Genomic DNA, 288,358 nt, shown 5'->3' on the forward strand with positions numbered 1-288,358 from the left:
TACCTCACTGTGGTCACTTAATCCTTTACATGACAGATAATATATAATTTATGGTCTCTTGAAACTATGAGAACAAAGGGAGTTCATAAAGGTTTTAGTTACCAGTTTCAACTAGTCATGACAGGCAAAGGCTAGAGGTTATCTTCCTGACTACTAAGTCAATTCACAATATAACGGTAAACAGATCTAATAAAATACCTACTTTATAACTAAGCAGTCTGATGCTAGGATGGAAAAAAATCACAGACAGTCTTGATCTTAACCCCCAGTAAATCTCTTTATACCACATTTAATCCACGATACAATTTCAGAAATGAACACAGATGCCAAGTTCTCCTTTTACAACCTACTTCCTGTTACGTCCACGTCATGAGCCCCTCAGAGACCACTGGAATCCGAGTTCATATGCAAAAGCAAAGAACCTTAATGCAAGATGCAGCTTGGGCTCTCCATCCATTCTGACACAGCAGTTGGATCAGGGAAAGCATCAAACTCAGTTGAGGCAGGGGGGTTTGGGGGAATTCTGGATTCAGATGGGAGTTGGACTCCTGATTGATTGGGCAGGAGTAAGGTAACAGAAGTTTTGTCAAACAGTGGTTGGTACTGGCTGCAAAGAAATTGCCAATCTATATACAAATTATATAAGCTATCCTTAATGTTCTAGAGCACTTAGTACTTGTTTGTCTCAATTCTGATTGATCTCCTTCAGGGTATATTTGTGGCTTTTTCATAGTTACTGTAATAGTGAGGCCTAGTTCTAATATTGTTAGTGTGCAGCCTGTCATGGCTGCACTAATGTTGAGTTAGGCCTCTTCACTTCTCTATAGAGAAGGTAACATTCAGAGGTTCCCTTGCCTAGCAGCACTAACAGACTTCCACAGCAGCAGCAAATGTCTGGAGGAGTTGCATGTGTTCAAGAGGGAAGCTGTCGGGAGGTGTTTAGGAAGGCATTTAGGAATCACCATACAGATGCTTTAGCATCAAAGGAGCATCGGAAGGAAGTTGACAGCTCTAGTGTTTGTCTGGCTCTTCAGGTTGCTACCAAAAGATTGAACTACCAGCTCCTCCCAGCCTCCCCTCTGCTTGGCAAAAATAACACCCTTTGGATAGAAGGTATTGACTTATTACAATATGGTGTCTTTCCTTCCCTTATTTAGTTTCTACTCATAACCACAACCTTAAATGTGCAATCCAGCTCCACCTCAGGGGAATGAGGAAATTACAAACCCAAAGTGGAGCAGCAGGACTCAAGGACTATAAGATATGAATAGCAGAAGGATGGGTGCCACAGATGGATGAATGCCCTTTGAGCTGCAGATGGGACAGTCTGGTGTTTAAGGTGTATGTCATTCAGAACTGTCACAGCTGTGCCATAGTTGGCAGTGGTGATCTTCTTGATGAACTTGCTCTTCTTGGACCCAAGGTGCTCATGGCATCAATGATGCTCATGTCTTCTTTAGCATTCCCAAGGACCATGTGTTTGCCATGAAAACACTGAGTCTCTGCAGTGCAGATGAAAACTGGAAATTGCCTTGGTTTATCATTTGCCATGGACAAAATACCAGGACCTGAACGTTCAGGATGATGTTCTCATCCTTAAATTTCACCTCATACATAAATGGACATGCTTTCCTTTTCCTATTCTGGGAACGGTGCTTAGAGTCACTCAGAATGGCCAGCGTTTGACATGGTTTCGTAGGCTTTCCGACAACACAGCCTCTAACAGAACTAGGCTGTCTCAGACCCCTGGCAACAGGGTTGTTTAACTTTATACCAAGAAGGTTGGGAAAGCACCTAAATTGGCATGCAGTGTGTGCCCAGGCAGGCTTCGAGGGGTTGCCTTGAAACTGTTCTGGATGTTGGATCATCTGGGACCTCATGTCATTGGAGACCTTTCAGGGGGTCTTGGCTAGTCAAAACCTGATGTATCTTCATCTGGAACAAATCCATAGCCTCTTGCTTACTGTGGAAACAAAAGCAGAGCCTCCTTTCCAAAGTGACATATCCTTACATCCAAAATTTGAAGTCAAGTTGCCTTTAAAATATACATATTAGTTTACCTTAGCAGATTTTACAATTGAATGTCTTTCTGCTGTTAAAAATATCAAAGACAACACAATCCAGATTTTCTGTGTAATATCCATCTTTACATGGCTTATTTTTTATATTACTTTTACTGTCTCTTTAAAGACTATTTTTTAAAATTATTTGTTTATATAACTGTCTATATTCACTTTCTTCTCTCTTCCAAGCCTACATACATTTTTACACACATTGTAAACCATTTAAAGTCTTGATCCATCTGAATCTGCCTTATTGTGTAACTATTGCTTTAAACTGCAGTGGCTAGTACTGAAGCAGAAGCCTTGGCTGCTGACTCCACCCAACTCAGCTTCCCAACATGGAGGAACTATGGGGAGCAGTGGGTCTATGCTTCCATCCAACCATTTGTAGCCCAAAAACCTTTTCTTTTCCTTCCTTCCTTCCTTCCTTCCTTCCTTCCTTCCTTCCTTCCTTCCTTCCTTCCTTCCTTTCTCCCTCCCTCCCTCCCTCTCTCTCTCCCTCCCTCCCTCTCTCTCTCCCTCCCTCCCTCTCTCTCTCTCTTTCTTTTTTTTTATTAGCAGAGGCTAAATTTACCATGCAGTGTAATGTGCAACTTGGAAATGCCTCATTGCTGCCATGCTGCAGGTCAAGCCCACATACCACAAACCTGCCAAGACGTACCTCAAACCCACATGGTGTCGCATCTCACCACCCACATGACACATGAAGCAGGAACCTGTTTGGGGCCCCATTTAGAATTGTTTATTAAATATTCTCAAGATTCAGGTACAAACTCGAGCCATTGGGTGCAATTTGTATCTAAAGTTTTCTTGGTCCTGCCTGGCTACTGTGGCCCTACAGCCACTTGGACCCAAGTAAAAACAGAGGGGCTTATATTAATTAAAACTGCTCAGCCATTAGCTCAGGCTAACTATTGACTAGCTCTTACTCTTAAATTAACCCATCATTCTTATTTATGTTCAGCCACGTGGCTTGGTACCTTTTCTCAGTTCTGCCTTCACATCTTGCTTCCTCTGTGTTTGGCTGGTCACTCCTGCTCAATCTTCCTGTTCCCAGAATTCTCCTCCCTGCTTATCTCACCTACACTATACTTCCTGCCTGGCTACTGGCCAATCAGTGTTTTATTTATCAACCAAATCACAGCAACACACATTCACCACATACAGAATGACATCCAGCAACCCTCTGTTTTCTAAGATGTCCCAATAAAGGGTCTATCTGCTCTTCTGCTCTGTACATTCTTCTTTACAGAGCAGATGTTAATGATATATTTTTTCATAGAAACTTGTGTTCATTACTGCCTCAAGAAACAGATGCCTGAGGTTTCCAGGATGACAATTGACTGGAGGCTCCTCCCCTCACACCTCCTGATGTATGTGAGCCATGCAACTCCCAACTCCTCTTCCCCACGTCACCCCATGCGTGAAGGAAGTAGTCAGACTTGAACCATTAACCCTATACACAAAGAGTCTGGAATATTTTAGTGGGAGCTCCACCTCAGCCCCTGACACCCTGGCTTCCCGATACACAAAGAGTCTGGAATGTTTGGAAGGAGTCTGGTGGAAGATCCATCTTAACTCTCCTCCCCCATCTCTTTCCACAAACCTACCCCTTCAAACCCGTCAAACAGAGTTCCTCCCCAAATCTACCCCTTCAAAGCCTGCCAAACACAGCTCCTCAGCCAGAGCTGCATCCCAGAAAACAGACATGTGGTTCTTCCAGTCTCCCGTCCCTGTCTCCTCTCTGAGGTGCAGGGGATTCATCTGGGAACACTTTAACCATTAAACCTGGGCATTTCTAATTCTGTCTGATTCATTTTAATTGGGATTGCCTTCAGTGAGCAAAAAAATTATCAGAAAGGTCAATGACTTCCCTAGCAGAAGGAGGGCCTGTATCAGGCATGTCATGCCCATGTCAGTGTTACTTTGTTTTCATATCTTGGCATAAGGGATGACGACCAGGGCAGTGCAGATATGTAACCCTAGGCCCCTGGTTTACCAGCGAGTACTGTAAAACCTAAATGCAAAGGTAATGTTCACCCCATCACCTAAAGTCTTCTGAGAATTTAAGAACTGGATAAGTGTGAACCAGGGAAAACCAGGGCTGCAGATGATTTTCAAGCCAGTGTTCATTGAGCTCTGTGATTCTGAATTTCAGTCCCAATCTTGATTTGAAGGGGAGTGTTTAGATGAAAGGAGGGGCCAACAGTCTCACAAGAACTCAAAATGGGTAGTGTTCTCCCTTTGTCTTCCCCACAGAACCATGTGATCCCTGAGAAGTCATCAATACAAGGTGGAGTCAGAATCTTCATTTGTGTCCACATGTGAGTCAGGGTACCAGAGAGGTGTCCAGGACTGGCTTAGTGATGGCTGCAGAAAAGACAGATCCCCAGTCGCTCCTTAGTGATTGGGGAACACTTGCTTGGTATAAGGTGTGTTAGTGTAGGAAATGAAGTCCCAAGGCCTCTTATCCACTCAGCTGCTCCTGGCATGGGCTGCTATGGAACCTATTACCTTCATCCAAACTCCCACTTTGCTAGCTTTTATTGTTATAGATCTCTCATGGTATGGATGCCATCTGGTTCTTTCTGATGGTCAATGAGCCAGCAATGAGCAGACCCCATAGTCATTAGTGTCATGCCACTTGCTCTTTGGCCTTGGTCTTTAACTTCATTCTTACAATCCATGGAGGATCAGCATCATTTGGGAACTATTTTCTATATGAGATCTTGGTCATTAATATGACAATGAATGGCTACACAGTATGATTTAAAACCAAGGGGGAATGCGAGGTATTCTGTGGTCAAGACACAGCTGAAGGTCAATGGTCATGGCATTCCACATTGCTTTACTGGGGTTTGCATCACTGTGGAGCTGTCCTCCTTAAGTCTCACCAGGTGGTCTCCATAGCCCACTGCTCTCAGAGTGGTTTAACATTCCTGGGGTCCCAGCAATGGGCATGCTGGGAGTAAACTGCTGGGTGATGTCAGGAAAGGCATGCATAATAACAAGCCTTACCTATCGGGGACATTACTCATGAGCAGTTTGCTTCCACTAATGGAGCATCAGTCCTTCCTTGACCTGGTCCCTGCCATGTGGGTTTTCCAAATCACCACCCAGCACTGGATCTTCCAGATCTTCAAAAGTACTCACATCCCACATCCCACAACAGTATCTGCCCAATGACACCAATATATTCCCAGATTAATAGCCACGGTTTTTTTGTCCATCTATATACCTCCTCTTATTCCCGTGTTCTCTACCGTTCTGGAAGTCAGGACTTGCCCAATTGGGATTATACTGAGCAGTATGTGTTAGGAAGCAGAGTGGTGCACAGCAGGGACTCACAAATAGGTTCCCAAGAGCCAGCCAAAGCCAAAGGAACAGCCCCACTATCATTTTTAGGAGTCACACAAGTAGACCAAGCTACACATCTGTCACTTATATGTAGAAGGCATTGTTCATTTCTATGTAGGCTCCCTGGTTGTTGGTTCAGACTCTGTGAGTTCCAATGACCCAGGTTACTTGTTTCTGATTTTTGTGGTATTCTTGACCCTTCTGACTCCTATAATCTTTATTCCTTTTCTTCAGCAGGATTCCCTGCACCCAAAAGAAATCTAATGTTTTGCTTTGAATCTCTGCATGTATTTCCATCAGTTACTGAATGAAGGCTCCCCGATGACAATTGAGGTAGCCATCAACTAACCACTAGAAATGGCTGGTTCAAGCTGTGCATCCACTATTACTAGAAGTCTTAGTTGGCATCATCCTTGTAGATTTCGGGGACTTTCCCTTGCATCATGTTCTACCTGACCTTAAAATGCTCCCTGCTTCCAATCATCTCTCAGTAGAATGCCCCTTCATGCACCTCCCAGCCCAAACCCTCATGCTCCCATCCTAACCTGCCTCCCGGAGATATTCCTTTATTTCCCCTTCCCAGGGAGATCCATGCATCTGCCATCGGGCTTTCCATGTTACTCTGCCTTGAATTTGGTTAAGTCTCTCTTATTGTTGGCTACTACTTTGGAACTGGTCATTTTGGGAGGAGTTATGTTGTCCTGAATTTTAATGTTACTACTTGCTCATCTGGATTTAGTTTGTTGCTTGAATGTATCTGTTTGCTTTCTGTTGGGGAGTATTTGTATTGATCCTTGGTGTTCCTAGTGTGGCTGTGCTAGGTTCATCTGTGTTCTGCTTGAACTCAGGTGTGGAGACACACAGTGCTGGTTTGTCGATGGGATAACTTCCTGATGCTGGATGACCTAGGAGGGCAATCCCTTCTGACCTCATCAACCAGAATGCAGGAATTGAAATGAGATGTCTGCTGGGGCAGGATTCAGAATATCCCACATGCTCTGATCTCATGAGCCAGGTTATGTGTATTACAATGGTTGTATGTGCTCGTCACAGTATGCTAACATGTATTCTGACCTCATGAGCCATGTTCCACAGAGTGCAGTGGGTATAATCACCAACATTGGATCCAGAGCATGAACAAGCCATGATGTTTTCACAGCTCTGCCAGCCTCCTAAACTGAGGTTTCAGCAATCACTGTTATTAATTACATGCCCCATGATTAACTACCTCAAGTCATAGGATTCCACTCTTCTATTTATACTCTGTTTGGTACTTAACATATTAAAAAATAAACTAAGATTCCTCCCCTGTCTCTGTATATACCGTCAGGCACTATTTGTGTGTCCATTCTCATTCATCAGTATTTCTCCATCTGTCTGCTTGAGATGTATTCGATGATTAACTTCAGTAAAATAACCTCATCTGATGAAATTGTATTGCACTGGTCCTTGATTTGTTTTCTCCCTGAGATCTAGTCAACCTTAAAGCTTCTATTTGTTCAAACATGTTTATATTATATTCTTAAAGCCAGCGGTCAGTAGGTGAAGTTTAGAGGATTACAAATTGAGGCCAGTCCTGGGATACAGTCTTAGTATAATTTGTATTGTTGATAGACAGGTCCTGACATAACCCAATGTGGAAGAAAGAGTTTATTTGGCCCCCATGCCCTGTTCAATGTCCATCATTAGGGAAGTTTTCGAGGAACTCTAGCAGATTCAGAGAACAGCTCTTTCCTGACTTGCTCTTCATGGCTAATTCAGTTTGCTTTCTTTCACAATTCCTGACCAATGTACAGGGGTGGAGGCACCCACATTGGGCCTGATCTCCCACATTAGGCATTAATAAAGAAATGAGTTTTGTAAACGGCATGCAACTGCAAAATCACAGTACTAGTTTCAGACACTCAGCAAATAATCCTCTTTGTTTAAGCCATTCTTCTGTGTAAATGGATGAATGTGGAAAAGATATTGAGTGAGAGAACCCAGATCCAGAAAGACAATGCCAGAGGTCATCTCCATCAGCTGTTTCTGAATCACAAACTTCTGAAGTGAGTATAAAACATAGAGATACACAGAGGGGAATGGATACCAAAAGAACTGACGCCTAGCTTTTGTGTCTAGCTTTGGCTGTATATATATTCCTCTTCCTCAGCTAGATACCATGTCCTCTTAGAGGTACTTCTGAGATCATCCTAGGGAGATTGTACCTAGCAGGAATCGAAGTCTAGCCCTGAGTGTGTATGTGGGACTTTCCTGCGGGGAGGAAATGTCTAGAAGTAACAGATACATAGTTGTGTGTGTGTGTGTGTGTGTGTGTGTGTGTGTGTGTGTATGAGAGAGACAGACAGAGACAGAGTCTTTGATTATAAGTCTGGGGACACTCAGAATGATCTAACTCCATCTCTTTGTGTACCTGTAACATTAGCTGTAGAGATTAGGGTACCTAGCATGATGTGACACCTGGCCAGTATATTTGAAGCTTTGCTTTTGGGGAGGTGATACTGAGGAGCACATGATGTTCTAGTCATAGGTGGGTCTTTTCAATATAGGGTGATATTCCTAGCAGGTTCTGAGATTTGTGTCAGTTTGGCTAGGCAGTAAGGAAGGGTTTATCAAGCAGGAACTGATAGTGAGCCATATATGTGAATGAAGGTCTTTGGCTGTAGGGTAGGTGTGTAAAGACCTGCTAGGCATTACTTCACCAAGCTAATACACAACCCTACACACACACACACACACACACACACACACACACACACACACACACGGAGAGAGAGAGTCAAGTCCTGATGGACTTCTTTCTATTTTAAGCCCTAGCTCTCCACACAGGGCTAGGTGTTAAGGGTAGCATTGTAGTCCTACCCTTACAGCCAAATCCATAAACATATACATGACTACTTGTATTCCTGTGAGGAAGACCCCAGTTCTACAACAATACCACACATTCACAGGTAGGTGCCAAGTCCTAGCTTTCCCCTAAACCCATAGCTCCATTCATGGGGCTAGGGGAAAAACTCTGGGGACTCACAACCTGGGAAGGGTTCCCACAGACGTGCATGCATGATAGTTTTCATATGTGCATATGCGCATGCTTGCATTTGTGTGTTTGTATGTTTGTTAACCTGGTGTGTTGCTGTGGGGAAGAAGGTACGTAGCAGATCCTAAAAGCTAACCATGTTTGTGTGTGTGGAACTTTGGTTGTAAGGCTAGAGACAAATACCGGACCTGACACTTGCCTTATGTGAATATGAAAGCTGTGCCTGGGTGTTTGCCAGGTCCGGGGCTCCTAGCAGGATGTGACACTTAACCCTGTGCATGGGACTTTACTGTATCGCAGTGGATCTCTAGGATGTCATGATACCTAGCTGCATAAGAGGAATATTGGCTGTAGGGAAGAGTAGACCTAACACAGGCTGACACCTGGCCCTGTTTAGATGCTTTGGCTCTAAGGAAGCTGTAAATCCAACAGATCGTGCCAAGTAAATGCACTAGTGTGTGTGTGTGTGTGTGTGTGTGTGTGTGTGTGTGTGTGTGTGTGTGTATATTGTGTGTTGATGAGGGGTTGGCTTTGCCTATAATGGAGACAATAATCCTGAAAGTCCAGTCAAATCGCATGTATTGGGAGTCTTTGGCTCTAGGCAAATGTATACCTAACAGTACAGGGGCTTAGATGTACATATATACATGTGTATGTGTGCGACAGAGGGATGGGGATGGAGGGGGAAACAGGAGAGAAAGAGACAGATGGAGAGAGGAGAGAGAGAGACAGAGACAGAGACAGAGATTGGCTGTAAGTAATGGACACCTAGCAGCATAAGCACCTTGTTGGCTGTGTGTAAATAGGGTTTTGGATCTTTGTGGGACACCTCACAGGACCTAACACCTAGAGGTGTATTTGGGGTTAATTTTTTGTGGCTGATACCTCTACCTCACAGGACTTAACACCTAGAAGTATATGTGGTGTGTGTTGGCTATCTTCTAGGACCTGATAGCTAACTGAGAGTGTATTGAATTCGTGAAGGCATTTATAGGAGCATGCATGCCTGAGTGTGTTTCTGAGTGTGTGAGTGTGTACCTAGCATTTGGTTATAGGGGAGGGGTGCATATTGGTAAACTAGCTGTGTAAGAATATTGCACTATGAATATAGAAAAAGAGGAAGGTATCAGGGCCTGACACCTAGCCCTGAGTAGACAGGTTTGTCTGTTATGGAGTGGGAACAGCAGGACCTGACCTCGGACTTTGTGTTTCTCTGTCTGTCTCTTTATCTCTGTCTCTCTGTCTGTCTCTGTGTATGTGTTTGGCTGCAGGGGATGGACACCCAGAAGGGCAGCACTTTGACAGCTGTGTGTAAATAGGGCTTTGGGTGAATGGGGGAGACCTTGTTGACATGACAGCTAGATGAGAGTGCATGAGCACTTGTATGGGATCATACAAGCATGTGTGCCTGAGTGTGTTTGTGAGTGTGTGGCTGTGTACAAGGCATTTGACTATAGGGGAGGGGTACCAGTACTAGAAAACTCGCTGTGTAACTGTGTGGTCCTTTGGATGTAGGGGAAGAGGTGCCCGGCAGTATCTGATGCCTAGTTCTGGGTGTGTTGCACTGATGTAGCTGAGGCGATTCCTATCAGGAATGTGACCTAACCATGTATGTATATGTGGTTGTATGGGAAGAGATAAATACTGGCCCCTGACACTTGTGTCATAGTATGTGGGTGTCTGTTTATGGCTTCTGCTGCTGTAGGTAAGGGGATTCTTAGAAACAAAAGATACCCAGCCCTGTGCATGGGGCTTTAGCCATTGTATTGTTGATCTTGTGGATGACAAGCTCCCCAACTGTATGAGAGGAGCATTTTCTTTTTTTTTTTTTTTATTTCCGAGACAGGGTTTCTTTGTGTAGCTTTGCGCCTTTCCTGGAACTCACTTGGTAGACCAGGCTGGCCTCGAACTCACAGAGATCCGCCTGCCTCTGCCTCCCGAGTGCTGGGATTAAAGGCATGCGCCACCACCGCCCGGCAGAGAGGAGCATTTTCTTTAATGGACAGTTAACATACTGGACCTCACGCCTAGGCATGTGTGTTTGGCACCTGCTGTAGAAGACATTTTTCAATGTAGAAGTTGACACCTAGCAATGTGGGGGTGGGTTTTAAGTGTAGGTACACCTTAGAGACGATGATACCTAGTGTTGTTGGCAAAGAGAAAACTTGACTTCTTGGTACAGTAAAAATAAAGTCAAATTCTTCCCCGAGGCCTGTATTCGTCAAGCCACACATTTCTTGTTTTCTACCCTTACTCTTCCAAATCTCTCAAGTCCATGTCTTGAAGACACTTCCTCTGATCAACTTCATTAATAATATATTGACACTGGAGTTCTATTTCCCTTGCCACTGACTCATTTTCTCTAAGACAGCTATCTCCATGACAATGCAGCACACTCTCTAACCACTCACCACAAGTTCAAACATACGTGTGCATGCACACACACACACACACACACACACACACACACGCACACACACACACACTTTTCCTTATAACATCATCATCTTTAGCACTGTTCCACATATATTACTGTTGAATAGACAAGGCTACAAACCCCCCTGGTTTCCTACATAGACTGCTAGGTGTCATGTCCTAATGGATCAAGACAGCTCCCAACTGCTGCCACCCAATATACACCATAGTGTTCATAAGACACACTGCAGAGAATCCCCCTCTTCTCCCACAGAGACTCATCCCACTATCAGGGGTTGCCCACACAACAGGCCTTGCTAGCTACTGCCCCCTAGTCCTGCTGCCAAACCCACCCATGTACCACTGCCCGGCTGGACACTCCTATCCCTGCCACTATAGCCTGAAACACACTGCTTGGTTTCAAGCTTTGCTGGAAACCTGCCTGAGGCCTGGATGCCCTACTGTGTATCACATCCTCAGGACTCCCCAGTCCTAACCCGGATATTGTGCATGATAACAGGCCTCATCTAATAATTTTCTCTTCCTACATCCATCCTGCTGCCACAATAGCCCTGCAAATTTTCAGCTGTGCTTAGACCCATGCTCCTGTCTGGTAGTGTATGTTGTCAGCAGAATGGTGCTATTTTGGGTAAGACTTGAAGCCAATTATTGTATATGCATACAATATACTTCAATACACATGATTGAAATCTGCACAGAGTGGTAGTAGGAGTATGTTAGCAAGAAACTTGATATGTCAGGGATGGAGGTGTCTAGAAGAGCATTTAAAATTCCAATGTTCACTGGGCCAGTAGTGTATATAGGGGGTAAGGGTGTGTGTCAACATTGTCTGGTACCTAGCAAGTCGTGTGTGATGAAGCTTGTGATCAAGTGAACTTGACACACAGCACTTTATATGCACTGTGGTTTAGACAGGATGTTAATGTCCAGCGTGGCCCAGTAACTAACAGTAGAGCCTGAGACCCAGCACATGGTATAGCATAGGAAGAAGTCCAGTAGAAGCTGATGCCTAGCAGTGTGGGTGTGTCTTCAGCAGAAGGAGGGGGTCTGTCAATGCTAATTGCTAGGTATTGTGCAAGACCTGACAGCGGGAATGTTCCCCACATGGTCTGATGGCTGTAGATTAATGTGGGGTATGAGGTCAAACTGGACCTGGTACCTAGAGTGGATGTGTGGTCACAGGGGTGGTGGTGTGTCCAGTATGTTTGATGCTAATTGTATTACATCAGAGGGGAGCAGTGGAAGAATGGGGTGTCAAGCTCTGCACAATCCCTACTGAGTATGTGTCAGCTCATGGCTGAGCTGGTGTCCGTCAAGGTCTGATCACATTTTGAAGTACGTTGGCAGTGTGCAATGTGATGTCCAAGTGTGCTTGACACTTCCGAGTATGTGTGAGGCATTGAGGGAGCCAGCAGAGCCTGACACCTGACAGTGCATGTGAGGGCTGCAGGATGATGTGTGCATTCCAGGGCCTCCAGCTAGCCTGGTAGGAGTTGCCATGGAGTTTGGAATGCCCAGCAGGTCTGATATCCAACAGGGATATATGGGTTGATGAAATGTGATATCCTTTGGGCCCTGATGCTAATATTGTAGATTGTAGTGGTTGGATGTGATATTCAAGAGGACATGAACCCTAGCAGTGTATGTGGAATTTCAGTGATATTAGGGTGTCAACTGGGTACAAATACTAGCAGAGTATTTGGGTACAGTGGCAAGAGAGTGTCCTGTATGGCATGATAAGTAGCTGTTAATAAAGAATTGTGTGGGTTACATTTTGGATCCAGACCTAGGAATACATGTGAGGTATGTGTGAGGGTTTGTTTAGCAATGCCTGATACCTAGCAGTCAATGTGTGGTTTGGTGGGAAGTCATGCATGGCCTTATACTTAGAAGTGTATTAGAGGGTGTGTGTATGTGTGTGTGTGTGTGTGTGCGTGTGTGTGTGTGTGTGTGTGTGTGTGTGTGTGTGTGTGTGTGTGTATGTGTGTGTGATTTCAGGATTGTTTATCTGGCCTGACAGCTGGTAGTTCAAGTGAGGTGGCATGGCTGTAGTGTCCAGTGCTGCTTTATACCTGGTATTGTATGTCAGTGCAGGAAGAATCCAGGAGTGTTTGAAACAAGCAGTAACTGTGTGTCCTTGTCAGGAGGTCAAGTGTCCAACAGGGCCTGATACCTTTCCCCATGTCTTAGTACATTGTGGTTGGAGGCATGTCTAGCCTGGACTAGAATCTAGCATTGTGTGGGTGACAGCAGAGGGGAGTTGATTATCTAGTCCTAATACCTAGAGACCTATGTGGTGAGTGTGGGTGAGGGGCGTCCTTCATGTCCTTACACTGACACTGTATGTATGTTGTTAACAAGGGGAGGGGCATGGGTAACACATGTGGGTATCTAGATGTCAGCCCTGCTTTTTTCCCCAGCTGACTAGACCATCAATACAGTGCTGTTATCAGATCAGCTGGACAGCTCATCTCCATCCCACATGATGTGATAGGTTTCAGCCCTCGTCACACCACACAGCACACACTACACCTCCACCTCCTCTTAGCCACACAACGTTCACTGTCAGGAATTTGTTGTCTGCTGGTGTGTGCCAGGGGCCAGGCTCTCTCTAGATGTCCTGGGGGAGTGTCCTGCTCCTGCCATGCTCCAGCTTCTGTATTTTCATTGCTGGTGGAATCAAGGCTCTCAAGTCCACAGTTCATCTTCTCCGGCTTATTTCTTATCTTCTGTTCCATAAGGCAGGGACTTAGTAGTCCTCTTCTATAACTTTATGTGAGCATTATAGTGTTTGTATTTGAGGTCAATTAAAATAGTGACTGTGTTCACTTTTACAATTGGTTCCTTATTGCTTGTTTTTAAATCTTCTTCTGCAGTCAATTGTGGACAAGCCATTCTCTCTGCTTTGATTTCCATGGGTGACTATGAAAAAAATCAGCTGCCAGGATTTCGATGGGTCTGTTTCTGAGCTTTCTGTTCTGTTCCACATATCCAGTCTCCATTACTTCCATATAGGTGTTTATGGATCTCTTAGGCTTTGTGGGAAGTCCTGGAAGAAGAATATTGGGGTCTGGAGGGATCTCTCCTGTTCTCTGCCATGTCTTCCAGGTTTAGGAACTGTTGGTTGTTACATCTTGTGTTTGAGCATCTGACTGGATTTTGCTGAGTCTATAGATGAAGTGCAAACATCTACCACCTTTAGAATAACAACTGGTAGAAGCTGAGAGCTCATATTGCTTGGATTTCTCTCCTCCAAGGGTCAAAGCATTCTGAATGCCAATTTATAGAAATTACGTTGGAATTCTAATGAAATACTTCAGTATTTCTTTGTAAATTGTTTTTGTCTAAACCAGTGAGAAATGGGCCAAATGTATGACCTCAAGTTCTGCCTCTTCATGTTCGTGGAGGCCTAGGACAGGTTGTCTATGGGTACTGCCCTTCTCTGGAGATCCAGTCTTGAATTTAGAAAGAGAAGCACATTTAATTCCCAAGCTCTTCTGAGATATTTCTTACCTGCACAGGCAGGTTTTGTTTGTTATGTGTGAAGACAGAGACATATAGGTGACTTTCTGAACCATCAAAATGCAAAGGCGTCTAAGTTGGGCAGGATTCAACAGTAAGTACCCACTGGGAGGCTTCCACAAGGGGATGCTTTTGTAGATTCCCCAGATCTTGTTGGTAATTTGGGGTGGTTGTCTGTAGTTGGATGGTGGAAGAGAAACCATGTCGTCTTCCTCCACAGAATGTCCTCCTGTTGCTGTGTGGAGCCTCTGAGTTCCTCTGGAGCTCAGACAATGACATGCTACTCTGCTAGGAAGGAGAGGGGAGAGGCGCTCTTTTTCCTCAGTGTACACATACTCAGGTCAGGAGTTCTCAGGGTCCAGGATTCAGGATATGGCCAGGTACCTAAAGGAAAAACCTTATATTAGATATTGGATGAGGCTGGCAGAAAGATACATTCACCACCCTAGACCTATGGCCTTTCAGATAATAACTGATTTATTTTTGATGGAATTCAGGACCTAATGAGGCATCAATAATGACCCGTTTCTTCCCATGTGTCTTACTGTGGAAGAACTCACCGGGGTCTCCTTGAGAAGCCCTGTTTGCAGGGATTGGTTTGTCCTAGCTGCTCTGCTACTGTCCCATAAACAGGCTCTAGGATCAAGAAGGAAACGCAGTTTTACCAACATGTCTGTTTCTAGACGCTGTGTTTCCTGCACCCAGCTCACTGAACACTTGCCTGGATGAGACAGGATGCACATACAATGAAGATGAGCTTTGTCTCAGAACATATCCAGCAGAACCTGCAGATCTGAGGAAAGAAAGGATGTCAATGAGAGGTCTCAGGTTGGCCTCTGAGACTACAAGACCCAGGCTCTTACCACACTAGTCATCCTATCTGTGTCAATGACCTGGGAGGAATTTAAACAGTCCCGACCAGTCAGCCACTGTCCAAAAGTGCAAGCTACCCAGCATCACTTGGACTCTCTTTATTCCACTTGGAAGTGAGTATTACTGATCAGCTTTGTGGTATCATGTGAAAAGATCTAGGTACAAAAAGAATATATTGTCTGTACCTGTTCCTGCTGCCTCCAGGAGGCAAGCAGGGGGGGAAAGGGGGTGTTAATTGTGTGATCCTGATCATAAGGTGACTTCTCTCATGTAACTATCGAAAGGCCACAACATGCTCCCTGCAGTGACCAGTGATATAAAAAGTTTACATTAAACTCACCTGGCTTCTTAGGCACCAACTCTGATTCTTAAGGATCACATTCTTAGAGACCATCATTACAAGGGCTTGGAGTTCTGTTCCGCATGTGCTGACTCCTGAGAGATTCTATGCCTGGCCACAGTATCCAAGACTCCCTTCCACAGGCCCTGGTTTCAGTTAAGTGCATCAGGGTGAGACATTCCTTAATGGTCACTCACTGACATACAGACAAGCTGTTGTCTTGAGGAGCAAGGGGGTCATTGTCTCTTGGCTGCTTTCCCTTGCTAGGTTGTGTGCATCCCCATTCCCCAGTCTCTGGAGCCCAACAGAGACTAAGTCACTGGTCAGTGACAGAATGGATGTCACAAGATAAATGTGTGAGAAGATGTTCACCATCTTTGTTTCAAAGTGTTACTTCTCAATGGTATTAGGATCAGAGGGGAGAGATGTGCCACCTACACCAAGTTATCTCAATATCCCTCTGTAGCCATGCCCCAGCTGTTTCTATCTATCTATCTATCTATCTATCTATCTATCTATCTATCTATCTATCTATCTATCTATCCATCCATCTATCTCTTGTCCTCTGTAATACAAGCTAAGTGACCACCTACTCTTGGAATTGAGGGAGGCCTGCCTGATCAGCCTCATTCTTCCTATCCCCTAAGCCAGAGTCAAGTTTAGACAAGAAACCAAAAACTTAGCACCTGCTACAGGCTGTTTTATAGTGGTCTCAGTGATGCTTTAGGCCATGTGCTTCCCAGAGGTGAGCCTTGACATGCATCCCCATCAGAGTGGCCATCCTTCACTGCATGGAGACCCTGTCTTCCTGTCAGGTGCACCTGATAACACTGTGGACAATTATTCCAGCAGGACAAGCAAGCAGTCAGCCTAACTGAAAGCCATAGCTCTATGGTCAACAAGGCTGTCTAGGCCTGACCACTGTACCCAGTGGGACCTGGGTACAAAGTAGTTTTAAGAGTGCTGACCACACCTCTGACCACCGTGCCCTACACTAGGGAAGGCCTACTCACTTCCAAAGAGGAGCAATGTCCCAGCATTCCATCCAAAGTGGTACCCATTTTCCTCCAGCTTGCTGTCACTTTCCTGTTAGAAGACAAATATGGTTCTGATAAAACTCCGTACAGTAAGGCCCCTTCACAAACACATAAACTAGATCAGCATTCAGTGGGGCTATGTCTTTTCTGATGGTCAGGACACAGAGATAAATGAAGGCTGCAAATACAACAGTAGGGAAGGAGGGAGAGGAAGGAGAGGAAGGAGCTCTCATTCCCTCATGTGGGGAAACATTTCACTAAGTCCAGAAACCTAAAGGGTGGACAGATTAATGAGTACTGCTAGTTATTCCCCTGCAGACTGGTCCACAGGGTCTGCACATTCAATGGTAGCTTGCACGTGATATTGGCTCAAGTCCCCCTCAGAGAAGGATGCTGTGAAACACCAGGCATGGAATCTTGGTAACTAGTGTTTCCTGGAGATTAACCTGTGGTAGCTGGCTTACCTCCTCCTGTGCTGGACACAGACCCTTCATGCTGGGGAAGTGGGCACACTGCCATCTGGACTTCCTGCAGAGCTTCTACTTCTGCTGTCTCAGGCCACACCTGAAAGTTACCACGTTGTGTCTCCTGATGTAGAGAGTTCATCACTTTAAAGAGGAAGAACATGTGAAGGGACTTTAGGGGACCTTGAAATATGCAGCACTTAAGCCAAAGCTACTGCGCATCCCTCTCCGCATGGGTCCTCCCCTCTTCTCTTCCATCCTCTCAAAATTCCTCCTTAGCCAATTCTTTTCTGATGCTTCTAAAATCTCTGGTTCTCATCTTTTGCTCTCCAGCTCCAGCTCAACTATGTCACTTTATTTAGAAGTGAATTTATACTGTGGCACTGGTGACATTGAAGTCAGAGTTTTAAATTTGCATGTCCATGCAGTGAAACAAGTTAATGTGCCATTTGCAAAGTCCAGATGACAGTACCAAATGCATAAGTAGTGTAGTAGACACCCGAGCCCTGGAACCAGCCCAGTGACTCTGCCATGAACACTAACAAGTAAAGACTGTGACTCACTCTGTCATACTCGATCACTGCAGCTTCCAAAAGGAAACTGTGAAGTCTCTCCTTTTTAAAATTTATCTTACTTTCCCTTTTTATTCTTAAATTTTGTTTTATTTGGGCAGGTGTAAGTGTAAAGGACAGGTGTGAAGAGATGGGATTGTGAATGTGATCAAGATACTGATATAAAAGGCATAGAATGAATACATAAACGAATAAATAACTCAGTAGAGAGATAAGTAAATAAATAGATGAAATAAATAAATGAAGAGCATACAGGGTAAAAAGCATATTCTCCTCCTCAAGAGTGAATGAAATTTAGACATTTTTCAGAAAACAGATATAGCTCATGTCTTGTTTTTTGACCTTGAACAGATGTCTTCCCTATGCTGATTCCCTGCCAGTTTCCTTCTCCCTGAATGCTCACCAGAGGTTCTTTGTGTAACCTGCATTTGGTGTAAACAGCTTAGATGCAAGAATGGAGAATATTAGATAGCAAATTTCTGCCCTCCAGGGTTCCTCCATAGTTCTGTAAGCCTGTATTTAAGGTTTCCTGCCTTTTTCAATAAACTGCATTAGGCATTCTGCTGAGGCGAATGACCTGCTGTCTCTTGTCTCTGTTTTTTGATCCACAGCCCCTCACTCAGACATGGTGAACAGGTGGTGGTAGTGTGGGCGCTACTGCTACAAATGGAGGTTCCACCGAGATCCAAGAAAGAAGGGATGTCGCAGATGGACACCCAAAAGTGATGCTGGCCAGCATTTTAAAGAAATAGAAGGTAAGGGTAAATTGTCATGGGTGCAATAGGGCACCACCAGTAAAGACAGGACAGCTAAAGATTTTAAATCTTCCCAATAGAGAAGAGGGAAGGAAAGGAAATTTCCCATTAGAAAAGGGAGAAAATTTTAATTAAAGAAAAAAAAAAGGATTTTCCTGGTAAAAAGGGGGAAAATTTTGAAACTAGGCCTAAAGATTTCGAGGTCCTGTAGAGAAAGGATGAAGGAAAGGAAAAAACTTCTTCCCAATGGTAATGCAGGAAGAAAGGGCTCTTTCCAATTTAAAAAAATTCAGGATAAGCTAAAACTCTGAGCTCTTTTTGCCTGCCAGTTCAGAGCCACAGCATCCGAATGACAAAGAGTTGGCAGGTGGGCCTCACTGCTGCTGGCTGAACAAGCAAGGGAGCCCTGAGTTAGAAGTTTTGTTGTCTGTTGCTTAAATTTGGTTTAATTTTTTTTTAAATTTTTCCCTCATAGTGGGAATAATTCAATATTTAGGATCCTTTCTTAGGAAATGTTTTTCTGTTTTATCCTTACGGTGGGAATAACTCATTATTATTCTGGGAGTAGGGGAAGTTTAAATGGGAGTGCGCATGTGCGGGCCTGTGCAGTGGATAAAGACATGTGTGGTGGTGAGGCCCACGAGGGAAATGTACTCATGGGCAGACAAACAAGTTGTGGCCCAAATAGGGACAGGTGCTAAAAGTTCAAACTGGCCCAACTTCTGGTAAAAAATGGTTCCGGTCAGGACATGAAATGGAAAGTCAACGCTGTTGAATTTTCAGGGATATTAATCATTCATTGTATAAAGGATGTTCTGTTATTTTGATTGTCCTAATAAATGTTTGGATGAATGTTTGATTCTTATGTTAGATAAACTAAAAAACAGAATTCATAATTAACTATATACTAGGTATGCTCTTGTCTGTTGATCATTACTAAAAATTTGGCTCTGTTAAGTTGCTTTCTAGAAATTTTTAAAAGTTCTATAAAAATATAACACCTAAAATGAATTGGGTTGTTAAATTATTAAATAATGTTGTTGCTAAGATAAACCCATAAAAAATCTCTTACTAATAAAGAGTTTACAAAATTTTTTCCAGTAAATAAAATACAGGTAAATTGTTTAGTCCATATTGTTAATAATTGACTACTTACACCAATGTGTTACTTAAAATCAATAAGAAAGGATCCTCTTTTTAAGATTTTATGAAAATACTCTAAGAGAGTATTACCTAAAGTTACCTCTTCAAATCCAATAAAGTTTGTATTTAATGCTTTTATAATTGACATATGTAAAAAGGACCATAAAAATAAAAGCTGATGATAAAATTGCTCAATTATTATTGCTTTCATATTTTATATACAAAATGGCATCTATATTTAAAACTAGAGGCTTTAACAATACAAAAAAGGGTATTTTGACAAACAGCTATCAATAATAAACAGCCTAAATTAAAAATAAAATTATATGGAATTGAGATAAAAAGATTATTAGATTCTGGTGCTGGGTATATCTATAATTTCACAAGAATACTGAGATCCCAGCTGGCCTCTATAAAAAGTCAAAAAAATAGAGAATATTACAAGATGTTACAACTGTAATAAAACCATGCTTCTCATGGAAGCAACACAGCCTGGTTTGCCTGATGTGGGAGCCCGTTCTCGGGTTCCTCGTGGCTTTACCAAGCAGGTCCGCATAGAGGATGATCAGGACCACGGGCCTGAGTGCAGGTGTCTGAGATGGTCTGCACTTGGCTGTGCTGGGGGAGGAGGTCTTTTGCTCCACCCCTTGGCATCTCTATAAAAACCCTGGGCCAGAGACAGTCGGGGCCCGTTGGAATAGGTTCCAGGCCCTCTCGAGGCTATCCTTTATTTTCTATCTGTTTATCTCCGCAAAATTCTCCACTATAAATCCTTCTATCTAATATTTCCTGCTGATCACACTCAAGAAAACTCTGGGGAACTGTGGGGGTGGTGGGTAAACGCCCCACAGCCTGACCCTGTGACAATTCCTAAACATTGATATTTAATAGTGATTAATTTATATGGATGATATTTTATTGGCTGCTAAAGATAAAAAACTTGTTTTTGATGCCTTTTCAAAATTACAAGAGGTTCATAGCCTGACTAATTTACAAAGAGCCCCCAAAAAAGGCACAGGTATCCTTTCCCTATCATTATTAAGGTTACGTATATTTTGTTTTTCTCATTCACCTACTAGAGTGTTTTGACAAACAGTTTCTATTCTATGGGTACATTCCCCAGCTTCTCCAGTAAAAATCACTACTCCTTATCCTCAGGCTGTTGCTCAGATTATATTTAAGAAAATCAAGATAAGTGTTCAAACTTTTGGTAAGGAGCGAGATATTATGTTGACCTCATACACTCAATCTCAAATATCATGGTCACAAGCCATATTGACATGCTCCATTCAGGGTCAGTTTGATACTCACTACCCCTCCAGTGATGTGTCAATTTTTTAAATTGCATCCTGTTATATTTTCCAAGACAGTACAGATGACTCCTATTCCTAAGGCCCATATGATATTTACTGATGACACTTCACGTGGTTTTGCTGTGGTAGTTTCTGGCAACATCGGAAAGAGAAGAAAAGTCCAGGACACTTCTGCCCAGATGGCGGAGGTACAAGCACTGTTGCTTGCTTTACAGATGTTTTCTAATGAATATGTAAATATTTATACTGATAGCATATGTGACACATGCCATTATGCCTTTAAAAACAACAGCCTACATAAGGTAATAAGAGGGCTAATGCCATTACTCATATGGCTGTCCCATTAATTTGTTCTGCCTTTGAAAAGGCTACTCAGTTACATCAATGTTATCTTAATGTTGGATCTCTTCGTCATCACACAGGCATAACCCGGACACAAGCCATCCAGATAGTTAAATCATGTCTTCTTTGTGCTGAATTTTTACCTGTTCCTCATTTGGGAGTTAATCCCTGAGTACTTTTACCTAATCATGTGTGGCAGATGGACGTCACACATGTGCCTTCCTTTGGAAAACTACAATATGTCCATGTGTTTTCAGGATAGCTGAAAACTCTTGAGTTTTTTCGTCCTGCAAGTGCAGAGCTGCAGCATCTGAATTACAAAGAATCAGCAGGTAGGCCTCATTGCTGCTGGCTGAACAGCAAGTGAGCCCAGAGCTTAAAGTTTTGCTGTCTGTTTGCTTAATTTTGAAACTAGGCCTAAAGATTGGGGCTCTGTAGAGGAAGGATGAAGGAAAGAGAGAAGCCTCTTCCCAGTGGTAATGGAGGATGTAAAGACTTCTTCCAGTTGTAGAGTTTTCAGGATAGCTGAAAACTCTTGAGTTTTTTCGTCCTACTGGGCCGCACTCCATCACTGCTCTGCCTCCCACCGGTGCGTACCTGTCCACCTGCTGCTTCAGGCTATCTCGTGTACACCTTTGTCTGTCACCGCCACTGGGCACGTGCCCGCACATACAAACTCACGGTTAAACTTCCTACTCCCATGAAGGGACTACCTAATAACGAGTTATTCCCACTATAAGGGAAAAACAGAAAAACATTTCCCACGAAGGGATCCTAAATATTGAATTATTCCCACTCTGAGGGAAAAATAAAAAAACATTTGAACCAATATATTTCGTCGTACTCATTCACCTACTGGAGTGTTTTGGCAAACAGGTGCTATTTTATGGGTACATTCCCCAGCTTCTCCAGCAAAAATCATCACTCCTTATCCACAGGCTGTCGCTCAGATTATATTTAAGGGAATCAAGATCAGTGTTCAAACTTTTGGTAAGGAGCCAGATATTGTGGTGACCCCATACACCCAGTCTCAAGTAGCATGGTTGCAAGCTAATGATAATGATTGGGCCATACTGACATGCTCCATGCAGGGTCGGTTTGATACTCACTACCCCTCCAATAATGTGTGTCAATTTTTTAAATTGCATCCTGTTATATTTCCCAAGATAGTACAAATGACTCCTATTCCTCAGGCCCGCATGGTATTTACTGATGGCACTTCAAGTGGTTTTGCTGTGGTGGTTTCTGGTAACATCGTAAAGAGAATAAAAGTCCAGGGGACTTCTGCCCAGGTGGCAGAGATACAAGCGCTGTTGCTTGCTTTACAGATGTTTTCTGATGAGAGTGTAAATATTTATACCAATAGTCAATATGTGGCACATGCCATTATGCCTTTGGAAACAACAACCTACATACCATCCATTTCTTCCATTCATGAATACTTATTGCAAATACAAGGACTTATATGGTCCTGCTCACATAACCTTTATGTGGGCCATATTAGAGCTCATACTCAATTGCCTGGACCTCTAAGTGAAGGTAATCAGAGGGCTGACGCCATTACTCGTATGGCTGTCATATTAGTCTGTTCTGCCTTTGATAAGGCTACTCAGTTGCATCAACGTTATCATCTTAATGCTGGATCTCTCCGTTATCATACAGGCATAACCTGGGAACAAGCCATCCAGATAGTTAAATCATGCCCTATTTGTGTGGAATTTTTACCTGTTCCTCATTTGGGAGTTAATCCTCGAGGACTTTTACCTAATCATTTGTGGCAGATGGACGTCACACATGTGCCTTCCTTTGGAAAATTACAATATGTCCATGTGTCTATTGATACATATTCTTCTCTAATTTTTGCTTCTTTCCATTCAGGGGAAAAGGTTAAAGATATAAAAAAATCATTGTCTTCATGCTTTTGCTTACATGGAAGTGCCAAAATGCATAAAGACTGATAATGGTCCCACCTACAGTAGTACGGGATTTTCAAAATTCTGCCAAGATTTTTCTATTGTTAATAACACTGGTATTCCTTATAATCCTCAAGGGCAGGCTATAGTAGAATGCTGCCATCGTACCTTAAAAACTTATATTGCTAAAGTAAAAAGGGGGGAGCTAGGGGCTCATCTCTCCTCTCCACATTCTATTCTTTCCCTTGTTTTATATATTTTAAATTTTTTATCGGTGGATTCTGCTGGAGTATCCGCTGCAGATAAGCACTGGAGGGCTCCTGTTGCAAATCATCCTCTGGTGCGATGGAAAAATCTTTCTACTGGCACTTAGAGGGGACCTGATCCGGTGTTGGTGTGGGCCCGGGGATCTGTTTGTGTCTTTCCGCAGGACAATGAAGTTCCTCTTTGGGTTCCTGAACGCTGTGTGCGCCCTGTGGCTGCTGCTGCATCCCAACATGGCAGAGACCTATTGGGCCTTCGTAAAAAACTCTCCCCTTCTGATGCCAATGGGGATTGAGAGCCCAATACCGCCAGCCTTGGCAAACATTATTGTAAGCCTAGGAACTGTAGCCATGTGGCTGGATTCTTCAGAAGGTAATGTATGGTAACTTTTTTCAAAAATGTTGAGAATGTATCACACCTTGGAGATTAAGGATAACTCTGAAGGTCAATGAACTTCATTTGCTAACAGTAGCATGCCAGCGAAGCCTTTTTTGCATTTTGCAACCCCCTCAAGCTGGTGTAGTACCTACTTTTCAGGAATGGCTCTGTGCAACATTTATTGGCCACCCAAAATTCATCTAGCCTTTTTGAAGATACCTTAAAATTTGGAGCCTGAATGTAGCCATTATTGAGACCATTAGTTTTGCTCCTTGTTTGCTGTTTTTGTTTTTTGTTTTCTTTATGTTTCTCAGTTGTTCTCTTGCAGACCTGCCAGCCTAAGTAGTACTGGGATCAAGAAAAATGGGCCTTGGTGGTTCGTGTTCCTGGAGCTGTGTCCATGCCAGTGGACCATGGCAGCTAGACACAGATGATGCTCACATGCTCCAGAAGAGACTCTGACATCGCTGTTGCTGTTGTTGCTGTTATAGCAGTGGTGGCCACTGCTGCTATTGTTTCTGGGATTGCTATTTCATAATTGGTTACTACAGCTAGCACAATGGAGACCCTGGCAGCAAAAGTAGCTACCACAGTTAGTTAATCTTCTTATTGGGCATGATAAATTTAATTCCACTATTACACATTAAAATTGGCTTTGAAAGTTGTAAAAAATAAAACTCAAGTTCCATTTGCTTATGGGATATCACCTTACAGGACTCCAATTTGCAGTAAGGCTCGTTTAAATAGGGAATGGTTCAATTGCCTTTAGCCTCCTGGCTATGGGTGGGTTAGGACTTCTGTTGGTCTTTTCTGTGTCGCACAGATTGCAAGCCCAGTGCCACTTTGAGATCTTTGGCAGCAGTCACTCTACAGCTCACGTGGTTGAGTCTGTATGATAATGAGTATTCAGAGATGGGGTAATGCTTGGGGGTGGCCATCAACCTAAGACAGAGCACTTGTGTGGCCTGGGCAGGTGTCTCTATGACGGGTAAGGTGGTCTGCTGACGTCCCACGCAACCTAAGTCAGAAGCTCATTTAATAAAAAGGGGGGACCTGTGGGAGCCTTGGGCCCTGGCCCCTGACTGTGATTGGCTGCCACCTTGCTTTCTGACCTTTACCAGATGTCCTCCCTATTCAGATTCCCTGCCGGTCTCCTTCTCACCTAAGGATCACCAGGGAGCTTACCGGAGGTTCTTTGTTCCTACATCCTGTATTTGGTGTAAACAACTTAGATGCAAGAATGTAGAACATTCGGTCTAGAATGTAGACCATTGGTAGCGAACTTCTGCCCTCCGGGGATCCTCCATTTGTGTTGTAAGCCTGTATTTAAGGTTTCTTCCCTCTTTCAATAAATGCCATTCGGCATTTGGCATTCGGCATTCAGCCGTGGCGAATGACTCGCTGTCTCTTGTCTCTATTTTTAATACGCGGCCCTTCGCTCGGACATGGTGAACGGGTATCGGTAATGCGGGCGTTACTGCTACACCCACCTACAGTAGTACAGGATTTTCAAAATTCTGCCAAGATTTTTCTATTGTTAATAAGACTAGTATTCCTTATAATCCTTAATGCTATAGTAAAACACTGCCAACGTACCTTAAAAACATATTTTGCTAAAGTAAAAATGGGGAGCTGGGGGCTCATCTCTCCTCTCCACATTCTATTCTTTCCCTTGTTTTATATATTTTATATTTTTTATCAGTGGATTCTGCTGGAGTATCTGCTGTAGATAAGCACTGGAGGGCTTTGGTTACAAATCATCCTCTGGTGCAATGGAAGGATCTTTCTACTGGCACTTGAGGGGACCTGATCAGGTGTTGTTGTGGGCCGGGGATCTGTTTGTGTCTTTCCACAGAACAATGAGGTTCCTTTTTGAGTTCCTGAGTGCTGTGTGTGCCCTGTGGCTGCTGTTGAATCCCAACATGGTAGAGACCGATTGGGCCTTTGTGAAGAACTCTCCCTGTCTGATGCCAATGGGGATTGAGAGCCCAATATGGCCAGCCTTGGCAAGCATTAATGTAAGCCAAGGAACTGCAGCCATGTGGTTGGATTCTCCAGACGGTAATGTATGGTAACTGCCTTTTCAAGTATGTTTGAAAACATGTCACCCAGACATCTTGGAGATTAAGGATAACCCTGAAGGTCATTGACTTCCAACAGTAACATGCCAGCTAAGCCTTTTCATTTTCACAATTCTCTTCAAGCTGGTGTAGTACCTACCTTTTAAGGAGTGGCTCTGTGCAACATTTATTGGCCTCCTGAAATTCATCTAGCCTCCTTTAAAGATACCTTAAAATTTGTGAGCTTGAAGGTAGCCATTATGAGACCATTAGTTCTGCTCCTTGTGAGCTGTCTGTTTTTCCTTTTTGGTTCTTAGTTGTTCTTTTGTAGAGCTGCCAGCTTAAGTCATGCTGGGATTAAAAAAATGGGCCTTGGTGGTTTGTGTTCCTGGAGCTGTGTCCATGCCAGTGGACCATGGCAGTAAGACACAAATGATGCTCACATGCTCCAGAAGAGAATTTGACATTGCTGCTGCTGTTGTTGCTGTTGTAGCAGTGGTGGCCACTGCTGCTACTGTTTCTGGGATTGCTATTTCATAATTGGTTACTACAGCTAGCGCAATGGAAACCCTGGCAGCAATAGTAGCTACCATAGTTAATTAATCTTTCCTTCTATCGGGCATGAAAAATTTAATTCAACAGTTATATACATTTTGATTGGCTTTAATAGTTATAAAATTTATAAAACTCAACTTCCACTTGCTTTTGGGATACCATCTTACCAGAACTCCAATTTGCAGTAAGGCTTGTTTAGGAAGGGAATGACTTAATTGCCTTTAGCCTACTGGCTATGGGTGGGTTAGGACTTCTGTTGGTCTTTTCTGTGTTGCACAGATTGCAAGCCCAGCGCCGCTTTGAGATCTTTGGCAACAATTAACTCTGTAGCTCACACATGGTTGAGCCTATATGATAATGAGTATTCAGAGACAGGTAATACCTGGGGGGCACTCACCAACCTAACTCAGAGCACCTGTGTGGCCTGGGCAGGTGTCTCCATGATGAGTAAGGTGACCTGCTGATGTCCCACACAACCTAAGGCAAAAGCTCATTTTTTATTAAAAGGGGGGACCTGTAGAGCACTGGCCCCCCATTTTGGGTAGCTGTTGCCTTGCTTGCTGATGTCCTCCCTATACTGATTCCCTGTCAGTTTCCTTCTTTCTGAATGCTCAACAGGGTTCTTTGTTTGTGTATCCTGCATTTGGTGTAAACAGCTTAGATGCAAGAATGTAGAACAATGGGTTGCAAACTTCTGCCCTCCAGGGTTCCTCCATTGTGCTTTAAGCCTTTATTTAAGGTTTTCTCCCTCTTTCAATAAATGGCATTTGGCATTCTGCTGAGGTGAATGACCTGCTGTCTCTTGTCTCTGTTTTTTGATCCACAGTCCCTTGCTTGGGCATGGTGTATAGGTGATGGTAGTGCAGGCACTACTGCTACAAGATACAACTGAGGATGACTGTGTTGTGTGTGACAAGCTTGTCCCAAAACAAGGATCACTGTTTTCTTTCATATGCAAAATGTGCAGGTCATAGGGGTCAGAACATGAACAACAGAACACTCAGGACATGGAATAGGACAATGGTCTATCTGGAATTGTCCACAATGTTCTTGGGAGGAGCTGATCACCTCCACCATCACACACTGTGTAGAGTGGGGTGTACAGAGTCCTAGTTGGTTCAGAATCCAGAAATCTGCAGCCCTGGGCTCTCCATTAACCAGGGAGTATGAACAAGTTTCAGTCGCCTAAAACCAACCCAAAGTGGTTTTCACAAGTAACAAAAACATTGTGGGACCCATGAGCAAGAGTAGCCATGGAAGTCAGCAGACAAACAGACAGAATCTGGGTGTCAGATGAGTAGAACTGGAAACTCCTATCTAGAATATGTGGCTTCATGTACTGCCTCTGTCACTGGTGTCCTTAAAGTGAAAGCCCTGCCTCCAACATCCCAAGACAGGCACCAGCTGTCTCAGTGACCCACCTTGAGTCCTCAGCTGTGATCACATGGCTCAAATGGAAAGAACTCAATCAATCAGACCAGGTAGCCAATCTGGACGCTCCTGGTTGGTCAGGTTGAGGTCATGGGATTTGTGACTGGACTGCAGGTGGGGATCCTGTGAAAAAGGATTCGAGAGTAGCCTTTGCATGTTCTGTGCCTTGTTTCCAAGGATGTATCAGCTAGTGCATACCTTCCCCAGCCCACTGACCTGAGTCCCCAGAAGAATTCATGACAGCAATTCTCACCTCCAGGTGTCTCTATTTTATAGGTTAGATTTGGATGTTTCTGCTGTTTGTAATCCATCCTGGATGACAGTACCTTCAGTTCAATCCTTGACCCTGTCAGGATGAAAGAAGCACAGAACTTGTCTCCTTTCCCTCACATGTTTGAGGAATTTACTATTGATGCTATACATACAGTACTTGAAGCCAGGCATGGCAGTCCACATCTGTAACCCCAGCACTCAGGAGGCAGAGAAAGGGGTCATACTCTGTGAGGTTGAGAGTTGCTTGTTCTACACAAAGAGTGTCAGAATAGTAAGGGCTATATAATGAGATACAGTCTCAAAAAAAGTAAAATATAAGATGAGGATTCAGAAAATTTTCCTATCTCATTTGTAGAATTCAACAGAATCCTCAAACATTTCTCAACCCTGCCTTCACTGATATGCAGCAGAAACACAGTCTGACACCAGGTGATACCCACAAACTGAAAATTTCTCTCCATGAACAAATGGACTGATCTTGTTCGCTTCACTTGGGACTCATCAGATGGTCAGGGTTCTAGAAGTCAGTGACAGCACATCCTGGCCATCATCCTGCTGGGAAGATCTGGGCAAAGCCTTTAAAATTCATCAGTGTTTGCTAACAGGCCAGGGTCAGATGGTCAGAATGGAGCTGGAGGCCAACTACAGCAGAGAAGCTGGTTCCTCCATTGTCACACCTCTGCAGTCTCTCAGTCTGAGTTGGCAATCAATGAGAACTTTCCCTCTGTGTCAGGGATGCTGGCACAGGGCACCTCATGGGATCCTTTTCACCACATCCAGACCAGGCTTCAGAGACTCATCTTCTACCACAGATACTTACTGTACTCAGTCTTACCTTCAGGTGCATGATTCACACAGATTAGAACCTGGAGTCCCTGTCGAGTTCATTTCCCCTTGCCAAATCAGTGAGCTGCTCCCTAACTGGAAGGTGTCCTGGAAAACAGTTGAGACACTACACCTCAGCCAGTGCTTCACACTGCACCAGGGGCTGTCATCAAGAACTCCATGATGATCAAGGTTTCCTTGTAAGCCTGACCTCAATGGTGAGCATTGGTCATAAAGAAGTCCCTTGTTGGGGTCTTGTACAGGCAATACCCAGGATCAGGCCTGGCAAGGCCTACTTACCTTCCCACATTGGAGCAGAACAAGGTTAATGTAATGTCAGTTATAAATCCCTCCAAGAGATTAGAAAATGATGCAAGTTTCTTGGATCAGGAGGTGGGAGACAGCAAGGGAATCCTGGATGAAGGGGGCTATGGAGACAAAGACATAGACATCATCAGATCTGCCAAAGGACATGTCAGACAGGAGCGGCAGAGGACTCCACTGCATGATGGAGCCACCCTTCTCTGCTGCCAGACCCTTCTTCAGTAGCCCAGAATGGAAGCCCCGTTCCAAAGCAGCCTCATAGTTCTCTACCTTGACATATGCCAGGAACCATCAGAGCAGGGTCTTTCCTCCTCATGGCTGGCAATAAACCCATGGTCACACTCCACTCTGTTTGAGATATTGTTCCTGGTCTCACTTCTTCAAGACCCCTGACCCAGCAAAACACCCTTTTCTCCTGACTCATTTCAGGTAAGCTCCTCTGGACAGACTCCACCCTCTCTCTACGGGTCCTCTCATTTCCTCTCCATCCTCTCCACCTCCGTTCCCCTGTTCCTCCTCTTATCTCCATTCTCCCATCTCCAACTGGATTTACAATTCCTGCAGTTCTTCTGAAAGACAGTCAGAAAGCAGTTTGGAGGTGATGAATGAATCAAAGATGAAGGAAGCCTGAGACCTGTGTGCCAGTCTGTCCTGTTGACAGAGGCAGCCCATTTAGATGCCGTGGAACCCTGGTCCCACAGGAACCATGAGGGATGTAGACATTCATTGGGTCGATGCTACATGTGACTCTCAGGGATGTTCAGCCACAGTTCAGGGGCAGCAGTGAGGTGAAGGATGGGGAAGATGGCAGCTGAGACCCTAACCTGGAGGATGGATACTGGAACCTGTAGCCCTAACTAATCATCACACAGGACACAGATTTCCAGCCTGGATCCTTCCTGTTGCACTACACCACACCAAGACTGTAGTTCAAGTAGAGCATTTCACTTTCCCCAAATAAAACCAAAAGAATAAGGAAAGTGCCTCTTTTAGTGAGACTTTAACAGACAAGGCTTACTCAGCGCTGAGGAGGATGGGACTCCACTGACCAATAGTGCTGCACTTTTCTCCTGCTATACCCCCAGCTCTGTAGGAAAGAACAGGATGTTATTTCCAAGACAACATCCTACTTGTGTGCATTGACACATGCTAGGAACCATCAAAGCAGGCCCTCTCCGCCTCATTGCTGGCTATTTCTAGCTCCCTCCCAGTCTGCACTTCAGGGAGGTTTGTTCTTGCTCTAGACTGTGCATGCCCCCTGTCACAGGTCAGCACACACATCTCCTTCATGTTACTTTGTTGACAGGAAGTTCCTCAGAACAGACTCTATTCCGTATTCTACACCACCTCTCATGTCCTCTATTCCTGTCTCAAAATTGTTCCCCAATTAGTCCTCTTTATCTCCTTTCACCCACCTCCATTTTCCAGAGGATTTACACAGGTCTTGCTGTTTTGTCCAAAAGGCAGTCACAGAGTAAGTTGGGGGGGGGGGGGAGTTAAAGTGACCAAGATGATGAGCAGCCATGATTGGTATAAAGTCCTTCCTGGTTGTAGAGGCTGCTGTTTTCCATGCAGTGTGAGTGGTCCTACAAGAACAACCAAAGCTAGGAAGGTAGAGGGTCAAGGGGTCCATGTGCTTTATGAACCCCAATTGTCCCAAAACAGTTCTGAAGCTGGATTAAACTGAAAGAGATTGAAAGTGGCAGCTCAGACCCAATAGCTGGAGGATGAATGAAGGCAGAAGCCTGGTGTCCTGGGTTGGAGGGAGCTGGCACACTGGAGATGAGTTCTGGCTCACTTCTGTGGCAGTCACTCCTCACCAGGTCTGGAATTCTATTGGGCCATTTCAGTTTCCACACTTTAAAGCAGAAAGAAACGTGAAAGCACTTCTATTAGTGACTTTGACAGATACATTTCTGTGCTATATTTCCCTTCCTGATTCCTCCATTCTGAACCTTTAACCCCATTAGAAAAACTCTCCTCCCTTCCTTCCCACCCTGTCTTCCCCATTTTAGGCAATCTGCTTTTGCCTCAACCTTCCAGGACTTTACATGAACAGGAAGCTGTGAATTTGCCATCTAATGTACTACATATCAAATTCTGGGCCTTCTGAGTGGGTATAAGGATATTAAAATGGCATATTGAAAAGACAACATAGGAATTCATCTGTGTGGCCCAACCAACTGTTCTCCATATAGGTCTCCACTGTCCTCTCTTTCCTTGTGGCCCCTAATGCAAGGGTTCAGGACTCACCTTGGGGTGGCCAGGCAGCAGCAGCAGCACAGTGCTCCCAGTGCATCGGAAATTTGCTTCCTCACCAGCTTCCAGACCCTGAATGGCCTGGATCTAGATGTTGTGGGTGCCACCTGGGGCTGCTCACTGGGAATGTCTGGCTCCTGGGATGAATCTTCTTCACAGAAGCCCAGGTTCAGAAATCCTGTGGGTGTTTCATCCAAGACTGATTCAGGGGAGGAGAGATTGCCAGGCAGGGGGTCAACAGAATTCCTGTTGATTGCAATGTCCTCTGCAGCAGTGTTGATGACGTCATCCATAAGAGCATCTCTTTCTGGGACTGTGTTGTCTGAAGAGGACAGCACCTCCAGGAAGGAGGATCTGTGAGGCATGGTGTAGCTTCTACATCTTTTGCCTCTTTCCTCCACACCCTCCTCCTTAAAGTGACCCTTCCCAGCATGTGTACTGGTTGTAAATGCTGGTTCACTGGCTCTCTTCAAGGGTAGAGGGAGGTGAACAGGAACTGCAGGGCTGTTGGTTAACCAGGGCATCTGCCCTTGCTGATGGCTGTCACCACCACTCAGCTGATATTTGAGAATGTTGCAAGTAGCTGTTACATGATTATCTTCTTGCCTGTGAGTTAGGGATGAAACAATCTCCTCACATGTATAGCCGATGGTGCACATTGTCTCCACGACCTTGGGCAGGATTTCTTTGGTGGCAGGCAGTACATGTTCTTGAATTGGGCCCAGCCATGCTGTTTCCACAAGCTGACAGATTGTGAATCGGTACCAGATAGGGACCATGAGTAGTCAGGCAATGATGAAATTACAGGGTTTTGACAGATGGTAGGGAATGGGACACATTGTGGTGGTAATGACCCTGTGCATACCTTCAAGGGTTTCTTCCATGTATGGAAAGTGCCCTGTGACTAAGACATATAGAACAATACCCAAGCTCCACATATCACCTGCCAGTCCATCATAGGGCTTTCTTGCCAAGATCTCTGGGGCCCAATAGAGCAAGGAGCCACAGATCTCCTCCAACTTCTGCCCCTCTGTGATTTCAATTGCCATACCAAAGTCACAAAGCTTTGCATTTCCTGCTGCATCAACTAGGATGTTTTCTAATTTGATATCACGGTGTACAATGTGTCTCTGGTGGAGGAAGTGAACTGCTGACACCACCTGCCGGAAAATCACTCTAGCCTCCTCCTCCTTAAAACAGCCCAGAGCCCCGAGGCAGCTCTCCAGGTCTTCTCCTGCCACATACTCCATAATCAGATAAGCGGTTGTCAGTGTGTCGATCATGTCAAAAAATCGAACGATGTTCCTATGTTCTAAAGACTGAAGGATGTTCACTTCAGTACTGATGTCAGCCACACTGTTGGTGTTTTTCTCAAGGACCTTGACAGCCACTCGTGTATGTGTGGGAAGGTGACAGGCCAGCTTCACCTCCCCGAAGGAACCACAACCTAGAGATGTTAACATCCTGAAATCCTTTTCAAGAATGTCCTCATCCATGTGGCTGCCCATGGTGTTCTGCTCAATTTCAACCACTTTATCTTGTGTTCAATCTCAGACCCACACAATGCTAAAAGAAAAAAGATTAATTCCAGTTTTAGAAGTGGAGGACATAGCTTTGGATTCTCTGTTATGAAATTGAGATATCCCAAACAATCTAATGATGCTCTTCAAGAATATAAAAATACTAGTAGAACCAAAATCTAAGGCAGTGGATGAGAAATCATAGGAAAGATCAGAGTTGGTATTAGTAAATTTGGTATTCAAAGGAAAATACTGAGAATCCTGAAAGAATGATCTGCTCTGTTCACAGATGAGCCACTATGCAAAAAAGAGAGATCAGATAAAAATAACACCATAGAAAAATCGATGTTGTAACTAATACAACTACAGTCCAGATGGTCTTTAGGATGTTACAATATTTATACTCCAGAGAATTATAAAATATGAAAGGAATTCCTAGACATGTGTGAATATTGAGTTAAAATAAAATAAAAACACTTAAACACATAAGTCATAAACACCAGTGTGGATTGGCAACAAAAACAGCTCCAAACAAGGCAGAGCCCAGATCTCATGGATTCCCTGAATCATTCAAAGCTTTGCAGAAGAATGAAGACCAGGATAATAGAAAATACTGCAAGAAAGAAATAGCAAAGGAACACATCCAAACTCATCCCTGTGCCAGTGTTAGCCTGATCCCACAACCAAGTAAGCTCAACAAATGGAACAAGTGTGAGCTCCTTTCCTTGATGAACATAGATGTGAAAATCATTCATGAGAGTCCCTCATACTTCACCTCCATCTCAGCAACACACTAAAGAGCCTTTGTTCATGGTCAGAATGGCAGAAGTAACATTTGTAACAAATGGAAGAACAGCATAGCACATAAGGAGACTGTGGGAAGAATCCACACTCAGCACAGTGACTTGAGAACTGCTGTGTTATAAGGAAAGTAGCTAAACTTGATATAGTTTTTAGGAGACAAGGCAGGTCCACAAACAGAAACAGTCTTTTTGTCTACTTTGTCTCTCCTGGTCACAGGAAGGAGAGGGCTAGGCTTGTGTAAAGTCACAGTATCAGTCACAAAGATATGGTGGGGGACTGACATAGTGCAGAGGAACATGATCAAAGAACAGTATAGGCATGTATGGAAATGTATCATGCAATTGCTTATGAAAATGTATATAAAAATTATACCAAGATAACCCATACTCAGAATGATAAACATGGTATGTATTCACTCACAAGTGGATACTAGATGCAAAGCATAGGTTATCCAGATTTCAACCCACAGCTCCAGAGAAGCTAGCTAACAATGAAGATGCCAAGAGAGACACATAGATAGCCCACCAAAGGAGAAATAGATGAGATCTACATGAGCAAACTTGGGGTGAGGTGGGGTAATGGAGGGCAAGGAATGGAGAATGAGAACATAAGGGAATGGGGTGGGGGTTGACCTGGAAAAAGGACAGAGTGGAAGAGCAAGGAACGAGATAACATAATAAAAGAAGAAATCATTGGAAAAGAGAGAAACAGGGTGCTAGAGAAGTTCTCAGGAATCCACAAGGATGACCCCACCTTAGGCTATTAGCAATAGTCAAGAGGGTGCCTGAACTGTCCTACTCCAGTAATCAGAACAGTGAATAGCCTAACTGTCATCATAGAGCCTCCATGCAGTAACTGATAGAAGCAGATGCAGATATCCACAACCAAGGCCAGGCCAAGCTCCAGGAGTCCAATCAATGAGAGAGAGGAGGTATTCTATGAGCAAGGGACATTGAGATCATGATGGAAAAAAGTACAGAGACAACTAGCCAAACTAGAGGACACATGAACTGTGCACCAAAAGCTGAGGGGCCCCCATGGGACTGGACTAAGCCCTCTGGATAGGCGAGACTGTTGTTTAGCTTGAACTGGCTAGGGGGCCCCCAGGCAGTGGGATTGGAATCCATGCCTGGTGCATAAGCAGGATTTTTGGAACTCAGTGCCTATGGTGGGACACCTTGTGCAGACTTAGTGCAGGGAGAGGGGCTTGGACCGGCCTCATCTGAATGTACCAGGCTCTGCTGACTCCCCATGGGAGACCTTGCCTTGAAGGAGTTGGGAATGAGGGGTGGGTTGGGAGGAGGCTCGGGGGTGGGGGGAAGGAGGACTGGAAAATCTGTGGTTGGTATGTAAAATGAAAATTTATAATAATAAAAATAAAATGAAATTCTCAAAGAACAAAAAATTAAATGTTTCTTCAAAAGTATTTACACATTAAAAAAAGAAAAAAAAACCCAAAATTTAAATGTACTCTAATTGAATCTCGTTATCCCATGTTTAGTTGCTATCCCTTGGGGCCTGCTCTTTTTTCAAGGAAAACTGGAGAGCAGTGGATCTGGTGGAGAGAGGAGGTGAGGGGCAACTGGGAGGAGTGGAGGGAGGGGAGGATGCAGTCAGGATGTAGTGTACAAAAGAAGAATAAATATAAAGAAAACCGAAAAACATAAATATAAATATGAAGCAGCAAATCTAGATCCCAGGACCCAAAACTAACAAACTGGAAATCAACTTGTCCAATCTCAACAACCAGCAGCAATGATCCGCAGTATTTCAGTAGTCCATAAAACTGAGGGAAGGTACACTTTCAAGCACATTTCATGAAAGAAATATTACCCCAATTTCCAAACCATATAAGACATTTCAAAAAGATCCTAGTATCAGCCAATATCCTTGCATGACAGATTGGAAAAAAAACCTGAATGAGAATAATTGATAGCTCACCTCAAATTCAACACCACATTAATAAGACCAGTCTTCATGATCAAGACATCTTTAACCAGGAACACTCAAGATTCGTACACAGACACAAATTGCCAAAGGGCATAGCATACACACCTCACTGAGGTAGGTCCTAAATCAGACATCAGTGGAATGGAGTGCCTAATTCAGGAAAAACTTGGAATTAGTGAAAGTGTTACTACAAACATGCCAGTTCCACAAACACAAGTGTCACATTTTGTTCACTGTAGGTCATGAGCAGGCAGGGGGATAGCCCTTGTATAAGGGGTCCAATTTAATGGGACTTGGCCCTTTGACAAAGTACTTGTCCAATTCAATGGGTCGGGAAGTAGAGTGTAGCAGATAAATATGATCAAAGTAGAGTACAGCCAGATGTCAGTCATGATCAAATTCCTCATCCTATGCATTTAATATATAACAATAAATTTGTAAAATACACAAGAACACTGCCAAAAATAACAAAGAAAAGAAGGTGATAGAAGGAAAATAAGTTGAGATGAAGAAAAAGGAATTATAGAAAAAAAATACTACCCAAACCAATAATGTAAATAAAGAAATAATTAAATACAATTGACAAAATCCCAAACTGAGAACTTGGGAATCAAACTCACTATGTCCAGATCCAACAGGTCAGGGAAAAAGTCAAGTGTATGGAAAACAACAGAGTCCAACTGCTCTCCCACCAACCAACAGATTTTCCGAAGTACAGACTAAACTCAACCTCAGGCAGTGCCTTTTCATTGGCTTGTATCTAGCATACATCACAAGGATTCCGTGTGATGTCACATACTATGGACCAATCAAGGCTCAGAAAAAAACCACAGTGATTTTTTAAAAATTATTTTCTGTTAAATTATTAATTTTTTTTCTATTCACATTCTTGTTCCCAAGGAAATGCCCTTAGCAGAGAAGGCTACTATCCTTCCCAACCCCACTCCTGTTACTTTCCCAGAAGCCAAGACAGATTCATTGCTGTCACACAGTCACACATTGAACATATCTCTCCCATCCACCCTGTGAATGAGCTCTTCAAGTAGCCTAAATTCCAGATCCCATCCTCTGTCATGTAGCATAGGTCTCATATTAACCAAGCCTGCTTCTTGATATTGAAGCAACTCCTTTCCCCTCAGACACTATGAAGTTAATGGAGACACACTTGTCTGGTGGGAAGAAAACTCCTCAGACACCCACAGAGTGTCCAGACCATCTTTACTAATGACCTATTGTCTGAAAGGAAGATCTGTCCATGCATCACTGTCCTTCTGTAAGCTCTGGGCATTCCCTCCTTCCCCTGATAAAAAATAAAAATACATCCAAGAAGGAGGGAAATAATAAGTCAAAGGAAATATTAAAGTCTAGGAAATAAAACTAGACAAACACTCTGAGTACTGAGTATCAAGAAAGACTCATACAGTGACCAGGACAATTCACTGATGAATTCTGTCATCTCAACATAAAACAGCAATGTTCTCCAGATATTTCAATATCCTATAAGTCTGAGGAAAGGAACATTTTCAAATTTTTTCTCATCAAAGATTCATTACACTTATTCTCACACCAAGTAAATAAAATGTAAAAGGGGGCCAGTGTCAGGCAATATCCTGGACTAACAGATTATAAAAATCCTTAATGAGAGATAGCTCACACCAAATTCAACAACACATTAAGACCATACTTCATGATCACCCAGGAACATTAGGATTCGTCCACACATACAAATTGACACAAAGCAGAACACACACACACAACACTGAGGTAAGTTCTATAATCGGACATCAAAGGAATAAAATGCCTTTTTCAGGAAAACATTTGGAACTAGAGAAAATGTTACTTCATATGTTCCAGTTCCACAAAGACCAGTGTCACATTTTGTTTCCTAGGGATTCTGAACAAGCAGGGAGAAGAACCTTAGATCATTTGGAAGTACTTCACATTCAATGTGTGGGTAAGTGAAATAGAGCATGTTAATATGATCAAAATGCAAAATAGTCAGATATGGGAAGTCATGATCAAATTCCTCATGCTATAGAGATAATATATACCACTATATGTGTAAATTCCACAAGAACAAAGGCAAAAATGATAAAGAAAGAATGAGGTGAAATAAGGAAAAAGCATTTACAGGCACAAATCAAAACCCAAACCAAAGATGTAAATAAAGCAATGAATAGATACCAAATAGATACAAAAGCCCAAACTGAAAGCCTGGTAATTATACTCACTAAGTTGAGATCTGACAGGCTTTGAAAAGTCTAAATTTAGCAGAAGCAACTGAATCCAACTGCTCTCCCACCAACCAACTGCTTCTTTGAAGTACAAAGACAAAACCCAGCCCTAGGTGGCGCTCTTTTATTGGCTGATATCTAGCTTACATCACTTGGACTCCATGTGATGTCACATGCAATGGTCCAATCAAGGCTTGGCAAAATCCATAGTGATTTTTATTTTTTTTTTCTCTCACATTCTTGTGTCAAGCCACTCTACTAGTAATTTTTTTCCTGGTTATGATCTAATAGTTGGCAAAGATCTACTTACAGGAGGCAGGGTTTATTTAACTTCAGATATAGAAACACAAGTCAACCAAATGGGAGGAAATATGGCATGGACATCAGCAGAGTTGTCCTGTTGGTTATATGGCATTTGTCATCTCAATATTCTTCTGACATTTCCTTGACCTATCCAAGTAGCACTAATGCATTCTCAAGCATGTGTCTCTAGTCAGAGTGTCAAGTTACATTTTAGGTGCCCTGACAGATACAGTCATCTGTGGTTCTTTCTTCTTGACTTTAGCCAGAGTATCTGCATGTGAACAGGCCAATGTTCATGACTGTCTATTGGACCACCTGACACACACAAACTCAGTCAGTGTGATCCCCAGGTTCCTTGGTATTTGACTCTTCCATAAACTGTCCAGTGGGCCCCTGATAATAGTACTCTACGAATTGTGAATAAATGGACTCCCCATGTTCACAAATCTAGTCTGCCTTGTAGACTGTCACAGGAAATTTCTCTATTAGGTTGACACACACCAACACCACATGTCTCTCATTTGAAATGGAAGACCAGTCTTTCAGAAGCAGGGCTCTTTGTCCAGATACCTTTTCCTCTGTGGGTCCTCCCATCTACTATCAGCTGGTCTCCATGTGGGAAGAGTAGACTGTTCCCTTCCTTTCTCCACATTGCCTTTCTGGTTTCCTCTTTATATGGGTCCTGGCTCATTTGTGGATTCCAGTGCTCTTACTTTCTTGCATGTCAAAGAATGAACTCCCCCTTTGTTACCCTGAACCTCTATACTCATCTTGTTTCATGGAAATACTGTCTAAACTTCCATCTACACTGAGACTTTTCAGCTTTATAGTTTTTATTTTTTAAGATTATAAATGTGAGTCCAGCATTATTCCCCATTGTCTTTAGGCTGCTGAGTTCCAAATTTCTTTTTAGATTGTGATATCACACACAATGACGTATTTAATTTTTAATCAAACAGGTGTTATATTCCAAACTGTGAAAATAGTGATGTCAAAGTTAAGTAATGCAAAAAGATGCTTCTATTCAGAGCAGGTGGTGTCTAATACTGAGACAAGCTATTGGCCAAGGTACATGGAATACGAGTGGATAATGATCAGCCTTAGGGACATTTACATCATATCACCTCCTCACCAGTTCATGAATCACTGTGGAGGAGTAGAAATATTCTAAGGGACAGACAGTGTTGATTACTTCTAGGAAACAGTGTCCTCGGTACACAACATGGCAGCTGAGTCATGAACTCACATTAAGTGTGACAGCATGCACAAGCCTAGTGCAAGCACACAGGGAACCACATTCCTGCATTGAGATGGGAGGTAGCCATGAAGACCTACCACTAGCAGAGGAGTAATTGGCATTTGACACATGCATGGGGAGAAGTAGTATGAAATTTCATCTATAGTTATACCCTGGGTTACTCCACTATGTTACAATGGAATGCAGTCCAAACATATATGTGGACAGGATTCATTTTACTCGATGGTTGAAAACTAGGATAGAAAGTTTAAGGGATACAGACAGGTGTTAGAGCTAAGGTAACTGAGGGGAAGGGACTGAGTGCAGATCTCAAAAGAAATAATAACAAGAAATAAGTAATTCTGTGATCTTGGGTCAAACCTGGTGATTTAAAGCTGTAGGAAGTTTATAACAAAGCTCCTGGCATTGACAAAGATATGTATTATACTAAACAGAAAACTTAAGCTGTGCACAGTAATAATATTTTGGGTCCCTTCGGTTTAAAAGAGCACCCATAGAAGACTATAAATGAGAATATGACAATTCCTTTGGATTTTGACTGAAAAGGCTGTTGAGATGGATCCCTGCTAGAGAGTGATTAAATACAGACATATTCCCATGGATTATCACAAAGAGACTACTGTAACTATAACCCAAGGCATCAGGGTACAGTTTAAGATGGTGGTAGGGCATACTAGAATTTTAAAAATGGTTCTGTGTTGCAGGAAGTAAAGAATTGCAAACTTGAGGGACCCAAGGAAGTGTGTGTCAAGGTTTCCGACTTAACTGACCAGTGTTGTAAGGCATGCCCGGAGTCCTGTGAGGAGGGAGGGCCTCAGGGGATATTGCATATGGGACGTCTTTTGCCGAGGAAAGTCATATGCATGGTGTGGAGTTGAACCCACATTGTGTGTTATATAGCAAGCAGACCTGATGTTAAGGGATGGTGCATTGTGGATCATATCATCTCAATACTACACTAAGATGTTGGTTGTGTGTCTGAAATTGGGGATATTTTTACTTATGGCTGCTGTTCTTTCTCTAATTCAGATGATTGTGATACTGAGGTTCTGGTTATACAAGGAGATTGTAGGATTTTGAAGAGTTTGGGCCTCTATGGTGAAAGTAGGTCATTATTCACAGACTTTTGAGGGTTCTACCTACCTCAGGTTCTGGCCTCCAGTTCAGGTTCCTTGTACTCTACTCTGTAAAGAGTTGATACACTCAAATCTCACCACCTGCAGCTCTCCTGAATCCTACAATGTCTCCTCTTTAATATTGATGATATCTCTTAAAAACAAGGAAGCAAAATAAGCCTATCTGCCATTACATTTTTCATTTCAGGTAATTTTTCTCACAGGGAACAGAGAAGTAAATGATAAAAATGATGAGCAACTATTTGTCCAGAAGTCAATATATATAAGTCCATATATATATATATATATATATATATATATATATATATATATATATATGAGCTGATATGTATTTTTGGATTTTGTTAGAATATTGGAATACTAGAAGTGGAGAGGTGTGTTTTAAAGAACTTTTAGGTTAAAGTGTGGGGTCTGAGTGTGTAAATGTCTTTGTTGTACCTTATGTCTCTCTCCACAGTACTTGTCCTTGTTACTATAAGAATTAAATTGAACATTGCTTATTTTAATAAATTTTGATCTAGAGTCAAAGCTATCTTTTGGGAGGTAATCTGTCCAGGTTTGTTTTCCATCATCAAGTATTTATTACATTTTAAAGAAAGAGCATGAGTTCTGAAGACTAGATAGTTATAGCTATAGTTTTCCATGCTAACAAATGCAGAAAAGAAACTCACTAAAGACGTGTAAAGTGTACAAGTGTGAAAGACATCAAAAGACAGTTTTCGGTTGGTAATACAAGTTAGGGTAGGAAATGAATTAGATACAACATTTTGGACTCACTAAAATAGGATAAATAATGGAGCTCTTTGTCTGAATTTGTCAAATGTTAATGGACTGGACATTATTAATGTAATTCTTGACTGTATGTATTATATATACTTATTGTATATAGCTTTTCTTATATTAGCTATAACCTTCTCTTATTATTTTAGACAAAAATGTGGAAATGTGGTGATATATTGTGCACCCTAATAAAATTTACCTGAAGATCAGAGAACAGAACAAGCCACTAGATTAAACATAGATGCCAGACAGTGGTGGCACCTACCTTTAATCCTAGCACTCCTAAGGCAGAGATCGTCTGGATGTCTGTGAGTTCAAAGCCAACTTGGACTACATAAGATTGACTCAATCTAGGAGATAAACAGAGTCAAACAGTGGTGGACTTTTGGTTGAGGAAGCTCATTCAACCTGAATCCTATCAGCGGAGGACTTTTCATGCTGAGGAGTCCTAGAGGTAAGACCTGGCAGTGGCTTGTTGCTTTGTCCCGCTGATCTTATGACAAAGTTTAGTGTGGTACACAATATATCATGAATGATCCCATTTTAAAGAATTTCCACCTGGGCAGTGGTGGCCCATGCCTTTAATCCCTGCACTCAGGAGGCAGAAGGAGGTGGATCTCAGTGAGTTTGAGACCAGTCTGGTCTACAAAGCAAGTTCTAGGACAGCCAGGGCTGTTACACATGGAAACCTTGTATCAAAAAACAAAAACAAAGACAAAGACAATTTCCCTTCCTCTTATGACCAATTTTTTGTTACTTCAGATGCTTTAAAAAGAAAAATCCAACTTTTTCAGTTAATCACTGTAGAAACTTAAACCTGCTTAGGAAATGAAAGGAAAAATTTGTTTCTCCCATGAGGTCACACAGGATATACAAAGGACACTGAAGGGCAGGCCCTATGCCCAGCAGTAGATGGCAACACAAATGAACTCAGCGGGGATTGATGACTTTTTCTATTTGTTTGTTTGCTATTCTGAATTATTTTTATTGAGTTATTTATTTTGCATGTCTGTGTGTTTTTAGTGAGGGCAAGAGAAAAGCTGTGTTTTGAGGTGGGTAGGAAGGTGCAGGAGATCTACTAGGAGTGGGGGAAGGAAAACCGTGATAACAATATAGTGTATGGAAAAAAACTATTTTCAATAAATAACAAAATTAAAAAATGAAATCAATGATATCTTGGAAGTTTTGGGGGCTCATAATATTCTGTTTTTGCAAAATTTAGCTTATACAACATTTGCTTAGATATTATGGTTTTCAATTATATTTTTTATCTTTCCTTTTCATTTATGGAAAATATCTTTTTTTTTACCAATATATCCTAATTACAGTTTCCCCACTTTGTTCTTCTCCACATTCCTCCCCATCACTCCTCCTGCTCAGATCTAACTCCATTCTATCTCTCATTAGAAAACATTAGGCTTCTAAGGAATATTTATAAAATATAATATAATAAAATATAGCAGTATATCAAACAAAAACTAGCACATCAGAATAGCACAAAACTCCCACACAAGAGGAAAATTGCCCAAGAGAGCAAACAAAAACAGATATAGACACAGAGACCCACTTGTTCACGCTCTCAGGAATCTCATAAAACCACTAAATGAGAAGCCATAATACATACACAAAATACATAATAAAATACAAAAGAGAAAAAAATGAGAAGCCTGACAGGGCATTATGACACAAGGATGCTCCAAAGAAACCATTGAGTTTCTTTTCTGTTGGCAATCTAGTATTAGTTTTGTATCCTATACTTAGAAGGAGCTTTTGTTTCCTTAGTGAGACTCTCTTGGAAAAAATTAGACTTTCCATTTGCAATTGCTTAGAAATGGGAAACAGCTACTGGGTTAGGAATGGAGGAATGTGAACACATCCACTTGTGCCCCATCAGGCACAGACCAGTGCAGTCCCTGTGCATGTTGTCACATCTGTGTGAGATCACTTGTGTGCCTATCTTGTTGATGTAGAGGGCCTTGTTCTTCTAGTGTCCTCTAGTCCTTCTCCCTCCAACACTCTTTCTGCCTCATCTACCACAGTGATCCCTACATCCTGACAGGAGGGGTTAGAGGGAGACATAATATTCAAGGCTGAGAGTTCCAAGGTCTATCATTCTCAGCATAATGTCCGACTGTGGGTCTCTCTATTTGCTCTCATCTGCTGCAGGAGGAAGCTTCTCTGACAGTGGTTGAGGAAGGCACTGATCTATTGCAGAATGTCATTAGGAGTCATCTTATTGCTATGGTCTTTTAATAGAACAGTGGCATTTGGTTTTACCCTCCTCCCTTGTTCCGTTTACTTTCAGGTGTTGGGCACACACACAAAAGTGTCAGGTGTGATTTCCATGGAGTGGACCTAAAGTCAAATCAGATGTTGACTGGTTACTCCCTCAAAATCTATGCCACAGTTGCACTAGCTTATATTGCAGGCAAGACACCTGTGTGTGTGTGTGTGTGTGTGTGTGTGTGTGTGTGTGTGTGTGTGCCTGCCTTTCCATGTGTTCTACAAACTTTACCTAGTTTTGTTGTTGTTTGATTTATTTTGTTCTGGTTGGGTGTTTTGCCTGTTTTCTTTTTCTAAAGAGAGAGAAAAAGGGCTCAGGGAGTTGGTTGGTTGGCTTTAAGGAGGATCTGGGAGGAGATGAGCGAAGGCAAACCATGATAACAACTTATGGTATGAGAAAATGTTTTTATAAAAGTCACCCTGATGAACCCATTCACAAAGATAGACTCTGGCTTGTTTTTAATTTACCTGTAGTGATTGTCATAAGTTATCCTTTACCTTATTCTTGAAAGTTTACAGCTTGTAAACTAAAAAAAAAAAAAAAAAAACTAGACAAACGACAAGATACAAGGCACACAGCACATAATGTCTTACATATTTATGCAAATGTATACTGCACATGAAATAAGAAGAGTCAGAAATGTTGTTCCCAAAGAATTACATATCTTTTAAGTGATATTGATTAAATATGGAGAAATGAGTACTCATAAATATGCAGGAGTTACACAATAAAGAATATAGAGCAATTTATCAAAATTGAAAAATTGTGAATGAGTGAGTAGAAAAGCCATTTTGATATCTATAGTCAAAGATAGACATGAGCACAGATTCTACAGAACTGGTTACAGCAGGACATTTCACAATCTTTACAGATTTAACAGAAGCTTCATGTAATTGGGTAAATATCTTATTAACTGACATCTGACTTTGGGTTATAATTAAACGAATTGGTCTATTCTATTCTAGTATGCAGCTAATTATGCAGTATTTTTGGCAGAGTAATTCCTTCATGTCAAAATCATATTCATTTTTAAAAATGTGCCTTTCTTCATAGCAAAGCATACATGAAATGTAAGCACGATGAATCCAGGAAACATACCGAGGGCATCAAAAACACCTGGATACATATGAAAACATTTGATGCTGTAAAGGCAAAGTTATGCAATTTGGAAGAGGTAAAGAATACATACAAATCCCATTAATATTGTCTTTCTTATTGATTGAGAGAGACAAGGGATTTTTATGAAAATAGGCTTTCTAATTAAGAGAACTATGTAAAAACAATAGAAAATGAGAGAATGAAGATCAATTTCATCAGTAAACAGAACCAACAAATATAAAATCTCAAATTGCTATATGATCTCTGACAATTGGATTTGTGCTAAACAGGCTTGAAGACTTCTATGTAATTAAGAAAAACATGGAGTAATCTGTAAGATCCACAGAGGTATGCCAGGAAAGAATGGAAGGCAATAGTGGAGCCCTTGTTGCATATAATAATGTGTCCATGCTCAGAGTAAGCATTTGACTCAATAAATGGAGGAGAGGTGCTCAGCCAAATTCCACAGAGCACAAGTTGGATAATGGTGCAGATGGGAATTATGTAGTTAGGTGCTCTTGATACCATTATTCACCTTATCAGTCTCCCTGCAACAGTTATCTTGAAATCCAGAACCACAGTAATAGTTTGGCCGAGACTGTGGAGAGAGCCACCATGAACAGAACTACAAATGTGCTCTGCTGCAGGATACAGGTGGCTGTGTTAGGATGGCCAATGAAGAACAATGGACAGAGAAAACAGAAGGTCAGAGTGAGAGCAGGATGTGAGAAGCTGATTGTTGGCCTTGACAATGGGAGTGTGGTGGTACTTCACAAAGACACCAGAACACCAGCTGTTAGTGCAGAGAAGCCCAGGGCCAAGTAGGTGAGTGTCTTTCCCAAAGGGTCTTCATGTTACTGCTTTCTGGAGGCAGTGGTTCTGCTCTGTGTTTGCACAATAACTTTCTGGACACGTCACACAATGATCCATATCTACTAGGAACAAAAGTTCTTATGGGTCTCTGCTCAGGTTCTCCTTTTACTTCAAGCCATTTCTCTGTACCAGCTCTCTGGCATTTACCCACATTTCCATTGACTTTTCAGACTCAAGTAAATCATTTCTCAATAGTGAAAATTCCCAAATGCTCTCAATTAACCATTCCAGATTGATATTGCTCATCTACTTTGTTGGACATAAAGTGAACAATCTATCTATTTCATTGTTATACTTTAGTATATTTTCAATTACGTAATAATTTGTAAATGTGCTGCCGAAGCGAGCACACAATTACGTGATAATTTGTATTTTCTTATATTGACAAAAATTATTGAAATAAACTACAAAAACCTAATATGATCATAGAATTTCCTCCTTCTGAATTATCTTGTCTGACTTTTTCATGTGAGTTCAGTATAAGGAGTATGTGCTTTGAATTTCTTCCTTGTAATGTTATTCTCAGTCATCAGAAACAATTCTACCTATTTCCAAAGGATTTATTAAATTCTCCCGTGTGATCATTCTGTGACTGTACTTGAGAGAATGAGAATTATTAGATTCTTGATAGTTGGGAAAAACTCCCTTTGTGAAACTGTTTAGTCATTTCCAGGGAGAAAAGATCTTTTTAACAGATAGATATAAAACTTTTGCTTTAGTCTTAGTTGGTCATGAAATAATTTTGTGATACTTGTCTACTTGTAATTTGTGACTGTCATCATGAATTCAAATGATATAACTATCAATATATTTGTTATTTATTTTCATTCTTTAAAAATATCCAGTATATTTGCAAAGTAGATTTTTCAATTTTGTTTTTTTCTGAAAAATCGCATTAATATCTATTGAATTCATTATTTCTCTAGTGCCTATTGTATCATTTCTTCCATTATCGGCATTTTATTTGTTAATTCTTCCAGATGTTGCTAACTGCTATTCTCTACAGAGGCACTCCATCTCTTCTATAACTCGTGTGTTTACGTGTGTTTGTTTCTCACAGAGCATTAATGCTTCATATGCACAACACCGTACCTTCATTAGTAAAGGCACAGGGTATATAAGAAATGGCAAATATTTTATAGAAATTTAAACATATTTTTAAAGATATATACACCTTTTCCATAGGATTGGAAGTATAGGATTCACTGTTTTGAAATATTTAGCATTTATGTTTTAGTTTCTTCTTTCAAACTAAAAATATTTTTTAAATTTCTTCTTAAAATGCAACCATGCAGGGTTTGACATTGATGTTTTTGGTTTCCTCACATCAACGTGTTTAACATAAACTTAACCATGACTCCAATGTACAGAAAGTACTTATTTGGACATTAAGTCTTTGGTAGTCTGTATAATCAGTCTCAATATGCATATTTTGAATTTAGGTATATTAAAGTCACCAAAAAATTGGAAGTTTTTGTGTTAATGAAATAATGTTAAAATATCTGAGTATGGGCTGCAACTGTTCCCTGAAATAGAGCCTGCCAGCACCAGATTGGACTAAGAGGTAAGTCTTTATTCCTCATACCCGCACTCTGCAGCCCCTAGGCTTTGGGCCCAGGGGCACAACCCTGCACCCCCACACCATGCCCTGATTCCTAGGTTGAAGTGGCCAGAGGATTACCTAGTTGAGTGTCCCCAGGTATTGGATGGCTGATACAATGTTGTGGAAATGGGTCAGAGCGGAGTCGGACAAGGTCCCCAGGAAAGAGGACACCCGAGTCTGCCACGAGAATCCCTTTGTATAAAGTAAGGGCATGACCACTCCAAGGTATGGTTGAAGAGAAGGTTCTTAATGTTGAAAGGAAGAAGAGTACAGCCATGGGCATCTGGAAGAGTCTAGAGGAGGGAAAGAAATTAGTAGACTAAACATATTCAGTAGACTACTGAACTGGGCCATGAAAGGAGAGAGATGGGAATAGAGATAGAGAAACAGAGAGACAATGACAGAAACAGAGGAGCCAGAAGAGGGAGTACAAAGAGGAGAAAGGGTCAAGAGAGAGGGGACCAAGAGGATCACAAGACAGCCAAGAGGGCACAAGGCCAAAATTGCAGGGCTATATATGAATGAGAACCTGGAGGAAGAGAACACATGAATGAAAATTTTGTGGTAGGGAGCATTGTGAGAAAAGCTGTAGGAACCAGGATGCCAGCATGCACTCTGAAAGAGCTACTTCAGTTGCTGAGAGAACCTGGAAACCAGCATGTACTTTGTAATGCTGATATGCATCACAGTTAGCAATTGGTTCTAATTTTTTTGGACCTGACACCCTGGAGTCCCCAGGGATAGGAGTCAGGGAGGTAGTCTAGGCCCTGGTAATGAAATAAATCCATTTGAGTCCGCTTAAAAAGTATTGGGGAAAGTTATTAGTGTAAATTGAGGAAATACCCTCATGAATACAGAACAGAGTAGACAGCTGACGTCTTCCTCTGATCTGACCAGGGCAAATCCATCTGGCAGTTCAATCACACTAGGAACCAGCCAGCAGGGAGAAAGGGCTCATCACACTTCCCCTTTTCCTTTTAAGAGGTCACATACAATGGCAAGAAGCACCACCTCCTACTGTTCCTATAGCCCAAGGTCATGGGCAGAGTAAATACCACTACATTCCCATGAAAGAGGATTTTATTTTCTTTTTGTTGTTCTTCTTGATTTTTAAAGGTTTATCTATTAATTTAAAATTGTTGTTTTCTTTATAAATCCACTTTTCCCCCTCCCTACTGTTTTCCCTCTCCCCCTACCTCTCCCCATTCCACTCCCATCCACTACTCATAGTGGGTAAGACCTCCCTTGAGTATTCAACACAGGCTGTCTCACCAAGTTGGGGCAGAATCAAGTCCCTGCCCCTGCATCAAGGCTGAGTAAGGCATGGCACCATAGTGAACGGGCTTTAAAAAAAGTCAGTTCATGCACTCAGGATGAGTCCTGGTCCCATTGCCAGGGAACCCACAAACACATCAAGCTGCACAACTTTCACCCTCATTCAGAGTGCCTAGTGTGGTCCCATGCAAACTCTCCAGCTGTCAGTTCAGTATCCATGGGTTCCCACTAGCTTGAGTCCACTGTCTCTGTGATCTTTCCCATCATAATCTTGACTCACCTTGCTCCTATAATTTCTCCTCCCTCTCTTCAGCTGAACTCCAGGAGCTTGGCCAAGTGCTTGGCTATGGGTCTCTGCATATGCTTCCATCTGTCACTGGATATAGGTTCCATGATGAAAATTAGGGTTGTCACTGATCTGAGTACAGAGGAAAGCTAGTTCAAGCACCCTCTCCATCATTGCTATGAGTCTTAGCTGGGGACATCCTTGTGGATTCCTGGAGATTTCCTTAACACCACATTTTTCCCTAAACCCATAATGGCTCACTCTGTCAAGATATCTCTGTCATTACCCTCCCTCACTGTCCTTCCCCGAAGTTGGCCATCTCGAACCCTCATATTCTTCTCATCTCCTCCCATCTACTCCCTAGCTCCTAGTTTACCCAAGACATCTTAATCATTTCCCCTTCCTGGGGTGATCCATGTGTGTTCTTTTTATGGTCCTCCTCTTTACCGGCTTCTCTGGAGCTGTGGTTTGTAACCTGTTTATCCTTTGCTTTGCCGCTAATATTCACTTATGAGTGAGTACATACCATGTTTGTCTCTCTGGGTCTGGGTCAGGTGATTCAAGATAATTTTTCTCTAGTTCCATCAACTGGCTACAAATTTCACGATGGCATTTTTTTTTGTTTTGTTTTTTTGTTTGTTTGTTTTTACGACTACGTAATACTCCATTGTGTAAATGTGCCAAAATTTCTCTATCCATTCTTCAGTTGAGGGGCAACTAGGATGTTTTCAAGTTCTGGCTATTATGAATAGTGCTGCCATGAACATAGTTGAGCAAATGTCCTTGTGGTATGGGTGAGCATCTTTTGAGTATATGTCCAAGAGTGGTATTGCTGGGTCTTGAGGTAGTTTGATTCCCAGTTTTCTGAAATACTGCCATACTGATTTCAAAAATGACTGTACAATATTGTACTCCCACCAGCAGTGGAGAAGTGTTCCTCTTGCTCTATATCCTCTCCAGCATAAGAGGTCATCAGTGTTTTTGATCTTACCCATTCTGAGAGGCATAAGATGATATCTCAGTGTCATTTTAATTGGCATTTCCCTGATGGCTAAGGACGTTGAACACTTTCTTGAATGTCTTTGGGCCATTTGAGATTTTTCTGTTGAGAATTCTCTGATTAGATCTGTACCCCATTTTTAATTGGATTATTTGGTATTTTGATGTCTAGTTTCTTGAGTTCTTTATATATTTTGGAGATCAGCCCTCTATCAGATGTGGGCTTGGTAAAAATCTTTTCCAATTCTGAAGGCTATTGTTTTGTCTTATTTACTGTGTCCTTTGTCTTAGAGAAGCTTCTCAGTTTCAGGAGGTCCCATTTATTAATTATTTCTCTCAGTGTCTGTGCTATGGGTGTTATATTTAGGAAGTGGTCTCCCATGTTAATGCATTCAAGACTACTTGCTACTTTCTCTTCTATCAGGTTCAGTGTAGCTGTATTTATGTTGAAGTCTTTCATCCATATGAACTTGAGTTTTGTGCATGGTGATAGATAGGGATCTATTTGAATTTTTCTACACATGTTGACAGCCAGTTATGCCAGCACCATTTGTTGAAGATACTTTCTTATTTCCATTGTATAGTTTTGGATTCTTTGTCAAAAATCAGGCATTCATAATTGTGTGGATTAATGTAAGGATCTTCATCTTCATTCCATTGGTCCACATGTCAGTTTTTATGTCAATAACAAGCTGTTTTGTTACTATAGCTCTATAGTAGAGCTTGAAGTCAGGGATTTTGAGGTCTCCAGAAGTTCCTTTATTATACAAGATTGCTTTGACTATACTGTTTTTTTTCATATGAATTTGGGTATTGTTCTTTTGAGGTCTGTGAAGAATTGCTTTGGAATTTTGATGGGGTTTGCATTGAACCTTTAGCTTGCTTTTGATAAGATTGCCATGTTTACTATTTTGATCCTACCTATTCAAGAGCATAGGAGATCTTTCCATTTTCTGATATATTCTTCAATTCCTTTCCTCAAAGACTTAAAGTTCTTGTCATACAGGTCTTTCACTTATTAGGTTAGAGTTACCCCAAGATATTTTATGTAATTTTTGGCTATTGTAAAGGGTGATGTTTCTCTAATTCCTTCATAGCCTGCTTATCATTTGTGTATATGAGGGATACTGATTCGAGTTAATCTTGTATCCTGCCACATTACTAAAGCTGTTTATCAGTCGTAGGAAATTCCTGGAAGAGTTTTGGGGGTCATTTATATATACTATCATATCATCTGGAAATAGCGAAAGTTTGACTTCTTCCTTTCCAATTTGTATCCCCTTGATCTTCTTTTATTGTCTTATTGCTCTAGCTAGAACTTTGAGTACTAAATTGAATAGACCTGGAGAGAGTGGACAACCTTGTCTTTTCTCTGATTTTAATGAAATTGCTTTGAGTTTATGTCCATTTAGTTTGATGTTGGCTTGCTGTGTGTTGTTTTATTATGTTTATGTATGTTCCTTTTATACCTGATCTCTGTAAGACCTTTATATGAAGGGCTGCTGGATTTTGTTGAGGCTATTTCAACATCTAATGAGATGATCATGTTTTTTTTTCTTTCCATTTGTTTATGTGGTAGATTACATTGACAGATTTTTGTATGTTGAACCATCTCTGCATCTCTGGGATGAAGCCTACTTGATCATAGTGGATGATTTTTTTGGTGTGTTTTTGGATTCAATTTCCAGTATTTTATTATTTTTACATAAATGTTCATGAGTGAATTTGGCTTGTAATTCTCTTTCTTCATTGTGTCTTTGTGTGGTTTGTATATTAGGGTAACTATAGTTTCATAAAGAGTTAGTCAATGTTCTTTCTGTTTCTATTGTTCAGAACAATTTCAGGAGTATTCATAGTAGCTCTTCTTTGAAATTCTGGTGGAACTCTGCTGAAACTTTCTGGCTCTGTATTTTTTTGGTTGGGAGACTTTTAATATGCTCTGGGCCACAGAAATATGAAGCAGGTATTCAGCTGACTATAACAAATGCTAATACCTGGAAGAAGCAGGGCTCTTTCAGAGGAAAAAGCCAAGGCTCAATCATATATAAATATATATATATATATATATATATATATATATATATATATATATATTAGCTAATAATATTGTATATACATATGCCAGTTCCTGCAATGATTTTCTTGTGTACTATTTTTTCCCAGTTGATTATTTTCCTAAGAACTTCTAACTTCTAAACAGTATGGATTGGTCATATACATATATAACTAAGGTATTGGATACACTCAGACAGGCAAGGCTTCTTGCTCCCAGGCTTTCTACTTATTCTTTATAGCATTAGAATTCAGATGTTTGCTTTCTGCAATTATTTCTTTTAGCAAGCACATGAAGCCAGAGCCAGCTCTGAACAAAAGAATCCAAGGACAAATGGCAGACAGAATAAGCTCTACAGAGCACCTACCAGGTAAATATCCATATGGAGACACCACCTAGACCAGGCAGATGTTAGAACATAGGTTTGACTCTTGTGCAAATTAAGCTCAGACCCCCCTTTCTCTCACAGCCCAAGTGGCACCCTCAAGCAACTTACTTAGAACAAAGGGGCTTTTACATAGCAGGTTCATCAAGCTGTGGGGCATATTTCCTAGCTCTGAGCAGACTTACCCCACCTGACCAGAAAGCAGGAGGGCCAGAGTATTGCTGATGGTAGGTGTATGGACGGGTCGCAGGGAGAGGAGAGGAAGGAACAAGGATGAAGAGAGGAGTGAAGAGAATGAGGAGAATGGAATAGAAATAACTTAGAACTATGAGAGGACAGGAGGAGAAGGGACAGAGGAGCTAAGGATGAGAACAGAATTGAAGCTGTGTAGATAGAATTTTGTCTCAGAAGAATAAAGTGAATGAACCTAACAGTTTCATGTAAGTAGTTTCATTTGATATCCTTGAGATTGGTAACCCCTGCCTGCATAGTGTCTTCCTCAGGACTCTGGAAGAAATCTCAGGGCAGGCACCTGAGGGGAATTTGATATTAACAACTGCTTCTATTTACTTAGGAGTTATAGATACTTAAATTGTTTATCTGGTGTTGATTTAATTTCGGTATGTGGTACCTACCAGAAAACTGTAAATTTTTTTTTAATTTCCCAATTTTATGGAATACAGGTTTTTGAAGTATGACTTGATGATTATCTGGATTTCCTCATTATCTGTTATGTCTCCCTTTTTATTTCTGATTTTGTTAATTTGGATGCTCTCTCTCTCATGGCCTTTTGGTTAATTTGGATAAGGGTTTATCTATCTTGTTGATTTTTTTCAAAGAACCAACTCTTTGTTTTATTTATTGTTTTATTTTTCTCTTTGTTTCTATTTCATTGATTTTAGCCCTCAATTGATCATTTCCTAGTATCTATGCTGGAAGAGTTTTGCTTCTTTTTGTTTTAGAATTTTCGGGTGAGCTGTTAAGTCATGAGTGTTAGATTTCTCCATCTTCTTTATCTGGGCATTTAGTGCTATGAATTTTCCTCTTTGCCCTGCTTTCATAGTGTTCCATAAGTTTTGTATGAAGTACTTTCATTTTCATTGAATTCTAGGAAATCTTAATTTCTTTCTTTATTTCTTCCTTGACTCATTGGTGATTCACTTGGGCACTGTCCAGTTTCCATGAGGCTTTCTGTAAATTTTGTTGTTGTTGAAATCAAACTTTAAGCCATGGTGGTCCAAAAGGATACAGGAGGCTATTTCAATTTTTTTTTATCCATTGAGATTTGCTTTGTTATCGAGCATGTGGTCGATTTTAGAGAAGGTTCCATGGGGTGCTGAGAAGAAGGTATATTCTTTTGTGTTTCAGTGAAATGTTCTGTATATATCTATTAAGACCATTTGAGCCATAACTTGTGTTAGGTCCCTTATTTCTCTGTTAAGTTTCAATCTGGCAGATTCACCCAGTGGTAAATCGGGGTGTTGAAATCTCCCACTATTAATGTGTGGGGCTTGATGTGCGATTTAACCTTTAGTAATGATTCTTTTGCATATGTGGGTGCTCTTGTGTTTGGGGCATAAATATTCAGAATTAAGACTTTATCTTGATGGATTTTCCCTGTGATAAGTATGAAATGTCCTTGCTGATCTCTTTCAATTGATTTTATTTTAATGTCTATTTTATTAAATATTAGGATAGCTACACCAGCTTGCTTCTTAAGCCTATTTTATTGGAAAGTCTTTTCCCAGCTTTTACTCTGAGGTAGTGTCTGTCTTTAAAGTTGAGGTATGTTTCTTGTATGCAACAGAAGGTTTGATCCTGTTTTTGTATCCATTTTGTCAGCCTATGTCTTTTTATAGGTGAATTGAAACCATTGATATTAATGAATATTAATAACAGTGATTGTTAATTCCTGTTATTTTTGTTGGTAATTGTTGTTTCTCTTCATTGGTGTTTGTTGGTGTGGAATTATCTCTTGCCTGTATTTTCATGGTTGTATCTAACTTCTTTAGGTTGGATTTTTCCTTCTAGTGCTTTCTATAGGGCTGGTTATATGGATAGGTATTGTTTAAATCTGTTTTTATCATGGAATATTTTGTTTGCTCCATTTACAGTGATTGAGAGTTTTGCTGGATATAATAGTTTTGGTTGGCATCTATGGTCTTTTAGTTTCTGTATTAGTTCTGTTCAAGACCTTCTGGCTTTCAGAGTCTCCATTGAGAAGTCAGGTATTTTTCTGATGGGTCTGCCTTTATATGTTATTTGGCCTTTTTCCTTTGCAGCTCTTAATATTATTTCTTTATTCTATATGTTTAGTGGTTTGATTATTATGTGGCAAAGGATCTTTTTTTAGATCCAGTCTATTTGGTGTTCTATTAGCTTCTTGTACCTTCATAGGCATTTCCTTCTTTAAGTTGGGAAAGTTTTCTTCTATGACGTTGTTGAATATATTTTCTATGCCTTTGAGTTGATATTCTTTTCCTTCTTCTATCCCTATTATTCTTAGGTCTTGTCTTTTCATGGTGTCCAAGATTTCCTGGATGTTTTATGTTAAGACTTTTTTGAATTTAGTGTTTTCTTTGACTGATGAATCTGTTTCCTCTATTGTATCTTCAATGCCAGAGATTCTCTCTTCCATCTCTTGCATCTGTTAGTTATGCTTGCATCTGTAGTTCCTGTTTGTTTACTCAGATATTCCATTTCCAGCCTTCCCTCAGTTTGCGTCTACTTTATTGCCTCTATTTCAGTTTCCAAATCGTGGACTTTTTCATTCACCTATTTAATTGCTTTTTCTTGGCTTTCTTTAAGGGATTTACTGATTTCTCCCAATTATTTGTTTGTCTTTTCTTTGAGTTCTTTAAGGGCAGTCTTCATTTTCTCTTTAAAGAGTTCTATCATCTTCTTAAAGTCATTTTAAACGTCTATTTCTTCTGTTTCTTCTGCTTTGGGATGTTCAGGTCTTACTGATGTAGCACCACTAGGTTCTGATGATGCCATATTAGTCTTTATGTTGTTGACTGTATTTTTGTACTGGTGTCTACCCATCCCTTCCTCCATTCCATGAAAGTGCTGTCTGGTTTTAAGGGAGACTCTAAGGGTTCGATTGATACTTTTGGTCTAATGGGAGCTCTTGGTCTAATCCAGGCTCTTGGTCAAATCTGTGCTGATGGATTTTGTGTCTCAGGGAGCAGAACTTAGTCCAATGGGCACGAGTGGGCTCTGTCTCAGGGAAGAGCTATTCCCAATGTGTGCAGAGTGGGACCAGTTTTCAAATTCCCAATTGGTGCAGGGTGGGCTTATGTTTCTGGTTTTCACTGGTGTCACACTGGGCAGTTTTCTAGGGAAGGAGGTGGGGGAAGGGGCAGCTGGCTAGTCCCTGGGGCTCCAATGGCTTAGAGGAGAGGCACAGGGTGTTCCCTCCAGGGCCTAGGATCTAGGGACCTGGTCTGCCCAGTCCAGAGATGGGACCTTACATGTTCCCAAATGGTTCAAGGTGGACTTGTGGCTCTGGGTTTCACTGGTGTTGCAGGGGGCTGTTCTCTTGGCTGTAATTGAATTTTGAATATGTCTGTTGCCCACAAATTTAGAAGTAACAAGAATACCTAAATGAAGTGAATTTTCAGCAGTAACTTCTATTTGGAAATAGATTGTCTGTATGTGAGACACAGTGAGGGGCTCTTCTACTTTATTTAAATATATATTTCAGAAAATCTTACTGAAAAGTTAAGTAAGTTCAATTTTTACTATACTAAACTAAAGGATTTTATGAAAAAGACTCAATTCATTAACCAGTCAATTTTTTCTAGATTGTGTTTTGTTCTTAAAATATTTCAAAGAGTTTTCATCAGGTTTAACAAGAATAATGTAGCACTTTGGGAAAAAGATGCATCCTAACAGCCCTGCACTGGAGGCCAAGATGGAGAAGACCTCCACAGCCACCATGGCCTTGTCCTTGGTGCTGTGGTAGACAGGGAGGAAGGTGACCCAGACACTGCAGAATACCAGCATGCTGAATGTCAGGAACTTGGCTTCATTGAATGTGTCAGGCAGGTTCCTGGCCAGGAAAGCCAGAGTGAAACTCCCTAGGGCCAGGATCCCCAAGTATCCCAGCACACAGTAGAAAGCAGTAAGTGAGCCCTTGTTGCACAAAATGATGATGTGACTCTGTTCAGAGTGTGAATCTGCCTCAATATAGGGAGGTGAGGTTCCCAGCCAGACTCCAAGAAGAATAAGCTGGATCAGGACACAGATGGGGATGACAGAGTTATGGATGCCTGAGACAAGCAGCCTTCTCATTGTCCTTCCTGGCTTCAGGGCTCTAAAGGCCAGAATTACAGTTATAGTTTTAGCCAAAACAGTGGACAGAGCCAGAGTGAACACAAGTACAAATGCAATTTGCTGCAATATGCAGGAGGCTGTGCTTGGGTGGCCAATGAAGAGAAAGGAACATAGAAAACAGAGGAGGAGTGAGATGAGCAGGATGAAGCTGAGCGTCCGGTTATTGGCCTTAACAATGGGTGAGTCTTGGTGTTTGAGAAAGATCCCCAAAACTACAGCTGTGCTGACAGAGAAGCACAGAGCTGTGCAGGCCAGAGCCTTGCCCTGAGAATCTTCAAAGGACAGGAATGTCACTGACTTGGGAAGGCAGTTGTTTCTTTCAGAGTTTGGATACTCTTGAAGTGGGCAAGGGATACATTCTTGCTGATCTATGGGAGGAAATGAATCAACATTTAAGCTTCTATAATTATTTACATTTTGTACTTCAGCCATGAAGAACACTGAGGTTGTGTGTAGCCTTGTTCATTCTGCCTTACTATCATGTCAAGAAGGACACTAACTCTTTAGACATCCCCTTCCTAATGTCTGCCATGAATACCTCATGGTACACCATGTGCTGACAAGTTAATTCTTGTTTTTCTAGGGCAATGAAAATAAAAGTGTAATCTACTTGTTCAATTGAAGTAAAACTGCCAAGTAATCCTTTAAAGAATTCTAAACTTAAGTCACACCAGCTTGATCAGTCTTCAGGTGCTCATGTGTGTAGTCAGAAAGTTTTTTTGTGTCCCCACCTGCTGGCAGTAGGGACAAATCTCTCTCAATCACATCCCTCAAGTAAACACACAGAGGCTTAATAACTATATGGCCATTAACTCAGGCCTACCACTGATTAGCTCTTACACTTAAACTCAGCCCATTTTTGTTAATAGATATGTTACCATGTGTTCTGTGGCTTCACCTGTGTGCTGTTACATGCTGGTCTCTGGACTGCGGGCTGGCCTCTGCTGACTTAGCCTTCCTCTTCCCAGAATTCTCCTTGTTAATTTATCCTGCCTATACATCCTGCCTGGCTACTGGCCAATCAGAATTTTATTTATCAACCAATCAGAGCAACACATTCACAGCATACAGAAAGAGATTCCCCATCACAGATGCATGCCAAAACAGTCAGAAGAACCATGATCCCCTGCTACACCAAAGGCCAAGCTAACAGCAAGAAGGAAAATTTCCAACTTGAACAGGGATTCCCAACTAGGCTAGAAAACTAAAGAGGAAACAGAAACCTGAGAAAGAAAACACCAAACCAATGAGGAGTAACTCAGAATTCAGGGACTAGAACTAATCATTTTAAACCCAGATGCATAAATGCCAGTATATAAATACAATAAACAACAGCTAGAGCAATATGACCCCACAAGAGCCCATCCATCCTTTGACATCAAGACCTTAGTATTACAACATTGCCAAAGCAAAAGAAAATGACATGGAAACAACTTTATTGAATATGATAGAACTCCTTAAGGAGAAATGAAATACTCCTTTAAATAAATCGATGCAAAGCTAATCAAAGAATAAGATGAAATGAACAAATCTCTTAAATAACATCAAGATAGGCAAGAATAGTGTAAGCAGGTAGGGAAAAGTATTTATGGTATGAAAAATGAAATAGAAGCAATAACAAAAACACAAACTGATGGATTTCAAGAAAAGGACAATCTGGGTGAGCAAACATGAACTACAGATACAAGCAGCACCAACATAATGAAAGATATGCAAGGTGTTGAATGCAATAGAAATAGTTTCATTGGGCAATGAAAATACTCAATCTAAAAAACTCCTAACACAAAACATCAAGAAAATCTGGGACACCATGAAATGACCAAATTTAGCAATAACCATAAAAGAAAAAGGAGAAGAATCTCAGCATAAAAACCTAGAAAATACATTTAACAAAATCATAGATGAAATTTTCTATTACTTAAAGAAGGACATGCATACAAAAGAACAAGAAGCTTACCAAAACAACAACAACAAATAGATTAGATAAGAAAAGAAAGTCCCCATGTCACATAATACTCAAAACACTACATGTACAGAACAAAGAAAGACTACTAAAAGCTGAAAGGGAAAAAAAGCTAAGTAAAATATAAAGGCTGGCCTATAAAAATCACACACGACTTCTCAACAAAGATTCCAAACCACAGACTTTAAGAAACAACAGATGAAAGCCCAGACTAATACACCCAGTGAAACCTTCAATCACCATAGATAGAAAAAAAGTCAAATTTAAACAATACCTACCCACAAATCCAGTCCTATAGAAGGTACTCAAAGGAAAACTCTAACCCAAGTTAAATAACACCACAAATACACTAGCAATAGATAATCTTTCACCAGCAAAATCTAAAGAAGGAAACACACACACACACACACACACACACACACACACACACACACACAACTATCACCAGCACCAAAAACATAATAACAACAATTACAATCACTGGTCATTAATATCTCTCAACATCAAGGGGCTACATTTCCCCAATAAAAACACACTGGCTGTGTTTTGTATCCATCTACCAGAATGGATACAAAGTAGGATTCACCCTTATATTGTATACAAGAAACATACCTCAACATTAAAGTTAGATATTACCTCAGAGTAAATGATTGAATAAAGATTTTCCAATCAAATGGACCTAAGAAGCAAGCTGATGTAACTCTCTTAATATGTAACAGCATAGGTTCAAATCAAAGTTAACCAAAAGAGATGAAGAAGGGAGTTGGTAATTGGAAAAATCCACCAGGATGACATCTTGATTTTGAATATCTATGCCTCAAATGCACATTTGTGGCATTTGTGAAAGACGCATTTCTAAAGCGTACATCACACATCGAGCCCCGCACGTTAATAGTGGGAAACTTCAACACCACACTCTTACCATTGTACAGGCCATCCGGATAGAAACTAAACAAAGAAATAATGGAATTAACAAACATTATGACTCAAATGGACCTATCAGGTATCTACAAAACATTTCACCCAAACACAAAAGAAAATGTCTTCTTAGCACCTCATAGAACCTTCTCCAAAATTGACCATATACTTGGTCATAAAGCAAATCTCTGTAGCTATAAAAAATATTGAAATAACTCTCTGTTTCCTATCAGACCACCATGGATTAAATGAGATAAAGCCTACAAACTTAGGAAAACTTAACAATTCTCTAAAGAATTACCACTGGGTCACGGAAGAAATAAAGAAAGAAATTAAAGCCTTCCTATAATTCAATGAAAATGAACACACAACATATGCAAACTGATGGTACACAAGGAAAGTGGTGCTAAGAGAAAAATTCATAGCACCAATTGCCTTTATAAAGAAATTAGAGAATTTTCATACCAGAAACTTAACAACACACTTGAAAGCTATAGAACAAAGAGAAGAAGGCCTACGCAAGAGGAGTAGGTGGCAAGAAATAAAAGTTAATGCTGAAGTCAATAAATAGAAACAAAGAGAATACAGAGAAATCAATGAAACAAAGAGTTTGTTCTTTGAGAAAATCAGCATGATAGTCAAACCCTTATTAAAACTAACTAAAAAGCAATGAGAAAATATTGAAATTTACAAAATCAGAAACCAAAAGCACGACATAACAGACACTGAGGAAATCCAAAGAATCATTAGGTCATAAATCAGTACTTCACAAATCAGTACTCCACTAATTTGGAAAATCTATAGGAAATGGATAGTTTTCTAGATAGGTACCACATACCAAATTTATATCAAAACAGATAAGCCATATAAATATGCCTATAACTCCCAGGGAAATAGGAATCATCATTAAAAGTATCCCAACCTACAAAAGCCCAGGGCCAGACAGTTTTAGTGCCAAATTCTATCAGACCTTCAAAGAAGAGCTTATACCAATACTCCTCAAATTATTCTACAAAATAGAAACAGAAGGGACATTGTCAATTCATTTGATGAGGGCACAGTCACCCTGATACCTGCAACACACCAAGACTCAAAAAGAAAGAGATTTACAGACCAACTTCTCTCTTTAACTTTGATGCAAAAATACCCAATAAATTACTTGCAAACCAAATCCAAGAATGTATCACAAACATCAGGATCAGGATTAAGTAGGCTTCTTCTCAGAGATGCAGGGCTGATTCAACATACAAAAATCTGTCAGTTCATCCACCACATTAACAAACTGAAAAAAAAAACATACTATCATCTGAATAGATGCTGAAAAAGCCTTTCACAAAATCCAACACCCCTTTCTGATAAAAGTCTTTATGAGATCAGGAATACAAGGAACACACTTAAAGATAATCAAGGCAACATATAGCAAGCTGACAGCCAACATCAAATTAAACTGAAATTCAAAAGATTTCACAAAAATCAGGGACAAGACAAGGTTGTCCACTCTTTCTATATTTACTCAACATAGTACTTGAAGTTCTAGCTAGAGCACTAAGACAACTAAAGGAGACCAAGAGGACACAAATTGGAAAGAAGAAGTCAAACTTTCACTATTTGCTGATGATATGATAGTATACATAAGCGACCCCAAAAAAAATTTTACCATGGAACTCCTCCACCTGATAAACACATTCAGCAGAGTGGCTGGATTCAAAATTAACTAAAAAACCAGTACCCCTTCTTCATACAAAATGATAAAGGGGCTGAGGAAGAAATAAAGGAAACAATCCCCTTTACCATAGTGTGATGATAATGGAGTAACCTCTGAGAGTGTAAGTCAGTAAATTAAATGTTTCTAATTATTAAACTTGGTTTGGTAAAGGTGTCTCTTCATAGTAATTGAAACTCTAAATAAGACAACACAAATTTTATATTCCCTCCCTCTTTCTCTTATTTTCTCCCTCTGTCTTTAGGATAGAAAATGTCCTGAACACACACACACACACACACACACACACACACACACACACACACACACACACACACACCATAAAAGCAGAAATGAAATTAAACAAGCAAAGGAAAAAATTCCCACTAAAGCAAAATGAGAAGAAAAAAAAGTGTACAAACATACAATTGAATTAATTTTTTATTGGCTTTCTAATGATTTGCATGGGGCCTGCCCTCAAATGTGGTTAATACATCCAATAGGACCCCTTTGTGGGAAATTGATTTTATTCTTTAACAACTGAATAATATCCCAATGTCTAAATGTACCAAATGTGCATTATCTATTATCCATTGCTTGATATTTAAGCTCTTTCCAGGCTCTGACTATTCAAAGTAGAGCAGCAATGAACATGGTTGAGTAAGGGTCTCTGTAGTAGGGTGCACGTCCTTTTGATAGAACCAAAGTGTGGTTTATCTCTATCTAGAGGTAGAATTATTCCCAGCTTCCTGAGGAACCGTCACTGTTTTCATAGGGTCTGTACAAGTCTGCACAACCACTAGTGATGGATAAGTAAACATTCTCCCTTCTGCAGACCTTTGCCAGGGAATACTGTCATTTGTTTTTTGACTTTGCAATCCTGTAGTTTTGATCTGTATTTCCTAGTGACTAGAGATGTTGAACATTTTTGAGTGTTTCCCAGCCAATTCAGTTTTATCTTTTAGAAAACTCTGCTTCCTTCTGTACTCCATTTTAACTCTCTTGTATTTTGATGTTCAGTTCTCTTTTGAGTTCTTTACACATTTTATATATTAGTCATCTCTCAGAAATATAATTGGTAGAAATATTTTCCAACTTAGTAGAATGTAACTTTGCTCAATTCTGGTGTCCTTGTTATACAGAACCACTTCCACACCATGAGGTCCTATATATTAATTGATGTTCTTAGTGATTGTGCTAATGATAATCTCTCCAGAAGGTCATTCCTGTGAAAATTGGTTTAAGGACACTCCCCACTTTCTCCTCTATGAGGTTCAATGTATCTGGCCTTATGGTGAAGTTATTGATCCATCTGCAGTTTACTTTTGTGCAGAATAATTAGTATGTGTCTAATTGCATTCTTCTACATGCAGTCATCCAGTTAGATGAGCATCATTTTTGAAGATGCTATTCTTTTTTCAGTGTGTATTTTCGGGTTCTTCATAAAATGTCAGGTGTCCATATGTGTGTGGATTTATGTCTGGGTCTTCAATTCAATTCCCTTGGCTTATATGTTTGTTTTTATGCCAATACCATTCTTTTTTTATTACTTTAACCCTATAGTAAAACTTAGAACTGGGATAATAATACCTCCATCACATTTTAATTATTCATGAATGTTTCAGCAACATCCAAATTCTTCATCCAAACTCTGCATCCAGTCGGATGTATCCTCGCACTTCAGGCATCAGTAAGGACCCACATGCTTTACAAAAGCCCAGGCCATTCTTTGCATTTTATTTCATTACATATAAGCCATTTTCAACTTCTAGACATAACAAACTTATATATAATCTATTTTGCCACAATTTGCATTGTGTATATGAATATTAGGAGTAATAAAACATCTACATGTCCAAATATTATCAAAAATGCCAATTATATCACAGATACAGACAGTATATTCTCTCCAAATATACCAGTCTGGTAGAAATGTTTGCCAATGAGTATTACCTAATAAAATTCAGGACACAGACTGTAAAAGAATATTCCTTATATTCATAGAGTAATTTAAGCAGTTGAAAGAAGACACAAACAGTTTAATAACACTAAAGAGAAATAACTCAAGGAGAATCAATGCCATAGTGATGCCCAAGAAAACACAAACATAAACCTGAAGTAAATGCTGAAGACAATGCAAGACTTGTACATGGAATTCAACAAAGAAATAGAAAGCGTGATGAAGACTAAAGCTGAAATAAGGACAGGAGTGAAAAAAACACATAGTCCAGCCAGAAACTCCAGGACAGCCTTCCATGTCTGAGGAAACAAGCAGAAAGGAGAAGTTAGGATCCAAGTTAGAATAGAGGATAAAAAATAATCAAGAAATATGAAAAATTGAAACAGGAAAGGAAGTGTTTGGTGCTTTGAGAAAACTGAATCTATACATTATTGGCATAGATGATGGTGAAGAATTCCAGGTCAATGACATAGACCAGTTTTTCAATAAGGTCAGTTTCATAGAAGAAGAGTTACTGAAACCATGGAAAGATATATCCAAATATATAGAGGAAGCACAGAGTATACCAATAGACAAGACCAGAAAAGAAAATCCCTACAGTTTATTATTACTAAAACACTAACAAAGAAAAATATTTTAGAATAAATTTTAATTATCACTTAAAAAACATAATAAGAAGGTATGCTGAAAGCTGCAAGAGGAAAACAAAAGACAAGGCAAATATAAATGAAAATCCAAGAGAAGAGAAGCTGATTTCTAAATGGAGTCCATGAGAGCCAGAAAAGCCTAGAGCAAAGCATGTCAAGTCCTGAAAGACTATATGGGCCAGCCTAGAGAAATGTACCCAGCAAAAATAACTGCCTAACTGAAGGAAAAATACAAACATTCCAAGATTTAAACGGCCTACAACATCATATCCACCAAACCAGAACTAAGGAAAATACACGAAGTTATATGTTAGACTGAAGAGAGCAATGAATACAGCAGAGATGGTGGAAAGAAATAAGAAGACATAATTATTACAACATGAAACACCACTGCGACCACAGAAAACAACAAATTTCAACAGCAGAGTGACCGCAATAACACAAGTTTCTACAATATCTTAAATATCAATGGCCTCAATTCTTCATTTAAAAATGTGGACTAGCTGAATGGATCATAAAACAAAATCTATCTGCATCTTCTCTTCAAGAAACATACCTTGATTTTGAAGATAAACACCACCTTAAAATAAAATGACAGACAAAATACTCTAGTTACATACGTTCAGGAAGGAAGCATGCATGTGACCATGACATCCGACAAAGTAGATTTTAATTTAAAATTAATTAGAAAAAGTAAAACAGGAAACTACATTCTAATCAAGGGAAGAGCAATCAAAAAAGACATTACAGCTCTACACATACATGCATCCAATTCTGGGGCAGCTAATTTTATAAAAATTGTACTGCTGTGTTTAGTGACACCATAACAACAATCTACTAATAGTGTGTGAATTCAAAAGCCCACTTTCTCCAACAAACAGGTTATCTGGGAAAAAATAAAGAGAAATATATCACAATTAAGTCACATCTAAAATTTCCTGGACTCAACAGATATCTACATAGTATCCCCCAGAAACTGCAAAGAAAATTTATTCTACTCTTTAACACATGGGAGCGCTTCAAAAATAGACCAAATCATGGAACACAAAACAGGTATTTACAAATTCAAAAATATTGAAATACCTGTCCTATCTTATCCCAATACAACAAAACTTAAGCTTGACAGCAAATATATCTGTAGTAAATACACAGACTGCTTGGAGATGAAACAACTCGGTACTTACTGACGAATGAGTCAAAGAAGAAATCAAGACAGAAATAAAAAAATTCCTGGAACTAAATGAAAATGAAAACACAAACCAACAAAACTCCTGGGATACATTGAAAAGTGTTTTACAAGGGAAATTTACAGCTCTAAGTGCCTATGTTAAAAGTATCAGATGGAACACAAGTAGATGGCTTAATGATGCAACTCAAAAATTGGAAAAACAAAAAATGCAAACACAAGCCAAAATAATGGCAAGAAATAATAAAATCTGTAGCATGAGTGTTAAAGAGTCTTATTAATAAAAACAAACCTGAGGCCAGTTATTGGGGTAAATGCTGGAAGATCAGAGAAGCAGAACAAGCCACAGCTTCCTCAACTCGACAGTTCCTCAGCTGATCCTGTTTCCTCAGACAGGAAGCTTCTGTGTCCTCATTCCAATGGCTCTCAGCTGAAATGCTGCTAGAAGCCTAAAAGCTTAACCAGCCAAATGCTTCTAGTTTCTGGCCCTCATGCTTTATGTACCTTTCTGTTTTCTACCATCACTCCCTGGGATTAAAGACTTGCTTTCTGGGATTAAAGGCGTGAGTCACCATGCTTGGCTGTATCCTTGAATACATGAATTTCTGCCTCTGGAATGCTAGGATTAAAGGCATGTGCTACCACTGCCTATCCTCTATGTTTAATATTGTGGATATTCTGTCTATGACCCCAGATAAGTTTATTAGGGTGCACGATATTTCGCGGAACACAATACCACCACAAAAATCAGAGCAGAAATAAATGAAATAGAAACAAAGAAAACAATACAAAGAAGCAACCAACATAAGAACTGACTCTTTGAGGAGATAAATAAAAACAGACACTTGGTTCAAGTAGCCCAAAGAAAGAAATAGAGGAGTCAGATTAAGAAATCAGAAATAACCAAAAAAAAAAAAAAAAAAAAAGAAAGAAAGATCAGAAATGACAGGGAAATATTACAACAAACACCAAGAAGCATAGACTATTGTAAAGGAATATTATAAAAAAACAAGAGAAAATCTGTATTCCAGTATTCTTGAAAAACTCTATGAAATGGATAAGTTTCTAGATTCGGCCAAACCATTAAAAAATCACAATACCAAGTCAACAAGCTAAACAAACACATAATACACAGCAGATTGAAACAACAATAAATTCCTTCCAGCTATAAAAATGTCCAGGTCCAGATGAACTGACAGCAGAATTCCACTAGACATTCAAAGAATATATACAGTCAGACCTTCTTAAAATATTTAAAAAATAGAAGAGAAGGATTATTTCCAAGCTCCCTTAGAAAGCCATTTTCATTCTAATACCAAAACCAGGGAATGTCCCAACAAAAACAAGAAAACCACATGCCATTATCCCTGAGAAACATAGACTCAATAAAATGGTTGCAAGTAGAATACAGACTCACATCAAAACTATTGTATACCATGACTAAGATAGTCTTATCATTGAAATGTAGGAATAGTTCAACATATTTAACTCAATAAATGTAAAATCCACATAAATGGATTATAGACAGAAGTCACATGAACATCTCAATAGATGAAAAACGGTGACAAAATTCAACTTCCTTTATCATAAATGTTCTAGACAACATACAGAAAGAGGGAACATAACTCAACACAATTAAAGCAATATATAAGAAACCCATAGGCAATATCATTCTCAATGGAGAAAAACTTAAAACAATTCCACTGAAGTAAGAAATCAGACAACTAAGTCCACCACTCCCACTCTTTTTCAATATTTCAAAGTATTAGCTGGAGCAATAAGGCAAGATAAGTAAGTTAAAGGAATACAAAGAGAGAAAGAAGTCAAACTATCCCTATTTGCAGATGATATGGTATTATACACTAGAGATCCCCCCAAAATATACCACAAAAATTCTTGAAATGATTAACAAATACAACTATGTGACAGGATACAGAATCATCTTGCACAAATCAATGTCCTTTTTTATACACTAACAACAAACATAGGAAGGAGAGCATGGACAGACTCCCATTCACAATTTTCCTAAAGAAAATAAATTACTTAGGAATAAATCTAAGCAAGGAAGCAAAGGACTTTGACAGGAGAACTTATAACCCCTGAAAAAAACATTAAAGACAGTAGAAAATTAAAAGACATTCCACCCTGTGATCACTGATTGGGAGAATTAAGTTTATGAAGATGAATTTTCTACTGAAAGCTATTCATAAATTCAATGCAAACCCAATCAAAATCTTGATCTCATTTGTTGCAGATAGAAAAAACTATACCAAAATTCAACACACCAAGGAGACCAAAATAATACTGAATAAGAAATAACTATGACAGAAGGATTGCCATTTTGAATTTTATGATATATTACAGAGGCATAGTAAAAAAAAAAAAATCACGAAAACTTGCCGGAAGCCATCCCCTGGTGGTGGATGGGTCCTGCGGAGGATGTAAGGAGTCCGCAGGAGAATGAAGTGAGCCAGGCCATTGTGGTCGGGAGAATCTTGCAGCCTGACTGACTAGTAGCCAGAGTGTTTCTTTATTTATTCAGAATTTAGTTAGCAGGGATAAATTCATGATGTTCCAAACATAGATCATATCATTTTTGTTTTTGACATATGTTTCACTTCCTTTTGCTCATCTTTTAGTCACCATTAATAAACTATGACAGAACAGAGTTATCATATCCAGTCATTTCCCCTCAAGTTTTGACATCATTAATAGAGTTATCATTCTTACTCATAAATGCCATAACCTAATTTTTGAGAATCTAGAGGAATATGACCGCATGTGCTCAGGCTGGTTGTTTTGGTTACTTCAAGGACATTAGACCAAAACAAAATCTTCAACCACCCTGGGCATTTTGTCATGTCCCAAGCAGTGGTCAGAGTACCCAGGAAAAATCCTCAGGCTAAAGCTGCTGCAGTTATTATTCAAATTCTGGCATAATACAATCAATGTTCACATTTATATCCTTATAGAATTCGTCTATAGTTCTAATCCTGGCATTCTGTTATTCCTTGGTCATGTGACATTTATAGTGGCTCTACATGAGCTAACTTCTAAGAAAGGGAGGTCCTAACACCTCATACTTTTTTATCATCTTTCCACTCCACACTTCGCTCATCCATATGTCTCTATGTAGGGCAGACTTGTGTGGTGGTATTGTGTTCTCCAAAATATTGTGTAACGAATAAACTTATCTGGGGTCAGAGAACAGAAAAGCCACTAGATACTTAGGATAGGCAGTGGTAGCACACACCTTTAATCCTAGCATTCCAGAGGCAGAAATCCATCTGTTTAAGACCACATTGGAAACAGCCAGACATGGTGACACATGCCTTTAATCCCAAGAAGTGAGCCTTTAACCCCAGGGTATGATGGATAAAACAGAATGATATATAAGGCTTGAAGACCAGAAACTAGAAGCATTTGGCTGGTTAAGCTTTCAAGCTTCTAGCAGCAGTTCAGCAGAGACCCATTCTGGATGAAGACTGAGAAGCTTCCAGTCTGAGGAAACAAGATCAGCTGAGGAACTGTCAAGGTGAGGAAGCTGTGGCTTGTTCTGTTTCTCTGATCTTCCAGTATTCACTCCAATAACTGGCCTCAGGTTTGATTTTATCAATAAGAATTTTTAAGACTCCTGCTACAGAGTTGTATGCCACATAAATGTCTGAGTGTACAGTGTGAAGAGACTTATAATCTGAACTGTGGCCAACTCCTCTAGCCCACCAGATCTTCTTGACCTTTTTGAATTTACTTTGTTTTGAATATCTTGTTCCAGTGTAAGTACAGAGACAGATGTTTCAAGAATATCTCATAGCCTCATGAAGAGACCTCTGGCTTCTTCTTTATGTGTCACAACCTCCAAAGCATAAGAAAGACCTTCAAGTAGATAAGGATATCTCCCTCAAAGTCAGGGGGGTAGTATGTTCAGGACTTTCCTGGGTAAGCTTAGAAGCAGCATTCCTTGGAGTAGGCATAATTGATTCATATGGAATTTTCCATAAGTCCAACATCCCCAAATTGTACAAATATTAAAAGTACCCCAAGTATGTAACAAGTGGAGATGAAAACCAAAGGTGACATGGCAGTCATCATGTGGCTCAGATCTGCTGGATCTTTGTCAAGCAGCTGTGCTGGATTTATGACTTCTGCCATTACATTGAGATATGGCTGTGCCAAAAACAACCACAAAATAATATGGCACTGGCAGAAAAATATACCTGTAGATCAATACATAAATCCAAATCCCAAATTTGAGCACCTGTTAGATTAGTCATTTAATATTCAATAAAGACACTAAAAACAAGATTGAGAATTGAAAGCATCATGAAGACATGTTCTTTGAAAAACTGGAGTTCCACAAGTAGAAAAATGTAATTACGCCCATATCTAGCACCGTTGCAAATTGTAACTCCAAAGGATCAAAGACCTGTACCTGAAAACAGGAACACTGAAAGTGTTAGAAGAAAATATGGTCGATCCAAGATGGCGGAGACAAGCAGACGCAGGTAGGCCTGTGGCAGCGGCCGGCGGAGGTGGATGGGCCCGGCGGCAACAGCCGACAGGGACATTTAGACCCGGTGGCAGCTGGCGGAGACATTCAGGCCCAGTGGCGGCCCACAGAGGTGGACAGGCCCTGTGGCAGAAATAAGTAGATGGAGGTCAACAGCCCGGCGCCAGCGGCTGACAGAGACATTCAGGCCCGGCGGCGTAGACGGGCCGCGCACGGGGGAGACGGGCAGACGCAGGTCGGCGACCTTCGGAGGTGGACGGCCCAGTGGCAGCGGCCGACAGGGACATACAGGCCCAGCGGCGACCTGTGGAGACATACAGGCCCGGTGGCGGCCCGCAGAGGTGGATGGGCCCAGCAGCAGTGACAAGCAGAGGTGGGTAGGCCCGCAGCGGCAGCCGGCAGAGATATACAGGCCCGTTGGTGGCCCACAGAGGTGGACGGAGCCAGCGGCAGCTGACAGGGACATACAGGCCCAGCGGTGGAGACGGGCAGAGGCAGGTGGGCCTGTGGCGGCAGGCCACAGGGGTGGACAGGCCCGGGGACAGAGAGGGGCGGACGCAGCTTGGAATGGGGATGCCCCTAGCCCCAACATCTGGGGAAGAGGCTATCTCCGTGGGTCAGAACCAGGGCGAGTCTGGACACTCCGTCTGGGGACAACCCAGGGCCCAACTGCTGATCCTGTGAAACCCAACAACTTGGAGGTGTTGGTGAGACTACCCTGCTCAGCTGAAACCCATCTGGGAGAGGATTCAGATGCCTACAGTTTGAAGTCTGAAGAAACAAGATCAGCTGAGGAGTTGACAAATGAACAAAATGTGATCTGGGAACACAGAAGAAGGCGCTACCCAGCCACTAAACCAGATCACCAGAATCATAAGTATATACTTCACCGACTGAAATCAGCTGTCCCTGAAGAAACAGCCCAATAGCACCAATTTAACCAAGAACCCCTACTAAACCAAGACTAAAAATTAGAACAAGAGAGGCACTCTCAGACACAGACACCACCTGCACCGCACAGAGGAAAAGATGAGTAGACGCCAGTGCAAAAATACAGGCAACAACATAAAGACCTATATGGCAACATCAGAACCTAGTGATTCTACACCTGCAAGACCTAAACATACCATGACAGAAGAAACAGAAGAAATCAACCCTAAAAATGACTTTAAGAAGATGATAGAGGCCCTTAAAGAAGAAATAAAACATTCCCTCAATGAGGAAATAAAAACTTTCCTTAAAGAGGAAATGAAAAACTGCCTTAAAGAGGAAATAAAAACTTTCCTTAAAGAGGAAATGAAAAACTCTCTTAAAGAGGAAATAAAAACTTCCCTTAAAGAGGAAATGAAAAACTCTCTTAAAGAGGAAATAAAAAACTCCTTTAAAGAAATGGAAGAAAAAACGAACAAAAAATGGGAAGAAATCAAATCAAGCCAAGAAAAAGCAATTAAACAGATGAAAGAAACATTCCAAGACCTGAAAAATGAATTTGAGACAATAAAGAAAACACATGCTGAGGGAATGCTGGAAATAGAAATCCTGACTAAACGAACAGGAACTACAGAAACAAGCATAACCAACCGATTGCAAGAGATGGAACAGAGAATCTCTGACACTGAAGACATGATAGAGAAAATAGATTCGTCAGTCAAAGAAAATACTAAAGACAAAAAAGTCATAACACAAAACGTCCAGGAAAATTGGGACACCATGAAAAGACCAAACCTAAGAATAATAGGGATAGAAGAAGAAGAAGAATGCCAACTTAAAGGCACAGAAAATATATTCAACACAATCATAGAAGAAAACTTTCCTAACCTAAAGAAAGAAATACCTATGAAGATACAAGAAGCTTATAGAACACCGAATAGGCTGGATCCAAAAAAAACGTCCCCTCGCCACATAATAATCAAAACACTAAACACACAGAACAAAGAAAAAATATTAAGAGCCGCAAAGGAAAAAGACCAAGTAACATATAAAGGTAAACCCATCAGAATAACACCAGACTACTCAATAGAGACTATGAAAGCTAGAAGATCATGGACAAATCTCATGCAGACACTAAGGGACCATGGATGCCAACCTAGACTATTATACCCAGCAAAACTCTTAATCACCATAGGTGGAATAAACAAAATATTCCAGGATAAAACCAAATTTAATCAATACCTCTCTACAAACCCAGCCCTACAGAAAGCACTAGAAGGGAAAATTCAACCCAAAGAAGCTCAACACATCCATGAAAAATCAAGCAATAGATAATCCCACACCAACATACACCACAGAAGGACAACACAACACAACCACAAAAAATAGCAGGAATTAACAATCACTGGTCATTAATATCCATCAATATCAATAGTCTCAACTCACCTATACCTGGAGATCTCTGAGCAGGCTTCAGATTTTGACAGTTAATGAAAGATACGACAAGCATTAATGTGTGGGTGAAAAGCTTGGTGAAATTCTGAGTGAAGTTTTAGTTAAAGTTGGTTGAACTTGGGATTGACTGGGAGGCCAAAGATTTAAAAAGCAGAAGATTCTCTCAAGACACAAGTTGTGTGATAATAGTGTGTTTTGTGTGTGTGAATGACAATTTGTAAATGTTGAATTCTAGGCTTCGACAATCATTGTCAGTGCAGATCAAGCTGATGTTGAGAAAGACGCATCACAAGCACAGGCTGGAGGCTGGGGGCTAGATGGTTTTGAGGAAGAGGTCTTGGTGGACTCTTTCATAGAGCAAAGGGAAGCAATGCCTTCTGGGAAATGAGCTAAGTTTTAATCTAGTCTTTAAGATTAGAAGTCGAAAACAAAAATATTAAGGAAAGGAAAACCTAATTGATCTTTGAAGTATTGTTATGTGGAATTGAGTGGGACTTTTGAGGCTTTTCTTCCAGAGAACAGGGACTTGGTTGTCAGGCCTATGTTAGGCCTAAACCTTGGTGCCATGTAGTTGTACTTAAATCATTTCAATGGAAAGTGTCTTAGTGATTGGAACTTCTAGTGCAGTTTGGAGTTCTTCCATTTGAAAAATGTGATATTTGCATGGGATTGTTTGAATTTTGTTTTCTAGTCCCTCCCCATCACCACCCTCATAGTCTGAAGGTAGATTTTTCTTTCGATAAAGGAACAAAAAAAGTGAACATCTTGTTTGTAAATGGGTATCTAGTAGCTAGTGGTAAACTTGAAATGGTAGAATTCTTTAAAGCCTAATTCTAGGTAGTCTTAAGAAAATGTATCTTAATTATTTTTGAACCTGTATTCACCTTGTTTTTTCAAATATCTTAAGTTATATTTTCTTTGTCAGAGCTGCTTCTTATTTGGGGCTATTTTTTTTAATTGAGGCGTAATCCATAAAAGGGTATATTGTTTTGATGAGACTCTCTACAACTGTGGCTGGATGTCTTTCTTTAGTCTTCCAAGAAGGACCATTTTACTTTTTTAGAGTTACTTTTTAAAGTCATGAGATCAACAACTTGGACTACTATGCATGTAAGTACTAATGCAAATTAAAGCCCAAGTTGACCTCCAGCAGCAGTTCATTCTATGTTGACAGTGAGAAAACACTTTGCCTGTTAGGATACTGTTACTCGTGGACTGAAATGCTGAAGAAACCCCTCCCCCTATTTTGTTTTTTGCAAAAATCAAGGTATATTCTAGGGTTTCCTGGTTGACCTCAACAGATAAACTGAGATGATAGTTTTAGTTCAGAATTGATCTGAATGTAGATTTACAGTCTACGTGTACAGCTGGCTAAGTGAGATCGCTTTCACAGTTCTGCATGTATCCCATCGGCTCCCCATTAGTCACTGAACTCTTAAAACTGGTATTGTAACATTACCACAATGTTTTGCGCCAATTTTATAAACTTTACAGTGCAATATGTGTTCCTTTTCTGAGGAAAACCAAAGGTATATTTCTCAAGGTTCTGCTTCTATCGGCAGAGTTGATGGAGGATTTTTTATACATTTGTAATAGATAGAAATAAACCAGAAAAAAAAAAAGAAGACAAAAAAGTGGTGGAGGAAAAGGTGAACACTGCAAGAATACTCAAAAGGGCTGAGAGGTGCAAACGCCAAGAATGGCTTTGCATAGTAAATGGAATAGAACAGCTCTGAACTATAGCTTACTTTTCCTGGTTTGGTCTGACAGAATGATTGAATGCTTTTGTACAAAAATCAGAGCCTTAAAAACAAGGATTTGGTGAGATTGTAAAATGGTGTGCCACTTTGGCAAAACAGTTTGGTGGTTGGTCAAAATGCAAAACATTGTTACTCTGTTACTCAACAATTCTACCCTTAGGAATATATCCTCAAACTACTGAAAATGTGCACCTATGAAACATGTACATGAAGGTTTACAGCAGTGTGTTGCTAATAGTAAAAAAGTTAAAACAACTCAAATAGCTATCAAATACTGGAGAGAAATAAAATGTGGCTTATTCATACAATAGAATATTATTAAGACATAAAAATGAATGAGAAACTGACAGATTAAATGACTTTGGTGAACCTTCATAATTTCATTTGTAGATCTTTCCATTTCTAATTTATAAATACATTTGGGGTTATAAATTATAAATGTACTGCCTCCTGTCAACATTGTATACTTCTATTTGATGATTTCTGTGTCAAACATTATATGGAAATGTTTCCAAGTATTTTCTGTATTAACTGTGAATGAATAGAACAAAATAAATTGCCTGTGATGGAAAAAAAAAAAAAAAAGAAAATATAGGCAAAAGTCTCCGTGATCCAGGTTCAGGAAAAGACTTTCTGAATAGGACTCCGTTTGAATAAGAATTAATGCTAACAACTGAAAAGTAGGACTTCATGAAATAAAATGCCTCTTTATAGCCAAAGAAACAGTCAACTGAGTGGGGATAAAGCCTGCAGAATGGGAGAGAATCTTTGTCGGGTATATATCTGACAGTGGATTGATATCCAGAATATACAAGGAAGTGAAAAAAAAAGTCTTATAAAACAAATGACCTATTCTATAAGAAATGATCCTGGCATCTGAAAAGAGATTTTCAGTTGGAAATAAAATGGCTAATTAATAATTCAATAAAGTCTGCCATCCTTAGCAATTATGGAAACATTAATGAAAACAACTTTAGATTTCATGTTACCACAGGAAGAATATAAAGGTCCACAGAACAACTGACAAATGCTTGAGTGACACAGAGGAAAAGGAAAACCTCATTCATTTATGGTGGGATTGTAGCTGGGGCAGCCACTGTGGAAATCAGCATGGAGAAAGTAATTCTGCCATATGACCCAGCAATACCACTCCTTGTCTTACGTCCCTAGGACTCCACATCCTGCTCCATAGGTATCTGCTCTGCATGTGCAATGTGGCTTTGTTTAAAGTAGTTAGGAAATAGAAAAACTTCTAAATAATCTAGAACTGACTAGTGGATAATAAAACTGTGATACACATAATCCATGGAAACCATTTGAGTATAAAGAAAAATGAAATCATAAACACTGTGGATATATGGGTGGAACTAGAAAAGATTATATTGAGTCAAACAACCCTGACCCACCAAGACAAATGTCACATGTTCTTTCTCATCTGAGGCTCCTATCTCCAAATCTTCAGATGTGAGTACATGTCCTGGAGAAACTGCAGAAGACAGGAAACTGAGCAGGACCACTGCAGGAGCTGGGGAATAACAGAATGGAATAGCAAAGAAGAGATGACCAGAAGGCTGACATGCAAAAGAGGGAGACCCTAATAGTGGAGGTAAGAGAGAGATAAATACAGGTGAGGGAGGGAAGAGACTGAAATAACAATAAGGATGTCCAGAATAAGTGATGTGATCAAAAAGGAAAAAAGGGATGAGGGAACTTTAGGGAAGAGGAAGGGAAGTAAATACAGAACAAGGAGGGAGGTGGTAAAATATCAGTAAGGATGTCTGAAAACCACAGAGTCTCATAACATTACTATAACTAGAAAAACCCTACAATACCATTAATTCTCTTTATACTGATACATATAGCTTTAATAAACCTTTCTCCTCTGGGCTGATGCTCGTCTCTCCAAGAACAAGGCTATAAACACAAACCCAACACCAGACATGAGAAACTTCCTTTGGAGTTGTTGTCAAGGGTTAGTGAAGGGGTTCCCAAAGCATACCGCCTATCACTGCTGCCCTTGTTCATCCTGCAGAGTTGAAAAGTGAGTCCCTACTGCTGATGACACCATGTATTTCAGAAACAGAGCACAGAGACCCTTGAGGTGGAACTTATATGAATGCCCTTTCTCTGAGTACTGGCTTTCACAGTACCAGAAGACATCATGCAAGCTTCCAAATGATGGAGACAACCAACAGTCCCAGCCTGTTATGTCCACTAAGAGTCATATCAAATGACCAGCATAGCACAAAACCCTGAGGGTGTGGTAGTGGCATGCATACCTTGACAGTATTCAACAGTTCTTTAAATAGGACCCACTCAACAATAAAGAAACCATTCCTATGCCTGAAACCTAAGTACTCTGTGATAGTGAAGTCATGATTATTACTAATTTACTAGACCAGCATGATCTGTAACAGCAATCTGTAAATGTTTGCCCTGATTCCCACAGATAATTGTAGTCTGTACTCCCCAGCAAGAAAACTTCTCTTTACAACACATTAGACCATTACGGACCTATCAATCAAATGCAGAGTTGTGGAGGGCACCTCCAGTGGATAAATCTCCAATACCATTCCCAAACCTAAGACTCACAGATCATTTCAGATTAGGGTGTGGAAAGATCATAATAAACGAAAGTTCAGGGGTTTGTCTGTGAGATTGTGTCTCCTAGTAACATCATAAGCTAAACCCATACATAAGTCCTACAAACATGACCACCTAGATATGTGGAACTGACCAGAGACAAAAGGGGCAGACATGACAAAGTATTCAGGAGAATGATCACAATGTCCCAACCCTACCCAAAGAACAGGATGCAAATACAAAATGTTGAGAGGGGGAGAAATGGTCTTCCCCAGGGAAGAGCAGAGTTTGTCACTCAAAACAAAATGGTCAGCCATAAAAACATATATTCAAGTAATGTCATACAGAACAATCCAGTTATATTAGTAAATCATATGTATACATATATAATTGTAATCCAATCAATTAAAAAAGGCTGTAAAGTGAAAGAGAGTAATAAGATGTATATGACACATTTCACATCAAGGAAAATGAAAGAAAAATAACACAATGTCATTATAATTTCAAAATCAAAGGAAAAGGAAACAAAAAACAAATGCTTGATATAGCAATTGCTCTAAGAATCAGGGTAGATGTTAGTATAATATATAACTCTGTAGAGAAAAGGGCTTACCATGCAAACCGGACAACCTGAGTTTGAACTCTAAACATGTCAAAGTCAAGTAAGATGCCCCAGCTCCACAAAGGTGTCCTGTGTTCTCCATATGTCAGCTATGGCACATACATGCATGCACACATGCACACACACACACACACACACACACACACACACACACACACACACACACCCATACACATCAAAATAATCAGAAAGAGTTATTTTAATGACCTTTTCTTTATCTGAAGATGTCCAGTAAGGAATTAGATATTTCCAGTTATCCTGCCCTTATGATGATGACAATCACAGCGCGCTCTGCCAATAATTTCACCTATGGTAACATTAGCTTTCAGAAAACTAAATTCTATTTAATTAATCTCCCCGACTTTTATTTTGTTGTGATAACATATTCCATTTGTTATACAGTTGCTTAGTGTTGGTTTTATTGAAGCCAGTAGTTAAGTAGTAGATTGTCATCGTTATTAGAATTTCATATTCTAATTTCACCAATTTTTCTTTATGTTATTCTTCCTTATTTAAATTGTAATATAATTACCTCATTACCTCTCTTCTCATTTTCCCTCTAATCCCTCTCCTGGACTCAACATAGTCTTATTTTCTGTTAAATTTATTCCTCTTTTTCATTAATTGTTGATTTGTGTGTGTGCATGAATGCATGTATTCCTAAATACCATCTGTTATGTCTATATAATACTAGCTGTATATATGATCTCAGGGCTGACCATCATCCTAGACAAAGGTCAACAGCTGTACCTTCCTTTACAAAGACTTGTTTTGCATACTATGTTTAATATTCCAAATGACAATTCTAAATGTTGTAAAACTTAATTCTTTATATGGTACATTTAGGAAACAGCCCCACATGCACTTTTCCAGGACTTATTTTCAGGAAAGAATCACTGGATTAATTATTCAAGGAATACACATGCATCCTGGACACTTGCACACCTCATATTGTCTGGCAGTACATAGCATGAATCACTGCAAAGAGCTAAAATGAAACTATCAAGTAATGAAAGGCAGTTTGGGGAAGTAGGGATGCAGATGACACAATAACATGAAGACTGCCACTCAAATGTTCACACATTGTGTGGCATCAGCAGTGATTACTAATGAATATGGGGATGAGTGGAAAAGATATGGAGAACGGTGCTGCATCACAACACCACGGTCATGTTTTAGTTTTCTCCTTCTACATTCACAAGCAGATTGAGGAAAGTATTAATTCTCTACCTGTCTGGTTGGAAATGTAACTCTCTGGACAAAGCATACAAGAAAAACAGCAGATTGGTCTTTCATCTTCTAAAATTTTCCAGAAACCTGGACCACAGCTCTGTGTACATACAGATTGAGGAGTCGAGGACAAAACAGAAAAAAAATCATCATATTCTGTGCATCAGTCACAGCCTTAAAATATTTTTAAGCTAAACTACCTAAACTGCAAGCAGACTCTGAAAATTGTACATATTTATGAGGCACTGTGATGTATCCATACGGTAGTGTAGAATGTCGAGTTGAAGTCATCACACTTCCCGATGCTGAAAGTTCAAAATTTCATTATGGTGTCCCAACTGTGACTAACTTCTGCTGGCTTTTGTGAAATGTGTAGGACATCTATATATTCTCTCCTGTGAGGCAGAAAGCCAGATATCCTTCCTTGTATGAATTATGGAACAGCTGAGTTGTCAGACATAAACCCAGACACATTTCTCTATCAATTTTTACCTTTACCTTCCCAGCTTGTAGTCACAACCATTCAGTCTGATTCACATTTCCCATGAAAGAAGGTATGGCCATTTGTGGATGGCCACAGCTTTTCCTGACACCATCATATGTTGATAGTCCATAGATGCTGAATTATGATCCATTACTGTGACTTTTATCCTTGACTCCCCCTATTCAGAATAGTGCTAAGTTTTTTGTTCCAAACATTAGTGGCATCATTACTTAGAATTTTCATCAATTGCCTTCGTAGTTAATCACTTAATAACTATACTTCTGAGAGTCTACCAGTGCAGATTAGACTAAGAGGTGAGTCTACTTTCATAGCTGATCACCCCAGCCTCCAGGCTTTGGGCCCAAGGGCTCATCCCTGTGCCCTCACCACCCATTGCAGTCCCAGTTTGAGGCCAGCAGGCAGGTCTCTTGCAGGCAGGTCAGACAGACTACCACCATCCCCCACTGGAACCTGTAAGTAAAAGCCCCACCCCACCTCTGAAACCCACTCATGCTTTGAAACGACAGCTGCTCCCTGAGACACAGAGTCCATCAGCACCAACTAGACCAAGAGCTCCGATTTTAGAACAGTTTATGAATCGAACTGAGAGGCTCCCTCAGACACAGACACTACTTTCACCAAGTAGACAAAGAGATGAGTACATACCAGTGTAAAAATACAGTCAACAGTATAAAGACCAATATGGTAACACCAGAACCTAGTGGTTCTACATCAGTAAGACCTGAACATCCCAATGCAGAAGAAGCAGAATAAATTGGCCTCTAAAATTATTTTAAGAAGATGACAGAGGTCTTTAAAGAGGAAATGAAAAATTACCTTAAAGAAATTGAGGAAAGATAAACAAAAGATTGGAAGAAATCAATAAATCCCTTAAAGAAAACCCCTAAAAAAGCAATTTAAACAGGTGAAGGAAACAGTTCAAGATTTGAAAACTGAAATAGAGGCAATAAAGAAGATACAAACTGAGGGAAGCCTGGAAATAGAAAATCTGAGTAAATAAACAGGAAACAAAGAGGCAAGCATAAGCAACAGAATGAAAGAGATGGAAGAGATAATCTCTGGCGCTGAATATACAATAGAGGAAATAGATTCCTCAGTCAAAGCAAACATTAAAGCCAACAAAGACATAACACAAAATGTCCAGGAAATCTGGGACACCATGAAAAGACCAAATCTAAGAATAATAGGGACAGAAGAAGGAGAAGAATACCAACTTGAAGGAACAGAAAATATATTCAACATAAACATGAAAAAAAATTTTCCCTTCATAAAGAAGGAAATACCTATGAAGATACAAGAAGCCTATAGAACACCAAATAGACTAGACCTCCCAAAATGTCCCCTCAACACATAACAATTAAACCACTAAACATACAGGACAAAGAAAGAATATTAAGAGCAGCAAAGGGAAAAGGCCAAGTGACTTATAAAGGCAGACACATCAGAATAACACTGGACTTCTCAATGGAGACTTTGAAAAACAGAAGGTATTGGGCAGCTGTTATGCAGACACAAAGAGACCATAGATGCCAGCCTAGACTAGTATACCCAGAAAACTTTCAATCAGCATAGATGGAGTGAACAAGGCATTTCAATACAAAACCAGATTTAAACATTACCTATCCACAAATCCCGCTCTACAGAAAGCACTAGTAGGAAAATTCCAACCTAAGGAAGTCAGTTTCTATTGTGTGGAACAATTTGCAGAGTATTGAAATTAGTTCTTCTTTGACAATCTGGTAGAATTCTGCACTGAAGCCAACCCCACAACTGACAGAGGACTGAATTCCATGGTATATAAAGAACTCAAAAAAAACTAGACATCAAAATACTGAAAAATCAAATTAAAAATGAGCTAAAGAGCTAAACAGAGAATTCACAAAACAAGAACTACAAATGAAAGACATTTAAAGAAATGCTCAACATCCTTAATCATCAGAGAAATGCAAATCAAAATGACTCTGAGATACCACCTTACACCTGTCAGAATGGCTATGATCAAAAACACTAATGACAGTCAATGTTGGAGAGGATTCAGAGCAAAGGGAACACTCCTCCACAGTTGGTGGGATGGAAACTTGTACAGCCACAGTGGAAATCTATATGGCGGTTTCTCAGAAACTTGGCAATCGATCTACCTCAAGACACAGCCAAATCACTGTTGGGTATATGCCCAATTAATGCCCAATCATACCACAAACATACATGCTCAACTATGTTCATAGCAGCACTATTTGTAATAGCCAGAACCTGGAAACAACCTACATGCCTGTCAACTGAAGAATGGATTAAGAAAATGTAGTACATATACACAATAGAATACTACTCAGCAGAGAAAAACAATGACAGCATGAAATTTGCAGGAAAATGGATGGAACTAGAAATAATCATCCTGAGTGAGGTAACCCAAACCCAGAAGGACAACCATGGTATGTACTCATTCATAAGTGGATTCTAGATATAAAGCAAAGAACAATCAGACTACAACGCACAGAACCATGCAGGCTATATAGTAGGGGGCACCCTAGAATGACTGTGGCTTATAATAAGTTTTGGTTTTACTCAGTTACTGAGCAAGTCTCAATGAAACATTTCACTATTAAGATAAGAATTTATACTGTATCAAGCTCATAATAGAAAAAATAAATAAATTTTTAAAAAGTAAAACTAAATTTAAAAAAGGAAGTCAGATACACCCACAAAAACACAGGCAATAGATAACCCCACAGCAATAAATACCAAAGAAGAGAAACACACACACACTTCCACCAAAAGATAACAAGAATTAACAATCACTGGTCATTAATATCCATCAATATCAATGGATTTAATTTACCTATAAAAACACACAGGCTAACAGAATGGATACAAAATCAGGAACTATACTTCTGCTGCATTTAAGAAACACACATCAACTTCAAAAACAGACACTACCTCAGAATAAAGGGCTGGGAAAAGATTTTCCAATCAAATGGATTTAAGAAGCAAGCTGGTGTAGCTATCCTAGTATCTAATAAAATAGACTTCAAACTAAAATCAATCAAAAGAGATCAGAAAAGACATTACATATTCATCACAGGAAAAATCCCCCAAGATGAAATCTCAATTCTGAATATTTATAACCCCAAACACAAGAGCATCCACATATATAAAAGAAGCATTACTAAAGAACAAATCACACATCAAACCCCACATGCTAGTATTGGGAGATGGCAACACCCCACTTTCACCAATGGACAGGTCTGCCAGACAGAAACATAACAGAAAGATAAGGGAACTAAGAGATATTATAACTCAAATGGACTTAATAGATTTCTATAGAACATTCCACCCTAACAACAAAGAATATACCTCCTTCTCAGCACCCCATGGAACAACCTTCTCTAAAACTAGCAACATGCTTGGTCACAAAGCAAATCTCAACAGATACAAAAAAATTGGAATAACCTCCTGTATTTTATCAGACCACATTGGATTAAAGTTAGATTTCAACAACAACAAAAATTACATAAAGTCTAAAATTTTATGGAAACTGAATAATGCCCAACTGAATCACCACTGGGTCAAGGAAGAAATAAAGAAAGACATTAAAGACTTCCTAGAATTCAAAGAAAATGAATGATCAACATACCCAAACTTCTGGGACACCATGAAAGCAGTGCTAAGAGGAAAATTCACTGCACTAAATGCCCACATAAAGAAGATGGAGAAATGTCATACTAGTGACTTAACAGCACACCTGAAAGCTCTAGAGCAAAAAGAAGCAAACTCACCAAGGAGGAATAGATGCCAGGACATAATCAAATTGAGGGCTGAAATCAATAAAATAGAAACAAAGAAAACAATACAAGAAATCAATGAAAACAAAGAGTTGGTTCTTTGAGAAAATCAATAAGACAGATAAGCTCTTACCCAGACTAACCAAAAGGGAAAAACAGAGCATCCAAATTTACAAAATCAAAAAGGAAAAGGGAGACATAGCAACAGATAATGAGGAAATCCAGAGAATCATGATGACATACTTCAAAAACCTGTACTCCACAAAATTGGAAAATCTAAAAGAAATGGATAATTTTCTGGATAGGTATCACTTACCAAAGTTAAATCGAGATCAGACAAACAATTTAAATACATCTATAACCCCTAAGGATATAGAAACAGCCATTAAAAGTCTCCCAATCTGGCCAGATGTGGTGGAACATGCCTTTAATACCAGCACTTGGAAGGCAGAGGCAGGCAGATATCTGTGAGTTATAGGCCAGCCTGCACTAGAGAGCAAGGTCCAGGACAGGCTCCAAAGCTACACAGAGAAATCCTGTCTAAAAAAAAAAAAAAAAAAAAAAAAAAAAAAAAAAAAAAAAAAAAAAAAAAAACAGGACCAAATGGTTTCAGCAGATAATTCTACCAGATTTTCAAAGAAGAGCTAATACCAATACTCTTCAAATTGTTCCAAACAATAGAACCAGAAGGAAAATTACCAAACTCCTTTTATGAGGCTACAGTTAGCCTGATACCCAAACCACACAAAGATGCATCAAAGAAAGAGAATTACAGACCAATCTCCCTCATGAACATTGATGAAAAAATATTCAATAAAATGTTGGCAAACTGAATCCAAGAGCACATCAAAAAAATTATCCACCATGACCAAGTAGGCTTTATCTCATGGATGCAAGGATGGTTCAACATATAAAAATCTGTCAATGTAATTCATCATATAAACAAACTGAAAGAAAAAAAAAACATGATCATCCCATTAGATGCTAAAAAAATCCTTCAACAAAATCTAACACCTATTCATGATAAAGGTCCTGGAGAGATCAGAAATACAAGGAACATACCTAAACATAATAAAGGCAATTTACAGCATGTTAACAGCCAACATCAAATTAAATGGAGAGAAACACAAAACAATTCCACTAAAATCAGGAATAAGACAAAGTTGTCCACTCTCTCCATATCTATTCAAGATAGTACTCAAAGTTCTAGCTATAGTAATGGGACAACAAAAGGAGATCAAGGGAATATAAATTTGAAAGAAGAAGTCAAACTTTTGCTACTTGCAGATGATATGATAGTATACATAAGTGACCCCAAAGATTCTACCAGGGAACTCCTACATCTGATAAACTCCTTCAGTAATGTAGCAAGATACAAGATTAACTGAAAAAATTCAGGACCCCTCTATATACAAATGATAATTGGGCTGAGAAAGAAATAAGATAACATCACCCTTTATAATAGCCACAGATAATATAAAATATCTTGAGGTAACTATAACTGAGCAAGTGAGAGACAAATATGATAAAAACTTTAAATTTCTGAAAAAAGAAATTGAAGAAGACATCAGAAAATGGAAAGATCTCCCATGCTCATGGATAGATAGGATTAACATAGTAAAAATGACAATTTTACCAAAAGCAATCTACAGATAAAATGGAACACCCATCAAAATCTCAACAAAATTCTTCACAGACTTGAAAGAACAATATTCAACTTCATATGGAAAAACAAAAAACCCAGGATAGCAAAAAGAATCCTGTACAATAAAGCAACCCCTGGAGGCATCACCATGCCTGAACTCAAGCTTTACTATAGAGCTATAGTAAAAAAAAAAAAATACAGCGGAATCAAATTGAAGACCCTGACATTAACACACACACACCTATGAACACCTGATTTTTGACAAAGAAGTCAAAACTGTACAATGGAAAAAAGAAAGCATTTTCAACAAATGGTGCTGGCATAACAGGATGTCAACATGTAGGAAACTGCAAATAGATCCATATCTGTCACCATGCACAAAACTCAATTCCAAATGGATCAAAGCCCTCAACACAAATCCAGTTACACTGAACTTGAAAGAAGAAAAAGTACGAAGTAGTTGTAGTTGAAATTTTTCCTGTGTCCTGGCTAGCCAGCTATAGGGACAAATCTCTCCCACTTGTGTCCCCCAAGTAAATACACAGAGGCTTATATTAATTATAACTGCTTATAAAAGTTCAGGCTTATTACTGACTAGCTCTTACACTTAAATTAACCCATAATTCTTATTTATGTTTAATCATGTGGCTTGTACCTTTTCTCAGTACTGCCTTGTCATCTTGCTTCCTCTGTGTCTGTCTGGCAACTCCTGACTCAGCCTTTCCTCTTCCCAGAATTCTCCTCATCTACTCACTCTGCCAATACTTTGTGCCTGGCTACTGGCCAAGCAGCATTTTATTAAACCAGTATACAAGGGCATTATCCCACAACAAGTAATATTGAAGGCATTGGCATGGGAGACCACTTCCTAAATATAACACCAGTAGCACAGAAACTGAGAGTAACAATTAATAAATAGGACCGCCTGAAACTAAAATGCTTTTGTAGGGCAAAGGACAAGGTCATTAAGACAAAACAACAGCCTACAGAATGTGAAAAGTTCTTCACCAGACCCACATCTGACAGAGGTCTGATATCCAAAATATATAAATAATTCAAGAAACTAGACATCAAAATACCAAATAATCCAATTAAAAATGCACTAATGGACTACAGAGTTAACAAAGAATTCTCAACAGAAGTATCTCAAGTGGCTAAAAGACATTTAAGAAATTGCTCAACATCCTTAGCCATCAGGGAAATGCTAATTAAAACAACTCTGAGATACCATCTTACAACTGTCAGAGTGGGTATGATCAAAAACACTGATAATAGCTTATGTTGGAGAGGATATGGAGCAAAGGGAACACTCCTCCACTGTTGGTAGGAATGCAAACTTGTACAACTACTGTCGAAATCAGTATGGCGGTTTGTCAGAAAATTGGGAACCAATCTATCTCAAGAACCAGCTATACCACTCTTGGGCATGTACCCAAGGAATTTCAGTCATACCACAAGCACACATGCTCAACTATATTCATAGCAGCATTATTCATAATAGCCAGAACCTGGAAACAACCTAGATGCCCCTCAGCTGAAGAATGGACACATAAAAGGTGGCACATATACACGATGGAGTACTACTCAGCAGTAAAAATCAATGACAACATGAAATTTGCAGGCAAATGAATATAACTAGAAAAAAATACCCTGAGTGAGGTAACCCAGACTTAGAAGGGCACCTGGTATGTACTTGCTCATAAGTGCACACTAGATGTAAAGCAAAGGATAACCAGACTACAACCCACAGCTCCAAAGAAGCTATTTAATGAGGATGACCCAAAGAGGAATGAATGGATCACCCTGTGAAGGAGAAATAGATGAGCTCTCCGTGAACAAACTTGTGGGGGGGGCTTCATCCAGTAACTGATGGACACAGGTGCAGAGATTCAAAGCCAAGCACCAGGCCAAGCTCTAGGAGTCCAGTTGATGAAAGAAAAGAGGGATTCTATGAACAAGAGGCATCAAGATCACAATGGAGAAGCCTACAGAGACAACCAAGCAAACTAGTGGGAACTCAGGAACTGTGGACTAATAGCTGTGGAGCCCCCATGGACCACACTAGGCCTTCTGCAAAGGAGAGATAGTTGAATAGGTTGAACTGTTTAAGGGGACCCCTGGCAGTGGGATCAGGATCCATCCCTGGTGCATGATCAGGCTTTTTGGAGCCCAGTGCTTATGGTGGGACACCTTACACAACCTTGGTGCAGTCCGGAGAGGGCTTTGGACCTGTCTCTACTGAATGTGCCAGGCTCTCCTTACTCCCCATTCGAGAGCTTGCCTTGGAGGAGGCAGGAATGGGGGGGGGTAGGTTGGGAGGGAAGGCTATGGGGCGAGAGGAGGGAGGAGAGGGGGATCTGTGGTTGATAATAAATTGAATAGAAAATTTCTCAATAATATAAAAAGAAAGAAGGAATTAAAAATATATTTATATTAAAAAACAACTATACACAATTTTAATATTAATAGTTTTGGAAATTGTATATGCAAGGATATATTTCTGTCCTTCCCTTAGACATGCTTCTTGCCATGATTTGGAAGTCAGTGTCTGTTTCATAAATATCTACATATAGGTACATGGGGCTGGAGAACCAGCTCAGTGATTCAGAGTGCAGGCTGCTCTCACAGAGAAACCTGAGTTCTGTTCCCAGTATACGATCCAGGCAGCTTACAAACATCAGTTATAATGAGAAATTGCATAAACATTGGTAATTTATTTCCTCTTTGTAAAACCTGTGGGCATGTTTGAGTATGAGTTATCTTAAACTGAGGGAAAATTAATCATCAGCATGCATATATATAAGGAAAATATGTATATATTTATACACATGATTGTGTGCATGTATGTGAATACTCACAGAAACACACACTCATATATACAGTCATGAACGCTGATTTATTCATTCCCTGCAGCATGAATGAACACACCCAAATTAAATTTCAATTTAACTAATTCTATCTACCAGCATTATCCATCAATATGTGTGTGCTTCTGTGTATACGTATATGTACCTGAACATGTATATGCATATCTATACATATATCAAAGTCAAAATCAAAAGATTGATTTATTTCTAAATTGAAGATATCAAACAGAACTAAGGAGATGGCTCAGTACTTAATGTACTTGCAATATAAGCATGAGGTCCTGTATTTGATCATGCAGAAGGGAAATATAGAAAAGTGAGGTGTAGAACTGTGTTTCTGTATTCCCAATATGGCATTCATGGAGACAGGGTGTCACTGTCCAGTTGAATACAGCTAAATCATAAAGCAAGGGGTTCAGAGAGAGACTATGTTCACAATAAAATGGAGAAAAACTGAGGAAGGTAACCAGTGCTGACTGTGGCCACAACAAGCATAGGCAGTGACATGCATGAGAATTCATACACAACCTCACAACAGAAGCTAAGAAATTAGAATATAAAAATTATTTAAAATTTCAAAGAGACATCACAATCAGTTCTCATAAATCTTTGCAGATATTTGTCTACATATTAAATATTGAAATTCAGCCAGACCTGATTGAAGTTGCTTGGCCGTTTGATCATAACTTCATTGATGAAAAAGCCTTGATCTTGTGGACTCCTGGAGACAAACTCTCCTACTTTAACTAGAAATGAATAATTATTTGTATGTCCCATAAAATTTTGTACATCATACTTTTCCACATGATTCTTGTTCTCATCAAAGCATATCTGGTCTCCAGCAGCATTTGTAAATTGAATTTTTCTCAGAAAAGGATGAAGCTGGAGAGAGACATCAATTGGATATGAGTAGTGCATGCAAATCTCTCACTTGTGGTCCCTAAGAGGAATCCTCTTTCTCTCTCCCTACTCTGGCTTTCTTTTTGAAGAGGCTTCATGTGAGCAATTGTCTCCCCCACTTGTTCCAGTGAGATGAACTTTTCTCCCTATGAAATTAATGTAGAAGTAGCTGAACACAAAGAAAAATGTTGTCTAAGGGGTGGAACATAGTGCAGTGTGAACCATGTTTTAGTGGGAACAAGGCCCTGTGTCTCTCCCCAGCAAGAAAAAAATGTCTCTAATTAGAAAATACAGATGATTTCTGAGTGAATCTGGAACAAAATGGAAGCAACACTAGTCTACTGGTTTATAGGTGTTAAGATATTTACCTTCTTTATGGCTCACCATGAACCTATGTGTGTATGGTTAGGTAGGTAGATATGTATACATGTAGATAGAGAGAGTGTCTGGACTTGATAATATTAGCAGGGGTTTATTCAAAATTCCATATTCTTGACAATATATATTAATATGCAGAAATTTTGTATGCCATTTGTATTACAGGAAATTGGAAATAGACCCACTGCCTGCCTCCAATCCTTAATTCAGTTTGGGTCACAACTTTTGTCTTTCAACTTTGATAAGAACAATATTGGAGTCAAAATTAAAATTTAAATGTTCTGTGATTAAGCTAAATTTTTAAAATGATTTCTAATATTTTTATATTAATTTATTTTGTGTATGAATTTCCTTCCTGGTTATATGTATGTGCACTACACATATTCCTGGTGCCCGTGAAGACCAGAAGAGGGTGCTGGATTGAATGGAAGTGGACTTGGAGACATTTGTAAGCTGCTATGTAGATACTAGGAACTGAACCTGCATCTTGTCAAGAGCAGCAGTTACATCTGACTTCACAGCCCTCTCTGGTCCCTAGATTTGTATTATTTTTAATTCTGCGTATTGCCTATGTGTATGTATGTATATTCACAAACTGTATTCCTGATATCTGCAGAGAGCAGAAGAGAGTGTCACATTCCTAAGACCTGGAGTTACAGACAACTGTGAGCTGCCATGCTAACAACCAAACAGAGGTTCTCTGACTGAGCATCAAGTGTCCCTAACTGCTGAGCCATCCCTCCAGCTTGATTTCATTACGTATTTAAATTAATACAATGGGTTAATTTTTTACATTCTGAGATTCACTATTGTGTTAACTATTTAACAACTCATTTCATAAAGAACCGTTTTTTTTTTTTTAGATATTCAGTTATCTGTACAAGAGACACACTAACTTACCTAATATCACATCTCTGGAAGCCATGTTCACAAACTGTGTCCATGTCTATGTCAAATATTATTGTTATCCATAATACTAAAAGCTACATAGTACACTAAATATTCAGAGTTCATTTTCTATTTATCTACTTTAGACTGAATTAAAATGAAATAAAAGTAAGAAGTTTGTTCAACAAATTTCTTGATGATCACCTATTTGAAGGGGAACATCAAGGCTCATAGGTATAATTGAGTCCTAAGTTTATATCAGGATGGTTTAAGCCCAAACATACCCACTTGTAACTATAAAAAGGTGATATGGCCTAGGCTCATGAGCACAATCTGTATTAAAATATTTAATAATGGATGCATAGTCTTTGGTTTCTCCTTAATTTTATCTTATTTAAGAGTAAATAGTCTGTAAAAAGCAATTTCTTTCTCAGTTACTTTTATGGTTATGGCAGCCTATTTTTATTTTCCATAAAAGTTTCTCCCTATGGTCTTGGGTAGTTAAATATATATTATATTTTATGTGAAATAGCTGCTGTTAGATATGGTAAGTATGTCTCTATCTGATGGTATCAGGTATATTCCATGAAATTGTATAAATTTTTATTATTGAACTTGCTAACTTTGACAATAATTGATTTTGGATATTTTAACAGAATTTCATTACATAAAAGGAAAACATTTTTTAAAATATGCACAAATTTCATGTCTTGAAATCAAAGCTACAGTAGCCCAAAACATGCACCATAATTACAGACACATACATACCCACTATGAAAGAACTCTTTCCATTTTGCCTTTTATTTTTATTATAAGATGAAAATGTGTTGTACATTTGACTTCAATGACTCAACTACTAATAAGTTCCCAGCGCTTCCCTTGCTTTTGAGATAGGCTTACCTGCCAGGGTAGAAGCCTGTCGTGGTTTGTGTCTTCATGAGATCCTATTCCTGTTGTCCTCAAAAGCATTTTATGGAGGGTGTGGGCCACTGCATATACTGCATTCCATATGGAAAAGCTAGGCTCAGAAGTGATCATCACATTTATTTCTTGTTTTGTCTTTAGGGATGTATTCAGTGGGCAGGGTTTATTATTTCCACATAGCAGAGGAGGAGGTGAGCAATAAAAATAGTCAATCCAGAATTTATGGAAGTAAAGCTCTCCTGGGTACCGGGAGGGTGTAAGTGCCTCTAGAAAGGGTTTGAAGCCAGGGATATCTCTCTTCTTTGAAAATGAGAAGCTTCCTTCAAAAAAGTCCTTCAAATAATTGTTTTCATAGAATACAGACTCTAAGTAAACTAAGTGGGACTTTGCCATGATCCACACCTTTCTTTTGGCTTTCATGATTTTATTTTCCATGCAGAAAAATACTAAGTCATCTATATCACCATAGAATACATGCACATTTGCTTGTGTATGTTGGATCAAATTCACCAAACCAACATCAGATGTTAACTGAAACTTCCAATTAGCCTGGAGTTTTTCTGTAAAAGCCACACAGATATCTTCTGATACCATCTCTGCTTTCAGGTCAGAGAGGAACTCCTTTCCTTTCAGATGATCAGACACGATGAGCCCTACCCACTTCCAGCCAAAGTGCAGCAGTAAAGAGGTCACCCCTTGGGTTAGAGCTGTGTCTTTGGGAGACATCTGGTAAAGGGATGGGAATGTATCTCTGTCACTTAGCATAGAATCAAAAGTTCCATATGTGACCTGCAGAAGCAAACAGAAAAAAGGGGATTCTGAGTTTCTAGGTATTTGGATTCCTCACCCTTAGAGAGAAAGTGAGTTCATTATTCACATAAGGGAATCAGGAAACTGGATGTTGGTAAGGAGACTGTCTTCTGTGATATTAGCTTCTCTCTCTCATTGTGTGATGGAATATGGTCTTTGTCAAGTACTATGGGCTACAAAGTTACTAAGAACTCTGAAGCAATTGAGTGAACAATATTCTGTTCATGTTAGGTTTTAAAGGCACCATGGATTTCTCTTGTTCCAATAACAATGGAACAGAGTATGGGATGTAGAGATAGACTGAAGAAGCATTACCAAGTGCTTTAGTCTGACCACAGGACATCACCTTCCCTAGATCCTCTGCCTTCAAGAATGTAAATAACACATTTTTTTTCACAGATTCGCTCCTGTGTTAGAAAAGAGCAAATCATGAATATCTGGGGGTATTTCACCAAGCATTGTTGCATCATACTTCCCAAATGATAAGTTAGACAAAAGTCATTACCAAGAAACTAATTTAAAATGCAAATCTCTGAGATAGATGGAAATTCTGTGTATATATTTTTTTCTTACTTTAGGATACAATAAATGTATGTATCACTGAGTGATAATGATCAGTTTTACACTGTCTGATTTTCTAATCTTGATTATCCATGAGTAAGTCACTCACCGAATATTTTCTCTATTTGCAGTGATGCCTACTGATGGTTGCTTTGCTTCAGTAGTGCCTGGCAAGAGCCAATTGTCAGGATGTATCTAAGTAGATGTTCTCAGTGAGTGCTATTCAGAGATATACTTTCCAGAATGAGAAAATAAACCCCTTGGAACATTTTCATTTGTGATGGCCCAAGGATTGTCCCAGATTTGTTTACATGTCCTGAACTTACTATTCCTCTATCTGTCACTCTATGAACACAGAATTAACTCTAAGATGTTTATACCCCAGCTTGGGCAGTTAGTTATCTGTTTTGTATGTTTGACTTATGAACAGCACTCAGCTATGAACTGCCACAGTACATCTTGCCAATGACTGGAGATAGAATCATGAATATTACTAAATGATCTTCATAGAAATCCACAGTATTTACTGCTCATGTTTTTCACCACACTCCACTGTTGATCATAGCAGGATCCATGTAATTCTTTTACTTACATTTGAAATCACCAGCAGGAAATATAGACAACTTCTCCATTTTCTTTTGGTCAGATGTTTTATGTGATTATGGACACCAAAACTTTGCCAACTTACTTGTGGAACTTTGTAGAGCTCTAAAAGTGTTCCAATTGCAGCAGAAAATTCAGGCCTGGTTCCCGCAATGATTCCAAGAGCTTTGTGTTGAGTTTTGCATTTGTAGTTAGGGATAAACTCACTCCTTCCAGACAGCCACATCAGAGGGCCCTCCAAGGTTCTCCGGTGGGAGTTAAAGGCATTGTAGAGGTGGAAACCCAAGGTCACATTGGGAAGCAGGCGGACATCCTTATTGATCTCCTCAATGGCAAAGTAGAAGGCCAGCAAATATTGAGAGTTTTTCCATCTCCCTCTAAACAGGAGGGGCAGAATGATGGGTACAGTCAGGCCATTGTTTTTAGAAACTCGTTAGCAAATTCAAGAAATTAGACGTCATTAAGTCCTGACTTCTTTCCTGACACATAAAGCTTGTGTGAATGAGCCCCTGACAGCTCAGAAACATCATGGAATGACTCAAAGTCTCAGTACTTGGTTTCTTGAAAAGCATAGTGTGGATTTAGTGTCACTTGTCTGTGTCCTGTGGCTGATCAGTAAATGGTGCTTCTGATGTTTCTATTCATGGAAGCACTGGGTGAGGGAAGACAATACTGTTCTCTCTAGGATTGTGAATAAGAGTTTCATATCCTTTTATTTTGTAATGATTTGATTTCATACTCATTCTTGAAAAGTATAATAATTTTTTTGCATGCATACCTAGTGTTAAAGTGTTTCTTATGGAGATAGACAGAGAGCTACGCAGTAGGCATTCTGCCTCCTGTTGTAGAAAACCTTGCAACAATCCCAGAACCTACATGGTGGCTCAGAACCATCTGTAGATCCATCCATGAGCTCCTCTTCTAGCATATTTGGGCCCCAGGCACACATGTGGCATACAAACATATATAATAAGGAAAGCACTCAAACACCTGACATAAAAATAAATAATAAACTTTTTTGGAAGTGCATCTGGGGCTTGAGAAGTGACTGAGAGGTTAAGACTACTTGCTGTTCTTGGGGAGTGCTCTAACAGGTCAAAGAAGCTACTCTTCGGGTTACAATAATCTATACCAGTTTTAAGAAGTTATGTGTTCTCCTCTGCCCTCTTCAGTCAGAAGGAACACATATGGTACACAGATAGACATGTAGGGAAAACACTCATAGACATAAAATAAAAGAATTAAAAATCGAAAAACTAATAAAGAAAGAAAAGAGAGTTTCTCTAAGGTTGCAGAATAAATGAGTGATAGCGTCTCCTGTGTAAGCCAGTGAAAGAATCAAAGTTCATGAAAATAGAATATGAAAAAAAGGAAAAGCTCCCAAATCCATGAAGGCAGTGAATAGTGCTCACAATGAAAGGAAAGGAAACTTTGGAAGCAGGAAGTTGGGCTGAACTGTCTCACACATGTCATTTGGTGGTTGGGGAGCGGTCCCTAGGAGCTGCTTTCAAAACTTTGCTTGACAAGAGCCTGCCTAGTCCCACTGCAGACAAGTCAGAGAATTCATGATGCCCAAGTGCCCTGGGTTCTGTTGAAGCAGAATCTACCTAGAGGCCTGAGGGCTGCAGGAAGAAATGCAGTTTGTTTACACTGTGTTAATTTGAGATCTATGGCTAGATGCTATGTTAAGAGAGAATCTGTTGTTCAAAACCTGGTAATTGGAAGCTATGGAGAGAGGGAGAAATTATTTTCCCCCAGGGATTAAATCTAATACCAAATATTCAGCGGTAAAAGTGTATACATGTCTATAAATGTATACATGTGTATCAATGTATGCATGTATATAAATGAATACATGTGCATAAGTGCATCTATGTGTACAAATGTATGCATGTGTACACAAGCATGTGTATAAATGAATACATGTATATAAATGTATGCATGTATATAAATGCATATATTGTAAAAATGAATAGATGCATATAAATGTATTCATGTATAAAAATGCATATGTGTATATAAATGTATGCGTGAATATAAATGCATGCAGGTTTATAAATGCATACATATGTATAAATATATGCATGTATAACATGCTATAGTCTATGCATGCTTATAAAAGAATACATGTGTATAAATGCATGTATGTGTATAAATGAATTGTGTATGAATTATGAATTTCTATAAATGTATACATGTGTACAATACAATAAATGTTTACAAATGTATACATGTGTATAAATATACATGTATAGAAGTATAAGCATGTATATAAATTCATACAGGTATATAAATGCATACATGTGAATATAATTGCATACTTGTGTATAAATACATACATGTGTACAAATTCATAGATGTGTTTAAATGCATACATGTGTATAATTGTACGCATGTTTATAAATACATACATGAGAATCCCTGGAAAGAGCTGTGTCTGCAAACTGACTGAATAGAACTTCATTGATATGGAAGGTTGAAGTGTTGTAGGTCTAGAGACTCATTAACTTATTCCAGGCTAACTGTAGCACCCTGAACAGCCATTTCTTGGACATGTCTTCAGGTGAGCTAACCTCCTATAACTAGTTACTTAAATACGTCTGAAATCTACTAACTTATGAGACAACTGACTTCCAACAACCTAAGAGCTAAAAATGACATTGCATAGCATCTTGGGCCTATGGGATAAGTTTTCACATCTTGCCTGTGACTTCCTCTCTGTTGTTTTCACTAATCTTTTGATTTACAAATTTCTTATATTTGACTACAAAACTTCATGAAACTGCCCCCACCTTGGAACATGGAATCTGGGGTCCGCCAAATCTGTGGTCATCAGCCATAGTCACTGAAATTTGGTTCTAGAATGAATTGTCTCTTCTGTTTGATCTGAGGGCTGAGGTTTTTCCTATGACACAAAAGCAATATTCAACATGAAACAATTGTTCCAGCTGGTTAAATCTGTGTACTCATTTGTTTATATTCGTGTGCACCCTTCTTCATAAAAATCATAAAACAAAATTAATTTGAGAGGGAGTAGGTCTGGGAGGACAGGATAGAGTTGGAGGTAGAAAATGAAAGAGGGAATGATAGAATTGCATCTTAAATATTGAGGTGTTGAGGAGCAGAAAGTTCAAAATATATTGTCTGAGATATTTTTATGAATATTGTATTTAGTCTGCCTCATGTCCTGAGTGATAGAAAGTATAGAATGTGTATTTTAGAGAGCAGGAGTGTAGGAAAATTATGGACCAAAGGGATTAGGCAGCAGGCAAGCTATTCCAGGAAGGACATAAGAAAGAGAGCCCAATCCAGGGCAACCACAAAACAGGCTTCTCCCCACAGAGTTATCCTGGGGTTTGAATGAAACCGCTGAAACCACAAGGGCAGTAAAATATACAGAATTGCAAACCTGTTGGTCATTGCAGTGAAGGACAAGACTGTGACATCCTTTTGTCAGTCTGAGAGTCACACAGCTACCCTCTCGCCTGGTGATTAATACTGAACAGGTTTTCAAGTGTCAGCGCCTGTAATGTTCTCATGATATGGTGGCTTCCCAGTCTCAAGTCACCAAGGAGACATCCTCCAGCTAAACAGTAACCAGAGCAGTATGGTCAGTATGGTTGGGGTTGGCCCCAAAGAGTGAGAGAATAGAGCCAGTCCCCAGAATTCACAGCTCCAAGTGGCTACATAGCTCCGATATACCAGGTGGGAAAATGGTGCCTATGAGCACAGGCTGGTGGACATCATACTCTTATCTAATAAAGACTCAAGAACAACATAAGCCAAAGAAAAGACAAGAGTCCACACTGTCAGCTGACCTCCCTCTATATATTTGGCCGGCAGTCTGCAATTACTAAGGACAGGGGATTCCTTTCTGCTAGTCCTCATCTTCTTTTATTTATTTTATACTTGATTAAAATTTTCTCTACTCCATTTAGCAGAGTATATATGCTTAAATTACTTGAGAATACCTTATATGCATAGCATATGTGTTCATCAAATCTGCACCACCCCCATTACCACATATTCCTCCCTTATTCTTCCTGACACTTTCTCCACCCAAATTCAAGTTTATTCTCTGTAATTCCCCATAGAGTCCACTCTGCATTACCACTATATACATTGCAGTAAGGCCTTCTGCTGCAGTATGGAAATCTTCTCAGTGTTTACACCCTAAAGAAAACTGTATTTCTCATTCCCAGAAGCTACCAAATGCCAAAGGCTCCTCAGGCAGAAAAGTATTCATGATCCTCTATCCCATTAATGTGTTTGGGGGTCTTTTCCTGCAGGTCCTGTGCAGTAGGTTCGTGTGTGCCATGACCATGTGATGTAAGGGATAATTTCACCCCAAATCATGCACTACTTTTGACTCTTAGTAATGTCTACCCATAATCTGATGTGGTCTCTGAGATTTTGGGAAACACAGCATGAAACATGTCCCATGTAGAGCTGAGCACAGTCTCTTATTATCTGGTTGGTGACCACTTATAGGTCTATGTAGTAACCAACAGCTATTGGAAAATGAAGCTTCTCTGAAAAGGTATGAAAGAAGTAGTCATTGAACTGCCCATATAAAGGTAAGAACTGAGGAGGCAGGCACAATATTTGTCTATTTAGCATAATAATTATAGTAGTTCTCTTTTTGGATTAATGGCATGACTACCAGAGTTTCTTAGGTCAGTTAAGGGAGTGAGGCTTGAGATCTGTCTAACGGAACTGAACTTAAATATGATAAGAATATTATGAGTTACCCTTGTAATATTCATACCACTATAAAGATATGCCACCAGTGTGCATATCTTTCCCTGCCAGTCATAGTTGTAGGTTTCGGGTGTCACTGGTGTGTTAGACAGTTGATTATGTTTTCTTTTTATTAATGTGCATAAAAGTTTTCAGCTCTGTGGATGCTAGCATGTAGGAATAAAGTTTCCATGTCAGCACCAGCTTGATTTTTCCAAGTCCTATAACTCAAGTATGCAAACACCAGCAAATTCTGGAGGGTAACCACGAACAAGAGAAATAGCTTGTAATGTTTGGGTGTGTAATGACAGCATTAACAAACAACTTGAAACATACCTAGTGCTGGGATTTTTGTTTGATGGCCCATGGTATCTGGGAGAAGCACTATTCTGCAGCTATAGAATAATGACATTTAAATTATTTATGCATGTATTTTAGGACGATTCTATATTAGTACATTCCCATGTATTTTTCTCCAAGATCTTACTGTTAATTCTTCACACACTCCCTCTGCTGATCTGCACTCCAGCACTCACTGCCTAACCCTTCCTGCTCCAGTATTTCCATTCCCCTGTTCATACCACATGGGCTCCATTCCTCTGCTAGTGAAATCCCTTTTTATTGCACCTTACTAGTTCCCTGATTTACATGGGTACACCAGTAAGTAGAGATACCTGAAGATTCAAAATTAGCATTTCCATATGAGAGAAAGCATCTGGCTTTGTCTTATTGTGTCTGGGTTGCCCTATTCAGAGTGGTAATTCCAGCTGCATCCATTACAAGTAAATTTTATAATTCTATTTGTGTTTTCAGCTGGATAAAATCAGTTGGTGTACATGTACTACAGATTCAATATCCATACATCAGTAGAGGGACATCTATGCTGCTTTCACTTCGTGGCTATGGTGAATATAGCAACAATGAACATGGATGTTCAAGAATTTCTTTAGTAGGATGTGTAGGCCTTTATGTATATACCCAGGATTGATAAACATAGAGGATATTGTAGATCTCTTTCCACACTTTTAGAAAGCCTCCACACTAATTTACATAGGGCCTACAGAAGTCTGTGGTCCCCTTAACCCACATAAGGGCCAGCATTTGTTGTAATTTGCGTTCTTGTGTAAGACAAAATATCAAGGAAATGTTAATGTTTATTTCACTGGTTGCTAAGGAGATTGAACACCTTTAAAATCTTTCTCAGCCATTTGTATTCCATGTTTTCTGCACTCTCATTTCAGTGCCATGTGTTTTAAATTGGGTTGTTTGTTTTATCTAGAGTTAAATCAATGCTTGTTGATAAGACATTGGGATCTCTGTTTCCTGTTATCCCAACTTCTCTAGTTTTAGATGAAGTGAGAATGTTTGAGACACAGTCTTGAGGCCACTCCATGTTGATGTGTGAATGTGTTGTCTAGAGTGTGAGTAGCCTGTGTGTCAGTCACATAAAAAGGGATCCTGCTCCTTTGTTATTTCAGACATTTCCTTCTGAAAAAATTCTATGTCACTTGGAGACATCATGGTTGAAATTCTTGTCACCAGGACACTTACTGGTCTCTCTCCCATCCTTGCTCTCCCTCCCAGAGTGTTCCCTCCTTACACCTGGAGCTTGCTCTGCATACTCCTCATGTGCCTTCTCCAATCTCTTTTCCTTCTCAGACTTGGAGATTCCATTAATCCTAGTTGTCTTATTGCACATGACTTGGCCTCAGGACAGCTCAGTGACCATAGATGGCACACTGGACTTCCAAATGCCCACAGACTGTAACAATTTCTGTTATCATAAGCATATGATCCCAAACTAAATTCTCTCTCTCTCTCTCTCTCTCTCTCTCTCTCTCTCTCTCGCTCTCGCTCTCGCTCTCGCTCTCGCTCTCGCTCTCGCTCTCGCTCTCGCTCTCTCTCTCTCTCTCCATCTTCTCTCAAAAATCTCTTGTCTCTGGGTCTTACTCCCTGCTCTCATGTTATCTCAGAGCCTTCTTTCTTCTCTGCTTGCTCCAGTCCCTTCTCTCATCACTAGATACAGTTTTACAAACATTCACATATGTTTGGGGTATGGATAATATTATAATATTAAAATTGTTTCATGCTTTTGTGTTCTATAAATAAAGTGTCTGTGGGGTTGGGTATTAGTTCTCTCCCTCCAGACCTGAGCATTCTGTATAATGATTTCGTTCAAATCTGTCCTGTGTTAGGTGAGCCACCTCAACCTGTGACAAGAGAAGTAGAGAAAGCAGAATAACACAGGAAATGATGCTGTGTGTTTAAAAACAGCTAAAAAGTAAGTTATTCCTGATACAGGTCAGGGATGCTAATCTGCTTCCCTCTCTTACATCCCTAAAACTTTTACTAAAGTATAAAGTTTATCTTTATGTTTTTAAGAAAAGTCTGTAAACTTTCTCTATCTTAGGGTTTGTAAATTCATTGAATGTGGTTGAAAAATCTGTAAAATCTGTAACAAAAAGTTAGGGTAAAATTTATTTTAAAAAAAGGATTGAGAGATAAAATCTACATCATGCTTCTGTGTACCTTTAATTTAACTCTTGTTCTGGAAGATCCATCTGACACAGCACACTGTATACATGACTTTAATTCAATTACTGTTTGTGGAAAACAGAACTTAACAGCAAATGTTTGATGAATCTACCAGCTCTCATTGGACCAAGAGGTGAGGGACTCTTCTCCCATCCAAATAGTCCTGCCTCTAGGACCCAGGCCCTGGGACACAGCCAGTCTCCAAGAACCCCAACCCAACTCTATCCTAGTTGCGGGCCAGCAAAAAAAAGTGCTGTGGGTAGACTCCCCTGCTAAAATCTCCCACTGGACCCTGCTATCTACAAGACCAATGCCCTACCCAATACCCATCTGTGTGTGACCCCATTAACTTCCAGAGATAAGGAATCTACCAGCTCCCATTAGACCAAGAGGTGAGTAACTCTTCTCCCACCCAAAGAGACCTGCCTCAAGGATCCAGGCCCTAGGACACAGCCTGTCAATGAGAACCCCTACTCTGTCCAAGTTGCCACCCAGGAGAAAAAACTCCTGTGGGCAACTCCTCCACCAAAACCCTCCTTCAGACCCTGCATTCTACAGGACCCACACCTTATCACAATAACCATCTACCTGCAACACCAGTAACTTCCTGATACATGAAAAACGCCAGCTCTCATTGGACAAAGAGTTGCTGGCCAGGAGGTAAGATTCCGGTGTCAGGCTCCCCCACCAAAACTCCCCAAAGGACCCAGCAATCTACAAGACCCATGCCCTACCCCAATAGCATCACCCTGGGATACCAGTAGCTTCCTGAGACATACAATCTGCTAGCTCAATTGGACCAAAAGATGCTTTCTGAGATACAGAATCTGCCAGCTCGGAATGGTCCAAGAGCCCTAATAAGACCAAGAAAGGCTCCCTGAGTCTCAGAATCAGCTAGCTTAGACTGGACCAAGAGCAGGTCACTGACATACAGAATCTGCCAGCTTCAATTAGACCAAGAGCTAAGATTGGACCCAGAAGGGTCCCTTTTAACATTGATACAGAAAGCACAGAGTGGACCAAGAGCACCTCACTTGGACACAGGAACCTCTTGCAACTATTGGAGGAAGAAATGGGTAGATGTCAGTACAAAAATACATACAACAGCATAAAGAGCAATCTGGCATCACCAAAACCTAGCCTGCCTGCAACAGCAAGATCTGAATATCACAATGTAGAAGAAGCAGAAGGTAACCTTAAAAATAACTAAATAAAGATGCTAGAGGCCTTTAAAGAGGAAATGAAATTTTCCCTTATAAAACTGAGGGAAGCACTTGGGAGGCAGAGGCAGGCGGATCTCTGTTAGTTCAAAACCAGCCTGGGCTACCAAGTGAGTCCCAGGAAAGGCTCAAAGCTACACAGAGAAACCCTGTCTCGAAAAATCAAAAAAAAAAAAGAAAGAAAAAAGAAACTGAGGGAAAGACAAATGAAGAAATCAATAAATCTCTTAAAGAAAGCCAAGAAAAACATGAAAAAGCAAATAAACATGTGAAGGAAACAGTTCAAGACCTGAAAATTTAAATAGAAACAATGAAGAAGACACAAACAGAGGAAATGCTGGATATAGAAAATCTAATTAAACAAACAGGAAACACAGATGCAAGCATAACCAACAGAATACAAGAGATGGAAGAGAGAATCTTTGTTATAGAAGATACAGCAGAGGAAAGAGATGCATTGGTAAAAGAAAACAGTAAAGCCAAAAGAGGCATAACACCAAATGTCCAGGAAATCTTCGATACCATGAAAAAGCCAAACCTATGAATAATAGGGATAGAAGAAGAGAAGAATACCAACTGAAAGGCACAGAAAATATATTCAACAAAATCATGAAAGATCTTTCCCAACATAAAGAAGGAAATACCTATGAAGATACAAGAAGTTTATAGAACACCAAATAGACTAGAACCCAAAAAAAGTCTTCTAATCACATAATAATTAAACCACTAAACATACAGAATAAAGAAAATATTAAGAGCAGCAAAGTTTCCCCTTTCTCATTCAAGTGACTTAAAAAGGCAGACCAAACAGAATAACACCTGACTCCTCAGTGGAGACTTTGAAAGCCAAAAGATCCTGGACAGATGTAATGCAGACAATAAGAGACTATGAATGCCAGCCTAGGTTAATATACCCAGCAAAACTTTCAATCACCATAGACAGACTGAACAAGATATTACAAGACAAAACCAGATTTAAATAATACCTATCCACAAACCCAGCCCTAAAGAAAGCACTAGAAGGAAAACTCCAACCTAAGGAAGTCAGATGTACCCTCAAAACCACAAGAACAGATAACCCCAAAAGAAGGGAAATAAACACACACTACAACCAAAAAAATCACTGGTTATTAACATCCCTTAATATCAATGGACTCAATGTTCCTATAAAAGGACATAGGCTTAGCCGGGCGGTGGTGGCGCACGCCTTTAATCCCAGCACTCGGGAGGCAGAGCCAGGCGGATCTCTGTGAGTTCGAGGCCAGCCTGGGCTACCAAGTGAGCTCCAGGAAAGGCGCAAAGCTACGCAGAGAAACCCTGTCTCGAAAAACCAAAAAAAAAAAAAAAAAAAAAAAAAAAAAAAAAAAAAAAAAAAAGGACATAGGCTAAGAGAATGGATATAAAATCAGGAACTATCCTTCTGCTGCACACACCTCAATTTCAAAGATAGCCACTACCTCAGAGTAAAAGACTGAGAAAAGGCTTTCCAATCAAATGGATTTAAGAAGCAAGCTGGTGTAGCTATCCTAACATCTAATAAAACAGATTTCAGACTAAAATCAATCAGGAAGGACACTACATATTCATCACAGGAAAGATCCACCAATATGAAGTCTCAATTCTGAACACTTATGCCCCAAATACAAAGGCACTCACATATGTAAAAGAAACATTAATAAAGCTTAAATCACACATCAAACCCCATACCTTAAGTGGGAGACTTCAACACCCCACTCTCACCACTGGACAGATCTGTCAGATAAAAACTTAACAGAGAAATAAGGGACCTAACAGACGTTATGACTCAAATGGCCTTAATTGATATCTACAGAACATTCTACCCTAACAACAAACAATATACATTCTTTTCAGCAAACCATGGAACTTTCTCTAAAATCAGCCAATTACTCAGTCACGGAGCAAATCTCAACAGATACAAAAAAAAAATGGAATAACCTCATGCATTCAATTGGACCACCATGGCTTAAAATTAGATTTTAACAACAAAAATTACATAAAGCCTACAATCTCATAGAAACTGAATAATGCCCAACTGAATCACCACTGGGTCAAGAAAGAAATAAAGAAAGATATTAAAGACTTCCTAGAATTCAATGAAAATGAATGTACTACATACCCAAACTTATGGGACACTATGAAATCAGTGCTAAGAGGAAAATTCATAGCACTAAATGCCCACATAAAGAAGTTGGGGAAATTTCACACTAGTGACATAACAGCACACTTTAACAACTCCAGAACAAAAAGAAACAAAGAAGCAAAGTCACCCAGGAGGAATAGATGCCAGGAAATAATCAAATTGAGAGTTGAAATCAATAAAATGGAAACAAAGAAAACAAATCAAAGAATCAATGAAGGAAAGAGTTGGTTCTTTGAGAAAATCAACAAGATAGACAAACCCTTATCCAAGCTAACCAAAAGGCAGAGAGAGAGCATCTAAATTAATAAAATCAGAAATTAAAAGAGAGACATAACAACAGACAACAAGGAAATACAGAGAATCCTCAGGTCATACTTCAAACACCTGTACTCCACAAAATTAAAAAATTTAAAAGAAATGGCAATTTTCTATTTAGGTACCACATACTAAAGTCAAACCAAGACGAGAAAAACAATTTAAATAGACCAATAACACCTCAGGAAATAGACACAGTCATTAAAAGTCTCCCAACCAAAAAAAAGCACATGACCAGATGACTTCGATGCAGAATTCTACCAGATTTTCAAAGAACATTTAATACCAATACTCTTCAAATTGTTCCACACAATAGAAACATACAGAATATTATAAAACTCCTTTTATGAGGCTATAGTTACTCTGATTCCCAAGCCACACAAAGATGCAACAAAGAAAGAGAGTTACAGATCAATCTCCCTCATGAACATTGATGCAAAAATACTCAATAAAATATTGGCAAATCGAACACATCAAAAAATTATCCACCATGATCAAGTAGGCTTTATCTCAGAGATGCAAAGATGGTTCAACACATGAAAATCTGTCAATGTAATACACCATATAAAAAAACTGAAAGAAAAAAACCCACATGATCATCTCATTAGATGTTGAAAATGCCTTTGACAAAATCCAACACCCCATCATGGTAAAGGTCTTGGAGAGATCAGTAATACAAGGAACATACATAAACATAATAAAGACAATTTACAGCAAGCCAACAGCCAACATCAAATTAAATGGAGAGAAGCTCAAAGCAATTTCACTAAAATGAGAACAAGACAAGGCTGTCTACTCTCTCAATATCTTTTCAATATAGCACTTGAAGTTCTAGCCAGAGCAATAAGAAAAAAAAGGGAGATCAAAGGAATACAAATTGGAAAGGAAGAAGTCAAACTTTCGCTATTTGTAGACAATATGATAGTATACATAAGTGACCCCAAAAATTCTACCAGGGAACTTCTGCAGCTGATAAACACTTTCATTAGTGTCGCAGGATACAAGATTAATTCAATAAAAATTTAGCTCTCCTACATACAAATGATAAATGGGCTGAAAAAGAAATCAGAGAAATATCACCTTTTACCATAGTCACAAATAATATAAAATACCTTGGGGTAACTTTAACTAAGCAAGTGAAAGACCTGTATCACAAATACTTCAAGTCTTTGAAGAAAGAAACCGAAGGCAATATCAGAAAATGGAAAAATCTCCCACTCTAATTGATAGATAGGATTAACATAGTTAAAAGGACAATCTTACCAAAAGCAGTCTACTGATTGAATGCAGTCTCCATCAAAATCCCAACACAATTTTTCCCATACCTGGAAAGAACGATACTCAACTTCATATAGAAAAACAAAAACCTAAGATAGATAAAACAAACCTCTACAGTAAAGCAACCTCTGTAGGTATCACCATCCCTGATCTCAAGCTCTACTACAGCTATAGTCATAAAAACAGCTTTGTATTGGCATAAAAATGATCTGTGGACCAACGGAATCAAACTGAAGACCTGACATTAATCCACATGCCTATGAACATCTGATTTTTGACAAAGAACCTAAATTGTACAATGTGGACTGTATTTATGGTTTAAGGTTTTACTTTGATGCTAAAAAATCTTCAATTAAATCTTTAACTCAAATTTTTAAGGCTCAGATTGACAGGGATAAAACTGTAAAATTCTAATCTTATACAAACTATGAACTTGGTATAAACTGTAGAAGATAATTAAGACAAGGAAGTTAATTGTCAGTTGTAGTTAGATAGGCCCATAGGGCTGAGGAAATTGGCTCAGACCAGTAGCCACGGTATGCACATAATGTACTTCCTTAAGAGCCAACCTGGAGTCTGCCTGAGGGCCTAGCAACAGGAGCTATCAGAGTTCCTGGTCACTGTCAGAGGTTCTGACTGCTGTCAGAGTTCCTGATCATGCAGAGTCTGCCTAGGACCTAGCAACAGTCCCTGTCTAAGTTCCTGATCATGCCCAGCCAATGAGGGATGACCACACAGACTAGGCACTGGGAGGGGGCTATATAAGGGCTTCCCTGTTATTGAATAAGAGAGTTTGTTATTTCCCTTCAATGGACTCTTGGTTTCTGTGCCGATGATGCTGTGCCTTCTCACCCCCTCCCCCAAGGGAGCCATTAGAATCTAAGCAACAGTCAGTTACTTTATAAATGATCACACTTTTTACTGTGCTCCAAACTGTGGTTTTGGTAATGCTGAGTATAAATGTAATTCATTTACAGAGGGGCAAGCCATAGCCTTTTGTACATGCTATCAAGGACAATCATGAAGCAAGTAACTGAAAATAAGTAAAGTTTGTTTAAAATCAGGTATAGTTAATTAATTAAATGATGTCCCTCACACTGCTCAGAGAGATCTGCTGAATATGGAATGTAGACTATTTAACAAGAAAAGCTTCCCCTGATACACAAAAATACTAGCTTCTAGAATCAGCTTCTAAGTCTATTCACAAATATGGTGGAAAAACATACTCCACCTTGACCTTTCCTTAGTTGTGCTAATGTGGACAAATGGGCTAATACCTGGCACACAATTTACCCACCTCCAGGTCCGTGCCAAAATGTGGACACTATTGAGTTAGATGCCCTACTCTGCCCAGCCAAGGTAGGACAGTTTTCCCTAGTTCCTCCTTCACAGAAACATCTCTCAGACCTCATGAGTCTGGTGTTTGAAGGTAGATGTTCCCCTGTGTGGCAACCAAAATCTTAATAGTGTCTTGTGTGTCACATCCAAGAAGTGACAGCCCTGCTCCCAACAGAGTCATAGAGACGACCATGGAGAATTGCAGATGGATGTTTAGATATCAGGTAAGTCTCTGTCATTTTAACTGATACAGTGGTAGTTTTGATATACTTCCTACTCAAATTGGTCTCTCTGATTTCTGATGGTGGTGCTAACAAGTTGTTGTTTTATAAGTTTAGCAGAAGCAAGCAGACCTACCCAGCTCCTCCTAAAAAGGCTACAGCTGCATCATCAGTCCACATAATATGTGAAAATTATGTGTTGATTATTTTTAAATAATAGGTCATCTGCTGAAGAAGGCAGACTCAAGACAGGGTCATCTTGCTGACAGGCTTCATACTGAAAAAGATATCCTCACAAACTAGGTTTAAAGGAAAACCAAACTGAAGCTATCATGCTATTATTCAGCAAAAAGAAAAAAACTTTTTACTATTCATTTATTAAAGGAACTTGCTTTTCAATCATTCTTCCTATTAATCAGCCATATATATCTTCTGGTAAATGATTGGATAGAAAAAAAAGGATTAAAGTTTATATAAGTTTGAGGGTCTTAGGAAGGGATATATTATGTACACACAAGTTGGAAAGGTCTGAGGAAGTGACTTAAGGTATGTGAAAATAAGACTTAAAGATTTCTAAGTTTCAGAGTTTTATGTTAGTAGTATGTGGAGTTCTAATAAGCTATTAATCTAGCCTTGGCAAAGCACTGGCTACTATTATTATAGTCACAGGCCAAAATTTTTAATTTTCTTTCATAGATTACTAAACATAGAGTTAAAATGGCTGCTGGCTGACTCTGCTGAAAATATCCATGTCATATATATGACATATATATGTATATGTATACACACACACACACACACACACACACACACACACACACACATATATATATATATATATATATATATATATATATATAGAGAGAGAGAGAGAGAGAGAGAGAGAGAGAGAGGGAGAGAGAGTGTGTATAAAATTTGGCCAGAAGAAAAAGTATTCATGTTTGTAACTGAGCACCATCCTTTTGGTCCCCAAGTTTTTACTAAGTCTATAAAGTACAAGTCTACCCCACTTGTACACGAACACTGGTTTTGTTCTTTTATACAATGAGGATTTAAGCACCGATTATAAACAGTGTTCATGACAATATATCTAAAACTTATATCTCTGAGAGTAATTTAAAAAATTAATGTAACCGTCAGGAAGTCGTGACTTGAATCCACCTATGACAGATCAAACAGGCTCCTGAAAGAAGCTCCTGTCAGTTAACAGTTCAAGCTTTCCTCCCTACTGCCTATCCCTGAAGATAGAGTCTCTCTTTCTCGTGGTCTTGGGACTCAATCGACCTCCTGCTGTCGCATGATACTGAACTATATACAGTCTTTCCATCCTGTAAAAGCATTCCTAAGAGAACTTTAAGTGCTAAATAAATTAGGCATGTATGTTGGCATTTTTCTTTTCACATACTCCATAATACCACAACTACCAGGACTACAGGCCTGGAAGACTGTTTCCTGCTCACAGAGCAGTGCATGGATTGGACATTCAAGAAGATACTTCTCAGTAGAGGACCATCTTAATCTAGAATTAATGTTCAAATGAACAAAGGTACCAACAATAGAAAAAAGCAGGAAATATGAAAAAGCAAGGCCAAACAAATCCTCCACAATATCATAAGAAACCAACAAATGAACTCAAAGATACTGAGAGAGGCCAAGTGCCAGATGAGTAGTTCAAAAGTCAAAAAGATGATGTCCTAAAAGAACATAGAAACAAGCAAGCAAAACCAACTGGGCATTGAGAAAAGATGCAACACTGTACAGGAAAACAAAGGCTGAAGGACAAGGACAACAGCAATTATATATATATATATATATATATATATATATATATATATATATATATATATATATATATATATATATATCAAAGATTCAGTACCAAGAAAGTCAAATCCTAAATGGAAACTGAGATTCTTCCAGGGGCAAGAACACATAGAAATGTTGGAAATGAAAAACACAAAACATCCAATAAAAACGCAGGGGAAAGTGACCCCAGGAGAACTGACAAAGCAGAAGACAGACTATCAGGCATGAAGGATGTGATTTCAGAACACTGCATTAAAATATCAATAAGGAATTAATAAGTAATAAACATGACCACAGTGTCCAAACTCTGAGATATTTTAAAGAGACCAATGCAAGAACCTGAGGGAGAGGAGATGCTAAACCATGTACTAAGGACATGGGGATTTAGCAGAAACTATCCAGGTCTGTAGAAAGAAAGAAACATTCCTACAGTAGTCATTTAGATTCTTAAAAATATGAGAACAGGGTGGAGCCTCTCCTTGTCATGTTAGAGTCAATGTGTGAAAACAATATAAGACTGTCTGTGGACTCACAGAATGGACAGACACAAAAGTTGTTTTCCCTCTTTGATCTCTACCTGACTAAAAAATAAACAAAAGGAAAGCAAAGGTCTGTAAGATGCATAATGAAGGAGGAAAGTTTGCAAATGAGTTTCACATTTCTGTGTATACAGTTCATTATACTCAAAGGAATTACATGTGCACAGAGGAGCACGCACTGTCATGTAGCCAGAATACCCTTAGCACAGTCACACAAATACTTACAGAAAATTATCAAATATATCCGGTTTGGTCTCAAAAAACATATGGCTTTTGTAGAATCCTTCCATTGTGATGTAAATGGGGACAAATGCACCTAGGATCATGTCAGCCTTCATATAGGTGCTGGGCTTCCAGTAATCAAAGCATCTCTGATGATTCATTTCACCTAATGTAAATAAAGACTGCAGGAGTAGGAAGAGACAAAGCAAAGGAAGGGACATGTCAGGGTCTGCACCACACAGAGACAATGCCCTGCAACTAGACTGAGCTGTGGAGATGATTGACTTAGGTCATGGAACAGGCTCAGACCTCAACAATGTCAGAGGAGACTCTGTATGCTGCAGCTGTTCCTGATGTTGCATCAGGCTCTCAGGCTGCACATAGTCTATGGTTCTCATGCCAGACAAGAGCACCAACAGAAGCAAAGTCCAGACAACTGAGGGTAAGTCAGAGTGCTGAACTTCTCCTCTAACTGTAACTAGAGTGGCCCTGAATGGGCTGGCTTTTCTTGATTCTATTCCCCTCTCACACATGTGCTCTGGGGATCTCCTAGTCCTGGGGCTCTGCACCTGCCTCCTCTATCGTGGTGGAAAATATGTTTGTTTCTTTCCTTCTTCACCCACCTATATGATTTCATAATGGTCCACAGTGGCTTTGAAGAGTGCCATAGCCAGAGACAGAATTGTAGGTCGTCAATCCAGATTGTTTTAATTAGATTGCTGTTTTGGAAGACACAGATAAAAATTATAAACACTGAGAAAAAGCAATAGCTGGCCGCCACAAAGCATGCACTTGTAATATTCCATACAATGATTTAACAAGAGGGTGTAGTGGTGATGACAGTTTCTAGTGTCTGCCTTTCAGAAGCACAATGAACTTGTATCTATCTTGAGTTCCTGGTCTTTTTTCTCCTCCTTGTAGAAATAATTATGAAGATGGAGAAAGGAGTAAGGACATTCCAGACAAGTACAGATCATTTCCCACCTCAACCATTCAAAATATTAAGATTCCCAAGCAGTATTCTGTGTTCTGCTATTAGTAGACTCTGGTACATCCTTTCCCCTCTACATTTTTAAAAATTCACAGTGAAATAGAATCATACTTGATTTATACACTTCTTCCTCTCTCCTGTAATGCTATTCATCAGAAATACCATTAATATACTGTTATATATTATGGATAATTATTATATAGTATAAGACAAATCAAATTTTGTATATGTATATAAGTTAGATAGGTAGCAACAATTTATGAAAAAAAGAGGCCAAGGATTTTCAAAGGAGCAACGAGGACTACACTGGGGAATTTGGAGTAGATAAATGGAAGGAGAAATAATGCTATAAATTAAAAAATGGATGTCTCTTATGTATAACCTTACAAAATTTTGATTATTGGAATCCTTAAAAAATATACAAAGTACTTTTCAATTCAACACTGTATATTTAGTAGTAGTAGTAGTAGTAGTAGTAGTAGTAGTAGTAGTAGTTCTGCACCCAGCTTGAAGTATTTCTTTAAATTACCCCTCTGTTGTCACTGAAATGTGTTCTTTGACAAGCAATTCCTCAACACCCTGATATTCAGCCTCTAACAGTCACCATTCAAACTTAGGTCAGGGGATTGACTTTAGGATACAGTTTTGAATGAGGTCAGACAGCATTTGATTTTTTGTGCCTAGCTCATGTCCCTGAACATAATCTCTGCATTCATCTGTATGTTCAAAATAATAGGATTGCCTTTCTTGAAATGTTGAATAGTACTTATATGTATGTAGGAATATATATATATATATATATATATATATATATATATATATATATATATATATATATATATGCTTGATGCATGTAACAACAGTAACTGATGATAAAATTCCTGGCAATCAAAGAGCCCATGAATGGCTGTATGAGAAAATTTGGAGGGAGGAAATGAATGTGAGAGCAGGCATGATAATATTACAATCTCAAAACCAAAGAAAAATGTTTTCTCTGCATAAAAAATCAAATAATACAATATCTTGCATTCATGAGTTGAAGGACAATCAAGTCATTTCTAATTGTGTGCACTCTAAATTATGCTTCATTAAACATGAATGGAGATGTGTCCTTGACCAGAACATGTCATGTGTTGTTTTCATATGTATGATGGTGGAATCACTCACTTAGTGTATACAGTGACTACTCTAAGTGGTGGTATTCTAATTGTACTGAAATGTGATTTTGATTGTATGTTAATAAATAAAGTTACCCGGGGGTCAGAGCTATTAGAGCCATAGCAAGAGTGTGGCGGTGGTGGCACACACCTTTAATCCCATAGATCTCTGTGTGTTCAGGGTTACAGCCAACATTGGAGACATATGCCTTTAAGACCTGGGGGGCTTTACATACAGACAGTGATGAGGCAGTCACATGTTTGGGTTTACAAACAAGGAAAGGCAGGTTACAAATCAGAAAATTTAAATAAAGTGGTTCAAAGTCTATATAATTCAGTTCAAAAATCAGAATTGTATGATATTCTGTTGGTATTAATGGATTTTTCAGAACCTCTCAACTTAGTAACTGACTCTCAGTATGCTGAAAGATTTGTGTTACATATTGAGACTGCAGAATTTATCCCTGATGCTTCAGAATTAACTTCACTATTTATTCAATTACAAGATACAATCAGGAAAAGGAATCATCCTTTATATATAACTCACATTCGATCCCATACTGGTCTGCCAGGCCCTCTAGCACAAGGCAATGATGAGATTGATAAATTGTTGATAGGAAATGTGCTGGAGGCCTCAGAATTTCATAAAAAACATCATGTCAATAGTAAAGGTTTAAAAAAGGATTTTTCCATAACCTGGCAACAAGCCAAAGAAATAGTAAAGAAATGTCCTACTTGTACCTTCTACAATCAAACACCATTACCAGCAGGATGTAACTCAAAAGGTACTCAGAGAAATGAAATCTGGCAGTTGGACGTGTTTCACTTTGCAGAATTTGGAAAATTGAAATATGTACACCAAACCATCGATACTTATTCAGGATTTCAATGGGCAACTGCTTTGAGTTCTGAAAAAGTTGATTCTGTAATCACTCATTTGCTAGAAGTTATGGCCTTCATGGGTATACCTGCACAAATCAAAACTGACAATGCTCCATCATATGTCTCTGTTAAAATGAAACAGTTTTTTGCTTATTACAATATAAAGCATATTACAGGCATACCACATAATCCTACAGGTCAAGCAGTTATAGAAAGATCAAACAGAACTCTAAAGAATATGCTAAATAAACAGAAATGGGTAACAAAAACTCCCAGAAATAGACTGCATAATGCTCTTCTAACTTTGAATTTTCTGAATGCCAATGAGAAAGGAACAACAGCTGCAGAGAGACATTGGGTAATAGAAAAAACTACAGAATTAAATCAGCCTATATATTTTAAGGATGTGCTGACCTCAGAATGTAAGCCAGGGTATGTATTACGTTGGGGACGAGGTTTTGCTTTTGTTTCTACAGGAGAAGATAAGCTGTGGGTACCATCAAAATTGATAAAGGTTCGATTTGAACAAGAGAGACCTCTTAATTAGAGGAGGTGATAGTTCATCAACCAGCATGAACATCCAATTTAAACTAACTTGCATCAATAACACATGCCTTTTCATTTAATCAGATAATAACTTGCCAAAAAGGAACAGCCCCAAAATTAGTCTTGGGGAAAGGTTTTTGTTTTTGTCTTTTAGGAGAATGAAGGTTAAGGAATCTGAAGAACACTGGACAAATGAGACAACTGAAGAAAAGGGACAAATCATCTATCCCAAGAAACATAGTAAAATGGCGTATGGGTATATATTATTTAAAAAATTTCATGTCTTCTAAATGTTTGTTTCTGCTTTTCTCTAAAGATTTGACACTATAGTCCCAATTCAATTAAAATTTAAAGCTGACTTTGGAGTTGGAGAATGGCTCTCTCCTTCTTTAAACTCAAGCATGTTGTTAAAAGGAAAATGCAAACTCCCTGTATCATGCCAGAATAAAAGAGCCATCTTCTGCTATGGTACAGGACAAAAGCAAAATTAATTAAGGGACTATTCTATTACTAATCTCAACTCTTTGATTCTATTCTGATTCTTTAAACTTTTCTTAAAGTATGAATTTTATATCAAAATTTACAAGATTAACATATATAGATATATAGATATCTATACATTTTAAACTTTGTTAAGATATGAATGGTCATATAGAGTACTAACTAATTCTAGAAAAAAAAGGCTTCAATTACCTGCATATATATGTCTTTCTGTTTGAGTCTCTTTCAGTTTTCTGCAGGAAATCATGGCCAGGCCTAACATCAACTGAAGTCTCCAGGAAGAAGATGGGGCCCCAGAACAACAACAATTCCACGTGGACAATAATAATATCATGAAACTGGCAAACATCCACAGATCAGCTTTGAACTACAAGGTGCTCAGAGCAATTTTGAGATGACTAGCTGAGATGATCCAGTCTCAAAGACTACTTGAATAAGGACTTGAGATAAACCCTGAACTTTGGCATTATACACAGACTGGATAATGAAGGATATAGTTACCTCTCCTAGAATTTGACAATTAACCTAAAATTTTTCTTTCAGGATAAAGAAAACTTTACCCATACCCAGCAGGAAGCAATTTTAAGAATATGACGCCCACATTCCCAAAGAGATCGTGTGGGGTGGGTGGTTTTTTGGCCTTTTTAATGGGTTTTGGTTCTGGGATAATTTTCAGTGTTTAGGGGGGTTGGTTACAAGTTATTGTCAAGGGCTAGGAAAAAGGCTAAGCAAAGGAGATTACATTTAAGGTTCTTGTTTTAAAAAAAAGAAAAGAAGAGAAAAGAAAGAAAAGAAAAGACAATTACTAGTTTTAAATACTTTACATTGGATTGGATTGTTTTATATTGTATACAAATTTGAAACTGATATTGTTAGAAAATGCTGTATGTATATTTCTAATTGTATTTATACCATTCATTTAACAATGTAATGCAATTTTCTGATCCTTGAATGTTATTATTACCAACTATTAGGATATAAAGAAATGAAAGTTAGTAGTTAGACATTACAGTAGAACTTGTAGTCATATTAGATATGTTTTAAAAATTGAGCAGAGATGTTTTAGATAGGTCATCTTCAAACCCTTCAGAGATCTACAGAATATGGCATTTAAAATGTTTTAATAACTTAGAAAATTTTTCTTTTTTGAGACATGTTGACTCCTGGCAGTACCAATCTACTTCAGAGAAAATATGGGCATTGAAGAAACTGCATATGGAGTCAACTTTCATTGTGGCAAAAGTTAGCCACTGGACAACAAAGTATCCTCGAATCAACAGGACAAAATGGACAGACAGAACACGAAACAAAGGACTACTGATTCTTGCCAAAAAAAGTGTGGTTATGGCTTTATCAAAAGGCATCTTCTGAGGCCAGGACAATATGGCACCATCTCTGAAGTGGCCTTCGCAATCAGGTAAAGGTACAGTGCCCTTTTCTTCGAAGGCAGCTTAACAGGCAGAGGGCTGATGGCTTCTGTTGTGCAATGGAACAGCAGCTGAAAGCTCACACCTCTCAATAGTAGACTGGCATTTAATAGAGGGATGTGGAGAAGAAGGGAATGTTGAGATGAAGCCATATATACACAGCCAAGAAGAATGGACAGCTGAATTAAAAAACTGTCAACAATTTCCAGAATTTAAAATCCTGAATCATGACAGGACACTAGTGGAATTCAGGTGTTTCTGATATGTGGACTGCTCTCACCCAATGTGAGGTTGAACTGCTGACCTTGTGTACATCCTACTTCACAAATGAGTCTGTCAGATACACTAAGCCTATAGGCTGAAGATGATGCCCCAACACTGCGGAGAAACCTCAGGTGACTGCCCAGGTAGCTGGCTGTTTCTGTCAACTCACAACATTTTTGGAAGTTGCTTGCATTCACTTCCTGTTTTTATTTTTGTTAGCTAATATTATCCCCTACTTGGGTCTCTAAGGGAGTTGAAGTTTAGTTAGTTATGGTTGAAGATTACTTAGTTATAGTTGAAAATTAATTAGGATAGAAAGTGCATTAGATACATCTTGGATTTACCAAAATAGGATTGATAATGGAATTATTTTCTCTGATTTGTCAAATACCTGTTTAGGTATTTATTACTTGTATATATTGTATATAGTTATTGTACTTTTGTATATATTTTTTCTTTTGTTAGTTATAACCTTTTGCTTTTTTCTTTTTATTAAAATAGAAAAGGGGAAATGAGGTGGTATTCTAATTGTACTGAAATGTGATTTTGATTGTATGTTAATAAATAAAGTTACCCGGGGGTCAGAGCTATTAGAGCCATAGCAAGAGTGTGGCGGTGGTGGCACATGCCTTTAATCCCATAGATTTCTGTGTGTTCAAGGATACTGACAGCATTGGAGATATATGCCTTTAAGACCCATGGGGCTGTACATACAGACAGTGACGGGGCAGTCACATGTTTGGGTTTACAACCAATGCGAAGGCAGAACAAAATACTATAAAAAGACGGACAGACAGGATATAGCTCTCTTTTGGGAAACTGGGACACCGCAGGAGGAAGGGTGAGATTTTAGCTCTCATCTCTGACCTCTCGGCTTTCTCTTTTACATTGGTTCTGTGTTTCTTATTTAATAAGACTGTTGGTTACATCTACAAATCTATTTTTAACTGACTGAGGAATTTTGTGATATTTTCCTTGATAACTGTGTAATATTAAATTCTCTCTGTCTTGGATAGGGTTTCTATTACTCTTATGAAGGAAAACATTTAATTTTTGTGGCTCTCTTACAGTTCAGAGGTTTACTTCTTTATCATCAGGGTGAGAAGCAAGGCAACAGGCAGGCAGACACGGTGCTAGAGCAGGAGCTGAGAGTCACTACATCTTGACTTGGAAACAACATCATGCGGTCTGATTCACTGAGTGGGCATGTATGAGAACTCAAAGCCTGCCTCCACAGTGACACACTTCCTCCAATACGGCCACACCCATACCAACAAAACCATACCTTCTAATAGTGCCCCTCTGTGGAGAGCCATCCCTCACCCCCACATTTCCCCCAGAGTACTCTTGAGTAGGAACAGCAGGAAATATTAGTTAGAAGAATAGAGAGGAGAGAAACAGAGAGAAATGCAGGATAGCCTCATAGGGCCTGGATCCCAGTCCATCAGGACATGATTATTTCTGCACTAGGGTATTTAAAGGGTATTGAAGGCCAAGGGTGGAACAAAAGGCCTCCCACCAGCACAGCTAAGTGCATACCACTCAGATACTTGCACTCAAGCCTATGGTCTAATTATCCTCTTTATGCAGACCTACTGGGTAAAGTCACTAGGAAACCTAAAAATGGGCTCCAACAGGTGCCTCCTTTCTTAATATATAAAAAAAATCATTGAGAGCTCACAGGAATCTCCATAGTTGTCATACCTCCAAGTATGGGAGTAGCGGATGATAAAGATGGCATTTCTTTTTTGAAATGGGTCTAAGATGACTACAGCAGTCTACGCTGCATCAAGCCCTTTAAATAAAAAAAAAAAAAAAAAAAAAAACTCCTGATGCAACTGTATCAGACTGAAAAACTCCCATAGTGTAATCATTGACATTAACAGGTTAACATAATTCTAACATAAATATTACTGTACATAGTTACAATTCCCTCAATCTTACATCTTAAAACAAACTCTTAATAGAACCATTTGAATTTCTTGCTAAAAAAACATAGGATAAACTTCTGATGTATTCGCGTCAAACTTAAATACTTCCTTAACTTCAACAAACCATGGTGCATTATATCAATAGGTTAATATAATAATTCTAACATGAACATTACTATACACCATTATAATTCCTACAAATATACATTCAAAGGCAGTATTCTCACGAAACTCATCAATACTTTCTTATAAACCTACATACAAAAACAATTTCTTAATAGAACTATACAAATCATAACATTAATTCACTCAGGTAACACTAAAATATTTTTAAATTTAATAGACTAAGGAATATTAACACTCCCCTTTTCTTTATAATTTTTTAGAAACAAGAAAAAACCCAAACTTCTCCATTTTTAACCAGTTTCATTTTTGCCTAAACAGTTCCATTTTAACACAAAACAATTCATGAATCACCACAGTTAGTAAAGCATATGTGCATACACAAAACTGAATCTTGAGCCTAGGTAAAATTAATAATAATAATAATAATAATAATAATAATAATTTTCTCCATTTTAGCAGTTTCATTTTTTTTTTTTTTTTTTTTTTTTTTTTTTTTTTTTTTTTTTGGTTTTTCGAGACAGGGTTTCTTTGTGTAGCTTTGCGCCTTTCCTGGAGCTCACTTGGTAGCCCAGGCTGGCCTCGAACTCACAGAGATCCGCCTGCCTCTGCCTCCCGAGTGCTGGGATTAAAGGCGTGCGCCACCAACGCCCGGCGCAGTTTCATTTTTAACACAAATAATTCGATAAAACTCTTTCTAAGTCACCACCATGGATACAGTCTATATGCATAAGTAAATTCAAACTGTCCCATTGTAATGAAATCATTACTGTCCAACTCATTTCTTAAGTCTAAAAATTCAAATAATAAATTATGGTACCAGCCTTCCAAATATGAAGAAACCCATAACCAAAACCTTTTTGTAGTTTTATTTCATTTTTTTGTAATTCAAAAAGTTCAAATAAATTCTGGTACTAGAATTCCACTTACAAATATGAAGAAACATTTTACTGTCAAAAACAATTTGCAGTTAACAATTTTAGTTCAAACAAGCATATCTGCTACTTTCATTCTCAGGCCAGAGACACTTTTGTTACAGCAGCATTTTATGGCAGTTTTTCCTACAGGGTGAAAGCTATTAGTTCCGTGAGAGCTGGAGTTAGAAAGTCCTCTCTAAAGAGACTTTCTTTTAGCTATCAAATAGAAACTGCAATGTTTTTACTGCTAGGTTTTTCCATACTGCATTGATGTTCTGCAGGTCTCAGCTGTGGATGCCTGGCCATGGCTATTGTGCTTGCTTTGGCATCTGCCATTCTTAGCAGCTTCTGAAGTTTCTGAAACCACTCAGATTGACAGCCAACAGTCTGTTATGGATGCTGTTTTCTGTGTCCCAGGTTCCTTCACCACACACATTAAGCATAGACTCACATTCAACATTAGCACTTTTTCACAAACTCACATTCAACATATACTTATTTATATTCTTACAAGCTTTTATTCTTAAGGAAACTCTACAGGACTATCTTAGCAAATGTACTTCTTATATTCATACAAGTTTATGTTCTTAAAGAAATTCTATAGGACTACCATTCATATTTATATTATCACTACATGTCTTAAAGGAATTTTATAGATCTATTTTACAAACTTATACTCATAAGAACTAGTAAGGAAACTTTCTATAGTGCTACTATAAGCAAATACCTAACTTGGAAAAAACCTAAAAGATTTCTTAACATTTACATTATTTTCCAACAAGACAGAGAGTAGTTTTTCAAACTCACAGAAAGAATGAGAAGAAAAACCTTCTAAGGGGCATATCATACATCTAAGTGACTTAGCTCTTTGAACAACGTAGTGTCATTGTTAAGGCTGTAATCCTTGGTGTAAAGTTATTTTTCCTAGTCATCTTTCTCACCAGGCTCTCTTAGCTGTTCCTGAACTGAGAGAGAATGCCCTCAGGAGCAAACAGTTTCTAACTAGAGGCTGTCCCTTTACACAAATTCAAAACAGCTCCCTGTTCCATAATTCAGACAAATGTTCCTGTTACAATAGAACTTTTGGTTTGCTTTACAGAAAGCTTGGCTTTGGGATGAGGGTAAAATTACCATATTGAACTGCTGTAAAGCTCTTAGCAAAAATTTCTTGTGCAGCTATTAGGCAATATAAGGCATTTTCTAAAAGGAGCCTGTATGTCAGATCTGCTACTGGTCAAAGGCAGAGCAGCTCCAAGCTCACAGTCCTTTTAGATTTTCATAGGAACTGACATTCAACAAACTCTTAAGACAATTTTCCTCCTTTTTATTTTTTTAAAAGGTGCATTTTAAGTTTACTATGAGCTTCTTTAAATGCTGTACGTGTTTCTCTGGAATCTTAAATACAACTCAAACTCATAAGCTTTTTTTTTTTTCCATTAAAATTATCTCGTGTGAGGCAAGCTGTTTATTTGTTTTCAACTTTTTGGAAAGTAAACCTAAGCTTTCTAGCAAGCTTCTAGCAAGCAATGCTTGTGAAAGAAACTTCATTTTGAATTGAAATAGTGATTCTGGGCAGGATTGCCATCTTTAGTCCAAAAACCACCTTTCCCAGAATGCATTTCTCTTATATCAGCCTGTAGCTAGAGTTTTCCGGCCTTGCCCACAGTCAGGACAAATCTTTGTCTCCTGCCAGTCCCACAGCCGCTCAGACCCAACCAAGTCAACATAGAGACTTATATTGCTTCAATCTTTATGGCCATGGCAGGCTTTTTACTAACTGTTCTTATAGCTTACATTAATCCATTTCTACAAATCTATACCTTGTCACATGGCTCATAGCTTACTGGCATTTTCACATGCTTCTTGTCCTGGTGGGTGACTGGCAGTGACTTCTGCCTTCCTATTCTTTTATTTCTCCTTTCTGTTAGTCCCGCCTATACTTCCTGCCTAGCCATAGCCAATCAGTTTTTATTTATTGACCAATCAGAGCAACACATTTGCCATACAGACCATCCCCCAGCACAGCCAAGTGCAGACCATCTCCAACACCTGCACTCAGGCCCATGGTCCTAATCATCCTCTAGGCAGACCTGCTGGGTAAAGCCACGAGGAACCCGAGAACAGGCTCCCACAGGACATACAGAACATTCCACAGCATCAGCCTACTGTTGTGAGCTACCTTTCAGACTCCATTTCCCACAATTCTTTTTGGCTCTGGAAGTCAACTTCTGGTTCCCTTTTATCAGGCTTGTTTTCATGCTTCTAGCCTGGGAGGTTTGAGTCAAGTTCTTTGTTTTGTTTTGTTTTCCACTTTTTCAGCATGGGAGATGGAGAGATTTCTGTTCTCCCTGAGCTGCCCTAGCTAGGTGATTTTCTTTCATCTGATACTGGCCCCAGATCAGATTCACACATGCCCCATTAATGTGCACAGAGGGGAGCATCCCTAATACCAAAATTCTCTCTGGGCTTGTTCATTTGCCTCAGCTAGTCAGTGAAAAGGAACAAAAGCAATTAAAGCAGAGCTTTCCTACAGCTCCTTCAGAGAGACTTTCCCTGAAAGATCTTTATCTAGTCCTGCTGGTTCCTTCCTCCCAGAAGCAGAGCTTCAGATGCCTCAGGCTGCAGTTCTGTTCCTCTGTTAGCTGCCTCTGGAGGTAGGAGCTTTACTCTGTTTCTGTTTTCAGGGTCTGTGTAGTTTGTGTTCATAAATCAAGCTTCTGCTTTTCATCAAGGGAGGTTTTTGTAATCCCTAAGCTCACATTAGGACAAGTGTACTTCCCTAAACAGACCTTTCTCCTGGATTAGTTCCCCAGTGGTTTGTGTTCATCTGTCTGTGCACTTTCAGACAGTGGCTTATTCATAGAGGCAACAACCCCTGAGGGCTTCATTCCCTCACCTCAGTGGGAGTCAGTGAGAGAAACCAAAAGTGCTTGAAACAAAGCTTTTGTGAGAAAGGTCCTTTCTCTGATAGAAAAGAGTTTTACTCCTGGATAGTTCTTCATTCTGTCCTGGCTCAGATCTTCCCCCCAGATGGAGTTTCTGATGCTGCCTCTACTGCTGCTGCAGACAGGGCTCAGCTTTATTGCTTTCTCCAAGCCAGGAACTTCCTCAAGCTGCCCTGCACTTTCTCGAGCATCTTTGGTTAGGTTCTAATTGCGGAGGGATTTTTGATCACCCTTTACTGGCTAGAAGAGTCAGAACTTAGCAGAGAGGATTTGCCCTGTTCTAAGAAGTTTGTTGTTTTTTTCTTACAGTGAACCACAGGTGAATTCCTGCACTAATATCTCCAGGTGATTCTTACTTTTTTTCCTCATAGAAAGAGAAACAGAGAACATTCTGAAAGCTTTTCAGTTTTTTAGACAGACACTAAGTTTTTTAAAGAAAGCTTTTAGCTTGAGAGAAACACAACCAAGATTTTTCCTAGAAAGTTTTTAGCTTGAGAGAGGCCAATTTTTGCCAAGACTTCTAAACTTTGGTTTATTTCAACCACGTTTTTTACCTTGGGGAGAATTACTTTCTTCTGCCACTAGAGAACAACAGCTACCAATAGGAATCTCTTTTCTGCCCAACAAGCTTAAGGAAGAGCTTTTTTTCTGCCTGTTAAGCTCAAAGAAGAACTTTTTTTCTTCCCAGTTTGTGTTCATAGCCCTAAAATTAGAAAATTAAAGACTTGGTTTCTCTGTCTTGTAGCTTAATATATTATAAGTTTTTCTTATGCTATTTTTCTAAATTTTTCTACACTTCCTTACTCTTTGTTTCTTCCTGCACTGTATTGCTACACTCTACCTTCCTTATATTTGATACATAGAAATTAAGAGAGAGAGAGAGAGAGAGAGAGAGAGAGAGAGAGAGAGAGAGAGAGAGAGAGAGAGTAGAGAGAGAGAGAGAGAGAAATCTTGACAGAGAAGATTCTATGCTGGAGCCTTATACTCAAACATCTTTCCAGGCCACTTTTTCTTTTTCTCTTGAGGATAACACCCCTGCCCTATTTAACTTTTTTCACTACAAAACCAGGTCAGACCCTCTTTACCTGGAAGGGCCTAACTCTTGCTTTCACCTAGCACTTTGGATATTTCTGTTTGTCTTAATCCCTGTTCAATGGTTACATCTGTGTTGGTCCATCCCTCACCCCCACATTTCTCCCAGAGTACTCTTGAGTAGGAGCAGCAGAAAATATTAGTTAGAAGGATAGAGAGGAGAGAAACAGAAAAAAAATGCAGGATAGCCTCATAGGGCCTCAATCCTAATCCATAGGGCCTTGACTATCTCTGCCCTATGGTATTTAAGGGAATGCCAAGGGGTGGAGCACAAGACCTCTCCCCAGCACAGCCAAATGCAGACCATCTCAAACACCTGCAGTCAGGCTCGTGGTCCAATCCTCTCTATACAGACCTGCATGGTAAAGTCCCTAGGAAACCTGAAAATGGGCTCCAACACCCTTCCCTTGGGGAGCCATTTTCTTTTAAACCATCACATTCTACTCACTGGCCTCAAAAATTTTAACATATTAATGCAAAATACTTTCAGTCCAACTTCCAAAGTCCCCATAGTCAGTAACACTACCAAACTCATTAAAAAGTCTGAACTTCAAAGTCTCTTCTGAGATTCATTTAATATCTTAACTCTAATCACCTGTAAAAATAAAAATACAAAGTCAGATAATATACTTCCATCATGAAATGATGGCACAGGATATACATTACCATTCCAAAATGTAGAGAAGGGAGCACAATGAGGAAATATTGGACCAAAGCAAGATCAAAAACCGGCTGAGCAAACTCCAAACTCTGCATCTCCATTTCTGATGTCAGAAAGCTCTTCAGATCACCAACCATGTTCAACTTTGTTGACTGCAACACAATTCTTTCTCTTGGGCCATTTGCACTCCCTGTTATCAGCTCCCCTAGGCAGGTATTGCAAGGCTCTGGCATCCCCAACATCATAGAGCCTCCAACGCAATCCAGGCTACAACTTCAAAGCTTCACACAATGGCCTCTCTAGGCCTCCAGTCAGGGACAGCACTGACACATGTCTGGACTCAGTGACTTTCCTTTTCACATGGGCAATTTCCACTGCTCCTTTCTTCTGTCCTTAACTACAGAACCATATGGATGGAGCTGCCAAGTTCTGCTGCTTCCTGGGACTGGAACATGCACCCCATCATTTAAATACATCTACACCAATTTTGTGTTTTCAATGAGTACCTCTACACCTAAATTTGGGTGTTCTGAAACTTATTCTTTGACCAGGCTGGCCTCAAACTGAGAGTTTTGCTAGCCTCTGCCTTCCAGGTGCTAGGATTAAAGGAATGTACCATCACACCTGGATCTAAGCTTTTCTTTAATTGCTTTTCACAAGTTGGAAACTTAGCTGGGTGGGATCTTGCCCTGAGGTCACCACTCCATTTATACCATTTCTAAATCTGTTTATCTCTTTGCACAGTTTGCACTTTTTTATTATGAATCTTTATTAGAGTTACCACTAATAACCACAGGACAGAGTCTATACTAGGCTGTTTTTAGATTTTTTTCTGCCAGAGGAATTAATCCAAATTATTTTATATCTCTTCACTTTAGCCTCAGGCAGACTCCTCTGACAAGGGCAAAAATCAAGCACATTCATTGCCAAACTATCAAAAGAATAATCTCTTGGCCATATATTAACATTCTTCTATTCTGTAACGTCTTGAGCAAGGCCCCAGAGGTTAGCAAATCATACTAAGCATCACCATGTTCCATGCTCATATTAGTATGGCCCATTAAGCAGGATTTAAAGTTTTCAACTGCTTTTCTAATCCACTGTCCCAAGGTCCATATTTCATCAAACAAAATCATGGTCAGGTCTACCATAGCATTACCTAAATCCCTGGTACCGACTTCTGTCTTAGTTATAGTTTCTATTTCCGTGAAGAGACACCATGACCACAGCAAGTATTGTAAACGAAAACATTTAATTGTGGTGTCTCACAATTCTGAGGTTTAATTCATTATCATAATGGTGGGAGGCAAGGGAGCATGGAGGCAGACCTGGTGCTAGAGTAAGAGCTGAGAGTCTTCACATATTGACTCACAGGCAACAAGAACTAGATATTATCTTGAGAATATGTGAGTCTTCAAAGCCTGCCTCCACAGTGACACACTTCCTCCAATAAGGCCACACCTACTCCAACTAGGCCTTGGCTTCTAATAGTCCAATCCCTTTGGTGGCCATTTTCTTTCAAAACATCACACCCTCTAAACTATTTTTCATGCTCTACTTTCTTGTAATGTCTCATTCTGTCCTTTTATCCAGTAGTGATATCTATCCTTGATGGTAAAGCATTTTTAATAGATAAAGAAGAAGAATGGATCTTGTTTTCTAATCCATTCTGTTAATCTGTGTCCTTTTATTGGGGAATTGAAACTATTCTGTTGAGAGTTTTCCAAGAACAATGGATATTGATTCCTGTTATTTTGTTATAGTAGTGTGGATTTTTCTACAAGTTTATGTCTCTCTGGTGATATTTATTCCTTTTCACCTTAGGTGTGGTTAACCTCTGCAGACTGAAGTTTTCCTTCTATTGCCTTCTGTAGAATTGGAGGTATAGACAAATATTGCTTACATTGGATTTTATCACAGAGTTTTTGTATTTCTCCCTTTTTTCTGATTGAAAGTACTCCTGGGTATAGTAGTCTGTGTCTCTTAATGTTTGCATTGCATCTATTTAGGCCCTTCTGGGTTTTAGAGTTTCCCTTTAGAGGACAGGTGATATTCTAATGGGCCTGAATTTGTATATTATTAGTCTTTTCCCCTTACAGCTTTCAATAATCCTTCATTTTTCTGTACACTTACTGTTTGATTATTATGTGTTGATGGTAATTTCTTTTATGGTCCAGTCTTATTTGGTGTTCTGCATGCTTCTTGTAACTTTAAGGCCCTCTGTCTTTAGGATGAGGACATTTTCTTCTATTATTTTGTTGAAAATATTTTTTGACCTTAGCCTGACTCTAGACTTCTTCCTTTATTTCTATTAAGCATAGATTTTTTTCACACTGTCTTACATTTCCTGGATTTTCCCATATATGTTTTTCAGGTAACATTTCCTTTAACTGAAGAATCTCCAATGATAGGAGTCAGAGAAGTAGTACAGGCCCCTGCAATAGGATCTTTTTTTTTCTAATTGAATGTTGATTTTTTTTTCAGTTTTTTTCTGGAATTGAGTCCCTTAACATTGAGTTATTATCAAAAGATGGGTACTAATTCTTGATTTTTTTTGGTTCTATGTGTGAAAGTTTTTTTTAATTGATTAAAATTTATTCCTATTTAACTTCAGTCACTTAGAGCCATTTAATCTTGTTTTAAATAGGAAATACAGGCCAACAAAGTACAACAAAGAAACTGTGGTAGTTTGAACAGCCATATCCTCTACAGGCTCATATATTAAATGCATGGTCATTAGTGAGTGGCCCTGTTTGACAGGAATTAGGACGTGTGGCCTTTGTGGAACAGGGGTCGCCTTGTTGGAGGAAAAATGTTATTGGGTATAGGCTCTGTCATTTCAGAAGACCAACCCAGGCCCAGAGGCTCTCTGTTTCTCTCTCTCATTCTGCTATCTGTGGGTCTCAATGTGGAACCCCAGTAACTTCTTCAATGCCATGCTTGCCTCCATGCTACCACACTACCCGTCATTCTGTAAATGAACTAAACCTCTGAGATTATAAGCCAAGGCTAATTAATTTTTTTCCTTTATAAGTGTTGCCATGGTGTCTATTAACTGCAGTAGCATGCTCATTAAGACAGTAACCAGTTGATTATATTTTTTCCAATATAATTTCCATTTACACTTGTTGGCTGCAAATATAAACAAAGAAATGGTATTCATAATATTTTTATTATTTACTTTTTGAGATTATGATATAATTACATCATTTCCTCCTTTTTCATCCCCCCCCGAATCTTCTAATATACCTACTGCTGATTTTATTCAAATTCATTCATGGCCTGTATGGTCATTAATTTTTGTTACATATATATGTGCTTATACACACAGAGTGACACACACAAACACACAAAATTACAATTTGCTCAGTATGTATATTTTTACTTGAAATTACATTTTCAGGGCTGATCATTGGTAAATGATCATTTCATAATCAATTGATGTATTCATTCATGGGGAAGAGTGTCTCAGAAAATGACACAGAGACTTATTATTAGTTATTAAAGAGCAGCCTACTACTTAGACTTGTCCTCCCCACAGCTCCTATAACTTAAATTAACCCATGTCTTTTAATCTAATTTATTTTATGTGGCTCAATTATATTTACTCTGTAATGTCCATCCAGCTTTCTCTCCATCTGGCTGGTGACCCTGCCTTTCTTATTCCCGGCACTCACTCTGTACAGAAATCCCTAATCTAACTCTTGCTAGCTATTGGCCATTTAGCTTTTTATCAAACCACAGTGACACATCTTCACACAGTGTAAAGGAATATTCCACAATATCCCCTCCCATTTTTTCTAAATAAAAAAAAGGTTTTAACTCTAACACAGTAAGATTATATACAATAAGAACAATATCTGGTAAGAATAACATTCACAATTTCCTGTCCATTTGTATTTGTCAAATTTAGAGAAAATACTCAATTATCTGTCCTATCTTAGTCCAGTTTTATACCTAAACCATTTTTGTCATAACTTGTGTTACCATCCTAAGAATATCTTTTTAGACCTTAAAATATCTTTTTGGAAAAACAGTTTAAGCTTTTGTGTTTCTCAACCTTATAAACTTTATGCCTCTTATGTAAGTTTCTTTTCTGAATTTAGTAACAAAGGAAATTGTAAAACTATAACTATCTATATCATAGACTCAAAAAGGATAGATTATTAATTGATTAAATAGGAAATGTAGAGATATCAACTTCCAAAACTAAGAGAAATGACAGAAACAGCTGGCTGCCTAGTCAGTCACCCAAGTCTCCTCTGTAAAGTTGGGTAATTCATCTTTGGCCTACAGGACTAGCACATGTCACAGACTTTTCTGTAAAGCAGGAATTTTGGAGGATTCTCCTTCTTTGTCTTGACAAAGTTTGGCAGACACTTTCCTTTGTATACAGCTTATCTAGTTTGGACAGTGCACTCACTGTCAGCAGTTGAGGAAAGGGCAGTTTCTTATCCAAACGGCTAGCTTTGCCACAAAGAAAGCAAACTACATATGGAGGTTCTTCAATATCCATCATCCTTTTGTGCAGTAAATTGATGCTGACAGGCACAGACATGTCTCACTGTCAAAAAAATCCTTATGTTATTAAAAGATTTCAAATGCCATATTCTGTATGTCATTGAAGTGTTTGAAGATCAAATATCTACCTAAAATATATTTCTGTATCAACTTGAAACATACATACCATCATTTTATAAATTTGATTTTTATAGAGTATTATTAACCCATATTACTTTATTATGCTAAATATCTTTCAAGGATGAAAACTTTACATTACTATCACAAATGAGCTGCATATGTACAGTTCAAGAAGAGAAACATATATACAGTATAACAAAAATAATGTTAATTCGTATCAATAAACAAAAATATCTTACACAATATAGTAGAAACATAAAGTATAGATACACTATAACAAAAACAACCTTAAATTTGTATTGATATACAAAAATTCATAACTGTGAAATATTTGAGACTAGACATTTTCAAAAGTAGACTCAACAATCCATCCTTTTATCCCATGATTTCTATACTATATACCCTCTTTCCCTTCAGAAAGAGATTCCTGAATCTAATCTCCTTTGTTTAGTTTTTTCCCTGGCCAAGTTAGGCAGCAATATGTAACTAACCCCCCAAATGATGAAAAACATCCATAACCCATTGAATGGCCAAAAAACACCCACCTACCTCTTGGGAAAGTTGGCATCATATTCTGTATACTGCATCCTGGTGTCTGGGGGTGATGGCCTCATTGGAAGACCCCAAGAAAATTAGGATAATGCTCAAGTCCTAATTAGAATAGTCTGTGAGTTTGGACAAGCACAGCCAGCTGCCTTGAAGCTGTTCTGGTTGCAGAATTCTGAGGAAACCTCAAGAGAGGTATTATGAAAGGCTGTATCACCTGGACCACGCATTTTCATTTCAAGATCCCCTTGTTCTCAAAACACACAAACTTTCAAAGGTACCATATATATCTACATTAACAAAAGTATAGAATGTGCAGTTTGTACAAAGCAGGCAAAAATGATTTTTTGTTTTATATTTAAGCAGGTAAAATATCATCAGTGTGTTGGGTTTTTTAGTTATATTTCCTGATGTCTGTAACTAGGATTTTCAAACAGTGTCCCCTGATGAAATGTAATCTCTATTAATCTTCAATGAATCCACAGATTTTTGTTTTTTGTGGAAACAAAAGCATAACCTCTTCCCCAATGCAACATATATTTACTTCCATTTTGAAGTGAACACATTTATAAAATATATAAATTGGTTCAGTTTTGCAGTTTCCATAATCCAATGTTCTCAGCAGCTATTGTTCATGCCTCAGCAATCAAAAAATTTAAAGTCAACAAAACACTACATAGGATCCAGAATCTTTGTATATTTTCTCTCTATACACGCCTAATGGTTTTATATTATTTTATTTTCATTAAAGACTTATTTTATTATTTATGAATTATTTTTCCTTTGACTGTCTATACTCATTTTCTTTTCTTTTGAACCCTACACAGGTTTTTTTAAACACATTGTAACCTGTTTAGAGATCTTTTCCTTTCTGGATGTGTCTTTATTGAGCTTCTTAAACTGCTATGTCATCCAATGGTGTGGCTCATTGCTGGAGACACGACCAAACACAAACTACCTGTTCTTCTGGTTCTTAGAATGTTCCCATCCCCTCCCCTGCAATGGTCCCTGAGTTTTAGGTTCAGGAGTTATATTGTAGATGTAACCTTGAGACAGGGATACAAAACTCTTCCTTTCTGTTGGTTGTGGTTTTCTGTAGTGGTCTCTGTCTGTTTCCTTCATAAGGGTTGATTGCTTTACATTTCTTTGGTGAAAAGAACAAAGATTTAGAGTATAGTTAGGGGTTATGCTGATTTAGTAAAATGAGGCTTGTAGGTGCCCTTCAAACATCCATAGGTTCGTTAGCCATGGGTAGTATTTAGGTTAACATTACCAGTTATGATTTACCTCTTGTTGATCAGATCTTAAGTCTAAGTAGACAATTGTTGGCTATCAGCATGATCTACATGCCTCTATTGCAGCTTTCGTGTTATTTTGTCATGCTGATATTTTGTGTGGTTCACACTTGTATGAGATGCATAGTATCTTTGCTCCTTTGGAATCTTATATATCACTGAATATAAAAATATAGATTCTTGCTTTCTTTAAAATGAATACGAGAAAGAGCAATGTATTGTTCTCTCCATTTGCTATATATATATATATATATATTATTTTTGCTCTGTATTATCTTTGTTTTTCATTGAAAATGAAGTCCTCTCTCATACAATATATTCAGACCACAGTTTCCCCTCTCTCCACTGCTCCCAGCTCATCCCAACCTATCCTCTCCCTCATATCTACTCCCTTCATTTCTTCTTCAGAAAATATTGTGCCTATAAGAGTCAAAAATTTCAACAGGACAAAACTAGATACACTAAAATAAGGCAAACGCCTTCATACAGAGGCACATATGTGCTTAGATTAGGAGCTAGAAACCTCAGAAGAGAGAGAATGTTCAAGGTTTATATAATGGATCTAGGTTAGTTCATTCAATATTTTCTTCTAGTTTTATCCAATTTTCTGCAAATTTCATTTATTAAACAACTGAATACCTTTTCTTTTTTTAAAGTTATAATATAGATACATCATTTTCTGCCTTACATTTCTTCATCTAAACTTTCACAAAAAGCTTTCCTGACTTTTTCAAATCTATGGCCTCTTCTTTATTGTTATTACAGGCATATATGTATGTGTACATACTCTCTATATAACTTGTTCAGTCTTTATGTTATTTGTATGTATGTTTTCAGTGCTGACCATTTGGTATTGGATAACTGATATGTGTGCTTTTTCCAAGGGAAGACTATTTTTCCCACTTTCAGCCTTTATTCATTCAATGTAGATTTTTTGTGTGTGTGTGGTTTGGGCCTTAAAGTCTCTTCCTGAACTACTTTGTAATGTCTATTAGCATTTTCCTTGTTCAGTTTATGTTTATGCATCACATTGGTAAGACATAAGAGTTTAGCTCCTGATACTGGGATACACAATCTCAGCAAAAAAAACTCTGATCCTCTGCCTTTTACAGTCTTTTAGCCCCCTGTTCTGCATGTTCTTTGAGACTTACATGTGGGAATTGTTTTGTAGATGTGTCAGACATGACTAGGCTCCAGAATTCTCCCATTTGATTAATTATGGTTTTCTCCCACAAATTGTTGCAAAGAAATTTTTTCTTTGGTGAAGGAGAAACTATATTTATATGAGAGTATAATGATATTTTTGTTTAACATTAGCCTATTTTCTTAAAGTGATGGTTGTAGGTTTTCCATTTAAACTGCATTTGTATATTTATACCCAAAGTAACATGTATTATAGTTATTTTTAGATAGATAGTTCATAGTATGGCTGCTTAGTATTCTTTCAGATATATTTGAGTTAATCTTGTATTCTGCCACATTACTGATAATGTTTATCAGCTGTAGGAATTCCCTGGTGAAATTTTTGGGGTCGCTTATGTACACTATCATATCATCTGCAAATAGTGAAAATTTGACTTCTTCCTTTCCAATCTCTATCCGTTTGATCTCCTTTTGTTGTCTTATTGCTCTAGCTAGAACTTCAAGTACTATATTGAATAAATATGGGGAGAGTGAACAGTTTTGTCTTGTTCCTGATTTTAGTGCAGTCACTTTGAGTTTCTCTCCATTTAATTTGATCTTGGAGGTCAGCTTATTGTAAAATGCCTTTATTATGTTTAGGTATGTTCCTTTTATTCCTGATCTCTCCAAGACCTTTATCATGAAGGGGTGTTACATTTTGTCAAAGGCTTTTTTGGGCATCTGAGATGATCATATGGTTTTTTTTTCTTTCAGTTTGTTTATGTGGTGTATTACATGGACAAATTTTTGTATGTTGAATCATCCTTGCATCCCTGGGGTGAAGCCTACTTGGTCATGGTGAATAATTGTTTTGATGTGTTCTTGGATTTGGTTTGCCAATATTATATTCAGTATTTTGCATCAATGTCATGAGGGAGATTGGTCTGTAATTCTTTTTCTTTGTTTCATTTTTGTGTAGTTTGGGTTTCAGGACAACTGTAGCCTCATAAAAAGTGTTTGGTAATGTTCCTTCTGTTTCTACTGTATAGAACAATTTGAAGAATATTGGAATTAGCCCTTCTTTGAAATTCTGGTAGAATTCTGTGCTGAAACTATCTGGTCCTGGACTGTGATTGGTTGGAGACTTTTAATGACTGTTTCCATTTCCTTAGGGGTTATTGGCCCATTTAAAATGTTTATCTGGTCTTGGTTTAACTTGGTATATGGTACCTATTTCCAATTCTTTCAGATTTTCCAATTTTTGTGGAGTACAGATGTTTGAAGTATGACCTGGTGATTCTCTGGATTTTCTCATTGTCTGTTGTTATGTTTCCCTTTTCATTTCTGATTTTGTTGATTTGGATGCTCTCTTTCTCCCTTTTGGTTAATTTGGATAAGGGCTTATCTATCTTCTTGATTTTTTCAAAGAACCAACTCTTTGTTTTATTTATTGTTTGTATCTTTCTCTTTGTTTCTATGTCATTGATTTTAGCCCTCAATTTGATTATTTCCTGGAATCAATGCCTTCTGGGTGAAGTTTGCTTCTTTTTGTTCTAGAGCTTTCAGATGTGCTGTTAAGTCATGAGTGTTAGATTTCTCCATCTTCTTTATGTGGGCATTTAGAGCTATGAATTTTCCTCTTAGCCCTGCTTTCATAGTGTTCCATAAGTTTGGGTATGAAGTACTTTCATTTTCATTGAATTCTAGGAAATCTTAATTTCTTTCTTTATTTCTTCCTTGACTCATTGGTGATTCACTTGGGCACTGTCCAGTTTGCATGAGCTTTCTGTAAATTTTGTTGTTGAAATCTAACTTTGAGCCGTGGTGGTCCAATAGGATATAGGAGGCTATTCCAATTTTTTAAAATCCATTCAGATTTACTTTGTGATCAATCATGTGGTTGATTACAGAGAAGGTTCCATGGGGTGCTGAGAAGAAGGTATATTCTTTTGTGTTTCAGTGAAATGTTCTGTATATATCTTTTAAGTCCATTTGAGTCATAACTTCTGTTAGGTCCCTTATTTCTCTGTTAAGTTTCAATCTGGCAGATTCACCCAGTGGTAAGTTGGGGTGTTGAAATCTCCCACTATTAATGTGTGGGGCTTGATGTGTGATTTAACCTTTAGTAATGATTTTTTTACATATGTGGGTGTTCTTGTATTTGGGGCATAAATGTTCAGAACTAAGACTTCATCTTGGTTGATTTTCCCTTCGATAAGTATGTAATGTCCTCCTGATCTCTTTTGATTGATTTTAGTTTGAAGTCTATTTTCCTGGATATTACCATAGCTACACCAACTTGCTTCTTAAGTCCATTTTATTGGAAAGTCTTTTCCCAGCCTTTTACTCTGTGGTAGTGTCTGTCTTTAAAGTTTAGGTATGTTTCTTGTATGCAGCAGAAGAATGGATCCTGTTTTTGTATCCATTCTGTCAGCCTGTGTCTTTTTATTGGTGAATTGAGACCACTGATATTAATGTATATGTATAACAGTAATTGTTAATTCCTGTTATTTTTTGTTGGTAATTGTTGTGTGTTTCTCTTTTTTTGGTATTTTTTTGGTGTGTGATTATCTAATGGCTGTATTTTCATGGTTGCATCTAACTTCCTTAGGTTGGATTTTACCTTCTAGTGCTTTCTGTAGGGCTGAATATGTGGATAGGTATTGTTTAAATCTGGTTTTATCATGGAATATTTTGTTTGCTCCACCTATAGTCATTGAGTTTTGCTGGATATAATAGTCTGGGTTGGTATACATGGTCTCTTAGTGTCTGACTAAGGTCTGGCCAGGACATACTGGCTTTCAGAGTCTCCATTGAGAAGTCAGGTGTTATTCTGATGGGCCTGACTTTATATGTTATTTGACCTTTTTCCTTTGCAGCTCTTAATATTTTTTCTTTATTATATATGTTTAGTGGTTTGATTATTATGCGGCAAGGGATTATTTTTTAAGATCCAGTCTATTTGGTGTTCTGTAAGCTTCTTGTACCTTCATAGGCATTTCCTTTTTAAGTTGGGAAAGTTTTCTTCAATGACATTGTTGAATATATTTTCTCTGCCTTTGAGTTAGTGTTCTTCTCCTTCTATCCCTGTTATTCTTAGGTTTGATCTTTTCATGGTGTCCAAGATTTCCTGGAAGTGTTTTGTTAAGACTTTTTTGACTTTAGTGTTTTCTTTGACTGATGAATCTATTTTCTCTATTGTATCTTCAATGCCAGAGATTCTCTCTTCCATCTCTTGCGTTCTGTTAGCGATGGTTGCATCTATAGTTCCTGTTTGTTTACTCAGATATTCCATTTCCAGCCTTCCCTCAGTTTGTGTATTCTTTATTGTCTCTATTTCAGTTTTCAAATCTTGGACATTTTCATTCATCTGTTTAATTGATTTTCTTGGCTTTCTTTAAGGGATTTGCTGATTTCTTCCAATTATTTGTTTGTCTTTTCTTCAAATTCTTTAAGGGTAGTATTCATTTCATCTTTAAAGGATTCTATTATCTTCTTAAAGTCATTTTAAAGGCCTATTACTTCTGCTTCATCTGCTTTGGGATGTTCAGATCTTGCTGATGTAGCACCACTAGGTTCTGATGGTGCCATATTGGTCTTTATGCTGTTGACTGTATTTTTGCGCTGGTGTCTATCCATCCCTTCCTGCATTCCATGCAAGTGCTGTCCTTTTCTGAGAGAGACTCTTTTGGTTCAATTGATATTTTTGGTCTAATGGGAGGTCTTGATCTAATCCAGGCTCTTGGTCCAATCTGTGCTGATGCATTCTGTGTCTCAGGGAGCAGAACTTAGATCAATGGGCACCAGTGGGCTCTGTCTCAAGGAGCAGCTATTCACAATGTGTACAGGGTGGGACCTGTTTTCTGTTCTCAATTGGTGCAGGGTGGGCTTATGTCTCTGTTTTTCACTGGTGTCACAGGGGGATGTTTTCTTGGGAAGGATGTGGGGGAAGGGGCAGATGGCTAGTCCCTGGGGCTCCAATTGCTTGGGTGAAGGGCACAGGGTGTTCCCTCCAGGGCCTAGGATCTAGGGACCTGGTCTGCCAAGTCCAGAGATGGGGCTTTACCTGTTCCCAATTGGTGTAGTGTGGGCTTATGGCTCTGGTTTTCACTGGTGTAACAGGGGGCTGTTCTCTTGGCTGGAATTGAATTTTGAATAAGTCTATTGCCCACAAATTTAGAAGTAACAAGAATAGCTAAATAAAGTGAATTTTCAGCAGTAGCTTCTATGTGGAAATAGATGGTCTATATGTGAGACACAGTGAGGGGCTCTTGAATTTTGTTTGAATATATATTTCAGAAAATCTTACTGAAAAGTTAAGTAAGTTCAATTATTACTATACTAAATTAAAAGATTTTATGAGAAAGACTCAATTCATTAACCAGTCAATTTTTTCTAGATTGTGTTTTGTTCTTAAAATATTTCAAAGAGTTCTCATCAGGTTTAACAAGAATAATGTAGCACTTTGGGAAAAAGATGCATCCTAGCAGCCCTGCACTGGAGGCCAAGATGGAGGAGACCTCCACAGCCACCATGGCCTTGTCCTTGGTGCTGTGGTAGACAGGGAGGAAGGTGACCCAGACACTGCAGAACACCAGCATGCTGAATGTCAGGAACTTGGCTTCATTGAATGTGTCAGGCAGGTTCCTGGCCAGGAAAGCCAGAGTGAAGCTCCCTAGGGCCAGGATCCCCAAGTATCCCAGCACACAGTAGAACGCAGTAAGTGAGCCCTTGTTGCACAAAATGATGATGTGACTCTGTTCAGAGTGTGCATCTGCCTCAATATAGGGAGGCGAGGTTCCCAGCCAGACTCCAAGAAGAATAAGCTGGATCAGGACACAGATGGGGATGACAGAGTTATGGATGCCTGAGACAAACAGCCTTCTCATTGTCCTTCCTGGTTTCAGGGCTCTAAAGGCCAGAATTACAGTTATAGTTTTGACCAAAACAGTGGACAGAGCCAGAGTGAACACAAGTGCAAATGTAATTTGCTGCAATATGCAGGAGGCTGTGCTTGGGTGGCCAATGAAGAGAAAGGAACATAGAAAGCAGAGGAGTAGGGAGATGAGCAGGATGAAGCTGAGCATCCGGTTATTGGCCTTAACAATGGGTGAGTCTTGGTGTTTGAGAAAGATCCCCAAAACTACAGCTGTGCTGACAGAGAAGCACAGAGCTGTGCAGGCCAGAGCCCTGCCCAGAGAATCCTCAAAGGACAGGAATGTCACTGACTTGGGAAGGCAGTTGTTTCTTTCAGGATTTGAATACTCTTGAAGTGGGCAAGGAATACACTCCTGCTGATCTACGGGAGGAAATGAATCAACATTTAAGCTTCTACAATTATTTACATTTTGTACTTCAGCCATGAAGAGCACTGAGCTTGTGTGTAGCCTTGTTCATTCTGCCTTACTATCATGTCAAGAAGGACACTAACTCTTTAGACATCCCCTTCCTAATATCTGCCATGAATACCTCATGATATGCCATGGGCTGACAAGTTTATTCTTGTTTGTCTAAGGCAATGAAAATAAAATTGTAATCTACTTGTTCAATTGAAGTAAAACTGTCAAGTAATCCTTTTAAGAATTCTAAATTTAAGCCACAACAGATTTATCAGACTTCAACTGCTCAGGTGTGTAGTCAGAAATTTTGTGTGTGTGTCCCAGCCTGCTAGTGGTAGAGACAAATCTCTCCCACTTGTGTGCCCCAAGTAAACATACAGGCTTATATTAATTATAACTGTATGGCCATTAACTCAGGCCTACCATTGACTAGCTCTTATACTTAGACTCAGCCCATTCTTGTTAATCTACATGTTGCCACATGTTCCGTGGCTTTACCTGTGTGCCGTTACATGCTGATCCCTGGACTGCATGCTGGCCTCTGCTGACTTAACCTTTCTCTTCCCAGAATTCTTCTTGTCAGTTTATCCTGTCTATATATCCTGCCCTGCTACGGGCCAATCAGTATTTTATTTATCAAACACTCAGAGTAACACATTCACAGCATACAGAAAGATATTCTCCATCACAGATGCAGGCCAAACCAGTCAGAACAGTGATCCCCTGTTATACCAAAGGCCAAGCTGACAGCCAGAAGGGCAACTTCCAACTTGCACATGGATTCCCAGCTAGACCAGAGGTCAGACCAGCTGCCAGAAATCCAGGCAACAAAGACTAGGAAACTAAAGAGCATAAAGAAACCGATAAAGAAAACAACCAATGAATGAAGAGAAACTTTGAATTCAGGGACTAGAACTAATCATTCCAAACCCAGATGCCTAAATGCAAGTGAAAAAATAAAAAACAACAGCTAAAGCAATATGACCCCACAAAAGCCATCCATCCCATGATATCAAGACCTGAATATCTCAACAAAGATATTTTTTTGCCAAAGCAAAAGAAAATGACCTCAAAAGAACTTTATTGAATATTATTGAAGTCCTTAAGGAAGAAATGAAAAACTTCTTTAAATAAATTGATGAAAAGGTAATTGAAAAATAAGATGAAATTAACAAATCCCTTAAAGAATATCAAGAAAGCCAAGAATAAAACAAGCAGGTGGAGAAAAGTATCGATGGCATGAAAATTGAAATAGAAGCAATAGCAAAACCACAAACTTAATAATTTCAAGAAAAAGAACAATCTGAGCAAATGTGAACTACAGATACAAGCAGCACCAATAGAATACAAGAGATACAAGATGTTGAATGCAAAAGAAGTAGTTTCATTGGGCAAAGAAAACACTCAATCTAAACCACTCTTAACACAAAACATCAAGGAAATCTGGGACACTGTGAAACGACCAAATCTAGCAATAATCAGAAAAGTAAAAGGAGAAGAATCTCAACATAAAAACCTAGAAAATACATTTAACAAAATCATAGAAGAAACTTTCCATTACTTAAAGTAGGACATGCCTCTAAAGGTACAGGAATCTTAGAAAAAACACACAACAACAAATAGATTGGATCAGAAAAGAAAGTCCTCATGTCACATAATAATCAAAACACTACACGTACAGAACAAAAAAAGGGCTACTAAAAGCTGCAATGGAAAAAAGGCCAAGTAAAATATAAAGGCTGGCCTATAACAATCACACATGACTTCTCAACAGAGATTCCCAACCACAGAAGGGCATAAACAGATGTCTTGTAGATGTTAAGAGACAACAGATGACAGCCCAGACTAATATACCCAGTGAAACTATCAATCACCATAGATTTAAAAACCAAAAGTCAAATTTAAACAATACCTACCCACAAATCCAGTCCTATAGATGGTACTCAAAGGAAAATTCTAACCCAAGTAAGTTAAATAACACCCACAAATACACTAGCAATAGTTAATCTTTCATCAACAAAATCAAAAGAAAGGAAACACACACACACATACACACACAAACACACACACAAACACACAAACACACACACAAACACACACACACACTACTATCACCAGTACCAACAACATAATAACAATTACAATCACTGGTTATTAATATCTCTCAACATCAATGGACTACATTCCCCAATAAAAACACATTGGCTGTGTTTTGTATCCACCCATCAGAATGGATATAAATTAGAATCGATCTTTCTGTTGTATACAAGGAACATACCTCAACATTAAAGGTAGATATTCCCTCCGAGTTAATGATTGAAAAAAATATTTTCCAATCAAATAGACCTAAGAAGCAAGCTGATGGAACTAACTTAATATGTAACAGCATAGGTTAGTCAAAAGAGATGGAGAAGAAAGTTCATGATTGGAATAATCCACCAGGATGACATCTAGATTTTGAATATCTATGCCTCAAATGCACATTTGTGGCATTTGTGAAAGAAACATTTCTAAAGCTTACATCACACATCGAACCCCACGCATTAATAGTGCGAAACCTCAACACCACACTCTCACCATTGTATAGGCCATGCAGATAGAAACTAAACAAAGAAATAATGGAATTAACAGACATTATGACTCAAATGATCCTATCAGGTATCTACAAAACATTTCACCCAAACACAAAAGAATTTATCTTCTTCTCAGCACCTCATAAAACCTTCTCCAAAATTGACCATATACTTGGGCACAAGGCAAATCTCCGTAGCAATAAAAATATTGAAATAATCCTCTGTATCCTATCAGACCACCATGGATTAAACAAGATAAAGCCTACAAACTTGGGGAAACTGAACAGTTCACTAAAGATGACCACTGGGTCAAGGAAGAAATAAAGAAAGAAATTAAAGCCTTCCTATAATTCAATGAAAATGAACACACAACATAGGTAAACTGATGGGACACAAAGAAAGCAGTACTAAGAGATTCATAGCACCAAGTGCCTGCATAAAGAAACTAGAGAATTTTCAAACCAGAAACTTAACAACACAGTTGAAAGCTATAGAACAAAGAGAAGAAGGCCTAATCAAGAGGACTAAATGGCAAGATACATCCAAATATATAGAAGAAGCACACAGTACACCAATAGACAAGACCAGAAAAGAAAATCCCTACAGCATATTATTACTAAAACACTAACAAAGAAAAATATTTTACAATAAATTTTAATTATAACAAAAAACATAATAAGAAGGTGTGTTAATAGCTACAAGAGAAAACAAAACACAGGGCAAATATAAATGAAAATCCAAGAGAATAGAAGTTGATTTCTAAATGGAATTCATGGGAGCCAGAAAAGCCTAGAGCAAAGCATGTCAAGTCCTGAAAGACTATGTTGGCCAGCCTAGAGAAATGTACCCATCAAATTATCTGCCTTAATGAAGGAAAAATAAAAACTTTCCAAGACCTAAATGGCCTACAAATCATATCCATCAAACCAGAACTAAAGAAAATATAGGAAATAATATTTGAGACTGAAGAATGCAATGACCATAGCAGAGAGATGATGGAAAGAAATAGGAAGACATAATTATTACAACATGAAACACCACTGCGACCACAGAAAACAACAAATTTCAACAGCAGAGTGACCACAAATGACACGTTTCTACAATATCTTAAATATCAATGGCCTCAATTCTGCATTTAAAAATGTGGACTAGCTGAATGGATCATAAAACAAAATCTATTTGCCTCTTCTCTTCAAGAAACATATCTTGACTTTAAAGATAAACACCACTTTAAAATAAAATGACAGACAAAATACTCCAGTTTCATACATTCAGGAAGCAAGTATGCATGCCACCATGACATCTGGCAAAGTAGATTTTAATTTAAAACTAATTAGAAAAACTACATTAAGCCATCCACTTGTGTTCCATCTGATATTTTTAATGTAGGCACTTAGAGCTGTAAATTTCCCTTGTAATCACCTATCATTGTGTCCCAGAAGTTTTGTTGTTTTATGTTTTCATTTTTATTTAGTCCAAGGGAAATTTATTTTTGTTTTTTTGAGATAGGGTTTCTCAATTAATTAATTTAATTGATTAATTAATTTAATTAATTTAAAACTAATTAGGAAACTACATTATAATCAAGGGAAGAACAATCAAAAAAGACATTACAACTCTACACGTGTATGTATCCAATTCTGGGGCAGCTAATTTTATGAAAATTGTACTGCTGTGTTTAGTGACACAGTAACAACAATCTACTAATAGTGTGTGAATTCAAAAGCCCACTTTCTCCAACAAACAGGGCATCTGGGAAAAAATAAAGAGAAATATATCACAATTAAGTCACATCTAAAATCTCCTGAACTGAACAGATATCTACATAGTATCCCCCACAAACTGCAAAGAAAATTTATTCTACTCTTTAACACATGGGAGAGCTTCAAAAATAGACCAAATCATGGAACACGAAACAGGTATTTACAAATTCAAAAAGATTGAAATACGTGTCCTATCTTATCCCAACACAAGAAAACTTAAACTTGACAGCAAATATATCTGTGGTAAATAAACAGACTCCTTGGAGATAAAACAACTCAGTACTTAATGATGAATGAGCCAAGGAAGAAATCAAGACAGACATAAATAATTTCTTGGAACTAGCTGGGCAGTGGTGGCACACACCTTTAAACCAAGGACTTGGGAGGCTGAGGCAGGTGGATCTTTGTGAGTTCAAGGCCAGCCTGGGCTACAGAGTGAGTTCCAGGAAAGGTGCAAAGCTACATAGAGAAACCCTATCTCAAAAAAACAAAAATAAATTTCCCTTGGACTAAATAAAAATGAAAACATAAAACAACAAAACTTCTGGGACACAATGATAGGTGATTACAAGGAAAATTTACAGCTCTAAGTGCCTACATTAAAAGTATCAGATGGAACACAAGTGGATGGCTTAATGATGCAACTCAAAAATTGGAAAAACAAAAAAATGCAAACCAAACCAAAACAATGGCAAGAAATAATAAAATCAGAGCAGAAATCAATGAAATAGAAACAAACAAAACAATACAAAGAAACAACCAACCTTTGAACTGACTCTTTGAGGAGATAAACAATAAGGACAGACACATGGCTCAAGTAACCCAAAGAAAGAGATGGAGGAGTCAGATGAAGAAATCAGAAATGACAGGGAAATATTACAACAAACACCAAGAAGCATAGACTATTGTAATGGACTGTTTTTAAAAGGAAAAGAAAACATGTATTCCAGTATTCTTGAAAACCTATATGAAATGGATAAGTTTCTAGATTTGGCCAAACCACAAAAATAAAAACACCAAGTCAACAAGCTAAACAAACACATAATACACAGCAGATTGAAACAACATTAAATGCCTTCCAGCTAAAAAAAATGTCCAGGTCCAGATGAACTCACAGCAGAATTCCACCAGACATTCAAAGAAGATGTAGTCAGACCTTCTAAAATATTTCAAAAATAGAAGAGAAGGATCATTTCCAAGCTCCCTTAGAAAGCCATTTTCATTCTAATACCAAAACCAGGTTATGCCACAACAAAAACAAGAAAACACATGCCATTATCCCTGATAAACAGAGACTCAATAAAATGGTTGCAAATAGAATACAGACTCACATCAAAACTATTTACACCAGGACTAAGATGGCCTTATCATTGGAATGCAGGAAAAGTTCAACATATTCAACTCAATAAGTGTAAAATCCACATAAATGGTTGTATAGACAAAAGTCACATGAACATCTCAATAGATGAAAAAAAGATGACAAAATTCAACTCCCTTTATCATAAATGTTCTAGACAATATACAGAAAGAGGGATCATGCTTCAACACAATAAAAGTAATATATAAGAAACTCACAGGCAATATCATTCTCAATGGAGAAAAACTTAAAACAATTCCACTGAAGTAAGAAATCAGACAACTAAATCCACCACTCCCACTCCTTTTCAATATTGTACTCAGAGTATTAGCTGGAGCAATAAGGCAAGAAAAGTAAATTAAAAGAATACAAATAGAGAAAGAAGTCAGATGATATGGTATTATACACTAGAGATCTCTCCAAAATAAAACCACAAAAATTCTTGAAATGATTAACAAATACAGCCATCTCACAGGATACAGAATCATCTTGCACAAATCAATGTCCTTTATTATACAATAACAACAAACATAGAAAGGAGATCATGAACAGACTCCCATTCACAATTTTCCTAAAGAAAATTATTTAGGAATAAATCTAAGCAAGGAAGCAAAGAGCTTTGACAGGAGAATTTTAAACCTCTGAAGAAACCAGGAAAAGACAGTAGAAAAAGAAAAAACATACCATCTTGTGTTCACAGATTGATAGAATTAACTTTATGAAAATGAACATTGTACCAAAAAAGCTATTTATAAATTCGATGCAAACCCAATCAAAATCTTGATCTAATTCATTGCACATAGAAAAAAACTATACCAAAATTTAATACACCTAGGAGGCCAAAATAATACTGAATAAAAAATAACAATGAAAGAAGGATTTCCATTCTGAATTTTAGAATTCTGATATTCTGGAATTTTTCCATTCTGATATAATACAGAGGCACAGTAAAAAAAAGGCATTGGCAGAAAAATATATCTGTAGACCAATGCATAAATCCAAAACCCAAACTTGAGCACCTGTTAGATTAGTCATTTAGTATTCAATAAAGACACTAAAAACAAGATAGAGAATTGAAAGCATCATGAAGACATGTTCTTTAAAAAACTGGATTTCCACAAGTAGAAAAATGCAATTACACCCATATCTAGCATCTTTGCAAATTCTAACTCCAAAGGATCAAAGACCTGAACCTGAAAACAGGAACATTGAAATTGTTAGAAGAAAACATAATCAAAAGTCTCCATGATCCAGGTTTAGGAAAAGACTTTCTGAACAGGACTCCATTTGACTAAGAATTAATGCTAACAACTGAAAAGTAGGAGTTCATGAAATAAAATGCCTCTTTATAGCCAAAGAAACTGTCAACTGAGTGGGGATAAATCCTGGAAAATGGGAGAGGATCTTTGCCAGGTATATATCTGACAGTGAATTGATATCCAGAATACACAAAGAAGTGAAAAAAACAAAGTCTTAAAAAACAAATGACCTATTTTATAAGAAATGATCCTCAGGTCTGAAAAGAGAGTTTCAGTTGGAAATTAAATGGCTAAGAAAGAATTCAAAAAAGTTTGTCATCCTTAGCAATTATGGAAACACAAATGAAAACAACTTTAGATTTCACATTACCCCAAGCAGAATATAAAGATCCACAGAACAACCAACAAGTGCTTGAGTGACACAGAGGAAAAGGAAATCCTCATTCATTATGGTGGGATTGTAACTGGGGCAGCCAACATGGGGAAAAGTAATTCTGCCATATGACCCAGCAGCACCACTCCTTGTCTTATGTCCCTAGGACTCCACATCCTGCTCCACAGGTATCTGCTCTGCATGTGCAATGTGGCTTTGTTTACAGCAGTTAGGAAACAGAAAAACATCTAAATAATCTAGAACTGACTAGTGGATAATAAACATGTGATACACATAATCCTCGGAAACCATGAGAGTATAAAGAAAAATGAAATCATAAACATTGTGGATATGTGGGTGGAACTAGAAAAGATTATATTGAGTCAAACAACCCTGACCCAACAAGACAAATGTCACATGTTCTTTCTCATCTGAGGCTCCTATCTCCAAATCTTCAGATGTGAGTACATGTCCTGGAGAAACTGCAGAAGACAGGAAACTGAGCGGGACCACTGCAGGATCTGGGGAATAACAGAATGGAATAGCAGAGAAGGAATGATAAGAAGGTGGAAATGCAAAAAGAGGGAGACTCTAATCATGAAGGTAAGAGGATGATAAATACAGGTAAAGGAAGGAAGAGAGTGAAATAACAGTAAAGATGTCCAGAATAAGTGATGTGGTCAAAAAGGAAAAATGGGACAGGGGAAATTTAGGGAAGAGGAAGGGAAGTAAATACAGAAGAAGGAGGGAGGTGGTAAAATATCAGTAAGGATGTCTGAAAAGCCACAAAGACTCATAATATTACTATACCTAGAAAAACTCTACAATACCATTAATTCTCTTTATATATACTGATACATATAGTTCTAGTAAACCTTTCTCCTCTGGGCTGATGCTCCTCCCTCCAAGAACAAGACCATTAACACAAGCCCAACACCAGGCATGAGAAGCTTCCTTTGGAGCTGTTGTCCAGGGTTGTTGAAGGGTTCCCAAAACATACCGCCTGTCGCTGTTGCCCTTGTTCACCATGCAGAGTTGAAAAGTGAGACACTACTGCTGACAACACCATGTACTTCAGAAACAGAGCCCAGAGACCCTTGAGGTGGAACTTATATGAATGCCCTTTCCCTGAGGACTGGTTTCACAGTACCAGAAGACATCATGAAAGCTTCCAAATGATGGAGACAACCAACAGTCCTAGCCTGCTAGGTCCACTAAGAGCCATATCAATGACCAGCATAGCACAAAACACTAAGGGTGTGGTAGTGGCATGCATACCTTGACAGTATTCAACAGCTCTTTAAATAGGACTCAAGACCCACTCAACAATAAAGAAACCATTCCTATGCCTGAAACCTAAGTACTCAGTGATTGTGAAGTCATGATTATTACTAATTTACTAAACCAGCATAATCTGCAACAACAATCTGTAATGTTTGTCCTGATACCCACAGATAATTGTAGTCTTCACCACACACACACCCAGCAAGAAAACTTCTCTGCACAACAGATGAGACCATTATGGACCAATCAAATTCAGAGTTGTAGAGGGCACCACCAGTGGATAAATCTCCAATACCATTCCCAAACCTAAGGCTCACAGAACATTTTCAGATTAGGGTGTGGAAAGATGGTAAGAATTGAAAGTTCAGGGATTTTTCTGTGGGATTGTATCTCCTAGTAACATCATAAGCTAAACCCATAAGTCCTACTAACATGAACACCTAGATATGTGGAACTGACCAGGGACAACAGCAGCAGACATGCCAAAGTATTCAGGAAAATGACCACAATGCCCCAACCCTACCCAAAGAACAGGATGTAACTACAAAATGTTGAGAGGGGGGGAAATGGTCTTCCCCAAGGAAGAGCACAGTTTGTCACTCAAAACAAAATGGTCAACCCTAAAAACATATATACAAGTAATGTCATACAGAATAATCCAGTTATATTAGTAATTCATATGTATACATATATGATTGTAACACAATCAATAAAAAAGAGGCTATTAATGTGAAAGCCAGTAATAAGGTGTATATTACACGTTTCACATCAAGGAAAAGGAAAGAGAAATAACACAATTTCTTTATAATTTCAAAATCAAAGGAAAAGGAAACAAAAAACAAACACTTGATGTAGCAATTGCTCTAAGAATCAGGGTAGGTGTTAGTATAATATATAACTCTGTAGAGAAAAGGGCTTACCATGCAAACCTGATAACCTGAATCTGAATTCTAAACACATGCCAAACTCAAGGAAGATGCCCCAGCTCCACAAAGGTGTCCTCTGTCCTGCACATGTGAGCTGTGGCACATTCATGCATGCACACATGCACACACATATCAAAATAATCAGAAAGAGTTATTTTAATAACCTTTTCTTTACCTGAAGACATCCACTGAGGAATTAGATATTTCCAGTTATCCTGCCCTTATGATGATGACAATGACAGAGCACTCTGCGAATAATTTAACCTACGGTAACATTACCTTTTAGAAAACTAAACTCTATTTAAGTAATCTCTCTGACTTTCATTTGTTGTGATAACATATTCCATTTGTTATACAGTTGCTTACATGTTGATTTTATTGAAGCCAGTAGTAAATTTCCTATTTTACTTTCACCAATTTTTCTTTATGTTATCTTTCATTATTTAAATTGTAATATAATTACCTCATTACCTCTCTTTTCATTTTCCCTCTAATCTCTCTCCTGAACTCAACCTAGTCTGTTTTCTATTAAATTTATTCCTCTTTTTCATTAATTGTTGATTTATGTGTACACATGCATGCATGTATTCCTAAATACCACCTGTTATGTCTATATAATATTAGCTGTATGTATGTTCTCAGGGCTAACCACCATTCCAGACAAAGATCTACAGGCAGCTGGACCTTCCTTTACAAAGACTTGTTTCTCATACTATGTTTGATATTTTAAATGAAAACTGTAAGTGTTGAAAAATTAATTCTATGTATGTTACATTTAAGAAACAGCCCCACATGTACTTATCCAGGAGTTATTTTCAGGAAAGAATCATTGGATTCATTTATTCAAGGAATACACATGCATCCTGGACACTTGCACACCTCATATTTCCTGGAAGTACATAGTATGGATCACTACAAGAGCTGAGATGAAACTGCCAAGTAATGAAAGGCAGTTTTGGGAAGTGGGGATGCAGATAACACAATAAAATGAAGGCTGCCACTCAAATGTTCACACATTGTGTGGCATCAGCAGTGATTACTAATGAATATGGGGATGAGTGGAAAAGATATGGAGAACGGTGCTGCATCACAACACCATGGTCATGTCTTAGTTTTCTCCTTGTACATTCACAAGCACATTGAGGAAAGTATTAATTTTCTACCTGTCTGGTTGGAAATGTAACTCTCTGGACAAAGCATACAAGAAAAACAGCAGATCGGTCTTTCATCTTCTAGAATTTTCCAGAAACCTGGACCACAGCTCTGTGTACATACAGATTGAGGAGTCTGAGGGCAACACAGAAAAAAATCATCATAATTTTGTGCATCAGTCACAGCCTTAAAACATTTTTAAGCTAAACCACTTAAACTGCAAGCAGACTCTGAAAATTGTACATATTTATGAGTCACTGTGAAGTCTCCATATGATAGTGTAGAATGTAGACTTGAAATTATCACACTTTCTGATGCTAAAAGTTCAAATTTTCCTTATGGTGTCCCAACTGTGACTAACTTCTGCTGGCTTTTGTGAAATGTGTAGGACATCTATATATTCTCTCCTGTGAGACAGCATGCCAAAAATCCTTCCTTGTATGAATTTATGAAACAGCTGAGTTGTCAGACATAAACCCAGTCAGACTTCTCTATCCATTTCTACCTTTACCTTCCCAGCTTGTTGTCACAACCATTCAGTCTGATTTAGATTTCTCATGAAAGAGCGTATAGCCATTGGTGGATAACCACAGCTTCTCCTGACACCATCATATGTTCATAGTCCATAGACGCTGAAGTACGATCCATTACTGTGACTTTTATCCTTGACTCCCCATATTCAAAATAGTGCTATGTTTTGTCTTCCAAACATTAGTGACATCATCACTTAGAATTTTCATCAATTGCCTTCTTAATTAATCACTTAACAACTATACTTCTGAGAGTCTACCAGTGCAGATTAGACTAAGAGGTGAGTCTTTGTTCTCATAGCCAATCACCCCAACCTCTGGGCTTTGGGCCCAGGGACACATTCCTGCACCCCCACACCACCACCCATTGAAGTCCCAGTTTGAGGCCAGTAGGCAGATCTTTTGCAGGCAGGTCAGACTACCACCATCCCCCACTAGACCCTATAAGTAAAGGCCCCACCTCACCTCTTAACCCACTCACCCTTTGAAACCACAGCTACTCCCTGAGACACAGAATTCATCAGCACCAATTGGACCAAGAGCTCTGATTAGAACAAGAGTTCCCATTGGACCAAGAGTGTCAATCAAAACGAGAGAGTCTCCCTCAGACACAGACACCACTTGCACCAAGTAGAGAAAAAGATGAGTACACACCAGTGCAAAACTACAGTCAACAATATAAAGACCAATATGGCAACACCAGAACCTAGTGGTTCTACATCAGCAAGACCTGAACATCCCAATGCAGAAGAAGCAGAATAAATTGACCTTAAAAATGATTTTAAGAAGATGACAGAGGTCTTTAAAGAGGAAATGAAAATTCCCTTAAAGAAATTGAGATAAGACAAACAAAAAATTTGAAGAAATTAATAAATCCCTTAGAGAAAACCTATAAAAACAATTAAACAGGTGAAGGAAACAGTTCAAGATTTGAAGACTAAAATAAGGACAATAACTAAGACCCCAACTGAGGGAATGCTGGAAATAGAAAGTCTGAGTAAATGAACAGGAAACAAAGATGCAAGCATAAACAACATAATACAAGAGATGGAAGAGAGAATCACTGGCATTGAAGATACAAAAAGGAAATAGATTCCTCAATTAAAGAAAACATTAAAGCCAACAAAGTCATAACAAAAAATGTCCAGGAAATCTAAAACACCATGAAAAGACCAAACCTAAGAATAATAGGGATAGAAGAAGGAGAAGAATACCAACTCAAAGGCACAGAAAATATTTTCAACAAAATCACGAAAGAAAACTTTCCCAACATAAAGAAGGAAATACCTATGAAGATACAAGAAGCTTACAGAACACCAAACAGAATAGACCCCCGAAAAGTCCCCTCAATACATAAGTTAAACCACTAAACATATAGAATAAAGAAAGAATATTAAGAGCACCAAAGGAAAAAGGCCAAGTGACTTACAAAGACAGACCCATCAGAATAACACCTGATTTCTCAATGGAGCCTTTAAAAGCCAGAATGTCCTGGACAGCTGTAATGCAGACACAGAGAGACCATAGATGCCAGCCTAGACTAATATACAGGCAAAACTTTCAATCACCATAGACGGAGTGAACAAGGCATTCCAAGACAAAACCAGATTTAAACAATACCTATCCACAAGTCCTGTTCTACAGAAAGCACTAGAAGGAAAAAGTCAATCGAAGGAAGTCAGGTATATCCACAAAAACACAGGAAATAGTTAACCCTGCAGCAGTAATCCCAAAAAAGAGAAATACACATACACTACCACCAAAAGATAACAGGAATAAACAATCACTTGTCATTAATATCCATTAATATCAAAGGATTTAATTCACCTATAAAAAGGCACAGGATAACACAATGGATATGAAGTCAGGAACCATCGTTCTGCTGCATATAAGAAACACACCTCAACTTCAAAGAAGACACTATCTCAGAATAATAAATAAAATAAAAGGCTGGGAAAAGACTTTCCAGTCAAATGGACTTAAGAAGCAAGCTGGTGTAGCTATACTAGTATCTAATAAAATAGACTTCAAACTAAAGTCAATTAAAACAGATGAGGAAAAACATTACATATTTATCACTGGAAAAATCCAAGATGAAGTCTCAATTCTGAATATTAATGCCCCCAAATACAAGAGCATACACATTTGTAAAAAAAAAATTACTAAAGCTTAAATCACACATCAAACCCCACACTCTAGTAATGGGAGACTGCAACACTCCACTCTCACCAATGGACAGGTCTTCCTAACAGAAACTTAACAGAGAAATAAGGGAATTAACAGATATTATGACTCAAATCGAATTAATAGCTCTCTATACAACATTCCACCCTAATAATAAAGAATATACCTTCTCAGCACACCATGGAACCTTCTCTAGATTCAACCACATGCTTGGTCACAAAGCAAATCTTAACAGACACAAAGAAATTAGAATAACCTCGGGTATTTTATCAGATTGCCATGGGTTAAAGCTAGATTTCAACAACAACAAAAATTACAGAAAACCTACAACCTCATGGAAACTGAATAATGTCCAACTGAATCACCATTGGGTCAAAGAAAAAAAACAGGAAAGAAATTAAAGACTTCCTAGAATTCAATGAAAATGTATGTACTACACACCCAAACTTATGGGACACCATTAACACAGTGCAAAGAGGAAAATTCATAGCACTAAATGCTCACATAAAAAAGATAGAGAAATCTCATATTAGTGACTTAACACCATACCTGAAGCTCTAGAGCAAAAAGAAGCAAACTCACCAAGGAGTAATAGATGCCAGGAAATAATCCTTTGAGAGCTGAAATCAATAAAATAGAAACAAAGAAAACAATACAAAGAATCAATGAAACACAGAGTTTGTTCTTTGAGAAAATCAACAAGATAGACAAACACTTATCCAGACTAACCAAAAGGCAGAGAGAGAGAACATCCAAATTAACAAAATCAAAAGTGAAAATGGAGACATAACAACAGATAATGAAGAAACCCAGAGAATCACGAGGACATACTTCAAAAACTTGTACTCCACAAAATTGGAAAATCAAAAAGAAATGGACAATTTTCTGGATAGGTACCACATACCAAACTTAAATCAAGACCAGACAAACAATTTAAATACCTCTATAACCCCTAAGGATATACAAACAGTCATTGAAAGTCTCCCAACCTGGCCGGGTGTGGTGGCACATGCCTTTAATCCCAACATTTAGGAGGCAGAGGCAGGCAGATCACTGTGACTACACAGTGAGTTCCAGGACAGGCTCCAAAGCTACACAGAGAAATCATATCTCCAAAATAAAGTGTCCCAACCAAAAAGAAAAAGGAAAAACATAAGTGAACCCCAAAAAAACCAGGGAACTCCTACAGCTGATAAACCTTCAGTAATGTGTCAAGATACAAGATTAACTCAAAAAAATCAGGAGCTGTTTTATATACAAAATAAGCTGAGAAAGAAGTCAGAGAAACATCACCCTTTACAATAGTCACAAATAATATAAAATACCTTGGGGTAACTCTAACTAAGCAAGTGAAAGACCTGTATCACAAAAACTTTAAATCTCTGAAAAAAGAAATTGAAGAAGATATCAGAAATTGGACAGATCTCCCATGCTCATGGATAGATAGGATTAACATGGTAAAAAATGACAATCTTCCCAAAAGCAATCGACAAATTCAATGCAATCCTCATCAAAATATCAACACAATTCTTCACAGTCCTTGAAAGAAAAAATACTCAATTTAATATGGAAAAAACAAAAAACCTAGGAGAGCTAAAAGAATCCTGTAAAATAAAGCAACCTCTGGAGGCATCATGATCCTGGACTTCAAACTCTACGATAGACCTATAGTAATAAAAACAGCTTGTTACTGGCATTAAAAAATGACATGTAGATTAATGGAATCGAATTGAAGACCCTTACATTAATCCATACACCTATGAAAAATCAGATTTTTGACAAAGAAGCCAAAACTGTACAATGGAAAAAAGAAAGCACCTTAAACAAATGTTGCTGGCATAACTGGATGTCAACACATAGAAGATTACAAATAGATCCATATCTGTCACCATGTATAAAATTCAATTCCAAGTGCATCAAAGACCTCAAAATAAATTCAGTTATACTGAACTTGATACAAGAAAAAGTAGGAAGTAGTTATAGTTGGAAATTTTCCTGTGTCCTGACTGGCTGGTGGTAGGGACAAATCTCTCCCACACATGTCACCCAAGTAGACACACAGAGGCTTATATTAATTATAACTGCTTAGCCTATGCTCAGGCTTATTACTGACTAGCTCTTACAATTAAATTAATCTATAATTCTTATCTATGTTTAACCACGTGGCTTGGTACATTTTCTCAGTTCTTCCTTGTCATCTTGCTTCCTTTGTGTCTGGCTGGCAACTCCTGACTCAGCCCTTCCTCTTTCCAGAATTCTCCTCATCTGTTTACTCTGTCTAGACTTTCTGCCTGGTAACTGGCCAATCAGCATTTTATTAAACCAGTGTACAGGGGCATTTTCCCACAGCAAGTAGTCTTGAATGCACTGGCACAGGAGACCACTTCCTAAATACAACACCAGAAGCACAGACAGAGCAACAATTAATAAATGGGACCTCTTGAAGATGAAAAGGTTTTATAGGGCAAAGGACAAGGTATCTCAAATGAATGAAAGGCATTTAAGAAATTGTTCAACCTCTTTGTCATCAGGGAAATGAAAATCAAAACCATTTTACACCTGTCAGAATGGCTAAGATCAAAAACACTGAAAATAGTGTATGTTGGAGAGGATATGGAGCAAGGGGAACATGCCTCCACTGCTGGTTGGAAAACTACTTATATAACCACAGTGGAAATCAGTATGGCAGTTTTTCAGAAAATTGGGAATCAATCTTCCTCAAGACACAGCTATACCACTCTTGGGCATGAACCCAAGGAATGCTCAATCATACCACAAGGACACATGCTCAACTAGGTTCAAAGCAGCATTATTCATATAGCCAGAATGTGGAAATAACCTAGATGCCCCTCAACTGAAGAATGGATAAATAAAATGTAGCACATATACACAATGGAGTACTACACAGCAGTAAAAATCAATTACATCATGAGGTTTGCAGGCAAATGGATGAACTAGAAAATATTACCCTGAGTGAGGTAACCCAGACTCAGAAGGACAAACATGATATGTACTCACTCATGATATGTACTCTAGTGGATACTAGATTTAAAGCAAAGGATACCCAGACTACAAACCACAGCTCCAGAGAAGCTAGCTAATAAGGAAGACCCTAACAGGGATGCATGGATCACACTGTGAAAGAGAAATAGATGAGATCTCCATGAACAAACTGGGGAGCCTTCATCCAGTAACTAATTGATGCAGATGAGGAGATCCATAGCCAAGCACCAGGCCAAGCTCTAGGAGTCCAGTTGATGAGAGAGAAGAGAGATTCTATGAGCAAGAAGCATCAAGATCACCACAGGAAAACATACAGAGACAACCAAACCAAACTAGTGGGAACTCATGAACTGTGGACTAATAGCTGTGGAGCCCCCCTGGACCACACTAGGCCTTCTGCATAGGAGAGATAGTTGAATATATTGAAGTATTTAAGGGGACCCCTGGCAGTGGGATCAGGATCCATCCCTGGTGCATGATCAGGCTTTTTGGAGCCCAGTGCCTATGGTGGGACACCTTACACAACCTTGGTGCAGGGGGAGGGCTTTAGACCTATCTGTACTGAATGTGCCAGGCTCTTCTGACTCCCCATTCGAGGCCTTGCCTTGGAGGAGGGAGGAATGTGGGGGTGGGTTGGGAGGAAAGGCTGTGGGGTGAGAGGAGGGAAGAGAGGGAGATATGTGGTTAGTGTGTAAAATGAATAGAAAATTTCTGAATAATAAAAAAGAAGAAAGAAAAATATATTTATATTAAAAAACTATATAACACAAATTTAATAATAATATTTTTGGAAATTATGTATGCAAAGATATATTTCTGTCCTTCCCTTAGACATGCTTCTTGCCATGATTGGAAGTCAGTGACTGTCTCATAAATATCTACATACTAATAGGTACATGGGGCTGGAGAACCAGATCAGCAGTTTAGAGTGCAGGCTGCTCTCACAGAGAAACCTAATTTTAGCACAAAGTTTACAAACCAGGCAGCTCACAAACATCAGTTATAATGAGAAATTGCATAAACATTGGTAATTTATTTCCTCTTTATAAAATCTGTGGGCATGTTTCAGTATGAGTTGTCTTAAATTGAGGGAAAATTAAGCATCAGCATGCATATATGAGGAAAATATATATATGATTGTATGCATGTATGTGAATACTCACAGAAACACACACTCATATATACAGTCATGAATGCTGATTTATTCATTCACTGCAGCATGAATGAACACACCCAAATTGAATTTCAATTTAAACTAATTCTATCTACCAGCATTATCCATCAATATGTGTGTGCTTGTGGGTATATGTATATGTACCTGAACATGTATATGCATATCTATACATATATCAAAGTCAAAATCAAAAGACTGATTTATTTCTAAATTGAAGGTATCAAACAGAACTAAGGAGATGGCTCAGTACTTAACGTACTTGCAATATAAGCATAAGGTCCTGAATTTGATCATGCAGAGGGAAATATAGAAAAGTGAGGTGTAGAACTGTGTTCCTGTATTCCCAATATGGCATTCATGGAGACAGGGTGTCATTGTCCAGTTGAGTACAGCTAAATCAGAAAGCAACGGGTTCAGAGAGAGACTATGTTTAAAATAAAATGGAGAAAAACTGAGGAAGGTAACCAGTGCTGACTGTGGCCTCAACGAGCACAGGCAGTGACATGCATGAGAATTCACACACAAGCTCACAACAGGAGCTAAGAAATTAGAGTATAAAAATAATTTAAAATTTCAAAGAGACATCACAATCAGTTCTCATAAATCTTTGCAGATATTTGTCTACATATTAAATATTGAAATTCAGCCAGACCTGATTGAAGTTGCTTGGCCATTTTATCATAACTTCATTGATAAACAAGCCTTGATCTTGTGGACTCCTGGAGACAAACTCTCCTACTTTAACAGGAAATGAATAACGATTTTTATGTCCCATAAAATTTTGTATATCATACTTTTCCACATGATTCTTGTTCTCATCAAAGCATATTTGGTCTCCAGCAGCATTTGTAAATTGAATTTTTCTCAGAAAAGGATGAAGCTGGAGAGAGACATCAATTGGTTATGAGTAGTGCATACAAATCTTTCACTTGTGGTCCCTAAGAGCAATCCTCTTTCTCTCTCCTGACTCTGGCTTTCTTTATGAAGAGGCTTCATGTGAGCAATTGTCTCCCCCACTTGTTCCAGTGAGATGAACTTTTCTCCCTGTGAAATTAATGTAGAAGTAGTTGAACACAAAGAAAAATGTTGTCTAAGGGGTGGAACATAGTGCAGGGTTGACCATGTTTTAGTGGGAACAAGGCCCTGTGTCTTTCCCCAGCAAGAGAAAAATGTCTCTAATTAGAAAATATAGATGATTTCTGAGTGAATCTGGAGCAAAATGGAAGCAACACTAGTCTACTGGTTTATAGGTGTTAAGATATTTACCTTCTTTATGGCACACCATGAACCTATGTGTGTATGGTTAGGTTGGTAGATAGGTATACATGTAGATATAGTGTCTGGACTTGATAATATTAGCAGGGGTTTATGCAAAATTCCAAACTCTTGAAAATGTATATTAATATGCAGAAATTTTGTATGCCATTTGTACTTCAGGAAATTAGAAAGAAACTCACTGCTTGCCTCCCATCCTTTATTTAGTTTGGGTCACAAATTTTGTCTTTCAGCTTTGATAAGAACTATATTGGAGTCAAAATTAAAACCCAAATGTGAGACAGGCCACGCAGCGGTGACAGGTGGACGCAGGTGGGTCTGCAGCGGCGACCCGCGGAGGTGGACAGGCCGGTGGCAGCGGCTGACAGGGACATACAGGCCCAGCAGCAGCCGGCAGAGACATACAGGCCTGGTGGCGGCCCGTAGTGGTGGATGGGCCCGGCAGCAGTGACAAGGAGAGGTAGGTAGGCCCATGGCGGCAGCCGGCAGAGACATACAGGCCCATTGGCGACCCACAGAGGCAGACAGACCCAGCAGCAGCTGACAGGGACATACAGGACCCGTGGCAGAGACAAGCGGACGCAGGTGGGCCTGTGGTGGCGGGCCACAGGGATGGACAGGCCCGGGGACGGAGAGGGGCAGACGCAGCTTGGAAAGGGGATGCCCCTAGCCCCAACACCTGGGGAAGAGGCTATCTCCGTGGGTAGGAACCAGGGCAAGTCTGGGCACTTCGTCTGGGGACAACCCAGGGCCCAACTGCTGATCCTGTGAAACCCAACAACTTGGAGGTGTTGGTGAGACTACCCTGCTCAGCTGAAACCCATCTGGGAGAGGATTCAGATGCCTAGATTTTGAAGTCTGAAGAAACAAGATCAGCTGAAGAGTTGACAAATGAACAAAACGTGACCTGGGAACACAGAAGAAGGCACTACCCAGGCACTAAACCAGATCACCAGAATCATAAGTATATACTTCACCGACTGAGATCAGCTGCCCCCGAAGAAACAGTCCAATAGCACCAATTTAACCAAGAACCCCTACTAAACCAAGACTAAAAATTAGAACAAGAGAGACACTCTCAGACACAAACACCACCTGCACCGCACAGAGGAAAAGATGAGTGGACGCCAGTGCAAAAATACAGGCAACAACATAAAGACCTATATGGCAACATCAGAACCTAGTGATTCTACACCTACAAGACCTAAACATACCATGACAGAAGAAACAGAAGAAATCAACCCTAAAAATGACTTTAAGAAGATGATAGAGGCCCTTAAAGAAGAAATAAAACATTCCCTCAATGAGGAAATGAAAACTTTCCTTAAAGAGGAAATGAAAAACTACCTTAAAGAGGAAATAAAAACTTCCCTTAAAGAGGAAATGAAAAGCTCCATTAAAGAGGAAATAAAAAACTCCCTTAAAGAAATGGAAGAAAAAACGAACAAAAAATGGGAAGAAATCAAATCAAGCCAACAAAAAGCAATTAAACAGATGAAAGAAACATTCCAAGATCTGAAAAATGAATTTGAGACAATAAAGAAAACACATGTTGAGGGAATGCTGGAAATAGAAATCCTGACTAAACGAACAGGAACTACAGAAACAAGCATAACCAACCGATTGCAAGAGATGGAACAGAGAATCTCTGACACTGAAGACACGATAGAGAAAATAGATTCGTCAGTCAAAGAAAACACTAAAGACAAAAAAGTCATAACACAAAACGTCCAGGAAATTTGGGACACCATGAAAAGACCAAACCTAAGAATAATAGGGATAGAAGAAGGAGAAGAATACCAACTCAAAGGCACAGAAAATATATTCAACAAAATCATAGAAGAAAACTTTCCTAAATTAAAGAAAGAAATACCTATGAAGATACAAGTAGCTTACAGAACACCGAATAGACTGGATCCAAAAAAAAAAGTCCCCTCGCCACATAATAATCAAAACACTAAACACACAGAACAAAGAAAAAATATTAAGAGCCGCAAAGGAAAAAGACCAAGTAACATATAAAGGTAAACCCATCAGAATAACACCAGACTATTCAATAGAGTCTATGAAAGCTAGAAGATCATGGACAAATCTCATGCAGACACTAAGAGACCACGGATGCCAACCCAGACTATTATACCCAGCAAAACACTCAATCACCATAGGCGGAGTAAACAAAATATTCCAGGATAACACCAGATTTAATCAATACCTGTCCACAAACCTAGCCCTACAGAAAGCACTAGAAAGGGAAAATTCAACCCAAAGAAGCTGAACACATCCATGAAAAATCAAGCAATAGATAATGCCATACCAACATACATCACAGAAGGACAACACAACACAACCACAAATAGATGGTTGATGTTGGGATGGTTATTCAAATCAAGTGATGAGTGATGAACTCCAAGTCATCCTTGGAAATAGCAAATCTGTAGCCCAACATAATTATCCTTTAAACTAGAGAATATCACTTGTGAAAAAAACATCATGGCCACATGGCTGATCTAGAGTGGAGTGCTGAGTTCTGGCAAACAGCTGCATCTTTCTTCCAGTAAGTACCTGAACAGGGCTGATGTGAATTATGTACAGTCCAAATTTTAAGAATCATACTCTCTCAGGGATCTCCACAAACTAGTGGGTGTCCTCGATGCCCCTGTGAGACAGCCTCTGTACGGGAGAGGCCTCACGTTACTTTATTACTGGTGTTCCTCTGGGGACACCTGTGTGAGAAACTGCATGCTCCAGAACCAGTTTTCATGTCCTTTGGCCAATGCTGGAGTGTGAAATAATCCAACGTGGGATTTTTCTTACTAGTAGTAAACAAAGGATGATCCCAATTGGGAATCATGACATTTTTTTTTTTTTGATGATGGTCATGTCTGTTTTGAAATAACCTCTGTGTATTTCATTTATTTTCTTTTACCTGGCGATTTCTGAGCAGGCTTCAGATTTTGACAGTTGATGAAAGATACGACAAGCGTTAATGTGTGGGTGAAAACCTTGGTGAAATTCTGAGTGAAGTTTTAGTTAAAGTTGGTTTAACTTGGGATTGACTGGGAGGCCAAAGGTTTAAAAAGCAGAAGATTCTCTCAAGATACAAGTTGTGTGATAATAGTGTGTGTGAATGAGAATTTGTAAATGTTGAATTCTAGGCTCCAACAATCATTCCAGTGCAGATCAAGCTGCAAGTATTTATGCTTTAAAACTTAAATTATAAAGCTAGTTACGTCTTTCTAACAACTAGTTTTAATGTTTATGAGCATATTTTACCTGCATTACCTTTTCAGGATGTTGAGAAAGATGCATCACAAGCACAGGCTCGAGGCTGGGGGCTAGATGGTTTTGAGGAAGAGGTCTTGATGGACTCTTTCATAGAGCAAAGGGAAGCAATGCCTTCTGGGAAATGAGCTAAGTTTTAATCTAGTCTTTAAGATTAGAAGTCAAAAACAAAAATATTAAGGAAATGAAAACCTAATTGATCTTTGAAGTATTGTTATGTGGAATTGAGTGGGACTTTTGAGCCCATTCTTCCAGAAAACAAGGACTTGGTTGTCAGGCCTATATTAGGCCTAAACCTTGGTGCCATGTAGTTGTACTTAAATCATTTCAATGGAAAGTGTCTTAGTGATTGGAACTTCTAGTGCAGTTTGGAGTTCTTCCATTTGAAAAATGTGATATTTGCATGGGATTGTTTGAATCTTGTTTTCTAGTCCCTCTCCATCACCACCCTCATAGTCTGAAGGTAGATTTTTCTCTTGATAAAGGAACAAAAAAAGTGAACATCTTGTTTGCAAATAGGTATCTAGTAATTGGTGGTAAACTTGAAATGGTAGAATTCTTTAAAGCCTAATTCTAGGTAGCCTTAAGAAAATGTATCTTAATTATTTTTGAACCTATATTCACCTTGTTTTTTTTTTCAAATATCTTAAGTTATATTTTCTTTTTCAGAGCTGCTTCTTATTTGGGGCTACCTTTTTTTGTTAAATTGAGGCATAATTCATAAAAGGGTATATTGTTTTGATGAGACTTTTTACAACTGTGGCTGGATGTCTTTCTTTAGTCTTCCAAGAAGGGCCATTTTACTTTTTTAGAGTTACTTTTTAAAGTCATGAGGTCAACAACTTGGACTACTATGCATATAAGTGCTAATGCAAATTAAAGCCCAAGTTGACCTCCAGCAGCAGCTCATTCTATGTTGACAGTGAGAGAACACTTTGCCTGTTAGGATACTGTTACTCGTGGACTGAAATGCTGAAGAAACCCCTCCCCCTATTTTGTTTTTTGCAGAAATCAAGGTATATTCTAGGGTTTCCTGGTTGACCTCAACAGATAAACTGAGATGATAGTCTTAGTTCAGAAATGATCTGAATGTAGATTTACAGTCTACGTGTACAGCTGGCTAAGTGAGATCGCTTTCACAGTTTTGCATGTATCCTATCGGGTCCCCATTAGTCACTGAACTCTTAAAACTGGTATTGTAACATTATCACAATGTTTTGCGCCAATTTTATAAACTTTACAGTGCAATATGAGTTCCTTTTCTGAGGCAAACCAAAGGTATATTTCTCAAGGTTCTGCTGCTATCAGCAGCATTGATGGAGGATTTTTTATACATTTGTAATAGATAGAAATAAACCAGAAAAAAAGAAGAAAAAAAAGTGGTGGAGGAAAAGGTGAACACTGCAAGAATACTCAAAAGGGCTGAGAGTTGCAAACGCCAAGAATTTCTTTGCATAGTAAATGGAATAGAACAGCTCTGAACTATAGCTTACTTTTCCTGGTTGGGTCTGACAGAATGATTGAATGCTTTTGTACAAAAATCAGAGCCTTAAAAACAAGGATTTGGTGAGATTGTAAAATGGTGTGCCACTTTGGCAAAACAGTCTGGTGGTTGGTCAAAATGCAAAACATTGTTACTCTGTTACTCAGCAATTCTACCCTTAGGAATATATCCACAAACTACTGAAAATGTGCACCTATGAAACATGTACATGAAGGTTTACAGCAGTGTGTTGCTAATAGTAAAAAAAAGTTAAAACAACTCAAATAGCTATCAAATACTGGAGAGAAATAAAATGTGGCTTATTCATACAATAGAATATTATTAAGACATAAAAATGAATGAGAAACTGACAGATTAAATGACTTTTGTGAACTTTCATAATTTCATTTGTAGAGTTTTCCATTTCTAATTTATAAATACATTTGGGGTTATAAATTATAAATGTACTGCCTCCTGTCAACATTGTATACTTCTATTTGATGATTTCTGTGTCAAACATTATATGGAAATGTTTCTAAGTATTTTCTGTATTAACTGTGAATGAATAGAACAAAATAAATTGCCTGTGATGGGAAAAAAATAATAATAAAAAAATAAAAATAAAAAATAAAAAATAAAAAAAAACAAATGTTCTGTGATTAAGCTACATTTTTCAGATTTCTTTATATTTTATATTAATTTATTTTGTGTATGAATTTCCTTCATGGACATATGTATGTGCACTACACATGTTCCTGGTGCCCATTAAGACCAGAAGAGGGTGCTGGGTCAAGTGGAAGTGGACTTGGAGACATCTGTAAGCTGCTATGCAGATACTAGAAACTGAACCTGCATCTTGTCAAGAGCAGCAGTTACATCTGACTTCAGAGCAGTCTCTGGTCCCTAGATTTGTATTATTTTTAATTCTGTGTATTGCCTATGTGTATGTATGTATATTCCCAAACTGTATTCCTGATATCTGTGGAGAGCAGAAGAGAGGGTCACATTCCTAAGAACTGGAGTTACAGACAACTGTGAGCTGCCTGTTGGTGCTAACAACCAAACTCTGGTCCTCTGCAAAAGCATCAAGTGCCCCTAACTGCTGAACCATCTCTCCAGCTTGATTTTATTAGGTATTTAATAAATACAATGGGTTAATAGTTCATGTTCTGAGATTCATTATTGTGTTAACTAATTGACAACTCATTTCATAAAGAACCGTTTTTTTTTTTTTAGATATTCAGTTATCTGTACAAGAGACACACTAACTTACCTAATATCACATCTCTGGAAGCCATGTTCACAAACAGTGTCAATGTCTATGTCAAATATTGATATCCATAATACTAAAAACTGCATAGTACACTAAACATTCAGAGTTCATTTTCTATTTACCTTCTTTAGACTGAATGAAAATGAAATAAAAATGAAAAGTCTGTTCAACAAACTTCTTGATGATCACCTATTTGAAGGGGAATATCAAGGCTCATATGTATAATTGAGTCATAAGTTTATATCAGGATGGTTTAAGCCCAAACATACCCACTTGTCACTATAAGAATGAGACATGGCCTAGGCTCAGGAGCACCATCTGTATTCTAACATTTAATAATGGAAGCACAGTCTTTGGTTTCTCCTTAATTTTATCTTATTTAAGAGTAAATAATCTGTAAAAAACATTTCTTTCTCAGTTACTTTTGAGGTTATGGCAGCCTATTTTTATTTTCCATAAAAGTTTCTTCCCATGGTCTTGAGTGGTTAAATATATATTATATTTTATATGAAATAGCTGCTGTTAGATATGGTGACTATGTCTCTATCTGATGGCATCAGACATATTCCATGAAATTGTGTCAATTTTTATTATTGAACTTGCTAATTTTGACAATAATTGATTTTGGATATTTTAACCGAATTTCATCTCCTACAAGGAAAACATTTGTTGAAATATGTACAAATTTAGTGTCTTGAAATCATAGCTACAGTACTCCAAATCGTGCACCATAATTACAGACACATGCACACCCATTGTAAAAGAACCCTTTCCATTTTGCTTTTTATTTTTACTTTTGTATGTATGTATGTATATATGTATGTATGTATGTATGTATATATTTATTTATTTATTTATTTATTTATTTATTTATTTATTTATTTATTTATTTAGACCAGGTTGGCCTCGAACTCACAGAGATCCACCTACCTCTGCCTCCCAAGTTGCTGGGATTAAAGGCAGGTGCCACCACTGCCCAGCTATTTTTACTATAAGATGAAAATGTATTGCGCGTTTGACTTCAGTGACTCACCCACGAATAAGTTCCCAGTGCTTCCCTTGCTTTTGAGATAGGCTTACCTGCCAGGGTAGAAGCCTGTCATGGTTTGTGTCTTCATGAGATCCCATTTCTGTTGTCCTCAAGAGCATGTTATGGAGGGCATGGGCCACCGAATACACTGCATTCCATATGGAAAAACTGGGCTCAGACGTGACCATCATATTTTTTTCTTGCTTTGTCTTTAGGGATATATTCAGTGGGCAGGGTTTATGATTTCCACATAGCAGAGGCGGAGGTGAGCAATAAAAATTGTCAATCCAGAATTTATTAAAGTAAAGCTCACCTGGGTACTGGGAGGGTGTAAGTGCTTCTAGAAAGTAGTTGAAGCCAGGGATATCTCTCTTCTTTGAAAATGAGAAGCTTCCTTCAAAAATGACCATCAAATCATTTTGCTTATTGAATAAAGACTCTAAGTAAACTAAGTGGGACTTTGCCAAGATCCACACCATCCTTCTGGCTTTCATTTTAGTTTTTATGAAGAAAAATATTAAGTCATCTATATCACCATAGAATACATGCACATTTGCTTGTGTATGTTGGATCAAATTTACCAACCCAACATCATATGTTAACTGAAATTTCCAATTAGCCTGGAGTTTTTCAGTAAAAGCTACACAGATATCTTCTGATACCATCTCTGCTTTCAGGTCAGAGAGGAACTCCTTTCCTTTCAGATGATCAGACACGATGAGCCCTACCCACTTCCAGCCAAAGTGCACCAGTAAAGAGGTCACCCCTTGGGTTAGAGCTGTGTCTTTAGGAGACATCTGGTAAAGGGATGGGAATGTATCTCTATCACTTAGCATAGAATCAAAAGTTCCATATGTGACCTGCAGAAGCAAACAGAAAAAATGTGATTCTGAGTTTCTAGGTATTTGGAGTCTTCACCTTAGAGGAAGTGAGTTCATTATTCGAGTAAGGGGATCAGGAAACTGAATGTTGGTAAGGAGACTGTCTTCTGTGATATTAGCTTCTCTCTCATTGTGTGATGGAATACGGTCTTTGTCAGGTACTATGGGCTCTAAAATTACTAATAGTTCTCAAGCAAGTGAGTGAACGATATTCTCTTCATGTTAGATTTTAAAGGCACCAAGATTTCTCTTCTTCCAATAACAATGGAACAGAGTATGGGGTGTAGAGATAGACTGCAGAAGCATTACCAAGTGCTTTACTCTGACCACAGGACATCACCTTCCCTAGAACCTCTGCCTTCAGGAATGTAAATAACACATTTTTTCACAGATTTCTCTCCTGTGTTAGAAAAGAGCAAATCATGAATATCTGGGGGAATTTCACCAAGCATTGATGCATCATATTTCTCAAATGATAGATTTGGCAATGTCATTACCAAGAAACTAATTTAAAATGCAAATCTCTGAGATAAATGGAAATTACTGTGTATATAATTTTTTCTTAATTTAGGATACAATAAATGTATGAATTGTTTCACTGCATGATAATAATCAGTCTTGCACTGACTTATTTTATAATTTTGATTATCCATGAGTTAGCACTCACCAAATATTTTCTCTACTTGCAATGATGCCTACTGATGGTTGCTTTGCTTCAGTAGTGCCTGGCAAGAACCAATTGTCGGGATGCATCTATGTGGATGTTCTTGGTGAGTGGTACTCTGAGATCTACTTTCCAGAATATAAAGATAAACTCCTTGGAACATTTTCATTTGTGATGGCCCAAGGATTGTCCCAGATTTTACATGTCCTGAACTTACTATTCCTCTATCTGTCAGTCATTGAACACAGGGTTAGCTTATACTTATATGTTTATACCCCAGCTTGGGCAGTTAGTTATCTGGGTTGTATGTTTGACTTATGAACAGTACTCAGCTATGAGCTGCCAAGTACATCTTGCCAATTACTAGAGATAGAATCATGAATATTACTAAGTGATCTTCTTAGAAACCCACAGTATTTACTGCTCATGTTTTTCACCACACTCCACTGTTGATCATAGCAGGATCCATGTAATTCTTTCACTTACATTTGAAATCACCAGCAGGAAACACAGACAACTTCTCCATTTTCTTTTGGTCAGATTTTTTATGTGATTATGGACACCAAAACTTTGCCAACTTACTTGTGGAACTTTGTAGAGCTCTAAAAGTGTTCCAATTGCAGCAGAAAATTCAGGCCTGGTTCCCGCAATGATTCCAAGAGCTTTGTGTTGAGTTTTGCATTTGTAGTTAGGGATAAACTCACTCCTTCCAGACAGCCACATCAGAGGACCCTCCAAGGTTCTCCGGTGGGAGTTAAAGGCATTGTAGAGGTGGAAACCCAAGGTCACATTGGGAAGCAGGTGAACATCCTTATTGATCTCCTCCATGGCAAAGTAGAAGGCCAGCAAACATTCATGGTTTTTCCATCTCTCTCTAAACAGGAGGGGCAGGATGTTGTGCACAGTCAGGCCACTATTCTCAGTAATTCCTTAGCAAATTCAGGAAATTACAGGTCATTAAGTTCTGAATTCTTTCCTGACACATAAAGCTTGTGTGAATGAGCCCCTGACAGCTCAGAAACATCATGGAATGACTCATGAAGTCTCAGTACTTGGTTTCTTAAAGAGCATAGTGTGGATTTGGTATTACTTGTCTGTGTCCTGTGGCTGATCAGTACATGGTGCTTATGATGTTTCTATTCTTGGAAGCATTGGGCAAGGAAAGACACTAATGTTCTCTCTAGGACTGTGAATAAGAGTTTCATATCCTTTTATTTTGTAATGATTTGATTTCATACTCATTCTTGAAAAGTGTAATTATTTTTTTGCATGCATACCTAGTGTTAAAGTGTTTCTTATGGAGATAGACAGAGAGCTAGTCACTAGGCATTCTGCCTCCTGTTGTAGAAAACCTTGTAACAATCCCAGAATCTACATAGTGGCTCAGAACCATCTGTAGATCCAGCCAGGAGCTCCTCTTCTAGCATATTTGGGCCCCAGGTACACATGTGGCATACATACATATATAATAAGGAAAGCACTCAAACACCTGCCATAAAAATAAATAAACCTTTTTGGAAGTACATCTGGGGCTTGAGAAGTGACTGAGAGGTTAAGACTACTTACTGTTCTTGGGGAGAGCTCTAACAGGTCAAAGAAGCTACTCTTTGGGTTACAATAGTGTATACCAGTTTTAAGAAGTTATGTGTTCTCCTCTGCCCTCTTCAGTCAGAAGGCACACATATGGTACACAGATAGACATGTAGGAAAAACACTCATAGACATAAAATAAAAAAAATTAAAAATAAAAAAAACTAAGAAAGAAAGAAAAGAGTGTTTCTCTAAGCTTGCAGATTAAATGAGTGATAGCATCTCCTTTGTAAGCCAGTGAAAGAATCAAAGTTCATGAAAATAGAATATGAAAAAGAGGAAAAGCTCCCAAATCCATGAAGGCAGTGAAGAGTGCTCAGAATGAGAGGAAAGGAAACTTTGGAAGCAGGAAGTTGGGCTGAACTGTCTCACACATGTCATTTGGTGGTTGGGGAGCGGTCCCTAGGAGCTGCTTTCAAAACTTTGCTTGACAAGAGCCTGCCTAGTCCCACTGCAGACAAGTCAGAGAATTCATGAGGCCCAAGTCCCCTGGGCTCTGTTGAAGTAGAGTCTACCTAGAGGCCTGAGGGCAGCAGGAAGAAATGCAGTTTGTTTACACTGTGTTAATTTGGGATCTATGGCTAGATCCTCTGTTAAGAGAGAATCTGTTGTTCAAAACCTGGTAATTGGAAGCTATGGAGAGAGGGAGAAATTATTCTTCCCCAGGGATTATCCAAAACCAAATTTTCAGCAGTAAAAGTGTATGCATGGCTAAAAATGTATACATGTGTATTAATGTATGCATGTATATAAGTGAATACATGTGCATAAGTGCATCTATGTGTACAAATGTATGCATGTGTACACATGCATGCATGTGTATACATTAATACATGTATATAAATGTATGCATGTATATAAATGCATATAATATAAAAATGAATAGATGTGTAAAAATGTATTCATGTATAAAAATGCATATGTGTATATATATGTATACATGAGTATAAATGCATGCAGGTTAATAAATGCATACATATGTATAAATATATGCATGTATAGCATGCTATAGTCTATGCATGCTTATAAAAGAATACATGTGTATAAATGCATGTATGTGTATAAATGAATACTTGTGTATGAATTATGAATTTCTATAAATGCATACAGGGGTACAACACAATAAATGTGTACAAATGTATACATGTGTATAAATATACATGTATAGAAGTATAAGCATGTGTATAAATGCATACAGGTATATAAATGCATATATGTGAATATAATTGCATACTTGTGTATAAATACATACATGTGTACAAATTCATAGATGTGTTTAAATGCATACATGTGTATAATTGTATGCATGTTTATAAATACATACATGAGAATCCCTGGAAAGAGCCCTGTCTGCAAACTGAATAGAACTTCTGTGATATGGAAGTGTGTACAAATTCATAGATGTGTTTAAATGCATACATGTGTATAATTGTATGCATGTTTATAAATACATACATGAGAATCCCTGGAAAGAGCCCTGTCTGCAATCTGACTGAATAGAACTTCTGTGATATGGAAGGTTGAAGTGTTGTATGTCTAGAAACTTATTAACTTATTCCAGGCTAACTGTAGCACCCTGAACAGCCATTTCTTGAACATGTCTGCAGGTGAGCTAACCTCCTATAACTAGTTAATTAAAGATGTTTGAAATCTACTAACTTATGAGACAACTGACTTCCAACAACCTAAAAGCTAAAAATGACATTGCATAGCATCTTGGGTCTGTGGGATAAGTTTTCACATCTTGCCTGTGACTTCCACTCTGTTGTTTTCACTAATCTTTTGATTTACAAATTTCTTATGTTTGACTACAAAAACCTCATGAAACTGCCCCCACCTTGGAACATGGAATCTGGGGTCAGCCTAATCTGTGGTCACCAGCCATAGTCACTCAAATTTGTTTCTAGAATGAATTGTCTCTTCTGTTTGATCTGAGGGCTGAGGTTTTTCCTATGACACAAAAGCAATACTCAACACGAAACAATTGGTTCAGCTGGTTAAATTTGTGTACTCATTTGTTTATATATGTATGCACCCTTCTTCATAAAAATCATAAAACAAAATTAATTTGAGATGGAGTAGGGATGGGAGTACAGGATAGAGTTGGAGGTAGAAAATGAAAGAGGAAATGATAGAATTGCATCTTAAATATTGAGGTGTTGGGGAGCAGAGAGATCAAAATATATTGTCTGAGATATATTTATAAGTACTCTATTTAGTCTGCCTCATGTCCTGAGTGATAGAAAGAATAAAATGTGTATTTTAGAGAGAAGGAGTGTAGGAAAATTATGGACCAAAAGGATTAGGCAGCAGGCAAGCTATTCCAGGAAGGACATGAGAAAGAGAGCCCAGTCCAGGGCAACCACAAAACAGGCTTCTCCCCACAGAGTTATCCTGGGGTTTGAATGAAACCGCTGAGACCACGAGGTCAGTAAAAAATACAGAAGTGCAAACCTGTTGGTCATTGTAGTGAAGGACACGACTGTGACATCATGTTGTCAGTCTGAGAGTCACACAGCAGACCTCTCACTTGGTGATTAATATTGAACAGGTTTTCAAGTGTCAGCAACTGTAATGTTCTCTATTGATATAACCAACCGTTTTATTAAATAAGAAACACAGAAATAATGCAAAAGAGAATGCCGAGAGGTCAGAGCTCAGAGCCAAAATCTCACCCTTCCGCCTGCGGTGTCCCAGCTTCCCGAATGAGCGCTCTATTTCCTGTCTGTTCGTCTATTTAAAGAGACAGAACAAGCCACAGCTATCTCACCTCACCAGTTCCTCAGCTGGTCCTGTTTCCTCAGACTGGAAGCTTCTGTGTCCTCATCCCAATAGCTCTCAGCTGAACTGTGTTGCTCCAAAGCCTGAAAGCTTAACCAGCCAAATGCTTCTAGTTTCTGGTCCTCACACCTTATATATCTTTTTGCTTTCTACCACCACTCCCTGGGATTAAAGGCTGGCTTTCTGGGATTAAAGGCATGTGCCACCACCGCCACACTCTTGCAATGGCTCTAATAGCTCTGACCCCCGGGCTTTGTCAGCTTAATGTTATCATTATTGTCCACGTGGAATTGTTGTTGTTGTGGGGCCCCATCTTCTTTCTGGAGACTTCAGTTGATGTTAGGCCTGGCCATGATTTCCTGCAGAAAACTGATAAGAGATTCGAACACAAAAACATATATATGCAGCTAGCCTTTTTTCTAGAATTAGTTAGTACTCTATATGACCATTCATATCTTAACAAAGTTTAAAATGTATATATATCTATATATCTTTATATGTTAATCTTGTAAATTTTGATATAAAATTCATACTTTAAGAAAAGTTTAAAGAATCAGAATAGAATCAAAGAGTTGAGATTAGTAATAGAATAGTCCCTTAATTAATTTTGCTTTTGTCCTGTACCATGACCAGAGACGCTGCAGCCGCCGCCATGACCAGCAGCATGTGAAGACGCCAGTAAGCCACCAGCCACATGGCAAGGTATAGATGTATGGAAATGGATCAATTTAAGATAAAAGCACAGTTAACAATATAAGGACAGTTAGCAAGAAGCCTGCCACGGCCATACAGTTTGCAAGCAATATAAGTGTCTGTGTTTATTTGGTTGGGTCTGAGCGGCTGTGGGACTGGCGGGTGACAAAGATTTGTCCTGACTGTGGGCAAGGCGGAAAACTCTAGCAACAGTTCTCATGATATGGTGGCTTCCCGGTCTCAAGTCACCAAGGAGACATTCTCCAGCTAAACAGTAATCAGAGCAGTATGGTTGGGGTTGGCCCCAAAGAATGAGAAAATCTTGCTAGTTCTCAGAATTCACAGCTCAAAGTGGCTACATGGCTCTGATGTTCAAATGGGGAAAATGGCTTCTATGAGAACAGGCTGGTAGACTTCAGATTCTCATCCAATAAAGACTCAGGAACAACATAAGCCAAAGAAAAGACAAGATTCCACACTGTCAGCTGACCTCCCTCCATATGTTCATCTTCTTTTTTTAATTTTTATACTTGATTCAATTTTTCTCCACTCCATTTAGCAGATTACAGATGCTTAAATTACTTGAGAATACCTTATATGCACAGCATATGTGTTCACCAAATCTGTGCTACCCCCATTACCACTTTTTCCTCCCTTATCCTTCCTGATATTTTCTCCACCCAAATTCAAGTACATTCTCTGTAATTCCCCATAGAGTCCACTCTGCATTACCAGCATATACATTATAGTAAGGCCTTCTGCTGCAGTATGGCAATCCTCTCAGTGTTTACACCCTAAAGTAAACTGAATTTCCCATTCCTGGAAGCTACCAAATGCCAAAGGCTCCTCAGGCAGAAAGGTATTCATGATCCTCTATCCCATTAATGTGTCTGGCATCTTTCCTGCAGGTCCTGTGCAGTAGGTTTATGTGTGCCATGACCATGTGATGTAAGGAATAATTTCACCCCAAACCATACACTACTTTTGACTCTTAGAAAAGTCTACCAGTCTTCTGACATGGTCTGAGCTTTGGGGAAAAAGTGCATGATAAACATACCCCATGTTGAGCTGAGCACAGTGTCTTATTATCTGGTTGGTGATCACTTATAGTTCTGTGTAATAACTCCCAGCTACTGGAACATGAAGCTTCTCTGAAAAGGTATGAAGGAAGTATGCATTGAACTGTCCATATAAAGGTATGAACTGAGGAGGAAGGTACAATATTTTCTATTAGCATAATAATTATAGTAGTTCTCATTTTGAATCAATGGCATGACTAGCCAGAGTTTCTTAGGTCAGGTAAGGGAGTGAGGCATGAGATTTGTCTAATGGAACTGCACTTAAATATGATAAGAATATTATGGGTTACCCTTGTAATATTCATGCCACTATAAAGATATGCCACCAGTGTGCATATCTTTCCCTGCCAGTCATAGTTGTAGTTTTCAGATGTCACTGGTGTGTTAGACAGTTAATTATGTTTTCTTGTTATTAATATGCATAAAACTTTTCAGCTCTGTGGATGCTAGCAGGTAGGAATAAAGTTTCCATGTCAGCGCCAGCTTGATTTCTCCAAGTCCTATAACTCAAGTATGCAAACACCATCAAATTCTGGAGGGTAACCATGAACAACAGAAATAGCTTGTAATGTTTGCGTGTGTATTGACAGCATTGACAAACAACTTGAAACATACCTAGTGCTGGGATTTTTGTTTGATGGCCCACTGTATCTGGGAGAAACACTATTCTGTAGCTATAGAATAATGACATTTAAATTATTTTTGTATGTATTTTAGGACAATTCTATATTAGTACATTCCCATGTAGTCTTCTCCAAGATCTTACTGTTCATCCTTCGCACACTCCCTCTACTGATGTGAACTCCCAGAACTCACTGCCTAACCCTTCCTGCTCCAGTATTTCCATTCCCCTGTTCATACCACATGTGCTCCATTCCTCTGCTAGTGAAATCCCTTTTTATTGCACCTTTCTAATTCCCTGATTTACATGGGTACACCAGTAGGTAGAGATACCTGAAGATTCGAAATTAGCATCTGCATATGAGAGAAAGCATTTGGCTTTGTGTTATTATGTCTGGGTTACCCTATTCAGAGTGGTAATTCCAGCTGCATCCATTACAAGTAAATTTTATAATTCTATTTGTGTTTTCAGCTGGATAAAATCAGTTGGTGTACATGTACTACAGTTTCAATATCCATACATCAGTAGAGGGACATCCATGCTGCTTTCACTTTGTGGCTACTGTGAATATAGCAACAATTAACCTGGATGTTCAAGAATTTCTTTAGTAGGATATGTAGGCCTTTATGTATATACCCAGGATTGATAAACATAGAGGATATTGTAGATCTTTTTCCACACTTTTAGAAAGCCTCCACACTAATTTACATAGGGCCTACAGCAGTCTGTGGTCCCCTTAACCCACATAAGGGCCAGCATTTGTTGTAATTTGCATTCTTAGGTAAGACAAAATATCAAAGAAGCGTTAATGTTTATTTCACTGGTTTCTAAGGAGATTGAACACCTTTAAAATCTTTCTCAGCCATTTGTATTCTATGTTTTCTGCACTCTCATTTGAGTGCCATGTGTTTTAAATTGGGTTGTTTGTTTTATCTAGAGTTAAATCAATGCTTGTTGATAAGACATTGGGATCTCTGTTTCCTGTTATCCCAACTTCTCTGGTTTTAGATGAAGTGAGAATGTTTGAGACACAGTCTTGAGGCCACTCCATGTTGATGTGTGAATGTGTTGTCTAGAGTGTGTGTAGCCTGTGTGTCAGTCACATAGAAAGGGATGCTGCTCCTTTGTTATTTCAGACATTTCCTTCTGACAAAACTCTAGGTCACTTGGAGACATCATGGTTGAAATTCTTGTCACCGGGACACTTACCCTTCTCTCTCCCATCCTTGCTCTCCCTCCCAGTGTGTTCCCTCCTTACACCTGGAGCTTGCTCTGCATACTCCTCATGTGCCTTCTCCAATCTCTTTTCCTTCTCAGACTTGGAGATTACATTAATCCTAGTTGTCTTATTGCAAATGACTTGGCCTTGGCCTCAGGACAGCTCAGTGACCATAGATGGCACACTGGACTTCCAAATGCCCACAGACTGTAACAATTTCTGTTATCATAAGTATATGATCCCAAACTAAATTCTCTCTCTCTCTCTCTCTCTCTCTCTCTCTCTCTCTCTCTCTCTCTCCTCTCTTCTCTCAAAAATCTCTTGTCTCTGCGTCTTAGCTCCCTGCTCTTGTGTTATCTTAGAGCCTTCATTCTTCTCTGCTTGCTCCAGTCCCTTCTCTCATCACTGGATACACTTTTACAAACATTCACATATGTTTGGGGTATGGATAATATTATAATATTAAAATTGTTTCATGCTTTTGTGTTCTATAAATAAAGTGTCTGTGGGGTTGGGTATTAGTTCTCTCCCTCCAGACCTCAGCATTCTGTTTAAGGCTTTCATTCAAATCTGTCCTGTGTTAGGTGAGCCACCTCAACCTGTGACAAGAGAAGTAGAGAAAGCAGAATAGCACAGGAAACTATGCTGTGTGTTTAAAAACAGCTAAAAAGTAAATTATTCCCGATGAAGTTCAGGGATGCTAATCTGCTTCCCTCTCTTACATCTCTAAAGCTTTTACTAAAGTATGAAGTTTATCTTTATGTTTGTAAGTAAAGTCTGTAAACTTTCTCTATCTCAAGGTTTGTAAATTCATTGAATGTGGTTGAAAAAGCTGTAAAATCTATAATAAAAAGTTAGGGTAAATTTTATTTAAAAAAAAAGGATTGAGAGATATAAAATCTACATCATGCTTCTGTGTAACATTAATTTAACTCTTGTTCTGGAAGATCCATCTGACACAGCACACTGTTTATGTGACTTTAATTCAATTATTGTTTGTGAAAAACAGAACTTACAGCAAACATTTGATGAATCTGCCAGCTCTCACTGGACCAAGAGGTGTGGGACTATTCTCCCACCCAGACAGTCCTGCCTCTAGGACCCAGGCCCTGGGACACAGGCAGTCCCCAAGAACCCTGACCCAACGCTGTCCCAGTTGCTGGCCAGCAACAAAAAGTCCTGTGGGTAGACTCCCATGCCAAAATCCCCCACTGGACCCTGCAATCTACAAGACCAATGCCCTATCCAGTACCCATCTGAGTGTGACCCCAGTAACTTCCAGAGATAAGGAATCTACCAGCTCTCATTAGACAAAGAGGTGAGTAACTCTTCTCCCACCTAAATAGTCCTGCCTCAAGGATCGAGGCCCTAGGACACAGCCTGTCTATGAGAACCCCCACCCAACTCTGCCCAAGTTGCCAGCCAGTAGAAAAAACTCCTGTGGGCAAGCTCCTCCACCAAAAACCCCCATCAGACCCTGCATTCTACAGGACCCATGCCTTACCACAATAACCATCTACCTGTGACACCAATAACTTCCTGACACATGGAAATATGCCAGCTTTCATTGCAGAAAGAGTTGCTGGCCAGGAGGTAAGATTTCGGTGTCAGGTACCCCCACCAAAACTCCCCACAGGACCCAGCAATCTACAAGACCCATGCCCTACCCCAATAGCATCACCCTGCGATACCAGTAGCTTCCTGAGACATACAATCTGCTAGCTCATATTGGACCGAAAGATGCTTCCTGAGACACAGAATCTGCCAGCTCTGACTGGACCAAGAGTTCTAATAAGACCAAGAGAGGCTCCCTGAGTCTCACAATCAGCTACCTTAGACTGGACCAAGAGCAGTTCCCTGACATACAGAATCTGCCAGCTTCAATTAGAGCAAGAGCTAAGATTGGACCCAGAAGGGTCCCCTGAGACACAGACACAGCAAGCACAGAGTGGACCAAGATCAGATAGATCAGACACAATCACCTCTTGCAACTATTGGATGAAGAAATGAGTAGATGTCAGTGCAAAAATACATACAACAACATAAAGAGAAATCTGGCATCACCAAAACCTAGCCCGCCTGCAACAGCAAGATCTAAATATCACAATGTAGAAGAAGCAGAAGAAGGTAACCTTAAAAATAACTAAATAAAGATTCTAGAGGCCTTTAAAGAGGAAATGAAATTTTCCCTTAAAGAAACTGAGGGAAAGACACACGAAGAAATCAATAAATTCCTTAAAAAAATCCAAGAAAAACATGTAAAAAAATAAACATGTGAAGGAAACAGTTCAAGACCTGAAATTTTAAATAGAAACAATGAAGAAGACACAAACAGAAGAAATGGTGGAAATAGAAAATCTCATTAAACAAACAGGAAACACAGATGCAAGAATAATGAACAGAATATAAGAGATGGAAGAGAGAATCTCTGGTATAGAAGATAAAGCAGAGGAAATAGATTCATTGGTAAAAGAAAACAGTAAAGCCAAAAGAGTCATAACACAAAATGTCCAGGATACCATGAAAAGGACAAACCTATGAATAATAGGGGTAGAAGAAGGAGAAGAATACCAACTCAAAGGCACAGAAAATATATTCAACAAAATCATGAAAGATCTTTCCCAACATAAAGGAAATACCTATGAAGATACAAGTTTATAGAACACCAAATAGACTAGAAACCAAAAAAAGTCTTCTAACCACATAATGATTAAACCACTAAACATACAGAATAAAGAAAGAATATTAAGAGCAGCAAAGTTTCTCCTTTCTCAGTCAAGTGACTTAAAAAGGCAGACCAATCAGAATAACACCCGACTCCTCAATGGAGACTTTGAAAGCCAGAAGGTCCTGGACAGATGTAATGCAGACAATAAGAGACTATGAATGCCAGCCTAGGTTAATATACCCAACAAAACTTTCAGTCACCATAGACAGACTGAACAAGATATTACAAGACAAAAACCAGATTTAAATAATACCTATCCACACACCCAGCCCTACAGAAAGCACTAGAAGGAAAACTCCAACCTAAGGAAGTCAGATGTACCCTCGAAACCACAAGCAATAGATAACCCCAAAAGAAGGGAAATACACACACACACTACAACCAAAAATTCACTGGTTATTAACATCCCTTAATATCAATGGACTCAATTCTCCTATAAAAGGACATAGGCTAACAGAATGGATATAAAATCAGGAACTATCCTTCTGCTGCACACACCTCAATTTCAAAGATAGCCACTACCTCAGAATAAAAGACTGAGAAAAGGCTTTCCAATCAAATGGACTTAAGAAGCAAGCTGGTCTAGCTATCCTAACATCAAACAAAATAGACTTCAAACTAAAATCAATCAGGAAGAACACTACATATTCATCACAGGAAAGATCGACCAATATGAAGTCTCAATTCTGAACATATATGCCCCAAATACAAAGGCACTCACATATGTAAAAGAAACATTATTACTAAAACTTAATTCACACATTAAACCCCATACATTACTAGTGAGAGACTTCAACACCCCAAACTCAGAAATCAGAAATCAGAAATGAAAAGAAGACATAACAACAGACAACAAAGAAATACAGAGAATCCTCAGGTCATACTTCAAACACCTGTACTCCACAAAATTAAAAACATTAAAAGATAGGGACAATTTTCTATTTAGGTACTACATACCAAAGCCAAACCAAGACAAGAAAAACAATTTAAATAGACCACTAACCCTTCAGGAAATATAAACAGTCATTAAAAGTCTCCCAATGAAAAAAAGCACAGGACCAGATGGCTTCAATGCAGAATTCTACTAGATTTTCAAAGAACATTTAATACCAATACTCTTCAAATTGTTCCACACAATAGAAACATACAGAATATTATAAAACTCCTTTTATGAGGCTATAGTTACTCTGATTTTCAAGCCACACAAAAATGCAACAAAGAAAGAAAGTTACAGATCAATCTCCCTCATGAACATTGATGCAAAAATACTCAATAAAATATTTGCAAACCAAATCCAAGAACACATCAAAAATTATCCACCATGATCAAGTAGGCTTCATCTCAGAGATGCAAAGATGGTTCAACACATGAAAATCTGTCAATGTAATACACCATATAAAAAAACTGAAAGAAAAAACCCACATGATCATCTCATTAGATGCTGAAAAGGCCTTTGACAAAATTCAACACCCCTTCATGGTAAAGGTCTGGGAGAGATCAGTAATACAAGGAACATACATAAACATAATAAAGGCAATTTACAGTAAGCCAACAGCCAACATCAAATTAAATGGAGAGAAACTCAAAGCGATTTCTCTAAAATGAGAACAAGACAAGGCTGTCTACTCTCTCAATATCTATTCAATATAGCACTTGAAATTCTAGCCAGGGCAATAAGATAAAAACAGGAGATCAAAAGAATACAAATTGGAAAGGAAGAAGTCAAATTTCACTATTTGTAGACGATATGATAGTATACATTAAGTGACCCCAAAAATCCTACCAGGGAACTTCTGCAGCTGATAAATACTTTCATTAATGTGGCAGTATACAAGATTAACTCAACAAAAATTTAGTTCTCCTACATACAAATGATAAATGGGCTGAAAAAGAAATCAGAGAAACATCACCCTTTACCATAGCCACAACTAATGTAAAATACCTTGGGGTAACTCTAGCTAAGCAAGTGAAAGACCTGTATCACAAATACTTCAAGTCTTTGAAGAAAGAAACTGAAGGCGATATCAGAAAATGGAAAGATGTTCCACTCTCATTGATAGGTAAGATTAACCTAGTTAAAATGACAATCTTACCAAAAGCAGTCTACTGATTGAATGCAGTCTCCATCAAAATCCCAACACAATTTTTCCCATACCTGGAAAGAACAATGCTCAACTTCATATGGAAAAACGAAAACCCAAGATAGATAAAACAAACCACTAGAATAAAGCAACCTCTGCAGGCATCACCATCCCTAATCTCAAGCTCTACTACAGCTATAGTCATAAAAAACAGCTTTGTATTGGCATTAAAAAAAACGATGTGTGGACCAACAGAATCAAATTGAAGACCTGACATTAATCCACATGCCTATGAACATCTGATTTCTGACAAAGAAGCTAAACTGTACAGTGTGGACTGTATTTATGGTTTAAGGTTTTACTTTGATGCTAAAGGATCTTCAATTAAATCTTCAACTCAAAATTTTAAGGCTCAGATTGACAGGGATAAAACTGTAAAATTCTAATCTTATACAAACTATGAACTTGGTATAAATTGTAGAAGATCATCAAGACACGCAAGTTAATGGTCAGTTGTAGTTATATAGGCCAATAGAGTCGAGGAAATTGGCTCAGACCAGTAGCCAAGGCATGCACATAATGTACTTCCAATCTAGAGCCCACATGGAGTCTGCCTGAAGGCCTAGCAACAGGAGCTATCAGAGTTCCTGGTCACTGTCAGAGATCCTGAGCTGTCAGAGTTCCTGATCATGCAGAGTCTGCCTAGGACCTAGCAACAGTCCCTGTCTAAGTTCCTGATCATACCCAGCCAATGAGGGATGACCACACAGACTAGGCACTGGGAGGAGGGTATATAAGGGCTTCCCTATTATTGAATAAGAGAGTTCATTATTTGCCTTCAATGGACTCTTGGTGTCTGTGCCGATGATGCTGTGCCTTCTCACCCCCTCCCCCAAGGGAGCCATTAGAATCTAAGCAACAGTCAGTTACTTTGTAAATGATCAAACTTTTTATTGTGCTCTGAACTGTGGTTTTGGTAGTGCTGAGTATAAATATAATTCATTGACAGAGGGGCAAGCCATTGCCTTCTGTACATGCTATCAAGGACAAGCAAAAAGCAAGTAACTGAAAAATAAGTAAAGTTTGTTTAAAATCAGGTATAGTTAATAAATTGGATGATGTCCCTCTCACTGCTCTGAGAGATCTGCTGAATATGGAATGTAGACTATTTAACAAAAAAAGCTTCCCCTGATACACAAAAAATACCAGCTTTTAGAATCAGCTTCTAAGACTATTCACAAATATGGTGGAAGAACATACTCCACCTTGACCTTTCCTCAGTTGTGCTAATGTGGACAACTGGGCTCATACCTGGCACACAATTTACCCACCACCAGTTCCCCATGAAAATGTGGACACTGTTGAGTTAGATGCCCTACTCTGCCCATCCAAGGTAGGTCAGTTTTCCCTAGTTCCTCCTTCACAGAAACATCTCTCAGACCTCACGAGTCTGGTGTTTGAAGGCAGATGCTCCCCTGTGTGGCAACCAAAGTCTTAATAGTGTCTTGTGTGACATCCAAAAAGTGACAGCCCTGCTCCCAACAGAGTCATAGAGATGACCATGGAAAATTCAAGATAGATGCTTAGGTATCAGGTAAGTCTCTGTCATTTTAACTGATACAGTGGTAGTTTTGATATACTTCCTACTCAAATTGGTCTCTCTGATTTCTGATGGTGGTGCTAACAAGTTGTTGTTTTATAAGTTTAGCAGAAGCAAGCAGACCTACCCAGCTCCTTCCAACAAAGCTACAGCTGCATGGTCAGTCCACATAATATGTGAAAATTATGTCTTGTTTATTTAAATAATAGGTCATCTGCTGAAGAAGGCAGACTCACAGACAGGGTCATTTCCTGACAGGCTTCATACTGAAAAAGATATCCTCACAAACTAGGTTTAAAAGGAAACCAAACTGAAGCTATCATGCTGTTACTCAGCAAAAAGAAAACACATTTTACTATTCATTTAAAGGAACTTGCTTTTCAATCATTCTTCCTATTAATCAGCCATATATGTCTTCTGGTAAATGATTGGATAGAAAAAAATGGATTAAAGTTTATATAACTTTGAGGTCTTAGGAAGGATATATTATGTACACACAAGTTGGAAAGGTCTGAGGAAGTGACTTAAGATATGTGAAAATAAGATTAAAGATTTCTAAGTTTCAGAGTTTTATGTTAGTAGTATGTGGAATTCTAATAAGCTATTAATCTAGCCTCGGTAAAGCACTGGCTACTATTATTACAGTCACAGGCCAAAATTTTTAATTTTCTTTCATAGTTTAATAAACATAGACTTAAAATTGCTGCTGGCTGACTGTGCTGAAAATATCCATATCATATATATGACATATATATGTATATGTATACACACACACACACACACACACATATATATATATATATATATATATATATATATATATATATATATATATATATTTGAGAGAGAGAGAGAGAGAGAGAGAGAGAGAGAGAGAGAGAGAGAGAGTTTGCGTATAAAACTTGACTAGAAGAAAAAGTATTCATGTTTGTAACAGAGAACCATCCTTTGGGTCCCCAAGTTTTTACTAAGTCTATAAAGTACAAGTCTACCCCAGCTGTACATAAACACTGGTTTTGTTCTTTTATACAATGAGGATTTAAGCACCAATTACAGACAGTGTTCATGACAATATATCTAAAACTTTTATCTCCGAGAATAAACTTAAAAAAATTAATGTAAGCTTCAGGAAGTCGTGACTTAAATCCACCTATGACAGATCAAACAGACTCCTGAAAAAAAAGCTCCTGTCAGTTAACAGTTCAAGCTTTCCTCCCTAATGCCTATCCCTGAAGATAGACTCTCTCCTTCTCCTGGCCTTGGGACTCAATCTGCCTCCTGCTGTAGCATGATACTGAACTACATACAGTCTTTTCATCCTGTAAAAGCATTCCTAAGAGAACTTTAAGTGCTAAATAAATTAGGCATGTATGTTGGCATTTTTCTTTTCACATACTCCATAATACCACAAATACCAGGACTACATGCCTGGAAACTGTTTCCTGCTCACAGAGCAGTGCATGGATTGGACCTTCAAGAAGATACTTCTCAGTAGAGGACCAACTTAATCTAGAATTGATGTTCAAAGGAACAAAGGTACCAACAATAGCAACAATAGAAAAAAAGTAGGAAATATGAAAAAGCAAGGCCAAACAAATCCTCCACAATATCATAACAAACTAACAAATGAACTCAAAGATACTGAGAGAGACCAAGTGGCAGATGAGTAGTTCAAAAGGCAAAAAGATGACATCCTAAAAGAACATAGAAACAAGCAAGCAAAATCAACTGGGCATTGAGAGGAGATGCAACACTGTACAGGAAAACAAAGGCTGAGGGACAAGAACAACAGCAATTATATATATATATATATATATATAAGACTCAGTACCAAGAAAGTCAAATCCTAAATGGAAACTGAGATTCTTCCACGGGGGAGAATAGATAGAAATGTTGGAAATGAAAAACACAAAACCTCCAATAAAAACACAGGGGAAAGTGACCCCAGGAGAACTGACTATGCAGAAGACATAATATCAGCCCTGAAGGAAGTGATTTCAGAACACTGCATTAAAATATCAATAAGGAATTAATAAGTAATAAACATGACCACAGTGTCCAAACTCTGGGATATTTTAAAGAGACCAATGAAAGAACCTGAGGGAGGGGAGATGCTAAACCATGTACTAAGGACATGGGTATTTAGCAGAATATCTCCAGGTCTGTAGAAAGAAAGAGACATTCCAACAGGAGTCATTTAGATTCTCAAAAATATGAGAACAGGGTGGAGCCTCTCCTTGTATTGTTAGAGTCAATGTGTGAAAACAATATAAGACTGTCTGGGGACTCAGAATGGACTGACACAAAAGTTGTTTTCCCTCTTTGATCTCTACCTGACTAAAAAATAAACAAGAGGAAAGCAAAGGTCTGTATGATGCATAATGAAGAAGGAAAGTTTGCAAATGAGTTTCACATTTCTGTGTATACAGTTCATTATACTCAAAGGAATTACATGTGCACAGAGGAGCACGCACTGTCATGTAGCCAGAATACCCTTAGCACAGTCATACAATTACTTACGGATAAATATCAAATATATCCGGTTTGATCTCAAAAAAAATATGGATTTTGATGAATCCTTCCATTGTGATGTAAATGGGGACAAATGCACCTAGGATCATGTCAGCCTTCATATAGGTGCTGGGCTTCCAGTAATCAAAGCATCTCTGATGATCCATTTCACCTAATGTAAACAAAGACTGCAGGAGTAAGAAGAGACAAAGCAAAGGAAGGGACATGTCAGGGTCTGCACCACACAGAGACAATGCCCTGCAACTAGACTGAGCTGTGGAGATGATTGACTTAGGTCATGGAACAGGCTCAGACCTCAACAGTGTCAGAGAAGACTCTGTATGCTACAGCTGGCTCCTGATGTTGCATCAGTCTCTCAGGCTGCACATAGTCTATGGTTCTCATGCCAGACAAGAGCACCGACAGAAGCAAAGTCCAGACAACTGAGGGTAAGACAGAGTGCTGAACTTCTCCTCTAACTGTAACTAGAGTGGCCCTGAATGGGCTGGCTTTTCTTGATTCTATTCCCCTCTCACACATGTGCTCTGGGGATCTCCTAGTCCTGGGGCTCTGCACCTGCATCCTCTATCGTGATGGAAAATATGTTTGTTTCTTTCCTTCTTCACCCACCTATATGATTTCATAATGGTCCACAGTGGCTTTGAAGAGTGCCATAGCCAGAGACAGAATTGTAGGTCATCAATCCAGATTGTTTTATTTAGATTGCTGTTTTGGAAGACACAGATAAAAATTGTAAACACCGAGAAAAAGCAATAGCTGGCTGCCACAAAGCATGCACTTGTAATATTCCATACAATGATTTAACAAGAGGGAGTAGTGGTGATGACAGTTTCTAGTGTCTGCCATTCAGAAGCACAATGAACTTGTATCTATCTTGACTTCCTGGTCTCCTTTCTCCTCCTTGTAGAAATAATTATGAAGATGGAGAAAGGAGTAAGGACATTCCAGACAAATACAGATCATTTCCCACCTCAACCATTCAAAATATTAAGATTCCCAAGCAGTATTCTGTGTTCTGCTATTAGTAGACTCTGGTACATCCTTTCCCCTCTACATTTTTAAAAATTCACAGTGAAATAGAATCATACTTGATTTATACACTTCTTCCTCTCTCCTGTAATGCTATTCATCAGAAATACCATTGATATACTGTTATATATTATGGATAATTATTATATAGTATAAGACAAATCAAATTTTGTATATGTATATAAGTTAGATAGGTAGCAACAATTTATGAAAAAAAGAGGCCATGGATTTTCAAAGGAGCAACGAGGACTACACTGGGGAATTTGGAGTACATAAATGGAAGGAGAAATAATGCTATAAATTAAAAAATGAATCTCTCTTATGTATAACCTTACAAAATTTTGATTATTGGGATCCTTAAAAATATACAAAGTACTTTTCAATTCAACACTGTATATTTAGTAGTAGTAGTAGTAGTAGTAGTAGTAGTAGTAGTAGTAGTTCTGCACCCAGCTTGAAGTATTTCTTTAAATTATCCCTGAAATATGTTCTTTGACAAGTAATTCCTCAACACCCTGATATTCAGCCTCTAACAGTCACCATTCAAACTTAGGTCAGGGGATTGACTTTAGGATATAGTATTGAATGAGGTCAGACAGCATTTGATTTTTTGTGCCTAGCTCATGTCCCTGAACATAATCTCTGCATTCATCTGTATGTTCAAAATAATAGGGTTTCTTTCTTGAAATGTTGAATAGTACTTATATGTATGTAGGAATACATATGTATATATATGCTTGATGCATGTAACAACAGTAACTGATGATAAAATTCCTGGTAATCAAAGAGCCCATGAATGGCTGTATGAGAAAATTTGGAGGGAGGAAATGAATGTGAGAGCAGGCATGATTATATTACAATGTCAAAACCAAAGAAAAATGTTTTCTCTGCATAAAAAAATCAAATAATACAATATCTTGCATTCATGAGTTGAAGGACTATCAAGTCATTTCTAATTGTGTGCACTCTAAATTATGCTTCATTAAACATGAATGGAGATGTGTCCTTGACCAGAACATGTCATGTGTTGTTTTCATATGTATGATGGTGGAATCACTCACTTAGTGTATACAGTGACTACTCCAAGTGGTGGTATTCTAATTGTACTGAAATGTGATTTTGATTGTATGTTAATAAATAAAGTTACCCGAGGGTCAGAGCTATTAGAACCATAGCAAGAGTGTGGCGGTGGTGGCACACACCTTTAATCCCATAGATCTCTGTGTGTTCAGGGTTACAGCCAACATTGGAGACATATGCCTTTAAGACCTGGGGGACTTTACATACAGACAGTGATGAAGCAGTCACATGTTTGGGTTTACAAACAAGGAAAGGCAGGTTACAAATCAGAAAATTTAAATAAAGTGGTTCAAAGTCTATATAATTCAGTTCAAAAATCAGAATTGTATGATATTCTGTTGGTATTAATGGATTTTTCAGAACCTCTCAACATAGTAACTGACTCTCAGTATGCTGAAAGAGTTGTGTTACATATTGAGACTGCAGAATTTATCCCTGATGCTTCAGAATTAACTTCACTATTTATTCAATTACAAGATACAATCAGGAAAAGGAATCATCCTTTATATATAACTCACATCCGATCCCATACTGGTGTGCCAGGCCCTCTAGCACAAGGCAATGATGAGATTGATAAATTATTGATAGGAAATGTGCTGGAGGCCTCAGAATTTCATAAAAAACATCATGTCAATAATAAAGGTTTAAAAAAGGATTTTTCCATAACCTGGAAACAAGCCAAAGAAATAGTAAAGAAATGTCCTACTTATTCCTTCTACAATCAAACACCATTACCAGAAGGATGTAACCCAAAAGGTACTCAGAGAAATGAAATCTGGCAGTTGGACGTGTTTCACTTTGCAGAATTTGGAAAATTGAAATATGTACACCAAACCATCGATACTTATTCAGGATTTCAATGGGCAACTGCTTTGAGTTCTGAAAAAGTTGATTCTGTAATCACTCATTTGCTAGAAGTTATGGCCATCATGGGTATACCTGAACAAATCAAAACTGACAATGCTCCATCATATGTCTCTGTTAAAATGAAACAGTTTTTTGCTTATTACAATATAAAGCATATTACAGGCATACCACATAATCCTACAGGTCAAGCAGTTATAGAAAGATCAAACAGAACTCTAAAGGATATGCTAAATAAACAGAAATGGGTAACAAAAACTCCCAGAAATAGACTGCATAATGCTCTTCTAACTTTGAATTTTCTGAATGCCAATGAGAAAGGAACAACAGCTGCAGAGAGACATTGGATAATAGAAAAAACTACAGAATTAAATCAGCCTATATACTTTAAGGATGTGCTGACCTCAGAATGGAAACCAGGGTATGTATTTCATTGGGGATGAGGTTTTGCTTTTGTTTCTACAGGAGAAGATAAGCTGTGGGTACCATCAAAATTGATAAAGGTTCGATTTGAACAAGAGAGACCTCTTAATTAGAGGAGGTGATAGTTCATCAACCAGCATGAACATACAATTTAAACTAACTTGTATCAATAACACATGCCTTTTCATTTAATCAGATAATAACTTGCCAAAAAGGAACAGCCCCAAAATTAGTCTTGGGGAAAGGTTTTTGTTTTTGTCTTTTAGGAGAATGAAGGTTAAGGAATCTGAAGAACACTGGACAAATGAGACAACTGAAGAAAAGGGACAAATCATCTATCCCAAGAAACATAGTGAAATGGCGTATGGGTATATATTATCTAAAAAATTTCATGTCTTCCTAAATGTTTGTTTCTGCTTTTCTCTAAAGATTTAACACTATTGGTCTTCTAATAGTCCCAATTCAATTAAAATTTAAAGCTGACTTTGGAGTTGGAGAATGGCTCTCTCCTTCTTTAAACTCAAGCATGTTGTTAAAAGGAAAATGCAAACTCCCTGTATCATGCCAGAATAAAAGAGCCATCTTCTGCTATGGTACAGGACAAAAGCAAAATTAATTAAGGGACTATTCGATTACTAATCTCAACTCTTTGATTCTATTCTGATTCTTTAAACTTTTCTTAAAGTATGAATTTTATATCAAAATTCACAAGATTAACATATATAGATATATATACATTTTAAACTTTGTTAAGATATGAATGGTCATATAGAGTACTAACTAATTCTAGAAAAAAAGGCTTCAATTACCTGCATATATATGTCTTTCTGTTCGAGTCTCTTATCAGTTTTCTGCAGGAAATCATGGCCAGGCCTAACATCAACTGAAGTCTCCAGGAAGAAGATGGGGCCCCAGAACAACAACAATTCCACGTGGACAATAATAATATCATTAAGCTGACAAATATCATCCACAGATCAGCTTTGAACTACAAGGTGCTCAGAGCAATTTTCAGATGACTAGCTGATATGATCCAGTCTCAAAGACTACTTGAATAAGGACTTGAGATAAACCCTGAACTTTGGCATTATACACAGACTGGATAATGAAGGATATAGTTACCTCTCCTAGAATTTGACAATTAACCTAAAATTTTTCTTTCAGGATAAAGAAAACTTTGCCCATACCCAGCAGGAAGCAATTTTAAGAATATGATGCCCACATTCCCAAAGAGGTGGTGTGGGGCGGGTGGTTTTTTGGTCTTTTTAATGGGTTTTGGTTTGGGGATAATTTTCAGTGTTTAGGGGGGTTGGTTACAAGTTATTGTCAAGGGTTAGGAAAAAGGCTAAGCAAAGGAGATTAGATTTAAGGTTCTTGTTTAAAAAAAAAAGAAAAGAAGAGAAAAGAAAGAAAAGAAAAGACAATTACTAGTTTTAAATACTTTACATTGGATTGGATTGTTTTATATTGTATACAAATTTGAAACTGATATTGTTAGAAAATGCTGTATGTATATTTCTAATTGTATTTATACCATTCATTTAACAATGTAATGCAATTTTCTGATCCTTGAATGTTATTATTACCAACTATTAGGATATAAAGAAATGAAAGTTAGTAGTTAGACATTACAGTAGAACTTGTAGTCATATTAGATATGTTTTAAAAATTGAGCAGAGATGTTTTAGATAGGTCATCTTCAAACCCTTCAGAGATCTACAGAATATGGCATTTAAAATGTTTTAATAACTTAGAAAATTGTTCTTTTTTGAGACATGTCGGCTCCTGGCAGTACCAATCTACTTCAGAGAAAATATGGGCATTGAAGAAACTGCATATGGAGTCAACTTTCATTGTGGCAAAAGTTAGCCACTGGACAACAAAGTATCCTCGAATCAACAGGACAAAATGGACAGACAGAACACGAAACAAAGGACTACTGATTCTTGCCAAAAAAAAGTGTGGCTATGGCTTTATCAAAAGGCATCTTCTGAGGCCAGGACAATATGGCACCATCTCTGAAGTGGCCTTCTCAATCTGGTAAAGGTACAGTGCCCTTTTCTTCGAAGGCAGCTTAACAGGTAGAGGGCTGATGGCTTCTGTTGTGCAATGGAACAGCAGCTGAAAGCTCACACCTCTCAATAGTAGACTGGCATTTAATAGAGGGATGTGGAGAAGGGAATGTTGAGATGAAGCCATATATACACAGCCAAGAAGAATGGACAGCTGAATTAAAAAACTGTCAACAATTTCCAGAATTTAAAATCCTGAATCATGACAGGACACTAGTGGAATTCAGGTGTTTCCGATATGTGGAATGCTCTCACCCAATGTGAGGTTGAACTGCTGACCTTGTGTACATCCTACTTCACAAATGAGTCTGTCAGATACACTAAGCCTATAGGCTGAAGATGATGCCCCAACACTGCAGAGAAACCTCAGGTGACTGCCCAGGTAGCTGGCTGTTTCTGTCAACTCACAAATTTTTTGGAAGTTGCTTGCATTCACTTCCTGTTTTTATTTTTGTTAGCTAATATTATTCCCTTCTTGGGTCTCTGAGGGAGTTGAAGATTAGTTAGTTATGGTTGAAGATTAGTTAGTTATAGTTGAAAATTAATTAGGATAGAAAGTGCATTAGATACATCTTGGATTTACCAAAATAGGATTGATAATGGAATTATTTTCTCTGATTTGTCAAATACCTGTTTAGGTATTTATTACTTGTATATATTGTATATAGTTATTGTACTTTTGTATATAGTTTTTCTTTTGTTAGCTATAACCTTTTGCTTTTTTTCTTTTTATTAAAATAGAAAGGGGAAATGTGTTGGTATTCTAATTGTACTGAAATGTGATTTTGATTGTATGTTAATAAATAAAGTTACCCGGGGGTCAGAGCTATTAGAGCCATAGCAAGAGTGTGGTGGTAGTGGCACATGCCTTTAATCCCATAGATCTCTGTGTGTTCAGGGATACAGCCAGCATTGGAGATATATGCCTTTAAGACCTGGGGGGCTGTACATACAGACAGTGACAGGGCAGTCACATGTTTGGGTTTACAACCAATGAGAAGGCAGAACAAAATACTATAAAAAGACAGACAGACAGGATATAGCTCTCTTTTGGGAAACTGGGACACCACAGGAGGAAGGGTGAGATTTTAGCTCTCATCTCTGACCTTTCTCTTTTACATTGGTTCTGTGTTTCTTATTTAATAAGACTGTTGGTTACATCTACAAATCTATTTTTAACTGACTGAGGAATTTTGTGATATTTTCCTTGATAACTGTATAATATTAAATTCTCTCTGTCTTGGATAGGGTTTCTATTACTCTTATGAAGGAAAACATTTAATTTTTGTGGCTCTCTTACAGTTCAGAGGTTTACTTCTTTATCATCAGGGTGAGAAGCAAGGCAACAGGCAGGCAGACATGGTGCTAGAGCAGGAGCTGAGAGTCACTACATCTTGACTTGGAGACAACATCATGCGGTCTGATTCACTGAGTGGGCATGTATGAGAACTCAAAGCCTGCCTCCACAGTGACACACTTCCTCCAATAAGGCCACACCCATACCAACAAAACCATACCTTCTAATAGTGCTCCTCTGTGGAGAGTCATCCCTCACCCCCACATTTCCCCCAGAGTACTCTTGAGTAGGAACAGCAGGAAATATTAGTTAGAAGGATAGAGAGGAGAGAAACAGAGAGAAATGCAGGATAGCCTCATAGGGCCTGGATCCCAGTCCACCAGGACATGATTATTTCTGCACTAGGGTATTTAAAGGGTATTAAAGGCCAAGGGGGGAACAAAAGGCCTCCTACCAGCACAGCCAAGTGCATACCACTCAGATACTTGCACTCAAGCCTATGGTCTAATTATCCTCTCTATGCAGACCTACTGGGTAAAGTCACTAGGAAACCTAAAAATGGGCTCCAACAGGTGCCTCCTTTCTTAATATATAAAAAAAAAATCATTGAGAGCTCACAGGAATCTCCATAGTTGTCATACCTCCAAGTATGGGAGTAGCGGATGATAAAGATGGCATTTCTTTTTTTGAAATGGGTCTAAGATGGCTACAGCAGTCTACGCTGCATCAAGCCCTTTAAATAAATTTAAAAAAAAAAAAAAAAAAAAAAAACCTCCTGATGCAACTGTATCAGACTGAAAAACTCCCATAGTGTAATCATTGACATTAACAGGTTAACATAATTCTAACATAAATATTACTGTACATAGTTACAATTCCCTCAATCTTACATCTTAAAGCAAACTCTTAATAGAACCATTTGAATTTTTTGCTAAAAAAACATAGGATAAACTTCTGATGTATTCACATCAAACTTAAATACTTCCTTAATTTCAACAAACCATGATGCATTATATCAATAGGTTAATATAATAATTCTAACATGAACATTACTATACACCATTATAATTCCTACAAATATACATTCAAATGCAGTATTCTCACGAAACTCATCAATACTTTCTTATAAACCTACATACAAAAACAATTTCTTAATAGAACTATACAAATCATAACATTAATTCACTCAGGTAACACTAAAATATTTTTAAATTTAATAGACTAAGGAATATTAACACTCCCCTTTTCTTTATAATTTTTTAGAAACAAGAAAAAACCCAAACTTCTCCATTTTTAACCAGTTTCATTTTTACCTAAACAGTTCCATTTTAACACAAAACAATTCATGAATCACCATAGTTAGTAAAGCATATGAGCATATGTGCATACACAAAACTGAATCTTGAGCCTAGGTAAAATTAATAATAATAATAATAATAATAATAATAATAATAATATTTTTCTCCATTTTAGCAATTTCATTTTTAACACAAATAATTCGATAAAACTCTTTCTAAGTCACCACCATGGATACAGTCTATATGCATAAGTAAATTCAAACTGTCCCATTGTAATGAAATCATTACTGTCCAACTCATTTCTTAAGTCTAAAAATTCAAATAATAAATTATGGTACCAGCCTTCCAAATATGAAGAAACCCATAACCAAAACCTTTTTGTAGTTTTATTTCATTTTTTTGTAAGTTCAAAAAGTTCAAATAAATTCTGGTACTAGATTTCCACTTCCAAATATGAAAAAACATTTTACTGTCAAAAACAATTTGCAGTTAACAATTTTAGTTCAAACAAGCATCTCTGCTACTTTCATTCTCAGGCCAGAGACACTTTTGTTACAGCAGCATTTTATGGCAGTTTTTCCTACAGGGTGAAAGCTATTAGTTCCGGGAGAGCTGGTGGTAGAAAGTCCTCTCTAAAGAGACTTTCTTTTAGCTATCAAATAGAAACTGCAATGTTTTTACTGCTAGGTTTTTCCATACTGCATTGATGTTCTGCAGGTCTCAGCTGTGGATGCCTGGCCATGGCTGTTGTGCTTGCTTTGGCATCTGCCATTCTTAGCAGCTTCTGAAGTTTCTGAAATCACTCAGATTGACAGCCAACAGTCTGTTATGGATGCTGTTTTCTGTGTCCCAGGTTCCTTCACCACACACATTAAGCATAGACTCACATTCAACATTAGCACTTTTTCACAAACTTACATTCAACATATACTTATTTATATTCTTACAAGCTTTTATTCTTAAGGAAACTCTACAGGACTATCCTAGCAAATGTACTTCTTATATTCATACAAGTTCATGTTCTTAAAGAAATTCTATAGGACTATCATTCAAATTTATATTCTCACTACATGTCTTAAAGGAATTTTATAGATCTATTTTACAAACTTATACTCATAAGAACTAGTAAGGAAACTTTTTATAGTGCTACTATAAGCAAATACCTAACTTGGAAAAAACCTAAAAGATTTCTTTACATTTACATTATTTTCCAACAAGACAGAGAGTGATTTTTCAAACTCACAGAAAGAATGAGAAGAAAAACCTTCTGAGGGGCATATCATAGCTCTAAGTGACTTAGCTCTTTGAACAACATAGTGTCATTGTTAAGGCTGTAATCCTTGGTGTAAAGTTATTTTTCCTAGTCATCTTTCTCACCAGGCTCTCTTAGCTGTTCCTGAACTGACAGAGAATGCACTCAGGAGCAAACAGTTTCTAACTAGAGGCTGTCCCTTTACACAAATTCAAAACAGCTCCCTGTTCCATAATTCAGACAAATGTTCCTGTTACAATAGAACTTTTGGTTTGCTTTACAGAAAGCTTGGCTTTGGGATGAGGGTAAAATTACCATATTGAACTGCTGTAAAGCTCTTAGCAAAAATTTCTTGTGCAGCTATTAAGCAATATAAGGCATTTTCTAAAAGGAGCCTGTATGTCAGATCTGCTACTGATCAAAGGCAGAGCAGCTCCAAGCTCACAGTCCTTTTAGATTTTCATAGGAACTGACATTCAACAAACTCTAAAGACAATTTTCCTCCTTCTTAATTTTTTAAAAGCTGCATTTTAAGTTTACTATGAGCTTCTTTAAATGCTGTACATGTTTCTCTGGAATCTTAAATACAACTCAAACTCATAAGCTTTTTTTTTTCCTTTAAAATTATCTCTTGTGAGGCAAGCTGTTTGTTTGTTTTCAACTTTTTGGAAAGTAAACCTAAGCTTTCTAGCAATGCTTGTGAAAGAAACTTCATTTTGAATTGAAAAAGTGATTCTGGGCAGGATTGCCATCTTTAGTGGAAAAACCACCTTTCCCAGAATGCATTTCTCTTATATCAGCCTGTAGCTAGAGTTTTCCTGCTTTGCCCACAGTCAGGACAAATCTTTGTCTACTGCCAGTCCCACAGCCGCTCAGACCCAACCAAGTCAACATAGAGACTTATATTGCTTCAATCTTTATGGCCATGGCAGGCTTTTTACTAACTGTTCTTATAGCTTACATTAATCCATTTCTACAAATCTATACCTTGCCACATGGCTCATAGCTTACCGGCATTTTCACATGCTTCTTGTCCTGGTGGGTGTCTGGCAGTGACTTCTGCCTTCCTATTCTTTTATTTCTCCTTTCTGTTAGTCCTGCGTATACTTCCTGCCTAGCCATAGCCAATCAGTTTTTATTTATTGACCAATCAGAGCAACACATTTGCCATACAGACCATCCCCCAGCACAGCCAAGTGCAGACCATCTCAGACACCTGCACTCAGGCCAATGGTCCTAATCATCCTCTAGGCAGACCTGCTGGGTAAAGCCACGAGGAACCCGAGAAAGGGCTCCCACAGGACATACAGAACATTCCACAGCATCAGCCTACTGTTGTGAGCTACCTTTCAGACTCAATTTCCCACAAATCTTTTTGGCTCTGGGAGTCAACTTCTGGTTCCCTTTTACCAGGCTTGTTTTCATGCGTCTAGCCTGGGAGGTTTGAGTCAAGTTTTTTGTTTTGTTTTGTTTTCCACTTTTTCAGCATGGGAGATGGAGAGATTTCTTTTCTCCCTGAGCTGCCCTAGCTAGGTGATTTTCTTTCATCTGATACTGGCCCCAGATCAGATTCACACATGCCCCATTAGTGTGCACAGAGGGGAGCATCCCTAATACCAAAATTCTCTCTGAGCTTGTTCATTTGCCTCAGCTAGTCAGTGAAAAGGAGCAAAAGCAATTAAAGCAGACCTTTCCTGCAGCTCCTTCAGAGAGACTTTTCCTGAAAGATCTTTATCTAGTCCTGGTTGTTCCTTCCTCCCAGAAGCAGAGCTTCAGATGCCTCAGGCTGCAGTTCTGTTCCTCTGTTAGCTGCCTCTGGAGGTAGGAGTTTTACTCTGTTTCTGTTTTCAGGGTCTGTGTAGTTTGTGTTCATAAATCAAGTCTGCTTTTCATCAAGGGAGGTTTTTGTAATCCCTAAGCTCACATTAGGACAAGTGTACTTCCCTAATCAGACCTTTCTCCTGGATTAGTTCCCCAGTGGTTTGTGTTCATCTGTCTGTGCACTCTCAGACAGTAGCTTATTCACAGAGGCAACAACCCCTGAGGGCTTCACTCCCTCACCTCACTGGGAGTCAGTGGGGGAAACCAAAAGTGCTTGAAACAAAGCTTTTCTCAGAAAGGTCCTTTCTCTGATAGAAAAGAGTTTTACTCCTGGATAGTTCTTCATTCTGTCCTGGCTCAGATCTTCCCCCCAGATGGAGTTTCTGATGCTGCCTCGACTGCTGCTGCAGACAGGGCTCAGCTTTATTGCTTTCTCCAAGCCAGGAACTTTCTCAAGCTGCCCTGCACTTTCTCGAGCATCTTTGGTTAGGTTCTAATTGTGGAGGGATTTTTGATCACCCTTTACTGGCTAGAAGAGTCAGAACTTGGAGACCCCAGCCACTTCCTGAGACTTAGAGACCGGCCCCCAGCTCCCATCCTGCCCCTCGACTTCCCTTCTGGACCAAAGGTGAGTATCAGAGCCCAACCGGGACCCCATCCCTGGGCACCAGCCACTCTGGGAAGACCTGGCCAACTTGGCCCCAGGTTCTGGCCACTGGGTAGGTCCCCTTCTAGCCCCACCAGTAGGGATCCCCTTTTCCAAGCCCCCCGGCATCCCTTGCAATCTCCGTGCCTTGCCCCCACGCCCATATGCCCAAGACCCCAGCCACTTCCTGAGACTTAGAGACCAGCCCCCAGCTCCCATCCTGCCCCCATCTTCCTTCTGGACCAGAGATGAGTATCCGGGCCCAACCCGGATCCCATCCCTGGGCACCAGCCACTCTGGGAAGACCTGCCCAACTTGGCCCCAGGTTCTGGCCACCAGGCAGATCCCCTCCTAGCCCCACCGGGAGAGATCCCCTTTTCCAAGCCCCCCAGCAGCCCCTGTAATCTCCATGCCTTGCCCCCACGCCCATCTGCCCGAGAACCCAGCCACCTCCTGAGACTTAGAGACTGGCCCCCAGCTCCCATCCTGCTCCCAACTTCCCTTCTGGACCAGAGACTTTCAGTCCAGATAAGAGCTTCCATCCTGCCCCAGAGTTCCCATTTGGAAAAGAGAACTCCCTTTTGGACAAGAGAGAGAGACTTCCTGAATCTGTCAGCTCTTTCTGAACCAAGTACAATGATAAGACCAAGAAGGAACCACAAGGAGATGGGCAGACGTCAAGGCAGAAGTACATACAACCCCAAAGAAGAGAAGTACACACACACTACCACAAAAAATAACAGGGATGAACAATCACTGGTTGTTAATATCCCTTAATATCAACGGACTTAATTCACCTATAAAAAGACATAGACTTACAGAATGGATACGAAAGCAGGACACATCTTTCTGCTGCATACAAGAAACACATCTCAAATTCAAAGACAGACACTACCTAAGAATAAAAGGCTTGGAAAAGAATTTCCAATCAAATGGTCTGAAGAAACAAGCGGGTGTAGCCATTCTGATATCCAACAAAATAGACTTCAAAATAAAATCAATCAAAAGAGATCAAGAAGGGCATTACATCCTCATCACAGGAATGATCCACCAAGATGAAGTTTCAATTCTGAACATTTATGCCCCAAACACAAGGGCACCCACATATGTAAAAGAAACATTACTAAAGCTTAAACCACATATAAAACCCCACACATTAATAGTGGGAGATCTCAACACCCCACTTTCACCACTGGACAGATCTCCCAAATCGAAACTTAACAGAGAAATAAAGGACTTAACTGATGTCATGACCCAATTGGACCTAATAGATATCTACAGAACATTCCATCCTAACAAGAAAGAATATACCTTCTTCTAAGCACCCCATGGAACTTTCTCTAAAATCAACCACATACTTGGCCATAAAGCAAATCTCAACAGATACAAAACAATTAGAATAACTTCCTGTGTACTATCAGACCACTATGGTTTAAAGTTAGATTTCAACAACAACAAAAACTACAGAAAACCTACAATCTCATGGAAACTGAATAATGCTCAACTGAATCACCAATGGATTATGGAAGAAATAAAGAAAGAAATTAAAGACTTCCTAGAGATCAATGAAAATGAAGACACCACATACCCAAACTTATGGGACACTATGAAAGCAGTGTTAAGAGGGAAATTCATAGCACTAAATGCCCACATAAAGAAGTTGGAGAAATCCCACACTAGTGACTTAACAGCACATCTGAAAGCTCTAGAACAAGAAGAAGCAACGTCCCCCAGGAAGAATAGACGCCAGGAAATTATCAAAGTGAGAGGTGAAATTAATAAATTAGAAACTAAGAGAATAAAACAACAAATTAATGAAACAAAGAGTTGGTTCTTTGAGAAAATCAACAAGATAGACAAGCCCTTATCCAAACTAACCAAAAGACAGAGAGAGAATCCAAATCAACAAAATCAGAAATGAAAAGGGGGACATAACAACAGACATTGAGGAAATCCAGAGAATTATAAGGTCATATTTCAAAAACCTCTACTCCACAAAACTGGAAAACCTAAAAGAAATGGACATTTTTCTGGATAGGTACCACATACCTAAGTTAAATCAAGACCAGATAAACTATTTAAATAGTCCAATAACCCCTAAGGAAATAGAAACAGTCATTAAAAGTCTCCCAACCAAAAAAAGCCCAGGACCAGATGGTTTCAGCGCAGAATTCTACCAGATCTTCAAAGAAGAGTTAATACCAATACTCTCTAAATTGTTCCACATAATAGAAACAGAAGAAACATTACCGAACTCCTTCTATGAGGCTACAATTACCCTGATTCCTAAACCAAACAAGGATGCAACAAAGAAAGAGAACTACAGACCGATCTCCCTCATGAACATTGATGCAAAAATACTCAGTAAAATACTGGCAAACAGACTCCAAGAACACATCAGAACAATTATCCACCATGACCAAGTAGGCTTCATCCCAGGGATTCAAGGATGGTTCAACATATGAAAGTCCATCAATATAATACACCATATAAACAAACTCAAAGAAAAAAAAAACCACATGATCATCTCACTAGATGCAGAAAAGGCATTTGACAAAATCCAACACCCCTTCATGATAAAAGTCTTGGAGCGATCAGGAATACAGGGAACATACCTAAACATAATAAAGGCAATTTACAGCAAGCCAACAGCCAACATCAAATTAAATGGAGAGAAACTCAAAGCAATTCCACTAAAATCAGGAATGAGGCAAGGCTGTCCACTCTCCCCATACTTATTCAATATAGTACTTGAAGTTCTAGCCAGAGCAATAAGACAACATAAGGAGAGTAAGGGGATACAAATTGGAAAGGAAGAAGTCAAGCTTTCCCTATTTGCAGATGACATGATAGTATACTTGAGTGACCCCATAGATTCCACCCAGGAATTGATAAAGCTTATAAACACCTTCAGCAACATAGCAGGATACAAGATCAACTCAAAAAAATCAGTAGCCCTCCTATATACAATGGACAAAGAAGCTGAGAAGGCAATTAGGGATACATCACCCTTTACAATAGCCACAAATGACATAAAATACCTTGGGGTAACACTAAGCAAGTGAAGGACCTATATGACAAGAACTTTAAGTCCCTGAAAAAAGAAATTGAAGATGTCAGAAAATGGAAAGATCTACCATGCTCATGGATAGGCAGGGTTAACATAGTAAAAATGGCAATCTTACCAAAAGCAATCTACAGATTCAATGCAATCCCCATCAAAATACCAACACAATTCTTCACAGACCTGGGAAGAATAATACTCAACTTCATATGGAAAAACAAAAAAACCAGGATAGCCAAAAGAATCCTGTACAATAAAACAACTTCTGGAGGCATCACAATCCCTGACTTCAAGCTCTACTATAGAGCTACAGTAATGAAAACAGCCTGGTATTGGCATAAAAACCGACATGTGGACCAATGGAATCGAATTGAAGACCCTGACATTAACCCACACACCTATGAACATATAATTTTTGACAAAGAAGCCAAAAGTGTACAATGGAAAAAAGAAAGCATCGTCGACAAATGGTGCTGGCATAACTGGATATCAACGTGTAGAAAGCTGCAAATAGATCCATATCTGTCACCGTGTACAAAACTTAAGTCCAAGTGGATCAAAGACCTCAACATAAATCCAGCTACTCTGAACCTGCTAGAAGAGAAAGTAGGAAGTAGTCTTGAACGCATTGGCATAGGAGATCACTTCCTAAATATAACACCAGTAGCACAGACACTGAGACAAACAATCAATCAATGGGACCTCTTGAAACTGAGAAGATTTTGTAGAGCAAAGGATACGGTCAACAAGGCAAAGCGACAGCCTACAGAATGGGAAAAGATCTTCACCAACCCACCATGTGACAGAGGACTGATATCCAGAATATATAAGGAAATCAAAAAATTAGACATCAAAACGACCAACAGTCCAATTGAGAAATGGGTTTTAGAACTAAACAGAGAATTCTCAACAGAAGAAACTCAAATGGCTGAAAGACATTTAAGGAATTGCTCAACATCCCTAATCATCAGGGAAATGCAAATCAAAATGACTCTGAGATACCACCTTATGCCTGTCAGAATGGCTAAGATCAAAAACACTGAAGACACTTTATGCTGGAGAGGATGTGGAACTAGGGGAACTCTCCTCCACTGCTGGTGGGAATGCAAGCTTGTACAACCACTTTGGAAATCAATATGGCGCTTTCTTAGAAAATTGGGAATCAATCTCCCCCAAGATCCAGCTATACCACTCCTGGGCATATACCCAAGAAATGTTCAATCATAACACAAGAGCACTTGCTCAGCTATGTTCATATGAGCATTGTTTGTAATAGCCAAAACCTGGAAACAACCTAGATGCCCTTCAACTGAAGAATGGATAAATAAATTGTGGCACATATACACAATAGAATACTACTCAGCAGAGAAAAACAATGACATCATGAGGTTTGCAGGCAAATGGATGGATCTAGAAAAAATCATCCTGAGTGAGGTAACCCAGACTCAGAAAGACAAATATGGTATGTACTCACTCATAGGAAAAAGGAGATGTGGAACAAGGATGACTGGACTGCTACTCACATCACCAGTGAGGCTACCTGGAAAACGGGACCCCAAAAAAGACACGGAGAAATGGATGAGATCTACATGAACAGCCTGGTCATGAGTGGGAGCAATGAAGGGCTACAGTCGAGGGAAAGAGAGCGGGAGATCCTAGCTGGAACAAGAAAAGAGAGGGAGAACAAGGAATAGGAGACCATGGTAAATGAAGACCACATGAGAAGGTTAGGAAGCAGAGAGCTAGGGAGGCCCATGGAGATCCACAAAGATACCCCCGCAAAAGACTGCTGGCAATGGTCAAGAGACAGCCGGGACTGACCTATTCTGGTGATGGGATGGCCAAACACCCTGATAGTTGTGCCATAAACCCCATCCAAGGACTGAGGAATCTGGATGCAGACACCCACGGCTGGGCCCCTGGTGGAGAGCTGGGAGTCTAATTAGTGAGAAAAAGGAGGGTTTATATGAGCGAGAATTGTTGAAGCCAAGGTTGGATAAAGCACAGGGACAAATAACCAAATGAATGGAAGCACATGAACTATGAACCAAAGGCTGAGGGGCCCCCAACTGGATCAGGCCCTCTGAATGGGTGAGACAGTCATTTGGCTTGATCTGTTTGGGAGGCAGCTGTGCGGTGGTGCCAGGTTCTGGACTTGTTGCATGAGTTCGCTATTTGAATCCTGGGACTTATGCAGGGACGCTTGGCTCGGTCTGGGAGGGGGGCAATGGACCTGCCTGGACTGAGTCTATCAGGTGGATCCCGGTCCTCAGGGGAGACCTTGATCTGGAGGAGGTGGGAATGGGGGGAGGGAGAGGGGGGCAGGAGGGGGTGAGCAGGGGAATCTGTGGCTATTTTGTGGAACTGAATGGTGTTGTAAAAGAAAAAAAAAAGAAGAAGCATCAGAACTTTAGCAGAGAGGATTTGCCCTGTTCTAAGAGGTTTGTTGTTTTTTTCTTAGAGTGAACCACAGGTGAATTCCTGCACTAATATCTCCAGGCGATTCTTACTTTTTGTCCTTACAGAAAGAGAAACGGAAAACGTTCTGAAAGCTTTTCAGTTTTTTAGACAGACACTAAGTATTTTAAAGAAAGCTTTTAGCTTGAGAGAAACACAACCAAGATTTTTACTAGAAAGTTTTTAGCTTGAGAGAGGCCAGTTTTTGCCAAGACTTCTAAACTTTGGTTTATTTCAACCACGTTTTTTACCTCTGGGAGAATTACTTTCTTCTGCCACTAGAGAACAACAGCTACCAATAGGAATCTCTTTTCTGCCCAATAAGCTTAAGGAAGAGCTTTTTCTGCCTGTTAAACTCAAAGAAGAGCTTTTTTTCTTCCCAGTTTGTGGTCATAGCCCTAAAATTAGAAAACTAAAGACTTGATTTCTCTGTCTTGTAGCTTAATATATTATAAGTTTTTCTTATGCTATTTTTTTAAATTTTTCTACACTGCCTTACTCTAAGTATCTTCCTGCACTGTATTGCTACACTCTACCTTCCTTATATTTCATACATAGAAATTGAGAGAGAGAGAGAGAGAGAGAGAGAGAGAGAGAGAGAGAGAGAGAGAGAGAGAGAGAGAGAGAGAAATCTTGACAGAGAAGATTCTATGCTGCAGCCTTATACTCAAACATCTTTCCAGGCCATTTTTTCTTTTTCTCTTGAGGATAACACCCCTTGCCCTATTTAACTTTTTTCACTACAAAACCAGGTCAGACCCTCTTTACCTGGAAGGGCCTAACTCTTTCTTTCACCTAGCACTTTGGATATTTCTGTTTGTCTTAATCCCTGTTCAATGGTTACATCTGTGGTGGTCCATCCCTCACCCCCACATTTCCCCCAGAGTACTCTTGAGTAGGAGCAGCAGGAAATATTAGTTAGAAGGATAGAGAGGAGAGAAACAGAAAAAAAATGCAGGATAGCCTCATAGGGCCTCGATCCTAATCCACAGGGCCTTGACTGTCTCTAACCTACGGTATTTAAGGGAATGCCAAGAGGTGGAGCACAAGACCTCACCCCAGCACAGCGAAGTGCAGACGTTCTCAAACACCTGCAGTCAGGCTCGTGGTCCAATCATTCTCTCTATAAAGACCTGCATGGTAAAGTCCCTAGGAAACCTGAAAATGGGCTCCAACACCCTTCCCTTTGGGAGCCATTTTCTTTTAAACAATCACATTCTACTCACTGGCCTCAAAAATTGTAACAAATTAATGCAAAATATTTTCAGTCCAACTTCAAAAGTCCCCATAGTCAGTAACACTACCAAACTCATTAAAAAGTCTGAACTTCAAAGTCTCTTCTGAGATTCATTTAATATCTTAACTCTAATCACCTGTAAAAATAAAAATACAAAGTCAGATAATATACTTCCATCATGAAATGATGACACAGGATATACATTACCATTCCAAAATGTAGAGAAGGGAGCACAATGAGGAAATATTGGACCAAAGCAAGATCAAAAACCAGCTGAGCAAACTCCAAACTCTGCATCTCTATGTCTGATGTCAGAAAGCTCTTCAGATCACCAACCGTGTTCAACTTTGTTGACTGCAACACACTTCTTTCTCTTGGGCCATTTGCACTCCCTGTTATCAGCTCCCCTAGGCAGGTATTGCAAGGCTCTGGCATCCCCAACATCATAGAGCCTCCAACGCAATCCAGGCTACAACTTCAAAGCTTCTCACAATGTCCTCTCTAGGCCTCCAGTCAGGGACAACACTGACACATGTCTGGACTCAGTGACTTTCTTTTTCACATGGGCAATTTCCACTGCTCCTTTCTTCTGTCCTTAATTACAGAACTATATGAATGGAGCTGCCAATTTCTGCTGCTTCCTGGGACTGGAACATGCACCCCATCATTTAAATACATCTACACCAACTTTCTGTTTTCAATGAGTACCTTCACACCTAAATTTGGGTGTTCTAAAACTTACTCTTTGACCAGGCTGGCCTCAAAACTGAGAGTTTTTCTAGCCTCTGCCTTCCAGGTGCTAGGATTAAAGGCATGTACCATCACACCTGGATCTAAGCTTTTCTTAAATTCCTTTTTACAAGTTGGAAACTTAGCTGGGTGGGATCTTGCCCTGAGGTCATCACTCCATTTATACCATTTCTAAATCTGTTTATCTCTTTGCGCAGCTTGCACCTTTTTATTATGAATCTTTATTAGAGTTACCACTAATAACCACAGGACAGAGTCTATACTAGGCTGTTTTCAGATTTTTTTCTGCCAGTGGAATTAATCCAAATTATTTTATATCTCTTCACTTTAGCTTCAGGCAGACTCCTCTGACAAGGGCAAAAATCAAGCACATTCTTTGCCAAATTATCAAAAGAATAATCTCTTGTCCATATATTAATATTCTTCTATTCTGTAACGTCTTGAGCAAGGCCCCAGAGGTACATCAAATCATACTAAGTATCACCATGTTCCATGCTCATATTGGTACGGCCCATTAAGCAGGATTTAAAGTTTTCAACTGCTTTTCTAATCCACTGTTCCAAGGTCCATATTTCATGAAACAAAATCATGGTCAGGTCTATCACAGCATTACCTCAGTCCCTGGTACCGACTTCTGTCTTAGTTATAGTTTCTATTTCTGTGAAGAGACACCATGACCACAGCAAGTATTGTAAACGAAAACATTTAATTGTGGTGCCTCACAATTCTGAGGTTTAGTTCATTATCATAATGGTGGGAGGCAAGGGAGCATGGAGGCAGACCTGGTGCTAGAGTAAGAGCTGAGAGTCTTCACATATTGACTCACAGGCAACAGGAACTGGATATTATCTTGAGAATATGTGAGCCTTCAAAGCCTGCCTCCACAGTGATACACTTCCTCCAATAAGGCCACACCTACTCCAACAAGGCCTTGGCTTCTAATAGTCCAATCCCTTTGGTGGCCATTTTCTTTCAAAACATCATACCCTCTAAACTATTTTTCATGCTCCACTTTCTTGTAATGTCTCATTCTGTCCTTTTTTCCAGTAGTGATATCAATCCTTGATGGTAAAGCATTTTTAATAGATAAAGAAGAAGGATGGATCTTGTTTTCTAATCCATTCTGTTAATCTGTGTCCTTTTATTGGGGAATTGAAACTATTCTGTTGAGAGTTTTCCATGAACAATGGCTATTCATTCCTGTTATTTTGTTATAGTAGTGTGGATTTTTCTACAAGTTCTGATATGTCTCTCTGGAGATATTTATTCCCTTTTTCACCTTAGGTGTGGTTAACCTCTTCAGACTGAAGTTTTCCTTCTATTGCCTTCTGTAGAGTTGGAGGTATATATAAATATTGCTTACATTTGATTTTATCATGGAATTTTTGTATTTCTCCCTTTTTTTCTGATTGAAAGGACTCCTGGGTATAGCAGTCTGTGTCTCTTAATGTTTGCATCTATTTAGGCCCTTCTGCATTTTAGAGTCTCCCTTTAGAGGACAGGTGTTATTCTAATGGGCGTGAATTTGTATATTATTAGTCTGTTCCCCTTACAGCTTTCAATAATCCTTCATTTTTCTGTGCACTTACTGTTTGATTATTATGTGTTGATGGTAATTTCTTTTATGGTCCAGTCTTATTTGGTGTTCTTCATGCTTCTTGTAACTTTAAGGCCCTCTGTCTTTAGGATGAGGACATTTTCTTCTATTATTTTGTTGAAAATATTTTTTGACCTTAGCCTGACTCTAGACTTCTTCCTTTATTTCTATTAAGCATAGATTTTTTTCACACTGTCTTACATTTCCTGGATTTTCCCATATATGTTTTTCAGGTAACATTTCCTTTAACTGAAGAATCTCCAATGATAGGAGTCAGAGAAGTAGTACAGGCCCCTGCAATAGGATCTTTTTTTTTCTAATTGAATGTTGATTTTTTTTTCAGTTTTTTTCTGGAATTGAGTCCCTTAACATTGAGTTATTATCAAAAGATGGGTACTAATTCTTGATTTTTTTTATTTTTGGTTCTATATGTGAGAGTTATTTTTTTTAATTGATTAAAATTTATTCCTATTTAACTACAGTCACTTAGAGCCATTTAATCTTGTTTTAAATAGAAAATACAGGCCAAAAAAGTACAACAAAGAAACTGTGGTAGTTTGAACAGCCATATCCTCTACGGGCTCATATATTAAATGCATGGTCATTAGTGAGTGGCCCTGTTTGACAGGAATTAGGAGGTGTTGCCTTTTTGGAACAGGGGTTGCCTTGTTGGAGGAGGAATGTTATTGGGTATAGGCTCTGTCATTTCAGAAGACCAAGCCAGGCCCAGAGGCTCTCTGTTTCTCTCTCTCATCCTGCTATCTATGGGTTTCAATGTGGAACTCCCAGTAACTTCTACAATGTCATGATTGCCTCCATGCTACCACACAACCTGTCATTCTGTAAATGAACTAAACTTCTGAGATTGTAAGCCAAGGCTAATTAATTTTTTCCTTTATAAGTGTTGCCATGGTGTCTCTTAACTGCAGTAGCATACTCATTAAGACAATAACCAGTTGATTATATTTTTTCCAATATCATTTCCATTTATACTTCTTGGCTACAAATATAAACAAAGGAATGTTATTCATAATATTTTTATTATTTACTTTTTGAGATTATAATATAATTACATCATTTCCTCCTTTTTCATTTCCCCCTCTGAATCTTCTAATATACCTACTGCTGATTTTATTCAAATTCATTCATGGCCTGTATGGTCATTAATTTTTGTTACATATATATGTGTTTATACACACAGAGTTACACACACAAACACACAACACAAGTACAATTTGCTCAGTATGCATATTTTTACTTGAAATTACATTTTCAGGGCTGATCATTGGTAAATGATCATTTAATAATCAATTGATGTGTTCATTCATGGGAAAGAGTGTCACAGAAAATGACACAGAGACTTATTATTAATTATAAAAGAGCACCCTACTACTTAGACTTGTCCCCCCCCCCAGCTCCTATAACGTATTAACCCATGTCTCTTAATCTAATTTATTTTTTTTTCTTTTTTTGGTTTTTCGAGACAGGGTTTCTCTGTGTAGCTTTGCGCCTTTCCTGGAGCTCACTTGGTAGCCCAGGCTGGCCTCGAACTCACAAAGATTCACCTGGCTCTGCCTCCCGAGTGCTGGGATTAAAGGCGTGTGCCACCACCGCCCGGCCTAATTTATTTTATATGACTCAGTTATCTTTACTCTGTAATGTCCATCCTGCTTTCTCTCCATCTGGCTGGTGACCCTGCCTTTCTTATTCCCAGCACTCTCTCTGTACAGAAATCCCTGCTCTAACTCTTACTAGCTATTGGTCATTTAGCTTTTTATCAAACCACAGTGACACATCTTCATACAGTGTAAAGGAATATTCCACAATATCCCCTCCCACTTTTTCTAAATAAAAAAAAGGTTTTAACTCTAACACAGTAAGATTATATACAATAAGAACAATATCAGATAAGAATAATATTCACAATTTCCTGTCCATTTGTATTTGTCAAATTTAGAGAAAATACTCAGTTTTCTGTCCTATCTTAGTCCAGTTTTATACCTAAACCATTTTGGTCATAACGTGTGTTACCATCCTAACAATATGTTTTTAGACCTTAAAACATCTTTTTGGAAAAACAGTTTAAGCTTTTATGTTTCTCAACCTTAGAAACTTTATGCCTCTTATGTAAGTTTCTTTTCTGAATTTAGTAACAAAGGAAATTGTAAAACTATAACTATCTATATCATAGACTCAAAAAGGATAGAATATTAATTGACTAAACAGGAAGTGTAGAGAAATCAACTTCTAAAACTAAGAGAAATGACAGAAACAGCTGGCTGCCAATCAGTCACCCAAGGTTCCTCTGTAAAGTTGGGTAATTCATCTTTGGCCTACAGGCCTAGCACATGTCACAGACTTTTCTGTAAAGCAGGAATTTTGAAGGATTCTCCTTCTTTGTCTTGACAAAGTTTGGCAGACACTTTCCTTTGTATACATCTTATCCAGTTTGCAGAGTGCACTGTCAGCAGTTGAGGAAAGGACAGTTTCTTATCCAAATAGCTAGCTTTGCCACAAAGAAAGCAAACTACATATGGAGGTTCTTCAATATCCATCATCCTTTTCTGCAGTAAATTGATGCTGACAGGCAAAGACATGTCTCACTGTCAAAAAAATCCTTATGTTATTAAAACATTTCAAATGCCATATTCTGTAGGTCACCTATCTACCTAAAATATATTTCTGTATCAACTTGAAACATAGATACCATCATTTTATAAATTTGATTTTTATAGAGTATTATTAACCCATATTACTTTATTATGCTAAATATCTTTCAAGGATGAAAACTTGACATTACTATTACAAATGAGCTGCATATGTACAGTACAAGAATAGAAACATATATACAGTATAACAAAAATAATGTTAATTTGTATCAATAAACAAAAATATCTTAAACAATATAGTAGAAACATAAAGTATAGATGCAGTATAACAAAAACAACCTTAAATTTGTATTAATATACAAAAATTCATAACTGTGAAATATTTGAGACTAGACATTTTCAAAAGTAGACTCAACAATCCATCCTTTTATCCCATGATTTCTATACTATATTCCCTCTTTCCCTTCAGAAAGAGATTCCTGAATCTAATCACCTTTCTTTAGTTTTTCCCTGGCCATGTCAAGCAGCAATATGTAACTAACCCCCCAAATGATGACAAACATCCATAACCCATTGAATGGCCAACAAACACCCACCTACCTCTTGGGAAAGTTAACATCATATTCTGTATACTGCATCCTGTTTTCTGGGGGTGATGGCCTCATTGGAGGACCCTGAGAAAATTAGGATAATGCTCAAGTCCTAATTAGAATAGTCTGTGAGTCTTAACATCCCAACCAGCAAACTTGAAGCTGTTCTGGTTGCAGAACTCTGAAGAAATGGCAAGAGAACTATTATGAAAGGCTGGATCACCTGGACCACCCATTTTCATTTCAAGATCCCCTTGTTCTGAAAACACACAAACTTTCAAAGTAACATATATATCTACATTAACAAAAGTAAAGAATGTGCAGTGTGTACAAAGCAGGCAAAAATGATTTTTTGTTTTATATTTAAGCAGGTAAAATATCATCATTATGTTGGGTTTTTTAGGTTTATTTCCTGATGTCGGTAACTAGGATTTTCAAACAGTGTCCCCTGATGAAATGTAATCTCTATCAATATTCAATGAATCCACAGCCTTTATTTTCTGTGGAAACAAAAGCATAACCTCTTCCCCAATGCAACATATATTTACTTCCATTTTGAAGTTAACACATTTATAAAATATATAAATTGGTTCAGTTTTGCAGTTTCCATAATCCAATGTTCTCAGCAGCTATTGTTCATGCCTCAGCAATCAAAAAATTTAAAGTCAACAAAACACTACATAGAATCCAGAATCTTTGTATATTTTCTCTCTATACATGGCTTATGGTTTTATATTATTTTATTTTCCTTTAAAGACTTATTTTATTATTTATGAACTATTTTTCCTTTGACTGTCTATACTCATTTTCTTTTCTTTTGAACCCTTCACAGGTTTTTTTTAAACACACTGTAACCTGTTTAGAGATCTTTTCCTTTCTGGATGTGTCTTTATTGAGCTTCTTAAACTGCTATGTCATCCAATGGTGTGGCTCATTGCTGGAGACACAACCAAACACAAACTACCTGTTCTTCTGGTTCTTAGAATGTTTCCATCCCCTCCCCTGCAATGGTCCCTGAGTTTTAAGTTCAGGAGTTATATTGTAGATGTAACCTTGAGACAGGGATACAAAACTCTTCCTTTCAGTTGGTTGTGGTTTTCTGTAGTGGTCTCTGTCTGTTTCCTTCATAAGGGTTGGTTGCTTTACATTTCTTTGGTGAAAAGAACAAAGATTTAGAGTATAGTTAAGGGTTATGCTGATTTAGTAAAATGAGGCTTGTAGGTGCCCTTCCAACATCCATAGGTTCGTTAGCCATGGGTCGTATTTAGGTTTACATTACCAGTTATGGTTTATCTCTTGTTGATCAGATCTTAAGTCTAAGTAGACAATTGTTGGCTATCAGCATGATCTACATGCCTCTATTGCAGCTTTCATGTTATTTTGTCATGCTGATATTTTTTGTGGTTCACACTTGTATGAGATGCATGGCATCTTTGCTCCTTTGGAATCTTACATATCACTGAATATAAAAATATAGATTCTTACTTTCTTTAAAATGAATAGCAGAAAGAGCAATTTATTGTTCTCTCCATTTGCTATATTTTTTATTTTTACTCTGTATTATCTTTGTTTTTTATTGAAAATCAAGTCCTCTCTCATACAAAATATTCAGACCACAGTTTCCCCTCTCTCCACTGCTCCCAGCTCATCCCAACCTATCCTCTCCCTCAGATCTACTCCCTTCATTTATTCTTCAGAAAAGATTGTGCCTATAAGAGTTAAAAATTCCAACAGGACAAAATAAGATACACTAAAACATGGGAAAAGCCTACATATAGAGGCACATATGTGCTTAGATTAGGAGCTAGAAACCTCAGAAGAGAGAGAATGTTCAAGGTTTATATAATGGATCTAGGTTAGTTCATTCAATATTTTCTTTTAGTTTTATCCAATCAATATTCTGCAAATTTCATTTATTAAACAACTGAATATTTTTTCTTTTTTTTAAGTTATAATATAGTTACATCATTTTCTGCCCTACATTTCTTCATCTAAACTTTCACAAAAAGCTTTCCTGACTTTTTCAAATCTATGGCCTCTTCTTCATTGTTATTACAGGCATATATGTATGTGTACATACTCTCTATATAACTTTTTCAGTCTTTATGTTATTTGTATGTATGTTTTCAGTGCTGACCATTTGGTATTGGATAACTGATATGTGTGCTTTTTCCAAGGGAAGACTATTTTTCCCACTTTCAGCCTTTATTCATTCAATGTAGTTTTTTTTTGTGTGTGTGAGGTTTGGGCCTTAAAGTTTCTTCCTGAACTACTTTGTAATGTCTATTAGCATTTTCCTTGTTCAGTTTATGTTTATGCATCACATTGGTAAGACATAAGAGTTTAGCTCCTGATACTGGGATACACAATCTCAGCAAAAAAAAACTCTGATCCTCTGCCTTTCACAGTCTTTTAGCCCCCTATTCTGCATGTTCTCTGAGCCTTAGATATGGGAATTGTTTTGTAGATGTATCAGACATGACTAGGCTCCAGAATTCTCCCATTTGATTAGTTATGGTTTTCTCCCACAAATTGTTGCAAAGAAATTTTTCTTTGGTGAGGGAGAAACTATATTTATATGAGGGTATAATGATATTTTTGTTTAACATTAGCCTATTTTATTAAAGTGATGGTTGTAGGTTTTCCATTTAAGCTGCATTTGTATATTTATACCCAAAGTAACATGTATTATAGGTATGTTTAGATAGATAGTTCATAGTATGGCTGCTTTGTATTCTTTCAGATATATTTGAGTTAATCTTGTATTCTGCCACATTACTGAAAAAGTTTATCAGCTGTAGGAATTCCCTGGTAGAATTTTTGGGGTCGCTTATGTACACTATCATATCACCTGCAAATAGTGAAAATTTGACTTTTTCCTTTCCAATCTCTATCCGTTTGGTCTCCTTTTGTTGTCTTATTGCTCTAGCTAGAACTTCAAGTACTATATTGAATAAATATGGGGAGAGTGAACAGTTTTGTCTTGTTCCTGATTTTAGTGCAATCACTTTGAGTTTCTCTCCATTTAATTTGATCTTGGAGGTCAGCTTGTTGTAAAATGCCTTTATTATATTTAGGTATGTTCCTTTTATTCCTGATCTCTCCAAGACCTTTATCATGAAGAGATGTTACATTTTGTCAAAGGCTTTTTTGGGCATCTGAGATGATCATATGTTTTTTTTTCTTTCAGTTTCTTTATGTGGTGTATTACATGGACAAATTTTTGTATGTTGAATCATCCTTGCATCCCTGGGGTGAAGCCTACTTGGTCATGGTGAATAATTGTTTTGATGTGTTCTTGGATTTGGTTTGCCAATATTATATTCAGTATTTTGCATCAATGTCATGAGGGAGATTGGTCTGTAATTCTTTTTCTTTGTTGCATTTTTGTGTAGTTTGGGTTTCAGGACAACTGTAGCCTCATAAAAAGTGTTTGGTAATGTTCCTTCTGTTTCTATTGTATAGAACAATTTGAAGAATATTGGAATTAGCCCTTCTTTGAAATTCTGGTAGAATTCTGTGCTGAAACTATCTGGTCCTGGACTGTGATTGGTTGGAGATTTTAATGACTGTTTCTATTTCCTTAGGGGTTATTGGCCCATTTAAATTGTTTATCTGGTCTTGATTTAACTTTGGTATATGGTACCTATTTCCATTTCTTTCAGATTTTCCAATTTTTGTGGAGTACAGGTGTTTGAAGTATGACCTGGTGATTCTCTGGATTTCCTCATTGTCTGTTGTTATGTTTCCCTTTTCATTTCTGATTTTATTGATTTAGATGCTCTCTTTCTGCCTTTTGGTTAATTTGGATAAGGGCTTATCTATCTTCTTGATTTTTTCAAAGAACCAACTCTTTGTTTTATTTATTGTATCTTCCTCTTTCTTTCTATGTCATTGATTTTAGCCCTCAATTTGATTATTTCCTGGAATCAATGCCTTCTGGGTGAAGTTTGCTTCTTTTTGTTCTAGAGCTTTCAGATGTGCTGTTAAGTCATGAGTGTTAGATTTCTCCATCTTCTTTATGTGGGCATTTAGAGCTATGAATTTTCCCCTTAGCCCTGCTTTCATAGTGTTCCATAAGTTTGGGTATGAAGTACTTTCATTTTCATTGAATTCTAGGAAATCTTAATTTCTTTCTTTATTTCTTCTTTGACTCATTGGTGATTCACTTGGGTACTATCCAGTTTCCATGAGTTTTCTGTAATATTTGTTGTTGTTGAAATCTGACTTTGAGGCGTGGTGGTCCAATAGGATACAGGAGGCCATTCCAATTTTTTTAATCCATTCAGATTTGCTTTGTGATCAATCATGTGGTTGATTACAGAGAAGGTTCCATGGGGTGCTGAGAAGAAGGTATATTCTTTTGTGTTTCAGTGAAATGTTCTGTATATATCTATTAAGTCCATTTGAGTCATAACTTCTGTTAGATCCCTTATTTCTCTGTTAGGTTTCAATCTGGCAGATTCACCCAGTGGTAAGTTGGGGTGTTGAAATCTCCCACTATTAATGTGTGGGGCTTGATGTGCGATTTAACCTTTAGTAATGTTAATTTTACATATGTGGGTGTTCTTGTATTTGGGGCATAAATGTTCAGAATTAAGACTTCATCTTGGTTGATTTTCCCTTTTATAAGGTTATCAGGGCTGGGAGGTGAAAACCACTAGGTACTCCTGGACTTTCTTGCATCACATCAGATATGAAATGACAATTTCAAAACAACATGGCCAGCCTTGCTTATGTCTTTCATGACCAGGGGGGCTTCAGTAAGGGCTGAGGCATATATCTAGCCATAATAATTGGAGACAGACACATGGCTTATGAGGCCCAGCTTAAGGAGAGCTGTTCTGATCTTTAAGGGCTTCACTGGGTTCCGTGTTTTTCCTCTTCCACAGGCCTCCTCTTGGGGCTCCACATGATCTTCATAGCTTATGCCATTTTTCTGTACAAATTCATATGTGTTTGTGTACCTACAGGGAATGCTAGGAAGGCATCGTTCACACCCTTCTTCCTCACTGAGCAGGAGCAGCAGTTGAACCAGGTGGAAAAACTGAAACTTCAGTTACAGATGATGACCAATGACAGGAATGAACTGTGTGAATTCCTGGCCCATTACAACAATGAGTTGAACAACAGGTATCCATCATGCCCTGTTCTCTGGTAAATGTCTTGACCCTACTGTGTCAATTCCAGCAGTCCTTGGGTCACTGGAACCTGCACCTGCAGGGTGACCTGCACAAACAAATTTTCCTGAATACATCTGAGGCAGAACTGAAGCCTGTAGGAGTGAGATGGGACACAGGCTGTTCTGATTCCTCCTAATGAAAACCAGAGCCTGTGGCCTGAATCACAATCCACAGAGACAGGCAGTAGGGTGTAAGATCACAACATGCATTTCAAGAGGCCTTGACAGGTGTTGACTTGTAGGAGATGCTGGGTGCTCTGAGTTTAACCCAAGTCTCTGTATTTGACAAGATACTTATTTTTGCTTGTTGCTCTGGGAGCAGATTGAAAGGCCTCGTGATCCTTCTTGCTTCATCTGTGTGTGAATGGAAGGCCTGGAGTCCATCCCAGCTCCTCTCTGGTCTTGTTCCTTATACTGTGAGACAATGCCACCCACCTGCATTTCTCTGACATCCTAACTGTGTATGGGTTTGTGTGCATGTGAATTGCCCTATTGGGGCTCAAATACCACAAACATGGCAGTGGCAGGTTTTGCCCTTTTCACCGCCCTCTCCCTTAATAAATCATTAGATTACATTCTTAAATTTAATCCCCAAAGTTCATTCCCTTTTGTGGACACTGACTCATTCTTGATACTGAACACCAAAGTCCAGCAATCCAAATTCATTACTCAGCTACACTTGACAACCTGTCCAATCAGATCTCAGCAACTCACCCTAGCACAGACTTAACCTTTCTATTTAAAATTCCACTGCTGAAAAAAGCCTGCTGTGTGTTGTCTGCCTTTGCCTGACTCAGAGGCAGGCTCCCAATGCCATCCTTGCCCTGCTGGGAATACATCTCTTTGTGCTGAGTATTTGGTGTCTCAGAGTGTTCTGTACTGTCTCTGAGAGGCTCCCTTACACTGTGTGTGTGTATGTGTATTGTGTGTGTGTGTGTGTGTGTCTTCAGATCTTGAAAGTTGGAGATTGATAGTAGGCCTGAGGATATGCTTGATTCAAAGATTTCAGGTGCTATAAGTGCTGAGACCAGGGAGCTCCACTTTGAACATCACAGTTCTCAGTCTTTGTACTCACCCTGGTGCCTCATTGGAATCCCATTGTGAGTTGATAAAGCCATCCTCATGGCATGCCTCCTCCATGGCAATACTTATGATGAGTTTTGGATATCATTGTAAGTACAAAATATTTCTGTTCTCACAAGAGTGGAAATGTCATCACAGATTTCAGGTAGGCCCACACCTGTGGACCTTCTAGGAGAGCTACTCTACCTCTCCAGGCCTACTGAGGGAGCTCATGGAGCCCTGTCTCCCTCCCCGTTGACACCCAGCCTTTCCTGGCCCTGGGGCAGGGTAGCAATGCACATCAGGAGTTCCCAGTTCATAGGATTCAGGGTGTGACATCCAGTAGCCTAGGGTAGTGCAAAATACAACCTTAATTCATGGGGTCCCTGAGGCTTGTGTTCACAGGGTTCTTTGCTCCTGGGGCTATTCCCTACCACAGGCTGAATTTGGTGAATGAGATACAGGACACAGAGCATAAGGAGGATATGTCAGATATAAAGAAATTACCCAAGGAGATTAGTGAGGCCTTGTACAAGTGCATGGAGCTGAGTGAGAAGACGAAAACCTACCGATGAGTGCCTGACTTGGGTGGACCCCAGAACTTGCTAGGGACAGCTTCTTGTTGTCTGAAGTTTTTCCAGTCCTGCCTGACACTTCTGTCAGGATGAATCTATCCCAGCTGCCTTCTGAAGCAAAATGACCCAAATAAACACACAGAGGCACACATTACTTACAAACTCTATGGCCAATGGCTTAAGTTTCAGGCTAGCTAGCTCTATCATAGTAAATTAACCAAATTCTATTCATTTGTGTTTTCCCACATGGCTGCTGCATTGCCAGGCTGCTGGCATGTTGCTCCTTGGGTGGCAGCTGGCATCTCTTCCACCTCCACCTTTCTTCTCTGTCTCTCCTGGACTTTCCTGCCAGAACTTTCCTGCCTTGCCATAGGACAAAGCACCTTATTTATTATCCAATGGGAGCAATACATATTCATGACATACAGAAAGAAATCCCACAGCATCTTCTTCCCTTCTCCACCTTTAAACCAAAGAGAGGGCTGTGGTTCTAGTCTGTTTACCTCTTAGCAAGCAGCCTGCCTTATCGCTCTTGGACTTGTGCCTCCTAGACTGAGTTCTCCTAAGTGTTAAGAGTCTGAGAGCCCCTCCCAACATTTTCCTGTCAGCTTCCAGAACTTCTAGACAGAAAACATGGTTTGCACCATGGTTTCTGTGGCTCTGGCAGGAGCTTTCATAGCTGGTATCTATGGGACACATGGATGGAAACTATTCCTGATGGGTCTTCTGTCTCCCTCAGACCATGTTTTCCCTCTACCTGCTCATGTTTTCCCAATACTGTGAAGAGTCAAGTACCAGGGTATATGTTCGGGAGGTAGCAGATCCAGTCTTCAGATATACATGGACCCCTTTTGCTTTCAGGGTCTTCAGAAGTAGTATAATTCTTTCGGGAATTTGGCTATTCTCTGGATTTGGCCTGCACCAGAGTGATGCTACCATGGCTAATGTGGGTTCCAGTGCAGGGCTGTTGGGGATGGGGACATGGGACCTTGCAGGAATCATGGTATTAGGTGGCAGGATTGGCAGATGGAGGTGGAGCTCATCATTTTTTGTGATATTTCATCACCCTCTACAGTCAGCACCTGAGTGAACAGACTCAGCTGAAGGAAAAAGTGAAAATGTTGCTAGAGGACAAGAAAAAGCTGCAGGGGGAGCAGATTTTACTATAAGAGTCCTGTGTGGAGGCAAAGAGGCTCTGTGAAGAGGCACATGAGAAGATCTATGACCTCTGGACAAGGTAGCTGCAGGTAGGTTGAAGCACCAGGGCCCACCTGGCCACCTGTCTGACCATACACACACATACACACATGTAACCATCTACTCAATTATTCAACTGACCTATCCCATCCAATAGTTCACTTCTGTGATCATTCACAAGTCTTTTTGGGAGTTAACATCTTAGAACAAGCAAACCCTACTGCTCTGCTGGAAGCCACAGTCCATTGAGGGAGATGGGTCAATCACATACCACTCACCTGTATGTCAGTATGGGAGGATCCATGCTATGATGGAGCCACAGAGATCTGAGTGAGTCAGGTCAAGGGTCTGGGTCTCGTTTGCTTGGCAGGTGTCATGGGAGATCAGAGGCAGACAAAGTATGGAAGGAGGAACACCCCCTGAGAAAGCCAAATGACTGGGGCTCATACACATCTTTTTGGGTGTCATGTGGCATTTTACCCTCTTTTCCCAGACTGCCATAGTGTTCTCTTTACCTGGCCAAGCTCTTGGTTCACAGTGACAGAAACTAAACAGTTTGTTAGTACTGTTTGCTGTGAGTGGCATTAGCTAGTTTTCCCATCCTGGATCTTACATTCAGAAGCTCACTGGATGACCAGGGATGTGGCAAGAGCTTATGACAGGCGGGGATCACTGTGGCAGATTTGAGCCAACTGCATCAATATAGCCTGCAGAAACACAGCATGCTTCCCCAGGCACTTTTAGTCCATAATGATGCAGAATTGTGGGACTCAATTATAACAGCTAGTGTGAGGAGTCTTAATCCAACTGGTAATGTCATAGTCATCCAGTGTGATGTCCTCCTCACTGCATTCTGATCACTGATGATTTGAAGGGTGTTTGTCTGTGTGTGAGTATGCCTGTCTGAGTGCACATACATCTGTGGGTGTTTTGGAAGGTCTGATGATGACATCAAGTGTCCTCTGTTGCTTTCTCCCTTACTCCCTTCAGGCCCAGTCTCTCACTGAACCTAAAAATTTCTGTTCTGGCTAAGCTGGATAGCCACAGATCTTTGGATCTCCTGTCTCCTCACAGTAGAGCGTCCTGTCTGTTTCTGTCTCATATTGTTGCTAAATGGTTCATTTGGTCAGAAAGAGAACTGACTTTTTGGTTTCTCTTAATTTTTAAACATTTTTATTGCTTTGGAATTAATGCGTCTTGTAATAATAACAAAAATCAAACAATGGAGCTATTTTTAATATAAAAAGTAGACTTCTTTTCTTTCACAGCATAGAGGTAACTTCCCAGGAAAGGTGTGGTTTGTCTACTGGCTTCACAACATGGAACCTGACATTTTGATGCTCACTCTATCGTGTATGTGTCTGTGTCTAAGGAGAAATTCCAACTGATAGTTGAATGGAGTGCTGCATTTTAGAAAAGTGCTGTGGATGACCTAAGTAGCCTTCCACTGACTGCCCTGAAGCTGTTTTCATATAATGTGCACTGTAATCTGGTCAAAAGTTGTTGGGTAATGATAATGCATGAGTTCCATTCTCTGGTGCTGTCAGTGTCCTCTGTGAAGGAGTTAGGTAAGTTTAGTGAGAAGATAATGATGGGTCAACTTAAATCTAATAGGAGGCTTCATGTCCTGCCCTTTTCCTCCGACAAGTGGTCCTGTGTGGTCCAACTCAGTTGTACAGAGTTTGTTACTTATCTGTATGATCAGTGAGTCTGGTGATAAGAACTTCCCTGGGAAGGGAAATAAGTTCAGGCCAGGGCAGAGAGGCTTGTAGACAGCAGGGAGGACCCACTACCTTCCCTGAAATAGAAAAGGTGCTGCAACATTCTTGTCTTCTCCCTTGCCTTTCTGGATTCAAGAAAGTGTGTGTGTGTTGGGGGGGTATTTTATGTGCATCTTTGGGGAATGAGAATGTGTGTTTGAGACTCTATGTGTATGTTCACTCTCTCATGGAACAATAGAACATCTTTAAGAATGATGGAGATGGATTTCAATGAGAAAGTACTGCGCCTAATCTGGTCAGTACCACTTTGCCTCATTCAAAGAACAGAAGAAGCTGCCCATCCTTCTGCATGTCCACACAGCTAACTACAACCAAATGCCATATAACTGATGCAAACTAAAGTTTTTCATGTATTTGTAGAGGCAGAATCATTTTTCTCCAAAGAAATTCTCTGGAGAAAAACAAAGTAATGGGGTACGTGACGGTGAGAAAGAGGCTACTGAGAGGCAGGAAAGGCTGCCTGAGGGTTTGTATCCTTCTCTGCTCTGGGTGAAAGGTGGCTGACCACTGATGACTTCCCTGCATCCTGTTTTGTTTTTCTCCTCATCACCTGCTGCCATTTTCCTTTCACCTTTGCCTAACCTTGGTTCAGTTAACCTGGTCCTTGGAGCTTGGCATGGATTTTATTCTCAGAGAAATTCTGAACTTCAAAGGGTCTTGTGGTTGCATCCCAGCCCAGCAGAAGTCCCACAGCTATGCTGAGGTGTGAGGAGAGGCTGTCTCAGGGCATCGCTGAGGCTCACCATACTCTCAAGTACCCACTCCATGTTGTGTCTGCAGCACTCAGAATCTGCTTTTATTCCAAACTGCTTCATTCTGAGTTAAAATCAGCCTGATGGAGAGTTGGGAGAAATGAGAACTCTCAGACATTGCTAGTAGTGTAAAATGGTGCAGCCCTGTGAGAAGCTATGTGCAATTATTCAGAAAGTGGAACTGTAGTCTTTGGGTGGAGCATTGATTCCAGAATGGAAAGTGGTGTCCACAGAGAATAGAGTAAAACAGGGATATAGCAGGACTCTTGAGAACACCCCAGCTAGAAACGATTCAGATACCCATCATTCATGAGTGCAAACATACAATGTGGTCCATGGGATATTGTTAAGTATGGAATAATAGATGCAATCATTTGGCCGTGAGTTAGTCAACCTTATGTTACTTAAAGAAATAACTGACACAATCATCTTACTTGGAGGAAAGGTTACTATAGACTCCTGATTGGAGAGATTTTCTAGTTTTCTGAGCTCATTCCTTTGGGCCTAAATGGAGGCAACCTGTGGTACAGAGAGCTTCTTTTGGAGGAAGCTGCCCTCCTTGGAGGCACTGGAAAGCACTGAGTGAGATCAAAGGACTGGTCCACTGCCAATCAGTGGTCCTGTGCTGGGGAACTAAGCCTTCAATGCACAGACTGGGAAACTTGCTAGGAGAGCTTAGGCTAGGGATCATGCAACCCTGGGGTTCACCTGTCTGTGTACAGGTTTTCAAGGCAAGCATGACATTGACTTATCTGCCCACTGAGTTCTTCTCCCAGGTCACAAGGCATGCAAGTATCACACAGACACATGGGCAGGCTGAACTTCTGCACATATAAACTAAAAATAACCTGAAAATTTATCAAAACCAAGTAAAAGTACACAATCTTCTCCACATCCCTGTGCTCAGAGCATCCTGTGTTTCCTACCTCTGGGCAGGAATATGGGTAGACAGGGTGTATGTTAATGAAAGGTAACTTTGTTCTCCATAGTATCCCAGGTGATCTCTTCTTACATTAGTGTTTGCTGGGAAACTAAGTGTGGATGGAATGTAGTGTGCTTGTATGTGTGCATGCATATAAATGTGTGTGCTGGAGACAAAGAGAGTGAGAGTGAGAGTGAGAGCGAGAGCGAGAGCGAGAGCGAGAGCGAGAGAGAGAGAGAGAGAGAGAGAGAGAGAGAGAGAGACAGAGACAGAGACAGAGACAGAGAGACAGAGAGACAGAGACAGACAGAGACAGAGAAAGAGAGAGACAGAGAGAGCGCATCCATGTTTATGTACATGGTGAGGATAACCTCTCCTAAAAACACAATCTTCCAATGAACAGGAACATCAAAGACTTGAGGAAAATCTTCAGTCCCTGATGGAAAGAACCCCTCCGAGTGTCCTTGCTGGCTCAGTCAACAGGAATTATGACCAGGAAACAATATGCACTCTCCGTGGTCTCATGGGGACTGTGTCCCCTTCTTCCCTTCTGAGACCTCTATTATGCTCTGAGTATCTCATCTCTTAGATTAGATCTCCCCACAAATATTCCCATAGCAGCCAGAAACCTGGAAAGGAGGATCTTTGATCATGAAGGAAAGTGTGTCCCCTACATCTTTTCCATCAGGAACATCACGTTAGAGAGAAGTGTCAACCCTTTGCAGATTTGCATACAGCACACTCCTGCTGACTGCAGGCTCTCTGCAGTGTTTATCAGTTTCTCATGAGAAGATTTACTCTGGTCATAAACAGAGTAGGAGCTGACAAGTTAACCCCATGCAGGGTTCTGAGCTGTAGGAATAACCAGAGCCTTCTCTGCATTACTGTGTAGGCTCCACTAGAGGGCACACATAGAGTTTTCCAGGAGGTTCACATTCACCTGGATCTAATCAAGGACAGGCTGTTCCTCAGACCTTGACATACTGGTATTTCTCCAAAATGATGTCTTTGGACTGTTGGAGAAATATGCTGTTTTTATTTTTTTAATCCAGCACAGTGTGTATTTACAATTTCAACTTCTAGCAGGTTTTTTGTTTGTTTGTTTGTTTGTTTTGTTTTGTTTTTTGGTTTTTTTTTTTTGGTTTTTTTTTTTTTTTTTTTTTTTTTGTTTTTGGTTGTTTTGAGACAGGGTTTCTCTGTGTAGCTTTGCGCCTTTCCTGGAACTCACTTGGTAGCGCAGGCTGGCCTCGAACTCACAGAGATCCGCCTGCCTCTGCCTCCCAAGTGCTGGGATTAAAGGCGTGTGCCACCACCGCCCGGCTTCCAGTTTTTAAAAGCTGAGAAAAAAATCCTGCCCAGGTGCTCTCTGACCCTTTTCCCTTGGGGAAGCAGGAAATGAACCCAGCTGAAAGGTAATGCTCGATTGTCTAGATGAGTAGAGCTGGTAGGGGCTCAAAAGCTGACATGGCAGGTCCCCACCAGGCTTGTGCCCCAGCTGCCTTCCTCCCCTAGGTTTGAAAACCTCCAGCAGGAACTGGAGAAGACCACAGCCCAGGAAGAAAGCCTCCTGCAGATGGAGCTGCTGGGGCAGAAACACTATGTTCCAGGCAAGTAAGCTACCATTGAGCCCCATCCCCAGCAGCCAGGGTATTCATTGGATATGTTTTCTTTCTTAACTTTTGTTTACTAGGGATGAATAGGCCCTGATTTTTCTTGCCAGTGGCACAGCAAAACTGTTTCTAAATATTTTCTTTACCAATTTCTCCTGACAGCACCTCTTAGGAAAACTGAGACGGCTGGAAGAAGCCAGAGATACCATGAAGGCATGACATTCTACACTCCAGGTTCACAGCCTCCTCAGAAAATAACACCTCTTTTCACCTGTGAACTCACTAGTGAGGCAAATATCAACCTACCATCAGGCCATCCAGCCACAATCTTATCTACAGCCATTGACTCACTATTCCCAGACAAGAGATTGTATCAGAAATAGTTTGAGATTCAGAGGACACAACACAAATTACTAAGAACCCTGACATCCATCAGCACGTGGCCCCAGTGAGGGGCAAAATAACATGGAAGAGGACATATGAGTGAGCAAGTGTTCTTCTGTCGATTTAAAATCAAGGGCTTTGACAAGCTGACTCGATATGTAATAGAAATCTGACAAGGAAGACTGTGTTAACATCACACTGCCATTCAGACAGACCACACCCAAAAGCATAAGATTCTCTCTAGTGCAGTGCTGAAGCTGATGCCATGTCATGTGCTAGTGTTGCTGAAGATAATTCACTGCAGAGAATAAGCTAGTTCCTCTCCTCATTTGCTCTCCCATAATGAAATTCCAAAGGACCCTAAATTTGCTTAATTTTTTGGTTATATGTTGGGATATTTATGCTTTAGATTTTGGTTTTCTTCTTTTTGGTTTAAGGTTTTGTTAATTGTTGTTATTTCTTCTATTCTTGTCACTGTTTTAAAAGTTTGCTAAGGATATACATTGTATATAAGGAATGCTGTTTTTGAAAGCTCCCAATGAGTAAAATGAATGTATTTTTATGAGTAAAATCCAATTTCAAATTTCACTCTGAGACTCATCTTTAATCAGATGAAGTTTCACACTCTGTAATCCTAGAACTCACAGGCTTGGATTTATCTCAGTTAGTTCCAGGAATCTTGAGCTGCACAAGTATTTCCCAGCCATGGGTCTCAGGGCTATACAGGGGGATGACACCTTGGATGTGGAATGAATAGCCTACTCCATGGATACCCACTACATAATAGAAAAAGTAGATGTATTGTATCGTTGACGTCATATATTTAGCTGCCACTAAAATGTGATACACTGTACACACATGTTCACGAAATCATAATTTAGACCAAATTAAAAGAAAACACAAGTATATTGGTCTAGGCCTCTCAGTAAATAAGAACGTTCATTAAAATTGTATAAAAGAAATCAGAAAATGAAAAGCAATCTGCCTCTGGTTTTATTGAAATTAACATGAATGATAACAAGGAAGAAGAGATAATTTCCTGCAAGACATGTTGGGATATTTTGTGGTGCTTTTCTTTATACTTATGGGTGTTTGCAAACCATGTACATGCAATTCCCACAGAGGCCATGTGAGGGCAGATTCCACCTGGAATTTAGGTTAAAGAGGTTTGTTAGCTGTCCTGTGGGTCTTCTGAGACAGCAATGAGTGCTCTTCATGGATGAGCCATCTCTCCAGTCCCTGCAACTGACCTTGTCCTCCCAGCCATGTGTGCTGTCTTAGGTGGATTGGATCACTCCCAATCAATAATTCTTGAAACCTGTTGGGACAGGCATGCTAAATGTCTTAGGCTGCCACACATCCATGCAGGGGTCTCATAGGTTCAAGACCCTGCCCCAGTATCACTGACTGTCAGACTGGCACAGATTTGCTAGATCTCTTCTAGGTAGAAACACGTATTAAGACTGTGTGATGAAATGCAGAATTGAGAAGACTGTCCTGGGGTGCAGGTGGGATGAGGAATCCCTCTTGATGGTCCAGATAAGCATTGTTGGAAGGAACCTCATGACAAGGTCAAGTGGATGGAGCCTGCATCAGGGGCCACATGTCTCTGGTGAAGAGTGATTCTGTGCAAGACTAAAAACAGGAGAGAGGTGGTTGATGCTGCTCTTTTACCACAGCAGATCTCAGATTATATTGAGAAAGTCCTTCCAGATGACTGATTGACTCTTGTGAAGCTCCTCTGGAATAGATCTGACTCCTGCGACTGAGAGTGAGGCAGAGAATTCATGTGTAAAGGAAGTTATCACATGGGTCTCCAAACTGGAGCCCTCTCATCCAGGGTAAAAAGAACCTTGTGTCCTCTGGTCTTCATGTGGGTGGGAGGCAGTGCCACGTCTTATCCCACAGAAGCTAAGACATCTGGTTTTTCATTCCTCACTTAAGCTAGAATCTCTCCATCTCATATAATTACTTGTTTAATTAGATTACTGTGTTCTATTTGAGAAATTTCAGACTTGTGTTATTTTACTTTCTTGCCCAGAAGCTATAGAAAACTTGTACGCTAGCATCAAAGCATCATCTGCAAAACAGGTTAAGGGAATGTGACCATGTGGAATTTATAAGTGAGATAAGGCTGTTGTCAGGCCCAAACTACTCTAAAAGTTCTATACCTGTCTGGTGCACTGGTCAGGGTTTTATGGGGTAACTTCTCACAGAATTAATTTCTATATATACAAAAAGATATATTTTAGAATGACTTTGAGGCTATGGCCCAGCTAATGGAACATTGGCTGGCTATAATGGCAAAGTCCTTGAATGCAGTAGTTGTTCAGTCCACTATGCTTGATGTCTCAGCCCATCAGCAGTATAGTCTGGAATCCCAAAGCAGTTGGCTCCAATGCCAGTGAAGGAATGGACTTGCTAGCAAGGTGAGAGCAAGCAGCTAAAGAGCAAAAGCCCCCTTCTTCCATTTCTTTATATAGGCTTCCAGCACAAGGCCTGGCTGAGATTACAGGTGGGGTTTTTTGGCTCAAAACATCTGAGGGAAAGGCATTTCTTTCCCCATCAATATCCAGATTAAAGGAATACTTCATACTGCAAAAATCAAGATTACATGTGGATATTCTCTTTTCTAATTAAGCAAAAATACTTCATAGGTGTGCCCTTCCACTTTGGGGTTTTAGTTAATTCCAGATGTAATAAATTTGGCAAACAAAAATAGCTATCACAATTGCACCCTTGTCAACTTGACACAAAATTATATCTTTTTATGACATGATTAATTTCCAAATGTAAAACAATAACCAGGTCATAATAATGCCTAAACATGATATAATTATTACAAGTACAATGCAACCACATTATGTATTAGACCAGCTCAAAAGTATGCCTAATATTATCTAACTATTATATACAAATGCAAACCCTTTATAAAGTTAGAATACGTGGCAATGTACCTTGAGGTACATGCATTTAGTATCTCATATTTAAATATGATAACCAATACTCTCCCTTTTGGAATGAATGTTTTTATCTATTTGTTTATTTTTGTTTTTACATCCTAACCAAAATTTTCCCTCCATCCTCTCCTCTCAGTCCCTCCCCTGTGGGAGCCCGTTCTGGGGTTCCTCGTGGCTTTACCCAGCAGGTCCGAATAGAGGATGATCAGGACCACGGGCCTGAGTGCAGGTGTCTGAGATGGTCTGCACTTGGCTGTGCTGGGGGAGGAGGTCTTTTGCTCCACCCCTTGGCGTCTCTATATAAACCCTGGGCCAGAGACAGTCCGGGCCCATTGGAATAGTTTCCAGGCCCTCTCGAGGCTATCCTTTATTTTCTATCTGTTTATCTCCGCAAGATTCTCCACTATAAATCCTTCTATCTAATATTTCCTGCTGACTGCACTCAAGAAAACTCTGGGAAGCTGTGGGGGTGGTGGGTAAACGCCCCACAGAATGGCGCCGTGAACAGGGACTAAAGAAAAAAAAGGGACTAAAGAAAAAAAAGGGACTAAAGAAAAAAAAAGGGACTAAAGAAAAAAAGGGACTAAAGAAAAAAAGGGACTAAAGAAAAAAAAGGGACTAAAGAAAAAAAAGGGACTAAAGAAAAAAAAGGGACTAAGGAAAAAAAGGGACTAAAGAAAAAAAGGGACTAAAGAAAAAAAAAGGACTAAAGAAAAAAGGAACAAAAAAAGGGGGGACTAAAGACAAATGAACAAGGACTAAAGACAAAGTAATAGGGACTAAAGATAAAGGAAAATAATAGTTTTATTACTGAGTTTTGGTGAAAGTGCTGAGTCAGCCCTGCCAGTGGAAAGGCATGCCAGTGTTATGAAAAAAAAATATATTTTATATATGTATTTTTTGGTGAGGCAGGGGTTTTATCCTCGAAAGAAAAGGAAAGTGGACTGGAAGGATGTCCGATGCTGCAGCGAAATTCTCTTCTGTCAAAATTTTCTATCTTCTATCCCTTTCTCAAATTCTATCTGTGAAAAATAAGTATAGGGTAGTAATATATTTTAGGAAAAACTTAGAAGTGTAAGATTGTGTAGGAAAAAATAAGTAAGGCAACTAGACAGAAAAACACTTCAATTTTCTAACTTTGGGGGCAATGAAAGCAAACTGGGGAAAAAATCTTTCTTTGGGCTTTACGGGAAGTAAAAAAGCTCTTCTTTGAGCTTATGGGGAAGAAAAAGTTTCCTATGGAAGCTTTTGACCTGGGGACAGCTGAAATGCCAAATCCAAGTGGCAGGAGAAATTTCTCCCTGAGGCAAAAATGGGGATGTAAGAAGTCAAAGTTTAAATTTGGGAAGTTTTGGGAAATGCTGGTCTTTCTCCTGGGGGAAATAAAATCTTTCTCTTAAACTCTAAATATTTTCTTGGAAAATTTGGGGGGAAAAATTCTCTAAAAAGCCTTAATCTTTCTCAAAAGCTCTCTTAAACTTAAAAACTAAATTTGTCCTTCTGGGAGATGACAAAAATTAGAATCACCTGAAGATATTAGTATGGGGACCACCTGTGATTAGCTCTAAGGGAAAACAACAAACTTAAGACAGCAAAACCTCTCTAAGTTCTTTCAAGCTTTAACAATCCTACCTGCAATGCAGGAGGCAGGGACAAGTTCCTAAAAACCTCTTCTAAGTTCTGTCTCTTCAAGCTAGTAAAAGACAGTGGGTCAGAGTACCCTGAGGGAAACACTTGGGAGAGTGTGGGTAAAGAGCTACAGAGAGCCCAAAAGGGCCAGAAACTTTACCTGAGAAAAGCAAAAAAGCCAAGCTTTTCAGTTACAGCCTGGCTGAGGCATCAAGTGCTTTGTTTCTGAGTGAGCATTTCAGAATGGAAAGGTGCTCCTAATCTTCCTAATGCAAAGATCCCCTGAAGCAATGCAAACTGTTAGCATTGTATCCTCGCTTCTGAGCAAAAACCCAGAGGCGACTGGCCAGCATCTCTGAGTTGGAGTGCATTTCGGGGATACTAGGGTTCCTGCAGTCGTAAACTTCCTGGAGCACAGAGCTGAGGCAGGAAGGTGCAGGACCCAGGGGAAGATTGCTAATGAACAAACAAAGCTAAAGCTGGTGGGAACAGCACAGTTGCCCACTTTCCTACAAGTCCCGGGTTGATAGGTCCACAGCTGCAAAAAGAAATCTGAGAAAAGCTTTCCTATCAGAGAAAGGACCTTTCTGGGAAAACAGTAAAGCTGAACTGTGTCTGAAGCAGTTGTGCTGCTGAGTCAGAACGCTGTCTGGGGAAAGAGCCCAGCCAGGGCAGAACAGAACTGTCCAGGAGTAAAGCTTGCTTTTCTGTCAGGGAAAGCATCTCTTTGAGAAAAGCTTTGTTTCAACTGACTCCCTGAGATGAGGGAGTGTAGCCTTGAGTGGTGATTGCCTCTGGCAAAGCTCTGTCCTTGAGCACCCAGACAAGCAAACACAACCCACTGGGGGACTGGGCCAGGTGAAGGCCTGATGAGGCAAAACACCTGTCCTAATGGGAGTTTAGAGATGGCAAAAACCTCCCTTGGTAGATTTTAGTCTGTATGCAAACCACATAGACCCCGAAAATAGAAACGGACAAAAAACCCCTACCTTCAATAGCAGGGAAAGCTGCCGCTCTAGTGTCGGAAACTGTTTCTGGGGTAGAGGGGATAAACTGAGACCAAACTGGGAACTGTCTGGGAGAAAGACTCTGAAGAAACAGAGAAGGGACATAATGCTCCCCAGAAAATATGCCTGAAAAAGCTGCTAGAATTTGAGGCAGATTCGGGGGGAGAAAAAAAGCCCCTTCTTCCAAAGGCAGCTAGCAGAGGAACAGAGCCGCAGACAGATAGCTGAAGCTCTGCATCTGGGGGGGAATGAACAAGCAAAATGAGATAAATCAGTGGGAGAAAATCTCTGAAGGAGCTATGGAAAAGCTGTTGTACATGATCTTGTTTTTCACTGACTGGCTAAAACAAACACAAGCCCCGAGGAAAGTTGCTATCAGAAATGCCAGCCTCAGTGCACGCTAAGGAGGCATGTGTGGTTCTGATTCAGGGCCAGTGTCTGATGAAGGAGAGACACCTGTTGAAGCCAGCTGAGGAGAATAGAAACCTGCCAGTGTGCCATAGCTGAAAATGTAAGATGCTTGTTCAAATTTCCTGTTGCAAAAGCAAAAAACTTTGTTCAAACCTCCTGGGCAAGAATTTGTAAGCAAGTCTGGTAAAAGAGAACCAGTTGACTCTCAAACCCGATAAGAACTATGGGAAATGATATAAGGGACTGATATATGGGACTAATATTATTATGGACTGATATAAGGGAAATGCATTCTGGGAAAGGTAGTTTTTCTGCTAAAGATGGCGACATTGCCCTGAAACACTTTTATCAGCTCTAAAATTAAAATACAGCTTTTAAAAGAATAAAGGGAAAAGTCATCTAAGGGTTTAAGTGTCCGTTCCAAAGAAAAATTGAAAGGATACAGAACTAGGTGCTTCGTGGTTTGGGGCGCCGTTGGTAAAATGCCTTATTTACCCTAATAGCTGTGCAAAGTTTTTACGGCAGTTGGATGACAAAAAGCTACCTATAAGAGCAAACAAGTCACTTTAAAATCCTTAAAATACCACCTAATAGCTGTGCAGTTTTTGGTGAAGAGCTTTACAGCAGCTAAATATGGTAATTTCACCCTCAGTGTGAAGTGAAGTTTTTCAGTAGAGCAAACCAAAAGTACTGCTGTGATAGAAACGTTTATTTGAATTGAAGTTCTTAGGGGAGCTATTATGAATTTGGGTGAAGGGACAGCCTCTAGTTAAAAACCGTTTACCGCTGACAGTACATCTCTGCCGGTTCGAAAAGGCCAACTCGCAACTTTGGGGTGTGGCTTTGTCCTGAGAATGTTACAATCCCCTAGCAACAAGTATCACAACTCTATGACAACACTCACTAAATCCCAGTGCTTTATAACAAAGCTAACTATAAACTGTAAACTTTAGAAATGATGTACGTACTTCCTGTCTAGTTAAGAGAATCTTTCTGATAGAGATTAATGGTAATAATGGTAATAATTAATTAATAACATTAATGGTAATAATGAAGCTAAGGGATTCTTTAAATTTGTAGTCGCCTTAAGAGTTTTGGTTTAGAAAGGGCTTGAGGCAGCTAAGACTGCTGTGGTCACCTTGGACCTAATTCAAAAGAGAAATGCCATTTATATCATCCTCTACTCCCATACTGGGAGGTGTAACAGCTATGGAGATTGCTATAAGCGATTAATAGTTATTTTTTTATATATTAAGAAGGGGGGACCTGTGGGAGCCCGTTCTGGGGTTCCTTGTGGCTTTACCCAGCAGGTCCAAATAGAGGATGATCAGGACCACGGGCTTGAGTGCAGGTGTCTGAGATGGTCTGCACTTGGCTGTGCTGGGGGAGGAGGTCTTTTGCTCCACCCCTTGGCGTCTCTATATAAACCCTGGGCCAGAGACAGTCCGGGCCCGTTGGAATAGGTTCCAGGCCCTCTCAAGGCTATCTTTTATTTTCTATCTGTTTATCTCCACAAGATTCTCCGCTATAAATCCTTCTATCTAATATTTCCTGCTGACTGCACTCAAGAAAACTCTGGGAAGTTGTGGGGGTGGTGGGTAAACGCCCCACACTCCCCCAACCTCCACTCTTCCTGCTCTCCATCCATTCCTCCTTCTCTTTTTTCTCTTCAGAAAAGGGCAGGCCTCCTGTGCATATCTGCCTGTCACATTATATCAAGTTGTGGTGAGACTAGGCATGACTTCTTACATTGAGGCTGGACACAGCAATTCAGTAGGAGGAATGAATCCCAAAAGCAGGCATTAGAGACAAGCCCTGCTACCACTGTTAGGAGTCTCACAAGAAGACCAAGTTATACAACTGTAAAATACATGCAGAGGGCTTAGCTCAGTCCCATGCATGCTCCCTGGTTGGTGGTTCAGTCTCTGAGTCACTATGAGCCTAGGTTATTTAGTTCTGTGGGATGCTTTTGGGGATCCTGACCCAACTAGATTCTACAAATATTTAATTGTTTATTCAGTATTTTTTGTACATTAGTGTTTTGTCTTCATGTATGCCTGTGGGAGGGTGTCAAAACCTCTGGAACTAGAGTTACAAACAGTTGTGAGCTACATGCAATCTTTTTCATTTTTTAAAAATTAATTATTTCATATGATTGTATGGAAATCTTCCTATTGGTGTTTAAAGTAATAACATTTATCTATTTACTCATTTAGAGACAGAGAAATACATACATACATACGATAGAGAATGAAAATAGAATACATGCCATGCCATTCTGTCATTCAGTTCATATGGAGGTCAATGAACAAATTAGGAGGAGCCAGCTCCTTCCTTCCACCCAGTTACCCATCTCATTGGCCCTTCCCTGGTACTTTTCATGATCGACTCATGGCTTTCTGCCTTAGAGGATTTTCTTGTGGTTCTGAAAGTTAGAGAATATTTTAATATTAAGGGGCATTGTGAAAATTTTGTGCAAAATTTTGTTTCAAATGAATGATACTCTCAAGAGCTCACCCTGAGTAAGAATTCTTTTCTCTCTCTCTCTCTCTCTCTCTCTCTCTCTCTCTCTCTCTCTCTCTCTCTCTCTCTCTTTTGGTTTTTTGAGACAGGGTTTCTCTGTGTAGATTTGCGCCTTTCCTGGGACTCACTGCGTAGTCCAGGCTGGCCTCGAACTCACAGAGATCTGCCTGCCTCTGCCTCCCGAGGGCTGGGATTAAAGGCGTGTGCCACCACCACCACCACCACCACCACCACCACCACCACCACCACCACCACCACCACCACCACCACCCAGCTGAATAAGAATTCTTGGTGGGAAGAGGTTTGCTGTGTGTCTAGCTTGCAGAAACTGCTGGTCTAGAGTAATTCATGCGAAAAGGCAAAAGTGAAGTTACTGTGCCATGCAGGTAAGTGAGTTCACTGGAAACCACCAGTGAAAATGAAAAAGCACCAGGAAGGTTCCAGAATGAGTCAATGAAATGGCATGTTCTTCTTGGCATTGTGCCTTTGAGAGTCTGTCCTGTGTTCCTAGTGCACTTCTCAGGTCTAAGGCTATTGTTCATCAGTAGTGCTCTGGAGGCCCCATGGGAACAGTTCAGGTTTCAGCATTTAAACAGTTACAACAATCACCACATACTTAACCAAATGCAACATTCTTACAAGGGTCAAAATTTCCAAGGCACTTCATAAGTTAAATATCCTTCATGGTTACTGCGCATTTTAGAATAACAAAGTCTCAAAGACTTAATGAAAAACATTCCAGTTAGATGAATTACCTTATATATTTCAATCACTAAATACTTTTAAAACAAGAATTACTGAAAAGTTGATGCAAAATGACATGCACAGAACATAATATGAACACAGTCATTAATTATACCCAGACCTTTGGCTTTATTTCATACTTGATGGCACTCAGAATATGCCATCTCAAAACATGGAGCTTGACATAGGAAGTTATTTGAGTGGATGAATGAATGTGAGGAAGGACTCAGATCTTCCCCTGAAACCACTCATAAAACCTAGGAAGGACTTCCTGACAATTTCCTGAAGCAGTCAGAAACACCACATGTCCCTCCATGGAGGAAAGGTGCAGCCTCATATCTGAAGACTGATGAAGGCACACAGAGAGGATGTGATCCAAAAGCCCTCACTATTTGTCATTCATCTGCTTGACTCCTATTGCTGTAGGGAGCCGCTATTCAAAGATGGCACTGGCTTCCTGGTAGCCTAGCTGTAAACAACTCCATATTTGGCTATGATGCACGAGTATGGTAATTGGCCTTATGTCCTCAGCCTATCCCGTGGCTCCCTGTGCTAGCATTCTGGAGGGACCCAATCACAGTATGGCACGTTTGCCTGATTCCCTTTATAAGCAGTGGCAGTTTAGTCCTCGGGGCCCCTCACCTCCCACTCTCCCTTAATCAAGAGGTGCGCCAATAAAGTGTGATCTGAGAAGAATCCTCGCGTGGTGGTTGTTCTTCCTTGCTGGCCGAGGAGCGTGCCACATATTGCTTTAATTTTGACACAATTTTCATAACATTCCCCTTTCCTTCAACTCAGGAATAAACTCTCAGGTCTACTCATGCTCTAAAAGGCACAGTGCTGGCCCTGAGCCATGGTGCATGCCCAGGGCCCAATGCCATGCCACATGGTTGAAATGACTGGGCTCACCAGGAGTTGAATATTAGGGAAGATGCCCAAGGTGTGAAGGGTAGGGGTTTTGGGAAATATGGGGGATACATAAAGGCATCATTCCGTGGTAAGGAAGAATCTCTGGTGGACATGAAGGCTATAGCCCACCCTAAGGTTCAGGACCATAATGAAATCTAGAGTAAGGGCCCATCAGTTCTGGGGCCATGTGCTCTTCTGTCCATACACATTGTAGAATTTGGGGACAGAAGCCTGATTTGAGAACAGATGAGTGTTTGGAAGACTCCCTTTCTTTGGTAGACTTGTCCTGGTCTCTAGCTACCTGCAGGGTCAGTAATTTCTCTTGAGATCATCACCACAGCAGCACTGATGCCCTTTCACCATCTCCATGGGCTCCATGGGTCACTCTGACCAGTGCCTGGGATGGTACCCCACTTCAAAACTAAGGAGTATTATGGGGCTGCTGGGTGTCACTTGGGACAGTTTTTGGCAGGAGTCTGTGAAGCTTGTGGTGACTGCCATTTGGTAGAGGCATGGGGACTCTTGGGGGTGGACTACTCCTGTTTGCTTGCTTATCCTATTGAGACTTTAGGCACTAGTGAGACATTGATGTCCTTGACTTTGTTCTTGGCTTCGAGGCTTGAAAGGCTGGCTAGGGCTGGCATAGACCAGGCAATGTGTCCTTTTCTAAGACATGCAGGCATGTACAGGGTAACAGTTGCTCTTATACCCTCACACATATCAACAGTTTGAGTGAGAGTTACCTCTTTCCATCCTTCCCCCTGATAGCTGGAAGCTCATTAAGTTGGGTCTAAGAGGGACCTCTCTAAATGAGCCTGGTGCCTGGTTGGGTACACGGGGGTCCAGGATTCAGGGTTAGACACTCCCCAGGGCACAGGACAGTGAGGTGGGAATGGATGGCAGCTGATGATGCTGTGTTCATCTTCTCTGATCTCCTTTGCTCACTCAGTGGCTGGGCATCAATTCTATATGCTTTTATGATTAAATAATTTGATACTGATTAAGTGAAGTCCAAAATGTTGCTATTAATGTACATTTAAAATACCTGACTTTTAATTGTAAATTTGCATATTCAATTAATATTACTTGAAAATATGCACATTTGAGGATTACTTCTTAAGCAAAGGTAATTTATGTAATGACAGCTAATTCTGAACCAAAATAATCTTGAAAAATGATCTCAGGTCTAAGCATTTGGGGGGGGCTTGATCCTTAGGAAGACGTGCACTGTGATAGTTTGTACTAGGTGAGTGTTCATGCTTTTCTCTGGTTAATCTCTGTTTTGTTGTGGAGTCTCTATCAAGGAACCTAAGATAGGTAGAACCAAACGATAAGACTCTCCATTTTAAAAAAAAAGTGCTCTCCTCTCCAAAACATCTTCTATTAGCACCACCAAAATATTGTTTTATTATGCCTTTTAAGGATATCTTGGAGGTTTGTTAATTTGAATATAAGAAGCTCCCATAAGCTTACAGGGAGTGGCACTATTAGGAGGTGTGGCTTTGTTGGAGAGAGTGTGGCCTTGTTGGAGGATGTATGTCACTGTGGGGGAGGGGGTTGTTGAGATCTCTTATGCACACGCCATGCCTAGTGTCTCAGAAAACTTTTTGTTGCCTGTGGGATCAAGATGGAGCTCCCTCTCCAGGAACATGTCTGCCTGCATGCCTCCATGTCCTGCCATGATCATAATGGACTACACCTCTGAAACTGTAAGCCTCCTGATTCAATGTTTTCTTTATAATTGTTGCTGTGGTCACTGTGTCCCTTCACAGCAATAGAAACCCTAACTAAGACAGCATGTATCCAACATAGTCACAGAGAACAATGGACTCAAAAAAGAATTTTACTTTTGGACCACCCTTTGGGCATGGATCTCTTACATAAACCAGCTCAGATGCAGAATACCTTGAAAGGGTTTGTACATTTAGGTGTATTTGTTACAAATGCTTTTAGACCAGTATCCTCTATGTAGACATACATCACTGCAGAGCAAGCCCAGGTCAATCAATTCACCTTGCTAAGTGAAAATCTGGGACAGCCATGTGTCATGCAGTGGGGAAGACTGAGTAGCAGTGTGCAGAGTCAGAAATACCTTTCTCTTTGTGTTCTGCCTTTTTGCCTCCTATTACCTCAGATGTGATCTTTCACCCATTTAACTAGAACTTTCCCAACACATGCAGACAGCCTACCCCCACCATCTCCTTCCCATGCTACTCACCCTAGTTACTTCTGTGTCTCCAAAGCCTAGTGTAATAAATGTTTCCTAAGCCTACACAGAACCATAAATGAGTACATGAAGAAATTAACAACTCGACTTCTAGGCAACTAGAAGATGCTTTAGATAGAGACAGTAGTGGCCACTACCATCATGGAGAATGATACCTCATGAAGTATATATATTGAACACTGCATTATTCAGGGGAGAAAAAATTAAATACAGAAAAAATTAAAATATAGGATTAATATTAAACTACTGAAATGATATGCAGGTATAGAAAAACGCATTGAAGGAAGTTTTGATATTCATTTCTAGATACTGATAGCAAAGTTTATTTCTCATATTTCTGCTTTTTGAAAGTTACATGTTGCATATTTTCTAATAAGGCAAATACAGTGCCTCAGTTGTGAATTAAAAAATGATGCCTTTCCAAAAAATAATATAACAGGCACTCATATTTGAGGCAGCAAAGAGCCAACACAGCAATCCGGGCACTTGGAAAGTTCTGCTGCCTCCTTGGCTGGTGTCTGGGAGTTGGGATTTCAGTTTATCTTTATATTTATATACACATGTATATGCAGTTAGATATGGTTCTACACAATATGTATACCATATAGATACTTATAAATCATGAATATAACTATACTCATAGCTATGCATACCATACACATGCATGCCAATACAACAAAGTTGTTTCTTTTTGATTTTTTGTTGTTCCAATTTATTGTACATTTAATTCAATTTCAAAGTATATTTGTGTGTGTGTGTATGTGTGTGTGTGTACATGCAATTGTGTAGATAAACACATTATCTTAAATGTATGAATGTGGGCACATATTTGTGTGTGTTGTATGGAAACAAGCATATGTGCATTGTGGAACAACATGATGGTGCCCTCATCCTTTACGATGGACTATTTGCATTATTACAGTGAGGTGGGGCATGCTTGATCATGCTACATTCTGTGCATGGTTACAAATACTAGCCATCATTTAAGGGAATTGGTTAAAAATTATTATTGGCTAAGATAAGAAAAAACTGGATCAAATTTCAAGTAGAGGATAACTCAATGAATTAAATAGAAAAAAGGTATTTTAAGATGTAATATGTTTATAAAAATTTAAAGTCTTAAGTATGTCATGAAAGATTGAATACATTCTGTATTCGACCTGGGGAAGTAGTTTAAGATATAAAAATATGGAACATTAAAGCTAAATAAGATTTGAATATAAATAAACTTTATATGAGGTCTAAGATAAAATGGTTTAAGGTATGGAAATATAAACAGAATATTTAGGGAAAAAAGGAAATATATGAAAGGCAACTTCACTTAGATAAAGTTTCTTTTTCTTTCTTTTTTTTTTTTTTTTTTGATTTTTCGAGACAGGGTTTCTCTATGTAGCTTTGGGCCTTTTCCTGGAACTCACTTGGTAGTCAAGGCTGGCCTCGAATTCACAGAGATCTGCCTGCCTCTGCCTCCCGAGTGCTGGGATTAAAGGCGTGTGCCACCTCCGCCCGGCCCACTTAGATAAAGTTTATAATGAAGCAGAAAGCTAGCTTTCTGACTTTGGAAGGAGGATCTACCTAAAGGTTTCCATTGTGACCACAGAGGTTCATGGAAATGGCACCTTGGTTTCCAGTCACTTTTGGGTGAGGTATGAAGCAGGGATGAAATAGCTATACCATGTGACATCAGCACATGGACATTCTACTGTCTCCTGGAGAGCCCTGGCATTCCATGTGATGTCACCAGTGTTGTGGCAACACCAACTGTCATTGGGGCATTTGTGCAGTGTCTCGTGTTTCACCTACAGACATGCTGACTAGACTGAACAGGATTCTTAGGAGACAGGATAGCGAGCAAAGGGAGATCAGAGGGAGTCAGAAGGAAGATGGCCTTCAGTCTCAATGTCACTCATCAAGAAAAAAATGGTCCTGGGGAAAGCACAGTGAGTCCTGGGAAAGGGAAGGGGAGCTTCCTGAAAGAGGAAGGCTTCAGCTGATCCTTTCAGGAGTGGGGCTCAGGAGGGGAGAGTTTCTGAGAAGCAATGGGCCTATCCTGGTCCTCTGAGTTCTTCAAGCGCAGACCCAGAGTTGAGGATTTTCCATGGTTAGTTTGACAGAGAGCCAGGGATGGTCAAGGCTGAAGCTGCTCTGTTGAGGGCCCTCTGCTTTCACTCTGAGTGGGAAGGAAGCACAGAGGGACTAAAGAGGTTTCAGTTCCAGCCCTGCACTTCACCCACACTGGATTTCTTTTGGTGTGTGTCACTAATAGCAGGGAGAGTAAAGTCCTCTGGCCAGAGCTAGAGAGTCTCACATTTTAAATAACAACCACTGGCAGGGCAGGATCCACCAAATATTGCTGCATGTCAGTGACCCCTAAGGTTTCTGAGTTCCTGCCCTCTCACTAGCCAGTCCTCTTTCCTCTACCTTGAGTACAGGACTGGGACATGACTCTTCCTGTAAGTATTTGTTCTTGGTGACTGAAAGCTCACCTGGGGATGCCCAGTCCTTAGGTAGTTTCAGTCATACCTTTCAATGGCTGATAACCCCTCTGCTAATATCATGATGGTTGGAATGTATTTTGCATCATTTCCTATATGACTCATCATTGTTCCGACAAAACCCCATAATCCTTCACCATTCCCATACATTGTAACTGCCCATTGGATCTTCTCTAATGTGCTTGTTCACTTCATGGAACTGATCTTCCTTCCCCATTGTCCTTAGCTAATTTCTTAGCATCCTTAATTTCTCATCTTATTAGCTGGCGATCATCAGGATGAACAGCCATTCCTGGGTGGTGTGTGGAAAGTGAGTCTTGCTCTCCACACATGATGAACTATTGAATTAGAATGAACTAGATTCTAATGAGTCAGAGAGATCATGGGGTGGAAGGAGGAGGGGCTGAAGGCCTTCCCCTGTGTCTCAGGAATGCCTCCAGGAAAGGGCAGCTTGGCTTTTGGTGAATTATTGAAGAGCTTTTTATCAGATAGGTAATGACCATTGGCAGTGGCCCTAACAGTCCATTCTCTGGAAATTCTATTGTACCCTGGAGAGCCTGTGGCATTTCCTGTGAAATCACCAGTGTTGTGGCAATGCCAGCTGCCATTGAGGCATTCACTAAGTGCTAATAGAGTTCACCAATTGACATATTGACATGACTGATCACACTGATTGGCAGAGAAAGCCCTAGTTTCCTAAGAAGGAGGTGAGGCTAGAAATGAACCTTCTAGTAATGGGGTCCCGTAGATGTGATCATGAAGCAATGGGCCTATGCTGCTTATCCGGGTTCCTAAAGAGCAGATCCAAGGTGGAGGATTTCTGATGGTTAGTTGGCAGAGGGCCAGGATTGGTCAAGGCTGCAGCTGCTGTGCAGGAACCTCCTTCAGTTCATTCTGCATGGCAAAAAAATGCAACAGGAGGCCCAGAACCACTAATGCAGGATCAGAATAGGATGTTGTTGCACTTTATATCTGATATAAATAGGAAGAAGGGAAACCTTCCATACATGTACCCAGGTCTGAAACATTCAGTTCATTTTAGTCGTGGACACAGGTTATCACGGCTGGGAGGTGAAAACCACTAGGCTGGACTTTTTTGCATCACATCAGGTATGAGATGACAATTTCAAAACAACATGGCCGGCCTTGCTTATGTCTTTCAGACCCAGGGGGGTTTCAGTAAGGCCTGAGTCATATATCTAGCCATAATGATTGGAGACAGACACACGGCTTATGGGGCACAGCTTAAGGAGAGCTGTTCTGATCTTTAAGGGCTTCACTGGGTTCCATGCTTTTCCTCTTCTTCAGGCCTCCTCTTGGGACTCCACATGATCTTCTTAGCTTATGCCATTTATCTGTACAAATTCACATGTGGTTATGTACCTACAGGGACTGCTAGGAAGGCATCATCCACACCCTTCTTCCTCACTGAGCAGGAGCAGCAGCTGAACCAGGTGGAAAAACTGAAACTTCAGTTACAGATGATGACCAATGACAGGAATGAACTGTGTGAATTCCTGGCCCATTACAACAATGAGTTGAACAACAGGTATTCATCATGCCCTGTTCTCTAGTGAATGTCTTTACCCAACTGTGTCAATTCCAGCAGTCCTTGGGTCACTGGAAGCTGCACCTGCAGGGTGACCTGCACAAACAAATTTTCCTGAATGCATCTGAGAGGCAGAACTGAAGCCTGTAGTAGTGAGATGGGACACAGGCTGTTCTGATTCCTCCTAATGAAATCCACAGCCTGTGGCCTGAATCACAATCCACAGAGAGGCGCAGTATGGTATAAGATCACAACATGCATTTCAAGAGACCTTGACAGTGTTGGCTTGTAGGAGATGCTGGGTGCTCTGAGTTTAACCTGAGTCTCTGTATTTGACAAGATATTTTTGCTTGTTGCTCTGGGAGTAGCTTGAAGGGCCTGGTGGTTCTACTTGGTCCTTCTGTGTGTGACTGGAAGGCCTCGTGTCCATCTCTGCTCCTCTCTGGTCTTGTTCCTTATACTGTGAGACAATGCAACCTATCTACATTTCTTGTCATCCTAATTGTGTGTGGGTTTGTGTGTGTGTGAATTGCTCTCTAAGGATCCCAAACATCACAATCATGGCAGTGGCATGTTTTGCCCTTTTCAGTTCCCTCTCCCTTGATTAACCATTAGATTACATTCCTAAATTTAGTCCCCCATTTCATTCCCTTTTGTGGACACTGACTCATTCTTGAAAATAAACACCAAATCCAACAATCAAAATTCATTAGCTGCCTACACTTGTCAACCTGTCCAATCAGATCTCAGCAACTCACCCTAGCACAGACTCAAACTTTGTATTTCAAATCTCACTGCTGAAAAAAGCCTGCTGCATGTTGTCTGCCTTTGCCTGATCCAGCGGCAGGCTCCCAATGCCATGCTTGCCCTGCGGGGAAATGCATCTCTTTGTGCTGAGGATTTGTTATCTCAGTGTGTTCTGTACTGTCTTTGAGAGGCTCCCTTACAGTGTGTGTGTGTGTGTGTGTGTGTGTGTGTGCGCGCGCGTGCGCGTGCGCACGTGTGCGTGCTTTTGTGTGTTCCTTCAGATCTTGTGAGTTAGAGATTGATAGTAGGCCTGAGGATTTGCCTGTTTCAAACACTTCAGGTGATATAAGTGCTGAGACAAGGGAGCTCCACTTTGAGTGTTGGGCTCACCCTGGTCCCTCACTGGAATCCCCTTGTGAGTTTATAAAGCCATCCGCATGGAGTGCCTCCTCCATGGCAATACTGATGATGAGATCTGGGTATCCTTTTAAGGACAAAGCATTTCTGTTCTTACAACAGTGAAAATGTAATCACAGATTTCAGGTAGGCCCAAGGTGGTGGACCTTCTTAGAGAGCTAGTCTACCTCTCCAGGCCTACTGAGGGAGCTCATGTAGCCCTGTCTCCCTCCCTGCTGACACCCAGCCTTTCCTGGCCCTGGGGCAGGGTAGCAAGTCTAATGCACGTCAGGAGGTCCCAGTACATAGGATTCAGGGTGTGACATCCAGTAGGCTAGGGTAGTGCAAAATACAACCTTAATTCATGGGGCCACTGAGGCCTGAGTTCACAGGGCTCTTCGCTCCTGGGGCTATGCCCTACAACAGGCTGAATTCAGAGCATGAGATGCAAAACACAGAGCATAAGAAGGATATGTCAGATGTGAAGAATTTACCCAAGGAGATTAGTGAGGCTTTGTACAAGTGCACAGAGCTGAGTGAGAAGACAAAAATCTACCAGTTAGTGCCAGACTTGGGTGGACTCCAGAACTTGTTAAGGACTGCTTCTTGTTGTCTGAAGTTTCTCCAGTCCTGCCCGACACCCCTGTCAGAAGGAATCTGTCCCACCTGCCTCCTACAGCCAAATGGCCCAAATAAACACACTGAGGCTCACATTGCTTACAAACTGTATGGCCAATGGCTTAAGTTTCAGGCTAGCTAGCTCTATCACCTTAAATTAACCCAATTCTATTGACCTGTGTTTTTCTACATGGCTGCTGCATTGCCAGGCTGCTGGCATGTTGCTCCTTGGGTGGTAGCTGGCATCTTCTCCACCTCTGCCTTTCTTCTCTGTCTCTCCTGAATTTACCTGCCTGGCTCCTTCTTGCCTTGCCATAGGACAAAGCACCTTATTTATTAACCAATGGGAGCAATACATATTCACGTCATACAGAAACACATCCCACAGCATCTTCTTCCTTCTCGACCTTTGAACCAAAGTGAGGGTGGTAGTTCTGGTCAGTTTACCTCTTAGCAAGCAGCCTGCCTTATCGCTCTTGGATTTGTGCCTCCAAGACTGAGTTCTCACAAGTATGAAGAGACTGAGAGCCCCTCCCAACATTTTCCTGTCATCTTCTGGAACTTCTAGACAGAAAACATGGTTTGCACCATGGTTTCTGTGGATCTGGCAGGAGCTTACAGAGCTGATTTCTATGAGACACATGGATGGAATGTATTCCCGATGTGTCTTCTGTCTCCCTCAGAGCATGGTTTCCCTCTACCTGCTCATGTTTTCCCATTACTGTGAACAGTTAAGCACCAGGATGTGTGTGTGGGAGGTAGCAGATCCAGCCTTCAGAGGTACATGGACCCGGTTTGCTGTCAGGGTCTCCAGAAGTAGTGTAAATCTTTCTGGAATTGGGCTATTCTTTGGCTTTGGCCTGCACCTGAGTGATGCTGGCATGGCTAATGTGGGATCCAGTGCAGGGCTGTTGGGAATGGGTCATGGGACCTTGCAGCAATCATGGTATTGGGAGGCAGGAGTGGCAGATGGAGGTGGAGCTCATCATTTTTGGTGATATTTCAGCACCCTCTGCAGTCAGCACCTGAGTGAACAGACTCAGCTGAAAGAAAAAGTGAGAATGTTGCTAGAGGACAAGAAAAAGCTGGAGGGAGAGCAGATTTTACTACAAGAGTCCTGTGAGGAGGCAAAGAGGCTCTGTGAAGAGGCTCATGAGAAGATCTACAACCTCTGGACAAGGCAGCTTCAGGTAGGTTGAAGCAGCAGGGCCATCCTGGCCACCAGTCTGACCATACACACACATACACACATACACATGTAACCTTCTACTCACTTATCCAACTGGCCCATCCCATTCAATAGTTTGCTTCTGTGATTATTCACAAGTCTTTCTGGGAGTTAGCCTCTTAGAGCAAGCAAATCCTACTGCTCTGAGAGAAGCTGCAGTCCATTGAGGGAGACGAATAAGTCACATATCATTCACCTGTATGTCAGTATGTAAGGAGCCGTGCTATGATGGTATCCACAGAGATCTGAGTGAGTAAGGTCAAGGGTCTGGGTCTCATTTGCTTGGCAGCGGTCATGTGTGATCAAAGCAGAAACAGCATGCAAGGAACAACACCCTCTGAAAAAGCCAAATGACTGGGACACACAGACATCATTTTGGGTGTCATGTGGCATTTTACCCTCTTGTTCCCAGACTGCCATGGTGTTCTTTTAACCTGGCCAAGCTCTTGCTTCACAGTGACAGAATCTAAATTAACAGCTTGTTAGTACTGTTTGCTCTGAGTGGCATTGGCCAGTTTTCCCATCCTGGATCTTACATTCAGATGCTCACTAGATGACCAGGGATATGGCAAGGGCTTATGAAAGGCAGGGGTCAGGGTGGCAGATTTGAGCCAACTGCATCAACATAGCCTGCAGAGACACAGCATGTTTCTCCAGGCAATTTTAATCCAAAATGAGGCAGAACTGTGGGACTCACTTATAACAGCTAGTGTGAGGAGTCTAAAACAATCTTGCAATGTCATCCTCTTCCAGTGTGATGTCCTCCTCACTGCGTTCTGATCACTGATGATTTGAGGGATTTGTGTCTGTGTGTGAATATGCCTGTGTGAGGGCGCATACATCTGTGCGTGTTTTGGAAGGTCGATGATGACATCGAGTGTCCTCTGTGGCTTTCTCCCTTATTCCCTTCAGCCCATGTCTCTAACTGAACCTGAAAATTTCTGTTCTGGCTAAGCTGGATAGCCACAGATCTTTGGATGTCCTGTCTCCTCACAGTAGAGCATCCTGTCTTTTTCTGTCATATCATTGTTAAATGGTTCTTTTGGTCAAAAAGAGAACTGACTTGTTGGTTTCTCTTAATTTTTAAACATTTTTTTTACTTTGGAATTAATGTATCTTATAATAAATAACAAAAATCAAACAATGGAGCTACTTTATAAATAAAAAGTAGACTCCTTTTCTTTCACACCATAGAGGTAACTTCCCAGGTAAGATCTGTTTTGTCTACTAGCTTCAGAACATGAAACCTGATATTTTGAAGCTCACTCTTAGGACAGAGTCCAACTCATAGTTGTATAGAGTGCTGCATTTTAGAAAGTGCTGTGGATGATCTAAGTAGCCTTCCACTGACTGGCCTGGGGCGGTTTTCATATAATGTGCACTGTAATCTGGTCAAAATTTGTTGGGTAATGACAATGGGTGACTTCTAGTCTCTGGTGCTGTCAATGTCTTCTGTGGAGGAGTCTGGGTAAGTTTAGTGAGGAGACTATGATGGGTCAACTTAAATCTGTCATCGGGAGGCTTCATGTCCCGCCCTCTTCCCCCAGCACTTGGTTTTGTGTGGTCCAACTAAGTTGTGCAGAGGTTGTTACTTCTCTGTACCATCAGTGAGTCTGGTGATAAGAACTTCCCTGGGAAGGGAAATAAGTTCAGGCCAGGGCAGAAGAGCTTGGCTGGGTATAAAAGGCTTGTAGACAGCAGGGAGGACCCACTACCTCCCCCTGGAGTAGAAAAGGTGCTGCAACATTCTAGTCTTCTACCTTGCCTTTCTGGATTCAAGAAAGGGGTGTGTGTGTGTGTGTGTGTGTGTGTGTGTGTGTGTGTGTGTGTGTATGTGTGTGTGTGTTGTCTCTATGTGTATCTTTGCTGAATGAGAATGTGTGTTTGAGCATCTATGTGTATGTTCACTCTCTCACGAAACAATGGAACATCTTTAAGAATGATGGAGATGGATTTCAATGAGAAAGTACTGTGCCTAATCTGGTTAGTACCACTTTGCCTCCGTCAAAGAACAGATGGAGTTGCCCATCCTTCTGCATGCCCATACAGCTAACTACAACCAAAGGCCACATAACTGATGCAAGCTAAAAGTTTTTCAGGTATTTGTAGAGGCAGAATTATTTATCTGCAAAGAAATCCTCTGGAGAAAAACAAAGTAATGGGGTCCATGAAGGTGAGAGAGCGGCTACTGAGAGGCAGGAAATGCAGGAAAGGTTTGTGTCCCTCTCTGCTCTGGGTGAAAGGTGGCTGGTGACTGATGACTTCCCTGCATCCTGTTTTGTTTTTCTCCTCATCGCTTGCTGCCATTTTCCTTTTAGCTTTGCCTAACCTTGGTTCAGCTAACCTTGTCCTTGTATCTTGGCCTGGACTTTATTCTCAGAGAAATTCTGAAATGCAGAGAGCCATGTGGCTGCATCCCAGCCCAGCAGAAGTCCCACAGCTCTGCTGAGGTGTGAGGAGTGGCTGTCTCAGGGCACTGTTTAGGCTCACCATACTCTCAAGTACCCACTCCATGTTGTGTCTGCAGCACTCAGAAACTGCTTTTATTCCAAACTTCTTCATCCTGAGTTAAAATCAGCCTGATGGAGAGGTGGGAGAAATGAGATCTCTCAGACATTGCTAGTAGTGTAAAATGGTGCAGTCCTGTTAGAAGCTATGTGCAATTATTCAGAAAGTGGAACTGCAGACTTCGGGTGGAGCATTGATTCCAGAATGGAAAGTGGTGTCCACAGAGAATAGGGGACAACAGGATAGAGCAGAACTAATCACCACAGCTCAACTACAAACTATTCAGATACCCATCACTGATGAGTGCAAACATACAATGTGGTCCATGGGTTATTGTTAAGTATGGAATAATATAAGAAGTCATTTTGCCATGAGTTAGTCAAACTTCTGTTACTCAAAGAAATCCCTGACACAATCAACTTACTTGGAGGAAAATTTAAAATAGACTCCGGATTGTAGAGATTTTCTAGTTTTCTGAGCTCATTCCTTTGGGCCTAAATGGAGGCAACCTGTGGTATAGAGAGCTTCTTTAGGAGGAAGCTGCCCTCCTTGGAGGCACTGGGAAGCACTGAGTGAGAGCAAGGGGCTGGTCCACTGCCATCCAGTGGTCCTGGGCTGGGGAACTAAGCCTTCAATTCATAGAATGGTAAACTTGCTAGGAGAGCTCAGATTACAGATCAAGGAACTCTGGTGTTCACCTGTCTGTGTACAGGTTTTCAAGGCAAGCACTGCATTGACTTATCTACCCACTGAGTTCTTCTCCCAGGTCAACAGGAATGCACATGTTATACAGACACACAAGCAGGCTGTACATCTGCACATATAAGCTAAAAATAAACTGAAAATTTATCAAAACTGTGTAAAAGTACACAATCTTCTCCACATCCCTGTGCTCAGAGCATCCTGTGTTTCCTGCCTCCAGGCAGGAATATGGGTAGAGAGTGTGTAGGTTAATGAAAGGTAACTTTGTTCTCCATAGTATCCCAGGTGATCTCTTCTTACATAAGAGTTATCTGGGAAACTAAGTGTGGATGGAATGTAATGTGCTTGTATGTGCGTATCCATATACATGTGTGTGTTAGAGAGAGAGAGAGAGAGAGAGAGAGAGAGAGAGAGAGAGAGAGAGAGAGAGAGAGAGAGAGAGAGAATGCATGTTTCTGTACATGGTGAGGACGACCTCCCCTAAAAACACAATCTTCTAATGAACAGGAACATCAAAGACTTGAGGAAAATCTTCAGTCCCTGATGAAGCAGAAGGAGCTGTTCACCCGGCAAAGGGACTTGGCAGTAAAGCTGCAGCATCACTTCACTGTGTCCCAGATGAGGTAGGAGCCCAGGCTTCCAGAAGCAGGTGGATCCAAGTGGGTCCGCTGTACCTAGATCTCCGTCCTCTTTGAGTTTTGTCAATTGGCAAAGCTGCCAGCCACCCCAGGGAAAGAACCCCTCAGAGTGTCTTTGCTGGCTCGGTCAACAGGAATTATGACCAGAAAACAATATGCTCTCTCCTTGGTCTTATGGGGACTGTGTCCCCTTCTTCCTTCCTGAGACCTCTAGTATGTTCTGCGTATCTCATCTCTTAGATTAGCTCTCCCCACAAATATTCCAATGGCAGCCAGAAACTTAGAAAGGAGGATCATTGATCATGAAGGAAAGTCTGTCCCCTGCATCTTTTTCATCAGGAACATCACGTTTAGAGATAAGTGTCCACCTTTTGCAAATCTGCATAAAAGCACACTCCTGCTGATTGCAGGCTCTCTGCAATGTTTATCAGTTTCTCATGAGAAGATTTACTCTTGGTCATAAACAGAGTAGGAGCTGACATGTTAATCCCATGCAGGGTTCTAAGCTGTAGGAATAAACAGAGCCTTCTTTGCATTGCTGTGTAGGCTCCACTAGAGGGCAGGCAGAGAGTTTTCCAGGAGGTTCGCATTCACCTGGTATCTAATCAAGGCCAGGGATATCTTTCCTGAACTGTGCCTAAGACTTTAACATACTACAGTCTTTGGACTGTTGGAGAAATACGCTGTTTTATTCTAATCCAGCACAGTATGTACTTACCAGTCCAACTTCCAGCAGTTTTTAAAAGCTGAGAAAAAAATCCTGCCCAGGTGCTCTCTGACCCTTTTCCTTTGGGAAGCAAGGAATGAACTCAGGTGAAAGGTAATGCTTGATTGTCTAGCTGAGTAGAGCTGGTGGGGGCTCAAAAGCTGACATGGCAGGTCCCCACCAGGCTTGTGCCCCAGCTGCCTTCCTCCCCTAGGTTTGAAAACCTCCAGCAGGAACTGGAGCAGACCACAGCCCAGGAAGAGAGCCTCCTGCAGATGGAGCTGCTGGTGCAGAAACACTATGTTCCAGGCAAGTAAGCCACCATTGAGCCCCATCCCCAGCAGCCAGGGTATTCATGGGGTGTGTTTTTTTCCTTAAATTTTGTTTACTAGGAATCAATAGGCCCTGATTTTCTTGACAGTGGCACAGCAAAACTGATTCTGAATATTTTCTTTGCTGATTTTCCCTAACAGCACCTCTTATGAAAACTGAAAAGGCTGGAAGAAGCCAGAGACACCTTGAAGGCATGGCATTCTACACTCCAGGTTCACGGCCTCCTCAGAAAATGCCACCTCTTTTCAGCTGTGAACTCACTAGTGAGGCAAATATCAACCTGCCATCAGGCCATCCAGCCACAATCTGATCCACATCTGTGGCTCACTATTCCCAGAGAAAAGATTGTATAACAAATAGTCTGAGATTCAGAGGGCACAACACAAATTACTAAGAACCCTGACATCCATCAGCATGTGGCCCCAGTGAGGGGCAAAACAACATGGAAGAGGACATGTGGGTGAGCAAGAGTTCTTCTGTCAGCTTCCTATCAAGGGCTTTGACAAGCTGACCCCATATGTGATGGGAAATCTGACAAGGAAGACTGTGTTAACATCACACTGCCATCCAGACAGACCACACCCAAAAGCATAAGATTCTCTCTAGTGCAATGCTGAAGCTGACTTGTGCAAGCTGACTTGAAGCCACGTCATGTGCAAGTTATGCTGAAGATAACTCACTGCAGAGAATAAGCTAGTTCCTCACCTCATTTGCTCTCCCATAATGAAATTCCAAGTGATCCTGAAATTTGCTTAATTTTTTTGTTTATATGTTGGGATATTTATGCTTTGGATTTTGGTTTTCTTCATTTTGGTTTAAGGTTTTGTTAATTTTTGTTATTTCTTATATTCTTGTCACTGTTTTAATAGTTTCCTAAGGCTATACATTATATATAAGGACTGCTGTTTTGAAAGCCCCCATTGAGTAAAATGAATGTATTTTTATGAATAAAATGCAATTTCAAACTTCACTCTGAGACTCTTCTTTAGGCAGGTGAGGTTTCACGCTCCTGTAAACCCTGAACTCACAGGCTTTGATGTATCTCAGTAAGTTTCAGGAATCTTGAGATGCACAAGGATTTCCCAGCCATGGGACTCAGAGCTATTGTCAGGCCCAAACTACTCTAAAAATTCTATACCTGTCTGGTGCATTGGTCAGGGTTTTATGGGGTAACAGAATGAATTCCTATATATACAAAAGGCTATGTTTTAGAATGACTTAGAGGCTGGGGTCCAACTAATTGAACATTGGCTGGCTATAATGGCAAAATCCTCGAATCCACTACTTGCTCAGTCCACTATGCTTGATGTCTCAGCCCATCAGCAGTATAGTCTGGAATCCAGGAAGTTGGCTCCAATGCCAGTGAAGGCATGGACTTGCTAGCAAGGTGAGAGCAAGCAGCTAAAGAGCAAAACTCCCTTCTTCCATTTCTTTATATGGGCTTCCAGCACAAGGCCTGGCTGAGATTACAAGTGGGGTTTTGGAGCTCAAAACATCTGAGTAATAGGTTTTTCTTTCCTCATCAATATCCAGATTAACAGAATGTCTTTCTAATGCAAAGATCAGGACTACATGTTTATCTTCTCTCTTCAAATTAAGCAAAAATACCTCACAGGCATGCCCTCCATTTTGGGGTTTGAATGAATTTCAGATGTAATAAATTTGACAAACAAAAATAGCTCTCACAATTGCACCCTTGTCAACTTGACACACAATTATATCTTTTGATGTCATGATTAATTTCCAAATGTAAAACAATAACCAGGACTTAATAATGCATAAACAAGATATAATTACTCCAAGTACAACATGAACACACTATGTATTAGACCAGCTCAAAATTATGCCTAACATGATTTAATTATCCCTTGTAGTTGGAGTTTTCCTGTGTCCACTAAGCTCCTCCAGCAGCTCAGACACAATTAAACACACAGAGACTCATATTACTTATAAACTCTATGGCCGTGGCAGGCTTCTTGCTATCTAGTTCTTATATCTTAAATTAACCCATTTCTATTAATCTATTAGTTGCCATGTGGCTTGTGGTTTACTGGTACTTTACATCTTACTTCTCATGGTGGCAGTGGCTTCTCCTGACTCAGCCTTCCATTCCCAGCATTCTCCTCCAACTAGAGTTTTTTTTTTTGTTTTTTTTTTTTTTTTTTTTATCAATCACTCAGAGCAACACACTCACAGCATACAGAAAGTCATCCCCAGCAATCCCTGTACAACTGCAAACACATTATAAAGTTAGAATAAGTGGCAATGTCCCTGGAGGGACATTCTTTTAGTATCTCAAATTTAAATATGGTAACCATCAATATTCTCCCTCTTTTGCAATAAATTTTGTTTTATTTATTTATTTTTGTTTTTACATCCTAACCAAAATTTCCCCTCCATCCTCTCCTCTCAGTCCTTCCCCCAACCTCTACTCTTCCTGCTCCCCATCCATTCCTCCTTCTCTTTTTTCTCTTCAGAAATGGACAGACTTCCCGTGCATATCTGCCTGCCATATTATATCAAGTTGTGGTGAGACTAGGCATGACTTCTTACATTAAGGCAGGACATAGCAATTCAGTAGGAGGAATGGGTCCCAAAAGCAGGTATTAGAGACAATCCCTGCTCCCACTGTTAGGAATCTCACAAGAAGATCAAGTTATACAACTGTAAAATATATGCATAGAGCCTAGGTCAGTCCCATGCATACTCCCTGGTTGGTGGTTCAGTCTCTCAGTCACTATGAGCCTAGGTTATTTAGTTCTGTGGGATGCTTGTGGGGCTCCTGGCCCCACTAGCTCCTACAAATATTTAATTGTTTATTCATTATTTTATGTGCATTGGTGTTTTGCCTTCATGTATGCCTGTAGGAGGGTGTCGAAACCTCTGGTCCTGGAGTTACAAACAGTTGTGAGCTACATGAGATTTTTCATTATTTTTAAAAATTAGGTATTTCATATGATGAGTGTATCGATATTTTCTGATTGGAATTTAAAATAATAACATCTATCTATTTACTTATTTAGAGATGAAATAAATACATACATACGATAGAGAGAGAATGAACATAGAATACACATCATGCCATTTTGGCTTTCTGTTCATATGGAGGTCAATGAACAAATTAGGAGGAGTCAGCTCTTTACTTCCACCCAACTAGCCATCTCATTGACCCTTCCCTGGTCCTTTTCATGATCAACTCGTGGCTTTCTGCCTTAGAGGGTTTTCTTGTGGTTCTGAAAGTTAGAGAATATTTTAATATTAAAGGGCATCGTGAAAAATTTGTGCAGAATTTTGTTTCAAATGAATGATACTGATAATAAACATAACAGGCACTCAGAGGTGAAGGCAGGAAAGAGCTGACACATCAAGCCAGCCGCTCGGAAAGTTCTGCTGCCTCCTTGGCTGGTGTCTGGAAGTTGGGATTTCAGTTTATCTTTATATTTATATACACATGTATATGCAGTTAGATATGGTTGTACACATTAGGTATATCATATAGATACTTATAAAAATATGCACATAACTATCCTCATAGTTCTGCATACAACATGCATATCATACACATGCATACCAATGCCACAAAGGCTGTTTGTTTCTTTTTAATTTCTTGTTATGCCAATTTATAATACATCTAATTTAATTTCAAAGTATAATTCTGAGTGTGTGTGCGTGTACATGCAAAGGTGTAGACACATACATGTTTTTAAATGTATGAATGTGGGCACATATTTGTGTGTGTTGTATGAAAACAAGCATGTGTGTATTGTGGCACAACACTGATGGTGCCCTCATTCTTTACAATGGGGTAGTGGCATTATTACAGTGGGGTGGGGCATGCTTGATCATGCTTCACTCTGTGCATGGAACTTCCATGCTTCTAGATCACTGATGTTGTCTAAGATGTTACTAACAACGTGTAGATGTTTCAGGATCTTTCTTAGATGGAGTTCTACAATCTATGTCACATGTTAAGTCCCTCAGATACCATTTGACACCAAGCACATGGAAGTTTTCAGTTTCTCCTTCCTCCTCCACTGCTCTTTCAGATTACAGTAAATCACCCCCATCAAGTAAGTTTAACAATGCTTACTGGCAATCCAGAACTTGGTGAAGAGCAAGAAATTGTGGGTTCCCAGGTTCCAATGATGCTGACAGGAAGACTTCCAGGTGGGCTGTTCCTACTGCAACTGTTGCCACAGGCATCCAGGCTGAGACAGCAAAGGGACATCTCTGCTGGGCAACTGTATAACTTCTCTTCTTCCATACCGCTGGTGTAGACAGAAAAATTATTTCAAGTTCTGTGATTAGATAGCTGGTTTTATTGAGGCCACCCTCCCTAAATCCTGTTTGGCTTTGAGGGTAGCACAATGCTTACACTTCATCTAGAAATCACAGGAAGAATTTCCCCACACTTTTTCTTTTATAACTGAGATTTGATTGGTTAAGGACCAGTAGAAAAAGATGTTAACTCAGCTTTGTTTTCTTTCTTTTTGCATGCTACAGTTCTTAACTGTAGGTTTCCATCTGCAATAAGATAGAGGAATGGAACACTGTGGTACCTTGACTAACTGCTCAGAGAGCTAAGATGCCTCCTTCCCACTACCCTTCAAATGTCGTGTTAGGGCAAGAAAAAAGCATCCATGGTAAAGAAGTGTAGCAGGGTCCTTTGCTGTTGTTCCCTTTGTGGGAGGGGCCAAGTAGACACAGAGTCAAACCTCACAGACTGAGGGAGAAAGTAGAAACAACAAACTCAGTTTATTCAGTTAGAGGCAAGCCATATATACCCTCCACCCTCCATGGAGGGGGAGGTCTGATGAATATGCATCAGCTGGTGTGACATGGATGTGTTTCATTAGTCCAGGTCATCTCCAGATCACGTTTCAGCTGCAGTTGCTAAGACCATTAGGTAGATTCAGGCTGCCTCTCAGAAAGTATCTTTTTTACTTGTTTGGGCAGGCTGGCCCTCCAGCCTGTTAGGAATGAGTCATCCCACAAAGTATAAAACGGAAACCCAACAATAAAGGACCCTGAGTTAGGTCTGAGACCAGCCTTCAGGGATAAACTTTCAGGGAAGGAGAGAGGCATGAAGGCAAAGGATAGTGGGAGATTGGGAAGGGGTATTCTCAGAGTGGGATATCTCCATTATTTTCTACTCCTATTCCCACTTGTGTTTGTTAGAAAGGTGACAACAGCTGAGGCAGAGTCAGCACCTGTCCCAGGACTCCACTTTCCAAATGGGACAGGATGAACTGCTGTTACACTGCTATCCAGTGAGTGACAGCCTCAGAAGTCATCAACTACCATGATGAGAGGAGGTAAAGAAAGCCTCATGGCTTTCTGCTTTCTGGTCAATCCCACATCGAGGTGTGTTTAATGATGGTGAAGGGACAGACTGGAGGGCAAATTTCAAACAGCTCTGTTCCCCAAGCTGCAGGTCCTGCAGATGGCACAATACAAGCGTCATGATGAGAGAATCTTGATGATAAAGTGAGTCTCAGAAATGATGGCGCAGTATTTAAAATGTGTACATACTGACTGAGTCTGCCCCATCCCCATGTCCTTTCTCTTCTCACCAGTGAACTTCTGTAGTAGGAGAAGAAGATTGGACAGGAATTGTCCCCACGCAATGATGATAACTGTAGCCTTCAGGCACCTCTCCTAATTCCAGTCAAAAAACATCTGCATAGCTTGACCACCTTTGAGTTTCCCTGAGCAGAGTGAGGCCTGACCTCTGTTACACTACACAAGGAATCACTGTCATGGTTACATGTGTGCCCTTGACAGATTGGCAGCTCACTCTGTTAAAGTGGCCTGTGATTCACAATGTGAGCAGGAATCAATCTTGTAAGTCAGTGCAGACATTCTTTGTGGGAAGACCTGATCTCACATCAGTGAGTGGACATGACAAGGAGTTTTCTTGAAAGGGATCACAAAGGAATTGTTCATTGTTCCAGGGATTTTCAAGGTAGAAGACAAATGACATTTTGAGAAGTGTTTCCATAGCAAGGACAGGAGGAACACCCTCATAGGGCATGCCATGAATGACATACAGGAGAGGACACCATGTCCACAATGCATAAGAGGCCCCATGAAGATCTGCACAACCCTCATGTGCCTATCAAGGCAGCCTCTAAATCAATAGAGGACCAGCCTCTGCGGTTAAATTAACTGCCTGTGATATGCCTTCATGGGAGCAGACCACAGAAGGAAGGAAAGGCAGCAGGGACCTTGATGGGACTCTATTTTGTTATCTTTACTGAGAAGCAACAATTTGACACATGGTGGCCACAGTCACCAATGCAACAGCAAGGACTCTCCCAAGCACCTCTGTCTCCGACCTACTTCCCCTTTCTATTTGTGTAATATGTAGTTTATTTCAACTGGAGTCTGTGCTGTGTGTTGGTGTCTGTGCCCATTTCCCTTGGAAAGAGCCAATGTTCCTCAGAATATACTTGAGATGTAAGAGAAGAACAATAAATACAGTCCTCTATCAATATCCACATGTTAATTTTATTCAGAATGGCTGAGCATAATCCAAGGCTAATTACAAATACAAAATAGCTTCAGTCAAACCTCCACTCAAAAGTATCCTCCGCTTCAACCCTAAAGAGAAACAGGTACCAACAGTCCCAGAATATCAATGTAACCAGGCTTAACTCTAACACAAAAACTGCCTGGACACAGCCACACCCTGAATGTACTCCAGACTGACATGGCCCCTGAGAAAGCCCATGCTAAGCACCTAAAGTGAAAGTAGACAAGGGTTCAACGTTAAACCATGATGTCAAGAAAGAAGTATTCCAAGGCCTGAGGATGAACCTGATGAAGACCAGGAATAACATCTACATTAGCAAAGGCTTCCCTCACCCAGAAAGGCCAGGGACCAACCCTAGGAATGAAAAGGCCAAAACATGACCTAAAAGAGGCCTTCACCAAAACCTGAAGCTGAAAAAGCTCTGGCCCAGAAGAAAAAAGAGGTATCCCTGGGCCAGTCCATTATATGGAAGAGTCAAGGGCAAAGGAGAAGAAGGAAAAGTAACAAAATGAAATTTATCAAAAAGAAAAAAAAAAGAATGCCCATACCTAACCTTCACCATAAAGAAGGCTGGCCCCGGACGACTTCCCTTCTGGACCAGAGGTGAGTGCCTGGGTCCAACCCGGACCGCATCCCTGGCCACCAACCACTCCTGAGAGGCCTGCCCAACTTGGCACCAGGTTCTGGCCACCGGGCAGCTCCCCTTCTAGCCCCACCGGGAGGGATCCCCATTTCCAAGCCCCCGGCAGCCCCTGCAGTCTCTGCGCCCTGCCCCCACGCCCATCTGCCCAAGACCCCACCCACTTCCTGAGACTTAGAGACCGACCCCCAGCTCCCAGCCTGCCCCCGAAGACTTCCCTTCTGGACCAGAGGTGAGTACCCGGGTCCAACCCGGACCGCATCCCTGGCCACCAGCCACCCCGGGAGGACCTCCCCAGCTTGGCACCGGGTTCTGGCCACCGGGCAGCTCCCCTTCTAGCCCCACTGGGAGGGATCCCCATTTCCAAGCCCCCGGCAGCCCCTGCAGTCTCCGCGCCCTGCCCCCACGCCCATCTGCCCAAGACCCCACCCACTTCCTGAGACTTAGAGACCGGCCCCCAGCTCCCAGCCTGTCCCCGACTGCCATTCTGGACCAGAGCTTGCCCCTGACTTCCCTTCTGGACCAAAGAGTTGGACAAGAGAACTCCCTTTTGGACAAGAGAGAGAGTCTTCCTGAGTCTGTCAGATCTTTGTGAAACAAGTCCACTGATAAGACCAAGAAGGAATCACAAGGAGATGGGCAGACGTCAAAGCAGAAGTACATACAGCAAAATGAAGAGCAATACAGCATCACCAGAACCTAGCTCGCCTCCAACATCTAGACCTGAACACCAAAAATTGGAAGAAGCAGAAGAAAGTAGCCTTATGAGTAACTTCATGAAGAAGGTAGAGGCGTGTGTAGAGGAAAAGACAAGAAAATTGGAAGAACGCTGTAAACAACTAGAGGAAAGGGCAAACAAATTAGAAGAAAACAATAAAGCCCTCCAAGAAAACATTAAAATCCTGGAAGAAAACAATAAAGCACTGAAAGAAAATCATGAAAAAGCAATGAAACAAACAAAGGAAACAGTCCAAGATCTGAAAAGGGAAATTGAAAAAATGAAAAAGACACAAACAGAGGGAATGCTGGAAATAGAAAACCTGAGTAAAAGATCAGGAACTTCGGATGCAAGTATAACCAACAGAATGCAAGAGATGGAAGAGAGGATTTCTGGCATTGAAGATACAGTAGAAGAAATAGTTCCATCAGTCGAAGGAAACACTAAAGCCAACAAAGTCATGAACCAAAATGTCCAAGAAATCTGGGACACCATAAAAAGACCAAACTTACGAATTATAGGGATAGAAGAAGGTGAAGAATACCAACTCAAAGGCACAGAAAATATATTCAACAAAATTATAGAAGAAAACTTTCCCAACTTAAAGAAGGAAATGCCAATGAAGATACAAGAAGCCTATAGAACACCAAACAGACTAGACCCCCAAAAAAAGTCCCCTCGACACATAATAATTAAACAACTAAATGTACAGAATAAAGAAAGAATATTAAGAGCAGCCAAGGAAAAAGGCCAAGTGACCTATAAAGGTAAACCCATCAGAATAACACCCGATTTCTCAATGGAGACTTTGAAAGCCAGAAGGACCTGGTCAGATGTAATCCAGACACTAAGAGACCATGGATGTCAGCCCAGACTAATATACCCAGCAAAACTTTCAATCATCATAGACGGAAGGAACAAGACATTCGAAGACAAAACCAGATTTAAACAATACCTATCCACAAACCCAGCCCTACAGAAAGCACTAGAAGGAAAATTCCAACCGAGGGAAGTCAGATACACACTTGAAAACACAGGCAATAGATAAAGCCACAACAGTAAACCCCAAAGAAGAGAAGTACACACACACTACCACCAAAAATAACAGAGATGAAGAATCACTGGTCATTAATATCCCTTAATATCAACGGACTTAATTCACCTATAAAAAGACATAGACTTACAGAATGGATACGAAAGCAGGACCCATCCTTCTGCTGCATACAAGAAACACATCTCCAATTCAAAGATAGACACTACCTAAGAATAAAAGGCTGGGAAAAGACTTTTCAATCAAATGGTCTTAAGAAACAAGCAGGGGTAGCCATCCTGATATCCAACAAAATAGACTTCAAACTAAAATCAATCGAAAGAGATCAAGAAGGACATTACATCCTCGTCACAGGAAAGATCGACCAAGATGAAGTTTCAATTCTGAACATATATGCCCCAAACATAAGAGCACCCACATATGTAAAAGAAACATTACTAAAGCTTAAACCACATATAAAACCCCACACATTAATAGTGGGAGATCTCAACACCCCACTTTCACCACTGGACAGATCTCCCAAATCGAAACTTAACAGAGAAATAAAGGACTTAACCGATGTCATGACCCAATTGGACCTAATAGATATCTACAGAACATTCCATCCTAACAAGAAAGAATATACTTTCTTCTCAGCACCCCATGGAACTTTCTCTAAAATCGACCACATACTTGGCCACAAAGCAAATCTCAACAGATACAAAACAATCAGAATAACCTCCTGTGTTCTATCAGATCACCATGGTTTAAAGCTAGATTTCAACAACAACAAAAACTACAGAAAACCTACAACCTCATGGAAACTGAATAATGCTCAACTGAATCACCAATGGGTTAAGGAAGAAATAAAGAAAGAAATTAAAGACTTCCTAGAGATCAATGAAAATGAAGACACCACATACCCAAACTTATGGGACACTATGAAAGCAGTGCTAAGAGGGAAATTCATAGCACTAAATGCCCACATAAAGAAGTTGGAGAAATCGCACACTAGTGAATTAACAGCACATCTGAAAGCTCTAGAACAAGAAGAAGCAAAGTCTCCCAGGAAGAATAGACGCCAGGAAATTATCAAAGTGAGAGGTGAAATTAATAAATTAGAAACTAAGAGAATAATACAAAAAATTAATGAAACAAAGAGTTGGTTCTTTGAGAAAATCAACAAGATAGACAAGCCCTTATCCAAACTAACCAAAAGACAGAGAGAGAGAATCCAAATCAACAAAATCAGAAATGAAAAGGGGGACATAACAACAGACATTGAGGAAATCCAGAGAATTATAAGGTCATATTTCAAAAACCTCTACTCCACAAAACTGGAAAACCTAAAAGAAATGGACATTTTTCTGGATAGATACCACATACCTAAGTTTAATCAAGACCAGATAAACTATTTAAATAGTCCAATAACCCCTAAGGAAATAGAAACAGTCATTAAAGGTCTCCCAACCAAAAAAAGCCCAGGACCAGATGGTTTCAGCGCAGAATTCTACCAGATCTTCAAAGAAGAGTTAATACCAATACTCTCTAAATTGTTCCACATAATAGAAACAGAAGGAACATTACCAAACTCCTTCTATGAGGCTACAATTACCCTGATTCCTAAACCAAACAAGGATGCAACAAAGAAAGAGAACTACAGACCGATCTCCCTCATGAACATTGATGCAAAAATACTCAATAAAATACTGGCAAACAGACTCCAAGAACACATCAGAACAATTATCCACCATGATCAAGTAGGCTTCATCCCAGGGATGCAAGGGTGGTTCAACATACGAAAGTCCATTAATGTAATACACCATATAAACAAACTCAAAGAAAAAAACCACATGATCATCTCACTAGATGCAGAAAAGGCATTTGACAAAATCCAACACCCCTTCATGATAAAAGTCTTGGAGCGATCAGGAATACAGGGAACATACCTAAACATAATAAAGGCAATATATAGCAAACCAACAGCCAACATCAAATTAAATGGAGATAAACTCAAAGCAATTCCACTAAAATCAGGAACGAGACAAGGCTGTCCACTCTCCCCATACTTATTCAATATAGTACTTGAAGTTCTAGCCAGAGCAATAAGACAACATAAGGAGATTAAGGGGATTCAAATTGGAAAGGAAGAAGTCAAGCTTTCCCTATTTGCAGACGACATGATAGTATACTTGAGTGACCCCAAAGATTCCACCCAGGAATTGATAAAGCTTATAAACACCTTCAGCAACATAGCAGGATACAAAATCAACTCAAAAAAATCAGTAGCCCTCCTATATACAATGGACAAAGAAGCTGAGAAGGCAATTAGAGATACATCACCCTTCACAATAGCCAAAAATGACATAAAATACCTTGGGGTAACACTAACCAAGCAAGTGAAGGACCTATATGACAAGAACTTTAAGTCCCTGAAAAAAGAAATTGAAGAAGATCTCAGAAAATGGAAAGATCTTCCATGCTCATGGATAGGCAGGGTTAACATAGTAAAAATGGCAATCTTACCAAAAGCAATTTACAGATTCAATGCAATCCCCATCAAAATACCAACACAATTCTTCACAGATCTGGAAAGAACAATACTCAACTTCATATGGAAAAACAAAAAACCCAGGATAGCTAAAAGAAACCTGTACAATAAAACAACTTCTGGAGGCATCACAATCCCCGACTTCAAGCTCTACTATAGAGCTACAGTAATAAAAACAGCCTGGTATTGGCATAAAAACCGACATTTGGACCAATGGAATCGAATTGAAGACCCTGACATTAACCCACACACCTATGGACATATAATTTTTGACAAAGAAGCCAAAAGTGTACAATGGAAAAAAGAAAGCATCTTCAACAAATGGTGCTGGCATAACTGGATATCAGCGTGTAGAAGGCTGCAAATAGATCCATATCTGTCACCGTGCACAAAACTTAAGTCCAAGTGGATCAAAGACCTCAACATAAATCCAGCTACTCTGAACCTGCTAGAAGAAAAAGTAGGAAATAGTCTTGAACGCCTTGGCATAGGAGATCACTTCCTAAATATAACACCAGTAGCGCAGACACTGAGACAAACAATCAATCAATGGGACCTCTTGAAACTGAGAAGCTTTTGTAGAGCAAAGGATACGGTCAACAAGGCAAAGCGACAGCCTACAGAATGGGAAAAGATCTTCACCAACCCCACATCTGACAGAGGACTGATATCCAGAATATATAAGGAACTCAAGAAATTAGACATCAAAAGGACCAACAGTCCAATTGAGAAATGGGCTTTAGAACTAAACAGAGAATTCTCAACAGAGGAATTCCAAATGGCTGAAAGACATTTAAGGAATTGCTCAACTTCCCTAATCATCAGGGAAATGCAAATCAAGACAACTCTGAGATACCACCTTACGCCTGTCAGAGTGGCTAAGATCAAAAACACTGAAGACACTTTATGCTGGAGAGGATGTGGAACTAGGGGAACTCTCCTCCACTGCTGGTGGGAATGCAAGCTTGTACAACCACTTTGGAAATCAATATGGCGCTTTCTTAGAAAATTGGGAATCAATCTCCCCCAAGATCCAGCTATACCACTCCTGGGCATATACCCAAGAAATGCTCAATCATACCACAAGAGCACTTGCTCAGCTATGTTCATATCAGCATTGTTTGTAATAGCCAAAACCTGGAAACAACCTAGATGCCCTTCAACTGAAGAATGGATAAATAAATTGTGGCACATATACACAATGGAATACTACTCAGCAGAGAAAAACAACGACATCACACGGTTTGCAGGCAAATGGATGGATCTAGAAAAAATCATCCTGAGTGAGATAACCCAGATTCAGAAAGACAAATATGGTATGTACTCACTCATAGGAAGATGCTAAATGTGGAACAAGGATGACTAGACTGCTACTCACATCACCAGTGAGGCTACCTGGAAAACGGGACCCCAAAAAAGACACGGAGAAATGGACAAGATCTACATGAATAGCCTGGTCATGAGTGGGAACAATGAAGGGCGACAGTCGAGGGAAAGAGTGGGAGATCCTAGCTGGATCAAGAAAAGAGAGGGAGAACAAGGAATAGGAGACCATGGTAAATGAAGACCACATGAGAAGGTGAGAAGGGGAGGAAGCAGAGAGCTAGGGAGGCCCACGGAGATCCACAAAGATACCCCCTCAAAAGACTGCTGGCAATGGTCGCGAGACGGCAGGAACTGACCTACTCTGGTGATGGAATGGCCAGACACCCAAATAGTGATGCCATAAACCCCATCCAAGGACTGAGGAATCTGAAGGCAGACATCCACGGCTGGGCCCCTGGTGGAACACTGGGAGTCTAATTAGTGAGTATGAAGAGGATTTATATGAGAGAGAATTGTTGAAGCCAAGGTTGGATAAAGCACCGGGATAAATAACCAAATGAATGGAAGCACAGGATCTATGAACCAAAGGCTGAGGGGCCCCCAACTGGATCAGGCCACCTGAACGGGTGAGACAGTCAGTTGGCTTGATCTGTTTGGGAGGCAGCTGTGCATTGGTGCCAGGTCCTGGGCTCGTTGCATGAGTTGGCTGTTTGAATCCTGGGACTTATGCAGGGACACTTGGCTCGGTCTGGGAGGGGGGAATGGACCTGCCTGGACTGAGTCTACCAGGTCAACCCCGGTCCTCGGGGGAGACCTTGATCTGGAGCAGGTGGGAATGGGGGGTGGGCTGGGGGGAGGGGTGGGCGAGAGGGGGAGAACAGGGGATTCTGTGGCTATTATGTTGAACTGAATGGTGTTGTAAAATAATAATAATAATAATAATAATAATAATAATAATAATAATAATAAAAAAAATGAAAGGACAAGAGCCAAAAAAAAAAAAAAAAAAAAAAAACAATGTAATGCAATTTTCTGATCCTTGAATGTTATTATTACCAACTATTAGGATATAAAGAAATGAAAGTTAGTAGTTAGACATTACAATAGAAGTTGTAGTCATATTAGATATGTTTTAAAAAATGAGTAGAGATGTTTTAGACAGGTCATCTTCAAACCCTTCAGAGATCTACAGAATATGGCATTTAAAATGTTTTAATAACTTAGATATTTTACTTTTTTGAGACATGTCGGCTCCTGGCAGTACCAATCTACTTCAGAGAAAATATGGGCATTTAGGAAACTGCATATGGAGTTAACTTTCATTGTGGCAAAAGTTAGCCACTGGACAACAAAGTATCCTCGAATCAACAGGACAAAATGGGCAGACAGAACATGAAACAAAGGACTACTGATACTTGCCAAAACAAGTGTGGTTATGGCTTTATCAAAAGGCATCTTCTGAGGCCAGGACAATATGGCCCCATCCCTGAAGTGGCCTTTGCAATCCGGAAAAGGTACAGTGCCCTTTTCTTCGAAGACAGCTGAACAGGCAGTGGGCCGATGGCTTCTGTTGTACAATGGAACAGCAGCTGAAAGCTCACGCCTCTCAATAGTAGACTGGCATTTAATAGAAGGATGTGGAGAAGAAGGGGATGCTGAGATGAAGCCATATATACACAGCCAAGAAGAATGGACATCTGAATTGAAAAACTGTCAACAATTTCCAGGATTTAAAATCCTGAATCATGACATGACACTAGTGGAATTCAGGTGTTTCTGGTACATGGACTGCTCTCACCCAATGTGAGGTTGAACTGTTGACCTTGTGTACATCCTACTTCACAAATGAGTCTGCCAGTTATGCTAAGACTATAGGCTGAAGATGAGGCCCCAACACTGCGGAGAAACCTCAGGTGACTGTCCAGGCAGCTGACTGTTTCTGTCAACTCACAAATTTTTTGGAAGTTGCTTGCATGCACTTCCTGTTTTTATTTTTGTTAGCTAATATTATTTCCTTCTTGGGTCTCAGAGGGAGTTGAAGATTAGTTAGTTATAGTTGAAGATTAGTTAGTTATAGTTGAAGATTAATTAGGATAGAAAGTGAATTAGATACATCTTGGATTTACCAAAATAGGATAGATAATGGAATTATTTTCTGTGATTTGTCAAATACAAATGAACTAGACATTGTTTACGTATTTATCACTTGTATATATTGTGTATAGTTATTGTACTTTTTATCTAGTTTTTCTTATGTTAGTTATAACCTTTTGATTTTTTTCTTTTTATTACAATAGAAATAGAAAGGGGAAATGTGGTGGTATTCTAATTGTATTGAAATGTGATTTTGCTTGTATGTTAATAAATAAAGTTGCCCGGGGGTCAGAAAAAAAAAAAAAAAAAAAAAAAAAGAATTTTAAACACAAATGATATGAAAAGAAGCTGTCCTAACATGGGCAGGCTATAAGCAATTTTGTAAATATGTTTTACATAATTTTGTGTGTTACAAAGTTGAAAGTGAATGCATATTTCCAAAACTTTTTTCTTCTAATATATATTGCATGGAATATAAGTTAATATAGAAATAGAATGTATGTATACAGCTGCTCACTGCATCAGCAGTTCAAATTACTTAAAGTTACAGTTACTTCTGCTAAGAAAAATCAATAAAATATTCTAGATCTCTTCAATGTTATCTAGGTATTGACATAAATATATTTGTTGATTATTAAATACATCTAAAATTAATGCATTTAAATAGCAATAAAACAATTAGTAAAGAGTAAAATTGATGTTTTATTAACAATACCCAGGAAATGGAAATAACCTTGATGTTCATTAATTGATGAATGAATAATGAGAAGATGATACATTTATACAATGGAATATTGTTCAGTTGTAATGAAAAGTTAAATAATAAAATTTACAGTTAAATAGATGAAGCAGGAATCACTCTGAAAGATGCAACTCATACTGAGAAAAACAATTGCCATGTTCTTTGTTATATGTAGACTGTAGTTTTGAATCTTTATATAACTGCATTTAAATTGGAGTGTTCAATTTATGTAATGGAATACTAGTGCAACTTTTAATGAAGTTGAAATTATAACATTTTTAGCTAAACAGGTAGAGCTCAAAAAATCATTCAATCATTCTGAATAAGGTAACTCTTATGCCACCCCACCAAAAAATATGTATGTGGATATTTCCAAGTTTCAATATTGGTATTACAATCCTAATAACCACTGGTGTTAGGTACCCAAAATGGAACCATGGGGATGGGATTACCGAGGGAAGGGAAATAGAATATGGACTATGCTGTTATGGAGAAATAAAGGGAAAACTAGGGCATGAGGATTTAATAGGGAGGAAAATAGAAGAGAAAGCGAAAGAAGCAAATCTAAGGAGAGAAAATTAAAAATACAGGTCATTTGAAAAAAAACTTACAAAACCCACAATTGTAGACTCTTCCTAAAATACATGCACATAAGAAAGGAATTTAAACAGTCACATATATGGGGAAACATAACCTAGACATCTTTTGCTGCCAAGTAAAACTTCCAGTGACAGGAATAGGTTAAATCTTGTTGAATTGTTGGCCAAAGTGGTCCTATGGTCTTCACTCCAGAAACAATGCAGAATTTGTTAACACTGTTCATTGCTCTTCATAACCTAATGGGAAAGTCCTGTTGCTGAGAACAATACTTACTAATGTCATTGAATATGGAGAAACTGATGTGCAACTAGAACATTCACTCCTGCTTGCAATTATATATTGAAAATTACTCTGCAAATTACCAAAGGAGAAAGATAATTACCAATATGACCTAGCTTCAGATTCTGTGACCTACAACAGCAATCTTTCTGTAAGACACTGCTGTAATAGTGCCATAAATGTTATGGGAGTAACAAACCTTTTTTTTTTTTTAAACTGAAATTAAGGCCCACTTTGTGGGATGGAACCTATATATGATATTACTAAATTGGCCAAAACCCTAATACTAGATAGGTCATGGGCATAGGGAAAAACCTACTACCACTATCCTGCTATGGATTATTGAAACCAAATGACTCCTAATGGTATATTGTAGCAGGAATCTTAGAGAGTCTTATTAATCAAATCAAACCGGGGCCAGTTATTGGGGTGAAATGCTGAATGGTCAGAGAGACAGAACAAGCCACAGCTAACCTCACCTGGCCAACTTCTCAGCTGGTCTTGTTTCCTCAGACTGAAAGCCTCTGTGACCTCATATCCGAATGGCTCTCAGCTGAACTGTGCTGCTAGAAGCCTGAAAGCTTAAATAGCCAAATGCTTAACCAGCCAAATGCTTAACCAGCCAAATGCTTTCAGCTTCTTGTCCTCACACCTTATATACCTTTCTGCTTTCTACCACCACTCCATGAGATTAAAGACTCACTTCTTGGGATTAAAGGTGTCTGTCACCATTCCTGGCCATTTCCAATGTGGCCTTGAACCCACAGAGATCCAGAGGGATTTCTACCTCTGGAGTGCTATGATTAAAGGTGTGAATGCCACCATTTTCTAGCTTTTGTATCTAGTGGCTGTTCTGTCTCTGACCCCAGATAAGTTTATTAGGGTGTACAATATTTTGGGGAACATAATACCCCAGTATATTTCTATGTCAATACCTAAGTGCATTGGCTCAAACCTCATAAAAGCTTCTTCTTGAAACAGATGAGAACTCATACAGAAACCCGTAACTAGACAATCTGCAGAGCACGAGAGGCTTTGGAGCATTAGTCCTAAATGGGATGGCTTCATCAACCCCCAGATTACACCTCAAAGTGGAGGTAGGATCAATCTGAAAGGAGTTGAAGAAGGGCAAATTAAGATAAAAATGTATTACATGAAATTAATTACAGGTGATTTGAGGTGAAAAGATGTATAATGGAAGAATAAGTATCAAATATGGTGGAAGATTGCAGGGCAGATTAGAGGAGGGATTATGAGGTTGGATAACACGAAGACATCTGAAAAAGTTACATGGAAACTTATCACTGTAGCGACTTCCTAAAATATATACAAATACAGACAGACAGACAGACAGATAGACAGACAGATGATAGAAGATAGATAGATGGATAGATAGATAGATACATAGATACATAGATACATAGATAGATTAAATGGTATCATAATGCCAAATGCTGAAGCTCAGGCAGGATAACAAATATTTTTATATCACAGAGCAAGTTTCTAGATTCCACACAAACAGAGGATATCTAATGCTAAATGAGTACTAAAAAGCACACTTCGCATATATTTGGAAACTTGCCGTGTATCTTTGGTGAACACAGAGGAGAATAAACTATGTTCTACAACCTGCAGAAACACTAGAAGGAATCTACTTGCAGTTGTCACAGGGCTGGACTTGATGTTTCACTCACACTCATCCGCAGGTCAAAGCGACGGGATAACTACTAGTAATGCCACCTCAAGGAGAGGAAGAGCACCCCGAAACAACACATTTGCATTTTGGCCAAAGTTGTGGTGTGATAAGAAAAAAGGTAAAAGAGGTGATGAACATATTTAATCCCAGCGCTTTCGATGCAGAGCCAGATGAATTTCTGTCAGGTCAAAGTCGATCTGGTCTTGACAAGAAGTTCTGTCAAGCTGGGATATTTAGTGAGCCATTCTATCAAAGAAGAAAAAGGGAGTTGCCTCACTGTCAGGAGACAAATAAACAACAGAGTCAATTAAATCCAGAGATGAAATAGAAGAAATTTATTTTGTTTTGGTGTGTACAAGAATATTTGGAACTTCAAAGGAATAAAATAAACTCATTAGCAATTTGAAGCTTATTATACTGTTTTATATACTAATGAAAACAGTATTTCATATCTTTAAAATACTTTGTTGTATGCATGATTATTTGAATTTTGTATTAAATTTATTTTCTATTAAAAGAAAAAAAAAAAAAAAAAAAAAAAAAAAAAAAAAAAAAAAAAAAAAAAAAGAAGGCTGGCCCCAACCAAGAGGGATATGAGTCCTACCCTATCCCTCAGAAGAAAAAGACCTGGCTCAAAGAAAGAAAAGGAGAGTATCCATGACTAAACTTTACCTGGATAGAAGCCAGAGCCTTCACCAAGATGAGAAGTTGGCCTCAGCTCACCTCTGACCCTGAAGAAGACTGGGCCAACCTAAGAAAGGACGTGGGCCCAGACCAATCCCTCAAATGAAAGAGGCCAGGAGCAAATCAGGAAAAGGAGAACACAGGAGCCTAACACTTACCCTGACAAAAGCCTGAGCCAAAATAAGGAGAGAAGAAGACCTGGAACACTCTCCAAATGAAGAAATAGGTCTGGGGCAAATATTGACTGGGAAGAATTCAGAGCTCATACAAAACTCATAGAACAAAACAGGCAAAATCAAAAGTGGAAATGTTACAGGTCAACAATAGACCTTGATGAAGATAAACCACAAACTTTTAAATCAAGGGAGCTCCTGCCAACCCAATGAGAGATACGTGGTCAGACTTAATGTTGACCCTAGGAAGCACAGTTTGAAGAGACAATTTAAATGGAACCTGCTCCAACCACAATGGAGAACTCTTTCTAGGCCAAACACTGGTATCAAGTAGCCAAGGACCAAGCCCTGTGTGAAACGAGTCCAGGCAATCCAAGAGAAGAAACATCCTGACCATAAACTGCTATCAGTGGAGACCTGCAGCCTACTGAGCAAGAATTAAACTCAGAAGCCCTGAACATTAGGATGTGTGGGCAAAATATTCTCTTCTTCATCCAACACCCTAAACAAAAGGGAGCCAGAAACACCATGTTCTCAGTGGAGTCAATGGCTCCCTTACAGATGAAAGCAAATGGACATCATTAACATATTTGGTAGTTAGAGGGAACCTTGAAGCACTCTGATCCCAGACATAAATTTCACTTGATGTTTTACAGTCAGTCAAAGCCTCAAAAGAGACACAAAGATGAATGTTTATTGAAGATCTTAGGCTCACGGACTTCATGTACAAATATACCACTGTGTGGATCACATACATTCCATTTACAACACTTACCATCCTCAATACATTCAAGCCAGGATGTGCCACTCACCATGATCCAAGCTCTCATCTGAGTAACCAATGAATATGGACATAGCATAATACAAATGGTGTTATACTGCATGATGTATTGGTCTGATAAAACTCCAAATCTTGACTTCAGCTGATACTTTTAGAAACAAACAAGTCTCGAAAGTAACATTAGAATAACCCTTCCTACCAAGAAGCTTGGACTAACCCCAAATCTGCTTCAATAATTCTTTTCTACTTCTTTTTAACAGAAACATGGTCCATAATGTTCCTCTTTTCTTACAGGATTTCTGACAGTTGAACTTAATATAAAATATTATATCAATTGTGGAAATGATTTCTCAAAGAAGGATCCCATTGTATTATATTTTAAACTCCCAGGATGATGTGTAATGACAATCACCAAAGCATTAACAAATACAAACTTTTCTCACATATTGTCAGAGTTTCTCCCATATTTAATTTTCCTTATTCTGACTTTTCTTGGTTAACATTCTGGAGTGACCCATCTCATCCTGACCTTTCAGACCTTTCAACTGCAGTCACTTCCACATTTCATTTCATCAACTTGCTGCATCTCTTCCTTCCTTAAGGAATTCCAGACTAGTCATTGAGTGGGGTGTCCTTGTGGTGGTAAGCTCAATGCTAGGAACCCCCTACTAAGTCTGTTGTCTTTATTAAAACTACAACCCCCAAAGATAAACACGATCAGTCCAACACATTCTAGGGAAGTCTATGAGATGGCATCAGACATTGGTAGTCTTAAATCTTCCATTTCCCTCTGACTTTTCTCTAAAGTCTGTCCTTAAAAGTCAGGCGATGGGGATTTAGTTCACTGGTAGAGTGCTTGTCTAGCAAGCACAAGGGCTTAGGCTTGGTCCTCAGCTCTAAAAAAAAAAGTGGTCTAAATTTTATCTTCAGAGTGTCTACCCTGTTGCATATTCCTGACCCAGAGACTGACTCTTGCCTCTCCATTATAATAATCCATATCACCATGCAAGAACTCATCCTGTTCTGTATCATCTGCTGTAGGCAGAATTCCTTGTTCCTTTTCTAAAGTTTTACACAGAACCTGGAGCATTCATTTAGAAAGATTCATGGGGGTCTAGAATGCCAGGGCTCCCTGGATGACCAGTATTTGTCCCACCTCACCTCATATATCAGCCTAAAGTAAAAGTGGGACCACTGAGAGACAACTGGAACGGAACTAAATTTGAGGGCTATTTCTTGGAACCAGAAGTCCTAGAATTGTTCAGATTCAAAAGGCTACAGGTGCTGAAAGAAAAAAATCCAGAGTTATTCACCCATAACTGGTTCTCTGACCAATATGGGAAAAAAGGACAAATGTTCTGAGTCCATTTTGCCTTTGTGGGACACAATAGCCACTGTATTGTATAGCCTGAAAAATTGTATATACTCTATTTTTCTATCTATCTATCTATCTATCTATCTATCTATCTATCTATCTATCTATCTATCATCTTTCCATCAGCTATCTCCATCCATCAATCCATCTATCTATCTACCTCCATCCATTCATCCATCCATGCATCCATCCATCCATCCATCCTCACATCCATCCATCCATCCATCCTAACATCCATCCATCCATCCATCCATGCATCCATCTTCTCCTACTACTACTCTTCCTCTTCTATTTCTCCTTCTTCTTGCTCTTCCCTTATTCATCCAGGATATTATAATCATTTTGCCTCCCTAAGTTTTTACAGGGCCTTATAAAATGCTAGTTACATTATAACAAATAAAAACTTTTCTCTGTGGGTTTTATTCTCCATATTTTCCCACTCAAAATCTTTGTAACCATATCCTCCACAGCACTTGCTGAAATGTGACATTCCTTAGATCTCTGACACTGTGACACTAAAAATCTTGTATAAAAGTGTGTTTGTCAAAAAATGCAACTGTGCTTAAAACCAGCTAAAAAACGACATCTAAAAGCTTGATACTTTAATAACTTGCAAACACATCATCTTAGTTTGTTTTTTATATGACAAATGTAATTTAGATATAATGAATTCAATTAGTTGATATATTCAGTGTTTATTAGTTCTCCATCATGAAGTTCACAAAAATGTTTTCTCACTAAATAGATTTTCGTCAAGAGGTAAAATCTGTAGAGTTTTCTAAATGGAAATGGAAAGATGTACACAAAGCCAGAAAATCGAGTTAATCCTAAGTCAGAAGTTTATGGAAGATAAAAAATCAAGATCATATATAAACTGTATCTCCTCCTTCCTTAAAGAATTCCAGACTAATCATTGTATGTGGTGTCCTTGTGCTGGTGAGTGCAATGCTAGAAACTCCCCTACTAAGTCTGCTCTTAAAATTCCTTAGGCCAAAATTCAGTACACTTGTATACAATTAGAATGTAATTCTCTGTTTGGAATCAAGGTGATAGAAGATATCACATAGTTCAACCGTTTATACAGAGAAAAGGAAAATCCATGCTAGAACTTATATTAGAGAGCCTTAAAATGGCCTACAAGAGACTGTCTTAGTTTGGGGGTATTCTGTCTCTCAAATGCTTAAATTACAAAAGACTTTCAAAAGGTCAGTGGAACATCCTGCCAAAGCTTGGCTCATGGGATTGCAGGCTATGAGAACAGATGAGATCAATCTGAGTGCTATAGAAGTGGGAAAGTAGGTCATGCACTTACTTACACCTCCTTGAAATATAGGCTATGTAATCTAATGAAATCCGAGAGAGATTATTCCTGATTGACTGGCTCACAGGAAACATTGGGGATGCTTGGTTATCACAAGCAAGGGTCTCATGAAGACTGGAAGATGATGAAGGAAGGATGGGGTTTTCCTGATAAAATACATATGAGAGAAGCAGTGCTTTACGGCCAATTCACTGGGCATGATGGAGCACTGGGCTGTGCTTACAGAAGAGGTCAAACATAAAATGGTTGATTCACCAGGGACTTCAGGACTGGTGTTTGCCGTTAGTGCCTTTGCAGAGCTCCATGGGAGAATGTGAACATTTAGAAACAACTAACATTTTAAGGAAAGGGTGAAGTGTTGTATAACAGTTTTCCTTTTTATGACATGAATTCTCTTCTATTATTTTTGAGATTATAATTACATTATTTTCTTTTTATCCTTTCAAACGCTCTCTACACTCTTCCTTGCTCTATTTCTAATTAATGACCTCTATTTTCATTAATTGTTGCTACATGCTTATACATATATATGTGCATGAAGATATACACACACACACACACACATATATATATATATATATACATATATATATATAGTTATATTTCCTGAATGTAAGCCAATCATTCTGTATAGCTAGCATATATATTTTCAAGAATGACCATTTGATATTGAGTATCCAACTGGTGTGCTCTTCCCTGGGCAGGCCTATTTCCTTAAGTCTCAGAAAGTTCTATGGAAAGAGAGGAGTGTAGATGTAACCAACTGTATTATTAAATAAAAAACAGAACCAACGCAAAGAAGAAAGCCAAGAGATCAGAGGTAAGAGCCTTACCCATCTGCTGCAGCTAGCCTCTTCAGCCAAGAGAGACCTACTTCCTCTGTGTTTGTCTTTCTATAGACTTTCTGGTCTGCCTTCCCCTTGGTTGTAAACCCAACCACATGACTGCCTAGTCACTGCCTGTCTGTACAGACCTCCAGGTCTTTTATGGTTAGTATTGAGATTAAAGGCATGTGTCTCCAATGCTAACTGTATCCTTGACCACACAGAAATCTACCTAGCTCTGCCTACCAAGTGCTGGGATTAAAGGCATTCACCACTACCGCCCAGCTTTTGCTATGGCTCTAATAACTCTGACCCCCAGGCAACTTTATTTATTAACATACAAATCACATTTTAGTACCAATAAAATATCACTGTAGAGGAGGTTCATAATACCCAGCAATTAATCATGACTGGAAAAGCTGAAACTTACTGGACTAACAAGGCTCTTCCACTCCCAAGGTTAAATAGGTGATAACTAAAGAGAACAGAAGAAATGAGACCCTCTATCCCATTCAGAGTTCTAGTCTTCATGAGCCACCCATTCTAATGAGAGCCTTTGTGATGCCACACATTAGAGTTATTCATATACCTATAAGTAATACCATACCTATACTCCTGTATTAACCTCAATAAACTCATTAATTTGAGGGAATAGGAATCAGAGTCTTCCCTGGGAAGCAGACAGATAAAGAAAGGGGAATTGATAAGTAATACAAATGGCCAACTTCTAGCTTCCTTTTTATTTTCTGTACTGAGAGAGAGGCTTAGTAGGCTTTGTCTTCCACCAGCAGGCTGCCTCTTCCAGCTCTCTGGTTTGGGACAGATAGGTGTGTTCACAGTCAGTCCTGAACACGGTCACCTGAAGCTGCAGGTGATCACAGCTCTTGTGAGTGAGCAATGGCTATGTCATGTCCAGAGGACAGCATGTCACAGCAGTTCCCTCATGCTCAGTCAGGACATTCAGGACCCACTTCCAGGATGTTTCCTATGCCTAGTGGAAGTGGTTGATCTACAGGTCCCATTTAGGAATGAGCACTCATGGTCATTTCAACATTTTGAAGTTATGAGGCTGTGCATTTGCTGCTGCATACCACAGAAAGAGAACCTCTGGCCAAGACTGAAAGCTGAAGAGATCTATGTGTAAAACAAAAATATTTACAAAGCAGTTGCTACTACACTAAGTAACAATAGTAGCATCATCTAAAGGGCTATGACCTGTCAAGCCAATGTCTTTTGACCAGGTACACAGTAGCAGGTACTAATTCCTTCCTATAGAGCAGGCCTCACCAGATCAGAAGGAAGTTAATTACACAATAACTCTCATGCCACTATTACACTAGTGATTTTCTCATATTCTGTATGCTACCACTTAAATTATATTTTTCTTATGCTGAAATAAAAAGTCTTAATTTCATGAGATCCTATTTGTTGATTTTTGGTCTCATTTACTATTAGACAAGAGTCCTTTTCAGAAAATCCTTACCTGTGCTTAGCAGTGGGAGTATTTTCTCTTCTGTATCCTTTGGCATTTTCAGGGTATCAGGTCTATGACACATTTGGTGCAAAGCTTGTGTATGGTAGAAGATAGAGAGCAGAGTTTCATTTTCTGCATGATGAAAACAATTTTTCACAATCAGCATATCTTAGACAGTATCTGACATGCCAACAAATATTTGAAATACAAATATGGGTGCAAAGTTAAACTAGGTACTCACAAGTACATTCTCCTTACCAAATGGACCACTTTGAGGTAACCAGCCATGCAGTAATATGAGGTCAAGCTTTGACCACTCAGAATAATGCATGGCAACCATTTCAATTAGAATAAATTTTCAGCAGGATTTATAGCCTGGCTCAAATACTATAGATTCTGTGGTCATTTTCTTGGGGCCCCAGATCCATTTGTCACATTAGTAAAATAATATTCAGATTGCTCCATAATTCCAGCTTTAAGCGTCTTTTAAATGACTACATTTTCACCAAATCTAATATTTCAAATGCTGCAAAGGAGGTGGAACAAGAACATATACGCTATGTTCATTGTAAACTAAAACATTCCAGGTACTGTGGACGCTGTAACGATGGTTATGAATGAAAATTTAACATAGTCATGCCTGCTGTATCACTCCTGGGTGTGCATACTTATCGAAATGAACGGCACTGAATCACTACATATGTAAGGTGAGTTTGTGTGTAATGTTTTATCACTGCACTACCTGCAACAGATGATTCAGGGAATGAGCTCAGAGAACCACCATTATATGAATGACTAAAGACCACACAATATGCATAAATAAAGCAAGATAATTCAAAATAAAATTATAGAAAAAGTTGCATAATTCTCAAGAAAATTGTTCCAACTATGTGTCATCAAGTTTAGAAACAGACAACTCTCCAAAAACAATTAACACATATCTTCTCTCATAAATGGAATCTAGAAAAATAGGAAAAGGGTTAAAAAATTTTGAAGTGTGAGGGAAAATATTTTAAATGGAGGGAGTATAACTGGGAAACAAGGTGGTGTACGGAAACAAATGACTTATTGTATATAATTAAAATGTACAGAATAATAAGATTAACTTTAGAAGTAACAAAACAGAAAAAGAATTACTTATTTGCACAAGGGCTCATATATTTTTGCCCCAGCCAGCAGGGCTTCAACAGGTTCTCGACCACCCTAAGGACAGAATGATACGGACAGGAGACACAAAGGAAATAAACCAAGTCAAGATTCTGATCAAGGTGCCACTTGATTTTTCTCCAGGAGGGTTTATATAGTTCCTGCAGGGTAGGGGGAGCAAGAAGCTGTTATCTGCCCAAGGTGGTGCAAGCTAACAGAATGTTCATGTAGGATGTTTACAGGGTGAAAGGGTCAAGGGCTCTGACTCAATGTCCTGTTGCTAGGCAACCTGACTGTAAGATGATCTAGTTCCCTGTCTTATTGGGGGTCTGTATTTTTCCACTAACTAGTGATTCTGTCCTTGTCCCTGACATATTTTTATACAACTAAGCATAATAACTACATTTTTACTATCTTCCACACTTCTCTTAATGTTTTTGAATGATGGAGCTAGAGTTGGCCTAACAGAAAAACACACACTGTACTCTTTCAAAGGACTTGAGTCCAGTTCCCATCACCCATCACAGTGACCCATAATCAAACACCAATATCTCTAGTTCCACGTAATCTGGAGCCTCTTCTCATCTCTGTGAGAACTGCACTCATGTGTACATACCTACATGTCTAATCACATATGTGCAATTTTCAAATCATTGTTTCACCATTTCTCGGTTTATTTTATGGACCCAGGGAGGCAGAGAGGCTTGCACCCATGCAGTACATGACGTCAGTTCATTCTCCTACTCTCAGCTATAAGAATAAAGGATTGTGACCAAACAGAATGTAAGTACTATAAGGTGATTCTGGAAACCAGAACCATAAAAAGATAGTGCCAGGGAAATATAAAACAATTGGATCATGCAAGAAACCTGAGTTGTACAGAGCTGATGCAAATAAATCTGCATAAAATTTAAACTTTATAAGGGATTTCTTAGCATTTCATTAGTTTTAGTCACTAAAAGGCACAGTGTTCCATCACCATATTGTCATTCATCATGTGTATTTAATTAAGAGAGGTTTACAAAAGTCTTGAATTCCACCATAACAAAAGACAGAAATTTTGGCAAAAATAATCTGTAAAATATAAACTATTATTTGGCTCAGCTGATATAACACACAATGGATGAGCTCCAGAGGTCTGGTAGCTTTCTGGCATTTTTAGCAAGGAAGGAGCTCTGAGTTTAGTAGCTCTCAGGTCTTCAGTGCCTGAAAAGCAGGAATTAATTTTTTATAAAGATGTCTAAATAACAAGCTAGGTAAGGGGATAAATAGAATGACAAACTGAACCCAAAACCAGACACAAAAGACATTTTGGACAGAAACAGTGAACTGAAAACAATCAAGATAGAAGACTCAAACTAACCATTTAACTGCATTAAACATAAAGTTCTAGATGGGAGAAATCACCAGAGAAGATAAACAACTATACAGGATTTCACTCTATGATGAATAGAAAACAAATGTATGGGCAGAATGGCAGAGTAATGAGGCAGGAAAAGGCAGAATTCTTTAAAATGCCCTAGTACCCATGCTGCTACCAAAGTAAACTGCTGAACAGTAAGTTTTACTAGGGAAAGTGTCTATTCTGAATAACACAAATATTATAACATACATGTGTGTGGTTAAAATCGATCAATTTTCCAGGGAGACAGAACACTCCACTTGAAAATTATTTAACTATGAATCCTCCAACATGGATGAGAAAGTGGATGGAAACTGAAAAATCCACAATTGAACTTGGAGATGGGAGTCGACAGAACATAAAGGAGGGAAAGTCCACCAGCTTCACTTGCAAATGTTCGTTGTGTAATGGGATGTTGGTCAGGTTCAAGGCCCCTGGCTTCAGTACACCATCAATACTAGACCTGCATGATACACAGCAGCTGCCAATGCCACTAATGATGGAGAGATGATGGAGAGATGATGGAGAGGTGATGGAGAGGTGGGAAAGATGGGGGCTGGGGGTAAAAAGTGCTTTACTGTTTTCTTCTTTTTTATTACTATTGTTTATTTTTATCTTATTTTTATTCTTTTTGTTTGTTTGTTTTCCTTTGTGGTGGGACTCCACAAGTGGTAGGGGCAGATATGGAGGGTCTGGGAGAGGAGTGGGATTAGAGTATATGGTATGAAATTCCCAAAGAATCAATAAAAAATACAATGCATATGTAAAAAAATTGACTTTCACTTTCTACCATTTGTTAATATGAACTAAACAATAAGAAGTTGTCAAATGAATGAGGTTTTAAACTTTTAAAAAACATGAACATATTGAATAATTCAGTGCAATTTTGACATAGGAACAGAAGTTCCTATATAACAAGGCTTCAAGATGCTGTATTTGGAATAGAAAATTCCATTTAATTCCTGATATATCCATATGGCAATAATTTGCTATTAAGAAAAATTAAATTATAACCAAATTAAGTTCTATTAATGTAAAAAGAGAAAAGAAAGAATAAAAAGCAGAGAAAGTCATTAAGGACAAGGAGAACATGAACACTGCTGTCAATCAATTTCACCTGACAGACATTTACAGAACACCTCCTCAAATGACAGCTTGAGACAGCATTTCCAGAACACACAAGTCACTTTTCAACATACTCCACGTTACAAGCTACTAAACAGGTTTAAATAAACATAAAAGACCTGATATAAAGTGATGTGTGCAATCTAACTACAGGGAAATTAAAAGGCAAGTTAATAACAGAATAGTATCTTGATAATCCACAATAAATAAAAATTAAATATTTCATTCTTAAAATAATCAATAAATTAAAAGAGAAAGTCATAGTGAAAGTAAAAGTATTGAAGTGGAAATAAAATATAATTAAATTTATGGAATAAGCTAAACCATGATTAGAAAAAAACTAAAACATTAGATGATTTCATATGAAAGTGAATACATTTGGATTTTGTTTGTATGTTCTACAATAAGATGTCACTCTGTAGCACAGCCTAGTGTATCCAGAGCTATGTGTGTAACCCACACTGTTCTCAAACTCATGGAATCCGGATTCCCAAGGGCTTGGATTATAGACATGAAATACTTAACACCTGACTTAAGTAGATTTGTCATCTATGACATATATTTTATATAAATACTTAAAACAAAGTGATTAAGAAGCCTCTAGTCAATTTTTAAAATTCAATCAATTGAAAATAAACATGACAAGAGGTAGGAAAAAGACGTATATCTATACAAAACTGATAAATCTCTAGGCACACTAGCAAAGAAAAATGAAAGATTATTAAACTTACTCACATAAGGAATGAGAAGGCGGATATTGCAGATCTCACGGGTACTAAGATGAAGTAAAGAAATACAGAAAACGTTAAGCCCATAATAATCTGCATGAAAGCCTATAATTTTTTTCAGAACTGCATCCTGCCATCCTGGATCTTCACTGAGGGCATCTCAGCCTCATGAGAACTGGGCTGTGAGGAGTCTCCAGGCTATGAGAAGACGGCCTCACTTGACCTGGTCTAAGAGGAGACTGCTGTCAAGAAGGCAGGTTTGTCTTCACCTCAGCCTCCCCAAAACCGGGTCTGTGAGGAAGTCCAGACTCTGAGGAGACCCTGAGCCTGGCCACCCTGGCATGAGACTGTCCTCACCAGATGAACTCCACTGACCTCTTCCACAAAGGCTCAGCAGCTCCTCAGCCTTTCCTTAACGACCTCAAGTCTGAGCATGCTCAATGTCCCGGGCAGGAAGACCAAGGTGGAATGGGGGAGGTTTAGAGTCTCTGCCTGGATGCTGATTGGGCCGGAGTGCTTCAGGGGCGGGCTTAAGCCTCACATGCCATTTATGATTGGATGTGTTGCATGTGGCTCTATTGGGAGGCTAGCATTTTCTGGTGGGATGTGGCTTTTGGTGGGTCTGCAGTGTTTCAAAGGTCTACAGTGTCTCAAAGGGACAGATATTGTGGAGCCTCTCAACACTGGGGTCTGCACATATCAGACTTACAGCTCAGCACAGGACAAGAGGGACGCTCAGGCCTCCATGGTCTGCCCATCAGTTACAGAGCTAGGCCTTGTGGTCAGAGCTATACACCTACCATCCCATAGTTGTTGTTCTGTCCCACCTTGCCTCATCTTACTGACCTAGCCTCATATCCTCTTAACTTAACAGAAATCCCATTTGGCGCTCTTGGAGGCCACCAGATAGCGCTGTTTTATTGCAAAAAGGAGAAAATTAAAATGACAACCAGATAGTTTCTTTCTCAAAATCACACAGCTGCTTGTATGGGACAGGGACCCTAGTCAAGTCAATTCTACAGACAGCTAGATTAGAGTTGACTTCTATTCCTCAGAACTGGCTGTGATTATCCCAGTGAGGAAGCAGTACCTAACAATGTTGATTTTGTATCAGGTCATCAGCTTGGCGTTCCTGTGACTCAGCATGGACAGGGAGCTTGCATCAGCAGGACTGCACCCTTATCATTCACCTGCCCATGTGGTTTGGTAAACATTCTGTTTGTAAAATGGCTTAGTGGCTCATGGCTGAGAAATAACAAAAGCATATGTATGAGTGATTTTATCATATCTAATATAAGAACTGTCATGCAGAAGAGAAAGGAGGAAAACAGTTTGTGTCCAGGAAAACAGATTTTATTGTAGTCTTACTGTGAGGCTTCTCAAGTTGTGCTTCCTCTGTCTTCCATCAGGGTCACTTTTAGTCCTGAAGGTTGTAATAATGATAATCTTGCTGGTTAACAGCGCTGGATACTGTGAGGAAAGGTCATGGCCACGACAAACCCCAGTATCAGTATCAGAGCTTTATTAGGAGGAAGAGGGTTAGGAGGAAACAAGAGAACCAGGCCTGGGGAAGGAGATAGAGAGAAAGATGGTGGGGGGCGGGGACAACAGAACAGACTGGGAGGAGGTGAGGTCTGTGTCTGGTTCTTTAAGGTGCAGATGAGCTTACAGAGCTACGCCATGCATGCTAGATTGCTTGACCACACTACACATACGTAATCACCAGCGCTCACTGATGACTTAAGACACAAGACCCCAGACCCCTTGAGTAGTTCCTGAACTGTGCATGTGTTGTCATGCAGCTGGACTGTGGCAAAATCCCAACAAAGGTGTTGTTAAATCAGTTGCCAAAATAGAGAAATGATTTGGGGTTGGGATAATTTTGAAACGAGGCAGCAAGTTCTACCTTCATCAAAGTATCTATCTAGAGCTTTGTTCGTGCAAACTTCCACTCAATATCAGTAGGACCCTATGAAAGACACAAGTGCTGAGTCACACTTCTGCAAAGTCAGAAGCCTCAAATGTCTGGAAGTGACCAAGAGTCAAATATCACAGCCTCGTCAGCCCTCGGCCTCTCTTGTGACCATTCATTTTTGGTATTGTAGCAAAAGTGGCCACATGCAGTATTTCTGCCTTGATATAAAACTTTATTTATAAAAGCAGGCAAGGAAGACTACCACATCCTGCTTCTACTGGCCAGTCTCATGAACAAACTCCTCTTCATCCTTCAGAGCCCCTCTTTTAGGTTACCATACCTTTTCTAGAGTGCTTGTCAGCTCTAGAAGAGTCACTCTTACTGTGTTTCATTTTTTCTTGGTTGCAGACCAGCTTCTCTTGCTGGCTTAGAGCAAAGGCCTCATTTGTCTTCAGTTGGTGCACAGTGATCTCATGCACTTGACCCATACAGCATTTGTGTCTCCTTCTGCAAGATACCAGATAGGCTATTAGGAGCATCAACCCATCCTTTGTTCTTACAGCCTTCAGAAGTAAGTATATTTTATTAAAAATAGATCTTTTCAGGGTTAGAGCATGACTCAGGGTTGGAGCACCTTCCACCCCATCAAATAGACCTTCCCTCTCTCCTGCCCCAAACAGACTGACTTTCTGCGTTCATCTCATATACACACCATTATCCTCTTTGCCTCCCTCCCTCCCTTTAGGTCCCCTTCTCCCATCTCATAGTCACTTTTCTAGATGTGCACGTGCGTGCATGCGTGCGTGTGTGCGTGTGTGCATATATGTGCGCGCGCGTGTGTGTGTGTGTGTGTGTGTGTGTGTGTGTGTGCGCGCGCATGCGTGCGCAAGTGCAAGCTCAGGAAAGAGAGAGAGAGAGAGCAACCCCTAGATGGCACACTTTATCAGATCCTGCCACGGTCTACCTCACTGTGGTCACTTAATCCTTTACATGACAGATAATATATAATTTATGGTCTCTTGAAACTATGAGAAAAAAGGGAGTTCATAAAGATTTTAGTTACCAGTTTCAACTAGGCAAAGGCTAGAGGTTATCTTCCTGACTACTAAGTCAATTCACAATATAATGGAAAACAGATCTAATAAAACACCTACTTTATAACTAAGCAGTCTGATGCTAGGATGGAAAAAAATCACAGTCTTGATCTTAACTCCCAGCAAATCTCTTTATACCACATTTAATCTATGATACAATTTCAGAAATGAACACAGATGCCAAGTTCTCCTTTTACAACCTACTTCCGGTTATGTCCACGTCATGAGCCTCTCAGAGACCACCAGGAGTTCGAGTTCATATGCAAAAGCAAAGAACCTTAATGCAAGATCCAGCTTGGTCTCTCCATCCATTCTGACACAGCAGTTGGATCAGGGAGAGCAACGAGCTCAGTTGAGGCGCGGGGGGGGGGGGGGGGGGGGGGGGGGGGGGGGGGGGGGGCTGGGGGAATTCTGGATTCAGATGGGAGTTGGACTCCTGATTGATTGGGCAGGAGTAAGGTAACAGAAGTTTTGTCAAACAGTGGTTGGTACTGGCTGCAAGGAAACTGGCAATCTATGTACAAAAATTATATAAGCTATCCTTAATGTTCTAGAGCACTTAGTACTTGTTTGTCTCAATTCTGATTGATCTCCTGCAGTGTACAGTTTGTGGCTTTTCCTGGTTATTGTAATGGTGAGGCCTAGTTCTAATATTGTTAGTTTTCAGCCTGTCATGGCTGCACTAATGTTGAGTTAGGCCTCTTTGCTTCTCTACAAAGAAGGCAACATTCAGAGGTTCCCTTGCCTAGCAGCACTAACAGACTTTCACAGCAGCAGCAAAGGTCTGGAGGAGTTGCATGTGTTCACAAAGGAAGCTGTCAGGAGGTGTTTAGGAAGGCCTTTAGGAATCACCATACAGATGCTGTGGCATCAAAGGAGCGTTGGAAGGAAGTTGACAGCTCTAGTGTTTGTCTGGCTCTTCAGCTTGCTACCCCAAGATTGAACTACCAGCTCCTCCCCAGCCTCCCCTCTGCTTGGCAAAATAAATCCCTTTGGATAGAAGGTATTGACTTATTACAATATGGTGTCTTTCTTTCCCTTATTTAGTTTCTACTCATAACCACAAACTTAACTGTGCAATCCAGTTCAACTTCAGGGGAATGAGGAAATTACAAACCCAAAGAAGAGCAGCAGGACTCAAGGACTATAAGATATTAATAGAAGAAGGATGGGTGCCACAGATGGTTGGGTGCCCTTTGAGCTGCAGATGGGACGGTCTGGTGTTTAAGGTGTATGTCAGTCAGAACTGTCACAGCTGTGCCATAGTTGTCAGTGGTGTGCTTCTTGCTGAACTTGCTCTTCTTGGACCCAAGTTGCTCATGGATTCAACAATGTTCATGTCTTCTTTAGCATTCCCAAGGACCATGTGTTTGCCATGAAAACATTGAGTCTCTGCATTGCAGATGAAAACTGGAAATTGTCTTGGTTCATCATTTGCCATGGACAAAATACCAGGACCTGAACCTTCAGGGTGATGTTCTCATCCTTCAATTTCACCTCATACATAAATGGACTTGCTTTCCTTTTCCTCCTCCGGGGACCATGCTTAGAGGCACTCAGAATGGTCCAGCATTTGACATACCGTCATGGGCTTTCATACAACACAACCTCTAACAAAACTAGGCTGTCTCAAACCCCTGGCATCAGGTTTGTTTACCTTTATACCAAGAAGGTTGGAAAAGCACCTAAATCGGCATGTGGTGTGTGCCCAGGCAGGCTTCGAGGGGTTGCCTTCAAACTGTTCTGGATGTTGGATCATCTGGGACATGGTGTCATTGGAGACCTTTCAGGGGGTCTTGGCTACTCAAACCTGATGTATCTTCATATGGAACAAATCCATAGCCTCTTGCTTTCTGTGGAAACAAAAGCAGAGCATCCTTTCCAAAGCAACATATCCTTAGATCCAAATTTTGAAGTCAAGTTACCTTTAAAATGTAATATTGGTTTAACTGAGCCGTTTTTACAATTGAATGTCTTTCTGCAGTTAAAAATATCAAAGACAACACAATACAGATTTTCTGTGTAATATCCATCTTTTCATGGTTTATTTTTTATATTACTTTTACTGTCTCTTTAAAGATTCTATTTTTAAAACTATTAGTTTATATAACTGTCTATATTCATTTTTTTTCTCTCTTCCAAGTCTACATACATTTTTTACCTACATACACATTGTAAACCATTTAAAGTCTTGATCCATCTGAATCTGCCTTATTGTGTAACTATAGCTTTAAACTGCAGTGGCTAGTACTGAAGTAGAAGCCTTGGCTGCTGACTCCGCCCAACTCAGCTTCCCAACATGGCAGAACTCCGGGGAGCAGTGGGTCTATGCTTCCATCTCACCATTTATAGCCCAAAAACCTTTTCCTTCACTTCCTTCCTTCCTTCCTTCCTTCCTTCCTTCCTTCCTTCCTTCCTTCCTCCCTCCCTCCTTCCTTCCTTTCTTCCTTCCTTCCTTCCTACCTTTCTCTCTCTTTCTTTCTCTCCTTCCTTCCTTCCTTCCTCCCTCCCTTTCTCTCTCTCTCTCTCTCTCTCTCTCTCTCTCTCTCTCTCTCTCTCTCTCTCTCTTACTAGCAAAGGCTAAATTTACCATGCAGTGCAATGTGCAACATGGAGAAGCCTCATTGCTGCCATGCTGCAGGTCAAGCCCGCATGCCACGAACCCACTATGAAGTACCTCAAACCCACATGGCGTGGCATCTCACCACCCACATGACACATGAAGCAGGAACCTGTTTTGGACTCCATTTAGAATTGCTTATTAAATATTCTCAAGATTCAGGTACAAACTCCAGCTATTGGGTGCCATTTGTAGCTGAAGTTCTATTGCTCCTGCCTGGCTACTGCAGCCCTGTAGCCTCTTGGACGCAAGTAAACACAGAGAGGCTTATATTAATTAAGACTGCTCGGTCATTAGCTCAAGATAACTATTGACTAGCTCTTACACTTAAATTAACCCATAATTCTTATTTATGTTCAGACACATGGCTTGGTACCTTTTCTCAGTTCTGCCTTCACATCTTGCTTCCTCTGTGTCTGGCTGTTGACTCCTGACTCAACCTTGCTGTTGCCAGAATTCTCCTCCCTGCTTTTCCCAACTATACTATACTTCCTGCCTAGCTACTGGCCAATCAGTATTTAATTTATCTACCACATCAGAGCAACACACATTCACCATATACAGAAAGACATCCCCAGCAATCCTCTGGTTTTCCAAGATGTCCCATAAAGGGTCTGTCTGCTCTTCTACTCTGTACATTCATCCTTACAGTACAACTAGGGCATGTTAATGATCTATTTTTCATAGAAACTTGCCTTCCTTGCTGCCTCAGGAAACAGATGCCTGAGGTCTCCAGGATGACAATTGACTGGAGGCTCCTCCCCTCACACCTCCTGCTGTATGTGAGCCCAGCAACCCCCAACTCCTCTTCCTCATGTCGCTCCATGCCTGAAGGAAGTAGTCAGACTTGAACCAGTGCCCCTATACCCAAAGAGTCTTGAATATTTGGGTGGGAGCTCCACCTCAGCCCCTGGCACCCTGGCTTCCCTATACCCAAAGAGTCAGGAATGTTTGGAAGGAGTGTGGTGGAAGATCCATCTTAACTCTCCTCCCCCATCTCTTTCTCCAAACCTACACCTTCAAAGCTCACCAAACACAGTTCCTCCCCAAATCCACCCCTTTGAAGCCTGCTAAACACAGCTCCTCCCTCAGAGCTGCATCCCAGAGAACAGACATGTGGTTCGTCAAGTCTATAGTCCCTGTCTCCTCTCTGAGGGGTGGGGGATTCATCTGGGAACACTTTAACCATTAAACCTGGGCTTTTCCAATTCTGTCTGATTCAGTTTAGTTTGAATTGCATTCAGGCTGCAAAAAAATTATCAGAAAATTCAATGACTTTCCTAGCAGATGGAGGGTCTGTATCAGGCAATCAGGCCCAAGGCAGGGTTACTTTGTTTTCACATCTTGGCATAAGGGATGACAACCAGGGCAGTGAGAATATGTAACCCTAGGCCCCTGGTTTACCTGCCAGGACTGTAAAATCTAAACGTAAAGGTAAAGCTCACCCTATCACCTAAAGTCTTCTGAGAATTTAAGAACTGGATAGGTGTGAACCAGGGAAAACCAGGGCTGCAGATGATTTTCTAGCCAGTGTTCATTGAGCTCTGAGATTCTGAAGTTCAGTCCCAATCTTGATTTGAAGGGGAGTGGTTAGATGAAAGGAGGGATCAACAGTCTCACAGGAACTGAAAAAGGGTAGTGTTCTCCCTTTGTCTTCCCCACAGAACCATGTGATCCCTGAGAAGTCATCAATACAAGGTGGAGTTAGAATCTTCAGTGGTGTCTACATGTGAGTCAGGTTACAAGAGACGTGTCCAGGACTGGCTCAGTGATGGCTCCAGAAAGGATAGGGTGAAGACAGATCCCCAGTTGCTCCTTAGTGATTGGGGAACACTTGCCTCGTATAAGGTATAAGGTGTGTTAGTGTAGGAAATAAAGTCCCAAACCTCTTACCCACTCAGCTGCTCCTGGCATGGGCTGTTATGGAACCTTTTACCTTCATCCAATCTCCAACATTGCTAGCTTTTATTGTCATAGATCTCTCATGGTATGGATGCCATCTGGTTCTTTCTGATGCACAATGAGCCAGCAATGAGCAGATACTATAGTCATTAGTGCCATGCCACTTGCCCTTTGGCCTTGGTCTTTAACTTCATTCTTACAATCCATGGAGGATCAGCATCATTTGGGGATTTTTTTTTTCTATATGACATCTTGGTTATTAACATATGACACTGAATGTCTACACAGTATGATTTGAAACCAAGGGGAAAAGGAGCTATGCTGTGGCCCAGACACAGCTGAAGGTCAATGGTCATGGCATTCCACCTTGCTTTACTGGGGTTGGCATCACTGTGGAGCTGTCCTCCTTAAGTCTCACCAGGTGGTCTCCATAGCCCACTGCTCTCAGAGTGCTTTAACTTTCCTGGGGTCCCAGCAATGGGCAAGCCAGGAGTAAGCTGCTGGGTGAGGTCAGGAAAGGCGTGCATAATAACAAATCTTACCCATCAGGTACATTATTCATGGGGAGTTTGCTTCCACTAATGGAGCATATGTCTTTCCTTGACATGGTCCCTGCCATGTGGATTATCCTTATCACCGCCCAGCACTGGATCTGCCAGATCTTCAAAAGTGCTCACATCCCACACCCCACAACAATATCTGCCCAATGACACCAATATATTCCCAGAGTAATAGCCATGTTTTTTTGTCCATCTACAGACCTCCTCTTATCCCAGTGTTCTCTACCGTTCTGGAAGTCAAGACTTGCCCAATTGGGATTATACTGAGCAGTATGTGTTAGGAAGCAGAGTGGTGCACAGCAGGGACTCACAAATAGGTTCCCAAGAGCCAGCCAAAGCCCAAGGGACAGCCCCACTACCATTGTTAGGAGTCAAACAAGTAGACCAAGCTACACATCTGTCACATATATGTAGAGGGCATAGGTTATTCCTATGCAGGCTCCCTGGTTATTGGTTCAGACTCTGTGAGTTCCAATTACCCAGGTTACTTGCTTCTGCTTTTTGTGGTATTCTTGACCCTTCTGACTCCTATAATTCCTACTCCCTCTCTTCATCAGGATTCCCTCAACCCAAAAGAGATCTAATGTTTTGTTGTGAATCTCTGCATGTATTTCCCTCAGTTACTGAATGAAGTCTCCCTGATGACAATTGAGGTAGCCATCAACTAATCACTAGAGATGGCTTGTTCAAGCTGGCTATCCACTATTACTAGAAGTCTTAGTTGGCATCATCCTTGTAGATTTTGGGGAGTTTCCCTTGCATCATGTTCTACCTGACCCTAAAATTCTCCCTGCTTCCAATCATCTCTCAATTGAGTACCCCTTCATACACCTCCCAACCCAAACCCTCATGCTCCCATCCTAAGTGCCCCCAGGAGATATTCCTTTATTTCCCCTTCCCAGGGAGATCCATGCATCTGCCATTGGGCTTTCCTTGTTACCCAGCCTTGAATTTGGTTAAGTCTCTCTTATTGTTGGCCAATACTTTGGAACTGGTCATTTTGGGAGGAGTTTTGTTGTCGTGGTTTTTCATGTTTCTTCTTGCTCATCTGGATTTAGTTTGTTATTTGAGCTTTTCTGTTTGCTTTCATTTGGGGAGTATTTGGATTGATCCTTGGTGTTCCTAGTGTGGCTGTGCTAGGTTCATCTGTGTTCTGCTTGAGCTCAGGTGTGGAGACACAGGGTGCAGGTTTGTAGGTGGGATAACTTCCTCATGCTGGATGATCTAGGAGTAGTATCCCTTCTGACCTCATCAACCAGAATGCAGGAATTGAGATGCTACTGGGGCGGGATTCAGAATACCCCACATGCTGTGATCTCATGAGCCAGGTGATGTGTATTACAATGATTGTGTGTGCTGGTCTCAATGTGCTAACATGTATTATGACCTCATGAGCCATGTTCCACAGAGTGCAGTGGGTATATTCACCAACATTGGATCCAGAGCATGAACAAGCCATGATGTTTTCACAGTTCTGCCAGCCTCCTAAACTGAGTTTTCAGCAATCACTGTTATTAATTACATGCCCCATGATTAACTGTCTCAAGTCATAGGATTCCACTCTTCTATTTATACTTTGTTTGGTACTTAACATATTTAAAAATAAACTGAGATTCCTCCCCTGTCTCTGTATATACCGTCAGGCACTATTTGTTTGTCCTTTCTCATTCAGCAGTATTTCTCCATCTGTCTACTTGAGATGTATTCGATGATTAACCTCATTAAAATAACCTCACCTGATGAAATTGTATTGTACTGGTCCTTGATTTGTTTTCTTCCTGAGATCTAGTCAAACTTAAAGCTTCTATTTGTTCATACAGGTTTATGTTACATTCTTAAAGCCAATGGTCAGTAGGTGAAGATTGGAGGATTACAAATTGAGGCCAGTCCTGGGATACTGTCTTAGTATACTTTGTATTGTTGATAGACAGGTCCTGATATAACCCAATGTTGTAGAAAGAGTTTATTTGGCCCCCATGCCCTGTTCAATGTCCATCATTAGGGAAGTTTTCAAGGAACTCTAGCAGATTCAGAGGACAGCTGTTTCCTGACTTGCTCTTCATGGCTAATTCAGTTTTCTTCCTTACACAATTCCTGACATATGTACAGGGATGGGGGCACCCACATTGGGCCTGATCTCCCACATTAGGCATTAATAAAGAAATGAGTCCTGTAAACTGCATGCAACTGCAAAATCACAGGACTAGTTTCAGACACTCAGCAAATAATCCTCTTTGTTTAAGGAATCCTTCTGTGTAAATGGATGAATGTGGAAAAGATGATATTGAGTGAGAGAACCCAGATCCAGAAAGACAAATGCCAGAGGTCATCTCCATCAGCTGTTTCTGGCTCCCACACTTCTGAATTGAGTATAAAACATAGAGATACACAGATGGGATTGGATACCAAAAGAACTGACACCTAGCTTTTTGTGTCTAGGTTTGGCTGTATGTATATTCCTCTTACTCAGCTAGATACCATGTCCTCTTAGAGGTTCTTCTGAGATCTTACTAGGGAGATTGTATCTAGCAGGAGTAGAAATCTAGCCCTGTCTGTGTTATGTGGGACTTTCCTGGGGGGAGGAAATGTCTAGAAGTAACAGATACATAGTTTGTGTGTGTGTGTGTATGTGTGTGTGTGTGTGTGTGTGTGTGTGTGTGTGTGTGTGTGTGTAAGAGAGACAGACAGAGACAGAGATAGAGTCTTTGATTATAAGTCTAGGGGCAGTCAGAATGACCTAACTCCATCTCTTTGTGTACCTGTAACATTGGCTGTAGAGATTAGGGTACCTAGCATGATGTGACACCTGGCCAGTATATTTGAAGCTTTGCTTTTGGGGACATGATACTGAGGAGGACATGATGCTTTAGTCATAGGTGGGTCTTTTCAATATAGGGTGATATTCCTAGCAGGTTCTGAGATTTGTGTCAGTTTGGCTAGGCTGTACGGAATTGTTTATCCAGCAGGAACTGATAGTGAGCCATATATGTGAATAAAGGTCTTTGGCTGTAGGGTAGGTGTGTAAAGACCTACTAGGCATTACTTCACCAAGCTAATGCACAGCCCTACACACACACACACACACACACACACACACACACACACACACACAAAGTCAAGTCCTGATGGACTTCTTTCTATTTTAAGCCCTAGTTCTCCACACAGGGCTAGGTGTCAAGGGTAGCATTGTAGTCTCACCCTTACAGCCAAAGCCATAAACACAAACATGACTACTTGTATTCCTGTGAGGAAGACCCCAGTTCTACATCAAAGCCACACTCTCACAGGTAGGTGCCAAGTCCTAGCCTTCCCCTAAATCCCTAGCTCCATTCATGTGTCTAGGGTACTCCTGGGACTTACACTCAGGGGAGGGTTCCCACAGGCATGCATGCATGATTGTATATGTGCATGTGTGCATGCTTGCATTTGTATGTTTGTTAACCTGGTGTTTTGCTGTGGGGAAGAAGGTACCTAGCAGATCCTAAACCCTAACCATGCTTCTGTATGTGGAACTTTGGTTGTAAGGCTAGAGACAAATACCTGACCTGACACTTGCCTTGTATGAACATGAGAGCTGTGCCTGGGTGTTTGCCCGTGTCCAGGGTTCCTAGCAGGATGTGAAGCCTAGCCGTGTGCATGGGACTCTAGTGTATCGCATTGGATCTCTAGGAGTTCATGATACCTAGCTGCGTAAGAGGAATATTGGCTGTAGGGAAGAGTGGACCTAACAGAAGCTGACACCTGGCCCTGTTTAGATGCTTTGGCTCTAAGGAAGCTGGAAATCCAACAGATCCTGCCATGTAACTGCACGTGTGTGTGTGTGTGTGTGTGTGTGTGTGTGTGTGTGTGTGTGTGTATGTGTGTGTGTGTGTGTGTGTGTGTATTGTGTGTTGATGAGGGGATGGCTTTGCCTATAATGGAGACAATAACCCTGAAAGTCCAGTCAAATCGCATGTATTGGGAGTCTTTGGCTGTAGGCAAATGTATACCTAACAGTACAGGGCTTTAGATGTACACATATACATGTATGTGTATGTGACAGAGGGAGGGGATGCAGTGGGAGAGGGGAGAGAAAGAGACAGAGAGATTCGCTTTAGTAATGGACACCTAGCAGCAGAAGCACATTATTGGCTGTGTGTAAAAAGGGCTTTGGCTCTATATGGGACACCTCACAGGACCTAACACCTAGAGGTGTATGTGGGGATTTTTTTGGTATGGGTGATACCTCTACCTCACAGGACTTAACACCTAGAAGTATATGAGGGTTTTTCCTTGTATGGTGACTGTCTTCTAGGACCTGATAGCTAGCTGAGAGTGCACTGAATTTGTGAAGGCATTTATAGGAGCATGCATGCCTGAGTGTTTTCCTGAGTATGTTAGTGTGTACCTAGCATTTGATTATAGGGGAGGGGGTGCATATTGGTAAACTAGCTGTGTAAGAATATTGCACTATGAATATAGAAAAAGAGGTAGGTATCAGGACCTGACACCTAGCCCTGAGTAGACACCTTTGTCTGTTATGGAATGGGAACAGCAGCACCTGACCTCAGACTCTGTGTCTTTATCTTTGTCAGACTCTGTGTCTGTATCTTTGTCTCTGTGTCTCTGTCTGTCTCTGTGTATGTGTTTGGCTGCAGGGGATGGACATTCAGAAGGGCAGCACTTTGATTGCTGTGTGTAAATAGGGCTTTGGTTGAATGGTGGAGACCTTGTTGACATGACAGCTAGATGAAAGTGCATGAGTACGTGCATGGGATCATACAAGCATTTGTGCCTGAGTGTGTTTGTGAGTGTGTGGCTGTGTACAAGGCATTTGACTATTGGGGAGGGGTTCCAGTACTAGAAAACTAGCTGTGTAACTGTGTGGTCATTTGGATGTAGGGGAAGAGGTGCCCAGCAGGATCTGATGCCTAGTTCTGGGTGTGTGGCACTGCTGTAGCTGAGGTGATTCCTATCAGGAATGTGATCTAACCATGAATGTCTATATGGTTGTATGGGAAGAGATAAATACTGGCCCCTGACACTTGTGTCATAGTATGTGGGCGTCTGTTTATGGCTTCTGCTGCTGTAGGTAAGGGGATCCTTAAAAACACCAGATACCCAGCCCTGAGCATGGGGCTTTAGCCATTGCATTGTTGATGTCATGGAGAACAAGCTACCCAACTGTATGAGAAGAGCATTTTCTTTAATGGACAGTTGACCCACCGGACCTCACGCCTAGACATGTGTGTTTGGCACCTGCTGTAGAAGACATTTTTCTACATAGACGCTGACACCTAGCAATGTGGGGGTGGGTTTTAAGTGTGGGGACACCATACAGATGGTGATACCTAGTGTTGTTGGCAAAGAGAAAACTTGGCTTCTTGGTACAGTAAAAATAAAGTCAAATTCCTCCCCTAGGCCTGTATTCATCAAGCCTCACATTTCTAGTTTTCTACCCTTACTCTTCCAAATCTCTCAAGTCCACGTCTTGAAGATACTTTCCCAGATCAAATTCATTAATAATATACTGACCCTGGGCTTCTATTTGCCTAGTCACTGACTCATTTTCTCTAAGACAGCTATCCCCATGACAATACAGCACACTCTCTGACCACTCATCACAAGTTTAAACACGTGTGCATGCATGCACACATGTGGGCACACACACACTTTTCCTTATAATATCATCATCTTTAGCACTGTTCCACATACACTACTATTGAACAGACAGGGCTGCAAATGCCCCTGATATCCTACATAGACTGCTAGGTGTCATGTCCTAAGGAATCTATGTAGCTCCCAACTGATGCCACCCAACATACACTGTTGTGTTCATAAGAAACACTGTAGAGCATCTTCCTGCTTCTCCCACAGAGACTCATCCCACTATCAGGGGCTGCCCACACAACCAGCCTTGCTAGCTACTGCCCCCCAGTCCTGCTGCCAAACCCATCCATGTCCCACTAGTTACCAGGCCCAGCTGGACAGCCCTACCCCTGCCACTATAGCCTGAAACACACTGTTTGGTTTCAGGCTTTGCTGCACACCTGCCTGAGGCCTGGATGCCCTACTGTGTATCACATCTTCAGGACTCCCCGGTCCTAACCCGGATATTATGCAGGATAACAGGCCTCATCTAATAAGTTTCTCTTCCTTCACCCATCCTGCTGCCACAATAGCCCTGCTAATTTTCAGCTGTGCTTAGACCCATGCCCCTGTCTGGTAGTGTATGTTGTCAGCAGAATGGTGCTATTTTGGATAAGGCTTGAAGCCAATTATTGTATATGCATACAATATACTTCAATATACATGACTGAAATCTGCACAGAGTGGTAGTGTCTGATAGCAAGAAACTTGATATGTCAGTGATGGAGGTGTCTAGAAGAGCCTTAAAATTCCAGTGTTCACTGGGCCAGTAGTGCACATAGGGGGTAAGGGTGTGTGTCAACATTGACTGGTACCTAGCAAGTCATATGTAATGAAGCTTGTGTTCAAGTGAACCTGACACACAGCACTTTATATGCACTGTGGTGTGGACAGGGGTTAATTCCAGCATGGCCCAGTAACTAGAAGTAGAGCCTGAGACCCAGCACATGGTATAGCATAGGAAGGAGTCCAGTAGAAGCTGATGCCTAGCAGTGTGGATGTGTCTTCAGCAGAAGGAGGTGGTCCGTCAATGCTAATTGTTAGGTATTGTGCAAGACCTGACAGAGGGAATGTTCCCAGCATGCTCTGATGGCTGTCGACTAATGTGGGGTATGAGGTCAAACTGGACCTGGTACCTAGAGTGGATGTGTGGTCACAGGGGTAGTGGTGTGTCCAGTGTGTTTGATGCTAATTGTATGTCATCAGAGGGGAGCAGTGGAAGAATGGGGTGTCAAGCTCTGCACAATCCCTACTGAGTGTGTGTCAGCTCATGGCTGACCTAGTGTCAGTCAAGGTCTGATCACATTTTGAAGTCAGTTGGCAGTGTGCAATGTGATGTCCGAGTGTGCTTGACACTTCAGAGTGTGTGTGAGGCACTGAGGGTGCAGCAGAGCCTGACAATTAGCAGTGCATGTGCGGCAGCTGCAGGGTGATGTGTGCATTCCAGGACCTTCAGCTAGCCTTGTAGGTGTTGCCATGGAGTTTGGAATGCCCAGCAGGTCTTATATCCAACAGGGATATATGGGTTGATGAAATGTCATATCCTTTGGGCCCTGATGCTAATATTGTAGATTATAGTGTTTGGGTGTTATATTCAAGAGGGTGTGAACCCTAACAGTGTATGTGAAATTTCAGTGATATTAGGGTGTCAACCGGGGACCAATACTAGCAGAGTATTTGAGTATAGTGGCAAGAGAGTGTCCTGTATGACCTAATAAGTAGCTGTTCATAAAGGATTGTGTGGGTTACATCTAGATCCAGACCTAGGAATACATGTGAGGTATGTGTGAGGGTTTGTTTAGCAATGCCTGATACCTAGCAGTCAATGTGTGGTTTGGTGGGAAGTCATGCATGGCCCAATACATAGAAGTGTATTAAAGGGTGTGTGTGTGTGTGTGTGTGTGTGTGTGTGTGTGTGTGTGTGTGTGTGTGTATGTTGTAGAGGTTGTTTATCATGGTCTGACAGCTGGTAATACAAGTGAGGTGGCATGGCTGTAGTGTCCCACGTTGCATTATACCTAGTGTTGTATGTCAGTGCAGGAAGATTCCAGGAGTGTTTGAACCAAGCAGTAAATGTGTGTCCTTGTCAGAAGATAAAGTGTGCAACAGGGCCTGATACCTTTCCCCATGTCTTAGTACATTGTGGTTGGAGGCATGTCTAGCCTGGTCTAGAATCTAGCATTTTGGGGGGGACAGCAGAAGGGAGTTGACTATCTAGTCCTAAAACCTAGAGACCTAAGTGGTGAGTGTGGATGAGAGGAGTCCTTCATGTCCTTACACTGACACTGTATGTATGTTGTTAACAAGGGGAGGGGCATGGGTAGCACATGTGAGTATCTAGGTGTCAGCCCTGATGCTTTCCCCAGCTGACTGGACCATCAATACAGTGCTGTTATCAGATCAGCTGGACAGCTCATCTCCATCCCACATGATGTGATAGGTTTCAGCCATCCTCACACCACACAGCACACACTACACCTCCACCTCCTCATAGCCACACAACGTTCACTGTCAGGGATTTGTTGTCTGCCTGGGTGTGTCAGGGGCCAGGCTCTCTCTCGAGATGTCCTCACGGGAGTGTCCTGCTCCAGCCATGCTCCAGCTTCTGTATTTTCATGGCTGGTGGCATCAGAGCTCCCAAGTCCACAGTTCATCTACTCTGTGTTATTTCTGATCTTCCTTTTTATAAGGCAGGAAATCATGTAGTCCTCTTCTATATCTTTATGTGAGCATTATAGTGTTTGTATTTGAGGTCAATTGAAATGGTGACTGTGTTCAGGTTTTCAATTAGTTCCTTATTGCTTGTTTTTAAATCTTCTTCTGCAGTCTTTTGTGAACAAGCCATTCTCTCTGCATTGATTCCCATGGCTGACTATGAAAAAATCAGCTGGCAGGATTTCGATGGGTCTGTTTCTGAGCTTTCTATTCTGTTCCACATATCCAGTCTCCATTACTTCCATGTAGGACTTTATGGATCTCTGAGGCTTTGTGGGATGTCCTGGAAGAAGAAGATCTGGGTCTGGAGGGATCTCTCCTCCTCTGCCATTCTTCAAGGTTTAGGACCTGTTGGTTGTTACATCTTGTGTTTGATCATCTGACTGGAATGATGAAATACCAAATATAGATGAAATACCAATATCTACTACCTTTAAAATAACTACTGGTAGAAGCTGAGAGCTCATATTGTTTGGATTTCTGTCCTCCAGGGGTCAAAGCATTCTGAATGCCAATTTATAGAATTTATGTTGGAATTCCAATGAAATACTTCAGTATTTCTTTGTAAATTGTTTTTGTCTAAACCAGTGAGAAATAGGCCAAATGTATGACCTCAAGCTGTGCCTCTTCATGTTAGTGGAGGCCTGGAACAGGTTGTCCATGGGTACTGCCCTTCTCTGGAGATCCACTCTTGAATTCAGAAAGAGAAACACATTTAATTCCCAAGGCTCTTCTGAGATATTTCTTACCTGCTCAGGCAGGTTTTCCTTGTTATCTATGAAGACAGAGAGGCATAGGTGACTTTCTGAACTGTCAAAATGCCATGGGGTCTAAGTTGGATAGGGTTCAAAAGTAAGTAACCACTGGGAGGCTTCCACAAGGGGACGTTCCTGTAGATTATCCAGATCTTGTTGGTAATTTGGGGTGGTTGTCTGTAGTTGGGTAGTGGAACAGAAACCATGTTGTAGTCCTCCACAGCATGTCCTCCTGTTGCTGTGTGGAGCCTCTGAGTTCCTCTGGAGCTCAGACAATGGCATGATAGTCTGCCATGAAGGGGAGGGGAGAGGTGCTCTTTTTCCTCCATGTCACCAATGCTCAGTGTGCACACATGCAAGTCAGGAATTCTCAGGGTCCAGGATTCAGGATATGGCCAGGCACCTAAAAGAAAAAGCTTGTGTTAGACAACTGGTGAGGCCGGCAGAAAGATTCATTCACCACCCTAGACCTGTGGCCTTTCAGATAATAGCTGGTTTATTTCTGGTGGAATTCAGGACCTAACGAGGCAGGAATAATGACCCTTTTCTTCCCATGTGACTTCCTGTGGGAGAACTCAGTGGGGTCTCCTTGAGAAGTCCTGATTGCAGGGATTGGTTTGTCCTAGCTGCTCTGCTACTGTCCCATAAACGGGCTCTAGGATCAAGAAGGAAACGCAGTTTCACCAACATGTCTGTGTCTAGACGCTGTGCTTCCTGCACCCAGCTCACTGAACACTTGCCTAGATGAGACAGGATGCACATATGGTGAAGATGAGGTTTGTCTGAACATATCCAGCAGAACCTGCATATCTGAGGAAAGAAAGGATGTCAATGAGAGTTCTGGAGTTGGCCTCTGA

The 288,358-nt window shown here is 39.7% G+C and overlaps 3 protein-coding genes, 3 long non-coding RNA genes and 1 pseudogene across 10 annotated transcripts; 1 reads left to right on the top strand and 6 right to left on the bottom strand.

Annotated features, from left to right (window-relative positions):
- Positions 1-10,270: 10,270 nt before the first annotated feature.
- On the bottom strand, positions 10,271-29,350 carry LOC143270643 (uncharacterized). 2 transcript variants are annotated; one of them, XR_013047879.1, is made up of 8 exons: positions 28,964-29,350; positions 28,109-28,201; positions 27,846-27,978; positions 17,130-17,273; positions 16,642-16,714; positions 15,137-15,208; positions 14,976-15,051; positions 10,271-14,799 (listed from the first exon to the last, which is right to left on the bottom strand). It is a non-coding gene; the product is annotated as an uncharacterized LOC143270643 (long non-coding RNA). The 2 variants fall into 2 exon arrangements; XR_013047878.1 differs by lacking the exon at positions 28,964-29,350 and having other exon boundaries at positions 28,109-28,957.
- Positions 29,351-29,882: 532 nt separating this feature from the next.
- On the bottom strand, positions 29,883-32,621 carry LOC143270642 (uncharacterized). Its single transcript, XM_076561354.1, has 2 exons — positions 31,531-32,621; positions 29,883-31,135 (listed from the first exon to the last, which is right to left on the bottom strand). Exons 1-2 carry the CDS (start codon positions 32,313-32,315, stop codon positions 31,111-31,113), a joined length of 810 nt encoding a protein of 269 aa, XP_076417469.1. The 5' UTR covers positions 32,316-32,621; the 3' UTR covers positions 29,883-31,110.
- Positions 32,622-56,068: 23,447 nt separating this feature from the next.
- Positions 56,069-108,750, bottom strand: LOC143270534 (vomeronasal type-2 receptor 116-like). The gene is made up of 6 exons (XM_076560869.1): positions 108,420-108,750; positions 92,127-92,418; positions 90,044-90,856; positions 87,633-87,859; positions 78,182-78,306; positions 56,069-57,083 (listed from the first exon to the last, which is right to left on the bottom strand). Exons 1-6 carry the CDS (start codon positions 108,635-108,637, stop codon positions 56,170-56,172), a joined length of 2,589 nt encoding a protein of 862 aa, XP_076416984.1. The 5' UTR covers positions 108,638-108,750; the 3' UTR covers positions 56,069-56,169.
- A 22,508-nt stretch (positions 108,751-131,258) lies between these two features.
- LOC143270449 (vomeronasal type-2 receptor 116-like) lies at positions 131,259-179,393 on the bottom strand (annotated as a pseudogene). Its single transcript, XR_013047584.1, has 7 exons — positions 179,166-179,393; positions 167,576-167,593; positions 162,845-163,132; positions 160,768-161,577; positions 153,027-153,254; positions 145,495-145,618; positions 131,259-134,756 (listed from the first exon to the last, which is right to left on the bottom strand). The product of XR_013047584.1 is annotated as a vomeronasal type-2 receptor 116-like (transcript).
- A 50,893-nt stretch (positions 179,394-230,286) lies between these two features.
- LOC143270549 (uncharacterized) lies at positions 230,287-270,727 on the bottom strand. 3 transcript variants are annotated; one of them, XR_013047745.1, is made up of 4 exons: positions 270,320-270,727; positions 265,921-266,043; positions 245,159-245,336; positions 230,287-235,996 (listed from the first exon to the last, which is right to left on the bottom strand). It is a non-coding gene; the product is annotated as an uncharacterized LOC143270549 (long non-coding RNA). The 3 variants fall into 3 exon arrangements; XR_013047744.1 differs by lacking the exon at positions 230,287-235,996 and adding an exon at positions 243,819-244,301 and having other exon boundaries at positions 270,320-270,726; XR_013047743.1 differs by lacking the exon at positions 230,287-235,996 and having other exon boundaries at positions 244,779-245,336; positions 270,320-270,712.
- Positions 230,894-242,290, top strand: LOC143270543 (disks large homolog 5-like). The gene is made up of 6 exons (XM_076560891.1): positions 230,894-231,088; positions 233,033-233,192; positions 235,960-236,143; positions 239,899-240,014; positions 240,950-241,044; positions 241,209-242,290. Exons 1-6 carry the CDS (start codon positions 230,956-230,958, stop codon positions 241,376-241,378), a joined length of 858 nt encoding a protein of 285 aa, XP_076417006.1. The 5' UTR covers positions 230,894-230,955; the 3' UTR covers positions 241,379-242,290.
- A 9,624-nt stretch (positions 270,728-280,351) lies between the features above and the next one.
- LOC143270353 (uncharacterized) lies at positions 280,352-287,895 on the bottom strand. Its single transcript, XR_013047509.1, has 2 exons — positions 287,611-287,895; positions 280,352-287,521 (listed from the first exon to the last, which is right to left on the bottom strand). It is a non-coding gene; the product is annotated as an uncharacterized LOC143270353 (long non-coding RNA).
- Between the last annotated feature and the right edge of the window lie 463 nt (positions 287,896-288,358).

Source organism: Peromyscus maniculatus, chromosome 23 (genome assembly GCF_049852395.1).
Source record: "Peromyscus maniculatus bairdii isolate BWxNUB_F1_BW_parent chromosome 23, HU_Pman_BW_mat_3.1, whole genome shotgun sequence".
Taxonomy (NCBI): domain Eukaryota; kingdom Metazoa; phylum Chordata; class Mammalia; order Rodentia; family Cricetidae; genus Peromyscus; species Peromyscus maniculatus.

What these genes read in the sequence shown, in the direction of transcription:
- LOC143270534 (XM_076560869.1), bottom strand. Translation starts at nt 108,637, where the DNA reads ATGTCCCTTCCTTTGCTTTGTCTCTTCCTACTCCTGCAGTCTTTATTT. An exon ending in GATATATTTGATAATTTTCT is followed by an intron (nt 92,419 to 108,419) that starts GTAAGTATTTGT and finishes CCTCCTGTTTAG; the next exon opens with AGGGAGATGGAAAAACTCTC. An exon ending in AGCTCTACAAAGTTCCACAA is followed by an intron (nt 90,857 to 92,126) that starts GTAAGTTGGCAA and finishes TTGCTTCTGCAG; the next exon opens with GTCACATATGGAACTTTTGA.
- LOC143270543 (XM_076560891.1), top strand. Translation starts at nt 230,956, where the DNA reads ATGCTGACTAGACTGAACAGGATTCTTAGGAGACAGGATAGCGAGCAA. An exon ending in ATGGTCCTGGGGAAAGCACA is followed by an intron (nt 231,089 to 233,032) that starts GTGAGTCCTGGG and finishes ATGTACCTACAG; the next exon opens with GGACTGCTAGGAAGGCATCA. An exon ending in GCAGAAACACTATGTTCCAG is followed by an intron (nt 241,045 to 241,208) that starts GCAAGTAAGCCA and finishes TTTCCCTAACAG; the next exon opens with CACCTCTTATGAAAACTGAA.
- LOC143270642 (XM_076561354.1), bottom strand. Translation starts at nt 32,315, where the DNA reads ATGGTCCCTATCTGGTACCGATTCACAATCTGTCAGCTTGTGGAAACA. An exon ending in TGCTGCCTGGCCACCCCAAG is followed by an intron (nt 31,136 to 31,530) that starts GTGAGTCCTGAA and finishes TCTGCTTTAAAG; the next exon opens with TGTGGAAACTGAAATGGCCC.